The sequence below is a fragment of the Malaclemys terrapin genome, chromosome 8 (assembly GCF_027887155.1).
Source record: "Malaclemys terrapin pileata isolate rMalTer1 chromosome 8, rMalTer1.hap1, whole genome shotgun sequence".
Classification (NCBI taxonomy): Eukaryota; Metazoa; Chordata; order Testudines; family Emydidae; genus Malaclemys; species Malaclemys terrapin.
The window spans coordinates 51,119,478-51,407,835 of record NC_071512.1 but is presented as its reverse complement, the minus strand read 5'-3'; the positions used below and the strand labels follow the sequence as shown (position 1 = coordinate 51,407,835).

General features: G+C 43.8%; 2 protein-coding genes and 1 non-coding gene across 4 annotated transcripts; 2 read left to right on the top strand and 1 right to left on the bottom strand.

The window, feature by feature from the left end:
* Positions 1–45,141: 45,141 nt before the first annotated feature.
* LOC128842431 (uncharacterized) lies at positions 45,142–46,923 on the bottom strand. The gene is made up of 2 exons (XM_054038435.1): positions 46,688–46,923; positions 45,142–45,692 (listed from the first exon to the last, which is right to left on the bottom strand). The coding sequence occupies exons 1-2, from the start codon at positions 46,857–46,859 to the stop codon at positions 45,217–45,219; spliced, it is 648 nt and encodes a 215-aa protein (XP_053894410.1). The 5' UTR covers positions 46,860–46,923; the 3' UTR covers positions 45,142–45,216.
* A 19,170-nt stretch (positions 46,924–66,093) lies between these two features.
* Positions 66,094–276,757, top strand: COP1 (COP1 E3 ubiquitin ligase). 2 transcript variants are annotated; one of them, XM_054037628.1, is made up of 20 exons: positions 66,094–66,652; positions 77,882–77,941; positions 79,627–79,724; positions 81,874–81,950; positions 87,024–87,143; positions 89,346–89,414; positions 107,776–107,835; positions 109,259–109,335; positions 114,433–114,490; positions 122,241–122,355; positions 132,263–132,398; positions 162,860–163,003; positions 173,512–173,620; positions 175,532–175,613; positions 184,439–184,555; positions 204,688–204,805; positions 220,115–220,239; positions 221,363–221,523; positions 271,966–272,010; positions 275,596–276,757. In XM_054037628.1, the coding sequence occupies exons 1-20, from the start codon at positions 66,306–66,308 to the stop codon at positions 275,611–275,613; spliced, it is 2,136 nt and encodes a 711-aa protein (XP_053893603.1). In that variant the 5' UTR covers positions 66,094–66,305; the 3' UTR covers positions 275,614–276,757. The 2 variants fall into 2 exon arrangements, with proteins under 2 accessions (XP_053893603.1, XP_053893604.1); XM_054037629.1 differs by having other exon boundaries at positions 66,095–66,652; positions 81,874–81,938.
* Positions 243,817–243,953, top strand: LOC128842646 (small Cajal body-specific RNA 3). Its single transcript, XR_008446075.1, has one exon. It is a non-coding gene; the product is annotated as a small Cajal body-specific RNA 3 (non-coding RNA).
* Positions 276,758–288,358: the final 11,601 nt, after the last annotated feature.

Here is a 288,358-nt window from a genome sequence, read left to right as displayed (position 1 = left end):
GCCTAGAGGTAGCAGGATACATGTATCTTGAGACCATGATGCCTTTCTTTTTGTGTAATTTATCTTTACGTTTTTAAGAGCCCTGCTGATTTGCAGAGGCAGCAGCCATTTTGTCCTCAAAGTTACTGCAACCTGTTAGAGACAAGACACACGCACTGTGCTCTTTCATGGGGATCTTACATTTGTTCTTTCACTTAAAGTGAAATAGAGAGCAGCTCAGTCTATGTCTGGTTTGTGCTTTGTATAAGGGAGCATAACAGGGGCTGCTTATGTGAACATCCGAAAGACCCATTCAGCTCCTGATTGAAATCAAGGGATTAGATAAACACTCTCACTTTGCCCTCCTGGTCCTTCTCTGGTCCAGATTCAGCATTGTCCTATGGACCTTTGTGCCCGGCTGCTGCAAAGGGTCTATAAGCCCCACCAGGGAATATCTCTGGCACAGGGGGCTTCAATAGCAGCCACAGAGCCAGGGCTGCCTCCTCTACACCACTGCTTTAGAACACATCAGCATGGGAGGCGTTCTACAAGAGGATGAGTTGGAGAAGGGGCAGGCTGGAGGAGGTGCTGGATTGGAGGTCCCAGCCAAGGCATGGCCAAGACAGTCTCGGGGCCACAGCACTAGTCTCCGCCCTGAAAGCTGCTCTAGCTTGAATACAGGGTCCAAACTGGCTCTCTCAGCATCCCCGGGGAAGAGGATGAGGGAGAGAACAAACCATAAGTGACAGTGTTAGTCACATCACTTAATGGACAGCTGGAAGATGCTCAGATGCCATGATGAAGATGGGACAAGAACCTAGAGACTAGAAGAGCTGCCACTTCTCACTCCTTGCACTGCACTAAAGCTGGCGCAGAGTTGAATTTGCCCCAAGTCTTACTCTCTGCCCCTCTACTTTAGCACAGCAGGGAAAACTTCTCACCTGTCATGCCACAATTACTACTGTGCCATCCCCACATTGTCTTGGGGACTTTTCAGTGGGCCTGAAGGATGGTCCGCCTCAAAAATCAGGACTAGCCCCTGAATATACAAGGCCAGGGAAGCCATAAATACTAGAAAGGATCTCAAGAGGGCCTTTCACCTGCTGCTGGAGCATCGGGTGGTAAAGGGGTATATCCCACCCACTCAACATCCAGTGCCTGCCAGGAGGCATGGGCACACGAGATTCCCAGGCTCTGCTTTTCCTTATGAAATTCAGATCCAGCTCGCAATCATTGCTTTAAAAAAATAAATCTCCCTTTTGTGACCAGTGGCCCTGAGACCTGCGCAAGTCTGACCATCCTCCCCTTCCTCTCTCAGCCACCTCAAGCTGACAGAAGAAAAGGAACACAAGACAGGGTTGGAGCACAGAGGAGCCATTTCCCCAAGCTCAGACCCTTGCGTAGAAAGCAAGATGGCAGCCTGCTTGTCTGTTGTCCTGCCAGCTACCCCAGTACAGAACAGAGTGAATAACTCAGTTTTCAGTTCAGTAGCAATTTTGGGGGGGAAAGGAGTCAAACCAATTAAAAATTGAGAGAAAAAGGCAGTTATGTACCTATTCTAGAGCAGGGATTTGAACCTGGGTCTCCCACGTCCCAGTTGAGGGTCCTAAAGTAAACACCAAGTAAGAGGTTATGGGGGAAGCAGGGAGAAGGGCAGCAATAGCATCACCCCCACCTTCCACTTCTCTTCTGGGCTTTTTGTGAATGGCCAAAACAATCTGCATCAAATTTTCAAACTATTTTGAGTGAACTGAAGTCACATTTTTCAATCACATGAACTAGTGCGCTGAAAGTGTCCTCTGGCTCTGAGACAGAGGGGGTATACAACGGGGTCCTTCAAATTCAATGCTCATTTTGCGTTGGTGTCAGCATCCGCCCAAGGGACAGGGCAGCCGGAAATCAGTCCCATTGTCACAAAGAACACGATTGTTCTACACAGCCAGGTCAAGGGGGAGGAGCAAATTGAGCGTATGGGTGTACACTCCCATCTTGTCCATGGCTACTGAGAGTTCCTTATGCGAGGTACACAACCCTCAGCTTCACCAACGTCCTGTCCTGGCAGCTGCTGGGCACAGCACAAGCCACAGATTTAATGAGGGCCAGCTGTGTGTTGGCTTCTCCTAATGTAAAGCAGCGCACAAGCGACCAGGGAGCTTTGCGACCAGGGGCTGCTAACAGGGAGTTTCGCAAGGGAGTTCTCCAGGTGAAGGAGGAGCAATACAGCAACCTTTTGGGGTAAGTGACTGTCTGTAGTGTGTGTTTGTTTGTGTTTGAGGGTTACTTGCTGTGTGCTGAGCTTGTGTTTGTCAGTCTGTTTGTTTGTTTTGTTTGTTTGAAGGACCGTGTGCTGTGGCTGGCAGTTGGAAGCTGTGAGCTTCAAAGGAAGGTTTGAAAGCTAGAAGCCTCTGGTAAGTGGCTGAGCCTTAATCAGTGGGTGGGGCATTCATACAGGCCAGGGCTTTATAAAGCAGCGCACAAGCGACCAGGGAGCTTTGCGACCAGGGGCTGCTAACAGGGAGTTTCGCAAGGGAGTTCTCCAGGTGAAGGAGGAGCAATACAGCAACCTTTTGGGGTAAGTGACTGTCTGTAGTGTGTGTGTGTTTGTGTTTGAGGGTTACTTGCTGTGTGCTGAGCTTGTGTTTGTCAGTCTGTTTGTTTGTTTTGGTTGTTTGAAGGACTGTGTGCTGTGGCTGGCAGTTGGAAGCTGTGAGCTTCAAAGGAAGGTTTGAAAGCTAGAAGCCTCTGGTAAGTGGCTGAGCCTTAATCAGTGGGTGGGGCATTCATACAGGCCAGGGCTTTATAAAGCAGCGCACAAGCGACCAGGGAGCTTTGCGACCAGGGGCTGCTAACAGGGAGTTTCGCAAGGGAGTTTGGAAGGGAGCAGGAAGGGGGCGAGGGTCCCTTGCCGGTTCCATCTGTTTTCTCTTGATTCCCCTTAATACCTATAAAGCAACTACATTCTAACTGTTTGCTTAAACAACCCTTTCAGCTGACAGGGGGCTGCAGACGGGAGTTTGACAGAGGGAGGCTTACAATGGTTAGGAAGACCCGCAACACCTGTGCCAGCACTGCTACTGTCTCCTCCACCTGTGCCTGTAGCCAGACAGAGTGCCTAAGCATGGATGCCTCTACCCAGATCCTGGTGTGGTTTTGCAAAGACTGTAACTTGCAATTTCCACTTACTGATATCCAGGCTGGGGGGACCATCCAATGTGAAAGGTGCCTGCTGGTGGAATCTCTCAGGCAGCAGGTGGGAGAGCTACAGGAGGAGGTGGCTAGGTTGAGGAGCATCCGTATCCATGAGCAATTCCTCGACAGTGTCCATGTGGAGACAGCTGAGGTAGCTGTCCCAGTACACAGGACTGCTGATACACCACTGGTGGAGGAGGAGATGGCTCAGGGTGGACGCTGGCAGCTGGTTACTTCTGGCAGCAGGCAGTGCTCCACCCTTGCTCCGAACCCTCCTGCCGTGGTTATAGGTAACCGTTATGCTCTTCTTGATACAGGAAAGAAGGAATCACTCCCTACAGTAAAGGAGGAGAAGCCTCGTACCCCTAAGGCTGGAGAGTCTGCTGCCACCACTGCGAATAGGAAACGTAGGGTAGTGGTGGTCGGAGACTCTCTGCTGAGGGGGACGGAGGCGCCCATCTGTCGCCCTGACATTTCATCTCGGGAGGTATGCTGCCTGCCGGGGGCCCGTATCCGAGACGTTACGGAGGCATTGTCGAGGATTATCCGGCCCTCTGACTACTACCCCATGCTACTCATCCATGTGGGCACAAATGATACTGCGCGGTGTGACACTGAGCGGATCAAGAGTGACTACAGGGCTCTGGGAGCACGGGTGAAGGAGTTTGGAGCACAGGTGGTATTCTCTTCAATTCTTCCTGTTAAAGGTAGGGGCCCGGGCAGAGACAGATGCATCATGGAGGTGAATGCCTGGCTGCGAAGATGGTGTCGCCAGGAGGGCTTTGGCTTCCTAGACCACGGGATGCTATTCGAGGAAGGACTGCTAGGCAGAGATGGCGTTCACCTTTCGAGGAGAGGGAAGACCCTATTCGGACACAGACTGGCTAACCTAGTGAGGAGGGCTTTAAACTAGGTTCGACGGGGACAGGTGAGCAAAGCCCACAGGTAAGTGGGGAACATGGAGACCGGGGAAATGAGTCGGAAACAAGAGGGAGTGTGGGCTATATTGGCAGAGAGAAAGGAGAGTCAGGAAAAAACTGGGAGGAAAGATCAAACCAGTATCTTAGATGCCTATATACAAATGCGAGAAGTATGGGGAATAAGCAGGAAGAACTGGAAGTGCTAATAAATAAATACAACTATGACATTGTTGGCATCACTGAAACTTGGTGGGATAATACACATGATTGGAATGTTGGTGTGGATGGGTACAGCTTGCTCAGGAAGGATAGACAGGGGAAAAAGGGAGGAGGTGTTGCCTTATATATTAAAAATGTACACACTTGGACTGAGGTAGAGATGGACATAGGAGACGGAAGTGTTGAGAGTCTCTGGGTTAGGCTTAAAGGGGCAAAAAACAAGGGAGATGTCATGCTAGGCATCTACTACAGGCCACCTAACCAGGTGGAAGAGGTGGATGAGGCTTTTTTCAAGCAACTAACAAAATCATCCAAAGCCCAAGATTTGGTGGTGATGGGGGACTTCAACTATCCGGATATATGTTGGGAAAATAACACAGCGGGGAACAGACTATCCAACAAATTCTTGGACTGCATTGGAGACAACTTTTTATTTCAGAAGGTTGAAAAAGCTACTAGGGGGGAAGCTGTTCTAGACTTGATTTTAACAAATAGGGAGGAACTCGTTGAGAATGTGAAAGTAGAAGGCAGCCTGGGTGAAAGTGATCATGAAATCATAGACTTTGCAATTCTAAGGAAGGGTAGAAGGGAGAACAGCAAAATAGAGACAATGGATTTCAGGAAGGCAGATTTTGGGAAGCTCAGAGAGCTGATAGGTAAGGTCCCATGGGAATCAAGACTGAGGGGAAAAACAACTGAGGAGAGTTGGCAGTTTTTCAAAGGGACGCTATTAAGGGCCCAAAAGCAAGCTATTCCGCTGGTTAGGAAAGATAGAAAATGTGGCAAAAGACCACCTTGGCTTAACCACGAGATCTTGCACGATCTAAAAAAGAAAAAGGAGTCATATAAAAAATGGAAACTAGGACAGATTACAAAGGATGAATATAGGCAAACAACACAGGAATGCAGGGGCAAGATTAGAAAGGCAAAGGCACAAAATGAGCTCAAACTAGCTACGGGAATAAAAGGAAACAAGAAGAATTTTTATCAATACATTAGAAGCAAGAGGAAGACCAAAGACAGGGTAGGCCCACTGCTTAGTGAAGAGGGAGAAACAGTAACAGGAAACTTGGAAATGGCAGAGATGCTTAATGACTTCTTTGTTTCGGTCTTCACCGAGAAGTCTGAAGGAATGCCTAACATAGTGAATGCTAATGGGAAGGGGGTAGGTTTAGCGGATAAAATAAAAAAAGAACAAGTTAAACATCACTTAGAAAAGTTAGATGCCTGCAAGTCACCCGGGCCTGATGAAATGCATCCTAGAATACTCAAGGAGCTAATAGAGGAGGTATCTGAGCCTCTAGCTATTATCTTTGGAAAGTCATGGGAGACGGGAGAGATTCCAGAAGACTGGAAAAGGGCAAATATAGTGCCCATCTATAAAAAGGGAAATAAAAACAACCCAGGTAACTACAGACCAGTTAGTTTAACTTCTGTGCCAGGGAAGATAATGGAGCAAGTAATTAAGGAAATCGTCTGCCAACACTTGGAAGGTGGTAAGGTGATAGGGAATAGCCAGCATGGATTTGTGAAGAACAAATCATGTCAAACCAATCTGATAGCTTTCTTTGATAGGATAACGAGCCTTGTGGATAAGGGTGAAGCGGTGGATGTGGTATACCTAGACTTTAGTAAGGCATTTGATACGGTCTCGCATGATATTCTTATCGATAAACTAGGCAAATACAAATTAGATGGGGCTACTATAAGGTGGGTGCATAACTGGCTGGATAATCGTACTCAGAGAGTTGTTGTTAATGGTTCCCAATCCTGCTGGAAAGGCGTAACGAGTGGGGTACCGCAGGGGTCTGTTTTGGGACCGGCTCTGTTCAATATCTTCATCAACGACTTAGATATTGGCATAGAAAGTACGCTTATTAAGTTTGCGGATGATACCAAACTGGGAGGGATTGCAACTACTTTGGAGGACAGGGTCATAATTCAAAATGATCTGGACAAATTGGAGAAATGGTCTGAGGTAAACAGGATGAAGTTTAACAAAGACAAATGCAAAGTGCTCCACTTAGGAAGGAAAAATCAATTTCACACATACAGAATGGGAAAAGACTGTCTAGGAAGGAGTACGGCAGAAAGGGATCTAGGGGTTATAGTGGACCACAAGCTAAATATGAGTCAACAGTGTGATGCTGTTGCAAAAAAAGCAAACATGATTCTGGGATGCATTAACAGGTGTGTTGTGAGCAAGACACGAGAAGTCATTCTTCCGCTCTACTCTGCTCTGGTTAGGCCTCAGCTGGAGTATTGTGTCCAGTTCTGGGCGCCGCATTTTAAGAAAGATGTGGAGAAACTGGAAAGGGTCCAAAGAAGAGCAACAAGAATGATTAAAGGTCTTGAGAACATGACCTATGAAGGAAGGCTGAAAGAATTGGGTTTGTTTAGTTTGGAAAAGAGAAGACTGAGAGGGGACATGATAGCAGTTTTCAGGTATATAAAAGGGTGTCATAAGGAGGAGGGAGAGAACTTGTTCACCTTAGCCTCTAAGGATAGAACCAGAAACAATGGGTTTAAACTGCAGCAAGGGAGGTCTAGATTGGACATTAGGAAAAAGTTCCTAACTGTCAGGGTGGTTAAACACTGGAACAAATTGCCTAGGGAGGTTGTGGAATCTCCGTCTCTGGAGATATTTAAGAGTAGGTTAGATAAATGTCTATTAGGGATGGTCTAGGCAGTATTTGGTCCTGCCATGCGGGCAGGGGACTGGACTCGATGACCTCTCGAGGTCCCTTCCAGTCCTAGAATCTATGAAACGTCCTTGCTAGGACTAGCTGGGGAGAAGATCCCCAGGACCTTAAAGCACATTCCTCGGTTCTCACTGGGGGAAGAAAAGGGGCAGTCCTGGAGCTTGGCGAGAGGGAAGGTCTCAGCTTTCTACAATGTGAGGTTCAAATGCTATATGTCTTTAATAAGTGCAGAAATCACTTTCAACAGGATATTTCCTGGGGATGGATTAACCAAATGGGAAGGGCCCAGGAAATGCCTAGTGCCCAGATCAATGGTGTGATGGGTTTGGTCACAGAGACCTCCTTGGGACTGTCACCTGATGTGCTGAAACTACCTCTGAGCCCGTTTTCCCTGCCAGCTTGGGACTCCAGAACCCTGTCTTGTTAAGCCAGACACGCTAGCCTGCTGCAACACAGACCCAGGGTCTGAACCACACCCCCAAAGCTGCAGACTTTAAGGAAACCTGCTCAGCAAGTTTCCTTAATCTCCAGCACCCAGATCCCATTGGGATCCAAACCCCAAATAAATCTGTTTTACTCTGTGTGGTGGGGCGATTACCCCACACCTAGAGAGACTGGGCTGCGGCAGGCCTAGGCGCCTGCGTAGACGCGCGGCCAATCAGGGAAGGGCTTACAGAGGGCCAATCAGAAGGCAGATTGTAGCCAGCCAATCAGGGCCCGGCTTAGCCATATAAAAGTCTGCCCAGAGCAGGAGCAGTCAGTCTGTCCTAGGCCTTCAGAGGGGAAGGTCTGTCTCCAGAGCTGGGAGGCCAGCACCACGGACAGCGCAGTGCAGGTCAGCCTGGGAGAAGGCCCTACTCCATAGCCTGCTGGGCAGCAGGCCTGGGAGGAGGAGGCCTAGCGGAGTGAAGGGCTGCTGGGGGAAGTGGTCCAGAGGGATAGTCAGAGGAGGAAGGAGAAGGAAGACAGTGAGACTGTCACCCGAGGGCCTCTGGACCGGGACTCAGAGTAGTGGGCGGGCCTGAGTCCCCTCCCCCTTGTTTGCTGGGCTACCCCACGCACAGCCACGGGCCGCAGGGAGCGGCCGGTCAGAACCACACCAGATCCTAGACGGTGAGGATCAGACTCGGAGGTGTGGGGCTGTTGTTTACCCCCCCCCCCCCGGAAGGGGGTGTGATTGGATAAAGGGACACTGTCGGAGGGCAGTGCTCCGGAAGAAGACGCCGACGTCGGGAGCAACGCAAGTCCGTGCACCCCACAGAGGCGAGACGACAGGCGGAACGCCACCCATAGAGGGCGCTCTACTGGCGCAAAACTAATTCCCCGAAGCGGACAGGAGGAGGCGCCACAGCGGTGAGCTACCGACCCTGTCACACTCTGCATAAAGCTTATTCAGGATAAACTCCTAAATTGTCTGCCCTCTATAACACTGACAGAGAGATATGCACAGCGGTTTGCTCCCCCAGGTATTAATCACTTACTCTGGGTTAATTAATAAACAAAAGTGATTTTATTAAGTATAAAGAGTAGGAGTTAAGTGGTTTCAAGTAATAACAGACAGAACAAAGGAAGTTACCAAGCAAAATTAAACAAACATGCAAGTCTAAGTCTAATACATTAAGAAACTGATTACAGGTAAATCTCACCCCCAGAGATGTTCCAATAAGCTTCTTTCACAGACTAGACTCCTTCTTAGTCTGGGCCCAATCCTTTCCCCTGGTACAGTTCTTGTTCCAGTTCAGGTGGTAGTTAGGGGATTTCTCATGACTGGCAACACCTTTGTTTTGTTCCACCCCCTTTTATGGCTTTGGCACAAAGCGGGAATCTTTTGTCTCTCTGGGTCCCCACCCCTCCTTCTAAATGTAAAAGCCCTAGATTTAAGATGGATTCCAGGACCAGGAGACATGGTCAAATGTCCTGTGAGACCCCAAGCCTCCATTCTTTCCAGCCTGACTCTCACGAACACAGGAAGGCTTACAAGTAAACAGAGCCATTTACAATCAATTGTCCTGGTTAATGGGAGCCATCAAGATTCTAAACCACTATTGATGGCCCACACTTTGCATAATTTCAATAAGACCTCAGAGTTAGCTTCATAGTTCTAATTTTAGATACAAGAATGATACATACACACATACATACAAACAAATAGGAGGAACACACTCAGTAGATTAAGATTTGTAATGATACCTTACAAGAGACCTTTTTCATAAAGCATATTCCAGTTACATTGTATTTATACTCATACGCATATTTCCATAAACAAATGGAGTGCAAAGTCACAAATGGCATAAGGAATCTTTAGAAGAAGAGCTCAGTTTCACTTGTACAGGGCACATCTAAAATGCCAGAGGGGATGGCTAAAGTTCAGGTGTGAGTGAATTACCTACAGACCTGGGAACCACACACTACAGCAGTGGTTCTCAACCTATTTACCAGAACCTGAAGCTACTAAGGGCTAGTTTACACTTGCAATGCTAAAGTGCTGCCGTGGCAGCGCTTTAGTGTGGCTTGTGTGGTCGCGGCGTAGCGCTGGGAGAGAGCTCTCCCAGTGCTCTAAAAAACCACCTCCACGAGAGGTGTAGTTCCCAGCGCTGGGAGCGCGGCTCCCAGCCCTGGTGCACAGTCTACACTGGCGCTTTATAGCGCTGAAACTTGCTGTGCTCAGGAGGGTGTTTTTTCACATCCCTGAGTGAGAAAGTTGCAGCTCTGTAAATTGCCAGTGTAGACAAGCCTTATGTTACAATGGACCCGCACCAATACCCTCTCTTGCTCTGGTGCTAGACTCCTGATTTAAGATCAAGGCATTTGAGGTCTTGTGCACTGACTCCTCCTCTCTGGATAACATGCCAGACATTGTTCTGTCTGCCTTTGAACTGCAATGCTGAAACCAAAGCACTGTTGTGCCTCATCCCCTTACCAAAAACTCCTCCAACCTTCCTAGGGAGGCTGTGGAATCTCTGTCATTGGAGATTTTTAAGAACAGATTAGATGAACACCTGTCAGGGACGGTCTAGTTATTACGTAGCCCTGCCTGGAGTGCACGGGGTGGGCCTAGATGACCTCTCGAGGTCCCTTCCAGTCCTACACTTCCATGATTTCCAGCCCTTCTCTACCCACCTCAGAAATGGTCCTCAAGCAGGACAGAGTTCTCAGTCCATCCATTTATTGATTTCTGATGAACCACAGTTAGCTTTTAAAGCCAAATGCATATTTTCCCAAATAAATTATAAAGGAAAAAGTTAGTGTGGCCCAGCATTTGTGCATTTCTCAGCCAGCAGTCAGGCAGAGATGGTCCCGAGGCAGACTGGAGGAAGGGGTTTGGAAAGGGAACAGGACACAGATGCAGAAAACTTACAGTTGGTTGTCTAAGGAAAAGTTAGCAACAGCAGTCTGGTCTCCCTTAGAGGATTGCCAAGTCTTTCCAGGCTCTATCCCTGGTGTCTGCCCTGTCCCCACACAAAGTTATGCTGCACAAGTCGCAGAGAGCAGGGGTGGGAGAAGGATCTGGTCTGGTGGTCGGATAACGACAGTGCAGTGTCCTTTTCCAGTTGTTTGAGGCGGGGGGCTGTGATGCTGAGCTGACTCTTCAGGAAACTTACAAAAGTTGTGGTGTCTTTCTCTCCTGGCCCATTTCACCATTGTCAGGCAGGGACTGAGTTAGGTAGAGGAAGCAGTTCCGGTCTCCTTTTGCATGAAATCTCCCTAGACTAGCGGAGAATGTAGGTACGGTTTCAAATCAAATTGCCTCAATCCTATATGTCTATTTCAGCAAATTTCTGTTGCAGCAAAAACTCCAGCTGGTTTTTCAGGTTCACTGGCAGTGCACATCTGCTTGGTCTACCTTTGTAGCTGACTAAACCCCTCCATTCAGCAATATAGAGGGGTGACCATTAGCAGAAACATCTCTCTGACATAGCTCACCGGATCTCCTCCACAGGACCGAAAAGCCACTTCTCTTTTCCATTCTGGTACTTTGAAAACTGCTGTGTTCTCCAAGCATTAGCCAGCCCTCAGGGAAGAAATTGTAAATTGGTAATAAGGCCCCTGGAGGGAATTACTCTACTTCCTTCCGCTCCCGTTGAGACAGTATGAACATTTTACATTGCTAAAAAACACTAGTCTGGGGGGCGGAAGGGGGGGGTTGTTTTTGTTTTTTAAAACCATTATTAGCTTCTTCTCCTTCCTCATGGGCTGCAAAAGGAGTCTGAGAAGCAAGGCTAGTGATAGCTACATTCCTGCAGTGCTGAAAAGTATCAACATTTTGGCCTTTTATAGCGGACTTGTGCTATGGGGGTGGGGGAGATTTCTCTGCTTGTTCCAAAGGTCAAAAATATAATGCTCTCCTATTTGACTTGGTAGGGCCTTCAGCTCCTGACAGCTAAACTATGTCACCCAGCAAGTAAGAGCAGCACCCCAGAGGTAGATGGAGAAGGACCCTGGAGGAGCTGCTCAAAGGGATGGACAGGAGAAACCAGGAGCATTTTGAATTCTTCAGGGCATGAGGGGACTGGTCTCTTCAGTAGAACACACTTGTGGCCAGTTCCTGGACATGGAGACATGCCATAGGGAAGGGGAGCATACCCAAATGGAGAGGCTCACTGAACTGGTTTCTGCCTGCTCTTGAGGCCCCAGAGCCAACCCTTCACCACCACCTCCTCCTTCTCCAGTTGCTACCCAGCATCTGCTGAGCCAGAGGAGGCCTAGTGGTTGGAGCAAGAGTCATGACTCTGGTTCCAGGCTCAAGGGTCAGAGCCAGAGTCCGGGACAAGCAGAACAGGATCAAGGCTGGGAACAAAGCAAGCACGGAGTCAGCACAGCTGCTGGCGTAAGCATTGAGCAGCAAGTGACCTGATGCTGTGCTTAAAAGTAGTCCAGCTGACTCCCTTCAGACTAGCAGGTGGGTCCTACCACAGTCCAGCTGAGCTCATTAATCTGCCTGGAGGCGGGGCCGACTAGTCCTGAGGCTCAGTTGAAGGGAGTTCACTCCCCTGACACATTCCATTAAACCTTCTACCTCATACTTTTTAATAAATGTTCTGCTTTGACTGTGTGTTGGTCCTTCTCCCGAACGATGAGCCAAAGGTGTTTTTCATTCCTGAATGGGCCGCAAGCTTCCTACTTCACGAATGGAATGGTGTGAAAAAGCTGGTGGCATCTGAAGTGTAAATATTTGAGCCTCCCCCTGCAAAGTTCAGAAATATCTTAAGTCGGATGGACACAAGTGAGGGATGGGGAAAGGGCAGTACATGGCGCTATGTGCTTTAAAAGGCATTGCTATTTTTCTACACAGCACACAAAGAGGGGTTTATTACCCAGGTTGACAATCAAAACCCCAAGAACAAAGAACAAGGGAGCATACCGGCAATAACAGCATCTCCTGATACCCCAGCCCCTCCAACTTGTCGGGCTTTTGCCCACACTAGTGATTAGTGCTCTCGAAAGAGCTGTTTCTTAGAGCAGTGGTAAGTGCAATTAAAAGTAAAAAGAAACCAAACTCCACCACACACAATGGGTGCAGTGCTCCCCATCCACAGCAAACTGTTAGAAGCTCATTAAAACAGTTCCAGTGCTCCCAATAAGAGCTAATGAAGTGTGACTAGTGAAAACTTAAAAAAAAAAAAAAAAGAAATTGCAGAATGACTACATAACTCAGCCTGCCACCAAACCCAACCTCAAGGTGATAACCCAGTGGAGGTGCCCTGTTATAATTGTCTTTAGCATGTGCCAGGGCACACAAACCTTTTGCCTACAAGGGAGCAAAACCCTCACAAAGCTGTGTCGCCCCATAAATACGTACCAATGGGCCTTCATGTGCATTTCTAGCTGTTTTACAGGATGTCTGCCTGTGCCAAGGGACACCTTCACATCATCCTCTGCCTCCCTGCTGTATCAACACATGAGCACCTATGGCACCCTGGATTTCCCTTGCCTGCTGGGAACCAGGACTAGTGTACACATGGATGGGCTCCAGCTGCCTAGCCAGGATTCATAAACCAGACTTGTCCAGAGCCCACTGGGGATGGAAGCACACTCCCCTTTATCATCTAAAAGGTTATGAAGTGTGCAGCAGGCGAGAATTATATGAATGGCATTTGCCACATTGGCATCCAGTTGGGCACATAGGCAGTGCCAGCGAGCTTTCAGCCTAGCAAACATGTACTCCATGCCTGTGCTGCAGTTATTTAGCTTGTAATTTAAGTCTCTTTTTCCAGGGTCATTGTTGTCAGAGTACAATGCCATGAGCCAAGGCAGGAGTGGGTATGTGGGAACCACTCAAATAACAGTTGGTACAGACACGCCTTATGGAGCCATATCATTTCTGGGGAATAAACTCCCTTGTCTCCCCCTTCAAGTACAATCCTGATCTCCACAGCACCCTGGCACCAGGAACCTCTCCAGGGTTCCCCACATTGATATTCAGGAATCAGCCTTCGTTGTGCACTGAGCCTTGCAGAATGAGCCAATAGTAACCTTCTTGGGTCACCCACTCACTTGCCCCTTCTAGTGGGCAAAGCATTTGGATACAGATGCCATTGATGACCTCTGTACAGTTTGAAACCCCATCCTCTGCAATCCAGCTATTATTTTTGGAATTTTTCTTATGGCAGCCACCCATGGGTAAGCCAGAGTGTTAAACTGTCTCAGAAACCTGCACAGCCCCTGCCCTGACAGTGGACTTTTCAATCGCACAGTGGTTTGCAATGCACCTATAGCTGTCTGGGGTTGCCAGCTTCCACAGGGCAATAGCCATCTGCTTGGGAACCAATATAGCTTCTGCTACTCAAGTGTTCTGGTGCATGCTCCCAGGGCTGGCTCCAGCTTTTTTGCTGCCCCAAGTGGCAGGAAAAAAAAAGGGGGAAAAAAGAAAAACCCAATTGAGCTGCCGCCAAAGTTCTGCCGAAGAGGAGGAGAGAGAGAGTGAAGGACCTGCCGCCAAATTGCCACCGAAGACTGAAGTGGAGCGATTGAGCTGCCTCCGAAGTGCCACCGAAATGGAAGAGAGGGACTGAAGGACCCGCCGCTGAATTGCTGCCCCAATAACAGATGAAGTGCCCCTTTCTATTGGCCGCCCCAGGCACCTGCTTCCATCGCTGGTGCCTGGAGCCGACCCTGCACGCTCCTCAGACAGCTCCAGGAAGGTCTGTTTCCTCAAGTGGAAGTTCGAGGCCACTGCCAGTCATCCCAGGGTTCCAAAACTATATAACCCCTCCACCATGCTGTATTGGTTTCCCTGCACCAGAAGCAAGAGTCACTGAAAGGGCACACCGTGACAATACCAGCATTCACCATCTCTGTACACTGGGAGCTGAATGAATCATCACTGTCCCTCAAATTCAGCCATTTTCAATATGGCAGTAAATGCTGCCCAAATTCCATCCAGCATTCTGCTGAGTGCCCACTCTGCTATATAACCATTTGTACCGCTATAAGGAGGGGGAGCCAATCCAGCTCCGCCGCTGGTTGTTCCATGCAAAGTGCGGTGGAAGGCATGGAACAACAGTGAAATGTGATGTAGCAGCTCCCAGGGCCAATCAGAAGGGGGGGCCAGGAGGGCCATTTGGCCTGGGTCTCAAGCTCAAAGGGGGCCTCAAATTTAGACACTTGTTAAATTTTTTGGCATTTGGTAAGTTTTGCAACTTGTTTTTATGCGCGTCCCTATCGGACCAAAATGTAATACACACTCTCAACCTAGAGTGCAAATTTAAGCAAATAAGAGATGTGATTTGGTAAAAGAATTTTTTTGTTAATGGGTATTGTCATAACTATAAAGGGAAGGGTAACAGCTGTCCTGTGTACAGTATTATAAAATCCCTCCTAGCCAGAGACTCCAAAATCCTTTTCCCTGTAAAGGGTTAAGAAGCTCAGGTAACCTGGCTGGCATCTGACCCAAAGGACCAATAAGGGGACAAGATACTTTCAAATTTTGCGGCGGGGGGAAGGCTTTTGTTTGTGCTCTTTGTTTGGGAGTTGGTTCGCTCTTGGGACTGAGAGGGACCAGACATCAATCCAGGTTCTCCCCATCTTTCTAAACAAGTCTCTCCTATTTCAAACATGTAAGTAAATAGCCAGGCAAGGCGTCTTAGTTTCACTTTGTTTTCTCAACTTTTTTTGTACCCTAAAGTTCAAAGTGGGGATACAGCCTTGACATGGTGGCATAGCGGTGGGATTCATTTTAAACCCAAAAGCCAGTAAGATTTTTTTTTCCTTCTAGCTGCTTGGAAAGCAGAGCTGAAGGTAGATGCATATCTTATTTCTCCTTGCCTGAAGGCAGAGGTGTTAGTTTTTTTAACAAGGGCCTTTGTTAAGAGAAGGGTTCAATTAATGAGCAAACGACTGGTAAAAGGAATTTACAAGCTGAATTTTTTTTTTTTTTACATCCTCGGAAGCTAGTTAGAAAGTCTCTGTTAACTCAGCAGCAGCCAGAGCTGAGTGCATCCCAGTTTCAGTCAACTGCAGAGGGGTGTGGCCCAGCATAGGAAAGCAGGAAAATGACTACCAGTGAAACAGCTAACAAACTAGAACTGGCCAGACTAGAAGCAGAAGAAAATGAAAATAAAACATCAGAGACTGCTTCAATTAAAAAAAATTGAGGCGAAGGAGAGAGAAAAAGAAAGGAAGCATGCACTGGAATTAGCAAGGGCTAGGCCGGATACAACAGCCAGTCCTAACAACCCCTCTCCAGGTACCACTTCCCATCCCAGAAAAGGCAGGCGATGATACTGAGGCCTTCTTAGAAAATTTTGAAAGGGCCTGCCTTGGATACAGCATCGCTGCAGACCAGTACATGGTAGAGCTGAAGCCGCAGCTCAGTGGACCCTTAGCAGAGGTGGCGGCTGAAATGCCTAAGGAACACATGAACAGCTATGAACTTTTTAAAAACAAGGCCAGACTCAGAATGGGGCTAACACCCGAGCATGCCCGTCGGCGGTTCAGAGCCCTAAGGTGGAAAACAGATGTGTCATTTACCCGTCATGCCTATCACATTGACAAAAATTGTGATGCCTGGGTATCAGGAGCAAATGTTAAATCTCTGGAAGATCTGGTTTCCCTAATAAAAATGGAGCAGTTTTTAGAGGGTGTTCCTGAGGAAATAGAAAGGTACATCCTAGATAGGAAGCCCAAAACTGTAACCGAGGCGGGGGAGATTGGAGCCAAATGGGTGGAGGTGGCAGAAAAGAAAAAAACTAGTAGCAGTTGGAGCGAATATCAGAAGGGGCAACCCGAAACCAAACCTTACCACCGGGGACAACCCAAGGCCCCTCCCACATCCCAAAGGAAACCCCAGACGCCTTCTCACCCCACCACACCAGTCTCCACCAACCAACATCGCCCCGGTGATACCTTAGCAGGGCGATGTTTTAAATGTAATGAACTGGGACATATAAAGGCTCACTGCCCCAAGAACCCCAACCGATTACAGTTCATTACACCACAATCACACCAAAGATCCCCAGACCCAGATGCCTCTCTCATACCCTTGGAGCGAAGGGAAACCTTGAGAGTGGACGGAAAGAAGGTTATCGCTTGGAGGGACACTGGGGCACAAGTGTCAACTATCCACCAATCCCTAGTGGACCCCAAACTCATCAACCCGGAGGCTCCAGTGACAATTCAACCCTTTGTGTCACAGTCTGTAACCTTGCCTACAGCCAAGTTGTATGTCCAGTACAAAGGCTGGTCAGGAATGTGGACTTTTGCAGTCTATGACAATTATCCCATCCCCATGCTGCTGGGGGAAGACTTGGCCAACCATGTGAAGCTAACCAAGAGGGTGGGAATAGTCACCCGCAGCCAGGCTAAGCAAGCTTTCACTCCCATCCCTGTTCCTGAGCCGTCCATCAGGGCCCAGTCTGTGTTACCAGAGATCCAAACAAAGGTGGTGGAACTGGATCCCCTGCCAACGACTGCAACAGCCGTAGTGGATCCAATCCCAGAAACCCAGCCAAAGCCAGTCCCAGAACCGGAACTGGCAACGCAACCAGCACCAGAACCATTGCCAGCACTGAGTCCAGCACTTGCGAACCCGTCTACAACTTCAACGCCAGAGGGCACCAGCGAACCTGACCTGGCGGAAGCAGCAGATAACCCTACCCAAGAGGCTCAGCCAGAGCCTGAGATACCACATAGTGCACCAGCGGACAGTGATTCACAGTCAATGGAAACAGCCCCAGCACCTGCATCGCTTCCAGAGGGACCAAGCCCCAGTCCACAGTCCAAGGAGGAACTGATGTCTCCAGCATCAAGGGAACAGTTCCAGGCCGAGCAGGAAGCAGATGACAGCCTTCAGAAAGCTTGGGCGGCGGCGCGGAGCACCCCACCGCCTCTCAGCTCTTCGAACCGATCCCGGTTTGTTGTAGAACAAGGACTTTTATACAAGGAGACTCTTTCTGGTGGACACCAGGAAGACTGGCATCCTCAAAGACAGTTGGTAGTTCCCACTAAATATCGGGTAGAGCTCTTGAGCTTAGCCCATGATCATCCCAGTAGCCATTCTGGGGTGAACAGAACCAAAGACCGGTTGGGGAAGTCCTTCCATTGGGAGGGAATGGGCAAGGACGTTGCTAATTATGTCCGGTCTTGTGAGGTGTGCCAACGAGTGGGAAAGCCCCAAGACCAGGTTAAAGCCCCTCTCCAGCCACTACCCATAATTGAGGTCCCATTTCAGCGAGTAGCTGTGGATATTCTGGGTCCTTTCCCAAAGAAGACACCCAGAGGAAAGCAGTACGTACTGACTTTCATGGATTTTGCTACCCGATGGCCGGAAGCAGTACCCTTAAGCAACACCAGGGCTAAAAGTGTGTGCCAGGCATTAAAGACATTTTTGCCAGGGTAGGTTGGCCCTCCGACATCCTTACAGATTCGGGAACTAATTTCCTGGCAGGGACCATGAAAAACCTGTGGGAAGCTCATGGGATGAATCACTTGGTTGCCACCCCTTACCACCATGAAATCAATGGCCTGGTGGAGAGGTTTAATGGAACTTTGGGGGCCATGATACGTAAATTCGTAAATGAACACTCCAATGATTGGGATCTAGTGTTGCAGCAGTTGCTTTTTGCCTACCGGGCTGTACCACATCCCAGTTTAGGGTTTTCACCATTTGAACTTGTGTATGGCCACGAGGTTAAGAGGCCATTACAGTTGGTGAAGCAGCAATGGGAGGGGTTTACGCCTTCTCCAGGAACTAACATTCTAGACTTTGTAAGCAACCTACAAAGCACCCTCCGACACTCTTTAGCCCTTGCTAAAGAAAACCTAAAGAATGCTCAGGAAGAGCAAAAGGCCTGGTATGATAAACATTCCAAAGAACGGTCCTTCAAAGTAGGAGACCAAGTCATGGTCTTAAAGGCGCTCCAGGCCCATAAAATGGAAGCGTCGTGGGAAGGACCATTCACAGTCCAGGAGCGCCTAGGAGCTGTTAACTATCTCATAGCCTCCCCCACCTCCAACATAAAGCCTAAGGTATACCATGTTAATTCTCTTAAGCCCTTTTATTCCAGAGAATTAAACGTTTGCCAGTTTACAGCCCAGGAAACAGATGACGCGGAGTGGCCTGAAGGTGTCTACTACGAAGGAAAAAGGAATGGTGGCGTGGAAGAGGTGAACCTCTCCACGACCCTTGGACGTCTGCAGCGACAGCAGATCAAGGAGCTGTGCACAAGCTTTGCACCTGTAACACTTCTGCCCATCTAAGTTGGCAGCAACAAGGGCCGGGTTCTGTATCTAGGGGTTCCGCTTCAATAACGCAATGCAAAACCGGCTCGAGCCCCCACCCAGTGACCTGGGACAATTACATACCACCCCCTGGGTGCCTCTAAGAGGCAATACTTCCCCTCTTGCAAGCACGGAGTCTGAGTGTAACAAAAAAAATGTTTAATAACATGAGGTAAACAACATCAGCATTAAATTGGAAAAAACACCACAAACAGGATTCATAACACAAACCATGAGCAAAAAAAACCCACCCCAGCAAGTTGGGCTGTGTCCTTTCCCTTTGGGTCTTGAAACCAGCAACCCAAGGATCACCAAAGTCCCAAAAGTCCAACAACCCCCCAAAGTCTCTGTCCCTGGTCAGTGCAGCCCCAGAGTTCGGGGGGGGGGCACGCAGGGTGTTAAGGGGCACCTTACGTGATCCGAGGCCGACGGGGTTCCGCCGCAGCCTTCACCACAAGCCGCTCCACTCCACCAGCTGCCCCGTGAGCTGCTCCCGCCGTCCCACGAACTGCTCTGGCAGCTGCTCCACTCTGCTCACCGACCTGTGAGCCGCTCAGCTCTGCTCCACTTCAGCCGTCCCTTGGGCCACTCCCACAAGGCTCCGCTCCGCTCTGCTAGCTGCTCCTCCAGCCACTCCGCTCCGCTCCACTCACCGACCTGTGAGTCGCTCAGCTCCACTCCAACCGTCCCGCAAGGCTCCACTCTGCTAGCTGCTCCACCAGCCGCTTAGCATTATAGCTTCAGGCTCCCCCACTAGTTAACACAGCCTCAGTGATCTCAGCTCTTTTGTGATTTCAGCTCTTAGCAATTTCAGCTCATAGTAGGGGAGCCCCAGTGCTAGTGCACCATTGGCCCAAAGTGAATTCAGTTCAGCAGTCTGTAACTAGACTTCTAATGGAATCAAAGTTAGCTCTGATATTCAACAGTGGAGAGAGAAGGTAGTGCAATTGGTGTTTCAACCCCTCAGAGAGGGGCCCATACCATCAGGTACAAATACCTGTCCCCATCCTCTCTCTATTCACTGGGTTTTGTAACCCATGCCCCTTGTCAAGCAAGTGCTACTTAGGTAATGGTGAAGGACTCACTCAGTCCTTCTGTCATACAACAGGTTCACTGCCCTTGATTCACAGAATCAGGGTAACAAAACTTTATTCTTCCTGCCCCAATAACAAAGAAACTGGGGATCCCACACCAGCCAAAGTAACCACTTTGAGTTGCTGTTGTTTCATGCCAGGCGAGTGGGTGTGCCTATGCAAACAAGATCAGCCCCTGGAGTTCTTTTCCACACTCGCCATAATTCACCACCAGATGTCAGGGTAGAGCTCATCCTGACTCTGCTTACACACCAATTTTCTCAGCCACTCTAGGATGGACCAAACGGGCATACCACTCCATTAACACAGGTAATGCTCACCCAATTAGAACCCCACCCTACCGGGAGTCACCTCATGCCCAAACTGCTATACAAAGGGAGATCCAGGACATGCTACAGATGGGTATAATCCGCCCCTCTAATAGTGCATGGGCATCTCCAGTGGTTCTAGTTCCCAAACCAGATGGGGAAATACGCTTTTGCGTGGACTACCGTAAGCTAAATGCTGTAACTCGTCCTAACAACTGTCCAATGCCACGCACAGATGAGCTATTGGAGAAATTGGGACATGCCCAATTCATCTCTACTTTAGACTTAACCAAGGGGTACTGGCAAGTACCACTAGATGAACCCGCTAAGGAAAGGTCAGCCTTTGTCACCCAGGCAGGGGTGTATGAATTCAATGCACTCCCTTTCGGGTTGTGAAATGCACCCGCCACCTTCCAAAGACTTGTAGATGGTCTCCTAGCGGGATTGGGAGAATCTGCAGTTGCCTACCTCAATGATGTGGCCATTTTTTCTGATTCATGGGCAGAGCACCTGGAGCACCTGGAAAAGTCTTCAAGCGCATCCAGCAGGCAGGACTAACTGTTAAGGCTAAAAAGTGTCAAATAAGCCAAAACAGAGTGACATACCTGGGGCACCAGGTGGGTCGAGGAACTATAAATCCCCTACAGGCCAAAGTGGATGCTATCCAAAAGTGGCCGGTCCCAAAGTCTAAGAAAGAGGTCCAATCCTTCTTAGGCTTGGCCGGATATTATAGGCGATTTGTACCACACTACAGCCAAATCGCCCCACTGACAGACCTAACCAGAAAGAAACAGCCAAATGCAGTTCAGTGGACTAATGAGTGTCAAAAGGCCTTTAACCAGCTTAAGGCGACACTCATGTCTGACCCTGTGCTAAGGGCCCCAGAGTTTCACAAACCTAGTAACCACAGATGCGTCTGAGCGAGGCGTGGGAGCAGTTTTAATGCAGGAAGGACCGGATCAAGAATTCCATCCTGTCGTGTTTCTCAGCAAGAAACTGTCTGAGAGGGAAAGCCACTGGTCAATCAGCGAAAAGGAATGCTACGCCATTGTGTATGCGCTGGAAAAGCTACGCCCATATGTTTGGGGACGGTGTTTCCAACTACAAACAGACCATGCTGCGCTACAGTGGCTTCATACCGCCAAGGGGAATAACAAAAAAACTTCTTCGGTGGAGTTTCGCTCTCCAAGATTTTGATTTTGAAATACAACACATTTCGGGAGCTTCTAACAAAGTGGCTGATGCACTCTCCCCGGAAAGTTTCCCAGAGTTAACTGGTTAACAATTGTTCTTGGAATGAAACATATTGTAAGTTTTTATATAATCAGTAGTATGTCTAAAGGTACATATGTCTTATTAACTCTGTTTTCTCCTAGAACTCCAGGAAGAAATCACAGCTAGTGTGGAACCGAACGTCCAACACTATCTGTGATTTGGGGGGCGTGTCATAACTATAAAGGGAAGGGTAACAGCCCTCCCATGTACAGTACTATAAGATCCCTCCTGGCCAGAGACTCCAAAATCCTTTTCCCTGTAAAGGGTTAAGAAGCTCAGGTAACCTGGCTGGCATCTGACCCAAAGGACCAATAAGGGGACAAGATACTTTCAAATCTTGGGTTGGGGGGGAAGGCTGTTGTTTGTGCTCTTTGTTTGGGAGTTGGTTCGCTCTTGGGACTGAGAGGGACCAGACATCAATCCAGGTTCTCTCCATCTTTCTAAACAAGTCTCTCCTATTTCAAACTTGTAAGTAAATAGCCAGGCAAGGCATCTTAGTTTTACTTTGTTTTCTCAACTTGTAAATGTACCTTTTACTAAAGTGTTTATCTTTGTTTGCTGTACTTTGAACCTAAGACTAGAAGGGAGTACTCTGAGCTCTTTAAGTTTGATTACCCTGTAAAGTTATTTTCCATACTGATTTTACAGAGATGTCTTTTACCTTTTTCTTTAATTAAAAGCCTTCTTTTTAAGAACCTGATTGATTTTTCCTTGTTTTTAGATCCAAGGGGGTTGGATCTGTATTCACCAGGAGTTGGTGGGAGGAAGGAGGGGAATGGTTAATTTCTCCTTGTTTTAAGATCCAAGGGGTTTGGATCTGTATTCACCAGGGAATTGGTGAAAGGTTTCTCAAGGCTTCCCAGGGAAGGGAATTAGCTTGAGATGGTGGCAGCGGACCAGAGCTAAGCTGGTAGTTAAGCTTAGAAGTCTTCATGCAGGCCCCCACATTTTGTACCCTAAAGTTCAAAGTGGGGATACAGCCTTGTCAGGTATAGATTTTGTCATATTAAAGAGTTAAAAATGTTCATAAATATTAATAAAAATATCAATTCCAATGGCACAAGATTAGACCGTGATGAACATGTCCTCTCAGATCAGCTGATTATATAAACAAACCACTACTAGTGGCTGGTGCTGGATCAAGTGCGTGTTGAAAGGTAGAGAATTGTTACATTTTAGTGTCTTTGTAGTTTTACATCTAGTTGACCAAGGAATTTATGTGAGAGAATTCCTCATTATTATCTTCATATGGTAGCTAAAAGATGACTGGTTGGTTGGTTGAGCCCTAGCTTGGTAGCTTGGCCATCATCATAGGCTTTCATAGTCTATAGCCCAGATTCAAGATGAAAATTTGAGGACAATCTTGTAAAGTGAGTTTGACGAGGACACGTTTGAAATTTTTGGACATTATCCCTCTGTCTGTATTCGTGTCTGTGTTTTATATGTGTCATCCCTTTGTCTTCAGCTCAGCCTGTTATATTATACCTTGCGTGTTTGAGTTTTGATTCAGTGATAAGGATAATAACCTGACTGTTTCATTTTGTGTTCTTAGTTAGTATTCCTTTGTTTTAAGTCTTTTCAGCATTTGTGTACATGTTTATAATAGAAGATTTCAAGTATAGATAAGCTACTTATTTACAGCAGGATGATGATGATGATGATAGGGTGATCACTCATTACCGAGTATGATCATCTTCCATGGGAGTTATGGGTCCTCAGGTGACTAATAAGGCCAATCATTGAACCACAAGTTCTATTACAAGGAGGACAGATGTTTTCAGGCTTGGCAGGAGGCTGTTGACCATGACTGGAAGCCAGTCTCTCCTTCCTCCTGCGCCTCTTGTCCTCTTCAGCTTGTTGGCGAGCAAGTTCAAAATGCAGGGGACCATCATGTAGGACTTCACTCCATTTTAAGCGATCCTGGGCAAGTGTCTCCCAAGTCAATGTCAATATTACACTTTTTTAGGTTGTCCTTCAGCAGGTCCTTATAACGCTTCCATTGTCCACCTGCGTTACAGTGCCCTTCTTTCAGATGAGAAAACAGGCGATGGTCTGGCATCTGGACAAAGTGGCCAGTCGAGCAGAATTGTAGTGGTAGAGAGGCTTGCATGTCTCAATGACCCCGAGAGTGACGCTGCCTGGAGTCATGTACTCCCTTAGGGCTACCCATGGCAGAACGGTCAAGGGTGAGGTTCCAGACAAAGTGTGATCCAAGAAGTCCCTAACAGCAGAGCAGACGGAGGATAACTACACAACAGTTTCACCTCCATTGTGCAATGTTACAAAAGCTGTGAAGGTGGGTGAAGGTTGCAGCAGACAGAGGATTTCCAGTCGTCATGGTGTCCATGCCATTGGTTTCAAGTACTGTATCTGTCAAGGATAGTGTGGTGACAGTTGTGCACCAGTCTCCCCACTTTAAAAGAAGTTCCACACAGGCATCTTCCAGTTTTTTGGGAAAATAACATTTGCACAAGTCAAAAGTCCAGTGGCGAGCAGTGACGTGAACAGGCCAGTAAAATCTGGAAGTTCCTAGTTACAGACCAACACACAGGCAGTGGGTGTGCGATACAGTCATCTTGTTTGAGGATTGAGACGGGTCGAGCATCTCGGCAGCTGCACCCATGACTGAGCAGTCCGTTTTAGGATCCACTCTGCTCACCCCACATGGGGAGGGGGTTAGAAAAGATACCTCTAGTGAGGCGGAGTGGTCTCCCTTCTCTGGGGTGGGCGAGGGTCCACTACATTCCCCTTGGAAGGTGGAGCCTAGGTCACCCGCCTCCCTCGCCAGAAGTACAGGGGCATAGCTGGAACTATAAAAGGCCAGCCCTGCAGCCCAGTGGGGGCAGAACCTGCAGAGGAGAAGGACGCTCCACCTGTTCTGTAGTGGGCCGGAGGGGACCCTATGACTGGCTGTGCACAAGCCCCGGACGCTGACGAGGACTGGCCTGGAGTGCCCGCCAATGGGTACCCTGAGGAGCCAGACGAGTCCTGAAGGCCAGAGGTACCAACCCCTGGGGAGGCAGGAAGTAGCCCAGGGGCAGCCATCGTGCCACCGACTGCAAAGCCAGGTGCGGCTGAGTCGGCATGTTGCGGCTAGATCCCCGCCGATGCTGGGGCAGCCAACCCTGCCCCTGCTAGGGACCTGGGCTGGGATACAGTGGAGTAGGGTGGGCCTGCGTCCCCCTGCCCCCACTGTGGTGGAGGGGCCAACTCCTGCCTGGCACTCGGAAGCTCCTGCTGTGGAGAAGGCGCCTCCCATCTCACACACCCACCTAAGACTGTATTGTTTGCTGGCTGCCCGAGCCCCTTCAAGCCCAGGCCCCAACCCACTTGTAGCCTCGGTTTAAGTGACGACTTATTTAGTCGCCCTGACAGGGACTGTGTCGCCCCACCCCATTGGAGGCTCTACACTGTCCTGCGGACTGTGGTTCTGGCCAAACAGCACTGGACCGAGTGGCCTCCCTCCTCTGGGGTGAGTGAGGTCAACTACAATACCCTAAAAATAGTCTTGCCTCTGTTTTTCCTGGCTGGATAGACACATCCAGCAGGATCACCACCTCAGTGGTTGAAAATGAAAGAAACTTTTCAACTTTGGAACTTGGAATATATGTACCCTGATGGACAACTCAAACAGTGACTGACCAGAGCGACATACAGCAATTATTGCTTGTGAATGAAAAGCAGCAGAATATTTTAAGTGTGGATAGGCTACATATTGACCAGATAGATCACTCTGAAGAGGAGATTTGAAAGTGGTGCAAGCAAGAGACAGCTAAAACAACTGAGTGAAGCAGCAGCTAAGAGCTCAAAGCCGATAACTTAATTTCTCAAACCACTGGAAGACACGCCTTACCCAACAAACAATGCTACAGATCATGAAAACTCCACAACTGCAACAGGTGATATTTCAATGCCAATACCTGAACATGAGGACAGTAGGCAAGAAGGAGATGTGCCAACAGTAACAGATGCAGCAGAAGATCCTGTGTACGATCAAGAAACTCAACAGCAACAGGAAGATGTAGATCTTACGCAGCAAGAGCAATTCATGAGTACTACAGGTTTGACTGTGACTGACATTGGAATTATTGACAAGAGCAATGCTGCCCAAGTGCAATCTTTTCTTCAAATTAGTTGTTTTGAATTCCAAGTAACATTCCACGAGATGCTGATAATCATGCTTTCTCTACTCGTCTGCTGACAAAAACTCATCCAAATGGTGAGACCTGCACAAGAGACTGGCTATGCTGGAGTACGGAAAAACAATCTCTGTACTGTGCACCCTGCTTCATTTTGAACAAAAGTGCTGCAAATGCATCAGTTCTCTCTGATCAATCAGGATGGAGCATCAACAGAGGTTGGAGGAAGATGAAAGACCAAATACCATCATGTGAGAGTTTGTCACACAAAGAAAACTATGTTGCATGGAAATCAGCCAATAGGACAGCATCAGCTGAAAGTTCAGTTGAGAATTTACTCTTGACTGAACTCTCTACACAAACTGGAAAAAACTTCTTGAGCGCATCCTGCATGTCATCCTTTTTCTTTCTGAGCAGGGATTGGCTTTCTTTGGTTCCAGTCAACGTACTGGTGATCGTGCAAATGGAAACTTTCTAGGCATAGTTGAGCTCCTCAGAAAATATGACCCACTTTTATCAAAGCATGTTAAGCGTGTGAGAATCGCAAGAGAGTCAAAAGCGAATGCAAGTCAATTATCCCTCCACACGCATACAAATCGAGCTTATTGAGCTATGTGGGTCATTCATACAAACAACAATTCTTGATGAGATTTGAAATGCCAAGTATTTTTCAATCATTGTTGATGCCACTCCAGATTGTTCTCATAAGGAACAGACTACTATGGTAATTCGATATGTTAAAGATTGAAAATTTTGAGCTGTCTACAATTGAAGAAAGGTTTATTTTGTTTGATAATTTCATGAGAAAAACTGGAAAAGAAATTGCTGCTTGAGTACTAGCAATTCTAGAAGGTTTTAAGTTAGATTTTCAAGTCTGCATTGGTCAAGCCTATGACAATGGATCTAATGTGGCCGGGAAGTACAAAGGTGTACAAGCAGTTCTGCTTGAGCATAATTCAAACTGTATTTTCTCCAGCTGTGGAAACCACACACTAAACCTTGTAGGTATTGACTGTGCTGAATCATGCAAGGAGGCAATTACTTTGGAACTGTTCAGCAAATGTACAATCTGTTCAGTAGCAGTCCACAAAGGTGGGAAATTCTGAAGCAATATCTTCCTGTTTCACTACATGAGGTGTCCAAAACTAGACGGTCTGCACAGATTGATGGTGTTCAACCAGTTGTGCAGCATTTTAATTCAGTGAGAAAGGCTTTAAATGAGTTTGAATCGCTCAATCTCACTGCACAGGCTCGAACTGAACTTCAGTCTATTGAGAAGCACAGGTCCAAATTTGAATGCATTCTGATGTCATCTTTGTGGATGAAACTACTTACAATGATCCATCAAACTAATCTGGTAATTAAAGCACACAATGCTACACTTGATGTTGAGAGGGATAACACTGAAAGTCTTATCAATGACATTCAACAGATTCGTGAACAATGGGATGGGATCCTGACTGAATCCAAATTAGTAGCATAGAATATTGGCATTTCATCTGAGTTCTCCACCAATTGCAACTTACCTACTGAATCCAATGCCGAGCAGCATTATAGGGTCAATGTCTTCCTTGTCATCACTGACGCTATTCAATCAGGTCTTACACCTTAATTTGAGTCACTGCAACTAATTTGTACCCTTTTGGGGTTTCTTTGGCAGTTCAACAGACTGAGTAATGAAGATCTACTTTCTACAGCAGAACAATTTCAGCAACAGTACAACAAATAAATCTCAAAAGATCTCAGTGACGAGATCATCTTCCTCAAACATATATTCCACAAACTTTAAATTGGATTGCAAGCCAAAGGAATTGCTTAAAGAAAGACTCAAACTTGGACTCTCTAGGGTAGCCAGCTAGTCAGGCAGCGGCATAGACAGCTGCAGCAGCACAGGAGCCAGCAAACAGAGCTGTAAACAGGGGAGTTTCAGTGGGAGTTTGCAAAGGGAGTTTGCGGGGGAGATAAGAGAGGCAGGCAGAGGAATAGACAGGCTAGTGAAGGGAGGGGGTGGTGTTGTGCCAGTGTTTTGGTGCCTGTTGTGTGTTTTTTTGTTTGTTTTGTTTTGTTTTTCCTGTGGGTGGTGGTGGTTTGGTTTGTGTTTCCTGGACTAACAGGTTTTAGGTGGGAAGGCTATGACCGATACAGAGGCAGCAGTAGAAGACACAATGAGGATGACTGGATGTGGAAGCTGCGGCATGTACATGATCCTGGAGGGGGTACCTGAAAGGAGTTTCGTCTTCATGAAGTGCTGCCTGATAGAGCTGATAGAAAAAAGATCTGAGGATTGGACATGCATGTGGAAACTCTGATCAAGTTTAGAAGGGGGTTCGAGCAGATGATGGAGCAAAGACATGAGGAGGCTGAAGGAAAAAGCTCAGACTTGCAGATGGAAACAGGACCAAAGAATTCTGAGTGGAGACTGCTGGGTGAGGAAAGTGGACAGTGGAAGCATTTGACTAAGAGAACCAGGCAGAGGAAGAGACAGGCTAGTGAAAGAGAAATAGAGCTCAGGAACAGGTTTGCGGAGTTGGAAAATGAAGAAGGGGCACAGTAGATGGTCACTGAAGGTGAGAGGGCAAGGAAGAAGAGAAGAGAAGAGCAGCTAGTCCTATAGGAAGAGGGGAAGAGTCAATGGAGATAACACCACCAAATATGAGCCCCAGGAGGATACGGGATGGGTTGTGGAGGATTGCAAGGGACAATAGAAATCGAGAGGACTTGCAGCCAGAGGGAGCAGGGGATAGACTGGAGAATCGCACCGTTACCAGAAAAAGGCAGGTCTGTGTGATTGGGGACTCCTTATTGAGAAGAATAGACAGGCCTGTAACTAGAGCTGACCCGGAGAACTGAAGGGTGTGCTGTCTGCCGGGCGCTAAGATACGGGATGTGGACCTGAGGCTGAAAAGGATCCTAACAGAAGCGGGAAAGAATCCGCTGATTGCTCTTCATGTGGGAACAAATGATATGGCTAGATTCTCACTGGAACGTATCAAGGGAGACTATGCCAGGCTGGGGAAGATGCTCAAGGAAATTGAGGCTCAGGTGATCTTCAGTGGGATTCTGCCTGTTCCTAGAGAAGGGCAACAAAGGTGTGACAAGATTATGGCGATCAACAGATGGCTCAGGCAGTGGTGCTATGAGGAAGGCTTTGGGATGTATGGCCACTGGGAAGCATTCATGGACAGAGGACTGTTCTCTCGGGATAGACTTCACCTGAGTAAGGAGGGAAATAGACTTCTAGGATGGAGGCTGGCACAACTGATCAAGAGAGCTTTAAACTAGGAATTGGGGGGAGATGGTTGGGAGATGTCCAGGTAATCTCCACGCCGGAATTTAACATTGAGAAGGAAGAAAGCAAAGTAAGAAAGGATACAGCCGTGGGTATGAGAATGGACGTAAGGAGGAAGGATTGTGTAGATACCAGTCTAATAGGTGATATTGGGGGTAGAATGTCTTTGCCTAATCGGGTAAAGAATGTCAGTGAAGCCAAACGGCAAAAATTAAGATGTTTGTACCCTAATGCGAGGAGCCTAGGTAACAAAATGAAGGAACTAGAGCTACTGGTGCAGGAAGTGAAACTGGATATTATAGGGATAACAGAAATATGGTGGAATAGTAGTCATGACTGGAGTACAGGTATTGAAGGGTATGTGCTGTTTAGGAAAGACAGAAATAAAGGCAAAGGTGGTGGAGTAGCATTGTATATCAATGATGAGATAGACTGTAAAGAAATAAGAAGGGATGGAATGGATAAGACGGAGACTGTCTGGGCAAAAATCACATTGGGGAAGAAAGTTACTAGAGCCTCCCCTGAGATACTGCTTGGGGTGTGCTACAGACCGCCGGGATCTGATTTGGATATGGATGGAGACCTCTTTTAATCTTTTTAATGAAGTAAACACTAATGGGAATTGTGTGATCATGGGAGACTTTAACTTCCCAGATATAGACTGGAGGACAAGTGCTAGTAATAATAATAGGGCTCAGATTTTCCTAGATGAGATAGCTGATGGATTCCTTTATCAAGTAGTTGAAGAACCAACAAGAGGGGATGTCATTTTAGATTTGGTTTTAGTGAGTATGAGGACCTCATAGAAGAAATGGTTGTAGGGGACAACCTTTGGTTTGAGTGATCATGAGCTAATTCAGTTCAAACTAGATGGAAGGATAAACAAAAATAGATCTGGGACTAGGGTTTTTGATTTTAAAAGGGCTAACTTTAAAGAATTAAGGAAATTAGTTAGGGAAGTGGATTGGACTGAAGAACTTGTGGCTCTAAAGGCGGAGGAGGCCTGGAATTACTTCAAGTCAAAGTTGCAGAAACTATCAGAAGCCTGCATCCCAAGAACGGTGAAAAAGGGCAGGAGTTGTAGACCAAGCTGGATGAGCAAGCATCTCAGAGAGATGATTAAGAAAAAGCAGAAAGTCTACAAGGAGTGGAAGATGGGAGGGATTAGCAAGGAAAGTTACCTTATTGAAGTTAGAACATGTAGGGATAAAGTGAGAAAAGCCAAAAGCCATGTAGGGTTGAACCTTGCAAAGGGAATTAAAACCAATAGTAAAAGGTTCTATAGCCATGTAAATAAGAAGAAAACAAAGAAAGAGGAAGTGGGACCGGTAAACACTGAGGATGGAGTGGAGGTTAAGGATAATCTAGGCATGGCCCAATATCTAAACGAACACTTTGCCTCGGTCTTTAATGAGGCTAATGAGGATCTTAGGAATAATGGTAGGATGACAAATGAGGATATGGAGGTAGATATTACTGCATCCGAGATAGAAGCCAAACTCGAACAGCTTAATGGGACGAAATCAGGGTCGCTATCCCGCGGTGGCCCCGGAGTGGGGGCAGCAGGCCTGAGCCCCCCAGTCCCGCTCGGGTCCCGCAGGGGAACGAACGGGCCTGGGCTGCCAATGCCTCCGCCCCGGGGCCGCTGCGGTATAGCACCAGCTGGGCAGCAGCCCAGATGCGACTGGCCAGGGGCTGGGTGCAGCGTGCGCGCTGCTGGGTCCCCACAGCAGGCCCAGGCTCGGGGGGTTCGGGCCCGGGCGCCAGAGCCACAGCCGCCGAGCTTGGCCATCGGCCGCTTCCTCCCCCCGTGGCAGTGTGAGCTGCAGCAGCGGCTGCTCCCAAGTCCCGCTGCCCGGGGGGGGGAGAACAGCCGCTGCCTGGCCCCGCGGACCGCCCCCCTCCTCTCCCTACTGCCCGACTGAGTCCTGCCTGCACTGGGGCCAGGCCAGACTCTCACTCACCACGGCCCCGCACTCCCCCTGCGTCTCTGGGGCCTCCCTCCAGCGCTTGTGGAGGGAGGAGGAATGGTGAGCCTGGGGAAGAGGCGGAGATTCGGGGAGGGAGCCAATGGGGGGAGGAGGGGGCGGAGTTGGGGTGGGCACTTCCCCACCGAATTACTGCGCTGCAGACCCAGACGTGCCGCCCCGATAGCGGCTGAAGTGCCGCCCTTTGGTATTGGCAGCCTCAAGAACCTGCTTCTTTAGCTGGTGCCTGGAGCCGGCTCTGTTTCCCATTTATTCTGTAGCTACATCTGTCATGCTTCCCCACTCCTTCACAATTCTGCATTGCAATTTCCTTTGTTCCCCTTGCTTTTATCCATAATGGCTGTTCAGTAAAACCACTTTTCCTTGGCTGATGGAATTGATCTGCAAAGGGATTTATTAAATGCAGCATTTGTCAGAGCTGTTTTTTAAAAGATATTTAAACCTACTTGCTTTACTCAAAGGGAATATTTGTGCTTAGGCTTGTGCATCCAGTGTGCCTTCTTGGTGGCTTAGTGTAAGAGGTAATAAGATCACAATTATTCCTTTGAGGTCATGGATTAGTCCAGGAAAGGAGAGACGAATTAGGTGGCCCATGCTAGAAGATTCCCTATGCATCTACCAGAGGGGGGGGGAGAGAAGAGATGGAGGGCAGGGAATAAGTCAGTTCAGCCTGCTTATGGAGCTACAGCAATAACTGCAGTTGTGTATCCCCACTCTATCACTGAATTGTTTTCTTCCTAACCAGGAGTCAGATTCTATTCTATTCATGTTCTTAAAACAATGCCCATCCCATCCCTGACTTATGTGAGCCCTGGGGCCTTGACAATTTGTCCCTTATATGGACTAACCTCATTCCTTGGATTTAAAGCAAGTTATGTTAAATGATCACAATTTACATTTTGATAAAACAGCCAAAGTTTTATGGGTGGGGTAAAACATAGGAGTACTGTTAACTTTCTATAGCTTTATTTGGTTATGTTGACTGAACTGTAAAACCCAGCTCAGCCCTTTGGCCCCCACACCAGTCAGCTGACTCCTGGGACAAGGGACCAGGCTGGATCAGAGATGCTGGAACAATTTTTATAGTGGGGTGCTGAGAGTCAGTGAACCAATCTGTAAACATAGGATGGAAACCACTTCAAGCCAGGGGGTGCGCACTTCAGCACGATGGGCTGGAATGGTGGTGGTGGAGGGTCTGGCTGGAGTCAGGGGACCAAGAGACTTGGCTGAAGTGGCGCATGACTACCATGATAGGGCGAGGGGCTGAAGATCTTCACTGGAGTGAGAGAAGATAGGAGCCCAAATGATTGGACAACAGTATACGATTCACATAAAATAGAATAAAAAATAGAAAAAATAATACATTTATAAAAAGTGCAAAATAAATTTAAAATAGTAATAATGAATAAAATACAAAAATATTAACAGACTTAAAAAAAGTAAAATAATAAAAACTGAAAAATAAAAGAATTGTAAAATACATAAAAACCATAAAAGGGGAAATAAAATTAAAAGAAACTTTATATATATATATATATATATATATAAACAATAAAATAAAAAAGGAAATACAAGTAAAATATATTAAAAAAAGGTAAAAATATGACTATTAAGAAAAAACACACACACGGAAAGAAAGAAAAAAGAAGTACAATTGTAAAACCGAGGGCGAGAGTCCATGGGGTTTGTGCTCCTATATCATAGGTGAGGAGCTCTGATGTGTGCCCCTGTGTCCCCCTCTCTGTCCCCCGTGTGGACAGGGCTAGACAGCAGTCTCACTCTGGCCATGCGGCCACCCCAGCCTGGGAGTGAGGGGCGGTGCCCTCCCGGGCTTCCGGACCCACAGACAAAGCCCGGGGGGAACCACTCCCATTTATCCTTGCTGGACACAAGGCTCTTGCTCGTGTTGTACAGGAGGCTAAGCGATCCCCCTGTTATACACTGAGCAATGAGGGCTCCCTCTGTGTGGGGCAGAGGCGAGACCCTGTGCTCCAGGGACGAGGTAGCTGGTGGACAGACCCCGTCGGAGCGGGGAATGTCGGCAGGCGCTACTCTGCCTTGGACGGAGTCATCTCCACTTGAGCAAGCGAGACTCCCCGCAACCGCCAGGCACCTCTTCCGTCAGTGGACAGTGACCCTGACTCCGAGAGAGACCCCTGGGAGAGCGAGAGAGAGACGGGGTGTCCCTCGGCTGGGCCCCCTGGGGCGAGATTCAGCCCAGCCGCAGCAGGGTACACAAGGTACTAGGTGGAGAGGGGAAGGAGAGAGAGAGCCAGGCTGGAGGCCTCCGGGCTCTGCTCCCCTCTCTGCACCAGCCTGAGTCCCCCCACTCAGGGCTTTTCCCAGCATATACCCAGCTCACCCAACCTTGTGTCATGGGTCCGGGCCAAGCCTTCGGAATGAGGAGAGAGAAAAGGGCAACACTGCCTCTGCCCGGGCTGAGCAGGGAATCACCCCGCCCTTCTGGAACTACCTCTGGGGACCCAGCTGGGATTGTAGCTCATTGAGACTTCCAGAGCCTGGCCCCATTGCGGTCACTCCATGAGGTAGAACAGAAACACCTGCCTTTAAAATTCAACTGTATCTAGGGTGACCCCCCACCTGTATTTCAAGTTCCATAATAGAGGACACTGCTGCGGGGGGAGGGGGTGAGCTCGAGGGGGTATTTTGGGGTGCTGGAAGGGTGTGTGCTGGAATGGTATTTGGGAGGTGCTGGACAGAGTATTTGGGGTGTGTAAGAGCAGGGGTGCCTCTCGGGACTGGGGGACCTCCCGCAGGCATGCTGCCGAAGGGAGCCTGACTGCTGCCCTCAGGGCGACTGGCAGACAGCACCCCAGGCAGGCGCTTGCTGCGCTGGTGCCTGGAGCCACCCCTGGTTGTCCCCCATAACTTCCATTCTTCTCCCCCCCACACCCCACGGAGCACTCCCCTTTTCTCCCCCCCCCAAGGAGCACCCTTCTCTCTCTCTCTCCCCTCCCCTCCGGCAGGGCTGGGTTGGGTGAGGTGTTGGGGGGGGGGAGGGTGAGGCTAGCTGGCTGCCTGCTGAGGAATGAAAGTGAAAGTAACTCACTTCCTCGGCAGCCAGCGAGGATTGAAATGGTCACGCGTTGCTGGGCTGGGGATAGCCAGATAGCATGTGTGAAAAATCAGGATGGGGGGTTGGGATAGGGTGAGCAGATGTCCCACTTTTATAGGGACAGTCCCAATTTTTGGGTCTTTTTCCTATTACCCCCCCGACCCCCTGTCCTGATTTTTCACACTTGCTGTCTGGTCACCCTAGGTGTGGGTAATTGGTGCCTATATAAGACAAAGCCCCAAATATCGGGACTGGCCCTATAAAATCAGGATATCTGGATCTGGTCACCCTAGCTGGGGAGCGTGTCTCTCCCCTGGGCTGGCAGCAATCCATCTCATCCGGGGGGAGCTGCACAGGGCAGGATGAGCTGCTGTGGCTCCATGGGTGCCCCGTCCCTGAGATCAGATGCTGGGCTAACTTCACCATGGTCCGTGGGGCTGGCGATGGTGCCCATTGGCGTGTGATCGGACCTGAGGGTTTGCTGCTGCTGTTGCCACTCTGCACCCCAAGAAGTGGATTTTGAGGTCCTGCAGTTTTCCACCAATCTCCTCCTCTACTGCAGCTGTTGAACCAGCAGGCTGGGGGGTGAGCCAAGCATGAAAGCAGTACTGTGTTGCCATTTAGATTGTCATTTAACAACTTTGTTTGCCAAAAATGCGTGCAAACAATCCCTGAATTCAATTTCAATATATTTTTTTAAATCAATATCTTAGCCAAAAACAGAAAATTAAGTTGTTGACAATTATTTGTGACAGGTTTGGTTTGGGGCAGGGAGTGGGCCAGTTTTCATCAGAGAAACAAAAAATGTTGACTGACTTTCCTATAGCCCTGTTACTGCTAAATAGAGCCTCCGACAACTGTAATATCTCATCCCCTTACTAGTGTACAGAGCAGGGGTCGGCAACCTACGGCACACGTGCCAAAGGTGGCACACAAGCTGATTTTTGATGGCACGCCGCGGCGGGCTGAGCGGCTCAGCCCACCGCCGCTCTGGGGTTCTGGCTGCTGCCCTATTGCCAGCCGGGGTCCCAGCCGCCGGCCCCACTCAGCACCTGCTGCTGGCCTGGGGACCCCCAAGGAACCCCAGGCTGGCAACGGGCTGAGCAGGCCGGCGGCTGAGACCCCCTCTGAGCCACTCAACCTGCTGCCGGCCTGGGGTTCCATTCACTCAGCCGGCAGCGGACTGAGCGGGGCCGGTGGGGGGCTGAGTGGGGCCGGCGGCAGGCTGAGCGGGGCCGGCGGCAGGCTGAGCGGGGCCGGCGGCTGGGACCCCCTCTGAGCCACTCAACCTGCTGCCGGCCTGGGGTTCCATTCACTCAGCCAGCAGCGGACTGAGCGGGGCCGGTGGGGGGCTGAGTGGGGCCGGCGGCAGGCTGAGCGGGGCCGGCGGCAGGCTGAGCGGGGCCGGCGGCTGGGACCCCCTCTGAGCCACTCAACCTGCTGCCGGCCTGGGGTTCCATTCACTCAGCCGGCAGCGGACTGAGCGGGGCCGGTGGGGGGCTGAGTGGGGCTGGCGGCAGGCTGAGCGGGGCCGGCGGCTGGGACCCCGACTGGCAAGGGGCCAGCAGCCGGAACCCCAGAGCAGCAGCAGGCTGAGTGCTGCTGGCACCCCAGACTGGCAACGGACTGAGCCACTCAGCACCCCCGCCGGTCCCGCTCAGCCCGCCAGCGGCCCGCTCAGCCTGCTGCCGGCTGAATGAATGGAATCCCAGACCGGCAGCGGGTTGAGTAGGGCCAGTAGCTGGACCCCAGACTGGCAGTGGGCTGAGTGGGGCTGGTGGCTGGAACCCCAGACAAGGATCCCAGGCAAGGATCACACGAAATTGATAAGATCTGCATTTTAATTTGATTTTAAATGAAGCTTCTTAAATATTTTAAAAACCTTATTTACTTTAAATACAACAATAGTTTATTTATATAATATAGACATAGAGAGACACCTTCTACAAATGTTAAAATGTATTACTGGCATGGGAAACCTTAAATTACAGTGAACTTGGGACACCACTTCTGAAAGGTTGCCGACCCCTGGTATAGAGTGACCATATGTTGTACTAAGATTCTCTTGCTTTTTTTCCCCAGTGAGTCAGTATAGCTTTTGCCAGCCCAGAGGTTGGGCAGCCAATGTCTTACATTTTCACAATGTTTTGTCCAACTTTCATAAAGTAAATACATGGTTAATACGAGTTAAAAAGGCCAGGGACACTTCCTTGTGAAGAATCTGTGCAGCAGATCATGCTAGAGCTGTGAAAATGTCAGTTTTTGATGGAACTTTAGAGGCAGTGATTTATCATGTATTTCTGGCAGTGCCCAAAATGTGCTGCTATTGCTAATGTCTTTCCAAACAAAAATGAGGCACAATAGGACTTCGGTAACATTTCTGTGCTACCTTAATCTAGATGAGATGATTCTGTGCTGACTTCATTTTGGTCACTTTGTGCTTTATCTAGGAGTAAAACTAGGGTTATATTTTCCCACTGCTTGGAAACCCAGCTTATTAAACTGGATAATGCCATTGATCTATTTGCAGTAGAAGGTTGATATAGAGTTGTAACTAACATTAAGACTGATGCCCACTATACATTTAAAACTAAAAAGTGGCTTTGTAAAAATGACCTGGGTTTCCAACTCTATTGTGTCTCAGTCAGGGCGGAGCGCCTTGTGAGGTGTCTTCACACTAGCTCAAGGTCACAGCGCAAGAACCTAGAGAGCCTCCTGAAGCACGGTGATAGTTTTGATTTAAATGGACTTGAACTGTACGAAGAATTGAGGACACTGTCACCAATGTTACCACATGCAAAATCGGTGATGGACATTGTACAGTTTATTCATACCAGCAAACTTGTTGACATATATCCTAATGTGTACATTGCCACTCGTATTCTACCGACAATTCCTGTAACAGCAGCATCAGGAGAACGGAGTTTCTCAAAACTAAAGCTCATTAAAAACTATCTCCGCTCTACAATGAGTCAGGAATGCTTGACTGGTCTTGCTATTCCTGCAATCGAACAAGACATCACTTTGTCTTTGTCATACAATGATATTATTACTGCTTTTGCAGCCAAAAAAAGCCAGAAAGATCGCTTTTAATTAAAAACAAATCCTTGTTTCAATACCTCTTCATATAAATTTCCAATAAAATGTTGACAAATTAAAAAAATTATATTATTTGCATCATTCTGTCAAATCAGAATTTTTTCTACAGCGCTACTTCTTTAGTGCTAGTCCATCAGCATTACAGTGTGCTTAATTAAGTTAAACTGGGTTTAATAAGATGCATGTGGCAAGTTTTCCAATACTGTAAGCTTATGTTTGTGTTGTTAAGAGCAAGTCAGGCACAGGGGCACCAGTTTAATAATCCCGCCTAGGGCACCATAAATCCTAAGGACGGCCCTGCTTACCACTATTGTTGCATTGCACATGTGATGCTACAAACCTTGTTTTGTTTGGTTAAGAGAAGTTACCAGTAAAGTTAGCAATGACGGAAGGTAAGAAAGGGAAGGGGGAGGTAGCCCCGTGGGCAGGAAAGGAACAAGAAAATGAGAGGGGTGGGAAAAGAAAAGGTATGAAGTCCACAAAGTTAAAGAAATAGATACAGAAGAAAAAGCAAATGTACATTGTACATTTGCAAACCCGGAAAGAAACACTGAACAATGTTCGCTTGATACAAACATTACAGCATTACCCTATGTATATGTAACCCACACTCACTCAGTGTAGTGCTCTGTCCCCCTCTACTGGTGGCTGGGCCATGTATAGAGATTGATGAGGAGCCTGCAACAGTCTTGGCTAACAAAAGTGGGACTTTTAGATGCAGAGGTCCTCCTGGATTCAATCCCTCCTGCTGATGACCCACCCCAAAGTGTGGCATTACATCACATATACACTGCAAAGAAAGAGACTGACAGCCTAGAAAGCATGCCTTACTGCGATGGTACCTGGGGTTGGGTAGCACCTCACCACCACCTACCATTAGTGTGAAGCAGTTGTGTGGATCAGTTCCCTGAATCCACCAGCCCCGGCAACACAAGCACTACCTTACAGGCTTTGCTCTCTCTGTACAGGTAGCCACAAGCACGGAGTAATCCCTGAATCCTCGGAGCATTCTCTACAGCCACTTATCCACTAACACTTGCAGAATTACCAGGCCTGCTGTTCCAGAGGACCTGAATCTTACAAGCTGGTGCGTTCTGTTCAGGACCCCCATCTTGCTTAACATCACAGCATGTAGCTATAGGGATGGTGAGAACATGAATAAGTTCATCAAAGATTCAAGTCACAATGAGTAAGAATGCGGGAAACAAATGGTTACATATCAAACAAAATCATAACCCACTTTGTAAAGACCAAACTGAATTAATAGACCTTCTGTCTAAAGAAGTTCTCTCACCCCAAATTCTCTTCAGCATTTTCAACCAAGCCTGGCTGAGGCCCATTTTCCATGAAGGAAAACACCCCATCCTGTTATTTTCTCAGGGAAGGATGCCTTCTCCACCCCCCTAACACAGACAAGCAAGCCTCTGAAGTGCACCCACCAGATGGGGTTCCCTCTCCGCACCCCTGCTTTTCTCTTCCGGAGAGACTTTTTTCCTCTGAGGTCCTCATAATCCTTCATTTGCATTCAGTTCAGACTGCTGACCCACTGTAAACGAGACAATACTCAATATACATGGTAACAAAGATGAATAGACAGCGCCTGTCTGGCAGAAAACCTGTTTTTCACCCTTGCTCATGACTGATACTTTAATGCAGACTTTAAGACCATGTTTTCAGTATACCGACACGTAACTCCTTACATCACATCTGTACAAACATTTCACAGTGATATTAATAGCCAAGTGTGACTACAGCTTTAGTTTGAGACTTCACATGACATTCTTTGGTGAACCCAAATGCAAATACCAGAATCAGGAGTTTCCTGGAGCCCCTTTGCCAGTTGGCATTAAAGTGTTCTTGGATCACACAACAGACTCAAACTGAAGACAGCTAGGGTGGGATTTGCAGAAGTGCTCAGCCGAACTCTGCTCCCACTTAAGTCAGTGGGTGTTTTACCGAATTTCAGTGGAAGCAGGGTGAAGCCAACGTTTTGACTCCCTGCATCGAGATCTTCAATTCACTGACATCTGTTGGGTCTGTTACGAGCCTCGTTCTCCAGGCTGCCAGTTTGTTTAACTCATGATGCCAGTCTATCAGCTAAGGCAAAAGTTGGCACATCTGTTGCTGTGGTATCAGCTTTTTTGCTATTCGGTTTGGAGAAATACATTTGCACCACTGCACGGTTTCCTTTTGTTCTAGCCCAAGTTTGTTTACCTGCCGTGTCCGCAGGTTTGGCCGATCGCGGCTCCCAGTGGCTGTGGTTCACTGCTCCAGGCCAATGGGAGCTGCTGGAAGCAGCGTGGGCCGAGGGATGTACTGGTCGCTGCTTCCAGCAGCTCCCATTGGCCCGGAGCAGCGAACCACGGCCACTGGGAGCCGCAATTGGCCAAACCTGTGGACGCGGCAGGTAAACAAACTGGCCCGGTCCGCCAGGGGCTTTCCCTGCACAAGCGGCGGAACAAGTTTGGGAACCACTGGTATAAGCCTTCTGAAAGGAGCATTGGCACAAGAGTTTAAAGGCTCTTACCTCTGAGCCAAGATAAAAACTAGTCGTAAAAGTCCCAAAACAAAAGGATCTAGGTTCCAGCAGCAGCTACCTCTACTGTAAGGCCTCAGGTTTCTCCACTGCATCAAGAGCTCTGTAGTCTTCCCCATGCTTGGCTAGGGTCTCTCCCAGGTATCCCTGCTTAGAAAAAATTTGTCTAATGCAGGAACCTTCCTTTCTCCTCAGAAGCCTTTTTTTTTTTTTTTTTTTTTGAGGGAGCGCTCCTAAGCCTTATATTACACCCAGGTGCTTCTGGCTTAATTAACTGCCTTCCAGCTACTTAGGCAGTTAACTATCCCCAGGTGAACCTGGGTTGACTCATTTCTTTCAGTGGAGTCTGTCACAGGTTGACTAGGCATCTGACTCCCCAAAAGGGCCAATTCCGTGACAGGAAACCTGTGTCAGAGCCAAGAATTGAATCCACATTTTTGGAGTCCCAACCGCTTTCCTCATGGATATATCCAGGTATTTTATATATATATATGTGTGTGTGTGTGTGTGTGTGAGAGAGAGAGACTACAGGCATACAATGTTCAAAACCAGTAAAGATGTATTGACCAGTGGAATAATCTTCTCCCCAGGGAAGCTGTGGGAGCCCAATTGCTTCAGGGCAATTGAAGACTGGACTGCACAAACCATCAGTAAATATTGATGATTATTATTGATTTTATAGCTCCTAAAAGTGTGCTAGGTGCTTCACAGCATACACATAGACAATAGGGAAAGATCCCGCACAGAGAGCAACTGAGCCAGTCTTTTCCATCTCTATATTCCGTGAGTCTGAGATAAAGTTCTGAATTTAATTTTTTCTCATTTATTTTGAGGCATCAGATGTTATTGCCAATCTCTTTGTGCATCTTGAAATACAGATTTCTTCCAGGTCCATAACTCTGTGGCCAACATTTCAAATAGGAGAGCCTAAAACAGGCTCCAAAATCCATATTTAGGCATCCAGAAAGTCACAGCCTGCTTTTCAGAAGTGCTGAATGTCCACAGATCCCAGTGAATTCAATAAGAGCTGTGGGTTCTCAGCACCTATGAAAGTCAGATCACTTTGATTTAGGAGCCTGACCTTAGGAACCTACGCTTGAAAAGTTTGGCCTGTTGTGGGTGTTTGTGCATGTGTGTGAAATACCAGGTGTATGTAGAGGAGAACTGAGTAAATCATTTTTGCTGACCAGTTTATTTAGTTGCCTCTCTTTTTTTTTTCTTTTTTCTCTTTGTAAATTGTCTGTGACTGGTTTACAATTTTCTCCATTGAAGCCATTATTCTACATTATTCATTGAATCCTTTCTATTAATAGTTCTTGGTCTGTAGATTGAGTGTAAACAATTAGCTGCTATTTGAAATTCAAAACTTGATCTGTGTTAGTTAGTTCTGATTGGACAAAAACCAGGAAGTACAACTGTGAATGAAAAAGGAAATAGAAAAACATGTCAGTCTGAATTGAGTAATCTGGAGAGGAAGAGCGAGTCTAGGGGTATCCTTGTTGGAAAACCCTTGCCGTCTGCATTCCAAAGGCAAAATATTTGTTTGTCAGAAATATGGGGCTAAAAGTCATCCTTGGCGATGCTGGTTTTGCAGCATCCAGAGATGGGATGCTGCGCACCGCCAGAGAGAATCCCAATCCCATTTCTTTGCGAAGCTCTCTTGGGCTCTCTGTTTGAGATGGAGGTTGTGGGGCATTGCTCTCCATCGCCATTCTCAGAATGCATCCAAGCAGTCAAGATTCCAGCCTCTGACACAGGATCTGAGGTAGGGTTACCATACGTCCTCTTTTTCCCGGACATGTCCGGCTTTTCGGCAGTCAAACCCCCGTCCGGGGGGAATTGCCAAAAAGCGGAACATGTCCGGGAAAATGGCGGCTCTGTTTAAGAGCCCGGCTGCCTGAACGCTACCGGCTTCGGGCAGCCCCGTGCCTGGAGACCCTGCGCCGCTGGAGCCTGGGAGGGGAAGTGCCCAGCTGGGGGCGCAGGGTCTGGAGGCACGGGGCTGCCCGAAGCCGGTAGCGCTCGGGCAGCCCGGCTCTTAAATAGAGCCGCGGGGACTGGAGCCTCCAGCCGCCGGGGCTGTGTGTAACTGACCCAGTGTCAGTTACACAGAGCCCCAGCCGCTGGAGGCTCTGTTTAAGAGCCGGGCTGCCCGAGCGCTACCAGCTTCGGGCAGCCCCGTGCCTGGAGACCCTGCGCCCCCAGCCGGGCACTTCCCCTCCCGGGCTCCGGCGGCGCAGGGTCTCCAGGCACGGGGCTGCCCGAAGCCGGTAGCTCTCGGGCAGCCCGGCTCTGTGTAACTGACACTGTGTCAGTTACACACAGCCCGGGCGGCTGGAGGCTCCAGTCCCCGCGTCTCTATTTAAGAGCCGGGCTGCCGGAGCGCTACCGGCTTCGGGCAGCCCCATGCCTGGAGACCCTGCGCCGCCGGAGCCCGGGAGGGGAAGTGCCCGGCTGGGGGCGCAGGGTCTGGAGGCTCGGGGCTGCCCGAAGCCGGTAGCGCTTGGGCAGCCCAGCTCTTAAACAGAGCGGGGGCGGCTGGAGCCTCCAGCCCCCGGGGCTCTGTGTAACTGACACTGGGTCAGTTACACAGAGCCCCAGCCGCTGGAGGCTCTGTTTAAGAACCGGGCTGCCCGAGAGCTACCGGCTTCGGGCAGCCCCCTTGCCTCCGGACCCTGCGCCCCCAGCCGGGCACTTCCCCTCCCGGGCTCCGGCGGCGCAGGGTCCGGAGGCACGGGGGCTGCCCAAAGCCGGTAGCGCTGGGGCAGCCTGGCTCTTAAACAGAGCCTAAGAGGAGCAGAGCCTCCAGCTGCGGGGGCTCTGCTCCTCTTCGGCTCTGTGTAACTTATACAGTGTAAGTTACGCAGAGCCGCCGGAGCCCCGGAGGGGAAGTGCCCGGCTGGGGGCACAGGGTCCGGAGGCATGGGGGCTGCCCAAAGCCCGAGCGCTACCGGCTTCACGGTTTGCTGGGCAGCCTCCAGACCCTGCGCCCCCAGCTGGGCGCTTCCCCTCCCGGGCGCTTCCCCTCCCGGGCACCAGCTGCGCTGGGGAAGCGCCGGCTGGGGGCGCAGGGTCTGGGGGCTGCCCGGGAAACTGTGATGCTGGTAGCACTGGGGCAGCCCTTTCCCCCTGGCTGGGAGTGGGAGGGAGGAGGGGGCGGAGTTAGGGTGGGGAAGGGGCGGAGTTGGGGCGGGGCTAGGGGTGGGGAAATGGGCTGGGCCATGGCCCGTGGAGGGTCCTCTTTTTTTATTTATGAGATATGGTAACCCTAATCTGAGGCCTTGTCTACACTACGAGAGTAGTTCGAATTTACTTGCATCGAATTTTTGGAATCGATATTGCAAAGTCGAACGTGTGTGTCCACACTAAGGACAGTAATTCGACTTTGTGAGTCCACACTAACGGTGAAAGCGTCGACATTCGAAGCGGTGCACTGTGGTCAGCTATCCCACAGTTCCCGCAGTCCCCTCTGCCCATTGGAATTCTGGGTGTAGCCGGCAATGCCTTCTGGGTAACAAAATGTGTCGAGGGTGCTTTTGGGTAACTGTCGTCATCCGTCCATCACTCCCGCCCTCCCTCCCTGAAAGCGCCGGCGGGAAATCAGTTTGCGCACTTTTCCAGTCATTGACAGCGCGGACGCCACAGCACTGCGAGCATGGAGCACGCTGCGACCATCGCTGCAGTTGTGGCCGCTCTCAACGCCTCGCAGCTTATCATACAGGTTTCCCTGAGGCAGATGCAGAAAAGTCAGGCGAGGAGGCTACGGCACCGCGGTGATGTCCTGAAGTCTGAGAGTAGCACAGACCTCTCAGAAAGCAGGGGACCCAGCGCCGAGGACATCACGGTGCAATGGGTCATGTTGATGCCGTGGAATGTCGATTCTGGGCACGGGAAACAAGCACTGAGTGGTGGGACTGCATAGTGCTGCAGGTCTGGGATGAATCCCAGTGGCTGCGAAACTTTCGCATGCGGGAGGGAACTTTCCTGGAACTTTGTGAGTTGCTGTCCCCTGCCCTGAAGCGCAATGACACCCGGTTGCGAGCTGCACTGAGTGTACAGAAGCGAGTGGCCATAGCCCTGTGGAAGCTTGCAACGCCAGACAGCTACCGGTCAGTCGTGAACCAGTTTGGGGTGGGCAAATCTACCGTGGGGGTTGTTGTGATGCAAGTAGCGAAGGTAATCGTTGATGTACTGCTGCCAAAGGTAGTGACCCTGGGAAACGTGGAGGCGATCATAGATGGCTTCGCAGCGATGGGATTCCCAAACTGCGGTGGGGCCATAGATGGAACTCACATCCCTATCCTGGCACCGGACCACCAGGCTACCCAGTACATTAACCGAAAGGGCTACTTTTCCATGGTGCTGCAAGCACTGGTGGACCACAGGGGACGTTTTACCAACATCTACGTGGGATGGCCGGGCGAAGTTCATGACGCTCGTGTTTTCAGGAACTCTGGTCTGTTTAGACGGCTGCAACAAGGTATTTACTTCCCGGACCACAAAATAACTGTTGGGGATGTGGAGATGCCTATAGTGATCCTCGGGGACCAGCCTACCTGCTAATGCCCTGGCTCATGAAGCCCTATACAGGCGCCCTGGACACTGAAAAAGAACTGTTCAACTATCGACTGAGCAAGTGCAGAATGGTGGTGGAGTGTGCTTTTGGCCGTCTCAAGGGGAGATGGAGAAGCTTACTGACTCGCTCTGATCTCAGCGAAACCAATATCCCCGTTGTTATTGCAGCTTGCTGTGTGCTCCACAATCTCTGTGAGAGCAAAGGCGAGACCTTTATGGCGGGGTGGGAGGTTGAGGAAAATAGCCTGGCTGCTGATTACGCACAGCCAGACAGCCGGGCGATTAGAAGAGACCAGTGGGAAGCGCTGTGCATCCGGGAGGCTTTGAAAGCAAAGTTCCTGAGTGAGCAGGGTAACCTGTGACTTTAAAGTTTGTGTACAGAGAAGCTGAACCTGCCCCCGTTTCTTTACCCAGTTAATGTTGACTATCCTATCCAGTTACATACCCCCTTCCCCCCCCTTCCAACACACGTTTCGAAATAAAAATAGTTCTACTTTGTTAAAGCACACCGTTTTCTTTAATACTGTTTTCACGGGAATTTTTTAAAACTGGGACGCAGACTGTGGTGCGGAGCGGGTGTAGTGTAGTGACGCGAATGAAGCTTCTAAACTCAAGGATTGACAGGCTCCGCTGTGGTGGGATGGTTGTTTCAATGGAGCTTGTCACCCCTCCTGATCGGGACTGTGTGTATGGGGGGGCTATGTGACTTTGTGGCGGGGGAGGACGGTTACAGATCCCCTGCTGCGTGGCTCTGTGATCCTGCATAAGGACCGCCGCTTAAGATCTGTAACTGCCCTCCCCCGCCACAAAGTCACAGAGCAACCCACCCCCCACCACATAACATGAAAACAACCTCCCAGACTAACCAGGGTAACTAGTCACTGCATCACTGCACTGTGTATGTGCCCTGCTGCTGTGCCTGCCCCCACCTATGTACCCTGCCAAAGGTGACTGTCCTGTCCAATTACCAACCCCCTTTCCCCTCCTCCTCCAAAAGAACATGATTGAAACAGTAGTTAACAGAAACATATTTTTTATTATCAACTACACATGGAACTGGGAGGTGAAACTTGGACGGGGGCTTGTGTCAGGCGGGAAGGAAAGAACTTTTCAAATTTTGGGGAATGAGAGCCTTCTGCTACTAGAGCTCTCTGCAGGGGTGGAGTGAGAGTTAGCAGGGACTCTGCCGCCTCTCCTTCTTTGCACTTTGGGTGAGGTGGGTATGGGACTTGGTGGTGGGGGAGGGCGGTTAGAGATGGACTGCAGCGGGGCTCTGTCCTCCTGCCTCCATTCCTGTAGAACATCCACAAGGCGCCGGAGCGTGTCTGTTTGCTCCCTCAGTAGTCCAAGCAGCGTTTGAGTCGCCTGCTGGTCTTCCTGCCGCCACCTCTCCTCCCAATCCATGTTTGCTTGGTGCATTTGGGTCAATTTCTCCCGCCACTGGGTCTGCTGTGCTGCCTGGGCTTGGGAACAGGCCATAAGCTCAGAGAACATGTCCTCCCGTGTCCTCTTCTTCCTACGCCTAATCCGCGCTAGCCTCTGGGAGTGTGATGCCAGGCTAGGTTGTGAGACAGTCGCAGATGGGGCTGTGGAAATGGGAAAAAGGGAGTGAATTCCTCAGAAAGATAAATGTAGTTGTGAACAAAGAACATAGTCTTTCTCTGTGAACAAGACCATGCACAGCACCTATCACATGCGCACTCAGCACAAGGTCGAATTCTCGGCCTTCGCATTCAGTGCCTTGGGTCTTGCACAGCACATTTGAGAAGCGGGGCAGCACAACGGAATTTCTGTTGCAGGCAGACATGGTAAGCCGTAGACTTGTGGCAGTTTAAAACTTTTATATTACCACTGGCCTCATTTCACATTTAAAGCAATGTCAGTCCCTGCTGCCAGCAATCCGGCAAGCGGGAACTCTGCCCCTGTCCCACCCCCTCGCGGCTGTCCCCGGGAACGATCCCTTTCGGCTGCCCCTCTCCCGCCTCCACCGCGTGGCTGCAAACCAGCGGTTACAGTTCTGTAAAGGAACGAGCAAGCAGTCCCAACACTAACATTCCCCTACCTAATTCAAAGCAGGTCACCATGGGCGACATCACCCTGATGAGGATCTCTGAGAGCGAGAGAGAGAGAATGCTCCGGGAAAGCCTCCAAAGACCAGGGCCGTATGCTGCCCTGCTGTGCAGAGCAATGATTCCTGAGTACTTGATAGTCTCGTGGCGCGGCAACGTGTCGTACTTCGGAGGACCCAGTAAGGCCGCTCTCCCCAGGAACCTCATGCAACGGCTTTCCAATTACCTCCAGGAGAGCTTCATAGAGATGTCCCAGGAGGATTACTGCTCTATCCCCGGACATATAGACCGCATTTTACTGTAGCTGCAGTAGCAGGGAATAAACAGTAGAGCGGCTTGTGCAGGACAATCACGGAAAACCGGACATTGCTAGATTTTTTTTTCAAAACTTGCACTGCCCATGACTAAACCGTTAAGTGCCTAGGGCACAGTAATCATGAACAACCCATTCTTTTAATTGTTAATATTCCTGTTCTGTTAAAAATAAATGTTTAGATGTTTACAACACTTACTGGCTGATCCTTCCCCAGATTCTGTGTCCGGGGTAACGGCTGGGGACGCTTCGTAGGGGATCTCTGTAAGGGTGATGAAGAGATCCTGGCTGTCGGGGAAATCAGCGTTGTGAGCGCTGCCGACTGCCTCGCCCTCCTCATCTCCTTCCTCATCTTCCCCGTCCCCTAACATGTCCGAGGAACCGGCCGTGGAGACTATCCCATCCTCAGAGTCCACGGTCAGTGGTGGGGTAGTGGTGGCGGCCGCACCGAGGATGGAGTGCAGTGCCTCGTAGAAACGGGATGTCTGGGGATGGGATCCGGAGCGTCCGTTTGTCTCTTTGGTCTTCTGGTAGCCTTGTCTCAGCTCCTTGATTTTCACGCGGCACTGCGTTGCATCCCGGCTGTATCCTCTCTCTGACATGTCTTTAGAGATCTTCTCATAGATCTTTGCATTCCGTTTCTTGGAGCGCAGCTCAGAAAGCACAGCGATGAGATCCAAGACTTCCCGATCAGTCCATGCTGGGGCCCTCTTTCTATTCACAGACTGCATGGCCATCACTGCTGGAGAGCTCTGCATCGTTGCCAGTGCTGCTGTGATCGCCACGATGTCCAGACAGGAAATGAGATTCAAACTGGCCAGACAGGAAAAGGAATTCAAATTCAAATTTTCCCGGGGCTTTTCCTGTGTGGCTGGTCAGAGCATCCGAGCTCGTACTGCTGTCCAGAGCGTCAACAGAGTGGTGCACTGTGGGATAGCTCCCGGAGCTATTAGCGTCGATTTCCATCCACACCTAGCCTAATTCGACATGGCCATGTCGAATTTAGCGCTACTCCCCTCGTCGGGGAGGAGTACAGAAGTCGAATTAAAGAGACCTCTATGTCGAACTAAATAGCATCGCAGTGTGGACGGGTGCAGGGTTAATTCGATGTAACGGCGCTAACTTCGACATAAACACCTAGTGTAGACCAGGCCTGAGAAGCTGCAGGTTGGCAGAACTCCTGCACGGGTGTGTGTGGTATTGTCTTTTCTCTTGGGCTAAGTTTGCCCTCTGGTGGTTAAAGTTGGCACTAAGACTCAGTAGCCCTCTCCAAACCCAGTTCTCTTCATTGCTCTACTGTGGGGTTGCCCCAGTTTTTCCGTAGGAGGGCCCTGTTGCCAATATGACAGTTTCATAAGATTCCTGCAGATGCAATAAGAGCCTCCTCAGACTATCATATGAGATGTCACTCGGTGGTGGCGATTCTTTAGGACACCCCTTTGTATTGTGGAGATGGACATGAAGTAACGTACTGTGCTCCAGGAGGTGCTAGGCATGGCTCAGCCTTCCTAGCTGAGAAGGAGCTGCATGGGTGAGTTCCAGCAGAAGTCCAGTCCAGTGCAGAAGCTGCAATACAGAGATTTGTGGGATGAATGATGGGAACCAGTGGACTCAGGGAAGAATCCTTTAACTCTAACAGGGAAAATGAGGGGCATCCAATGGGGAAAACATTACTCAAAGCAAAAGCCTGTTTTGCCTGCAGTCTTACGTGATGCCCAGATCCCAGATGTACACAGAATACTTCCAGTAGCTGACCCTATTTGGTATGCTGAGAGGGATAGCATGTAGGACTGATTTACGTGGTGTGTATCCTTCCATTGTCACAGTGCAGCAAAAGAAAATATAATAACCCTTAATAACCGAAAGAAAGATGACATAATAGTAAGAATAACTTGTCGAAACATTCATGCTTGTGCAGTAGATTAAAGGCTTATGGCCTTCTGTAGGCTGCAACCACTAGAATGTGTTATGATCTCTGTCTCTGAGATACTTTAGAGATGTCAGATGGTATCTTATGCAGAAGGGTTGCGCCAGTGTACTTCAGCAAGGCTGACATTCCATCCAGTAGAGGGAGGTGGTGATAGGACACATTGTGGGAGAATAAACAGAAAGATGGGCAAACATGTAAAAAGTAAGCACACAACAACTGACATAGTAACACAGAGCACCTTTCATCTACAGATCCCAAAGAGCTCTGCAAACTTTACCAACTAGATAAACCACAGAGAAATAATTTCACCAATCACTTAATTGGAGACATCTCGGTTGTAGTATGCAGCATTGCCCCCAAACACAATGGAGTAGAGCTGGTTGGGAATATTTTGACTAAACATTTTTTGGGGTGTGTGTGTCAGCAAATGGCAATTCATAAAAACTAAAACTTTTTGCCAAAAAAGATCAGGGTGTTTTTTTTTTTTTTTTTTACTCAAGCATTTGTTTGAAAAATGTTTCAATATTGTTAAAATGTTGAGTTTTGACATTTTTTAAAAGAAAAAGTCCAGTTTTCTGGTTCAAAATGACTTTTTGTTTAAAAATTTAAGCTAATTTGTAAGCTAATTTGGTTAAAAAAAAAAAAGACAAACCTTAAAATGGTCAAAATAAAAATGAAATCTTTTTTGAAATTATCAAATAAAAATGTTTCAACTGACCTGAACTTGAAAATTTTGCAAACCAAAAATAAAGAGAAAATTTCAGATTTTGATTTTTCACCCCTAGTTGGGAGGAGAAATTTCTTTTTGAAATCTTGAAAATTTTAATCGGACAGAAAAAATTGTTTCCCCACCCAGCTCTACTTATTATGCAATTTAAGTCAGGAAGCGAAAAATACAGGAGCAGATTCTAGAACTATTTAACCTAGGGTATGTCTATTCTACGAGAGTAGTTCAATTTTACTTAAATCGAATTTGTGGAACCGATATTATAAAGTCGAACGTGTGTATCCACACTAAGGACAGTAATTAGACTTTGTGAGTCCACATTAACGGGGCAAGCGTCAACATTGGAAGCGGTGCACTGTGGGCAGCTATCCCACAGTTCCCGCAGTCCCCGCTGCCCATTGGAATTCTGGGTCAAGCCCCCAATGCCTGCTGGGGCAAAAAAGGTGTCGAGGGTGGTTTTGGATAACTGTCGTTATCCAATCGTCACTCCCACCCTCCCTCCCTGAAAGCGCCGGCGGGAAATCAGTTCGCGCACTTTTCTGGTGAGTGACAGCGTGGATGCCACAGCACCGCGAGCATGGAGCCTGCTGGGACCATCGCTGCAGTTATGGCCGTTGTCAACACCTCGCACCTTATCATCCACCTTTCCAGAGGCAGATGCTGAGAAATCGGGCGAGGAGGCTACGGCAGCACGGTGAGGACATTAAGTCTGAGAGGGGCATAAACCTCTCACAAAGCACGGGACCACGCGCCGTGAACATCATGGTGGCAATGGGTCATGTTGATGCTGTGGAACGGCGATTCTGGGCCCGGGAAACAAGCACGGACTGGTGGGACCGCATAGTGCTGCAGGTCTGGGATGAATCACAGTGGCTGCGAAACTTTCGGATGCGGAAGGGAACTTTTCTGGAACTTTGTGAGTTGCTGTCCCCTGCCCTGAAGCGCAAGGACACCCGGATGCGAGCAGCCCTGACTGTCCAGAAGCGAGTGGCCATAGCCCTGTGGAAGCTTGCAACGCCAGACAGCTACCGGTCAGTCGCGAACCACTTTGGCGTAGGCAAATCTACCGTGGGGGTTGCTGTGATGCAAGTAGCCAACGCAATCATTGAGCTACTGCTCTCAAAGGTAGTGACCCTTGGAAACGTGCAGGTCATCATAGATGGCTTCACCGCAATGGGATTCCCAAACTGCGGTGGGGCTATAGATGGAACTCACATCCCTATCCTGGGACCGGACCACCAGGCCAGCCAGTACATTAACCGAAAGGGCTACTTTTCAATGGTGCTGCAAGCACTGGTGGACCATGTTTTACAAACATCAACGTCGGATGGCCAGGCGAAGTTCATGACGCTCGTGTTTTCAGGAACTCTGGTCTGTTTAGACGGCTGCAGGAAGGTATTTACTTCCCGGACCACAAAATAACTGTTGGGGATGTGGAGATGCCTATAGTGATCCTCGGGGACCCAGCCTACCCGCTAATGCCCTGGCTCATGAAGCCCTATACAGGCGCCCTGGACACTGAAAAAGAACTGTTCAACTACCGGCTGAGCAAGTGCAGAATGGTGGTGGAGTGTGCTTTTGGCCGTCTCAAGGGGAGATGGAGAAGCTTACTGACTCGCTCTGATCTCAGCGAAACCAATATCCCCGTTGTTATTGCAGCTTGCTGTGTGCTCCGCAATCTCAGAGAGCAAGGGGGAGACGTTTATGGCAGGGTGGGAGGTTGAGGCAAATAGCCTGGCTGCTGATTACGCCCAGCCAGACAGCCGTACAATTAGAAGAGCACAGCGGTACGCGCTGTGCATCTGGGAGGCTTTGAAAGCTAGGTTCCTCAGTGAGCAGGGTAACCTCTGACTATTACATTTGTTTAAAGAGAAGCTGAACCTGCCCCCGTTCCTTTACCCAGTTAATGTTGACTATCCTCTCCAGTTAATACCCCGTTCACCCCCTTCCAACACACGTTTAAAAATAAAATAAATGGAACTTTGTTAATGAACACCGTTTTCTTTATTACTTTTCGGGACTCTGTGTGTGGGGGCTATGTGACTTTGTGGCGGGGGAGGATGGTTACAGATCCCCTGCTGCATGGTTCTGTGATCCAGGCTAAGGACCGCTGCATAAGATCTCTAACCGCCCTCCCCCGCCACAAAGTCACATAGCCCCCTCCTCCCCCCCCCCCACACACAGAACATGAAAACCACCTCCCAGACTGACCAGGGTGCCTAGTGACTGCAATGTGTGTGTGACCTTCTGCTGAACCTGCCCCTGTGTCTGTACCCTGGTAAAGGTGACTGTCCTCTCCAATTACCAACCCCCTCCCCCCCCCACTTCAAACACACTCTCCTCTAAAAGAACATGACCGAAACAGTAATTAACAGAAATGTATTTTTTATTAGCAACTACACAGTTAGGGGATGACATTGAGACGGGGGCTTGGGTGAGGTGCTTTTGGAGTGAAGGAAAGGACTTATCAAAACTTTGGGAATGAGAGCCGTCTGGTACTTGAGCAGTCTGCAGGGGTGGAGTGACAGTTTTCACGGCCCCTGCCGCCCCTCCTTCTTGGGACTTTGGGTGAGGGGGGTATGGGACTTTGTGGCGGGGAAGGGCGGTTAGAGAGAGACTGCAGCGGGACTCTGTCCTCCTGCCTCCGGTCCTGCAGAACATCCACAAGGCACCGGAGCATGTCCGTTTGCTCCCTCATTAGTCCAAGCAGCGTTAGAGTCGCCTGCTGGTCTTCCTGCCGCCACCTCTCCTCCCGTTTGCTGTGTGATCACTGGTATTGTGACAAGTTCTCCCTCCACTGGGTCTGCTGGGCCGCCTCAGCTCGGGAGCAGCCCATAAGTTCTGAGAACATATCATCCCGTGTCCTTTTCTTTCTCCACCTAATCTGCGCCAGCCTCTGGGAGGGGGATGCCGGGGTAGGTTGGGAGACAGTCACAGCTGTGGGATGGGAAAAAGGGAGTGAATTCCTCACACAGATACATTTTTGTGAACAATGAACATAGTCTTTCTCTGTGAACAAGACCATGCACAGTACCTATCACATATGCACTCAGGACAAGGTCGAACCTGCCCCCGTTTCTTTATCCACTTACTGTTGACTATCCTCTCCAGCTACATACCCCATTCACCCTGTCCCTCCCCTTCCAACACACATTTAAAAATAAAATAAATGGAACTTTGTTAATGAACACCGTTTTCTTTATTACGGATTTCGCGGTAAAGTGTTGAAACTGGGACGCAGACTGTGGTGGGGAGCGGGCGTAGTGATGGAAAGAACGCTTCTAAACTCGAGGAATGATAGGCTCCTGCTCCTAGAGCGGTCCACGGTGGCGGACTGGTTGTTTCAACGGAGCCTGCCACCCCTCCTTTTCGGGACTCTGTGTGTGGGGGCTATCTGACTTTGTGGCGGGGGAGGACGGTTACAGATCCCCTGCTGCGTGGCTCTGTGATTCAGGATAAGGACCGCTGCACCTCTATTTCCTCATTTCCTGAATAAGGGCTGTCTAAGGGCTCATAAGGGCTGAATTTCGCTGTCTAAGGGCTCATGCGATCAGGCCCTTAGACAGCGATTAGACAGTTTGTTTGTGTGTGTGAGGGGGGTCCTTATCCTTATGCAGCGGGCAACTGCACCTCTATTTCCTCTCCACAGTCCACCAACGGTGCCCATTCTAGGCTCCCAGCTCCTCAGATATCACTTCTCTTGGGCAGAGACATGCCCCCCTCCCTGTCCTGAGAGGGGTTTTTCCAGGCTGCCCAGTTACCTGCCTACACTGTGTTATTCCCAGACTGTCTAGGTAGGCCAACATCTGCGCTTTGCTTTCTCCTCAGAAGCCACAAACAGTGTCATTGCCCCCCGTTATAAGTTACCACACAGCTCTTTCTAAGCAAGCACAGCCATCCTTAAGGCAGAAGCATTACAGAGAAAACATATAAATAAAACTCAACAAGAGTTCCTAAGTCTCATGCTAAAAACTTATCGGAAATCACCCATCAGTCTTACGGGGCCTCAGGAGGCTGCTATCCTTCTAACCCTTTGGACAAAAGGTCCTGTCCATTTGCTGGATAAGAATGAAGGCCCTGAGTCAGTTTAAACTCAGGCGGTTTATCCAAACCTCCTTTCTTTGTTGGTCCCTGGAGAATCCAGTTTGAGCCAGTATATGTGAGTTCTCCAGGGGGTGGTACCTCTCTGGAGGTGTACAGCCTGAGTGAATTTGCTTAACCACCCCCTGTTTTTCTTAATTCCTGGAGGGCTCTGGTCACCTTCCCACAGGGAATTAAATACAATCCCTGGCCCACAAAAATACATAACTGTGGCATTTGGGGCATCTAATAAAATGTTCTTAAACAATAACCAATTATCAGTCACATTTTTCTGATTAAATTCTTCCTCTCAGCTGATTTGTGTCATGATTGTTTTCAGCTTTGTGAAACTGGTCCTTTGGAAGCACCAAGTTAATACATAATTGGTCTGGACTTTTATTCTAATTTCACATAATAAATATGATCAAGTCATGATCATTTGTACCTAAGCTATCATTAATTTTTAGTTCTGTGATCCATTCCTTTTTATCTGTCAAAGCACGGTCTAATATAGAATTCCCCTATGTTTGATGCAACACTGTTTTGAGTTAGGAACTGGTCACTTATAATATTTAGAAATTCCAAGGATGTATTAGTACTGGCAGTGTGAAATTTCCAGATTTGTCACTCAAACTGAAGTCCTCCATTTTTCCCATACACATTATAGGTCAGGAGCTGATCAGCCTGTTCCCTAGAGTGATTTGGTGGTCTGTAGTAGACATCAACTAATACTCCATCTTGTGTTCTATAGATTCATAGACTGTAAGATCAGAAGGGACATCATGATCATCTAGTCTGACCTCCTGCACATCACAGGCCTCAGAACTTCACCCACCAATTCCTGAAATAGACCCATAAACTTTGGCTGCGTTACTGAAGTCCTCAAATCACAATTTAAAGACTTCAACTTACAGATTTGAAAACTTGAAGTTTATCTGTTAAGACATTGAGCCATAGGCCTTGTCTATACTACGAAGTTTTGTTGACAAAAGTCAGGTTTCATCGACAAAACAGTGGAGGTGTACACACTACAAAGCTCCTCTCACTGGCAAAACTCTCCTGCTTTGCCAACAAAATAAAACCACCTCGACAAGAGGCATTGAGCTTTTTGTGGCAAAGTTAGATGGACAACATGTCGGTGTAGACACTGCGATAAGCATTCAAGATAATTTTCTTCTGAGCAGTCAGTGGCTCAGGAACTGATGTCATTTTTTACATAGACTGCCACCTGCCCTCCCTTTTTGCCCAATTAATCCTTCCTAAATAGGTTATTATAACCATTGATTTTTAACATTCCAGCCATGCAAATCATCTCACCAGGTTTCAGGAATACCAAACTGATCGAATATATGCTAATAAATGAGCAGTTTCTCTTGTTTGCTATCCAGGCTCCTAGCACTGATGAATGGGCAGTTAAAGAATTTTTTTCTCTTCAGATCCTTTGATTCTTTAATTTTGTTCTCAACATTTCAATTTTATGCTAAATAAATGCTCACGTAGTCTCTCTTTTTACCGTCCCCTTTTGTTATTAGTTTAATGACTTCCTGACTACTCTAGCCAGCCTGTCCCCAAGGAGATTGGTTCCCCATCTACTGAGGTGGAGGCACCCAAACTATATAGCCCCCTCTCCTCATAGAAGGTGGACCAATATTCCACAAACCCAAAACTTTCCACACTACATCACTTATTTAACCAATGGTTCACTTCCAGAATCTTCTGCTTTCTGTCTTTCTTCAGTTATGGGACAGAAAGGATTTTGGAGAAGATCACTTGGACATTCTACTTCTGCAGGACACTTCTGAGGTCCCTGAAGTCATCTGTTATCTGTGAGATAGCCCGTGACACAGTATCAATAGTGCCGAGATGAACCATTATCACTAGATCCGTGCCATCAGCTTCAGAATGCTATCCAATCTTTCAGAGACGTCTCATGTCTTGGCTTTGGCAAAACAGTACACTGTTCTGTTCTCTCCCTGTTTCTTGCAGAACTGAGTGGGGAGGAGCTAAAGTGGGGAGCAAACAAATCCATAAGTCACCCTGATATTCCTATTGGAAATTGTCGTCTGTGGAAGGTCAAAATTTTCAGGTCCCAGTGGCCTTAAGAGAAATGGGAGAGGAGTGTATTTACCTTCTGGTTTTTGAGGAGTTAGAAGTCACACTTTTAAGCTTTTCTCCACAATCGTAAAGGCTAGAAACGTACTAGTTTTAAAATCTGAAAGCTGAGTTTCTTGTGTAGTCACCTGACTCCAGCAGCTGGAACTTTAAGAAAAACACCAAATATTGCAGGACCCACAATAAAACCATGATAGTTGGCAACACTTAAAGTCATGTGATTTTTACCAATGTGTGACATAGAGAAGGGACTGAACTGATGGGGGCAGAATAGAGGGGTTTGGGTGGGGACAGAACTGATGTGGGGCTGGGGGACAGGATTAATTGCTGGGCAGGAGGCGGGAAGATGTGGGGGTGAGAGCTCTTGCAGAAGGGGCCAAAATCACCTTATCCAGTACATGTGGAAGAGGGGGCAACACTAATTGTCACATGCACACACCCTGGGGATGAGCAGGGGGAGTTCAAAAGTCAAGAGCCTGACAAAAAAAACCTCCCACAATACAATCTTTTCTTAAATTGTCATGATATTTTGGGCCGATCTAATGATTTTTGATCTCTTGAAGTTGGCAATACTGATAATACAGAAATTCATACCCAGCCCTGATTTGTCCACTACATACAGCTTCCTCAGTACCAGTCTGCTCTACTCAAAGCCACCAGTTGCACCTGTGGCCACAGCTTCCTTCTCCTGTCAGCCATACTCAGTAGCTTCCTCCTGCTCTTTATAAGGAAGCCCCTGATCCAACCTAGGTGTGCTTCTTTAGTAAGCGGGGTTGGCTAGACCCATCCGTCCGCCCCTTAAGGAGTGAATCACCCTATTACACTTCTGAAAGGACAGTAAGAGTGCAAAGCAAAGCACTCAAAAGGTTGCTCGTGCAAACTTAACTCTCTCCTCATGCATCATTATGATATAATTTTTAATTACACGATCATGTATATTTTCCCCTGTAAACAGGGCTCCAGAGTATTGGGCACCAATTCATTGGGTATTCATACATTAATAGATCATAAATGAGACAAGGCTCTTTTGTAGTTCTGCCTCAAGCCACACATACCCACACATTATAATTTAACCTCCACTCATCTTTCTTTCACACATATATGCACAGATCTCTTTCAGCGCTCTGATATAGGCACAGATCTGCAGTGCCAATGGAACATTGTGAGATAATTAGTAAAAACAAAGCCACCATTATCCCCATCAAAATCAGTGCATGTGCATAAAGTACTGTATTTAAAAATCTCATAACTCGGTCAAATCAAAACAAAATGTCACCGGATCACTGAAAGGCATATCTGTGATCAAGGGACCACATCTCTTCAACACCTCAACTTTCTACTACCTACCATTCAGGAACCAGAGCTATTAAAAAAAGATCACTACTATATATATATACATCTCTACCTCGATATAATGCTGTCCTCGGGAGCCAAAAAATCTTACTGCGTTATAGGTGAAACTGCATTATATTGAACTTGCTTTGATCCACCGGAGTGTGCAGCCCCTTCCCCCCCCCCCCCGGGACACTGCTTTACCGCGTTGTATCCGAATTCGTGCTATATCGGGTCGCGTTATATCGAGGTAGCAGTGTGTGTGTATATATATATATAGAGAGAGAGAAACTATTTTCCTCACTCTTGTCATTCTGAACCATTTTTGCTCAGACTTTCCAAAATTTCAGCCCAAAAGGTAGAAGTTGGACTTAGTTATAAAGAACTGGAAAAGACCCTTTAGATGGAAACTCTTGTACAATCTTCACTGTAATAGACATCACCATATACTCCACATTCTAAGCCTCACTTGCACCTAGACTAAAATCCAACAAACAAAGAATAACAAATAAAAGTTCCTAGAACTTCTGCTGTGTTTATCTTTCTCTTTCACTTCTGCTCTGACTCCTTTTCTTACATCCTGAGCAACCTATGTGTTAAATGGCTGGATAAAGTTCTTGGAAGTCTCAGAGTCTTTGATCTTTGAGTCTAATTTCTTGTAGAATGTAAAGCTCAGAAGGACTCAGTCAAGTTTCTCCCAATTCCCTTTTGTAAATTCAGGAAGGGGCATATTTAGTGGTTGAACATACACCCGAGAGCCAGAAGTCCTGGTTGGGCTCTGCCACTGACTTCCTTTGTGATTTGGGCCTTATTTTCCGAAGCATTGAGTACTCTGAGCACTCGCTGACTTTAAAATCAGGCTATTAATCTATCCATGCCTCAGTTTCCCAATCTGTAAAATATCATCTCTAATATCACCTGGATAATTATAAATAATACTTGATTAGGACTCTCAAAGTTCTCTTAGGTCCTCTGATGGAAGATGTTACATGTTTGTAATACAAATAAATAATAATAATGCTTTGCACTTCTATAACACTTTTCATAGAAAGATACGCAAGAGCTTTCCTAATGTTCATTCGTTAAGCCTGAGGTGTTATTATAGCCCTTACTAGGTACTATTATACCCACTGTTATGCAGTGCCTATTATTATTTTACAGGTAGGGAACTTGAGGAACTGTGAGGTTAAGTGCCTTGTTCAAGTTTACAGAGTGAGTCAGTGGCAGTCATGAACGGAGCCTAAGACACTTGACTGCCAGTCCTCAATCTCAAATAACTAGCTGACACATCCTTTTATTTAGAAAAAGTGCCAATCTCCCTTGTGGGGAAGGACTGATGAGATGCATGTTGTTCCCAGTTGCTTCATGGTTGGGCTAGGCGTGATCATTACAGCTCTGGTGGAAAACGGTGTAGGTAAATGGAGACAGTCATAAAAGTCACAAACACAATTTATAGTAAGGAGGATTGATGTGTGCAAAAGTGCAGAAACATATATTTCTATTAAGGTTCATTCAGCTGCAAATACACTCTCACTTCCTTCCTTCTAATATTGATGTCCAGTAATATTTGACTATGATGGAGAGTATCTCTTTTTGTTTTGGAATGTATTCTTAATACATCAGCTTCTGAACAGGACAATAACTACACAAGTAGTCCTGACACTATAATACTGTGGGGACTGGAATAAAGAATATTGTGAGTGTGGCAGACAGGAGACTCTAAAGGACAAATTTGCAAGAGGTAGAAATTCATGTGTGTGTTCCTGCAAAGGTGTACCCTCAACACATACAATGCAAATGATTACACATGCCAATGTGGAGCTTGGAGGGTAATTTGTCTGATTTGTGTATACAATTACCATAAATGCATGTGCAGTACGCTGGCCTAATGAGTTTGATCATAGCGCCCTCTGGAGGCTGGTCACAGTGACCGTACAATCCATTCCTATCTCCTGGGTAGAGAAGATTAGAGAGACAAGGTGGGTGAGGTAATGTCTTTTATTGGACCAACTTCTGTCGGTGATAGAGACAAGCTTTCAAGCTGCACAGAGCTCTTCTTCAGGTCTGGGCTTTTTGTGGCTTGAAAGTTTGTCTCTCTCACCAACAGAAGTTGGTCCAATAAAAGTTATTACCTCATCTATCTTGTCTCATATCCTGGGACAAACATGGCTAAAAGTACACTGTATAGATAGAGAAAATCCTAAACTCAAGTGGCAGAGACTTGTTTTTTTGATGTGACAGTGCTGGGTTCAATCCTTACAACCATGGTGTTTATATGCCTATGCTGCAAAGGCTAGTTATCATGTACAGTAATGGGTGGACTTCCACACATGCATTGGCTTTGATTGGTTTATTTCACTGTTTTTAATCTCTGCACTTTTTTGGGGATCAGCGCAAATATCTAAAAGTTATTCATAGGAACTTTGGGAGCAAGGTAGGTTATAGACATTCCATTAGTTGCTCTCAGCCTGTAAATTTTGGTTCTGCGTCTTGATCTTCAGTTTTGGAGGAGCAGAAGTAGATGTGAAAAGTAAATGGTACTGTTAGAGTATATCTTTCTTTTTATTTTCTCTTCCCCCTCCCCCCCCTTCACATAAAAACACCTTTTTACCATGGCTGTGTTGTCTTCTGAATTTCTTTCCTCATTTGCTCTTCTTTTGCTTTTATTTTGTGCTTTTCCTACTTTACTCTCATTTGGTGTCCCTCCTTCCCCCCGTTTTTGTTGGACTCTCAAAGTACAGTGCTTACAGAAGGAAAATGGTGTTTTTTCTTAGTATAAATTTATTTTCACATGAAGATGGCTGCAAAATAGAAACAAAGTGAAACAGACTAATTCTAGTCAGTTTCTCCTTGCAGCCAGCTCCATATGTAAAGCACTAGATGTACAGTGAAACTGAATAACCCTGGTCAGTTTCTCTTCACAAGCTAGAACTGCCTCCAGGTCACATTTTCACTAATTTGGTGTGCTTCAATTTTGGATGTCCAATCTGAGACACCCTGTGCTAGATTTCCACAGGTGTGTTGAGCTGAACAAGATCTGGGTGGTGGTAGTACTGGTGGGAGGGTAAACATGAGAATGTGGAAGTGGGGCAAGAGGAATACTGAGGGAAGATATCTGGGAATGTGGGTTGCAGGAAAGAAAACAATGGCGATTGATGGATTGTAGAATACAAGGAGACTAAAGAGGGCAAGGAATAAGGGGACAGAGATGGAGAAGTGGGGAAACATGTGGGGCAAAAACTATGGGAAAGCATGGAGGGAGAGAGACCCGGATGGACATAGCAGCAGAGGAGAGAGGGAAGAGGGGGAGGGAGGGAGGGAGGCAGGGCAGTGATAAGGGAGGAGGAACAGATTACAGAAACTGTTACCATTGCAGAGCTTTAAGGGTATGTCTACACTACGGGATTAATCCGAATTTAGATAATTCGGATTTGAGAAACAGGTTGTATAAAGTCGAAATGAGTGTGGCCACACTAGCACAGTAATTCGGTGGTGTGCGTCCAAGTACCGGGGCTAGCGTCGATTTCTGCACCGTTGCACTGTGGGTAGCAATTCCATAGCTATCCCATAGTTCCCGCAGTCTCCTGCGCCCATTGGGATTGTGGGTTAAGATCCCAGTGCCTGATGGGACAAAAAACATCGTCGCAGGTGGTTCTGGGTACAGCCTCACTTCCTCCCTCCCTCCCTCCCTGCATGAAAGCAACGGACGGCAGACAACCATTTTCGCGCCTTTTTTCCTGGGTGGGTGAACACTGCAGACTCCATACCACGGCAAGCATGGAGCCCGCTGAGGTCAAGACAGCACTCATGAATATTGCAAACACCTCGCGCGTTCTCGTGGAGTTTATGCTCAGCCAGGACCAGAAAAACGAGGCGAGGAGGCAGCGGCGGCGGCAGCGCAGCGACAAGCATGATGAGGACATGGACACGGACACGGACACAGAATTCAGTGAAACCACAGGCCCCGGTGCTTTGGAGATCATGTTGTTAATGGGGCAGATTCTATCCATGGAACGCCGATTCTGGGCAAGGGAAACAAGCACAGACTGGTGGGACCGCATAGTGTTGCAGGTCTGGGACGATTCCCAGTGGCTGCGGAACTTTCGCATGCGTAAGGGCACTTTCATGGAACTTTGTGACTTGCTGTCTCCTGCCCTGAAACGCCAGAATACCAAGATGAGAGCAGCCCTCACAGTTGAGAAGCGCGTGACGATAGCCCTGTGGAAGCTTGCAACGCCAGACAGCTACCGGTCAGTCGGGAATCAATTTGGAGTGGGCAAATCTACGGTGGGGGCTGCTGTGATGCAAGTAGCCAAAGCAATCACTCAGGTGCTGCTACGAAAGTTAGTGACTCTGGGAAATGTGCAGGCTATAGTGGATGGTTTTGCTGCAATGGGATTCCCTAACTGTGGTGGGGCAATAGACGGAACCCATATCCCTATCTTGGCACCGGAGCACCAAGCCACCGAGTACATAAACCGCAAGGGGTACTTTTCAATGGTGCTGCAAGCACTTGTGGATCACAAGGGACGTTTCACCAACATCAACGCGGGCTGGGCGGGAAGGGTTCATGACGCTCGCGTCTTCAGGAACACTACTCTGTTTAAAGGGCTGCAGCAAGGGACTTACTTTCCGGACCAGAAAATAACCGTTGGGGATGTTGAAATGCCCATAGTTATTCTTGGGGACCCAGCCTACCCCTTAATGCCATGGCTTATGAAGCCATACACAGGCAGCCTGGACAGGAGTCAGGAGCTGTTTAACTACAGGCTAAGCAAGTGCAGAATGGTGGTAGAATGTGCATTTGGCCGTTTAAAAGGTCGCTGGCGTTCATTATTGACTCGCTCTGACCTCAGCCAAAGAAATCTCCCCATTGTTATTTCTGCTTGCTGTGTGCTCCACAATCTCTGTGAAAGTAAGGGGGAGACCTTTATGGCGGGGTGGGAGGCTGAGGCAAATCGCCTGGCTGCTGATTACACGCAGCCAGACACCAGGGCGATTAGAAGATCACACCATGAAGCGCTGTGCATCAGAGAAGCTTTGAAAACCAGTTTCATGGCTGGCCAGGCTACCGTGTGAAATATCTGTTTGTTTCTCCTTCATGAAAACCCTCCCCCTTTACTGACTGATTTTCTGTAAGGAACCCACCCTGCCCCTTCCCCCAGCTTTCTTTCAAACCAAATAAAGTCACTATCATTTAAAAATCATTTATTCTTTATTAATAGATTAGAAAAAGAGGGAGGGAACCCGGGTGGTATTTGGGAGGAGGATTGCTGGGAAGGAAAAAGCCACAAAGAAAAGGTTAAAAAAATGACAGCCTTTTGCTTGGGCTGTCTACTGGGGTGGAATGGGAAGGTGTACGGAGCCTCCCCCCCCGCGTTCTTACACGTCTGGGTGAGGAGGATACGGAACATGGGGAGGGGGGAGGGTGGAACAGGGGCTGAAGCGGCAGTCTGTTTTCCAGCAGCCGTTCCTGAACCTCCACCAGACGCCGGAGCAGCCCCAGCGTTGCATCCTTCATCCTCTGGTCTTCCTGCCGCCATCTCTCATCTCGATCGTCTCTCCTCTCCTCACGTTGGTCCCTCCTCTCCTCACGTTGGTCCCTCCTCTCCTCACGTTCACTGACTTCTTTCCTATACTTTGAAACTGTTTCCTTCCACTCATTCAGATGAGCTCTGTCACTCCTGCTGGATTGCATAATTTCAGAAAACATGTCCTCCCGCGTCTTCTTCTTACGACGCCTTATCTGTGATAACCTTCGGGATGGAGGAGGGAGGCTTGAGGAATTTGCAGCTGCTGTAGGGAGGGGAAAAAAGAGAGAATTGTTTTAAAAGCTACATTTTGCAGAACAATGCTTATACTCTTTCACGGTGACCAACACTGTTCACATTACATAGCACATGTGATTTCTGTGCAAGGTCGCATTTTGCCTCTTAATGCTGAGTGCTTGTGGCTTTGCTGCTAGAGATCACAGGTCTGGGCAACAGAATTCGGCTTGCATGCGGCCATGGTAAGCCATTGTTTTACAGCTTCTGCACCCTCCTTTCCCACATACCAAGCATAGCCTGTAGAGTGCTGCAGAAGCCTGGCCAATCTCAGCCAGTTGGGGGGGGGGCAGTGTGGGGGGGCTTGTCTGGGCCCCTTCAGGCAAGTAGAGTGCTGCGGTTTTTCTGTTAACATTCAGCAGCACCAGAAAACAAACTAACCCCCACCCCGCCATGAATTCTCTGGGATGATCACGGTACCCCTCCCCCCACCGCATGGCTGGTATCAGGGAAGATCCCTGCAGGCACCAAACTACCCCCCCCCGCCGCCGACCCCCCCCCTCGCCATGAATTCTCTGGGATGATCACGGTACCCTCCCCCCACCGCGTGGCTGGTAACAGGGAAGATCCCTGCTAGCCAAACGCGGAAAACTTCAGGGCCAATTTCCCATCTGCGCTTGGCTAACTGCAGGGAAGGATTTATTTTCCGCCACAGGCAAACAGCCCAGTAGGAACGGCCACCTCTGTCCCCTTAATTAAGTTCCCGTATTTCAACCAGGTTACCAGGAGTGATATCACTCTCCTGAGGATTACACAACAAGATAAAGAACGGATGTTGCTTGAATGCCAGCAAACACCGGGACCATACGCTGCCAGGCTTTGTCAGGCAATGATACCAGATTACTTGCTGCAAGCATGGCGTGGTCAAGTGTCCTACCATGGAGGAGGGAATAAGGATGCACTGCCCAGAAACCTTCTGGCAAGGCTTTCGGAGTACCTCCAGGAGAGCTTCATGGAGATGTCCCTGGAGGATTTCCGCTCCATCCCCAGACACGTTAACAGACTTTTCCAGTAGCTACAGACTTTTCCAGTAGCTGAACTGACCGCGAATGCAAAGTCAGGCAAAGTAATCATTAAAAACCGTTTGCTTTTAAAACAAGTTTTATATTTTAAAAGGTAAACTCACCTGAGGTCCCTTCCATGGGGTCAGAGTCTTGGGTACTGGCTTGGGAGGCTTGGGAGGGTACTTCAGTCAGGGTGATAAAAAGATCCTGGCTGTTGGGGAGAATGGAGTGCTGTGTGCTCTCTGCAAGCTCATCCTCCTCCTCCTCCTCCTCTACCCCATCGGCAGAATCCTCAGGCGTCGAGACTATCCCCGACCCAGAATCCACGAACAAAGGTGGGGTAGTGGTGGCAGCCCCCCCTAGAATTGCATGCAGCTCGGCGTAGTAGCGGCATGTCCGCGGCTCTGACCCGGAGCGACCGTTTGCCTCCTTTGTTTTTTGATAGGCTTGTCTGAGCTCCTTGACCTTCACGCGGCACTGCTCAGAGTCCCTATTGTGGCCTCTCTCCATCATGCCCTTGGAAATTTTTTCAAAAGTTTTTGCATTTCGTCTTTTAGAACGAAGTTCTGCAAGCACTGAATCCTCTCCCCATACAGCGATCAGATCCAGTACCTCCCTCACGGTCCATGCTGGTGCTCTTTTTCGATTATCAGCCTGCATGGTTACCTGTGCTGATGAGGTATCTGTGATCACCTGTGCTCTCCACGCTGGGCAAACAGGAAATGAAGTTCAAATGTTCGCGGGGCTTTTCCTGTCTACCTGGCCAGTGCATCCGAGTTCGGATTGCTGTCCAGAGCGGTCACAATGATGCACTGTGGGATAGCTCCCGGAGGCCAATACCATCGAATTGCGGCCACACTAACCCTAATTCGAATTGCTAAAATCGATTTTGGCGCTACTCCGCTCGTTGGGGTGGAGTACAGAAATCGATTTAAAGGGCCCTTTACATCGAATTAAATGGCGTCGTTGTGTGGACGGTTACAGGGTTAATTCGAATTAAAGCTGATAAATCCGAATTAAAGTCGTAGTGTAGACCAGGCCTAAGAAAGGATGAGTGGAGTCCCCATTCAAACAGCCAGGATGGGAGGATCCCTTTTTTGTGTGCTTTTATCCTAATTAAAGTATATTGGACTAGGCAGAAATTTAATAGATTTCAGGGATGATTATAAAAACAGAAGCTGTTTCTTCTATAGTAAAAATAAGTAAATAACAGCGCTTTCTCTTTCCACAGCACTTTTCACTGATAAATTGCAAAGTGCTTTACAAATGTCAATTACTAAGTCCTCACAACCCCGAGAGGCAGTGAAGGGCATCACCCATTTTACTGATGGGGAAGCTGAGCATGGATTGGTTAATGACCTGATTTGAGCATCCATTACTCCAGCTGAAATCAATCAATGAGTGCTCAGCATCTCTGAAAATCAGGCTCTAAGTCATTTGCTCAACGTTGCACAGCAAGATGGGTACAGACTCCAGGTGTTGTAGGGTTGTCATTTGTCCCATCATCACGTGGATGAGGCTGTAAGAAAATAATGGGCTGTGACTGTTGAGGAAACTGTGTTAACATACACTATAATTTTCATAGTTGCCACAAATTTGAGTGGGGTTGTGATGCGTTGTGCCAGGTTACAATGTCCTCACTCAACTTTGACCCAGCTCCTCTCCATCAGCCTGGCCACCACTCCATCAGGATGGGTGGCTGGGCCAAATCTAAGGAAGTGGCATTGCAACCAGGTGCAGGGAGTCACATCTCCACTCCAATTTAGCCCTGCATCATGATCGTGTGAGGGAGATGGTGGACATGGATGATGGAGCTGGAGAGCCATGCTGGTTGGGGTCCCAGAGGACTCGCCCCACTCACTGCTGAGGTTGGTGAGGGCCCCACCACCTGGACTTGGCCTTGCCCTGTGGAAGTTCCTCCTTGGCTGGGTGGCATGGGCCTGCCAGCAGGACCGGCTCTAGGCACCAGCAACCCAAGCACGTGCTTGGGGCGGCACCATTCCAGGGGCGGCATTCCGGGAGGTTTTTTTTTTTTTTTTTGCTTCGGCAGTTGCGCTCTCTGAGGTTTGTTTTGGTTTTTTTGCTGGGGAGGGCGGGCAAAAACCTAGATCAAGTCCTGCCTGCCAGTACCTTCGCCTTCCCTAGCTGCTGCCCCAGCTCTAGGGTAAAGAGCCCCTCAGCCAACTCCAGCTACTACCCTGTTTCCCCGAAAATAAGACATCCTCCGAAAATAAGGCCTACTTACAGTTTTGCCTCTCATTGTAATATAAGGCATCCCCCCGATAATAAGACCTCCCCGATAATAAGGCATCCACCGATAATAAGGCATTTTTCATTTCTGAAAAATAAGACATCCCCTGAAAATAAGACCTAGCGCATCTTTGGGAGCAAAAATTAATATAAGACACTGTCTTATTTTCGGGGAAACAGGGTAGCAACTACCCCCTCGACTCCTCCTCCCTTCACCCTCCCTCGGCGAGATGCGCACGCGCCGCTCTTCTCCCCCACCCCCGCCGGCGGAACCCCATTCTCCACCGCAGACCGCGCGTGCGCGGTGGCCGCGGAGCGTCCCCTTCAGCCCCGCTCGGCCTGCTGTCTCCCGCAGTGGGCCTGTCAATAAAGATTGAACAAGGCCGGCTCCGCCGTAGGCCTGTGTTGACGCCGCTGGGGGGTGCCGATAAAGTTGCGCGCGCGGCCGCGGCTCCGGCGGGTGGGCGGTGCTTGCTTTGAACAAAACTTTATTGTTTCGTCGTGGTGGTGGCGGCTGCGCGCAGGATGCGCTAAGGCTTCCCCCGCCCGGCCTCGGCATGTCAGGCAGCCGGCAGCCGCCGCAGCAGCACCCCCCGGCCGGGCAGGGTGCCGCGGCCTCCGCCGTCACTTCGGCTTCATCGTCATCGGCACCGGGCTCCTGTTCCTCGTCCGCGGGCCTGGGGGGCCCCGCGCGGCCTGTGCTGGTGGCGGCCGCCGTCTCGGGCTCCGGGGCTGCGGCCTCTGGGCTTTCCCGGCTGGCGGGGGCGGCTAGGCCCGGCGGGAGCGGCGGCGGCGGCGGCTCCTCGTCTGGCGGCGGCGGCGGGAGCAGGAAGAGGCCGCTGCTGACCCCGCTCTGCAACGGGCTCCTCAACTCGTACGAGGACAAGAGCAACGACTTCGTGTGGTGAGTGCGGCCGGGCCGGGGGGCAGGAGCACGCACCTCCCCGCTGCTCCCTAGGCTGTCCTGGGGGGAGGGGCTGGTGATGGTGCGGGCGTTGGGGGAAGTTGAGGGGCGTTGATGGGTTTTCGGGGCAGCTGGGGTTTGGTTGGAGCGGGGGGCGGCGTTCTTGCCTCTTGCCCTTTGTATGCCTAACAAGACTCGGCAGGACTTTCCACCCACATCCACCTACAGAAGAAGATCTTTTCTCTTCTTCTCCGAGATGCCGCCTCTGCAGATCTCACTGACACCACAAATTAATGAATCCTGACCGAACAAATCATGGCGTTTTCACCTGATGCTCAGTACACTTGGGCCCTAGCAGGTGGTGGCCAGGAGCAGATTTCAGAGATACAAGTTTCCCTTTGGGAATATGCCTAACACTCAAAAATTCAGCCTTGGGCGGGTCACAGTAAGTGCCCAGCTGACCATATTTCAAGTTATAGGGAACTAGGGGAGAGACCTAGCCTACTATGGGAAAAAGTGTGTTAGTGTGTGCAGTATGTTTACACTGAATGCTTTATAAGAATAGTTGTGTTTTAAAATGGTTAGCTGGCTGTGTTTAACCATAACTTGACTTTAAACATGATTATCCTCTTCAGTGCTAGTGTTGTACATCGGGTGAGTTAATGTTTTCTAATACAATGTATTTTTGCTGTAGAGATAAGCCCTGAAAGAATGGGTCTTAGTGTGTTTGTAGATTACTTACAGGTGCAGTCCAGTCTTCTGGTTAACAAACTGGTAACCAGTATAGCGCACAAAGAACTGGTTGTATGTGGCAGTACTGTCTCACAGCACTTGAGACAAGCATTTTGCCTAGCTGAAGTTTCAAGGTGCTTAAGTACAGCATGTTGCAGTAGCGAACTGTTAAGTTACAATGGCAAAGATCACTGTGGTGCATCAGGAAAGAATGGTTTGCAACAAACTTTAGCTGGAAAAACTAAATGCCATGACTGCTACCTAAGCATCCAGAAAGAGTAATAGAGCCCTTTTCCCTACAAAATGTAAAACACATCGGCAAAGGTCAGTCATGTATCTCCAAGAGAGAGTGCGCTCACAGCTCTTGTACAGTGCCTAAATTCTTCCCCTTACATATTTGGCATTGCTTTCTTCTTACTTATGTTGAGCCATTTATAATTGCACATACGTGATGGATTTTAAGGAGAAAGAGTAATCACTGTGTCATCCTTTAGCAACTCTTGGTAGAGCCCTGTGCTGGTACAAAATTTGTATTCACGATCTGTAAAAATGGTCGGTGGATATTCACACCTGCAGGTATAAAACGGATTTGCATGGATTTGCAGGGCTCTATCTCTTGGACAGGAAAGAACCCACTGAAGAGTTCTCCTGTCCACTCCTATGAGATTCTGAAGAGGAGTCAACAATCTCTTGATCACTGGTATTGAAATATGCTGATAGAACTAACAAAATCAGCATGGACTTGTCTGTTTCTTGGAAGGTCAGTAACAATTGCACATGTATCAGACCAGTACCTAAAACCAGATCAGTAGGAAATGTGAACAGTGATGATAAAGGTGTACCTGCAGTTCTCCAAAAAAATTAGGTTAATTTGTAGTAGCAGGTTAAGCATTAACAATAAAATGGTTTCTTGAGGTAGTGCCTTGCTGTCACTGATGGCAATCTGCCTTTAAAAAAGAAAGCGTTAACAATTCCTATCATTAATAGGCCCCAAACTTTCCAGCTGGTCTCGATCAGCTACAAGAGGCAAAGTTTTAATTAACAGATGGATGAATGCAATGAAATATAACCAGACAATATGGGCGGGTGGTAATGCACCATTTTTAGAGTGGTAAATGTGATGGTGATGTATTGATGATGTATGTTGAAGGTTTAGGCTCTTCAGTGAAGTCAGGCTGGTGGACTGTTAATGATTTTTGTTGGGGGTGGCTGTTTACAAGACTGCTCTGTATAGCTGTTGGTATTTGGGTTTAAGATTTGGTGGAAGATATCTATTACTATGTGTGCTATAGTAGCGCACACAGGCTCCGATCAGGCTTAGGGGGCCCCATTGGGCTGGATGCTAGAGATACACATTGTAAGCTCCTCAGAGCGGCGATTGTCTTGCTAGCTAAATAGATAAGACAAGCAAAGGGTGGTACAAAGGAAGTATTATTGCTATTGTACAGATGGAGAACTGAAGCTATCGAGTGGGGTAATTATAATTTGAGAGAAGGGGCCACAGAGGTTGAGTGACTTGCTCAGTGAGTGTCAGTGTTAGTGGCAGAACTGGAGATGGAGTAGAATCCACATCTGTTAACTCCCACTCCCCTCCATACACTCAACAACATCAAGATTAAGGAGATGTGGTTGGATTGGGGCTTTGGATTGAGAAGGTTGGTGGGTGGGTTCAACTGGTGTGTTGACAACTTTTTGTGAGAAGTGGGATGGTTTGGTTGGAAGATAGCACTGTTGGGGTGGATGTTAGTGAGAGGAGATGGTTGGGAGATGACATTGTTGAGGAGTTGATGGCTGGGGGACATGATCCCCTACCTAGAGTACTTATGATCAGTTTAGGCACGGCACAGCACTAAATGTAGCAGGGAGAAAGAAGGTTAGAGGGAAGAGAGGTCAAAGGATACAACAATAAGGTGGCTTATTGGCTTGTTGAACTTGGCTTATTGTCATGGACTTCTGTGGGCAGTAGGTATTTCCCTAGCCTTTTTAACATTTATGAAATAATGTCATCCTCAAAACATAATTGCCCTGTCAATTAATTACAGTAACAACACTGAGATAATGCTATATCTGTGTGACACAGAGGTAAGAATCTAAACTGGATGACTCTCTTTGGAGTTGTGTATAATGTATGAAAACTCAAATGTGTGTGATTTCAGAGCCGTACATTTCAATTTAAATAAATCTTTGATTATGGCCAGCCTGAGAAGCAAAAATTTCCCATAAAGAAAAAACTCAAAAAAAAGAGACCCTTTCCAAAAGACAGTATGCTACAGGGAACAGTTGGCGATCCCTCTGCATGTGAACCATGAGTTGTAACAAAAGGTACACCTGCAAGATCTGTGGTAGCTTCTGTTGATACCAGGCTGAAGCTGAGAAATAGAGAAATGGGTTTGAGTGAATGGGATTTGCAAAGGTGCATGCAGAAATCATGCTTAATATTAGTGGTGTTTATGCCCATAACCTCTGTGCAGTACTTTAAAAATGCTTACTCAGCAGTGTGATTGCTAAGCTGCAATGCAAAGTTTGGCCTAGGTTGCTGGTTTGGATTGTGAAATATTTAGCAAACATTACATTGTTGGAGTATCTCTTGTGTACAAGTTGTAGTACATTTCAGCCAATATCTGGGGATACAAAGTGGAGAAAACTGTATACAGGATGAGCTTTTTGTGTTAGTGAATAGTATTCTCTAGTGCAGTACTATCAGGAGTTTACATCCCGTATTAACACAGAGAAGAAAGAGTGTTTAAATACAGGATAACAGTTCTATCAGGCTTTTTTCTCCTTGTCTATGGGGAAGTTGATGGGAAGAGGAAGTCTCTGATCATGGAGGATCTCCTCCCCTGACCTTGTGACACACTTTACTCTTTAGTACTCCTTTCTAGGCACCACATTAATTCTGAACAGGATGCTGGACAGAACTCTTTCCAGAATGGTGTCGTGTTGCTGCTGCTTTGGAGCAGAGCATGTTGCTTCTTCAGTGACTGTAATGTTTCATAGTAGTACTTGTTTCTGAGCTCTGAGAACAAACAGCAAGACTTGGGCATTGCTTATGCACTGAGTTTTGTTTGCAGACTTGAATTTTGGAAGCTCATTGCTTTGCTTATTGTCTTCCTTTCATTTGAAAAGTCAGGATTACAGGATGATAAACCTAATGATAAGAAAATATAAGCCGTTCACGAAGCTAATCCATTGTTACAGGCATACATGTATTAGTGGCCTAGTAGAATCTGCAGGATATTAGTACTGTGCTTTGTCAACAATAAACCTGACTGCGTACCTTCATCCCTTAACAGAGCTTGTGCTCATTGAGCTTAAGGTCTGCTGTGCCAGCTGTCTCTGCAGGGCTGGGGCAGCACACAGAGGGAACACACCCACACAGCCAAACATCTAACCACAGGAGTGTTCAGAAACCTGTTAATCCTAATGTCAGACATAGACCTGTCCATAGTAATTCAATTTGTAATGTGCTGTATTTGGGGAATGCATCCACAAACACTATACAGCTGGTGTAAAACTAAACAGCCCATTTGCTGACACAAAGATTGATAGAACTGCATCATCTATTACTGCACTGTCTGCCCATCAAAGACTGGATCAAGTTCTAAGGCCTGGTCTTGATCATTCCTGGTCCCAGCTTACTGAGAATCTTTATCTCATATACCACCTTCCCTTCTGAACTGATGACTTCATGAGTTGGCAATCCCCTTGGGCGACAAGAAACTCTCAACAGTTGGGGTAAGACTAGTATAAGTAGGAGACGATCCTGTTCAGAAGCCAGCACAATTCAGTCTGTGGAACTTCTTGCCAGAATCTCTGAGGATAAGAATATGACCATGTTTTGGACAAAATGCAAGACTCCTCTGTTTGACTTAGTTGCCTCATAGAGACAGTCGTTCATGTCTGTCTGTCTGTCTCTATTAAAAAAAAAAAAGTGTGTGTGTATAGTGTGACAAAGTTCCTCCTCTATCTTGGTGGGTCCTGCACTTATTGGTGGATTTTCTTGCCTCAGAGATTCACCATGTGGATTGGGGAACAGCCCAGAGACCTTCCCCTCTGGAAGAACCCACAGTCCAGGTCAGTTGGGAGGTTTGGGGGGAACCCGGGCTCGCCCTCTACTCCGGGTTCTAGCCCAGGGCTCTGTGGACTGCAGCTGTCTATAGGGCCTCCTGTAACAGCTGCATGACTGCTACAACTCCCTGGGCTACTTCCCCATGGCCTCCTCCAAACACCTTCCTTATTCTCACCACAGGACCTTCCTCCTGGTGTCTGATAAGGCTTGTGCTCCTCAGTCCTCCAGCAGCACACTCACACTCTCAGCTCCTTGCACCCAGCTCCTCACACTTGCACCTAGGGTTACCATATTTTAATTTTTAAAAAGGAGGACACACCATGGGGCCCTGGCCCCGCCACAACTCTGCCCCCTCCCCTGAACGCTCCGCCCCCTGCTCCTACCCCTCCCCTGCTTCCCGCGAATCAAATGTTCACGGGAAGCCTGAAACAGGGAGGCAGCAGGTGAGCTTGGGCGGGGGCGGGGTGCAGCGCGGCCCAGTCTGGCCGGTCCAGGCCAAGAGGCCCTGGCCCCGGCGTCGCCCGCCTGCCCGGCTCGGGGGCACTGGCCCCCGGCCCCGTGCCCGCACGCCCGGCCCCGTGCCCGCACGCCCGGCCCCGTGCCCGCACGCCCGGCCCCGTGCCCGCATTGCCGGCCCCAGCCCTGGCCGAGCACCGCCGGGCCCTCCCTCTCTATTTTCCCGGACATGTCCGGCTTTTTGGGCCTCAAATCCCTGTCCGGGGGGAAATCCCAAAAAGCCGGACAGGGATTTGAGGCCCAAAAAGCCGGACATGTCCGGGAAAATCCGGACGTATGGTAGCCCTACTCGCACCACAAACTGAAGTGAGCTCCTTTTAAAACCCAGGTGCACTGATTAGCCTGCCTTAATTGATTCTAGCAGCTTCTTAATTGGCTCCAGGTGTCCTAATTAGCCTGCCTGCCTTAACTGGTTCTAGCAGGTTCCTGATTACTCTAGTGCAGCCCCTGCTCTGGTCACTCAGAGAACAGAAAACTACTCATCCAGTGACCAGTATATTTGCCCTCTACCAGACTCCTGTACCCCACTGGTTTGGGTCTGTCACAATATATATAATAAAAATAAAAAGCTGTGCTCTGCTATTAAATGAAAGAAAAGAATAGAAGGACAAGTTAGAGAAACTGCAGTGGATTCTACCTGTTGCTATATAGGAAGAGACAGAAAAACTGTGTGTGTGTGTGTGTGTGTACACCACTTGCATAGAACACTTAAGATTTATAAAGGGTTGGATACCACGGTGATAGGTACAGTATAACAGTCTAGAAGAAGAAATTTTCAAAGCAGTATAAGGAATTTAGGGACATATCTTCCATCTGAGTTAGGTATTTAAAAGGTGTGTTTCTTAGAATACATTTGTAATGTTCTGTGCACTAGCTGAAAGACGATATATTTATTGTGATATGAACCTTCTACTGTTGAAGCACACGGGAAACCAGGTTTCAATAAGTACTGTACTATGACAAATGAAAACCTTCATTTGTCGTCCAGTTGAGATCTGCTCCCAACATTGAGTTGTCCAGAACTTCAAAGCAAGGCTTTGCATGATTCTGTATGGTCTTAGGCAGGGAATCATTTTATACTACATCCATGTGGTTTCCTGAGCCTTTTGGTTTCTTGCCTTTGTGATACTGGTGGTCCCATTGAAGTAATTGAATTAGGAAGTTTTAGCCTTTATTTGTAAGGTCAGCTAGGTAAACAAATACTATTTAGGACTTTGCTGTTCTATTTTTAAGCTTAGTTTAAGACATATTTTTGCATACCCACTTACATTTCAGGAAGCCAATGGTGACTGTGATAAGTATTAAAAGGTGCTAATCTAGTTTCTGCTTATAAAACAGTGAGCTCTGCTGGGGAGCAGTCTTTCAATAATGGAAATGTCAGCCTCCGTTAAGAATGATCTGTCACGTCATATGTGTGTTTTGCAGGATCTGACTGGTCTTTTCCTCAACTATTTTGGCTCTGCCATGTATCCAGTCAGACTGGTATGAAGAAGAATAATTTGGAGAACAGCACAATCTTGGATTGCTAGCATGTTAAGGGAAACTCTGAGTTAGCTCAACTCTGTATCATGTTACAGACCTTGGACACTGCACTTTCCAAACTCTGCACATTAGGGGCATACTGAAGGTGACTCTGTTCTCATGGTAGAAATGGTTTTATAAATGCATGTATTTAGAATCTCTTGTCTGGACATTACATTCCACGGACACTCTCTACTTTCATGCTAAGGAACATGGTATCAAGAAGAAAGTGAAGGTTTTTATTATTAATTATTTTATTTAAACAAACATGGGGAGCAACGAGTCTCGGAACCTCAAATAATTTCAAAACCTTGATTATTATTTTTAATTTTTAGTCTTTAATAATCTCTCCCTCTCTACTATTAATATATTCTTGTTGGCTAACTTTATTTTTATAATTCTTCTAAGATGAATAATGCCTTGACATTAAACGATTATTAGCTGCGAGACATTGGTTTCAACTCTGAAGTTGGATGCTAATCAAAATGAACAAAAACAATATGCAACCCAAAATGAACCTGCCACTTCATATTAAGGATACTCCATGCTACTTTCTCATTTCTTTTGTGGTTCTCATGCTAAGGAAGGGGCTAGATAGTCTGTAGTTTTGGTCCAAGCTGTTGGGGTTTTTTAAGTGTAGTGTTATGGCCCTCAAACTAAATTGTTCTGAATACATGATTCAGTTGCAGAATACTGAGAACCAGTGTAGTTTATATATTTAGATTCCATCTAGTTTTCAGGGCAATACTTGTCCAATCTGGGGAGGATAATTGACCCAGAGGAGTCTGTTACTTCCACTTCCATTTTCAGTGGGTTTAAGAAATTTGAGATGGACTGGGAGGCACTGTCCTCTTTCCTGCTTCAGGATGGATGAGATAAAACTGGGAGAAGATCCCACTACTCCTCTTGCATGGATGGTGGAAAGTGGGGATCAACGTGTGGGAAATTATTACCCATTTACACCATGCTGAATTGGAGAGAGTGGGGTGAAGAAAGAATCTGTTGTGTCAAACCCTACTTATTTCTGTCTGAGACTGGGTCCCCACCCCCCAAATACATTTTTCTGCAACAGGATAGGTATCTTTGACATGCAAAGATTTTGCTTTGTTGGCAAACCATGGGAGGATGCTTGTGAAGGGAGCACACCCTTGTTAGAGACTTACTGGCTGGAGACTAGCGTATTTTGCAGCCTCTCGAGTGATACTTATTTGTAAAGGTTCCTTAAAGTGTATTCATTTAACTGTTAACCTTGAAATTTGATATTAGTTGACACATGCATTAGATACAAAATTGTTGTAGACTTCCTATATGCTGCATCTTGCTAGACAACCATTCAGAATCTTAAAATTTGTGTATTCTATTGCTTGTCTTTTCTGTTGGGTGATAATCTGAGATGGGGATTACTTTCTTCTTAATTCCACTCTCATCTGGCCCCTTCAAACTGCTTTCAAACATACCACTGCCTCTCGTACTCGAGAAGCCCAAGACTTTCCTCACTTCCTTTTGTCTCCCCACTATTGCTCCATCTTCCTCCTTCTTTTCATGCTCATGGAGAGTGCCATTGATTCTCACAATCTTCACTTTCTCACCATCAACTTTTTGATGGTGATTTATAGATCCTCCCTTAGGGAATCTCCATTTATATATCCTCCCCTATGTCCTAATAAGGAAGAGAGGATGGAAGATAAAATACAGTCAAATGAAGAAAAGTCCCATTCAATTACATCATGTAATGGCAGGCAGCTAAAAAGTAACAAGGTTTTAAAATGCTTATTTACCAATGCTAGAAGTCTAAATAATAAGATGGGTGAACTAGAGTGCCTTGTATTAAATAAGGATATTGGTATAATAGGCTAGAATAGGAATGAGGTTAATTAATGGGACACAGTAATACCAGGGTACAAAATATATCGGAAGGACAGAACAGGTCGTGGTGGGGAGTGGCACTATATGTGGAAAAAGAGCATAAAAAGAAATGAAGTGAAAATCTTAATTGAAGCAAACTGTACCATAGAATCTCTACGGATAATAATTTCATGCTTTAATAAGAAGAATATAGCAGTAGGGATACATTACAGACCACCTGAACAGGATGGTGATAGTGACTATGAAATACTCAGGGAGATTAGAGAGGCTGCTAAAATAAAAAATTCAATAATAATGGGGGATTTCAGCTATCCCCATGTTGACCTGGTACATGTCACCTCAGAAAGGGATGCAGAGATAAAGTTTCTTGACACCCTAAATTACTGCTTCTTGGAGCAGCTAGTCCTGGTACCCATAAGGAGAGGCAATTCTTGATTCAATCCTAAGTGGAGCACAGGATCTGGTCCAAGAGATGAATATAACTGGACCGCTTGGTAATAGTGACCATAATATAATTAAATTTAACATCCCTGTGTCAGGGAAAACACCACAGCGGCCCAACACTGTAGCGTTTAATTCCAGAAAGGGGAACTACACAAAAATGAGGAGGTCACTTAAACAGAAATTAAAAGGTACAGTGTCAAAAGTGAAATCCTTGTAAGCTGCATGGAAACTTTTTAAAGACACCATAATAGAGGCTCAACTTAAATGTATTCCCCAAATTAAAAAAACATAATAAGAGACCCAAAAAAGAGCCACTGTGGCTAAGCAACAAAGTAAAAGAAGCAGTGAGGCAAAAAGATATCCTTTAAAAAGTGGAAGTTAAATTCTAGTGAAGAAAATAGAAAGGAGCATAAACTCTGGCAAATGAAGTGTAAAAATATAATTAGGAAGGCCAAAAAAGAATTTGAAGCTAGCCAAAGACTCAAAAAGTAATAGCCTCTATATAAATCCATGGTACACCCACATCTTGACTACTGCGTGCAGATGTGGTCGCCCCATCTCAAAAAAGATATATTGGACTTGGAAAAGTTTCAGAAAAAGGCAACAAAAATGATTAGGGGTCTGGAACGGCTGCTGTATGAGGAGAGATTAATAAGATTGGGACTTTTCAGACTGGAAAAGAAACGACTAAGGGGGATATGATAGCGGTCTATAAAATCATGACTGGTGTGGAGAAAGTAAATAAGGAAATGTTATTTACTCCTTTTCATAACACAAGAACTGGGGGTCACCAAATGAAATTAATAGGCAGCAGGTTTAAAACAAACAAAAGGAAGTATCTTTTTACACAACGCACAGTCAACCTGTGGAACTCCTTGCCAGAGGATGTTGTAAAGGCCAAGACTATAAGAGGGTTCAAAAAAGAACTAGATAAATTCATGGAGGATAGGTCCATGATTGGGTTATTAGCCAGAGTGGGCAGGGATGGTGTCCCTAGCCTCTGTTTGCCAGAAGCTGGGAATGGATGATGGGGGATGTAATCATCAAGTGATCCCTGTTCTGTTCATTCCTCCTGGGGCACATGGCATTGGCCACTGTCAGAAGATAGGATACTGGTCTGGATGGACCTTTGGTCTGACCCAGTATGGCAGTTCTTATGTTCTTAATCCTTTACAGTCTGTTTTAACCCTTTCTGCTCTGCTGAGACTACACTATCTAAAACACTAATGTCCTCTTTCTGCGTAAATCCAAAAGCCTTAATTCCATCCCCATCTCTTTGACCTGTCCAGTGCTTTTAACACCCTCAACTATTCCATTTTCCTTAATTTCTTTTTCCTTTGGGCTTTCACAATTCCATGGTTGACTGGTCTTCAGTGGTTATTTCACCTCTTCCTACTCTCTGCTAATGCCATGCAAGGTTCCATCAGCAGCTTCTTTCTGCTTTTATTCCTTTTTGTCCCTGTCTCATGCTTGCAGTCCCATCTCTGTGCTGATTATTCCAAAGTCTAATTCTTACCCCTCTGTTAATATCAAATTCTTTTTGACATGTCCTGCTGTCAGTTTAGAGTTTTAGCAAAACTAGAGCTTCCCTTCTTTTTTTTTGTTTTTTGTCATCCCTGTTCTCCTGTCCTACAATTTTGGACTCATCCTCATGACAGTCTTGTGCAGTAACTGAGCAGTGTAAAAAGAATCAGGTTTTTGACTTTGAAACTGTTTAAGACTTAGCATTGCTTGTCAGGAGGTTCTTTCTCTCTTTTTAAATGGCTTGTTATAAAGGTTCTGTAATTGTGTCTGAGGTTGTTTGTAACTGCTGAAAGCTCTGTGATCAGACATTGTCCTGGTTTCTAATTGTAGTAAATCGTAGATTTCACAACATCTTTCAGTGTTCACAGAATAACTGTTGAGTGTCCATTTGATCTTTAAATTGCCATGGTGCTGTTGCTGTCTTTTTTTTAATCCCTTTTACAAACACAAAATATTCCCTCTTAATGATTGGATGGCTGCATTGAACTTTTTAACTATTTTTTTTCTTGTTTGCTTTTCTTACACTTAAAAAGGCACCATTTTATTTTTACTTGTAGCCCCATCTGTTTTGATATGATTGAAGAAGCATACATGACGAAATGTGGACACAGTTTCTGGTAAGATATTATGTTAAGCAAAATGTCCGTTGATCATCCTGTAAATACTTTCATTATAGTGTGGTTAGAGATTGATTTGCACTGACACTTGGAACTTAATGTTGTTTCTTCATCATTTTGTTTTCCTGCTTAACCCATGTTGATTGACTGAATTAATGGGTAAAAACAGGATTTAAAATTGAAACCTACTAGTCAGAGGGCTAAGGCTAAGTGGCCAGAGTGAAAAATATTTGTGCTACCACATCACTTGTAACTTAAAGCACTTGTATATTGTTTATAGTATACTGTACTTATAGATAAAATATTGACTGTCAACTTTCTATTTAGTAAAGTTTTAAAAATTGTCAAGGATATGATTTTGTTAACGAACTCCTTTTTGAGGGGAGAATTTACTTGTCACTCTTGAAACCAGGGCACTCCCCCTTCCCTTGTCTTCAAATATCTGTTTTTTGAAAAGTTTTACTAGGAATTGCCATATTGGATCATACTCAACATCTGTCGACTGCAGTAACCTGTCTCCTGCAGTGGGTAGGGCTAGGTGCTTCAGAGGAGGGCGGAAGAATCCTGCAGAAGGCAGATGTGTTATAATTTGCCCACCGCATTAATCCTCCTTAATGATCTGATAGTTAGAGATCAGCTTGAAGCATAAAGCTTAATATCACATTTGCATTTTACATAAAGTTAGAATAGAAAACTCTTGTGAGTTTTATCATTCTTTTGGTACATCAACTGATCTTTTAGTAACACTTAACACTACACTCATCCTACAGATTAAGTTTTGTAGTGTGGAATATACTTCTCCCCTGCAGTATTATGCTTCCAGGAGAAGTAGCTGCTGACTTCTACAACTACGTGCCGTATGCAGCATGTTGTGCTTGTTGCAAGTCCTTTGAAGTGTCCATGATACAGCACCAATCCAATAATATCAGTCCATTGTTCCAGTCGCTGATCTGAGGAGTGAGATACTAAAATAGTAATGTTACAGAGATGGATGATTGTCCTTGACAGCAAGGTGCACTGTCTGATTAGTGTGTCCCTGGGTTTCCTAGCAGTGAAGCAGAAAGCCCCTTATGGCGTGACATTTATTAATCCACTCTGCTGGAAGGAAGTGGGAGAAACTGAGACCAAAGATGCTTTGTCTGTGTTTCATTTAAAGTTACTGTCGGTGCCAGACAATCCTTTAGTCCAGGGATAATGCCGTTTACTAAGTTTTTTTTACAATTCTGGCAAAGTTACTTTATACAGACTCCAGACACCGCTATCATGTACCAGGCTTACAAAAGTGGTAAAAGCTGCCAGAGCATTTATTGACTTCAGATGTAAGATATGGGTCTCCTGGTGGGCAAAGATACTTAGTGTATTACATACTGTCCTTCAACCTGATGTATATGCTGAGTGATGCTTCCTTAACCCAAGGCAGAAACATGATTGTGGCCTATCCAAGTTTTGGATATGAAGCTTTAAATTGCCCTTTTGCTTTAGGACATTACTAGTTAATATTGGAACATTCTGATATCACTCCCTTCTAGATATAGCTTTGTGCTCCATTTACAGTTGTTATCTAACAGGGCATATGGAGCACCTCATCAAGTGCTGATATTTCTGCTGTTATCTGTACTACACTTTCATTGTGCTTTTTTCCTCATGGCCTCTAACTTGTTTTCTTTCTTTCTTTCCTTGAATAGCTATAAATGTATTCATCAGAGTCTGGAAGATAACAACAGATGCCCCAAATGTAACTATGTGGTTGATAACATAGACCATCTTTACCCCAACTTTTTAGGTGAGTCTTAGGCTTAATTGTTTGAACTAGAAACACTGTCTCAGGATAAGAGTTTAGCAGTAAAGACAGCCTTGCAAAATTGTCCTGTAAACTTACAATTCTAGGTACAAAATCTACTCATCAGCCCTCATGCTTGTGACTATATCCGGTGGGGTGGGGCAGGTGGTGTAAATTCACATAGCACCCCTGATGTCAATGGAGCGATGCCAATTTACATTAGGGGAGGATCTGGCCCATTGTTATTGGTCTTCTATAAGAAGCAAAATGAAGACCATAGATTAAATCTTTATGAACTGATTTTACTCTACCTCTTACACCATATTTTAGACTATAAGATATTTACAAGGTGCAGTCATAAGATACTAGACTATGTGTGATACAATTTTACTTGGGGTTTAGACTTGGGTTTCATGTGCCATGAGGCGCCATATGGCATGTATATCTTAATTTTCCCATGTATTTCTATCCTAATGAATAAAAATTGAAAGATTGAGGCAAGGGAAGGAAGAAAGTTGGACTAGGAAATATTGAGAAATACATAAACTTTAGTAGTTTTGTGGGTTGAGCTGATATTTTAATCTTAAGTAAAATAACAAATGAAAGGTCACAGTGACATGAAAACTTTTCAAAAGCAATTATCTCTAATCCAAAATGTATTATTTTAAAAAATAAAGGACAATTCCTTCCCTTCCTCAGTAAGGGTTGGAACCTAGAATGATGGACTGAGAATTCTTAATCATGGAACTAGTCTGTGTCGGGAGTAAAGAAGGAAACTATAGTTACAAAACTTTACAAAAGAGAGGCAAATGCATTTGGATCTGAATGGAATACCCTATATAAGGGCTTGTTTACACAGGAAAAAAATCCTGCCGTGGCTAGCACATGCTAGTTACTCTGCACTATTTCCCTGTGCGGACACTCTTACCATGCACTGAGTGCCTTTGAGCACATTAGGTTAATGCACTTTGGAAGTGCATTAAGTTAAACTGGCTGAGGGCTATATTAGTGCACAGTAAATATGTCCACATGGTGAGTTAGTGCAGGGTAGCTAGTGCAATTTAAATTCACACCCAAACTTACTGCACACTAATTTCCTCATGTAGACAAGCTGTAAGGCCTTTGTTCTGCAGGTTATATTTAGAGGGTGAACCCCTATGACCCCCACGGAGCTCCACTGAATTCTTTCAGAAAAATACAACAATTGCAATTGGGTGTTTGAGATTATTTAAAATCTTCTGTTCTATTTTTTCATGCCTTGATGTTTCATTCAAACTTTATCTTCCTGATTCACATTGACTCTCCAATATTTATGCAGCTGTGCACCTATATAAATCGTATTTCTGAGATTCTCCCCCCTCTAAGAATGTGGAAAGAAACATTCCTATTTAGAAAGTGCTCCTGTGCATGCACAAACTTCCTTTGTTACAATTACAGACTGAAATGTGGAAATAGTTTTTTGGCCATTAAAGTGAGAGAGTGAACGACTCTGATATATAAACTTTTCTTTGATAAAGCTTTTTGAGGATTTTAAAGGAGCTTGAAAGAAACGGGCTTGTTGGGTGTATGGGGAACAGGGGTTGTTAGTCAAAGAGTGAGTAGGGGGAGATTATTTTTTGGTATAATTTTGTTTCACAAATTGATTTAAATATTTAAAGAATATGTTAGAAGCTAGTTGTTGTTTGGGGGCTTTTAACATTTTTTTGGCCTGTTTGATGCTATTTGCTAATCTGCAGTGAATCAGTTACCACTTCATCTCTTTCACTCTTTTCTGATTGTACTTTACCCAGAGCTGAAACAATTAGTCTAATTAAACGATCATAGTAATTTAGAAAGATGACCTAAAGAAGTTTTGGGAGCTACATCTGTCCCTTACTCCTGGTCCTGTTGTGTTTGTGTTTTTAAGGAAAAGTCTCTCCCATATTGCTATAGGAAAGACAAGAGAGAAAGTGAGTAGGTAGGGCGAATCAGTGAAACTGCTTGTAGATAACATTGTCAAATGTTCCCAGTGATCTGAAAAAATATTTTTCTCTAATCTTTCAATTAGGTTAATCTTGTTGTTACAATTAACACTTAGTGGGTAAAACAGTCTTCAAGCAGAGTTACCCACCCATCTCTTGCCTTAACATGGTGTTTTCTTTCTGATTGTTAGTGAATGAGCTCATCCTCAAACAGAAGCAAAGATTTGAGGAAAAGCGATTAAAACTGGACCATTCAGTGAGTAGCACCGTATGTTTCAACTCTTCTTACTTTGGTTTTATTAATGGTCTTGGATGGGAATTGCTGCATAGCCTAGGTTAATGCAGGACAAATCTCACTATTTATGTGAAGGGAAGAGTTTACTTTGAGGGGAATAAACCTATATCAGTAGCTTTGGATCACAGCAGCCATGTTAATTCTGGCTGTTCCTTCCTTCTCTGCCTTCCATCATGAATGTAGAAGCAAGCAGTTGTCCTACTTTAGATGTCATCAGACATACTTAATAGTAGGGCTGTTGATTAATCGCGGTTAACTCACACGATTTAACTAAAAAAAAATAATCCGTTTTAATCACACTGTTAAACAATAGAATACCAATTGAAATATATTAAATAGTTTGGATGCTTTTGTACATTTTCAAATATTTGATTTCCGTTTACAACACAGAATACAAAGTGTATGGTGCTCACTTTATATTTTTTATTATGAATATTTGCACTGTAAAAATGATAAAAGAAATAGTATTTTTCAGTTCACCTCATACAAGTACTGTAGTGCAATCTCTTTATCGTGAGAGTGCAACTTACAAATGCAGATTTTTTGTTTTGTTTTTGAGTGCAATTATATAACAATGTGAAACTTTAGAGCCTACATGTCCACTCAGTCCTTTCTTGTTCAGCTAATTGCTCAGGTGGGGAGCATGTTTTCAGAAGTCTTAAAAGAGCAACAGTCCGATGCGGAAACTACAGAACCCGAATCACCAAAAAAGAAAATCAACCTTTTGTGGGTCGCATCTTACTCGGACGATGAAAATGAACATGTGTCAGTCCGCACTGCTTTGGATTGTTATTGAGCAGAACCTGTCATCAGCATGGAAGCATGTCCTCTGGAATGGTGGTTGAAGCATGAAGGGACATCTGGCATGTAAATATCTTGTCATGCCAGCTACAACAGTGCCATGCAACGCCTGTTCTCATTTTCAGGTGATGTAAACAAGAAGCGGGAAGCATTATCTCCCATAAATGTAAACAAACTTGTTTGAGTGTTTGGCTGAACAAGAAGTGGGACTGAGTGGGCATGTAGGCTCTAAAGTTTTACATTGTTTTGTTTTTGAATGCAGTTTTTTTTTACATAATTCTACATTTGTAAGTTCAACTTTCAAGATAAAAAGGTCAGTATGCAACAGATTGGGTAACTCCAGTTAAAGTAACAAACAGTTCAATTTAAACACAATACTGGATTAATTTTAATTTGGGGGGAGGAAGTATTTAACTACGAAGAGATTAAGTGAGTACAAGTGTAAGGCATTAAAGTCAGAAATGGCTACAAGAGAAATAAAGATAATACTCTTTCTAGTAACTAAACTTAACAAACTAAACTTGATTCAAGGTAAAATCCTTACCACATGTTCCCAGTAACCTGCTGATCAAATTCTCAAGTCAGGATGTTCCTTTCCCCCTCCCCTCCCCAAATCAAAAGGCTGGTTCCTTTGTTGTATTAGGTGGGGGGGAAAAAAGGAGAGGGAGAGATGTGTTTTTGCCCCTCATTGCTGTAATCCAGTCACCCTTTGTAGTGGATTCTTCTGAGGATTACCCCCAAAGCAAAATTTATTTAAACCGTAAAGAATGTGATGTGGAGTCTGGGGGTGAAGGTGGCCCCATGCTTGCTCTTCTTCCCTGTGTATGCTGAAATGTAGATTTGCCTTGCCTCCTTCTTGCTGTTTTAGGGACCCTGTTTCCTAATCAGTGTTAATTGAGGTAAACACGTATTTCTTTGTTTAGGACAGACTTGTTTAATCACTCCTGCCTAGTCAGGGCTGTCTCAGTTGAACATGTGCTACCAACATCATGCAGGGGGAATTCTTAACTTTACATATAATGTTACTACATACATTTCACAATGATATTGGCCAATGAGTTATTTTTCAAATGACACCTCACAAAGCATATTTTGTACAAAGTTTATTACACTGTGTATGTTATGAATACAGGGGTGCATTTAGTCAGAATCTCTCTCCTCTTATTTTCCCTTAGGAATTTGTCCTGCTCCCTATTGATAGCACACTTATGAGAAACACACCACTAGGTTCTTCTATGATACAGATAACTATCATGGAAACTTACTGTCATGAGTGTATTCCAAAAATACTCATGTTTACATTTTGGCAGCAAATAAAAATACCTACTAGACACTTGTATACTAACAAACTTTATGTATGTTTGCTTTCTTTGTTCTAAATTTGCATTTTCAATGTTGAGAAGAAATTCAAGTTGCATTTAAAAAAAAATAAAAGTGAAACCTGCACTACAGAAACCTGTAGGGAGTTCTTGCTTAATTAAAAGACCATGTTGAAGTATCCCCAAGTCTTCCTGTCCAGTTGAATTGGACCTTCAGCTAAAAGCACCTGTACTAGCTAACCGATTTTGCCCAATTTTGCCCAGTCCCTTTAATAATTGTTTAAAGCAAGTATAATAATGTATACCATAAGCAAATCTGGCATCTTTATCCATGCTACATGTGAATCATGCACCTCAAGGAGCTGACTTATTTCTTTAAAAATGTGTATTCCTCATTTTATTGGAATGTTTTCCCTAAATTTGCTTATTCAGCCTGATGTATCCATTTAGCAATGTGGAGATTATTTTTGATTTCTGCAGAATTCTGTTTTCCTCTAAGCCTAGACCTTCTTATAATTACACCTCTACCCCTATATAACGCGACTCGCTATAACACTAATTCGGATATAACGCGGTAAAGCGGCGCTCCGGGGGGCGGGGCTGCACGCTCCGGCTGATCAAAGCAAGTTCAATATAACGCGGTTTCACCTATAACACGGTAAGATTTTTTTGGCTCCCAAGGACAGCGTTATATTGGGGTAGAGGTGTATACCCTTTTTTAAGGTCTCCTCAAATAAAAATTCTTGGATCTTCAAAGATATCACTAATTTTAAATTTACAAGTATTCTGAAATATTTTGTCCAAAATAAACTTTGCATAGGGCAATGTCAAATGAGAAAAAAATGTTTTCTGTAACTCCAACATTTATTCTGTTCTTCCTGTTTTTTTCCATTCTTACTGGAATCCAGCATGTGTTAGAAGATATTTCATGTTGTATTAGTTTGTTTCAAATCAAATGGACTTGTTTTAATATTATATAACTTTTTCCAGTAGCTTAGTGCCAGATTAAAATTGAGATCTTTTGTATTCATGATTTCCTTAAACTATCTACTAAGCATTTTATAAAAGGAAATACAGTTGTATGTGGATGACACAAATTTTTTTTCTTATGGCTAAAATTTTTGGGTTGAGCAGGTTATTTACAACACTTCTAATTTAAATGTAGTTTGTTTGACTTTCTGAGGTGTAAGTATTGTCAACTTATTTCTAAACCAACATTTTTGATTGTTGAAATACTTAAAAATTATTTCTCACGTCAGTTAAATGCACTCTAAGATTTTTTTTTTATTAATTTGAAAACTGGATTGTCCCATATAGAAATAGTTATATGTAGAAATGGATTAACCACAGTGTAAAGAATTGTTGCTGCTGTCCAAATTGCCCTAATTATTAAAATATGGCTGACTTAAAAGTGCTGAAATAGGATCTTGTTTATCTCACACACATACCCTCTCCTAACCCTACAAGCCACCTATTAGGAGTTATTTCAACTTTTTCTATTATATTAAAATCTAATGTGTTTCAGCATGAGAGACTTGTGAAGGAAAAATGGAATCTATCACTTCAGAAATGAACATCTTGAAATGAAAATGTGCTTTTCTTTACTTGATAAATGTAGTATATTCTTGTTACATTACTCATACTTGGTGCTGTAACGCACACATGCCATAGCAAAACAATAAACTTTTTGCTTATCCACAATATTGGGTTGTTTACCGCTTTTATCCCCAGTCCTGTGAACGCATATGCTTAACTGAAAATGCGTGAGTAGTCCATAAATGAAAATCGGAGAACTTTCACCAATCTCTTAGATCCTGCAGTGTAATAAAACATCTTGAATTATCGAGTCAGATAGTCCTATCTAGGTCAGTTTTTATCTGGTTTTGTTTCTTAGTGAGAGCTAAAGATATTTCTCTACTTGTTTTGCCAATTCCTGAAGTTAATAATAGCACCAGACTTGTGGTAAACACAGGTTGTTACCCAGGTTCTTTCAAGAAATAAATCAGGAGACATGGCCATCCGACCGATAGATGGCTGGCACAAACAGGACAACACGAGTGCTTTCACTTAAAGCTAAACTTTACTTAGACTCAAGCACTTACACACGCAACAAGATTAGTAAAACACCCCCAACCCTTGATAATTACCAAAGCTGAGTGTGGCTCTTGAGGTGCACAGGGGCAGCCCGTCTGCCGGTGGGGAACACAAGATGCATCCAGAGGGAGAGACCAGTCCTGAAGAGTCGCCACATGAGTCCCCCATCTCAAGCTTTTTCCCCTTATTTATACGTTAGTAATAGAATGACATGTCCCTTAAAGAAAACTTGTTAAGCAAGCAGTTCCAATGGGCAAGCAAGAGGTTCCTTCTGATTATTGATTAACCAGGTGTGGGTTTTTCTAGAGCTTGCAGCCTTGAGACCCCAATAGACATTCCTGGGGGTACATCCTGCTCTTTTAAAGTGCATGTATCAGCAACTTCAACACAATTCTTATCAGGAAGGATGCGGGGTCAAGCTGCCCTTTCTGAGGCACCCTAACCCCCCCCCCCTCCCCTCCTGCCTTGGTCAAGCTGCATGGCCACTTTACAGCCTGCTGACTAGGTTGCTTTTTAACAATAAGCCATAGTGGTTTTAGGCACTTTCCTGGTTTGTCAAAGTCTCCCCGTACAAGGTCTACCTTACAGCTCTACCCTAGCATAGGGTAGTTCATCAAACTGCTTCCCCTACAAGATAAGTTGTTGCTGGGGTATGATACATCACAGGATAAATAACTGTTTCCTATACCTTTTGGGGAATTCTTCTTTTTGAAAACTACTTTGTGTACTTTACAAAGGATGAAATACTGCAATACTGGTTTAAATATCTTATGTCAAATAACTCTGACTGGTATTTACCTTCTCTTCCTCTGCTCTCTTGTCCTTTTTTTAGAATGGACACAGATGGCAGATATTTCAAGACTTATTGGGAACTGATCAAGATAACCTTGACTTGGCCAATGTTAACTTGATGTTGGAGCTGCTTGTGCAAAAGAAGAAGCAGTTGGAGGCAGTAAGGAGCTTTTCTTGTCTTATTTCATTTACTAATAAATTGTGATTAATCACAGGCATCTTCCTTCCAAAAAGATTTCCTTGTTTCTGCAATGGAATCATAATGCAGAATTAATCTTAGGGTTTTCTATAGGATCCCATTGCTCTAGTATTGAGCGCTTCTCCATCTCACTGACTTTCATGACAGCAACCTATGTCCAGTATTGGAGTATGATGCAATAAACATTTATTTATGATCTCACTTGAGGCAGGATCATGCTGAAGGGAAAGCTGAGAGAAAATTTCAGTGGGAAAGGGAATACAGCAAGTGGCAGTTAGAGTACACTGTCTTTCTTTGATATAATTAGACATTTGCTAAGTGAACATTTCACTTGAAAGTATGTAAAATTTGAGGATCTAACTAAACAATCCCCCTATAAGGGGGAGTTCCATATGTTTACTAATTTATTTGCACTTGAAGGAGTTACTGTGAAACATGAGATTTTTAGCTCTTATAGCTCCCAATGTGAAGCCAAGAGAATTTGAGTGATCAGCATCTCTGAAAATCAGGACCTTTTTTTATGCTTAAAGGAAAACTGTAGTTGTCTTGTGTATCATAGCAGTATGAATGTTTATAAGATACAAAGCAGTCTGTCACTATGAATAAACTGAAGTCTTTGTTTTTGTATAATGTTATAATTGGTATTTGAGTATAATTCTGGAACTGGCTATCTTGCTGGAAAATGATCAGCTGAAACTAACAATGTGTTAGGAGACAGGCCTAATGCAACCCAGTCGATGAAGAAGTGTGTGTATAAGAGGGGAAGTGGTCTAATATTGGATGTGGAATTAGCTGGCAGTTGATACATGGATGGGCAGACTTTATGCTAGTGGTATGTACATTAGAACAATAATTTTTGATTAAGAACTCTTGGAGGCTTTCAGGATCAATTAAGTCATAATCTTTTTGCTCGGTTCCGGTGGGGAAACGAAATACACTAAAGTAAAATCCCTTTTACATTTCTGGTAACAAAATTGCTATATTAAATGTAAAAGAGGTCTTTTAATCAGATTGTGTGGGGATTTACACGTATACTTTCCTGTGTGTAGAGGACAGACCCCTTGGGGGTATTGTTTAAAGTTCTCCATTGGGCTGGGGTCAGACTTCATAGTAAATCTGTTTTCTTCTGGAAGTCTTGGAGTGAAACACATCAGGTTATCACCACAAATATGACTGAGCAGAGAGCTTTGAAATGGAGAGCTGATATCCTGTTCAGTTATAAGACTATCATCTTCAGAATAGAAGCATCATATAGGTGTTGGAATAGTAATGCTTCACTTACACTTTTGGAGGTACCCATTCCGATGTAAAAACTGAAAGTGTTCCTCTGTAAATTTTACCTACTTCCTTTTCTGGTTATTATGAAACCATCTTACAATAGCGAAAGAACCAGACCAGAAAAGTAGTTTATCCCATCCTTCTCAATTGTTTTTCCCCATAATGGATCCCTGATGCCCTTTCCCCTGGCCCACCTTTGAGCTACTGTAAATGAGTTTTTCTAAGATCTGTGCAAATGGCTCTTCCATATGGCAGTCCCGTATTAGTGCTGCACTGATGTTAGGAGTAGAGAGAGAGAATCTACGTTCCTGTTTCCTTCTTGCCGCCTCAAGGTTCTGGTCATTGCAAAGAAAAACGTAAAGAATTAATTTATTTGGGAAACGGAAACACCTCTTTCCCTTTCCCAAAATAGTTAATCTTCACTAGCAAATTTATTTTCTGTTACAGAAGCTCTTTTTGTGCTTTGTGAAATGTTCATTTGGGGAAAGGGTTGTCATTTTCTGAAACCAAATTATTCCACTTGAGCATGTTGATTGATTAGAGGTGAAAGCTCAAGATCTGCCAACAGTGGAAGATGAGCAACCTTTGTTCCAAAAGGGTCTGAAATCACTCCAAGTGGGATGAGAGTGAAAAATGTGTTTGCCTATTAACCACTTGTAATACACAAAAGGAGAATATTTGTGTAATCTAATGTAAAACTTTGCCATGTGCCAACCAGAACTTTGAAACCTAGAAGCAAAGCAAAACCACCTTACTTGTAATTGTGACTTAATGTGCTGCTCCTGTCCCCTACTTCTAAATGAAAGTGATTTGTTTCCATGCCTGCTGTGAATTATGCATTAAATTTATCTACCTTTTCTCTTTAAATTTAATTTTCTGTTACAGGAGTCCCATGCTGCCCAACTACAGATCCTTATGGAATTCCTCAAGGTTGCCAGGAGAAATAAAAGAGAGGTAGCAGATTTTGTTTGTTTTAGCTACTGGGTGAGGCTTTTTTTTTTAAAGAAGGAAAATAGGTCAGCCTGAAATGATCTCCTCACTGCGAAGAAAATTCTCAGCTGCCCAGGGATATTTGAAATACCTCTACCCTGATATAACACAACCCGATATAACACGAATTTGGATATAACGCGGTAAAGCAGTGCTCGGGGGGGGGGGCTGCGCACTCCAGTGGATCAAAGCAAGTTCGACATAATGTGGTTTCACCTATAACGCTGTAAGATTTTTTTTTTTTTTTTTTTTTTTGGCTCCAGAGGACAGCGTTATATCGGGGTAGAGGTGTACCTGGATTTCAAGGAGAATAGATCAGTTTAAATACAACAGCTTTGGTCTTTAACCTACATTGCCTTTTTGTTTCATATTGTGGTTTGCATACGTGTAGAGAGGGGAAATTGTAAACGAAAGAGTCCGTGCTGGCAACTTGTGGCAAATTCTTGAAACAAGATGCAAGTGTGAGGGGAAAATGGAAAGTGAGAGAGTGAAGGCTGGTAGGCACCTTTTTAAAATTGTTTTCAAAATGTATCAAAAATGTCAATGTTTTCAGGATCTGGAAGAACGTTAATTTCACTCAGTCACAGTACCAAATGGGGATAAGTTACAAAAATCAGTAAGAACAAAGAATTAATATAAAGGCACTCAGGATGGTGTTTTTTTTTTTTAAATGGGCAGAAAATAACAAAATGAGATTAAAATAGGAAAAATAAAAGGAAGGTAATACAGCACAGAAAAAATCCAAAACACGAATAATCAAAAGTGTGGGAAGAGGGACTTAGAAAGTAATAATACAAAAATGGAACAAGAGACATGGAGGTGCTGGTGGATAGAAAACTGGCTCTTCTACCAACATACAGCATTACAAACTCGTATTTCATGTGGATTCTCCCTCCCTTTTTGGGGGGGAGAGAGTTGATGTGTAGGTATCATGTCCAAAACCATGGAAGTGGTGGTTCCATTTGTAATGAAACTGCACCTGGAATATTATACAATGCTGCAAACCTTAGTATCAGAAATATACCAACCAATTGGAAAGAATTGCAATAAAAAGTCTCCAAAATGCCTGGGGATCTGGAGGGGCTGATTTTTTGATTAAAGATTTAATGTGAACATGTATAGCTTTGCTGTTTGACTAGTGAGGGGGGCAACAAGAGTGTAAGCCTAAAGTATTTGCAGGCTGTAAATACCAATGATAGTAGAGGAACTGTCCAGAGTGGCCAAGCAAGTTATAAAGCCTGATCCAAAGCCCATTGAAGTTGATGGCACTCTTCAGTAGATAAGGCCCCTGGGGAGGAGTAATGGGATGGAATGGAGACAGAGAAATTTAGGTTCAATATCAGGAATAATTTCTTAAATACAGGGTTTATTAGACTAGGAGTAACTTCCAATATGAAATGGTGAAAGCACTATGATTTACATAGTTTAAAACTAGATTCTAACAGACTGCCGTTCCGCATTGGCTGGGCATGGTCTTCGATAACCCTAATGGATCTCTTCCCTCTCTATTTTCTGTACTTTATAAAGCATGCACCTTCTCTTAACCCTGCTTCTCTTAAACGTTTTAATGCACAATTTAAAAGAAGGGTAAAAAACTTTGCTCAGAGAAGTATGTTCATTTTGGGTGGTAGTAGAACTTGGATTGGTTTGTTCATGTGTTTAGCACCTATCTTAGTATTCAGTTAGGGTGACCAGATGTCCCGATTTTATGGGGACAGTCCCCATATTTGGGGATTTTTCTTAAATAGGTACCAATTACCTCCCACCCCCATCCAGATTTTTTCACATTTGCTATCTGGTCCCCCTATCTTCAGTATCTCTGCTTTCATCTTAAATAAACAAAAACCTCTAGCTGTTATGGTTGTGAAGAAAACTTCAAAAATTTGAATCAAGATAGGTCTTCCATGCAAAGTTAACTTGGCTCTTACTCTGGCATTATCCCGCTCCCCTCCCATCCACACACATAATCCTTTCACCTGAGTTTGATGCTTTCAACTCAAGCTAGCTGGTTTGTCTGTGGCTGAAGGCTAAAACCTGAGTGAGGCTTCCATTTGTATGCCCAGAAGGACAAACAAGTTCTCCCAAAAGAATCAAAGCGGCTCATCTTGCTGCAGTACAAAGAATTCCTAGCAATGCACCCGGGTGAGTGCGGCACCAGTGAGGACACCGTAATTCTAGTATTGTTTTGCACTGTGGCTGCTCATTCCCAGCTGAGACTAACCTTGCGTGCTGGTCACCTGAGTTAACTTTGCAGTGGAGACATGCCTCTAGTGCAGGGGTGGGTAAACTACGGCCTGTAGGCTGCATCTGGCCCACCAGCCGTTTTAATCTGGCCCTCGAGCTCTCGCTGGGGAGCGGGTTCTGGGGCTTGCCCCGCTCTGTGCGGCTCCGGCCGGGGAGCAGGGTCGGGGCTGCTCCGCGCGGCTCCCAGAAGCAGCGGCCCCTATGCATAGCGGCAGCCAGGGGGCTCCACTCCACACGCTGCCCCTGCCCCAAGCGCCACGCTCGCAGCTCCCAATGGCTGGGAACTGTGGCCAGTGGGAGCTTCAGGGGATGTGGCGGCGTGCAGCAGAGTTGCCTGGCCGTGCCTCTGCATAGGAGCCGGACATGCTGCTGCTTCCAGAAGCTCCTTGAGGTAAGTGCTGCCTGGAGCCTGCATCCCTGAGCTACCCCTCCCTGTGCCCCTATCCCAGCCTTGAGCCCCTCGGTCCCAGCTCAAGCACCCTCCTGCACCCCAAAGCCCTAATCCCCAGCCCCACCCTAGAGCCTGCATCCCGAGCCAGAGCCATCACCCCATGAGAGATGAGGGTCCCAGAGCCTGGGCTCCAGCCTGAGATCAAACATTTACACTGCAGTTTTACAACCCCACAAGCCCAAGTTAGCTGACATAGGCCAGCTGCGGGTGTCTAATTGCAGCATAATGTACCCAAAGAGCAAGTTGGGTTAGAAAAGCTCTTTTTCTGTAGAGTAGCAAGTGTCTGTTTTGATTTTTTGGCATAATTTGATATTCCTTTAAGATATTATATTGTTTGGAAGCGACATTTCCTAACCTGCTGCAGTACATTATTATTACAGGATTTTCTAAACAGAGGTTGATTTTTTTTTCATAACACTTGTGTTGCAGTTCCTAAACAAGCTAGATAAATTCCTTGTCTGATACTGTACGCTTGATAAGGTCCCAGAGTGAATTTACCTGTGCCATTCTGGATACCAGCATATTCAAAGTACATAATAAACAGCTACAGCCCTAGTTGCAAGGAGATTGGAACAACTTATATGCCTATAAGGTGGTTGGAATAACATGTATTGTAAACCACCGAATAGGTTAGATACTATTACTTTTGAAGCTGTAAGTCCTAAGATTCTTACTGACTTTTTATTCTCTTACTTTGTAAAAGTAGCTTCTTGGAATTCTATATTCAGAGTCTCTTGATGGCTCCAGATCAGATTGGCTCATTTTGAGTTTATACATTTTTTTTTTTCCAACTCCTAAAACTGAAAACTCAGCCTGGATTCAGAACATGGAGCTCCATACTTTTGGGCTCTCACATCACCAACAATAAAAATTCTGCAATTAGAATTTGTGATAACTGTGTGTGAGCCAGCATAGAATCTATCTGTCTTAATTGTGTTGGGTCTGAAATAGAAATAAATAATAAAGCTTTTATTTTGGTCAGAAAAGTAACCAAATGCTCCTGGATGCTCTTAAGGAGAAGGTCTATAGTTATAAGAAGATGCTACACCTCTACCCCGATATAACGCGACCCGATATAACATGAATTCGGATATAACACGGTAAAGCAGTGCTCCGCGGGGCGCACTCCGGCGGATCAAAGCAAGTGCGATATAACGCAGTTTCACCTATAACGCGGTAAGATTTTTTGGCTCCAGAGGACAGCGTTAAATCGGGGTAGAGGTGTACTTTTATGTACTTCCGCTTTGGAGCAGAACATGACTCAGTTCTTAAGTTGAAAAAACATCTTTCAATTTCATGTTCATTGGCCCTCTAAAAGGGAAATATAAGTTGTAGCAATTGCAGAAGAATCTCCCATTATAGTTCCTTGTTTTCACATGCTCGTAACTTTCTAAAACACTGATCTTTTGGGGCTGAAGTTATCCATGCCTGGTTTCTTCACAAAGATTTTTTAAATTTGAGCAAAATCCTTTTGAGTTTGGAAACATGGTGCAAAAATAACTTTCCCCGTGTAATTAAAATATTCTAACCACCTTTCCTAGAAAAAAATCCTATGAACAAAAATGGCTTAAGTTTGAAACTCATGGATACCAATGGCTTTTAAACAAAGCAGAAGTACAACTTCTTTGAAAAGTATGTATTAATCATTCATAATAGAAAATCTATTTGTGTGCAGTGCAAATTTAACATGGACATGTGTTTTCCATGTGTGTGCATGGTTAATTAAGTGTACATTTCTTAGTTCCTTGATCCGACAATCTCTTCTGCTGAAAAAGGTGTAGAGCAAGGGGCTTGCTAAGGTCAAGCTAAACAGCTCTGGAATATTTTTTAGCTTTTCTTTAATAAAAAACAAAACAAAACAAATGCAAAACCCAGTTACAATTGCACAGTTAAAATAACAATGTTAAAAGTTAAGATTTCACAACAGCATTGTTAACTCAGCCACATTGCGCAAATGCAATTTTTTTTGGTCTGTTTAATTTAATTTTAAATTTATGTGTGTGTGTGTGTGTGTGTGTGTATATATATTTTAAAATCACACATTGTCTCATGGTGTATTTACATATATTTAATTTAAAAACACTTCTAAAATTAGTTGGCCAGTGTCATTTACAACAAAAGGGAAAAACATCTCTCAACTGTACTCTTAACTATAAAGAAAGAGCTTATCAGTTGCTCCTTAGACAGATTCCAGTGCTTTTCACTGTTATGAAGCCCACCAAACTTCGGAACGATTATGTCCCAAGTCTTGTCATCTGCAGAAAATGTTTTGACCCCATATATCCAAATGTAGGATCTATGGGTGTGAGCGCATTAGTTTATCTCAAGTGTCATATTTGTGCATAGGGAAAGAGGTCTATTGATACCCGTATCCTAGAACATAGCTTGTGGAGCTCTAACATAAATATGGTTTTTCATCTTTATTGGAATTTGTGAATTTTTTCTAATAGCATACTCTTAATGCTGCATTAAGTCTCTTGCATTTAATTAATGAGGCCCCATGTGTCACGTGATGAGTATTATTTTACAGCAGGTGAGTATCCCAGAGGAGCGGAGTAATCCTGAAGTGTTGCAGTTTTGCTCTGCTAAAATTGCCTGTTCAGTATTTCAGAATAGTTATCTTTCTGCCTCATCATTATGTCTCAAACTTTTTGTTCCTTCCCTATTATGAAGATGTGAAATTGTAGAAATAAGGATACTTAGTGTGGGATAATCGCAAGGAATTAGAAGCATGAATTCTCCAGGGTTGCGATTAGCTCTTGCTAATCACTTTACTTGTCAAACCTTATTGCTTAGTATCTACACACATGGACAGGATAATGAGTAGGTAAGGGGAGGTGACAAAGCTAGAAATCAATCATTCTTCCATTGTGTCACAAATTCTTGATTACATTCCAAGACTCCTGAGGTGGATTTATAGTTGTTGTAGGACTTTCCTAGCCCCTGTCTTTAAAAACCTCAGTTATTTAAGCTTCTTTACATATCAAGCTTTTTAATAAGGGATATTAGAGCTGAATTAGATGACAGTAAGCCTAGAAAATTGCTAGTATGTAGGGAACAAAATGAGACTTTAATCTATTATGTATTCATTGATACATGTGTCTGACTCACTTTGTTTTGATAAGTTTTTTTGCTCAATGAAAAAGTGATGCTGTCTCATACTAAAAGGAACCTTATTGGACTCACGTGTTCTTGATAGTGCTTGGAGTTCAATACCTATGTAATATAATTTTTATAATAGTACTCAGTTATGTTGTTAATATAACCAAAACTAAAGTCTCATATTAACTGTTTCTACTATGGTTTTCTCTGTGCTGCATTGACTTGGAGGCAGAGCCAGATTGGGATAGGATTGGCTCCACCCATTTCAGGATGCAGCCAGTTCTGTTCCCACAGACTTGCGGGCATCCCTGTGGTGTGTGTTTTTTTTTTTTTTTTTTGCAGAGCATAGGGATTTTCTCCTCCACAGCTAGCAGCAATTTTCCCTCTCAGGGAGACCACAAAATAGAATGGGGTGGGCAAACTTTTTGGCCCAAGGGCCATATCTGAGTATAGAAATTGTACGGTGGGTCATGAATGCTCACAAAATTGGGATTGGGGTGCAGGAGGGGTTGAGGGCTCTGGCTGGGGGTACAGGCTCTGGAGTGGGGCTGGGGATGGGGGGTTTGTGGTGTAGGAGGGTGCTCCAGGCTGAGACTGAGGGGTTTGGAAGGCGGGAGGGGGATCAGGGCTGGAGCAGGGGGTTGAGGTTTGTGGGGGAGTGTGGGCTCCGGCTGGTGGTGCAGGCTCTGGGTTGGGGCTGAGGAGTTTGTGGTGTAGGAGGGTGCTCCAGGCTGGGACCGAGGGGTTCGGAGGGGGATCAATGCTGGGGTAGGGGGTTGGGGCATGGGGGGGTGGGGCATTGGGGTGTGGTTCAGGGGTGCAAGCTCCAGGTAGCACTTACCTCAAGCAGCTCCCGGAAGCAGCGGCATGTCCCCCCTCTGTCTCCTACGCAGAGGCATGGCCAGGCAGCTCTGCTGCGCACTGCCCTGTCCGTGGGCGCTGGCCCTGCAGCTCCTATTGGCCACAGTTCCAGGCCAATGGGAGCTGTGGAGGTGGCGCTTGGGGCGGGGGCAGTGTGCGAGCGGAGCTCCCTGGCTGCCCCTATGCATAGAAGCTGGAGAGGGGACATGCCACTGCTTCTGGGAGCTGTGCGGAGCGGCCCAAGATCTCTCTCCCCAGCGGGAGCTTGAGGGCCAGATTAAAACAGTTGGTGGGCCGGATGCGGCCCACGGGCTGTAGTTTTCCCGCCCCTGAAATAGAGGATAAGACTGTGGCATTTCTTCTCCATCTTAATTTCATCAATCTGCTCAGTCCTTCATGGAGGAACAAACCTTTCTTGTCATATGGGAGAGTTTCCCTCTGTATGTTGTCCAGTTCCTCTTTATCTCTGGCGACTTCAGTTTCTACTGGTACAGTCACAGCACCACTTCTTACAAGGGTACTTTCTGGTATCTTTCCCAGAGCAGAGTAGGGGTTTCTTGCTCTCTGGGACAGCTGTACCTCTCTTATTCCCCTCCCCCTCCCCCTAGCCCTTGCCTCAGCTGCTGTTATTGCTAACCATCCAGCCTCATTCTGTGGTGACTAGCAACCTTCCTTCAGTGGTTGTTTTTTTTTTTTTTTGAGCAGTCTGTTGTGTTACTTTAATCTCCCTTCTCCCATTCTTTCTCTTTCTCTCTAAGCAAAGGCAATAGTGAATTTATTCACTGTAGGCGATCTCCCCCTGTCACTTTTCCTAGCTGAGCTTGAAGGAGCATTACTACTGCTTCTCCACCTAGCTCTGTCCCTTACCAGAGTTAGACAGGATTTTTTTTAAGAGAAACTTAACATTCTTAATGATTCACATGATGTCTTTCCTCCCTCGAGAGTTCTGCTTTCTGCTTAAAAGATCCTGAATTCAGGGCTTTGTTCCTGACACCACTCTACAAATCAATAAAGAGGGAAAGTTTCTCCTTCTTGGCGGAATTCAACTAGGGGGGCAGGGAGAAACCACTCCTCTGCAGAGAAAGGTGAATTATCCTGAGTGGGTGTCCCAGATTCATCAACTATCTGCGTATCTGCCTGGAACCTCCAGATTCCAAACTTCACAAGTAAGGATAAAACAACAGTAAGACCATTGGGATATATGCCTCTCTTCTTCCGAAAAGCTCTGCATTCCTTTTCACTTGTTGTTCAAAGGCTTCATAATGTGACATAAGAGGTTGTGATATCAAAAACATATGGGATTTCCCAGTAAATGTAGGAGACTCAAAAATTCTTTGCAAACTAAGCTCTTCCACAATGGATGTGGCAAAAGGTTCCACAGCAGGACATTCAAGACATCAACAGGCTGTCTGTCTTGCTCAGGTTCTTCTGACCAATGATCTCCAGAGACTTATCCCAAAGAGGAAAAGATCTGAAATTTGTGCTTTGCAAGTCGGCAGAGTGCGTCCACAGTACCGAGGCTAGCATAGACTTTCGGAGCGTTGCACTGTGGGTAGCTATCCCACAATTCCCACAGTTTCTGCCACCCATTGGAATTCTGGGTTGAGCTCCCATTGCCTGATGGGGCAAAAACATTGTTGCGGGTGGTATTGGGTACATGTTGTCAGTCGTCCCTCCCTCCGTGAGAGCAATGGCAGACAATCGTTTCGCGCCTTTTTTTCTGCACAGACGCTATACCACAGCAAGCTCAGCCGCTGCTGTTGTGTCCTGGGTGTTGCTGGCAGCAGATGGTACAATAGGGCTGCAAACCATTGTCATTGAACGACTGCTTCCGCTGCCACTCTGCTCTCCTGCTCTGGCAGCAGATGCTATACCACGGCAAGCATGGAGCCCACTCAGCTCAAGACAGCAGTCATGAACATTTTAAACACCTCGCGCATTATCGTGCAGTTTGTTGAACCAGAACCTGAAAAACGAGGCGAGGAGGAGGCTGCGACTGCAGCGCGGTGATGAGGACATGGACACAGAATTCTCTCAAACCGCAGGCCCAGTGCTTTGGAGATCATGCTGTTAATGGGACAGGTTATAGCTGTGGAACGCCGATTTTGAGCCCGGGAAACAAGCACAGAATGGTGGGACCGCATAGTGTTGCAGGTCTGGGATGATTCCCAGTGGCTGTTTTGCATGCGTAAGCGCACTTTCATGGAACTTTGACTTGCTTTCCCTTGCCCTGAAGTGCAAGAATACCAAGATGAGAGCAGCCCTCACAGTTGAGAAGCGAGTGGCGATAGCCCTGTGGAAGCTTGCAATGCCAGACAGCTACCGGTCAGTTGAGAATCAATTTGGAGTGGGATCACAGCAGCCCCCACAGTAATTTGCCAAGTAGCCAACGCAATCACTGAGCTGCTACTATCAAGGGTAGTGACTCTGGGAAATGTGCAGGTCCTAATGGATGGCTTTGCTGCAATGGGATTCCCTAACTGTGGGTGGGGCGATAGATGGAACGCATATCCCTATCTTGGAACCAGAGCACCAAGGCAGCCAGTACATAAACCAAAAGGGATATTTTTTCAATGGTGCTGCAAGCACTGGGGACGTTTCACCAACATCAACGTGGGATGGCCAGGAAAAGTACATGACGTTCGCATCTTCAGGAACTCTGGTCTGTCTGAACGGCTGCGGCAAGGGACTTACTTTCCAGACCAGAACATAACCGTTGGGGATGTTGAAATGCCTATAGTTATCCTTGGGGATCCAGCCTACCCCTTAATGCTATGGCTCATGAAGCCATACACAGGCACCCTGGACAGTAGTCAGGAGCTGTTCAACTCTAGGCTGAGCAAGTGCAGAATGGTGGTAGAATGTGCATTTGGATGTTTAAAAGCACGCTGGCGCAGTTTACTGACTCGGTTAGACCTCGGTGAAACCAATATTCCCATCATTATTACTGCTTGCTGTGTGCTCCACAATATCTGAGAGAGTAAGGGGGAGACACTTATGGCGGGATGGGAGGTTGAGGCAAAATTGCCTGGCCGCTGATTACACGCAGCCTGACACCAGGGCGGTTAGAGGAGCACAGCAGGGCACGCTGCACATCAGAGAAGCTTTGAAAGCTTTCCAGTTTCATGACTGGCCAGGCTATGGTGTGAAAGTTGTTTGTTTCTCCTTGATGAAAACCCGCCTCCTTGGTTCACTCTACTTTCCTGTAAGCCAACCGCCCTCCCCTTTTCAATCACCGCTTGCAGAAGCAGTAAAGTCATTGTTTCAAATTCATGCATTCTTTATTAATTAGTCACAGAAATAGGGGGATAACTGCCAGGGTAGCCTGGGAGGGGTGGAGGAGGAGGGAAGCACTGGGTGGGGTATTGAAGGAGGGAAGGACAATGCCACACTGCACTTCAAAACTTATTGAATGCCAGCTTTCTGTTGCTTGGGCAGTCCTCTGGGGTGGAATAGTTGGGTGCCCGGAGCCCCCCGCCCCACGTTCTTGTGCGTCTGGGTGAGGAAGCTGTGGAACTTGGGGAGGAGGGAAGTTGGTTACACAGGGGCTGCAGCGGCAGTCTGTGCTCCTGCTGCCTTTCCTGCACCTCAACCATATGCCGGAGCATATCAGTTTGATCCTCCAGTAGCCTCAGCATTGCATCCTGCCTCCTCTCATCACACTGTTGCCACCGCTCCTCTTGCTCCAGCCATCTATCCTCTTGCGCATCCCTCCTGTCCTTGCATTCATTTTGTGCTTTCCTGGACTCTGACATTGTCTGCCTCCACACATTCTGCTGGGCTCTTTCAGTGTGGGAGGGCTGCATGAGCTCAGAGAACATTTCATTGTGAGTGCGCTTTTTTTCGACGCCTTATCTGCACTAGCCTCTGGGATGGAGATGATAGGGGGAGCGTTGAAACATTTGCAGCTGCGGGAGGAAAAAAGGGAGAGTTGGGTTGACCATTTAAAATGGGTTGGCCATTTAAAAGGAGGGGCTGTGGTTTTCGGGTTAACATGCAGCACAAACCCAACTAACCCCCGCCCCCCCCCCCCACACCCAATTCTCTGGGATGATCGCTTCACTCCTCCCTCCCCCCACCACGTGGCTAACAGCGGTGATGATTTCTTTTCAGCCACAGGCACGCAGCCCAGCAGGAACAGCCACCTCTGAATGTCCCCTTAATAAAATTCTCCTATTTCAACCAGGTGACCATGAATGATATCACTCTCCTGAGGATAACACAGAGAGATAAAGAAGGGATGTTGCTTGACTGCATTCCAGTAGCTTTACTGGCAGTGAATGCATCCCAAGTCTTCAGGGCAAATTAATCATTAAACACGCTTGCTTTTAAACCATGTATTATATTTACAAAGGTACACTCACCAGAGGTGCCTTCCCCACCTTCAAGGTTCGGGAGCCCAGGTTGCGAGGGTAATGTCTCCAGGGTGCTAAACAGTTCCTGGCTGTCGGGGAGAATGGTTTCTCCGCTTGCCTGCTGTGCGCTATCTTCAACCACCTCCTCATCTTCCTCATCCACAAAATCCTCATCCCTGTTGCGTGAGACTCCCTTGCAGGAGTCCACGTACAGGGATGGGGTAGTTGTAGGGGCACTCCTTAGAACTGCATGCAGCTCATCATAGAAGTGGCATGTCTGGGGGTCTGACCTGGAGCGGCCATTTGCCTCTTTGGTTTTTTGGTAGGCTTGCTTCAGCTCCTTAAGTTTTACGCAGCACTGCGGCGGGTCCCTGTTATAGCCTCTGTCCTTCATGCCGTTGGAGATTTTTTCCAAATATTTTAGCATTTCGTCTTTTGGAACGGAGTTCTGATAGCACGGATTCGTCTCCCCATACAGCGATCAGATCCAATACCTCCCATTCGGTCCATGCTGGAGCTCTTTTGCGATTCTGGGATTCCATGGTCACCTCTGCAATGAGCTCTGCATGGTCACCTGTGCTGATCAGCTTGCCACGGTGGCCAAACAGGAAATAAAATTCAAAAGTTCGCGGGGCTTTTCCTGTCTACCTGGCCAGTGCATCTGAGTTGAGTGCTGTCCAGAGCGGTCACAATGGAGCACTTTGGGATAGCTCCCGGAGGCCAATACCGTCGAATTGCGTCCACATTACCTCCAAATTTGACTGTCGATTTCAGCACTAAACCCCTCGTCGGGGAGGAGTACAGAAATAGATTTTAAGACCCCTTTAAGTTGACAAAAATGGCTTCGTCATGTGGACGGGTGCAGGATTAAATCGATCTAATGCTACTAAATTCGACCTAAACTCTTAGTATAGACCAGGGCTAAGGACACAGTGCCTACACTGTGGGGATCCAAGAACAGTAGGGAGCATGAGGATGAACATACATCCCGTGATGGGCATTGGTCCTCTAAATCTAGTAGAGATTCAGTTAAAAATTGCTTCTAATTATATGCTAGAGTAGGTGGCTGCCTTGGATCCTGTGGGTTCAAGGTAATAGGTCCTCCTTTGAAGTATCCTAAGAATCTAAAGATAATGGGATCTCTTAGGATCCAGGGTACTCAGATCCTTTGTGTGGAAGGGGTTGTGGAACTGGCTTTCCCCAAATAAGCTATACAGAAAGCTGTCTTGAGGGCTCTTTGGAGTAGTCTGGACCTCCATCCACACTCGGGTCCAATGGCTCTTTGGGGGACCTGCTTTTCCTGCAGATGCCTTTGTTTCAGATCCACTCCTTTTCTCATATCCAACAAGAATTGGACATTCTCTGGATCCACAAAGGGAAGGGCCTGAATCCCAGCAGGCATCCTTCTGTGTCTCCTTTTCTGTTGTGACTACCCAACATGCAGTTCTACTCCTCTAGAATTATCTTCTCCTCTGGGATTTTGCTTTCCTTCAGTGTTTTGATCTTTCACTACCCAGTGTCTCTTCCCTGGAAGAACAAGAAAGTTGTCTCTTCTTACCACATATGATTTCACCTTTGTTCTTTAGTTATGTTGGCACCCTGTGAAAGGATCAATTTAGGAGGAAGGCCCATTATCCTGCTGCCTTTATTTGAGACTTTGACTGTTGGGAAAGCTCAAGAACTTGCAAGATATTTCTTGAGGGTCTCATATATCTGTGTGGCTATGTCAGTAGCTATGGCTGTCCTTGTCCTCAGGCACAGTTGGCCATGAAATTTTGCAGCCAGATTAACACTTAAATCACTGAGATAAATTTTTTTTTGTAATGAAGCAGCAGCCCTTGATTTGATATCAGAGAGACTTGCACTTCTATTCAAGGGATTTAATCCAGCACAGTTCTTGATTTTTGTCATTCTGGATTCGTTCTTTCCTAGAGGTTGCTAGAAATGTGGGATGCCTTAGGTCCAGCTTGTGACAGGTTGGGTCACAGAGATCCCCTTGGGACTGCCATCTGATGGGCTGAGATGACCTCGGAGTCTGTTTTCCATGGTAGCTTGGGACTTCAGCACCCTGTCTTGTTAAGCCAGACACGCTAGCCCGCTACAAACATAGATCTGGGTCTGAACCACGTCCCCCACAAGCTGCAGACTTAAATGAAAACAGCTTAAGAAGTGCTCCTGTCTCTAGCACCCAGACATCCAGTTCCCAATGGGGTCCAAACCCCAAATAAATCCTTTTTACTCTGTATAAAGCTTATATGGGGTAAACTCATAAATTGTTCACCCTCTATAACACTGATAGAGATGCACAGCTGTTTGCTCCCCCAGGTATTAATTACTTGTTCTGGGTTAATTAGCAAAAGGTGATTTTATTAAGTATAGAAAGTAGGATTTAAGTTAGTGTTACCAAACAGCAAATGTAAAAAATCGGGACGGGGGTGGGGGGTAATAGGAGCCTATATAAGAAAAAGACCCAAAAATCCCGACTGTCCCTGTAAAATCGGGACATCTGGTCATCCTAATTTAAGTGGTTTCAAGTAACAGACAGAACAAAGTAAATTACCAAGCAAAATAAAACCAAACCACTCAAATCTAATCCTAACACAGTAGGAAACTAAATGCAGGTAAATCTCGCCCTCAGAGATGTTCCAATAAGATTCTTTCACAGACTAGACTCATTCCTAGTCTGGGTCCAGCAATCACACCCCAGAAGTTACTGTCCTTTGTTCCAGTTTCTTTCAGGCATCTCTTTGGCCCGCTGAAGACAAAATGGAGGGGTTTCCAGGGCCTTTTATATTTTGTCTTGTGGGCGGAAATCCCTTTGTTCTCCTGTGCAAAATCACAAGATGGAGTCTGTAGCCACCTGGGCAAGTCACGTGTATGAATGATTCAGCTTTTTGCAGGCTGACGCCATTGTTTGCATGTTAGTTTGAACGTTCCCAGGGAAGCTCAGATGTAGATTGGTGTCTCCCAAAGTTCATTGCTAGTTAAGTACTCCCAATTACTTGAATAACCCCTTCACACTGTGTTGACCAAATCTGCTCTGTGCTTCCTACAGCAAACACTTTAAATACAAGCATAGAGCCAACGCTCATAACTTCAGATATAAAAATGATACATGCATACAAATAAGATGAATATATTCAGTAGATCATAACCTTTGCAAAGATACGGTACATGGCATTTCTAGCATAAAACATATTCCAGTTATGTTATTTACACTCATGAGCATATTTCTATAAAGCATTATGAGGTGCAACGTCAAACAGCTAAACTGAAAATTCAGTTTTGCCAGAGGCCCTAGAACCAATTCTAATTTCAGCTCTTGTCAGCAGATCATGACTTTTGTCAGAATGTTATGCAATTTAGCTCTGCTCCATGTCCTGAATCTTCCCCATGCCCTAGAACTAAATACATGGAATTTTCCTAGGTCTGAAAGTGAATATCCTGCACAAATATACACTTTTCAGTTTCTGCAAAAGGAAGACATGGACAAAAAAAGTGAATTAACCATCCACAGAGCAAGTGATTTATGAGGGTGGCATCCTTATTAATCCTCAATGAGTTTCAGTGGCCCCCTAAAAATTCAACTTTGGATGTTTATTATAAAGCTTCCATTTGAAGCACTTCACCCTGTTGCTATATTATTTCTCTTTATGGTGACTGAAGCTCTGTGGCATCTCATTAGTGCACATTTTACTCAAATTAGGGACTTGCTTTAAAGATAAAGTTGTCTTCCATTCTGTTATCCTTACCCTGTTCACTGAAAGGAAACATTACGGCACAGTGTGGAGAGGCAAAGAACTTAACTTCAAAAGGATTAAATGTTTTAGGAAATCACATGTCTTTCACCCTCTATTATTCTGTAATAGAAGGAAGCCAAGATATCAAAGTTCTCCATTGCTAGGTGAGTGAAATTCTGTATCAACGAAGCTTATAAAATCCACCTCCACATTCATCAGATGTTATAAATTGGATGTGGAGACTCCTTTAAGCTGGTGTGCACTACACAAAGTCCATACAATCTTTGTTTTCTGACTTGGGTATTTCACTGCTAATTAGTCCCAGACTAAGAATAATGGACCTGGTTGTAGGTACGGATGCTATACCTGACCATTATGCCAAAAACAAACACACACAAAAATAACTTTCTAGCTTATGGAATTTACGGAACATTTTCTGTAAATGCGGATTTGCATAAGTCGGGTTTGCGTAACCCGGGGAATGTCTGTAGTATGGTCTCTGTATAGCTAAGTTAGCTTTTTTAAAGGCCCACTGGATTGAAATTTTCCCCTCTAATTAGTCCTGATCACATTGGTCCTTTTTAGCTCTATAGAAGATGCTTTCAGTGGGGTATAGGATTATTAGGGTGTACACACATTGTAACAGAAATGTAGTATAGTACAGCTCTGAAACTATTTTTACTGGCTCTATTCCAAGATGGGTAGAGCCAATTACTGTCCCAGTGATTGACAAGTCTGACTTGCGTTAAGTCTGCACAAGAAAAGTGGGGGTGGGAGGAAATACTATGATTAGTGAGGCTATCTATCCAGAGAAAAGAAATGATCAGATAAGAACTACCTAGCCCTAAAACATCCTACAATGGATGAAAAGCATAATTAAATTATCCATTGAAGAGTGTAATCAAAATGAAAACAAACTGACTTAACGGTTTTTGTTAGACTAAAGCTAAACCATATAAAATATTCATGTTGAAAACAGTTCTTTAGACATGTCATGGCACAAGATGACATCTAAATTAATCTGTTTGAATGTTCAGCTACTTAGTTTAGTTGGCTGAATAAGCTTGCTGTAACTTGTTTTTTAAAATGTTTGTGCATAGACTTAGTACTCACAAAAGTGAGACTAATACTACTATCTGCCGCTTAAACATTATAGTAGCACCACCTGACTTTAGTACACCTCAGTCTTGACTCACCACACCCCTCTTCTTACAGTCTCTGGGCTCTTACAAAGCTCTCCCAATATGGCTGTCCTCACCTGAAATGCCTACTGCTATCCCAAAGACTGTCACTTGTGTTAAATAGTATGGTTTGTTTTTAGCACTGTGAACTCTCCAGGGAGTAGGATGAGACCAATCCTTACTTAGGGCATGTCTTCACTAGCAATGTTAAAGCGCTAAAAATACCACCTCCATGAGGCGCATAGCTCCCAGTGCTGGTGACCTGTCTACACTGGCCCTTTACAGCACTGAAACTGCAACGCTCAGGGGGGTGTTTTCACACCCCTGAACGAGAAAGTTGCAGCGCTGTAAAGTGCCTGTGCAGATAAGTCCTTAGTAGTTAATGTAAAAACAACTGTCTGATAAGCCTATGCTTTCTTTACAAGATTTGTCCTTCTACAGATAGATAGTAAAGGAAGTCCCAGAGCTCCCATTTCAAGGTTTATGTAACAGTTAATAGCAGTTGGAAACTAACAAGTCTCTGTTGTTAGGTACATATAATGGAGCCCACTTTTTTTTTTTCCAGATGACTGCAACACCTGCCACTTGTTTCTTTGCCATTTTCTAATCTCTGGCTGCAAGCCAATATGTTGTAGAGTAATAATAATTTTAGAGCAGATTTCCTGATATTTATGTCCATGCTACATTTTTGAAATGTTTTAATGTGATTTTTTTATGGAGTTTATGAAAGTGAGGGATTAATGACACTGACGGCTAGAGCTGAACATAACTAGGACACATGCTGTGTAAGCTTCCCCTACAGACAGCTTTGCTAATATTACCTCTAACCAGACCAACAGTGCCCATTAATATTCTAGTTATGGCTTTCTCAAGCTGATGCTGCCACTTATACAATGCTGCATGTGCTGGTTTTGTAAATCATCTGCAGTCTAGTTTTAAATCCCTGAACTAACTGCATTTGTGACCAAAATAAATGAGCCCAGAACTTTAGAGGTGTGAGATCAGTGCATTAACACACTGTCACCTAACTTCGGGGAAAGAGAAATCTAAAAATCAATACCTGTTTTTCTTTTCCCTTTCTAAAAAGACTTTTCAAAGACAATAAAATGTTAAATAGTTAATTCTTAATGTGATTGTGCTAGTGAGTTACTATAGCAGAGTCGACATAGTAGACTCTATGTTCAGTGGCAGATACTTTAGAGAAGCCTGTTCTCTGCAAAGTATTTTATTGCTTTAAGAACCAAACTCAAGTACTCAAGCTGTTGTTTCTGGGAGTAGTTTGCTGATCAGCATTGGAGTTTATGATGAACCTTACAGATGTCTTTGAGTTTGGATGACCTGAGAGGCTTCTACATATCTATGTTTAAAAAGATGCATTGTATTTCATTTCCAGAAATCTTGTCACTCTTTAGTGGAACTGCCCAGTTAGTAACAATTTTTAAAACACAGCCCCAGAGCTGGTCATCAGTGACATTTAACTTAGTGAATTAAACTGACACTGAAATAGTGCTGGCACTGCCAGGCTGCCTGCTGTAAAGTCCTCTGCTAGTCCTGTGTGTCTTGGGGAACCAGATCTACAGTGAAGCTTTTCTTTTGTCTGTTACCAATACATATAGTTAGAGTAGAGCCTATTAGCGAAGCCAGCTTCAAACTACCCAATTTTCAAACTACTTAGCTCCAATGCATCCTGTGATTTATGTGAAGTTGTTAGTGATTGAGTAGATGGTGGTGCTCTTTTCTCTGAATAGCTACTGAAGACCTGCACGGTTTTAGGGGGCGGTAGAGTATTAAGTCTCCATCTTTCAATGAGATGTACGTCCAAAGCCATGGAGTGTCATGGAGACTTAACATTGGTGCCCTGGGCAGATCCCTGCTCTGGCAATGTAATGGCAAACTTTTTGGATAGGCAGAATGTAATTTCAACTGTATATGGTTATCCTTGGCATGTTTTTATGAAAAGGAAGTACTAATTATTCTCTTGATAAAGGATTTTGAAGAGTTGCTTTTTCGTTAGAGGTCTGCATTTTATTTAAGGTCATGTGATCCCTGTGGCTCTCAGCAGGTTTCAAGCCACAATTATTTGTAAAGAACTGTTAGATCCTTGTAAGGAAGGTGTTTAGAGAAGTACATTTTAATAATCTGGAGCCTTTTGTGACTACTTTTGAAGAACATAATCTTGCTTGTACTGTTTTTATTTCACAACCATAAGTTTAATTTAATGTAGTCTGTTTGCTTGCTCATCTAGGTAATGTGTACACTTTTGTGCATAGTGTCTATCTGAAATGATGTTTGCTAATTTAGTTAAGGCATCATAAATTAAGTCCATTACTTGATGTCTATGGTGGTTCCAGTACAAATTGGTTTAGATTTCCTTTATTCTTTTATCTACAGCAACTGGAGCAGATCCAGAAAGAGATAAGCGTTCTGGAAGAGGATATTAAACGAGTGGAGGTGAGGAGCCTAGACTTCCTTTGCAACACTGGCTGTGTTTTATTTCCATCAAATTCAGATGAAGGGGAGAGCAATTCCAAAGTAGAGACACCCTCTTGGAGAACATCCTGCCACTTACTCCTCTCTGGGCTGGTCTACACTGGAGGGGGATTGATCTAAGATACATCCACTTCAGCTATGCTATTCACGTAGCTGAAGTTGTGTATCTTAGATCGATTTACCTTGGGTCCTCACGGCGCGGGATCGACGGCCGCGGCTCCCCCGTCAACTCCGCTACTGCCACTCATTCTGGTGGAGTTCCGGAGTCGACGGGGAGCGTGTTCGGGGATCGATATATCATGTCTTAACGAGACGTGATATATCGATCCCGATAAATCGGTCTCTACCCGCCAATACGGTGGGTAATCTGGAAGTACCCTCTGTTATGAGTGGGGCTTCCACTGATTGGCTATACAGCTGTGGCTGTATAACATCGGGAGAGATGGTCTTTCAGATAAAGGGATGTCAGGCCGTTTAGGGCTTTATACATCAAAACAAACACCTTACATTCTATCCAGTAAAGAAGTGGTCGCCTGTGTAGGTCCAAAAGCGCTGGTTCTGTGCGCTCTGATCATGTACCCTGTAACTAATGAGCTGCAGCATTCTGCACCAGCTTCACTTTCTAGACAGTTTTTAAGATGTAGCCCCATGTAGAGTATATTGCAATGATCTGATCTGAAGGTGACAATCATGCATGATAGTTGCAAGATCTGTCCACCTCTGAAAGAAACAGGTGCCACATCTTGGTTATATGTAGATTTTAAAAGGTGTGTTTGGGGGAGGTGACCAGGCCATAGCTTCTACCTGATCTTTCAATAGCAACTGGGAATCTAACCAGACTACTAGATTGTGCATCTACCCCATCAGTGGCAGGTGATGCTGCTGAAGCCTAGTGTGTAACTTAATCTTTTCTGGTTCAGTTCAGTTCCCCATGTATTCTTGCCTTGACCCAAATTCCACATTCCTTTCCATCTGCAAAGGCTGTTTTAGGAATACATTTGTATCTGTCTTAGTAGTGTGATTGCAGAACAAGTGAGCCGCCATGTAAGATGCATTTTTGGGAAATGGCCAGATTCCTGCTTCTGAGCTGGTGGCGGCAGGATATCTCTCAGATAGTACCATTGATCTCTAATATGTAAGAATCAAGTCGCCTTGAGCAAGATGCACTGGCCACAGGCCCTTACAAGACCAACTGGAATGGCAGCAGGAAATAGGAATCAGATATTGGGGAAAGAGGGAAGATTCCTTTGTATGAATTAAGCAAAATTAGATACCTATGGTTACGTACTTCAAAAAATTAAATTATATACCAAAACTGTGTATATGAAAGATGCCCATTGCATGCATGTCTTTCATTTTGTTGTAACTTGGCTCTCTGTTTCAGGAAATGAGTGGCTTGTATTCCCCAGTCAGTGAGGATAGTACGGTGCCTCAATTCGAAGCCCCCTCGCCTTCAAACAGGTACAAAGCTCGCAGCTGCTCAGAATTTGTGCTGCAGATCCCTCATATGGCTTTAGTCCTCTGCTATGCCATGCACACAAGTCCACTAGTTCTTGGATCATATAAAAATAACATTCACATGGCCCATCTGTTTTCTCAGTGGTATTTATTTTCATGCCAATAAATTAGTGAAGAGAATGCTGTGTTGTGAATTCACAGCTGGCTTAAAGATCTTCCTTTTCCAGAAGGCTTTGAAAAATGTTCAGCTTTTCAGTACTGTACAGGTAAGTCTGCAGACAATCTGAGTTGCTGGGTGTAAAACATTTAGTGTTAAACATGCACCTGTGTTTTTAAGGTCATGTATTTAATTTGTGGTGTTTGGCACATACAATGTCCAAAACAGTTTCACATTAAATAAATGAATGACCTTTGATTTCTTGTTCAATATGAAAGGTTAAATTTGCATGTTCCCATGGTCAGATTTTTAAATTTAACAGACTCATTGGTTCTACCCACCTGCCTGCACTCTGTGGAGTTAAATGTCATTTCCCTAGTGTATTGTTGATGGGAATTTTTCTGTCTGGGATATTATGTGCCCTGGATTGCAGATAAAATTGTGAATAACCTTTTGTGTGTCCAAGTTGCACATGTGAGCAATTCAGTTTAAAGTGAGTTTCACTCTGCATACATTCCTATATTCATTCAGCTGGAATAAGTTACGATGCCCTCAAACTCTCATCCGGCTTATAAACGAATGGGCTAATGAACGAGTATATACAGTAAGTTCTGCAGAAGTAGATGGTCTAGTTCTGTCGCATGAAGCAAGTTAACAAGTGAATTTTTTTCAAGCACTGCTTTATACCATTTGGGATCTGGAATAATAATTTTTCTAGCCCGAGAAGTTGTTTGAAAACAATTTTAAAAATCTGTCTGAAACCTGTGTAGGCTAGTCTAGCAAGGCTTTTCTGGCATTCTTTCAGGTCTGTAGAGTACATGTGCTTTGGCCACTATAGATCTTGGTCACAAAACTACTCAAATTATTCATAGCTATGTTGATAAAACTGCTTTGCTTTAGTCTTTGATATAGCAAAATATGTATCTTGTAAGCCCATTGGGCTTCTTGGTTTTAGAAATGTGACTGTTACACTGCTGTGACCCAGCATTCCTTTTGTAAGAAGATCCATTTACTGCTGCTCTTCACCAGGCCGTGTGACTTGAATGAAGCATTATTTAATCTGGCATTAACTGAACCTGGTAGAGACTAGTAGGGACTTATACAGAGTGCACGTGTGGTAGTCTCTCACCAAACTTTTGAGAGAGGTCCCTTCCTGTACTCCTCAGTGACTCTGCCAAAATCAGGGCTTGTTCTGTAGTTTCTCTGCTAAAATGAGAAGTGGCAAGTGAAGATTAAGAGGCTTTGCTTGCTGGATGACTTCTAGAGCCTGTATCTCTTGACGCATAGTGGTCCTGTGTCTGGTTTCATATGACCAAAGATTTGAATTCTTTGGGTTTATTTTCTAGAAACCTCCTACTCTCTGAAATTAATTTGGCTTTCAGCACTAAACATGTGTTGTGGTGAATAGTTCAAAAACTGCAACCTAGATCTTTCCTTGGAAAGAGTACTACAGAGTAATTGATGGGAGCTTTAAAATTTGCTGAGTCCTCCAGTTCTGTTAACTGAAATACTTCATCTTAAAAACATACTTTTTTAGAGACACAGTGAACCAGTAAGAATGAAATGTATTTATATTTTCATGTATTAGTTATAATATATAATTTTCCATGTTCAAATACTTTATTAAATTATATGGATATTTTCAACTTTTGCTGTTAATTAAAATGGTGTGTTTAAACCAGTACATATCTTGTCAGCATACTTTCTGTCATAACTTATCTGGTGAGCATTCATTACTAATGCATTTTATAAAATAGCATAAAGTTACCTTAAATATGTGTGATGGAAAACAGACTTTTCCTTTTGTCTGTCATACTGTTTAATTTATTTTGTTCTATTTTTCCTTCAGATTTACAGCATTCCCCCTTGAAATTTAGAGCCTTCAGTCTTGTGCCCCTGTCTGATTTATCCTTTAATCCACTTTTACTTCTGATTCAGTAGTCCACTCCAATACTCTGATTTTTCATTCTCTTCCCCCTCCCCCACCACCTCGAATGTCTCCAGACCCTGTTTAAAGACCAGTTCAACTTTTTTTCTCTATTTTCCACATTTGTCTCTTAGATAAGCAACTATCACTTTTTTGGCTATGTGCTTTCTATTTCCATCTCATTTATATCCACACTCTCAAACTTTAAATAATCCTATATTTTTTGTAGGCGAATACTACTGGAGGAAACCTCACTGTTGTAACTTTGCTGAATTTGTTTTCAGTATGTGTAACTAATGCTTCTTAAAAGAAATCAAAACTTTTTTTTGTGTGCTCTTCTGCAAGATGTGATGAAACATTGTGGGGTAATAGTACAGTACTTTTTTTACAGGATTAAGGTTTTCTAGTTTTGTGTATTAGGGAAATACAAACAATTAGGAGGAGGGTTAAAAACTAATACTTCTCAAAAAGTTTCTCTTCACCCTCCCCCAAATAAAATAAACAAACCCTAGTCAACCTAGTGTGTCTTTTGGTTGGTGAATGACCTCAGGGGAATACATCTCTAGTTTCTGAGGCAGTAATAGAAAATTTAACCATTCTGTCATGAGTTCCTGGGGAAGACCCAATAAAAATTAATTACATGGTTGCCAAAGGGTCACTTTGTTTAAGTAGTATTTTTTGTTCATTGACTCCAGTTCTTTGTCTCAAAATTTTCTCCTTCTTGCTCCAGTTGCCACCCACAGGTTGATGTTCGTCCCCTTTTTTGTTCCCAGATTTTATAATGCCTTTTATAATTTATTAATGAATGTAGCTGAATTTCTTAATCACAAAAATATTAAAAAGCCTTTGTTAACAGGACTTTACATTTAAGATTCTTGTAATCTTTCTTTTTTCAATTATTCAAGTACCTGCAAGTCAGCTTCCGCTAAGGGTATTAGACAAAACTGGCTTAGAATTTGTCTGTGGATAGCGGAATTATATCTATGCTTCTGGAACCAGATTATATTGCGTTACCAGCACATCTATAGCAAAAATAAGACTCAACACTTTAAGGCTGCTGTTAATTGCATTTGTACTTGCCTCTTGTAACAGCTTATTTTCCATTGTTTTCCAGCTGTGCATCTCTCTCCTGCTGTCACTGGCAGGAACTGGTGTATACATTTTGTTAGTTTGCCTGCTCCCTCATCCCCCCATGATTAAAGTTTATTGTCCCTGAGTATGCTTGAAGCATCATTATTACTTTTTTTCCTCCATAAAGCTCTAGTAGAAAATAATTCTTTTCCTAGAAGATGTTTTTGTTTTTTGCTTGTAGCTTTTCTATTTTGACTGTGCAAGTGTTAAGACATCAGCAGTTGGAGTTAACTTTTAAGTGAACTACAGATGTGTTTAAAAAAGTTTTAACATTCTCTTCAACTCAGATTTGCCTCCAGTAGATTTTTAAAGCTAATATTGGAGTAAAGTATTAAAGCCCAATTACAAGTATTTTGGCTTTCTAGATTTACGGCTTGTGGAAACGCGCTTAATGCTATGTTGGTAGTCCCATCATGCACTGGAATGTCAGTGTTGCTGATCAGCGCTGGCAACCATAACCTAAACATAAATCTGTGTAAAATCACTTTTTACAAAACCAAGACCAATAAAAATATTTCCAGTAACCTTATAAAAACTACCTGTTCCTCCAACCTCCCGCCCCGTCCTCCCCAAACATAATCTTCAGTGAGAGCAATACTTCTGTCTAACATACATTGTAGGTGAGGAAATGAAAGTGAAACTGAATAATCTGTTTCAAGCCACATGAAATAAAGTAAACAAGCCAAGAATAGTGGTGAAAGCAAGGCTTTCAAAATACATTTTTACAGTAGATATTTGTAACACAGATAGTTTGTTGACTAAATAATTTTAACATGATAGTGTTCTTGTGTGGTAATCTAAAAATACTTGGAGGCAAATAAAAGGCTGATTATTAAGGGGTAGTGGGGAAAGGATTTGTCTATCATATAGAAATAAAATGTTACGGGCAAGATTTTCAAGCACTGGTGCCTAAAGTTAGGGTTCTAAATGCTTTAGTTGGCTAAATAATGGGCCTGATTTACAAAAGTGCTGAGCAGTCTGTAGCGCCTACTGAAGTCAGTGGGAGCGGGTGCTCAGGCCGTGTGACTGTAGCTCACAAACACCTAGTTCGGTGCCTCGCTTTAGGCAAGCTGTTTTTCAAATCTTGGCTTCAGTCAATGCATGAGGGTGGTCAGCATGATAGGAGCTAACTATAAATAACTATTCTTATAGAGAAGTGGTTTGTTCATTTCCTAGCCTCTGGAAAAAAAAATCCAGAAGAGGCGAACTCTGCATCTTATCTCAAAATTAAAAGTATGCAAAACTGGAAAATAGCTTGCCATAGGGATGTTTCTGAGCTGTAATTCTGGATCTGAACATCAAATCAGAGAGCTGTCCTTCACAACTCAAGTACCAGGGTTTTTTTTGGGGGGTGGGGAAGGGGGAGAGAGGCAGGTATGACACTTCCAGAGATCATCTCTATAATATTAAGGTGGCTGGGCCAGTAATACTTTTCCAAACACGCTTTTCGACTGTTCCCTTCACATTACTATCTTGGACCCCATGAAATACTAATAACACCCTTTAGGAAGGAAGGGGTATCTACACAATAATTTTGTAATAGCAGTGTGTAGAAGGTGTGCTTTACACTGCATGCTTTAAATACACGACATGTCTGTCCTGAAATTTTGTTTAACACTATCACACTTGACTGTACTTGAATAGAAGTGTGTTTAACAGTAATTTAGAATTTCTTGTAGACATAAAACATATCCACGTTCTTCTCTAAGCCAATCTCTCATTCTGTATATTTAAAAAGGCTTATGTTTCGTGCCTACAAAATGAATTTCAAACACAATCTTGCTGCTAGATGTAATAGGAAAAGTAAGTAGGTTGAAAATGATAAAGGAGGAGTGCATAGTGATTGATTTTTTTTAAGCAGGCTCTGTTTCTTTTGGTTTTACAGTAATATTATCGATTCCACGGAGTACAGCCAGCCTCCAGGATTCAGTGGCAGTTCTCAGGTAAGATAATGCATATGTCTGGAGGGAGGGACAAAGGCCACAGATTGTTTGCAATCTCCAGGACATTGGCCAAACTGGCTCTTATAAATCTGAATCCTTAAATAGTCACCTAGTTATCTGTGGCAGACACTAAACTTTAGGAATAATTGCATATGCTCATGAATCAGGTCATATTCAGGTACATACTCTCTGCAGAGAGAAACGGTACCATAAATTTTAGGTACCTGACTTCATTTCCAAAGTTGATTTTTCTTGTGACTATATTAGATAGGGGCATCAGTTTGAAGCCTCATTCCTCCTTGCTGGAAACTGTACAGTATGTTAGAGTTCTCTGTGTAACTTTTAGTGCACAGTAGCAGGGTTCACATGGCGATGGAATGTACAGGTAAAATGCTTTTGAAACTTAAGTTTTAGAGCTAGCTATGGATACAAAACTTAGAGTAAATACATTGTAATAAGAATCCTGAGACTGCGTTTCTGTAGCATATTTCGTGGTAAAATCAGTTGGCAGTTAGTAAATGGATAGAGGAGGTTCTCTTTTTCTGAGACATTTTATGGCTGTGTTATTGGTATCTAGACACCAAGGTGATTGGCTCTGTATAAATACCTTTTATCTATCTGGTTTTAAAGGAAGTATAAATTACGGATGGAGAGTTTATGTTCCAAACTCTAATCTGACATGTTCTTTATTTGTTGCTGTCCATGGACGCTACTTGTTTTAATACTTTAATTTCTTCTTTGAAATAGAAAGGAAGAGCATAATTCTACCACCCCCTCCTTCTACCCCCAACCCAAGCTAGGTTTTCCTGTCACTCTGGATAACAGCCTATTAGCATGAAAATCATATATATTGAAGTCTGCTGTCCCTAGGGCAGATTGTTAATTAAATTTTAATATATTTTTGGATTGGGAATCTAGAAATAATTAATGTTAAGAAACATTTAGTTTAATTTTCATTTGCACAAGAAATCTCCAGTGAAAATAGTCCACATGAATATAAACTGAGTTGCATTTTTTATTAATGATCAGTCATGGTAAAATCAGATATTAGCTAATACTGGAAGCAAGACACTGGGTCAGAATGAACCATCCAGCTCTTTTCACACCTTAATTAGCATTGCACTGCTGACCAATGTTCTTCTAGGGTAACTAGTTTATTATTTCCAGCCTAGATTGGATATTCCAGAAGCTGGATTACAAGAAAAAGGCATTTGGGACCTTTGGAGAGTTGCCTACCATATGATCTGAGGGTTTGGATAAACTATCGTAGCCTCTAATAATTTTCATTTTCTACATAGAAATGAGCTTGTGTGTTGGTCTTTTGGCTGAGGTTTATCCCCAGGTTAATGTTTTAAGGTTTGACTTCCCCCCCAACTTCTTATAGTTATCTCAGTAATGAGAGGTTAAAATATTTATTAGATACAGTAGGCTTCATATGAAAACTCATTTCAACACTTCAGGTATTTTGAAATAATTACGGTGCTTTTCTGTATATCCTGTGGATAGGAGATACCATGGGACTGCAGTCACTAGATTGATAGTTTGTTTCTAATGGTACTTACTTTGGGATGACCTGTGGAAGGCCAGGTGCTGACAGTTTTTGCTAGTGTGGTGCTCCAACTACTATCCCCATCTAGAGGATCCTAAATGGTTCCTTAGTTTTCATAACTTAGTGAGCAGCCAAATAAAATGCAAAACACCTGCATGAGCTTTATTATAGAGGGAAAAAGTCTTCCTGTAAGGCTGTGGTTCTCAACCTTTCCAAACTCCTGTATCCCTTTCAGGAGTCTGATTTGTCCTGGGTACCCCAAGTTTCACCTCACTTAAAAACTACTTGCTTACAAAATCAGACATAAGTATCATGGACACTATTACTGAAAAATTGCTTAGTTTCTCATTTTTACCATATTATAAAATAAATCAATTAGAATAGAAATATTGTACTTACATTTCAGTGTATAGTATACTGAGCAGTATAAACACGTCATTGTTTGCAAACTAAAAATTCATACACTGTCTTTGCTAGTGCCTTTTATGTAACCTGTTATAAAACTAGACAAATATCTAGATGAGTTTATGTACTCCATGGAAGACCTCTGTGTGCTCCCAGCGGTACACGTACCTCTGGTTGAGAATCACTGCTCTACAGCTCCCACTAACCCTAGCAGGGCTTTAGCCAGTCCAACCTCAAGCTATGTATAGCCGTGACACTCTTCAATCAGATCCCAAAGTAAAGAGAAAAATACAGGTTCTAAGTCAGTGGCTCTCAAACTTTTTTTTTACTAGTGACCCCTTTCACATAGCAAGCCTCTGAGTGTGACCCCCCTCCCATAAATGAAAAACACTTTTTAATGTATTTAACACCATTATAAATCATTATAAATGCTGAAGGCAAAGCGGGGTTTGGGATGGAGGTTGACAGCTCACGACCCCCCCATGTAATAACCTTGTGACCCCCAGTTTGAGAACCCCTGCAGCATTAAGTGTTGAGTTCAAAATCTCGTCATTGTGTTTGGACCTTTGGTCTCAGAGCATTACTCCTAAACCTTTTCTTCCTTGGTAGGAAGAAGCAAGATTTTGCTTTTTTCCTTCTTGGGCCAGCTGCTTGCTTGTCTCTCCCTCTCTTACTCCCTCCCCCCCTTTCCAGTGTTGCTTAGAAACTGATTGAGTAGTCAAGGAGCTGACTTCCTTGTCTAGAAGTTTGATAGTACTTCATTAGAGTAGGCACAGTTGAGCATTTAGCTGATCAAGACAGGTTAATGCAGACTGATTCCCAGCATAACTCAGTTTGCCAAGTCTGAGACCTGTTGGAGTGGAATTTGGCTCTTAAAATCTAGTAATAGCTGTGCTAATCATATTAACTACTTAGCATGTGATTGATTTAATCTCAGTACAGACTGGAACCACCTAGAAGGTCTAGGTTTAGGTTATATTCAGGGCCGGTGCAAGGAAGTTTCGCGCCCTAGGCGAAACTTCCACCTTGCATGCCCCCCTCCCCCCCCAGCCCTGCGGCAGTTCCCCGCCCCCCCCCGTCCTGAGGCGCCCCCCCAGTAGCTCCCCCCCCCGCAGCTCACCTCTGCTCCGCCTCCTTCCTGAGCACGCCGCCCCCGCTCTAATTCTCGTCCCTTCCCAGGCTTGAGGTGCCAAACAGCTGATTGGCACTGCAAGCCTGGGAGGTGGGAGAAGTGGAGTGGCACCGCTTTTTGGTGCCCCCAAAGCTTGGCGCCATAGGCAACTACCTAGTTTGCCTAAATGGTAGCACTGGCCCTGGTTATATTGCTCATCCTATTCCAGGCAGTTGTCAAGTTGAAATTGAAGTGATTGCTCATTGCTGTTTGCAGTCATCTTCATCTAGGATAGGCACAATTTGCTGAGGCTAAAGCAGTTGCAGCCTGGTTCATGTAATTAACATAAAGATGGTATTAACATGTCCCGTTCAATATTTGTAAAGTTGTCGTGTAGTTCATTGTCAAAACTACAGTGAAGTAGAGATGCTTAATGTCAGGTGCATTTGGCATAAAGCTGAATTGCTGTCAGTATAAAATGAGTACCTACGAGATATGTGCAATCAGCATGAAATGGAAGTTGTGAACTTATGGTTCATCCAGTCAATATACAGTCAGGGATCTTACATGATGGGTAGTTCTTGACGTTTTCAATGCTTTATTTTGTTCCAGGTTACTTGTTCGTACAGTGTACTCTTCATAAAGTGTATTCCTTTAATTTCAACTTAAGTACATCCTTGTTGGCTTCATACTGGTTGTAATGTGAGAGTTACTTGTTGTTGTTTTCTGAACTGAGAGTAAATTGCTAATTATGCAAGCAAGGAGCATGTTGGATGTGTTAAATTCTTAGGCTGAAATCCTGGCACCTTTGAAGTGAGTGGCAGTGCTCTCATAGAGATCAGTGGAGCCAGGATTTCACACTTTGGGTATGTCTACACTATGGGATTACTCAGAATTTACAGAATTTGATTTTGGGCAACCGACTGTATAAAGTCGAGTGCATGCGGTCACACTAAGCACATTAATTCGGCAGTGTGCATCCACGTACCGAGGCTAGCGTCGACTTCCGGAGCGTTGCCCTATGGGTAGCTATCCCATAGTTCCCACAGTTTCCCCCACCCATTGGAATTCTGGGTTGAGATCCCAATGCCTGATGGGGCAAAAAACATTGTCGCTGGTGGTTCTGGGTACAGACTCACCCCTCCCTCGGTGAAAGCAACGGCAGACAACCGTTTTGTGCCTTTTTTCCTGGGTGAACTGTGCAGACACCATACCATGGCAAGCATGGAGCCCGCTCAGCTCAAGACAGCAATCATGAACATTGTAAACACCTTGTGCATTATCGTGCAGTTTATGCTGAACCAGAACCTGAAAAACCAGGCAAGGAGGAGGCTGCGACTGCAACGCGGCGACGAGAGTGATGAGGACATGGACACAGAATTCTCTCAAACCGCGGGCCCCAGCGCTTTGGAGATTATGCTGTTAATGGGACAGGTTATAGCCGTGGAACACCAATTTTTGTGCCCGGGAAACAAGCACAGAGTGGTGGGACCGCATAGTGTTGCAGGTCTGGGACGATTCCCAGTGGCTGCGAAACTTTCGCATGCGTAAGGGCACTTTCATGGAACTTCGTGACTTGCTTTCCCCTGCCCTGAAGCGCCAGAATACCAAGATGAGAGCAGCCCTCACAGTTGAGAAGTGAGTGGCGATAGCCCTGTGGAAGCTTGTAATGCCAGACAGCTACTGGTCAGTCGGGAATCAATTTGGAGTGGGCAAATCTACTTTGGGGGCTGCTGTGATGCATGTAGCCAAAGCAATCACTGAGCTGCTGCTACCAAAGGTAGTGACTCTGGGAAATGTGCAGGTCATAGTGGATGGCTTTGCTGCAATGGGATCACATTACATAGCACATGTGATTTCGGTACAAGGTCGCATTTTGCATCTTAATATTGTATGCCTGAGGCTTTGGTGTTAGAGATCACAGGCGCAGGTCCAGGCAACAGAATTCGGCTTGCATGCAGCCAGGTAAGCCATTGTCTTTCGGCTTCTGCAACCTTCCTAAAAGCAGTGCCCTCCTTTCCCACATACTAAGCAAAGCCCGTTAAGTGCTGCGGTTTTCCTGTTAACGTGCAGCAGCAGAAACCAAACTATCTCCCCTCTTCCCCCCCCCCCCCCCCAGTTCTCTGGGATGATCACTTTATTCCTGCCCCCACCGCGTGGCTGGTATCAGGGAAGATCCCTGCAGAAACCAAATGCGATAAGCTCAGCGCCAATGCCCCTCTTCCCCCCCCCCCCCCCCCCGCCGCTTGGCTAACTGCAGGGAAGGATTTCTTTTCAGCCACAGGCAAGCAGCCCAGTAGGAACGGCCACCAAATTAAATTCCCGTATTTCAACCAGGTTACCATGAACGATATCACTCTCCTGAGGATAACACAGCGAGATAAAGAACAGATGTTGCTTGAATGCCAGCAAACACTGAGACCATACGCTGCCAGGCTTTGTCATGCAATCATACCAGATTACTTGCTACTAGCATGGCATGGTCAAGTGTCCTACCATGGAGGATGGAATAAGGCTGCCCTGCCCAGAAACCTTCTGCAAAGGCTTTTGGAGTACCTCCAGGAGAGCTTCATGGAGATGTCCCTGGAGGATTTCCACTCCATCCCCAGACACGTTAACAGACTTTTCCAGTAGCTGTACTGGCTGAGAATGCATCCCAAGTCCTCGGCAAATTAATCATTAAAAACCGCTTGCTTTTAAACCATGTTTTATATTTACAAAGGTACACTCACCAGAGGTCCCTTCCATGACTTCAAGGTCTGGTATAACGCCTTGGGAGGGTACTTCAGTCAGGCTGAGAAAAAGACCCTGGCTTTTGGCGAGAACAGAGTGCTGTGTGCTCTCCGCAAGGTCGTCGTCCTCCTCCTCCTTCTCATCTTCCCCGTCTGCAGAATCCTCAGGCATGGCCAAGATTACCCCCTCCTCGGAATCCACGGTCAGAGGCGGTGCAGTGGTGGCGCCGCCTCCCTCTTCCCCCCCCCCCTCCCCCCCAAGAATTGCATGCAGCTCAGCGTAGAAGCGGCATGTCTGCGGCCCTGCCCCGGACCTTCCGTTTGCTTCTTTGGTTTTCTGGTAGGCTTGTCTGAGCTCCTTAACTTTCATGCGGCATTAATACGAGTCCCTATTGTGGCCTCTCTCCATCATGCCCTTGGAGATTTTTTCAAATGTTTTGGCATTTCATCTTTTGGAACGTAGTTCTACTAGCATGGAATCCTCTCCCCATATAGCGATCAGATCCAGTACCTCCCATACGGTCCATGCTGGTGCTCTTTTTCGATTCTTGGACTGCATGGTCACCTGTGCTCTCCATGCTGGGCAAACTTGAAATGAAATTCAAAAGTTCGCGGGGCTTTTCCTGTCTACCTGGCCAGTGAATCAGAGTTCAGATTGCTGTCCAGAGCGGTCACAATGGTGCACTGTGGGATAGCTCCCGGAGGCCAATACCGTTGAATTGCGGCCACACTAACCCTAATTCGAACCAGCAATGTCGATTTTGGCGCTACTCCCCTCGTCGGGGAGGAGTACAGAAAGTCGATTTGAAGAGCCCTTTATATCGACAAAAATGGCTTTGTGTGGATGGGTGCAGGGTTAATTTGGTTTAATGCTGCTAAATTTGACCTAAACTCGTAGTGTAGACCAGGCCTTGGCTTGTGTATTATCATGTGATAAACCTTCTTGTGCACCACCAGTGCCACTGCTAATGACTCAGTAGGGATTGTTGTAGAGCCTAGGAGCCACAGTCATGGACCAGGACCTCGTGGTGCTAGTCCCTGTACAAACACAGAACAAGACTGCTCCTGCCCATGTATGTTTGAGTTTTTATATCGGATCTTTTTTTGTGTGTCCGGATATAATGGGGTGAAGTTTTTAGATGTAAGCTTATCTTTTATAAGATCAAGTAAAGAGAATGTAACTTGTATAGCAGAGAAATTTCCTGGTTTGTGTGTGTGTGTGGTGTGTGGTTTTTTTTTTTTTAAGCAATAATACAAATATATGAGGGGAGCAAGAGATTCTTTTTCTCCTACTCCTTCAGTGGTGGGGGTAGTTAATAATAAAAAAAAGTGTATAAAGTTTCAGACCTCCCCCTCTCCCCTCAGGTTTTTTTAATTGGTGGGGTATGGGAGGTACCTTTATGAAGTTTTCCAGACTTCATATGCAATGAACTTGATTGTTCTGTAGTAGACCAACTTCCACACTATCTACTTGTCATTTAAGATAAAATAGAATTACTTACTAGATAATTCTTGTTCTTCTAAGATAGTTTTAAAAAAAACCTCTTGCCCAGCCATCTCTTCTGGTCATCTGAGTGTTGATTCTTGCACATTTTCTCTTGTTTGAAAAGAAGCTGGTAGTTGGGAGAAGTTGATGCTGTGTCCTCTAGATCCATTAGTGACATGATCTGTGACCCTTCCTCTCCCCCCCCCCCCCCCCCGCAAGGATTTTGTTGTTTTTTGTTTGCTTGTTGGCTTCTGAATCTCATGCCTGAAGCTGAAGCCCATGAGTTATTCAATTATAATTACTACCTTCAGAAAACAAGAATTACAGATGTGACTTTCTTGGTCAGTAAAATAACCAGATGTGACGAGAGATTCATAAGAGGCAGATACATGTAGAAACGAGGCCAAAATCGGTAAAGCCAGGCCCGGGCCTCTTTTCTGAATAAGTATTTCTTGTTCTCCACTCAGACTAAAAAACAGCCATGGTATAACAGCACGTTGGCATCAAGGCGGAAGAGGCTTACAGCTCATTTTGAGGACTTGGAGCAGTGCTATTTTTCCACCAGGATGACTCGTGTATCAGGTATGTTTCTTTTGCATTAATGAATTTGGAGTTGAATTTCTGAGGTACTTCCAGTTGCCTGTCTTAAGTACTTGGATCACAGAAATTGACTTGCTTTTGAGAGAGCACATGTTACTTCTCCCCTCCAAGTTCTGTATGCACATACACCTGAGCTGACTGGCAGAACCTCATCTCTTGTCCAGTCTTGGTTTGGCTTTTTAAATCAAAGAAATATGTTCTTTGCATTTTGGAAGTGGCACTAAGGGGTATATTTACAAAGGCAGTGCATGAAAGACACACACAACAATCCTCCTAAAGAACAATAGGACTTTTCTCTGTACCTAGTACATCCTTTTAAAAATGTACTGAGGCATAAAAAGGGTTTGAGATACCATTGTGAGGAGCCTTTTCACTCAAATGGGCATGTGTTGATTACAACTCAAAGGCTATTGAAGGAGGTAGGAAGATAACTTGGTATGTTCTCCTGTACTTAAAACACAAATGGTACTAGATATGAGCTTTGAAGAATGTTTCAACGCCATGTTTCTTGAGTATATTCTCTAGATTTAACAACACTCTTTGAATGGAAAGAAGCCTTGGATTTTACTCTCTGTAAAAAGTCTGTTTGTTTTATTACATAGGATACCTTATGGGCAGCCCAGATCATGGGGCAAAATGCCGTAAAGTGTTGATGTTCAAATTATTTGCAGAGGCGGTGTGTGCGCGTGTGCACATGTGTTGAGGGTCTCAAACTTGTTCATAGTGCGGACAACTTTTTAAATACAAATTGTCCTGTGGCAACGGAAACCCTTTTATTCACATTTGCTTGGGAAACATCTCCTGTCATTCACAACTGCATAATATCTTTTTGGTAAGAGGAACAGTTGCTTCCATAGAAAAGTAATTATTACCTAAGTCTCTAGTGCATTGAAATTAAAATTTAGCAGCTGGAAAAAGAGGAGGCACTTGTAGCTTGTGAGCAGCCAGCATTCCACAGACCTTCAGCAAGTGTTCTGCAGGCTGTAGTAATCCACACAAATTGTAAGAAACTCTGGTATATAGATTACTCTTGGGAGAATTTTGCGCAATGCAGAATTAGCACAGAATTAGCACGGCAGAGCTGCTGGCTGCCAGTAGGGGCCACTGAACCCCGGCAGAGCCCAGTTCCCCAGCTCGTAAATAGAAGATACTGCCAGGGGGAGGAGGAGATAGAGGGTTCCTGGCAGCTGCAGTTCCTGTCATGCCCTGAAAGAAGGAGGCGGCATGCAGGAAACACCATACAATCTTGGACCCAGCATCAGGCTGTTTCTCTCTGGATCCCTGGACTCTAGAGGGGTAGGGAGTGTGTGTGTCTGGTGGTGGGGGCAGGGGGATAATTGCCCAGTGGCTAGACTCTGGGGGGGCAGGGGGGGGAGTGAGGGAGGGTATGGGAGCAAGTGTCTGGGCCAGAGTGGGGAGTGGCTGGCTTCTGCGGGGTGGTCAGAAAAACAGGAACTTTGTTGTCATAGAGGTTTCTTTAATTCTCCGGGGGGGAATATTTTTTTTGTCATTTGTGTTACAGATATAGTTGCTGACAGGTATTTTGAAATAAATTACCAAAATAATTGAAACTGGCGTGATTATATAGTGTTGTTTTGACACTATGCAGAATTTTGGACAATATATAGAATTTTGCAGAATTTATTTTTGGTGCAGAATTCTCCCAGGAGTAATAGACACCTCCCGGATACAATGTATAAGTGTATGATAAATTACAATATTTCTTCACCTGTTGTGCAATGAAAATAGTACCATCAGTTCTTACATGAGAAATAGTCTCTTCAGAAATTGAAACTGCAAATGTTTTATCTGATTAACAAAACATCTACAAGTGTTCTAAAATATAACATTAGCCACACTTTTTGTGTGGAGGATTACAAGATAAAAGGGGCACAGTTCCCCCCAATCAGGGAAAAATCTGTGGCATTTGTTTAGCCTTTTCCACTCTTTTAGATTTCACTCATGCACTTCAGTGCATTCCAAGTACAAGATCTGTGTGTGTCACTATTTGTTTGATTTTGTTTTTGAAAGTTGGCTCTTTGAATATATGGAATTTTAGATGTATTTGGGATAAGACATATCCCTATATCTTTCATAGCAGGAGATCACAAATAAGCTTGCTTTATACATTAATTTGGAGTATGTTTAAATTGTTTTCTGCTTCAGTAGAAGATACATTATGCTAGCTTCAGGGTGGGTTTGATTTAAATCAAATTAGTGATTTAAATCATGATTTAAATCACTAGTCAGGAAGATTCAATTTAATCCTGGATTTCTACATAAAAGTGCATTTTGTTGGTTGTTATAACCTTAATACATATTCTCTACAACTCAGAGAGATGTAGGTTTCATTTTTAGAAGGTACACACTATACATTTTAAAAGTGATTTATTTTGAAAACTTTTCAGATAAGCTGTAGAACTAATCAGAAAATGAATGATTGTTTGGTTATTTCATTTACCAAAGGTAATTGAAGCAGGTATCCAGTTCAACAGGTTAATCATTAATATTTGGAGGATTTTCTTGCCATACTGTATTAGGAGGAGAACATCACCAGACAGACATTTAAATTGTTTTATTTAACTGAAACAACAACATTATGTATTCTGGATTTTTTTCTTCAACAGCAAACATATATTTTAACAAAACAAGCGCATGAATTTTTGAATTTACACATTCAAGTTTTTTAAAATCAGGGTTTTTTATTAAAAATTGTTTAACTAAAATAGTTACATGAAATATATGCATTTCTTTAAAAGCAAAAATTTAATCAACTATGTCAGCCAGGTCAACATGAGAAACTTAAAATATTGGCTTCTTCAGCTAATGCAGTTGTCTTCACCTTCATTTTCCTGTTTGTTCATAATCTGGAAAAGAAAAACAAACTTTCCTGCTTTCTTAGGTCCCAAATGATTTCTCAATTTGGAATGAATTAGTCCAAAGGAAGAAAATATTCTTTCTACACAAGCAGAAACTACTGCTGTTAAGTGAGATTATCACTTCAACAGTCTCTGAATCCAAGTGCTTAAGTGACTTCCACCAGTTCACTGGTGTGACTTTCTTTAAAACATCATCAGCAAACGTATATTTCTTGAATGGTTCATCCTTAGCTCTGAAGTTTTATAATTTGCATTATGGAGGGAGGATTGCTGGATGTCCATGTCATAGCCAACTCCTCTTCTTCAGCAGTTAAGGTTTGACCTTGGTACTGAGTATTGAGAATATTTGCAAGAAAATGAGCTGGGGAGAGTGCTTGTCCCATTCGTTTTTATAAAGCTTGTAATTTAGCTGTGTCATTGCATATTTCTCTTTTTTAAGACCTCACTCAGTTCCTTCCAAATTTCAACAGTGTCAGCAATAAAATAGCTATTTCCTTGCATTTTGTTCAAGGCTACAGAAATAGGCTTAAGGGTACTCCGCATGTGTTCATCATTTCTCTTAAGCCCAATGTTGAGAACTTTGGCTATGACGGAGCCATCTATTTTTTCATGATTTTGTTCTCAAACGGTCATCAGATTAGGCCAGTTCTTGATATAGTGCTCAAAACAGTCCACTACTGAGTTCCATTGCACATCTTGTGGGAGAGTTAGCTTGGTTCCTCCCACTTTTTTCAGAGCAGCTGCTGCAAAGTGGTTGTTACGGAAGTATTTTGCAATTTCAACATTAGCCTTTATTTCTGGAACACTGAAGTCTTTGGTTAGGAGTACTGCAACCATATGTTATTAGTTTGCGACTCTCTTCACTCTCTCCTAAATAATTTCTTCTCATCTTGGATATGTTTGCAGCATTGTCTGTGACCAGGCTGCGTACTAGACATTTGAATTTTTTTTCAGAGTTTGTTGTAGCTTTTACTGCTACTTCTTGTAAGTATTCTGCTGTGTGTGCATTTCCTGATGTATCAATTGTTTCTGTAAGGAAGACATTCCCTTCTTCTTTTGTCACACAAGCACATACAACAGGATCATTGTGGACATTGTTCCACCCATCACGACTCAGGTTAACAATTTTACCCTCTAAACCTTTTGCACACTGCTCAATTTCTCTGTCATACACTTTATCCAGCAATTTGCCTGTGACATCTGCTCTGTTGGGTGGACTGTATCCTGGTCTTAATGACTGAACTAGGGGTTACCATATTTTGTGTCCAAAAAGAGGACACTCCACGGGGCTGGGGCCCCGCCCATGCCCCCACCCCAACTCCGCCCCCTCCCCTGCTTCCCACGAACATTTGATTCGCGGGAAGCCTGAAGCAGGCAGCAGGTAAGCTAGAGGGGTGGGGGGAGGATGCGCGGCCCAGTCTGGCCCCCCCAACCGAGCGGCTCCCTCCGGCGGCTGGCCCCGGCCCCAGCGTCTCCAGCCTGGCTCGGCTTCTGGGGTGCCAGCCCCGGGCCAGCCCCCGGCCGAGCACCCCCGGCCCAACCTCGGCCCCCGGCCCAGCACCGCCAGCCCCAGGCCCAGCACCCGCGGTGCCGGCCCCTCCCTATTTTCCCGGACATGTTCGGCTTTTTGGGATTTCCCCCCGGACGGGGATTTGAGGCTCAAAAATCCGGACATGTCTGGGAAAATCCGGACGTATGGTAACCCTAACTGAACCATGTTAGTGAAGTGTGGGTTTTCAATCATACGGAAAGAGTTTGTTGCATAAACAAACCAGGCAATTTTTTCATCAATTACCTTGTTTTGTAATCTGCTAGTTCTTATCACAAACTTATCTATGGCTGTTACTGGATGATGGAGATTTTTTTCTTTTCTTTTTGCTACAGGTGATATACTGTGGCTATGTGACATACATGATGTGACTGAAACACTATCATTGGCAGATAACTCTGAAACCATAGAAAATGATGGTGATCTTGAAGGTAGATAGTCTTCAGAATCCTGTATGTTGAGGATGGATTCTCCTAAACAAAATAATAGAATCATAGAATATTAGGGTTGGAAGGGACTCAGGAGGTCATCTATTCCAACCCCCTGCTCAAAGCAGGACCAATCCCCAGACAGATTTCCCCCCCCCAGATCCCTAAATGCTCAAACCACTGAGCTATCGCTCCCCCCCTAAAATAAGTCAGTGCAGTTACTTTATTATTATTACCATACTGCTCATTTAGTATTACTCATTGCATTCACTGATACTCAGTACACCTCTACCCCGATATAACATGAATTTGGATATAATGCAGTAAAGCAACACTCGGAGGGGGAGGGGGAGAGGAGGCGGGGCTGCGCGCTCCGGCGGATCAAAGCAAGTTTGATACAATGCGGTTTCACCTATAACGCAGTAAGATTATTTTTTTTTGGTTCCCGAGGACAGTGTTATATTGGGGTAGAGGTGTACCACTTTAAAGGTGAAATTGTACAAGGAAGATATGCCTGTTTCAGCTATTTATTTTTTATCACAACTGCATCTAAAATGATAGTACCATAGAGTAACAATTATATTTTTTGCTCAAACATGAGAATTCAAGAATAGTTCAGAAGGAAGACAGGCAGTCTTTAAGAAAGAAGTATGAAATAAAAAAGTTCAGACTTGAAGATCTTGCATGTTCAGACATGTTCCTTTCACCATCTTCAACGCAGCTTCCTCCTGAGAAGGAACACGTCTCATGATGTTGTTTCATTCGGGCAACTAGGCCTTGCATTTCTTTGTTGCACTGTTTGCATTTTGCACGCATGCCTGTCTTACCCACAGGTAGAGGAATTTCATTAAATTATTCCCAAACTGTCTCTTTTATGGCCTGCTGCCATTATAGGTTTTCCCTTCTAGTAAGAGAATGGTATGGTAGATCTCAAATCAATGAAGGCTACACTCAGAAAGACCTCAAAACTTCTGGGATATGCTGCTCAAACAGTTTCGCTTTTGTTTCTACTGCCTGTCCCTACCTTCTCACACTTATCTCCAGACTTCTCCTTGTCCAGATCTATTCCGCCCCCAACAATCTTGTATTCGATGAACTTTTTGAAACTTTGCACTTTTAGAAAGAGGTAAGGGATTGACTGTGTACACAAATTTGCAGAGGGACAGTAGGGTTGAGGTCTGCTATTTCTCACCTCTATATATGAATTTATTTATTTAAAAACATTTTTGGTGTTAACAAATGTTATCCCTGGAGACACAAATCCACAGTTTGAGAACTGCAAAACTAAGCATCTCTAATGGTATCTTCTAGACTGAACACTGAGTCCCATTGGGTAGATAGAAAGATTAACCTAAGTAATCTATACAGAAGCCTGTGGAACCCTATAAAATTGGGTCCATAATCCATAAACTATTGGAACTCATTTACAAAACTTTTCTTAAACATTACATGACTATATTGCCTCATACTATAGAATTAGAATTTATAATCCCTATTCCATGATAAGATACATTATAGCTCAAAGATATCTCAATTAAAACCATCTTTAGATAGGTTTTTTCCTCAAAAAGCATTTTATTAAAAAAATCCGATTGAAATAAAAACTTTTTTAAAAAAAATAATTGATTTTTATCCACCCTGGCTAGCTTCTGTTGCTGCTCCAGTTTAAGAAAAAACAGAACTAGTGCCCTGCAGGAGTCTGCCTGGGAATTTCAGCTGTCTGATAAGTCTGATGTGAATTTTGGTTGGTGACAAAGGGATGTGTGAGGTGCATGACTCCCTATGGAAATTAAAATAGTTAGCGACATGGAGTGCTTGGGTCAGAGCCATGACTGGTATCTGAGCCAGCTGTAGAACTGGCATGAGGTGATAATGTTCTTTATGGGGAGACCTGGGATAGTAGAAGTGTCTATGTGGCAGTGCTTTTTCCCATATGTCAAGAAACAGCAGAGTAAAATAACTTGCTGGTTCTCTGATCCCAGGGGTTCCCTTTTTTTTTTTTTAATATATAGTTTAAATTCTGTTGCTGATTATTTAAACATCTTTAGTATAAAGAGGTGGTGTAAGAACTGTCATTTAAAATGAATAGAGAAGCTTTGTGCAAGAGCTTTGACTGTCCTGTAGTCAGAGGTGCGGGGCTGAGGAAATAGCTTTAATTATGATGTGCCTTTCACATTGACGGGGAAACATCTTGAAAAGTAGCATCCCAATTTGCAGGTCTGGGTATAAAATACATTAGAGAAGAAAGAGGTACATGATCTCTAGATTTGAGGGAAATGGAAGAATAGTTCCTTCTTTGCCTCAACCATTGACTGACACATCAAAACATCTTTTTGAAGACACCCACTGGTGTTCACCTGCTTTCTCCTTCCCAAACCTCCTCTCCCTCCAGTAGAATCCCCCACAAAAAAAGTCTGGTGCAGGTCCTTGTTTTATTTAAAGTGGGACTGAATCAGAATGAAAAGAGCAACTGTGAAGGACACTAGAGACACATAGCCAATACCTTCAAACATCTGACTATTAGAGCCTTGCAAATCTGTGGATATCCACAGACCGTTTTTGCAGATCACGGATCGGATGCGGATGTGAATTTTGTATCTAGAGCCCTGCAGATATCCGCTTTATATGTCAGCGGACCATTTTACCGATCAGATGCAGATACAAATTTTGTATCCACGCAGGGCTCTACTGATGCTGTTGCCTTCTCCGCTTTTTAATATAGACATTAAAATGTCACTCTTATTTACTGACTATATTTTAAAATGCAGCTGGGATGTAGATCTAATTGAAATGGTCTCTCTTGATATTTGAGGGACAGGAATTTGGGAGAATGCAGAAAGTTTTTTTTCCTTCCAGTACTTTTCCTTGGGGAGTCAGTATTATGCTGTTCTTACTCTCTTCATTCCCACAAAACATTCAGAAAGTTCTGCTAAGGTAAGCTACCCTTTCCCTTTACATCACTGAGCTGTAACTTTTTAATGGTTCATGACATTTTTATTCTCAACTCTAAGGCTAGGTCTACACTACCCGCCTGAATCAGCGGGTAGAAATCGACCTCGCGGGGATCGATTTATCGTGTCCCATCGGGACGCGACAATTGATCCCCGAATCGGCGCTCTTACTCCACCAGCGGAGGTGGGAGTAAGCGCCGTCGACAGAAAGCCGCAGAAGTCGATTTTGCCGCCGTCCTCACAGCGGGGTAAGTCGGCTGTGATACATCGAATTCAGCTACGCTATTCACGTAGCTGAATTTGCGTATCTTAAATCGACTCCCCCCTGTAGTGTAGATGTACCCTAAGTATGGTGTTGGTATGTACTACTAATAGCTGCTGCACTTCACCCCTAAAGTTACTATATTTGAGTGGTGGGTGAAGTGTATGGTATGTACCAGCATACTGGATTGTTTGTGAATGGCTTTGGGCTGACCCACTTTATAGGCATAAGGGTGGTGATGGTTGTTAGACTCAGTAGTTGAAATTGTTGGTACATCGCTTCGATGCACAATGCAAAAGTGAGCTTCCTCCTCTTGGGCCTGTTTGAGAAGGCAAAGTATAATTCTTACCAATTCTGGTGGGTATTACAAACCTGAAGGCTATAATCTCAGCCTGTTGGTTTCTGGTACTTGATCATTTTATGAAGGCTAGCTCATCTGTGTGGCACCACAATAAAAGTGTTTCCTTCTATGGGAAATCTTAACAAAATGATTAAACTCCTCTATTCATAGTGATTAAAGTTATGACTCAGGAGGAATTTGGATTTTTGTCTTTTTTATTGCTTACTGTATTTTATTAACTTCTATAGTTGCCACGTTCAATTTTCGACCAAATATTTCTCATGTCGTATTTCAAGTTGATTTAATTTTCCTTGACTACAGAAGGACATCATTTTGCATTGAGTTTGTAAGGCAGGCATCTCGATTTTGTGGGTTTTTCCCCACTCTATTAGCTCTGTTGCTTTTGGAGTGAGAGGGAAAATTTTCTATAATCATTTCTTTGGTGTAATAGACTATCTCTTTAGAGCATATTGCATTGGGAGATGGAGGAAGATAAATGTGTTTACGCTATAGCGTATTGTAACTGTATATATTCTTGATGGTACATAGGTTTGCTTACACTTGGATCAATTTTTGTTTTAAATAATGGTAATCCTCATCGCCCAGGACCTCTGCCTTTATGTAAAATTGGTGGACTTTTACACAAGGGAAGGCATGTTCATGGTTCTTGATAGAAGTAGCATAATACAGTAAAAATGGTGTTATCAGGCCCTGTACCAACTGGAAAGCTCTATAAGTCAGCATTTCTAATCTTCGTAGAAAGTCCGGTTTATAATCCGATCGGTGTGGGGCTGGCAGGCTCCCTATCTGGCTCCATGTGGCTGCCCGGAAGTGGCAACATGTCCCTGCTGCTCCTAGGTGGAGGAACAGCCATGAGGAGTTTGGCGTGCAGGAGGGAGTGCGGGGTGCAGGCTCTGGGAGGAAGTTCGGGTGTGGGAGGGAGCTTGGGGCAGGGCGCAGAAGGGGTTTCGGCGTACCGGATATGGGTGGCGCTCACCTCCGCCCCACTCCAAGTGCCGCTCTGTGGCTCCCATTGGGAGCTGCGAGGATGGCGCCTGCAGGAGGAAGCAACATGTAGAGCTGCCTGAGGTGAGTGGATCTGGCACCCCAAAACCTGTCTGCACCGCAATCCCCTGCCCCAGGCCCCCTCCCGCATCCAAACTCTCTCTTTCTTAGTTAACTGGAATTTTTCACTTACTGGCACCTCCCATTTCCCCAGTGTGCCAGATAACAAAGCTTTTACTGTAGTCTCTTCTAACATGGTATTACTTATTTTCCACTAAAGTGAACTAGTATTCAGAGGTGTGTGCTGAAGTGAAAAGTCAGTTAATGTTTGACAAGTGTTCATCCCCAGATGCCTTGCCTAGGAAATGTCATGTGACTACTTAAGCCTTAGGATTTTTTGTTTACTGTTAAACTTTATTTACCTCCCTCTCATTCTTTCTTTTCCATCATCAACAATTCTGCTACCTTTGTCTAGATGACAGCAGAACCACAAGCCAGCTGGATGAATTTCAGGAGTGCCTATCCAAGTTCACTCGCTACAATTCTGTCCGACCGTTGGCAACACTGTCTTATGCTAGCGATCTCTATAATGGCTCCAGCATTGTATCCAGGTAAGAAATGTGGCGCAAGTAAAATACGCGATGCAATGAGGAGATTGCCAAATAAGACTGAGAGCACTGAGCTCTTTCCAGTTGCAATGCCATAATCTTGTACTTGTGTATGACTGTTGTCTTCCCCCCGCCCCCCCAAATGTTTGGTAAACTCATTGGTTGTCATTGACCTATAAACACTGGACTGCTGCCTTTTTGTAAATTTTACTCTAAGTAGCATGTGTCAAGACACTGGATTTAAAACCCTTGTGGGACCAGTGGAAATCTTAAATTCCTATGTTGAAAACGAAAGAAGCAGAGGGCTGTAGGAGGGTGCCTGTTTAACCTTTTTGCATTAATGCATTCTGGTAAAACTTTAAAAAGCTGTTTCTAAAGGGACTGCTAATGTCTTTTGTATATTAAAGCCACTATCTAGTCATTGTCAGCAATTTTGCTAAAGAATCTGAGTGTTGCTGTTGTGTTAACAGTCACTGGTGGGTGTAGCAATAATAGTCACTGTAAAGAGTTAATGGTGCATTGCAGCTTCACTAAGCCTAAACTTTGCCTAGCATGGGGGAGGTTCTGGTTTAAAATCAAAATTCAAAATACCATACATTGAAAGAGTAATTATGGGACTGTGAGCAGAAAACTTTTCAACAGTTGATGAAATATCTAGCTAACTGGGAAATCTGTCTATCCTCATACTTATATGGATTCCATTGCCATAGAGTCTTGGTGTCTCGCAATCTTTAATGTATTTACAGTAGAACCTCAGAGTTATGAACACCTTGGGAATGTAGGTTGTTCGTAATTCTGAAAAGTTTGTAGCTCTTAACAAAATGTTATGTTCTTTCAAAAGTTAACAACTGAACATTGACTTAATATAGTTTGAAACTTTATTATGCAGAAAAAAAACGCTGCTTTTTAACCATCTTAATTTAAATGAAACAAGCACAGAAACAGTTTCCTTACCTTGGCAAATCTTTTTTTACAACTTTCCCGTTATTTTTTAGTAGTTTAACATAACACTGTACTATAAGGTATTTGCTTTTTTTGGTCTCTCCTGCCTGATTGTGTACTTCCGGTTCCAAATGTGGTGTGTGGTTGACCGATCAGTTCGTAACTCTGGTATTCGTAATTCTGAGGCTCTACTGTATACTTATAGCACCCTTGTGAGACAGGGAAGTGCTAATTTACAGATGGAGAACTGAGTAACAGATTTAGTCGGCTTACCTGACATCACCCAGGAAGTCTATAGTGATACTGTGGAATAGATCTCCTGAGTCCCAGGCTAGTGCCCTAACCACTGGACTGCAAAGATAATCATGGAAATGTAGGGCTGGAACGGACTTGGAGAGGTCACTTAGTTCAGCTCCCTGCACTGGGGCAACAGCAAATATATTTAGACTATCCCTGACCAACAGTATGTGTCTAACCTTTTCTTAAAAACCTCCAATGGCAGGGGTTCTGCAGCTTACCTTGGTAACCTGTTTCAGTAGTTAGCTATCCTTTGGTTTTTTTTTCCCCTAGGGCTGTCAAGAGATTAAAAAAAATGAATCATGATTAATTGCACGATTAACCACACTGTTGTTAATAGAATACCATTTATTTAAATATTTTTGGGTGTTTTCTACATTTTCAAATATATTGATTTCAATTACAACACAGAATACAAAGTATACAGTACTCACTTTATATTTATTTTTGATTATAAATATTTACACTGTAAAAAACAAAAGAAATAGTAGATACCCTTAAATTATATACCCTTTCCCATTTTTTAATATATATATATATATATATATAATATTAATAAATGGGAAAGCTCCTGGCAAGGATAATTTGAATGCAGAATTGTTCAAGATAAATCCTAAATTACCGGCATCTATCCTGGCCCCTCTATTTATATCCGTCTGGGAAAGGGAAAAAGTGCCAAATGAGTGGACCAATGGGGTTATAGTGAAGATACCAAAGAAAAGAACTCTGATTGTAATAACTGGTGTGGTGTATCACTTTTATCTGTGCCAAGCAAAGTATTGTGTAAGATCATAGTCCACTGTATATCAGAGGCAGTTGATAGTGTTCTTAGAAAAGAGCAAGTTGGTTTTTGGAAAGGGCGAAGATGCACAGACCAGATCTTCACTCTATGAAACATTATAGAACAGTTATTAGAATGGCAATGGCAACTCTACATAAATTTCATAGACTTTGAGTAGGCTTTTGTTAGCATTCACAGAACCAGCCTATGGCCCTTTTGCGGGCATATGGAATTCCTTTCTGTATAATCAACGTCATCAAAAGCTTCTATTTCAACTTTACATGCAGTGTTGATCACAGTGAGCTCAGTTTTGAAGTCAAAACAGGAATATGTCAGGGGTGTGTCACATCTGCAATCCTCTTCAACATTGCCATCGACTGGGTAATGTGGCGTACAACAGAAGACATGCCAAGAGGCATTAAATGGACACTCTTCTCATCCCTTGAAGACTTGGACTTTGCAGATGTCGCTCCCTTATCACATACCCGACACCATATACAAGAAAAAACAACTCAACTCAATGCATTTAGCCAGCAAATTAGACTGAAAATCAACCGCACTAAGACAGATATCATGACCTTTAATATTTCCTCACCATCACCAGTATGGATAGAGGATTATGTTCTCACCAATGTAGAAATATTCACATACTTGGGCAGTACCATCAGTCGGAACAAAATCAATAAAGCCAGGAACACCTTCAGGAGCTTAAATACAGTCTGGAAAGCATCAAAATACAACACCAAAACCAAACTCAAGATTTCAGAGCTGTGTACTTTCAACACTACTTTATAGTGCAGAATGCTGGGGAATGAGAAAGTATGACATGTCTAAACTGTCTTCATTCCATACAACCTGCCTCAGAAAAATCCTCTATCTTTTGGCTCAGAACAATCTCAAACCAAGATCCATTGACACAGTGCAGCCAAGAGGATCAGAGCACCATCATTGCCAGGAGGTGTTGGAGATGGATTGCTCATGTGCTTTGGATGGAAACTGATTCCATCACCAGAGTAGCAATAAGATGGATACCTGAAGGCAAGCGAAAATGAGGCTGCCTGAAAACATGGCGAAGAGCTGTGGAAGCTGAGTTGAAAAACCTGCGGCACAGCTGGGGAACCATTGAAAGACTTGCCAGAAACAGACAGGAGTGGAGGAACTTTGTTTCTACCCTAAACACCAGAGGCGTAATAGGAACATGATGATGAATACAAGTACTGTAGTGCAATCTCTTTATCATGAAAGTTGAACTTACAAATGTAGAATTTTATGTACAAAAAAAAACTGTTTTGTTTTTGAATGCAATGTAAAACTTTAGAGCTTACAAGTCCACTTGTTTGTCTGAGCAATTGGCTGAAGTAGGACCAAGTTTGGTTAGATTTGCAGGAGATAATGCTGCCCGCCTCTTGTTTACGACATCACCTGAAAGTGAGAACAGGTGTTTGCATGGCACTGTTGTAACCGGTGTTGCAAGATATTTATGTGCCAGATGCGCTAAAGATTCATATGTCCCTTCATGCTTCAATTAAAAAATACTATTTCTTGTATCATTTTTACAGTGCAAATATTTGTAATAAAACCTAATATAAAGTGGATACTGTACACTTTGTATTCTGTGTTGTAATAGAAATGAATATATTTGAAAATGTAGAAGAACATCCAAAAATATTTAATAAATTTCAATTGGTATTCTGTTTAACAGTGCGATTAATTTTTTGCGTTAATCACGTGAGTTAACAGCGATTAATTGACAGCCCTATTTTTTTCCATATCCACCGTAAATCTCCCTTGCTGCAATTAAGCCAATTACTACTTGTCCTACCTTCAGTGGACATGGAGAACAATTGATCAAAATCTTCTTCATAACAGCTTTGAACGTATTTGAAGACTTATCAGGTCCCCCTTCAGTCTTTTCTCAAGGCTAAACATGCCCAGTTTTTTAACCTTTCCTCATAGGTTTTCTAAACCTTTTATCATTTTTTGTTGCTCCCCTCTGGACTCTCTCCAGTTTGTCCTCCTCTTAAAGTGCAGTGCCCCAAACTGGACATAATACTGCAGCTATGAGGGCCTCATCAGTGCTAAGTAGAACAGTACGGTTAGCTCCCATGTTTTACATATGGCACTTCTACCCCAGAATATTTGCCTTTTTTGGAGCTGCATCACATTGTTGCTCTTGTTCAATTTGCAATCCTCTATAACCCCCAGATCCTTTTCAGCGATACTACCACCTAGTCAGTTATTCCTCATTTTGTTTCTGCATTTGATTTTTTCCTTCCTAAATGTACTTTGCATTTGTCTTTATTGAATTTCATCTTGTTCACTTTAGACAAATTTTCCCAATTTATCAAGACATTTAGAATTCGCATCTTGTCCTCCTCCAAAGTTCTTGCAGCCCCTTCCACCTTGATATCATTTGATAAGCACACTCTTCACTCCTTTATTCAAGTAACGAATGAAAATACTGAATTAGTACTGAACCAAGGACGGACCCCTGCGAGATCCCACTAGGTATGTCCCGTAGTTTGATAGTGGACAATTGAAAAATACACTGCAAACCTCTGATAAGTACTTTACATCAATCTGAATATTTGTTGAAGGCCCCAAGAAACTTTAGATTTTGTGCAAACAAATCGTGGTGCATTTTTACTATTTTACTATGCATTATATAACTAGAATGTATAATGGCTAAATTAGCCATGGAGGTCAAAATACAGTTATCATCTGTGTGATATACGTTTAACCTGTACTGAGTTAAGTTCATGGTGGCTGCAGTGAGATGCAGATGGAAATCATCCTGTGGCATAGACAAGCTTCTTTAGCCACTGAATTCATATTGGATTGGATCTTGCTCTTGTGCCATTCCTGGGCATTTTGCAAGAACTGTAATTGGTTAGAAAATACTGAAATGGCAATAAAATCTCACTATTTTCTTTGAAGGAATTTGATTCCTGGTACAATGACAGTGATGCTTTTAACAGTGTTAAAGCAAAGGTTTTTTAGGTCCCCTTTCTACCTATTTCAGACTAGTGTTTAGCTGTTGCTGTTAGATATTGCTGATTCTAGCCAAGAAAATAATTTGATCTTACAATTTCATATTTTTCTGCTAGTAGCTCTGATTTAGCAAAGCATGTCAACATGTGTTTAATTTTAAGTATGTGAGTAGTGTCTTCAAAGCTGAGTTGGGCTGTCAAAGTGCCTAGCTTTTAGCATGTATTTCAATGATTTACTGACATGGATCCTATATTTGAGTAAATATGACAACACTGAGAAAGTATGTTGCCCCCTGGAAGCCCTGTTGGCTTTCAAGTACCCAAGCTGTTCCTTTTTAAAGTTGAAGCTGCAACCAAGAACAGTATACAGTTCTTTAAAAGCTCTCATCAGTCACCCCTACTTTCTGCCTTTTACCATCCATTTCTTGGTTTCCAACTGATAGAATCTGCAACTTTGGAAAAAGCCCATCTGAAGTGGTAATGGGACTCATGTTCTGGAGAGATGGCAACTCAAGGTGGTAGAAAGGGACAGTTCAGCAGTGGCTGAATGGGTGGGTGAAAATAACTGATTGTCAGGGGGCTTTTTTCTTAAATGTCAGTGATAAAAGGTCATGTGCGAGGGGTTGGGGAGAAATGTGTAGTTGAATTGGTCCAATAAGTAGATCCTAAGCTTGCTGTCAATACATGCTACAGAAAAGCAAATCTTGTCCATTTTTTGCAAATACTTACTATCAAGATACTTGCATTAAGACTTGTATTCTTAAAATAAGCAAGAATCAAGTAATTTTAATATTAAAAAGGAAAAATTTATTTTCACTCTGGTAAATAAGAAATTGATATAAAATAAGCTGTCACAAGTTGGAGAGTGTGTGTGTGTGTGCGCGCGCAGTGCCCTTAAAATTTTCTTTGGAGTATGCCCATTGGACTTAAATAACTGCCCTCTGTGGAACTTCCTGTTTATTTAAAAAGAAAATTCTTCAAGAGCTATTCATTTTTCAGTTTCCAAAGAAGAGGACTGCCAAATAGTGTTTCTAGTACTTTCAAAAATGGAAATACATTTACAAGTACATAAAATTGCATTTTGTGGCAGGACAGGAAGGGGTGGTAGTTAAGGAACTGTCAGTAAAGGAAATAAAAGAGTATGGAGAGCACATAGCTGAAGAAATGAAGTAGATAATGAACCTAGGGCAATAGAACCTTCTCATTCAGAACAAAATATCAAAATAAATTACTAACAAAATACAAGAAACAATGATCAGTACTCCATTTAATGTTTTTTAATGAAGAGTGGTAGATTGTAAGTACCATATATACTTGTTCATAAGCCGAAAAAAAAGGGAAGCACCAGAGACGGGGGTCAGCTTATGAACCGGTATAGAGAGGGAGAGGTGGGACACAGCCCCTCCCACCAACAGAGGGAGGAAGGAGAGGCAGCACAGCCAGCAGAGACAGAAGGGAAGAGGTGGGGCCAGAGTCTCTCTCCTCTTCTGGCCATGCTGCTCTCCCCTCAGCCTCCGAAGCAGCTGCAGCTCCGGGGCTGGCAGGCTGCAGTCATGCCACTCGGTCCCATCCCCCAGAGCAGGCTGTGGCCGCGCTGCCCGGGCGCAGGAGCATGCTGCGGCCGTGATGCCCAGCCTGCCGGAGCAGCTCCAGCCAGGTCAGACACATCCTCCCCAGCCCTCCCTAGATAAGGTGGGAAGGGATGGGATGGGGAGAGTGTGGGGTCATGTGGGGGTGGTCACGGGGGTTACTCCCCTGACGCCCAGCTTTTCTCCCCTCCAAAAAAAATTTTCCCACCAGTTGCTGTCCCGGCCCGTCAGGGTAAGCAGCGGCCGTGCCGGGACACTTTGTTTACTTAAGTTTACCTCCGTGCCTGCGGATGCTCGAGGTAAACAAACCATCTCAGACCATCAGCGGCTTATCCTGATGGCCCGGGAGCCAAAGTTTCCTGACCCCTGAATTATAGGGTCAGCTATAAAAATTTTCCATTTTTACTTATCCATCTTGGGCGGCGGCGGGCGGGGGGTCAGCTTATAAACGAACCGACTTATGATCGAGTATGTACGGTATATAGTTAACACAACAGAAGTTGTAGTATAATTATTCGAGTAATGTAAAAAAGTTTAAAATGATTATTTTCTATCAAAATAAATCCATGGTCTTCAACCTGCCTGCAGACCCCTGGTGGTCTGCAGACTGTCTAAGATTTCCAAAGGGGTCCACATCTCTATTTGAAATTTTGTAGGGGTCCGCAAATGAAAAAAGGGTTGAAAACCACTGAAATAAATCCATAAGTTGAGTCTTGGATGTATGATTGCTGGTTTTGTAATGAGAGGAATGTGGTTTGAACCCAAAAGGCAAATTTCTTAAACAGGTACCCCTTTTTTGTACTCCCTTTCCCACTCCATCCCAATATTCTGTGTTGAGGTTTTACCCCTCTGCATTGTGGTGTTCTCATTTAGCCAGTTCTGTAGTCCTCAAGCCACAAGGTGGCAGCCTTTATTTACTTTGCAAGCAGTGCTGCGCCAGCGTTAATGACTTGCACAAGCCTATATCCTACATTCCTTGATGGAAATTTTTCTGACTGCCATGTGGTCTTTGTTAAATAAGATCACTAGTAGGATGAGAGAGAATTGGGTTACTTCTCTTTGAAGCAGTGAGTCCCTCACAAGTGAGAATTGTAGTCTTCCTTTATTGTTTCAAAAAAATAGAGAAATGTAGTTAGAGAAGAGTGTACAATAGAAACGTGTTCAGGGCTTTACAGTGGCTGGTCATCCAATGTTGATTTTGAAAGATTTTCAACATGAGTGTACGTGTGTGCATACTGTTATATTTATTAGTCTTTATGGGTGTGTGTGTGTGTGTGTAGCTGTGATCAGCGAGCCCTTTAGTACTCAGGCATCTGTAGTCTTCCCAAATAAAATATAATGTTTTTTTTTTAAGATTTGTCTGAGGAATTAAATTTGTAATGTATTATGGCACCCATCTATGGCAGGTCAACTCATTGGGGCTTAACTTTTCTCTTCACCTACTGTGGAAGTAAACAGTAGAAAGCATTCTTTTGAAGGAGAGAATATAAACTGCTGTGTTAGCATTACTCTGATATATAAAATTGCTTTAGCACTGTCAAACAGAGCCCTTGAAAGAATAATATGGCAGAGTCTTTCATAATGTAAAGAGATTGTGCACAGAAAAATCCAAGAAGCAGACTACAGTCCAGACCTCAGTTACCTGAAGGCTGGCTAGCCAAAAGCTGAGCATGATCCTCATGATTGACTAGCACTTGTCCTGCAGAGCCGCAACCCTTTGGGGAATGTGTCAGGAGTTCTGTAATCTGCACAGACTTCAGTCTGCTGGGTTGGGTCCCCAGGTTGGAGGGAGGTTACCAGTGGAGTTCCTCAGGGTTCGGTTTTGGGACCCATTTTATTTAATCTATTTATAACTGACCTCGGAACCGATTGCAGGAGTGGACTGATAAAGTTTGCGGATGATACGAAGGTGGGAGGCGTTGCCAATTCGGAGGAGGATAGGGATATTCTGCAGGGAGACTTGAATGAGCTTGTGAATTGGAGTAAGGTGATGCATTTAGGGATGACTAACAACAATTTTAGTTACAAGCTGGGGACGCATTGGTTAGAAGTAACGGAAGAGGAGAAGGACCTAGGGGTTCTTGTAGACCGGAGGATGACTATGAGTCGACAATGTGACGTGGCGGTGAAAAAAGCCAATGTGGTCTTGGGATGCATTAGGCGAGGTATATCTAGTAGGGATAAGGAGGTGCTGCTTCCATTGTATAAGGCGCTGGTGAGACCTCATTTGGAGTACTGTGTGCAGTTCTGGTCTCCCATGTTTAAAAAAGATTAACTCAAATTGGAACGGGTGCAGAGAAGGGCCACTAGGATGATCAGAGGAATGGAAAACCTGTCGTATGAAAGGAGACTGGAGGAGCTCGGGTTGTTTAGTCTGACAAAACGAAGGCTGAGGGGGGATATGATTGCTCTCTTTAAATATATCAGAGGGATAAATACAAGGGAGGGAGAGGAATTATTCTAGCTTAGTACTAATGTGGACACGAGAACGAATGGATATAGACTGGCCGTGGGGAAGTTTAGGCTTGAAATTAGACGAAGGTTTCTGACCATCAGAGGGGTGAAATATTGGAACGGGCTTCCGAGGGAAACGGTGGGGGCGAGGGACCTGTCTGGTTTTAAGATTGTTAGATAAGTTTATGGAGGGAATGGTTTAATGGTAAAACATATTAGCTGAGGAATACCGAGCAATGGTAGGTAAATAGTATAATGGCTAACAAGGGTCAGGCTGGAGACTCTTGCCTACATGCTCGGGGTCTTAGTGATCGCCATATTTGGGGTCGGGAAGGAATTTTCCTCCAGGGCAGATTGGCTGAGGCCCTGGAGGTTTTTCGCCTTCCTCCACAGCATGGGGCAGGGATCGCTAGCAGGAGGGTTCTCTGCCAATTGAAGTCACTAAAACACAGGATTTGGGGACTTCATCAGCAGAGTCAAGGGAAGGGTAGGGACGGTTTTGTGGCCTGCAGCATGCAGGGAGTCAGACCAGATGATCATAATGGTCCCTTCTGAACTTAAAGTCTATGAGTCTGATTGTTTGAAAAGTTTTGGGTAGCCTTTTGAGACCATTGGGTAATCAAGGTTATAATTCCCAATGTCAATGATTGGCTAATAAAACTAAAAGATTCCTAATTAGTTGTGCCTGATTCCTGAAACCTAATTTGTCTGGTCCAATAAGTCTAGAGACAGCTTTTTAAAAGCCTTTTGGATCTCGCTTTTTGCCACAATAACAGCAGTGTTGAAGTTAGCTCTGATTTTATTTTTTTATGGTCATGTCAAAGTAATGGAGGGGTTTGAGAAATATTAGCATTAAAATAAGTTATTCTGCTATTTCATGATCATGTTTCTGGCCTTGTAAAATCTGACCCAGTTTTGACCTCTTGAGTATAATGTATTGAAACCCTCTTAAAGAGGACTAAAAGAATAAATCTATTAAGAGTAATGTTTCCATCTATTCATTGAATCATTTCCATTCCTCATCTCTTATCATGGGCTAAAATTGCCTTTCCATGAAAATTCTGGGTACCTTAGTGAGGCACTCTGCAGGACTGTCCTGCATCACTGTAGCCTTTATTTAGCACACTGGGATGGTTGGTCTGTGCTGAGCTGATACACCAAAGGTTTGTTTGACCTAGTCAGTAGCGTAGCTTGGCGAGGGCGGGGGGAGAGAGCAGGGGAAGCCGCTGCTCCCACTGAGCACATTTCTCAAAAGTGGTCACCTAGTAACACTTCTGCCTTTGGGGTAGTAAAAATAAGGGAAAGAAACATATGAATGAGTTTGCCCTTCATGGGATTGGTGTGTCTGGGTGCAGTGGATGACTGTTCCCTGGAAGATGAGAAATGAGGGGTGCAGCCTTTTCTTTTTTTTTTTTTTTTTTGTATGGTAAAGCAATTACTCTACAATTCATTTTTATTAAAGTAGCAATTGTACAGCTTAGATCAGTTTCTCCTGTTTTTGTGTGGGTCATTCACACAGCAAGTGGAAAAGAAAAGCACTTAAAATTGGTGAAGGTGACTAAAACTGCAAAAATGGTAACTGAGATTTGGCAACGAGTATAGTACCTGAACTTATGTTTACAGTGTTCTTTTTACATTACTCTACCTTATTTCCCATAGGCTAATTTGCTGATGCCTATATACCCAATTGGTTATCTAAGATAAAAGTGGGTTTAGGTTTAATCAAAACTAACTATATTTACTGAGCTTTTCTGTTTCTTGTATTCCCTCTTGAGGGCAGAGTTGATAAGTCTCCTAAAATATCATTTTGGACTAGATCCTATGGGCAGAGGCTAAGGATGATTTGTACCCAGGAAAGGACAGTACGTTTGTCATTCCAGAACTCTGAATTTAGGGCAGTCTTGACTCCCATAGTTTATACATTAAAGTACTGGGATTAGTTCTGGAGCACCAACAAACAACGATTATGAGACCTGCAAAGAACATTTTGGCTGGTATCTCAAATCTTGATTGGGAAAAAAAACTGAATCTTATAATTTTTGTTGACACTCCATATAGTGTCCCATGATGGGTCAGAAAATTGTCCTTGTATCTACACCTGAGAGCACTTTAATTATTAGGGACAAAATTTGCATAATATGAAATTCAGACGTTAGTTAACGAAAGCTACAGAGCCACAGGCGGGACCTTATTTTTTCCTAGTAATTCTAGAATATCTGATAATTCTGGGATCCATTTCCTATTAAGCTCTTAATACTTCAAAGCTGTCTCCATTTGCAGATAATTAGACGAGTTTTCTAATTTGTAGAGTTAAATCAGGATATTAAGGAAGTGGGGTGGCTTTCTACATTAGCAAAAAGAATGAGGAATGCTTGTGGCACCTTAGAGACGAACAAATTTATTTGAGCATAAGCTTTCGTGAGCTAAAACCCACTTCATCGGATTCATTCAGTGGAAAATACAGTAGAAAGATATATAGATATATCTATATAGATATATACACACACACACACACACACACACACACACACACACACACACACACACACACACACAACATAAAAATGGATGTTGCCATATTAACTAGAACGAGAGTAATCAGTTAAGGTGGGCTATTATCAGCAGGAGAAAAAAAACTTTTGTAGTGATAATCAGGATGGCCCATTTCCAACAGTTGACAAGAAGGTGTGAGTAACAGTAGGGGGAAAAAATTAGCATGGGGAAATAGGTTTTACTTTGTGTAATGACCCATTCACTCAGTCTTTATTCAAGCCTAATTTAATGGTGTCCAGTTTGTAAATTAATTCCAATTCTGCGGTTTCTCGTTGGAGCCTGTTTTTGAAGTTTTTTTTATTTGGAGTATTGCAACTTTGAGGTCTGTAATTGAGTGACCAGGGAGGTTGAAGTGTTCTCAGACTAGTTTTTGAATGTTATAATTCTTGATGTCTGATTTGTGTCCATTTATTATTTTGCGTAGAGGTTTCATGGTGTGTATAGGGCATTTTCTCCTAAGTTCTGAGGGAGGAACCCTAGGAGAAGGTTTGAGCTGATCATTGTTTTATTTGTTTTCTTTATTAATAAAGCCAAACTCCAGGATGGGTCCAGTTTGGAATTTGTGTAGAGCAAGTTGGGGAAAGTTAAATGTTCACACTCCCTAACCCAGGGAGAATCAGTTAAAAGTTCATTCAAGAAATGGCAGAGTTGGGTCAAATATTTGACCCATCTGTTTAAGGGGAAAAAATTCATAGGCAGGAGTTGTAGACCAAGCTGGATGAGCAAGCATCTCAAAGAGGTGATTAAGAAAAAGCAGAAAGCCTACAAGGAATGGAAGATGGGAATGATCAGCAAGGAAGGCTGCCTTATAGAGGTCAGAACATGTAGGGATAAAGTGAGATAGGCCAAAAGTCATGTAGAGTTGGACCTTGCAAAGGGAATTAAAACCAGTAGTAAAAGGTGCTATAGCCATATAAATAAGAAAACAAAGAAAGAAGTGGGACTGCTAAACACTGAGGGTGGAGTGGAGGTTAAGGATAATCTAGGCATGGCCCAATATCTAAACAAATACTTTGCCTCAGTCTTTAATGAGGCTAATGAGGAGCTTAGGGATAATGGTAGGATGACAAATGGGAATGAGGATATGGAGGTAGATATTACCACATCCGAGGTAGAAGCCAAACTCGAACAGCTTAATGGGACTAAATCGGGGGGCCCAGATAATCTTCATCCAAGAATATTAAAGGAACTGGCACATGAAATTGCAAGCCCATTAGCAAGCATTTTTAATGAATCTGTAAACTCAGGGGTTGTACCATATGACTGGAGAATTGCTAACATAGTTCCTATCTTTAAGAAAGGGAAAAAAGATGATCCGGGCAACTACAGGCCTGTTAGTTTGACATCTATAGTATGCAAGGTCTTGGAAAATATTTTGAAGGAGAAAGTAGTTAAGGACATTGAGGTCAACGGTAATTGGGACAAATTACAACATAGTTTTACAAAAGGTAGATCGTGCCAAACCAACCTGATCTCCTTCTTTGAGAAGGTAACAGATTTTGTAGAGAAAGGAAACTCAGTGGATCTAATTTACCTCGATTTCAGTAAGGCATTCGATACGGTTCCACATGGGGATTATTAGCTAAATTGGAAAAGATGGGAATCAATATGAAAATTGAAAGGTGGATAAGGAACTGGTTAAAGGGGAGACTACAACGAGTCATACTGAAAGGTGAACTGTCAGGCTGGAGGAAGGTTACAAGTGGAGTTCCTCGGGGATCGGTTTTGGGACCAATCTTATTTAATCTTTTTATTACTGACCTTGGCACAAAAAGTGGGAATGTGCTGAGAACGTTTGCGGATGACACAAAGCTGGGAGGTATTGCCAATAAAGAGAAGGACTGGGATATCATACAGGACGATCTGGATGATCTAATTGGGGACGCATCAGCTGGAAGTAACCGAGGAGAAGGACCTCGGAGAATTGGTTGATCACAGGATGACTGAGCCGCCAATGTGATATGGCTGTGAAAAAAGTGAATGCGGTCTTGGGATGCATCAGGTGAGGTATTTCCAGTAGAGATAAGGAGGTGTTAGTACCGTTATACAAGGCACTGGTGAGACCTCATCTGGAATACTGTGTGCAGTTCTGGTCTCCCATGTTTAATAAGGATGAATTCAAACTGGAACAGGTACAGAGAAGGGCTACTAGGCTGATGCAAGGAATGGAAAACCTGTCTTATGAAAGGAGATTCAAAGAGCTTGGCTTGTTTAGCCTAACCAAAAGAAAGCTGAGGGGAGATATGATTGCTCTCTACAAATATATCAGAGGAATAAATACCAGGGAGAGAGAGGAATTATTTAAGCTCAGTACCAGTGTGGACACAAGAACAAATGGATATAAACTGTCCATCAGGAAGTTTAGACTTGAAATTAGATGAAGGTTTCTAACTATCAGAGGAGTGAAGTTCTGGAACCGCCTTCCAAGGGGAGTAGTGGGGGCAAAAGACATATCTGGCTTCAAGACTAAGCTTGATAAGCTTATGGAGGGGATGGTATAATGAGATTGGTCTTTGACTATTAGCGGTAAATATGTCCAATGGCTTGTGATGGGATGTTAGATGGGGTGGGATCTGAGTTACTACAGAGAAATCTTTCCTGGGTGTCTGGCTGGTGAGTCTTGCCCATGTGCTCAGGGTTTAGCTGATCACCGTATTTGGGGTCGGGAAGGAATTTTCCTCCAGAGCAGATTGGCAGAGGCCTTGGTTTTTTTGCCTTTCTCTGCAGCATGGGGCACGGGTCACTTGCTGGAAGATTCTCTGCACCTTGAAGTCTTTAAACCATAATTTGAGCACTTCAGTGGCTCAGACACAGGGTTGATACCGGAGTGGGTGGGTGAGATTCTGTAGCCTGCGTTGTGCAGGAGGTCAGACTAGGTGATCATAATGGTCCCTTCTGACCTTAAAGTCTATGATTCTATGTGAAATTGATGGATGAAGCAAAGGGTATCTTTGAATGGCTTCATCATTTTTCTAAAACAGCTTGTGGTGTGTGTAGCATGTAAAATGCGGTGTCAAAAAACATTCAAAATAAATGCTGTCAAAATAGATATCTAAGATGGCAGTCAGACTGAAGTGCTTCAAATGGCATTTTAACATCATTCAATCAGTGCTAACTAGCAGGACCAGAAGCAGCAACTATTTCCAGTTAAATCCCCTGGCCTTTCTAGACTGCACAACTATAGAGTGTATGCTTCTCTGAATTTTGGTACTTATGAAAGTTAGATTGATAGTACTAGTTACAACTCTGGCATTGTACAGGCTTCCCACACAGAGCTCGTTTAATGTACCTCAGTCTTTGGCTCCCTCTGTTATTCCAGTCCTAGGTTTCTTCTGAGCAGAGCCTGCCAGCTGTGATGAAAACCATGTTGGCACAACAAAAAATGTGGTAGTTTAACATGCTTGGTATGAAACTTTTTTCAAATGCTGGATTAAAAATTATAAATTTAAATAATCTATTACCACAGTAGTTTTCTGATTCTGTCTCTGCTGTGCTTCTGGAACCACTCTTTTTCTTTGGGGGAGCACTCTGTCCCCTCAAACTGTCTCCCCAGAACCTGTTCACTCTGAGTTGTGGGGGATGGGGCTGTGGGACTTCCACTCCAGTACATGTTTCCCAAACTTGATTCATAAGAGAAAATTAATCACTGTTGGAGATTGAATTGCCACCTGCATACAGTGTACTTTCAGGCCAAACCTGTAGTGCCTCCATAGCTGTTGGTAACCCTGTGTCTACTGCAGAGCTGTTATTGAGAGAGATGAAAGGGACATTTTAAAAAAATGATGGTAGGGTATCCAAAAATATTACAGCAGACCAGATAATTATTTGGCATTAACTTCAAAACTTTTTCTAAAAAATTTTCTATGTTTAACTCTTTACTTTATTTAAAATTTCTCAACTTATTTAAGGGAGACATGGGGGGGGGGAGTAAACCCTGTAGGAAAACCTCATTAACTTTGGATCAGTGTACTTTTGTATATTTGGTATACAAACCTGGGTCTGTCATCATCTGATCTTCAACATGCAAAATAGTATCTTCTAGCAGAAAACTGGCTTTTTAGCAATACATTTTGTGTTCAGTTGCTTGCAGAATTTAGTAGTTCCCCTAAGGTTTTCTCATCATTAGTACTAATTAAGCAAGGTTCTACAGAATGCATATATAAGTAAAGCTTATGTAGTAGACTAGAGGTTCTCAAACCATAGTCTAGAGATCCCAAAAATCCATTATGACTTTCTGCAATGTCTGGATTTTTCTCGAGTGGGTTGTCCATGTTTTAGAAGTTGGGTCCAGTTTTTTCCTCTCAAACTAGAAAAATGTTCCTGCTTCAGAAAACTTAGCTGCTGCAGCCGTCATAGCTAGTTAAGAAATGAGTCGTGCTGTACTAAATTACAAAGGAATAATTTCCCTTTATTTGGATGATGATATAAACAACAAAAGTATAATTATTGGATTTGATCTCCAGAACCCATGAAATCAACTAAATTCCATTTGATATTTTTTTTAAATGTACGTTATGGATTGGAAGCATTGCTAGAGCAACCTTTAGTAGAAATGATGGTACTGCATTGTGCATCAAAATAAAAAGGATTTTCTTTTATGCAAGTAGGACTAGAATTAGGCCAGATCACACTGGGTTGACAACCTGGTACTTTTTTAAAGTTGTCATCTTCCTCTCCTAAACTGGAGAAACATAGGTCTCTTGCTATTCTGGTTGTGCAGATAATCTTGAAAATGTCATCAGAGTGTACCAGTGCAGTGATGTCTACCTGAGTCTGCAGATAGCCTGAAACAATAGCTTTGAGTTATGAATTGCCTTTTATCTCTATGGAGTGTTATCTTAAATGACTATTGGTGATAATTTTCATGTCTGTGTTGACTATTTCATAGCCTGTAAGGAAGGAGAGGCGTAATCGTAATATGAAGATCTGAACTGGCTACAGAATAGTGCCTTATTTTGGTGCCCCATGTGGGGGTTATTTGGGGGAGTTTTTCCCCTCCAATCTGATTGTGGAGCCAAAAAGTCAGATAAAGAGTGAAATTGGGAGCATGAGGATGGTGGCATCAGAACCTCACTGAAACAGGAACCAATCCTGTGGAGCTCAGTGGGGCATCCAAACCCAAGTAACTTAGCAGAGCCCAGGGCCAGTTTAAGGGGAACCTTCACATGAAGATATCCCATGGCCACAACCCCAGCAGAGGCTGTACTGTTGGTGGTATCCTGCTCATTACCAGTTTGGTGGAAGAAGTGGCAGGTTGGCACTTCCCTCCCAACCCCTCCGCAGAGTACTGCTTTAGTCTAGTAGTGAGTGTGGGGCCAGGTGTCTTGCTGTTTGGCTCTAATGGCTGCTGCTTCTTCTCCCTCTGCTGGAGACTGCCTCTGATAACATCATTTTCCAGTCTCAAAGCTGTCCACAAGTCCAGCCATGGTAAACCAAAGGCTAACAAACTAGTGAAGAGAAGCCTACTGAAAGATTTTTGCTTTATCTCTTGTCTTCTGACAGAATCAGTTTACCTTATGCCCTCTGAGTAGAGCTTACTGTTGCCTACGCAAGATATATCCACCTCAACAGGGTCCTCTCTTAGGACTAGGTAGTCAGGATCCAGGTACCAGATCCAAGAATCCTGCTACATCAACCTGGGAGGTTCTGCAGCTCGTACAGTTGATCTCTTGCACAGACACAGTGCAGTGGGTCTTCATTGCATGAGACTTCTCTAGGTATTGCTCCTATCTACTTGGGATCGCCAGGAAAAGCGAATTATTCCCTCCTCCCTTGAAATCTTCAAAATGGTGTTTTAACAGCAAAGATCCTGGCCCTTGCCACAGAGAAACCGCTAACAGATCTTTCTCCATTGAGGGTGACTACATATACTTTGTTTTGCATAGGAGCCTTTTGTGAGAGCACTTACTTCACAGGCCAGTCTTCATCAGAGAAGGAAGTTGGTTATACTTCAGCTGCATGAACAGTATAATATGAAGTCTTGTCGCTCACCTGACATTCAGATCTACTTTTCTGCAGGGTAACAATCATGTATTTTTAAAGCATACACATCAGGAGTGTCTTTGGAGTCCCATACTCAATATGGAATCCCTTAGAATCCTCCCATGGGCAGAACAGAAGAAACTGAGTGATTGATTGAATTACATCTAGGACAAAATCACTGAGTTGACTGGCTGATCTGCCAAACCTTCTGTAGGGGAGTGGAAACTAAATCAGAGAACTGCAGACCTGATATTCAGGGAACGGGGACTCCACAGGTTGATTTTGCTTCAAGCATCAGGAAACTAAATTGTTTTCCATCAAGCTCTTAGGACAAGATGGCGTTGAGGACAGAAGCACTCATTCATGTGGTCCAGCTGCTTGATAGATATCTTCCCACCTTTCTCTCTGCTGGCTTAAGTGGCTGGGTACATATGGGGAGACAATGCTAATATCCTCAGAGCTTCCTACTAGTTGCCTATTGCCACCTTGAAATGTCAACTACATGGATGGTGCCAGAATCCAAAGACATTCAAGCTAGCGGCCTGGAACTTTGAAAGCTAAACCTGTTAAACTTTGGGTAGTCTTACCAGCTAGCAGTCTACTTAAGTACAGGAAGAAACTTACTTCTAAGGATTACTACACGATATGGGATGTCTTTGTATGGTCCTTCTCATGGAAGCAATGGCAATTTTCTACTGGAGGTCTATTAAATTGACCCAAGCATCTATTCTCTTCATGTACAGGGGTGTCCATGAGACTACAATTTGGAGGTAGAGATTACTAGGAATTGGCAAATGAGAAGGGGAGGAAGGTATAGGAAAGAAGTTAGAGTATTTCACAGAATCCAGTGACCAAAGGTGGCATCAGTGGAGGAAGACACATCTGTTTTCTGGTGACAGTGGGTGAGTATACAGACAACAGGGTTGTGGCTTTAAAGATTGAGAGGATAGATAGGAGCTAATCCCACATGACAAAAGGAGGTTGTTGTTGATCTTGTGGAATATGCCCTGTTTCATGAAGGAAATTTTTGTTAGTCATTCTATAGATTTCCATAATGGTGGTTTTGTTCTATCTAGAGAGTGTCATTTTAGAGCAGTGGTGTACAACCTGCAGCCCGCGGGCTGCATGCAACCTATCAAGGTAAGCTGATTGCGGGCCGCCAGACATTTTGCAGACGTTGAATGTCCACAGGCACCGCCCCCTGCAGCTCCCAGTGGCCGTGGTTCATTGTTCCTGGCCAATGGGAGCTACAGGAAGCTGCAGGTTGCCTATCACTGTTTTAGAGGCTCTGTGACTCCTATGACCTGAACAGAGGGCAAATTGGGCAGTTTATACTAATTCCTAGTAAAACCTATCTCCAAATTAATGGATTCTTAGAGACGAATGCATGACAATCTATTAAGTGAAGATCCCCTCCCTCTTTTGTATGTTGTTTGTTTGCCTGTTAGAGTTTAGAAGACTAGAAATTTTGTTTGTCTGATTAGTACTCTTCTTGGTGTGGAATCTTTGAAAGCTTCTCCTGGAATTGTGGTGGAATTTCCCCCCAATTATACATGGGTGGTGGGGGTGGGAAATGTGTCCAAATTTTTCCAGCACAACTCTATCCAAGACCATTGTATGTATCTAATCAGTATTAATCTCCACTTTGGAGGGCAATGGCTTTAATCATTGAGAAGATACATTTATAGGCAAGAAAAAAACCTGTCTTGTTTACTTAGTCTTGAATGATTCTTTTTAATGGGTCATTTGAACCACGATTCCCAGAATGCTTGTGAAACTGACATTTTGGAATAAAGGAATGTATTACAGCCATCTCTTGCCAAATTTGGGGCTTGTGGTGAGCTGCTTATAGAGGGATGGTTATAGCCTATTTATTAAAGTACAGTTTACTATACGATTGACAGATTCATACATTATAGTTCCTTAACTTTTAGCTAAGTGGTTACTTACACCAGCGCTACAGGTGAGCAGCCTATACAAATGGATGGTTTAGATATATCTAGTAGCAAACTCTGAATTATAGTCTAAATTGTCTGACTAGCACTTCTTCGGTTTGAGCTAAAGTTTAATTTTGCATGGATTATGGGTATCATACTAGCAATTAAGTTTGAGAAGTGGTTTCTATAAAAAAGAAAAATACCTTGGTTTCTGCTTGTCATAATTTTAGCAAAAACAATCCTTTTAGAGTGAAATTTTATATGCTTTGTCCCAGTAACTTTTATTTTTTGTATGACAAATGTAGATAGACTTTGGAATGCAAAAATTGATCCTTTTAATTGTGGCTTTGCATGCATGAATATGGCTTTGTTTTAAAACTTGCAACTCTGTATGTCAGTATACACTTTAAGTCATAATAGGGTCCCTTCCAGTTCTATGATTCAACTTGCAGATGGGGCCATATGGCAGAATTGTGGGGAGGATCTTCTAGTCTGTCATATATAGTGAGTGGAAGATTTTGTGGTTGTTGGGGACGCTACTCATTCGGGATCCAAATCTGCATTTCTTGGACCCTTGAACATTTCACTGAGTTCAGAGGGAACATTGGGAGAGCAGAATTGGACTGTTGGTTATGATTCCAAATTGTTATTGGCATCATATCTATCTTCTACTCACCTGATTTGTTTTGTAATCCTGTACTACACTATGCAAATAAGTGTAGATAAGAAAAAAATTAGCTAGAATTTCTTAACAATAGAGTGATGACCTAGTACTACTTACTGTAGGTCCATTCACCATAATTTTTTCTCCATGGTTGTCTGAAACGTGTGGCTCTGAAGGCATACAAGGACTTACCACAAAGAAATACTAGTTAGCCCACTATATAGCTATTACAGAGTAAATCATCCTCTGTTCATGTTGGTGGTTGCTCTGTAATTTTAAATTTAAAAGTGGAATAAATGAAGGAAAACACAAAATGGACACTATTTTATTGAAATTACTGAAAGGCAAGCTGTATTAAAAATAAGAGAATTCCCTCATTTTCCTTCTCTCATTCTCTCCCTATAGTTCAGCAAGGCTTTTTCTTGAGAATAAGTGCAATAAATTTTTTGCATTGTATTAAAAACTAAATTGGGAGTGAATTCTAGATTCCCTCAAGGCATACATAAATGGCATTTACTCTGCATGTAAGGCTAACAGTGCTCTTGGCCAGAAAAGAAGGAAAGTGGTTGGAAGGAGGAGGAATGAAAGGAAGAAGGGAAATGAGTCAAAGGTATTTTTTCAACTTTAAAAGTGCCTTAGGTGGGCAGGATAGGGGAAAGACTGGACTTGTGCTGCTTTTGAATGCATTGCTTTTGCATGTTGAAAGCTTTTAAACATTTTCTTAAAAAAAGGAAAACAGTTTTTTTTTGTAACCTTTCGAAGTTCAGGTGTTTTGTGTGTTTTTTTTTTTTTTCTCCCCAGAAGTAAACAGCTGTAGAATGTCATATTTGTGCAGAACCTAGCATAAGTGGGGGCATGACTTGGTTGGCCTCTAGGCACTACAAATGTTATGTAACAATATAACAGAGTAGAGATTTGCCTATTTATACTGAGTGAATTTGTGCTGTGGTGCAGAGAGCCTCTATAAGACACTCTACACTACTCAGTCTCCGCATATGGGTTGCCAAAGGGTGAAGTGGGCAGAACAGCAGTATATCTTACATGCACTGCACAAGAGGCACCTTTTCCCTGCAATATTGTGGGCTCTTACTTGTCATGGGGATGCGGGGGGGCTGTCTTATGTGGGATTTGATTTGATTTTTCTGCCTTTGGAACCATTTGGCTTTTATGTTCCTGGGGGGTTCTGAGCATTCCATCTTTGGGATGACTTCTGTTTGTAATTCACGAGCCAGCTTTCCTTGGTTTATGGAATCACAAGTCTCCATCTGATATTCTTATATTGATTTTGATTGATGTAGTCATAATGCCAACAAAGCACAGACACAAAATAACAATGGTGCTTCCTTTAGAAGAACATGACAATACTTGTATGGTACCACAAGGGCCTAGCTGAAGGAGATGCTCCCTTGCACTTCATTCTCCACCATGTTTTCCCTTATCAATTGCAGAGCTAGAAGCTGTCAGCTTGGGGGTCTTAGGAAGCAGTTAATGCATCTGCAGCTCTTCAGTCACTTCTCACCGTTACCATTATTTTTGAAGGCTCATTTGATTCTTTTGATGTTAAATCTGACTTTTAACCAATAGTCTCCCAGATTGAAATTTAGCTGGAAACAATAAAGAAACTTCCACGTTAGGAGAACATATTGATTTAGGAATGGAAGAATAGTGGTAGGTTGCTAACCAATGTCTTAATTAGCGATAATCCCTTGGAAAATAAGGAATTTAGAAACCTTCAGAAAGCATCTAATATTCACATATTGAGTCTGCCATTGGCATGTAGGAGGAGAGGCAACTAACTTTTTTATTGCTGTCATTAAATTCTTTGCTAGACTTTGATCTTTTCTTTCAAACATCAAAAAAACCCCAGATACCCAAAAGAGGTTCTGTATCTAAATCTTCAGCAAAATCTTTTGTTGGCCAAGTTTTGTTTTGTGTGGGGTTTTTAAGAGGTTTTAAAGTTAGGCTCCTTACTCCCTAATTAGCCTTAGGAACTAATTTTTGACAATCTTGGCTGTAGTGTTTATATCCTTCTATGACGGAGAGCAAGAGTGGCAGTTAGTCTGAAAAACTAATGAAGGGGTGGGAAGGGGAGAAGGAAGATTTCCAGGCATATCTAAAGCTACCCATACTACTACTGCATTTGATTCCTCTGCTCCTGTTCTCTTCCCTGCCAAGCTTAGATTGAGTCATTTAAAAGCATTGTGTGTGGGTTTGTTTGTTTGTTTTTTTACATGTGGGTGATTTGGGGCTGGGAGGGATCTATTTGGCTTCCCACTGCAACAGATTCGTCTCTTCTACCCTCTCTCATGCCACCTATGCATTGGGCTTTACTGGTGCTTTTTGTGGCTATAGTTGCTCATAAATGAGATTTATTTCCTTTTCTGCATTTCAGCTAGCAACTATGCATCGGTTTCATCCTGAACATGTCCATTCAATGTGGAAATTAGCTATCTTGTCTGTTCAGTGGCCTGTGAGAAATGAGTTTGATCTGTCCAATTCTCAATGAACAGATGTTCCAAGTGACAGCACCTCCACAATTTGCGCTAATTGGCAGTTTCAGTAGAGAGGCCAGTGAATGAATGGGTATGAAGCCCAGACTACCTGCTCATCTCTAGAGGTGGTCCTTTCAGGCTACGGTTGAAGTGTATTAGTGGGGTGTGTGGAACAAGATTGCGGTCTCCCTCCCCTTTCTGTATCTGGTCTGCTGATATATAGAGGATTTCAGTCTCCAGGGCTGTCAGTCCAGCTCCTTGCACCAGCATTAAAGTCACTTAAAATAGACATTTACCAAAGCCAAATTTCTGTCGTTCTAATAAGACCCAACAGGCTGTAGGGCAATGTTGATTGATGGACTTGTGGCTCTCAGAGCACCTGAGGTAAGCATTAATCAGCTGTATCACATGGTCTGTGTTGTCTTACTGCTTAATCACTTGCCTGATGTCCTTTTTGACACAATACAGTTTGTTACTGCTTGATTACAACTTTCCATTGTTCAAACAGATTTATTTCAACTGTAGAAATATATTTTATATGTGCAACCAAAACATGACCCCCTCAAAGGTTAATCCTATGGTGGCTTAAAAACGGTATGTAAGAACTGTTATAGCTCCTGTGATTTTTTTTTTCCTATAGATAAACTGTGAGTGAGAGTTTATATTAAAACAAAACATACTTCAAATACTTGTAGAAAGGTAGACTGTCAAGCTAGTTAGACACAAATTACTTTGTATTATATCACACAGCCCAAGCAAACTTTTTTTTTCAAACCACAAATTAAACATACTTAGATGTATACTGGCGTTTATGCTATCGACTGTTCTGAGCAAAAAGCATTGAAATAATTGTCACTGCCAGTGTGCTGTCTGTCATAGTCAGGACTGGTGGGGGAAGTGGAGCTTTGCAAATGCTCTCGGAGGTTATTTTGCTTGATGATAAATAATCAATTTGATTAGAATGCTGAGCTTGTACTTCATTTTATTTTTCATTGTGCTATCAAACTCAGTTTTTCACAGTACGACTGTAAATTGATACTGTTGTGTATATACTATGGACGGAGAATTCAAGCCAAGATGCAGCTATATGCTTTAATAAAGGGGGAGAGGTGTAAATTTTCCCCCTCCCTCCCAACAGATGAACATCTGTATGGATGGTAGTTTGCTTCTGCATTGGTTTTCTCCCTGCAATGTCTTTGAAGGTCAGATCTGAAAATCAGTTTCACTGGTTTGTGCTCATGCTCTTTATTTTAAAAAAGGTTTTTAATGGTACATTAATTTTTAAACCTTGAACTATTGATTTTATTGGCCAAGGTATGCCTTTAAGAAGGAAAAAATGTATAGCATGGGAGTAATGCTAGTCAAAGTTTGTATAGCTAACAGTAACAAAATCTCCTCAGGTAAGACAGGATTTTCAGTTTTAATAACCTGGCCCTTCACCAGACGTAATATTTCTCCTTCAGCAGCAGAAGGCTGAGGGTATAAATTGAATCCAAGTAGATGAATAGCTGCCATCAGTTTAGTTATGCTGTACTAGAATCCACAGGGCAGCAAACAGTAGCTGAGACAGCAGTTCAATTAAGATTGTGGTACAAATAAATCCATTGCTATGTTATATAGGTTTCTGGTTGTAAACCTCTTTCTTGGGGCAGAGAGAGTTGGCGTGTCAGTGCGATGCTGAACTGCTTTGACATAGTGTTCTGCAAAAAGCAGCTTGTCTAGGATACTTCTACAAAAACAACCAGTCCTGAGAAATCATCTTGCCCTGTCCCGTTTTCACCTAAAACAATGCCAGACCATATTCACTAACCTTGCTTATCGACCATTAACCTGCCTCTGGAAGTGCTGTCATGCTTTCCCAGCCCACATAGCTGGAGAAGGAGGGTTCCTCTGGGGTCAGGTGCCCCCAAGGAGGTCCACCCCCTGGTGGAATGCCTGTATTGGCCCCACCCCTCCTTTCTGCTGCTGCTTCCAGCTGTGGCCAAGCAGCCTGTGCTGCCCCTATGAGCAGACTGTTCTGTAGGAGTGGGGTTTTTGTGTGTGTGTGTGTGGGGGGGGGGGTGTTTTTTCCCCTGCCCATCCTCCCAGCTCATGTGCCTCCGGGAGGGTGTTCTCTTGGGGTCTGGGACACCCAAGGCTGAAGGTTCCCTCTGAAGTCTGGGAAAATCCTATGGGAGGGGCCCTGGCTGGGTCTTGCCACCCTGTCCTGATACCTCTGGCTGGTCATTCTCCATTTTTCATAGAACTGTTTGTTGTGGGGGTCTTTCAATAGCAATGGGGAAGAAAAATACTTTAGAAAGTAGGAAACTAATGTAAATCCACACAAATTGGTAGAGTCGGAAGCAAGTGTAAACTACAACTGACTAGATGTAAAGTTTGATAGTGTGTTCCCTTAAGTTTATGGCTCTACAATTTCAAAGATTGAGTGTAAACTGGTACTCTGATGTTATCCTGAATCTGCATGCAAAGTGCCAAGGGCCTCTGCTGCTGCTTAGTGTTCCACCAAGTAGCAGTAGTTTTTAAAACAAGACTAGTCAGATTCCCCTGTGGGGAGCAAGAAACTATAAAGGATTGGGTCTATTCCTTGACACTGCTTGGGAGATCTAGGTGCCTGATTTTAGACATCCAAGTTTTAAAATGTTCCATGGTTTGTACAGTCAAATCACACATCAGTGGGTAATTGTTTTTTAAAAAAAAACAAAAAAAAAAAAACACAACCCACAACTTGGGCAGAATCTTAATTATAGGGATTTACATATCTCTCGCTATTGGCACAAAGGAAATTTTCCTTGCTGAATGGGTGCAATTCCATCAACGTCTGCTGTATGTAAGCTTTCATTGGTGGGGAGGGAGGGAATCCAGTCATAGATTCATAGATTATAGGACAGGAAGGGACCTCGAGAGGTCATCGAGTCCAGTCCCCTGCCCGCATGGCAGGACCAAATACTGCCTAGACCATCCCTAATAGACATTTATCTAACCTACTCTTAAATATCTCCAGAGACGGAGATTCCACAACCTCCCTAGGCAATTTGTTCCAGTGTTTAACCACCCTGACAGTTAGGAACTTTTTCCTAATGTCCAATCTAGACCTCCCTTGCTGCAGTTTAAACCCGTTGTTTCTGGTTCTATCCTTAGAGGCTAAGGTGAACAAGTTCTCTCCCTCCTCCTTATGACACCCTTTTATATACCTGAAAACTGCTATCATGTCCCCTCTCAGTCTTCTCTTTTCCAAACTAAACAAACCCAATTCTTTCAGCCTTCCTTCATAGGTCATGTTCTCAAGACCTTTAATCATTCTTGTTGCTCTTCTTTGGACCCTTTCCAGTTTCTCCACATTTTTTTTAAAATGCGGCGCCCAGAACTGGACACAATACTCCAGCTGAGGCCTAACCAGAGCAGAGTAGAGCGGAAGAATGACTTCTCGTGTCTTGCTCACAACACACCTGTTAATGCATCCCAGAATCATGTTTGCTTTTTTTGCAACAGCATCACACTGTTGACTCATATTTAGCTTGTGGTCCACTATAACCCCTAGATCCCTTTCTGCCGTACTCCTTCCTAGACAGTCTTTTCCCATTCTGTATGTGTGAAATTGATTTTTCCTTCCTAAGTGGAGCACTTTGCATTTGTCTTTGTTAAACTTCATCCTGTTTAACTCAGACCATTTCTCCAATTTGTCCAGATCATTTTGAATTATGACCCTGTCCTCCAAAGTAGTTGCAATCCCTCCCAGTTTGGTATCATCCGCAAACTTAATAAGCGTACTTTCTATGCCAATATCTAAGTCGTTGATGAAGATATTGAACAGAGCTGGTCCCAAAACAGACCCCTGCGGTACCCCACTCGTTACGCCTTTCCAGCAGGATTGGGAACCATTAATAACAACTCTCTGAGTACGATTATCCAGCCAGTTATGCACCCACCTTATAGTAGCCCCATCTAATTTGTATTTGCCTAGTTTATCGATAAGAATATCATGCGAGACCGTATCAAATGCCTTACTAAAGTCTAGGTATACCACATCCACCGCTTCACCCTTATCCACAAGGCTCGTTATCCTATCAAAGAAAGCTATCAGATTGGTTTGACGTGATTTGTTCTTCACAAATCCATGCTGGCTATTCCCTATCACCTTACCACCTTCCAAGTGTTGGCAGATGATTTCCTTAATTACTTGCTCCATTATCTTCCCTGGCACAGAAGTTAAACTAACTGGTCTGTAGTTACCTGGGTTGTTTTTATTTCCCTTTTTATAGATGGGCACTATATTTGCCCTTTTCCAGTCTTCTGGAATCTCTCCCGTCTCCCATGACTTTCCAAAGATAATAGCTAGAGGCTCAGATACCTCCTCTATTAGCTCCTTGAGTATTCTAGGATGCATTTCATCAGGCCCGGGTGACTTGCAGGCATCTAACTTTTCTAAGTGATGTTTAACTTGTTCTTTTTTTATTTTATCCGCTAAACCTACCCCCTTCCCATTAGCATTCACTATGTTAGGCATTCCTTCAGACTTCTCGGTGAAGACCGAAACAAAGTCATTAAGCATCTCTGCCATTTCCAAGTTTCCTGTTACTGTTTCTCCCTCTTCACTAAGCAGTGGGCCTACCCTGTCTTTGGTCTTCCTCTTGCTTCTAATGTATTGATAAAAAGTCTTCTTGTTTCCTTTTATTCCCGTAGCTAGTTTGAGCTCATTTTGTGCCTTTGCCTTTCTAATCTTGCCCCTGCATTCCTGTGTTGTTTGCCTATATTCATCCTTTGTAATCTGTCCTAGTTTCCATTTTTTATACGACTCCTTTTTATTTTTTAGATTGTGCAAGATCTCGTGGTTAAGCCAAGGTGGTCTTTTGCCACATTTTCTATCTTTCCTAACCAGCGGAATAGCTTGCTTTTGGGCCCTTAATAGTGTCCCTTTGAAAAACTGCCAACTCTCCTCAGTTGTTTTTCCCCTCAGTCTTGATTCCCATGGGACCTTACCTATCAGCTCTCTGAGCTTCCCAAAATCTGCCTTCCTGAAATCCATTGTCTCTATTTTGCTGTTCTCCCTTCTACCCTTCCTTGGAATTGCAAAGTCTATGATTTCATGATCACTTTCACCCAGGCTGCCTTCTACTTTCACATTCTCAACGAGTTCCTCCCTATTCGTTAAAATCAAGTCTAGAACAGCTTCCCCCCTAGTAGCTTTTTCAACCTTCTGAAATAAAAAGTTGTCTCCAATGCAGTCCAAGAATTTGTTGGATAGTCTGTTCCCCGCTGTGTTATTTTCCCAACATATATCCGGATAGTTGAAGTCCCCCATCACCACCAAATCTTGGGCTTTGGATGATTTTGTTAGTTGCTTGAAAAAAGCCTCATCCACCTCTTCCACCTGGTTAGGTGGCCTGTAGTAGACGCCTAGCATGACATCTCCCTTGTTTTTTGCCCCTTTAAGCCTAACCCAGAGACTCTCAACACTTCCGTCTCCTATGTCCATCTCTACCTCAGTCCAAGTGTGTACATTTTTAATATATAAGGCAACACCTCCTCCCTTTTTCCCCTGTCTATCCTTCCTGAGCAAGCTGTACCCATCCACACCAACATTCCAATCATGTGTATTATCCCACCAAGTTTCAGTGATGCCAACAATGTCATAGTTGTATTTATTTATTAGCACTTCCAGTTCTTCCTGTTTATTCCCCATACTTCTCGCATTTGTATATAGGCATCTAAGATACTGGTTTGATCTTTCCTCCCAGTTTTTTCCTGACTCTCCTTTCTCTCTGCCAATATAGCCCACACTCCCTCTTGTTTCCGACTCATTTCCCCGGTCTCCATGTTCCCCACTTACCTGTGGGCTTTGCTCACCTGTCCCCGTCGAACCTAGTTTAAAGCCCTCCTCACTAGGTTAGCCAGTCTGTGTCCGAATAGGGTCTTCCCTCTCCTCGAAAGGTGAACGCCATCTCTGCCTAGCAGTCCTTCCTCGAATAGCATCCCGTGGTCTAGGAAGCCAAAGCCCTCCTGGCGACACCATCTTCGCAGCCAGGCATTCACCTCCATGATGCATCTGTCATTAGTCACTAAAGCCTTGGCTACACTGGCGCTGTACAGCGCTGCAACTTGCTGCGCTCAGGGGTGTGAAAACGCCCCCCCTGAGCACAGCGAGTACAGCGCTGTAAAGCGTCAGTGTAATCAGAGCCTGCAGCGCTGCACGCTCGCTCGCAGCGCTGCAAGCTACTCCCTTCGGAGAGGTGGAGTACACACAGCGCTGGGAGAGCTCTCTCGCAGCGCTGGCGGTGCGACTACACTCGCGCTTGCTGTGAATCCCCAAGTGTAGCCAAGGCCTAAGATAATCTTCTGAACATGAAAAGAATGTAAAAGGATGCAGTGCTGTTTAAGTACGTGAAAAGATGGCTTCAGTGCCTCTGGTTGCTCAGAGCTTTTCCCAATTGTATTAAAGTGAAAACTGACCAATATGTTGTCATTTTATTTTGCTATCATTCAGAAAGTGGAGCATAGTATTAAATTGACCGTTACAATAGCATCACTTACTGTTTCTTGGGAAGCTTCCGAGCAACTGCATAATCGTGCACTGAATTTTGTTCACTGGGGAAGAGAGCCCAAAATGAGGCAGCTGGGGTAGTAGTGGAAAAATACTATGACATCAGCCGAGAGCCTGTGGGGAGTGATACCACTGTCAATCATAGCAGCAGGGAGACTCTAGGTCTGCAGGGGGAGTTTTCCTTCTTTCAGATAAGGGTAAGAAGCTCCACATTTCCATCCTACTAGTCTGTAAGAGACAGAAACCCAGAAGGAATCCCTGCATCTTCCCCTTCTCTCCCTCCCAGTAGTTTAGAAAGGGTGGTGCTCAGCTTTTCACGAGGGAGTTGCCTCTGGATAGTAGTTGTAGTTTCTCTGATTGCTAAGTGTCTGGTACACTTTTCAAGGCCTTTCAATATATTAACTTGATAATGATGCTCACTGTTCCTAACCTGCTCTCCCTTTCTTCCCTTCAGATGTCTTTTATGTTTGATCAGAGGGCTTTCTGGTTTAAGGGTTAACCTCATTATAAAGTGACTGCTTTTTCTTCCATCTCCACTCACATCTGTTACAAACATGCCTAGCATTTCAAGACAGAAAATGCCTTGGTTCACGAGAACAGCCCTAGATAGAAAGCATGTTGTGTATTTGGCTTTTGTAGTTTTGATAATATATTTTTAATTTTCCTGTTGCTCAGGGAGTTTGGAGGTCTTTACCATGAGTACTAATTTGCTTTGAATTAACCCTGGGAAATCCAAACTACCATACTAAAGGGGACAATGGGTGGAACAGAATCAAACTGTAAAAGAAATCAATCAGCAATATCCTGTGGCATATTATTCATACACCATGTGGTCAATTTTTTCTTACTACTTTCCCAGTTTGAACTCTCTGCTTTGACATTTGGGTGCATTGTAATGTAGAAGGTAGAGTTGCACCAAATGTCTGAACAAAGGTACCGTCCGCAGGAGGAATATTGTGCAGCCCCAAAAGTCCATTTTCAGTAAATCGATTGGGTGCGGGGCTTGCATATCATGATCTCTTGATGCAACTCTGCCTAGGAATAGGAACTCATGCTGTTTTAGTCCATTTGAAGCAACTGACTTATCCTGGCATAGGTAGAATGTTAAATACTTATCTAACTGCACTCTTTAGGAGAATTGTAATAGCCAAGTACCAAACCCTGATTATCATTCAGGCAGTAAAATGTCCTGTTCATAAGTGAACGTGTTTTATGTAGTCCTTGATTTCTGCTTTTGCTCCTCAGTATCGAATTCGACCGGGACTGTGACTATTTTGCTATTGCCGGGGTGACAAAGAAGATTAAAGTCTACGAGTACGGCACTGTCATTCAGGACGCAGTGGACATTCATTACCCCGAGAATGAAATGACCTGTAATTCCAAAATCAGGTATGCACTGCCTTTGTCTTGAGTCCCAGCATGCTATGTTTTAATTAGTGTCCCTTACACACAATAAAAAGAACATCGCTTTCTTTATCCTTTGCACTGTGCTGGTGAAGGGGAGATGGAAAAGTTATATTAGAGCTTTATTTGTATACAAAGTTGTGGTGGGCAGTTCAGGCACTGTCTCAGTTCACATAAAATTACACCGACTAATGTCAGATCCTCACACGCAGACATTGTATTAAAAAATATCCAAAGATTTATTGCCATAGCTAGTGGAGACGGGCATGTGGTGCAAGTGAATGATTAGCTCTTTCTTGAGAGAGCTGTATTCAGCAAAAAAACTACTCTGTAAAAAGAGTTTATAAACAGCATGGTCAAAATTCCAGATGAAGGAATTGATCCGGGCTGAGGAGGATATATGTAACTGGAAAGGAGAGGAAAGACAGTATGGTTTAGGAAGGAGACTTCAGAATAAAGATATTGCACAGTGCGCATCACTGTGGTTCAGGGGTTGGGAAGGATGGGAGTATAATTTAATTTGCACCATATTTGAACAAACCATTGTTTGTTCGGATGCCATTTCATTTGAAGAAGTGGGTTGTCAGAGGCTGTTTGGTTCTTCAGATTCTCTATGAAAAGAGGCTTAGTGAAGGAAATATTAATGGCAATATCTCTTCATAATGGCAGAAATACTATGTGGATTACTCAGTGCTCTGACCCACTGCTTCTACAGGTGCTGAAACCATTGATACTGCAGAGGCTCATTATGGTTGGTGTGAATGATGATCTCTCACCAGCCACCCATTGAAAGATTCCCTCTCAACATGGGAAAAAAAAGACCTCCCCCTCCATTGGTATGGAGCGGCAGTAGCCATTCTAGGGAATGAATGCTAGTGGAAGAATTACACTGATATATAATGACAAGTTTCAGAGTAACAGCCGTGTTAGTCTGTATCCGCAAAAAGAAGAACAGGAGTACTTGTGGCACCTTAGAGACTAACAAATTTATTAGAGCATAAGCTTTCGTGGACTACAGCCCACTTCTTCGGATGCATATATATGCATCCGAAGAAGTGGGCTGTAGTCCACGAAAGCTTATGCTCTAATAAATTTGTTAGTCTCTAAGGTGCCACAAGTACTCCTGTTCTTCTTTTTACTGATATATAATGAATTTGTCATAGAGGGTGGTTATCCCCTGCTATGATTTTTCAAGGAAGGGACTAACAAAGATTTCATTAGAGAAAGGCAGAAACAGTAGAGGAGTGAGGAGTGTCTCTGAGATGAAGAGGAAGCTTGTGTTATCTCTCTTCCAAACTTAACCTGCTCTAGAGGGGAAGTGCCCGGAGCTTAGACCAGAAAGAAAAGAGGAACTGGGAAATTGTCCTGCTTATACAGAAGGACTTACCTTCTTACAGGAGACCTATTTAACTAGGTACAGTTCCTTTTTTGTCTCGACTTAAGCAGCACGTGCTTTATTGTTCTGCTTTTTCTTTTTCAGCAGATTGAGGAAAACACTCAATTATTCTTTTTTACCATTTGCAGTGTAATCGTATTATTTCCAAACATTAATTTTTTTTAAATATGACCTGCTGAGCCACAGGTGAGGAGTAGTAGTTGTGGATAACAATACACTGGAAGTGACATAAATTTAAAGTGCTTAAAGTCTGCCTTGTACCCCCATGGCTAGGAGACTTGCCTACTCAGTTCCCCTCTATTGTTTCTTATGCCCCCATCCCACTGAGATATCCCTAGTTCTCGGTGTGATTTCCCCCTCCCCCCGCCCATGCGTTTCCTATGGGCTTGTTAGCATCTACATGAGGGAGGTCCTATTTTGGACTCCTGATGCCTCAACTCAATTTAATCGTTTGTGCTTGCTTACTAACATGCACAAAAAAGCCCAGAGAAATTCCCAAACAAACTGTTGGAATTTTGGTTGAAAATATTTTCATAGAATCCAGTTAACACCTTAATTATATTTTGATACAAAAATTCTAACCCTTTCAAAAACATACATTAAAGTCCGGGGGGGGAAAATTGGAAGGATCAAACCAATTCATCACAATAGTATAAATCTTCATCTATCGGTCATCTTACTGAACTTATTCTGACTGCCCAGCCTATATTTTTACCTTCCAAAATTAACAAAAACACATGCAAAACTAAAAATATCAAATGTAATTATAAAATCCCATTGTCTATCCATGGGAACAGTTTCCAATAGAACACTAACACATACTACAATGTTACAACAGGAAGCTATGGATGTTACACAATACAAATTTTCGCCTACAACTTCACACTACATAATCAGTACACTTCATAACAGTAAACAGTCAATCCAATTCTATTCAGACAAATATTCTTCTATTGCAACATATTCTATTACTACGAGAAAACATACAGAATTCTGACCGAATGGGACTATATTCCTTTCAAAACCCAGTGTTTGCTAGGCATTGTACAAATGTACAAGAAGGCATTCTCTGATCCAAAGACTAACGGTATTAAAAAACACAGGTTACGACCAAGGGGAGCAACATGCTGGTGAAGTGTTCAAGAGGAGGTGCTTGGGCCTATCATGGTTATACTATGTCTTTTCTATCTTTAACTACTGTGATGTTCTTTACAGAGATCAATAAAACCAGTCTTTTGAGAGAAATCAGCATTGATTGGTCTAGAACCTCTAGCATTAAGGTTTATTTTTTAAACCCAACTGTTTTAAATGTTCATTGGTTTGCCATTTTCTCCCCCTAAGAAAATCAATTGTTTCCACCTTCCTGGGTGGGCTGTATAAATTGGTAGATGATTGAAGGATTATAGAACTATGGGGAACTGGTTGGTTCCATAAACTGTTTCTTACCAGGCTTTAAAACATTATGATTTTCTAAAGGTATGGAATTTTCATAAGGACAATAACTTTTTTTGGTGGAAATGTTAGCATAATGTCACTGAAACTCAGTTTCAACAGGTTTGTTTGGGAATCTAACAGTGGATTAGGTGTTCTTATTGCACTTCAAGCAGAAAGAGAGCTTTAAAGTGCATTTGATGTTTTTCTGTTCCTCTGAGACTACTTGCAAACTGAACTCGCTACTTCTAAATTTGATAATCTAACCCCGACAATCTTCTCAGTAGAAGGTAATTGTTTGCTCTGGCTTCTCTGCCAGCCTTCGGTGAGGAGAGAGCCACATTAACACATTTAGGGATGTCTACCATGTCAACTTTGTGTATGAGATGAGATGCTTTTCACAGCTTCAAGATTTTTCCTTTTCCCTCATATGCTATATTTATATATGTGCGTGTACACCCAGAGCTGTGACCAAATTAAAATTTAAAGTAAAGTTCCCTGGCACTCTGTAAGCGTGGGTGGGAGGAGAAGGTCCCTTTATTTCATTTCCTTGCTCTGTTTCCCCCCTTCCTCCTAAACAAATGCATTTGTCAATTGGCAGCTTCTTAACCCATCAACTCCCTCCAGCATAGGGGTGCTATTAGTTCTGATAAATGTTTGGTGATCATTGACCAAATGCACTCTTGGTGTGCCCATTAACTATGCCATCACTCACTCTTACACTGTGGCACAGATAATAAATTGCTATTCTAAATTGCTTGGCTTGAAGGAACATTGGTGTAGTGAAGACCACACTTGTATTGTTTGGTAAGGTATTATCCAAAAACATCCATATTTAATAAAAAACTAAAAAAGTGGAACCTGCTTTACAATAAGCTCTGATTTAATGCATCTTCATAGTTTAAGTAGAGAGAATGATTGTCCAAACCCAGGTTCTGATTTGCCAGTTGGGTCTTTTTTAGATGTCACAACCATACACCAACTGTAATGCTGTGTGGTTGGGACCTCACCAAAAACAGCTGGAAATTTGTCTGTTCTGTTAAAAGTGATATTAACAAACATACAAATATCACTTTTTCACAGCAAGCTGTGGGACAAATTAAGCCCTGGATGGGGAGGTGGGTAGGGAGGCAGCAGAGGCCAGGGGCAATGAATGGGGGGCTGGAGGAGCCAGTGGGAGTCAGGGGCAATGCGGGGGGGGGATTGGCAGTGTGGCCAGCGCCTTGGGTCCTGGTGGGGGCCTGCCATCATGCGGCAAGTTCATATAATTTAAAAAAAACAACTCACCATTCACGATCATTGTCGTGCCACTTACATTCTGAAATCCACCTTCCTGGTTCCTTGCAGCAAACTCACTTCCCAGGTGCATATGGTCTTGCTACCCTCAGTGGATTTTTTTTTAAATTGTAATTACACAGTCGCAACACTGAGAGCCTGTGTTTTGGGAACTGGGTGGCTATTGGAGGGCCTATATATGCCATGGTGCTGGGGGACCCCAGGACCCTCCAGCGTGGAGGATGGGCTCTAAGATCTGTTTTTTTTCTGGGGCCTGGGAGGGGAGGCAGAAAACCAGATGGATGGAGGGCCACAATCCTGGGGGGAGGTGGAGAGTGCAGAGTTGTGGGACCCTGGTATTGTGCAAAGGGGGACCCCAAGGTTGGAGAGCCAAAAGGTAAGGAGGACCCTGAGGTAGGGGGGTGATAAGGGCTGGCCCTGTCCTGGAGGTGGCATTGGAGGACCCCACCCAGTGCTGGGAGAGGGGAGGTGTGGGGCACTGAGGGGACACCAGGGCTGGGCGACAGGCAAAGGATGATGGAGACTACTGGCTGGCACTCAGCTGTGCTAGGGACAAGAGGGTCCCCTGTGCTAGTGGAGGGTCCCACTGGAAAAGGGAAGGGTCTGTCTGAGGCGGAAGGGTAGGGTCAGGGTCAGCCTGCCCTGGCACTAGTGGTTGGGGGGGGGTGCTAGGACCTTGCGGCAGCAGGCAACACTGGGAGCCAGTGGAGTGGGCTGGGACTGGGTCGCTCGCTGCTGCAGAGCCTGAGCCCAGGGGGCTGCGGGCAAGAAAAAGAAATAAACACCCGGGCCTGTGAGTGTGAGGCACAGGCCCAACTCCTGCTGCTGGCTCCAGGCCCCCCTGCTAGACCCCCAGGCTGCCCTGCCACACCCCCCACCCTCCCGCCGCATCCCCTGAAGCGCAGGGCCTGGGGCAGTTTTCCCAGCCCATCCTATGGATGAGACAGCTCTGACAACAGGCAGGAGGTAGTGAGGCTAGGGTCAGAGCCCACAGGCCCGCGGATGGAGCCCGTGACCAGAGGAGGCAGCGTGGGCCAAAGGTGATTAGGGGAGTGGTGATCCTGACGCTGCGTGACCAGAGCCTGCCATCCACCACACAAGGGCTGAAGCCGCCCCCTGAAAGGTCGGTAACTCACACTGGTTGCCTACTCCTGTGGTGTTTCTGGCTGGGGGGGCAAGGCCCAACCCCTGCCTGCAGACCCAGGGGAGGGGCTGCTGCTTCCCCCCCCAGTCACTGCCTAGGAGGTGGTGGCTGCAAGAAAAGCCCCTGGTGGCAGCATTTATGAAATGGTGCTCTAATATCACCAAGTGGAACATAGTGGTGACTTCGCAGGTAGTTGAAGACAATTGACAGTTAACCTCATGTTTCACAAAGTTTTCCAGTTATATGTGAACAACCTACTAATACACATGCTAGGGAGGCGTATTGGTGTGGCAGAATGAAGTTACAAAATGGTCAGTGAGATGCAATTTGCAGTTCCAGTGAAAATTCTTATAGTGAAATTAATCTATGAAGATGAGTTTATTAAAGTTTCCCTGTACATTCCATTCCTTTTCTTCACATAACACCAAACTGCACTTCTGCAGGGTTTCTTTTCTTTTCTTTCTGAATTTAACATTATAGGAAACTTATCCTAAATTGACCTATTAACTTTGTCCAAAGCATTGATGACCCTCCCTTCTCTTCCCCCCCCCCCCCAAAAAAAAAAAAAAAAAAAAAGGCTGTTACTGTTGTGACTGCTTTCTGAACAGTGGCTGTGACAGGCATTTATGGACGCAGGCATGTGACTGTATTTGTGAGGACTTATGTCTGGCCAAGAGCAAGTCTGGTGTCCTAGAGCAGCTTTGAAAAGGGAAGCCCTTGCCCAATGTTGGGCTGGCACCATCCCAGCCCTGCTCTGCTGAGTGCCAGCTGGGTACTTGTTGAAAGATTCTGCTTCACTCGGGGTAATTCATTGTAAACCTTTTTGGAGCGGGGCCCTTAAACCAGCTGTATCTGCCTCTCTCTCACCCCTTTCTCCCACCTGCTTCCTAAATGTGTTCTTGCCTATATGGGCTTTTTGATCTCTTTGTTAAGAATAGGGAGGAAATAAGCATTTGCATTTTTTTGTTAAATTTGCACGCTTCCTAAATGCTTCCAGGAAAAACAGATGACATAAATCCTATTTACAGATTCATAGCCTCAGTACAAGGAACAAATCCTGGCATTGTGTAGTAACTATAAACAGCATCCTATGATCTAATTATGATTTGCAATGTCCCTATCTATGACAGGTGATGATCTCTCTCTCTCTCTCTCTCTCTCTCTCTCTCTCCTTGGTGCAGAGGGAGGAGGGAGAGAAAGGGATGAACAGGTAGCAGCTAATGCTAGCGCTGCTTTTGTGATTTATTCAGGAGGCAGAATTGTTGCTTTGCCATAGGTTGAGAGAGATGTGAAGATCTAGTGTTCAACAAAAAGAGAAATTAGTCTCATGGCTGTCTGATCTACAGTAGGCAGAATACCAAATGTGGGTAGGAAAACACTTATGAAATACATCTTTAATATTCTGCATGTTCACCGCAGTATGTTTGCAGCAGCAGCACTCTGTGATAAATGGTACCACAACTCCAAAATCAGCTGCATCTCTTTAGTCAACTGCAGTAAAAGCAAAACCCACAAGAATAGGTTACCTTTTGTTTTTAAAATTATTCCTAGGATATGTTTTTTTATTTTTCAATGTCCATAAATCACATGTATGGCTGTTCCATCCTAATCACAGTTGATCTGTTCATTACTGTCAGGTTTTTAAAGGGCAATAGACTCACTATTTCTAAGCACCAAAATAAAGTTAAGCTAAAATTCTCAACCTAGATTCCCTGGGTCCACATTGCTTTTGGAGCCCTTTAGAAAATAATCACCTTGGAACCTCTCGCACTCCCATGAGACACAAAATGTTTGGACCAAATGTGATGTGAGGATTTGTAGCATTGAATTCCCCTCGCTTTCACTTATTGAAGTAATTATCTCAGAGTAATCTCCCCTTCTGTCTTGTCATACTGTTTGCTGAGTTTTTCTCCAAAACCATTTGTCTGCTATCTTAGCTAGGGTTTGGGTAAAGAGCTAAAATGTATTTTAAAAAAATATTTTAATAGTAATTTAGTTCTGTGCCACTGCAGTGTTTGGTCATGCTGTCATTTGCATTATCTTTCAGAAGCCAATTGTACAGCTGAAATGTTTGAGCATGTAAAGCTTCTGCCTGGAACTCAGTTCATGTACTTACCACACAGAACTACTCTCTCTCTTTCACTTTGCACATAGTGTGAATAGTCCCCATTCAGGTGTGTAAAGTGAAGCCAGTGCACAAGTCTTTCAAAGATCAGAATCGCAGGCTATATCTACATGGCCCGCAGTTTGGACTATGGGGGTGTGAATTACAGTGTGAGCTAGTGTGCTGAGCTGTAAATCTCCCATGTGGATGCTGTGGTATATAGTTTGAATTAAAGTAATCCTGTTTAAAGAAGACTAAACTGCCGGCCATGTAGACAAGCCCCACAGTGCAGATCTGATGCCCAATTCATGAGAGCAAGCTAGCAGTTGACAACTAATTCTCCTCAGATGCACCTCGTGTGAGGTTGTTTCAGCTAGTTAATCTCCCAAGAATGGAGCTCTATGCTCATAATATTCACAGGAAAAAAGGCTATCATTAAATAGAGTAGCACAAATAGTAAGGGCATATGAACATGATAATGTGACTATTTCTAGATTAAAAGAAGCTTTATGAATGAAGAAAGCTCTCAACACACTTGGAGGAAGAGCTGTTCTATTAGTCTGATATACCCGTGAGTATGCTGTTTCATAAAACATAAAAGCTATACAAAACCTCATGCATTATACTGTTTAATAGAACATTCCAGGGTGTTTAAGATCTAAAGGAAGCTTGATGATGGTGAGGGGAGAATCAAGTCAGGAAGATGAAGATTTGTTTTTAATCTAATTATGACCCTTTAATTTTTTTAAGGATTGTGTCTAAACATTTATGACGTGAGACTAAAAACAATGTTGTGAGCTGGAGTGAAATTGACAAGAACCACATCAGTCTTGCTCTGCAACTAGGAGGGAGGAAAGCAGATTTTTATTCACCTACTAGCTGAAGGCGGCAAAAGGTAGAGCCCTTGAGCAGGGTCCTAGGATGGCATCCTAGAGGAAGCCCAACACTTTTGTCTTTCTCCAGGACTTAGATTGGAAGAAAAGAATTACTGATGGTACTTGCCCAAGTTCCACCCACTTGTTATATAGATATAATGTGCTGCTCACAATAGATCATGCAGAGCTTTCATAATGTGGTTGTCCTTCTCCTTTCTTGCGTGATTTGATTAGCAGTGAAATAATTAATGTTGACATTTTAAATGGTTGTGCTTCAGGGCACAAGTCACTCTCATCTGTTGGAGGTTTGGAAGGAATTTTCCCTGTGGGTAAATTATTCTATAAATTCCTACTATAAGGTTTCTTGAATGTTTTTCTGAAGCAGTTGGTACTTACCACTATTAGAAACAGGATATTGGACTAGATAGTTTTAATTTGCTCTAGTATTGCAATTTCTTTGTTTATATGGTTGTCCTTAGGCTTCAGAGTTAAGTTTTTTTTTTTTTTTTTTTTTTTTAATGAACTAGGACAGTTCTCTTCACTATTGTTTGACTGTTTGCTGATTCAGGCAGATGTCACTGCATCATTCACATTTTGAAGGTCCTTTGCAACTATAAGGACCAGAAGCATACATGTTTTCTAATTAAAAGTTTACTACTGTTCTGAAGATAGTTTAGCTTCATTCTTTCTTAGCAGCTAGTGTTGAAGAGTGGCTTGAATTCTTGCCTGGGCATTGCCTCTAACAGTAGTACTCTACACCTTAGTTCAGTTTTCTGGCTGCTAAGGCTTGAAAAATCTATATATGAAGGGGGTGGGTCAGATGAATGAAGAGGGGGAGGTGAGGGTGTGAACGGGGATGCAGAGGTGGGTGGAAGGAGTGAGATTGATGGGATAGATTAGAAATAAGGTTCTGCATGGGGGAGGGAAAGAAGTGGAAGAGATAATACAAAGGTTGAGGTATGATGAGAGCGAAAAAAAATTAACACTGAGAACAATGCAGAAAATTGCAGGTTCGCAAACACATTTTTAAAGGTGTTAAACCCTGTGTGTATATAAGGCTATAAGTAGCATTTTAAAAAACCACGTTAATTAAAACATGCTAGCTAACACTCTCTTCAAAACATCACCTGTTTTCCTAAGGTAGACATTCCCTAACTGGGTTATGGTGACTCAGCCTCTAAGACCCTATTTGAGCTGCCAGTTTTAAAGAAATTTCCCTGTGTTACATTCACACCATTCCAGTGACAATGGGAATGCTAGCATAGAGTGACTGATTTATCAAGGCTGTAATAATCTAAGCTAGTTACTCTCTCATAGCTATTTGGTGACCTACGTGAAATGGATCAGTGTCAGTTCAGTTCCTGCTACATGCATCACAGTTGGCAGCTGGCACTTTTTCACACCAGATGGGCCAAAAATTGTGTGAATGCGTGTTCTAAATTCTCTTACCCTTATTGAAATATTTTTGGGCACCAGGCTTGAAGCATATTGCCAGACCAGTGAGAAGAAGCTGGCACTATTATTGTCCATGTTGTACCTGTTAAAGGGTTTCACTCTTCAGTATTAATCAGATGCTATATCCTTCAGGACTGCTCAATTCAATATAAAATACAAACACAACCTATATATTTTCTCTGATCCCTGTTTAGAGATCTCCCTCAAACCTTCCTTTCTCAAGTGTCAGAGGAGGGCACTCTTTAAACTAAGAATGCAATGAATAGTCTATTTCGTCTGTGTCAAAGAGGTCATAGTCTCCTTGCTTTTTTTATCCTTTGGTACCAATCTAGTTCTATATTTTACAGCTGTAGTTTGCATTAGTAGACTTCTGCTTTTGGCATCATGGTTAAAATTGTGGCTTTTAAGGAGCTAAAAGGTTAAAATGTTTTTCCTTTTTTAAAATTCTGGGTCTCTGTGTGAGTACAAACACACATCGTAGAAACAGAGCTGTGGACAGCATAAAACCATTATATAAGTTGCAAATAATATCCTGAGATGGTAAACTGCATAACAAAGACATTAAAAACACTTCTGTAGTTTGTATGCTGAAAAGTTTTTTCCAAGTTTCTGATGCTTTTTGTTTTTTCCTTATCTGATTATTTTAATAAAAGGCAACTGATCCAAGCTTGTGTACTTTGGGACAGCCCAAAGCAAAGATCCTAATTGCCTTGAGCTATTGCAGAAATTATTTTTAAGGTGTATATAATATAGTTTTAAAGTAAGATTGTTTGGGATTTTCTCTTTTTAAAGCTGTATCAGCTGGAGTAGCTACCACAAGAACCTGTTAGCCAGCAGTGACTATGAAGGCACCGTCATCCTGTGGGATGGGTTCACAGGACAGAGGTCAAAGGTCTACCAGGTAAAGTGCAGTCACCAAGCAGTACCATTTTCTTCTTCGCAAGGGCCATGGCTTCAAGTTTGTGTGCATATTAATGTTCTAATTAAGGTGTTTCTAGTAGTGCATTGATGGCTGTTGGCTTGTTGGCTGCATGAGGCGAAATGGCTGTATCTACAGTAGGTGAATTGAATTTTTGCAGTAGGTGAATTCCCTTGGCTAGGAGGGAGTTACCATGTTTTTGACTTTTCTATAACTCCATTGAGCAGTGATTCTCCAGCAGTGACCAAAGTAGCTTCTTGTCACAATAGTGGTGAGGCACATGGCAGCCTTTAAACCCTGCTGTTGGGGCACAGATCTAAGAAGAGGAGAGTTACTGGAGACTTTTCAATGTGAATTTAAAAACAACAACAACAAAAACTCCTGCATGGCTGCTTCATTTCCGTCTTAGACGTTTTGTTGCTGTATATTCAACCATGATCGTATTTGCAGAAGGCCTAAGAAATAGGAGACTAGCGCACACACTGCAGAGAGAGAAAAGCAAAATGCCAAGTCACTTGAAAAGATTGAGGTAGTGGAGCTGCAGGCAGCCAGGGCAGATTTGATGCTAGTACATATAAAGCCCTGCACATGGGACAGTAAACTAGCAGCACAAACACAGAATAGGTAAATATAATCAAGCACCTATACATTAGAATTTATTTTCATCTTGTCTCCTTAATCCTGTCCTAACATTTCTTTTCCATTTAGTCAGTTGTAATGAGGGCCACTAGGAAGGTGTGTGATCGGAACTGAGAAGTTGGGAGAGGAGGTGGTGGACCACTTCTTAAGAATATATGCGAACTGCTGCTGTAGAGCATGTATCTCCCTTTGACAGTTAAATAGGAATGTAAGATTCTTCCTTAAGTTAAACAGCAGCTCTCTTATTATTGTATATTAATATGTATCATAAGATTGTGTTGACATCCTTTTATCATGTGTATGCCAACTAGAAAAAGGTCTCACTGAACACAATGAATCTTAATATAATGAATTTGAGGACAATTTATTTATATAGTATACATTTTCATTATGAATGCGAAATGGTGAAACTGGAGTTATATTCCAACTTTTACTTGTACTAAAAGAAACTCCACTTCATTATTTAAACTCCCTACGAGTCTTTTGTCCCTTCTTCCAGCTTTTCATAAGTTGAGGTATGTGCACAGACACATACTGTATACATATTTGAAATGCTTGGAACATTGTGCTGGATGTTTTTTCATGCCCTCTTCACTTCACTTCTCTTCTCAAGCTTTGTGAAAGTTTGAAATACTTTGACTAACCTTCAAGTTTCATTTAACAGAATGTTGTGGTGCTAGTCTATTAAACCTTCCTCATCACTTATAAGGAAAAAGCGCTCAGACTTGAAATTACATGTATATGCGTAATAAACTACAGTTCCTGTGACCACTTAAACTTTTAAATCTGAGTGAATGATACTCCCCTTTTTGGACTTTGTAAACAAATTCAATAATCTCCTTGTTGAAAAATGCATTTTAATGGTATTTAGACAATTCATGCATGTTTTGGTCAAAGAGAATGAAGGGCCACAATGGAGTAGTAACAAACCAAAATACACTGTCATGGGAAGTGTCCTCTGAGATGAGCAAATAAGCAGTACTTTAATAATTAACCAAAAAAAAAAAAAAAAAACCCATCCTGGATGTAGCTTGTTAGTGTTGCCATTTTTTGGGGCTTCTCTTAAACCACACAAGCATTAGTTTGTGTGAGAGAAAAATGTATTTAAGATCAATGCTATACATAGTGAATGTCCATATCCAGAAATTCCATCTTAATTCATCCCAAACTGCATATGTTTTGGTTTACGGCGTATTTTAGCGCTGGGAATGATAATGTACTACATTCCAAATATTTTCCTCTTTCTCAAAACAGGAGCATGAGAAAAGATGCTGGAGTGTTGATTTTAACTTGATGGACCCTAAACTACTGGCTTCAGGCTCTGATGATGCAAAAGGTATTTTACTTTTTAATTCTAGTGCCAAAGGCTGAACTCGTGTATTCCCTATGGTTGTCAATATAGGATGTGTCAAGTAACTGATTCCTTGGCTTACTTAGTGTAACTGACTTCCCCAGGATATTATAGAACCATTTAGGATCAGATGAAAAGAGGGTGAGAGCTTTGTCTAGAGCTGGCTGAAAAAAAAGGAATCCCTTTCTTTGAAAAATTTCATGTTTTTTTTTTTTTTTTTAAACATTTTGTTTCAGGGGAACTGAAATGGAATTTTGTAGCTTTCTCGCTGCCCGCACTTATCAATTGCTGAATTGCCATAGAGGTAGAGAGCCTGGACTCTCAGCCTGCACCAGCAGCTCCTGGAACTGGAGAGGCAGAGCGCCGTGGCTCTGACTGTCGCCTGGAGCTGGTGTGGGAAGCAGCCCTCTGAAAACTTTTGTCAATTTCACTTGCTTAAAGTGAAAATAACAAGAGCCTTCCAAGTGGACAGCCAAGCAGCTTTTTTTTTTTTTTTTAAACCAATAGAAAATCAAAATCTTTCAGAAAAATTGAAATATTCTCTTGGGAAATCTTGATTTTTTTTTTTAATTATTTTTTATTTGTGTGTGTGAGAGAGAAGTGGCCATGTTCCATTGGAAAAATCATTCAGATGAAAATTATGGATCAGCTTTAGTCTAGTCTAGGATTTATGGGGAAGGTTGTATATCATGCTAGTTAGTACGATCCAACTAACAACATCTTAAACTCTAGTGTAGACATAGCAAGTTTTACTTCAGCGTGTGCCAGACTGATAGTTGAAGATTTGGGGAACTTTGGTTTATTTAAAAAAAAAAAAAAAGTGTCTGCACAAGAAAGGGAGTGGCTACAGATAAATGGGTGGAGACTGAGAATGTCCTCTCTTGCTTTTATGGAAGGCTTTCTAGTAAATGATAAAGCATTAAGGATCATGCACAGTGAGAAACACCTTGTCCTATCGGATGTGTGACATGTTTTTTGTGAAATTTAGCAGCAGTGTGAACAAAATTGGGTGGTGGTCAGGAAGGCATGGGAACTGCAGGAGTAAATATTGGGAATGAGCTCCTTGCCTTCCCTCTGCCCAAGACTCCTTCTGGGCCCTAAAGACCCAGGATTTTGGAGCGCTCACCAGGCACACCATTGTGTCCCACTGGTTGAGCACTGCACATTGGAAGCAATACAATTTCAATAAAGGGGGAATGGATAGAACTGAAATACATAATCTTTCTCCTTCCCTAAAGAACAGGACTTTATCTGCAGTCAGTCTACAATATCACATTAGTTATTAGGCAATCATTGCTTTTGACTTCCTTCTGCAGCCACTGGGGATCAACTCTCCCAAATGGGTGCAAACAGCTTTGGACAGAGCTGTTCATGATTTACTTTGAATGACAAATTAATTTTTCATAAAACATTAAACCTTGCAAGCCTCTGCCCCTAAATTGCTTTTAAATTCTATTTCAAAAGGAAGTCATATTAGCGTTTCTTAAATGTGTTTGACGTTCTCAAGGTAATTGGTAATTTCACTTACAAAATGCAGCCTTTATGTTAATTTTATATTATGGAGATTTTTTTAAATGGCTTTTAATAGATTTTTTTTTTCTTCTTCTTTATGGTGGAAGTCAAGACTGTTTCCTTTACAATTAAAAGTAATAAGGAAAAAGTCCCTCTGTATAAATGATTAAACTTTTCATCATTTTGCTCCTCATTCATGCTGTGCATTTTAAAAAGAGCTTATCTTCCAAATAGACATGCATTTATTAGCATGGTAAAGAGCTGTCCGCCTGAGCTGACTTTATAAAACAGGGCCGCACATCACAGCTTAACAATTTTTTTCTGCAGAAACTGTTTTAAAAAGTGCAGTGTTTACACACATAAATTATGTATTAATAAAGATCTGCATTTTCTATACACATCCTGCATTTCTATTCAAATAGTAGTTCTTTCTTTAAAGGTACATAGGTTTTTTTTTCTGATCAGGCCTCGGCTAGAGTGTTTCATTCCCCTCCTCATGCAGTCTTTTCACTATTTATATATATAACAAGGACCTCAGAGGTGAATGCCAGAATTGGAGACCTATTTAAAATAAGTATCACTCTTTTAAATGCTATAGTGGAGAACTCAGTTTGCCAGACATCTGTTAGCCAAATGTCAAAACTTGCTACCCAAAGCTCATAGAGATGATCTGGTCAGGGTTAACACCTGGTGGGAAGCCCAGCACTACCATTCTGTTCTTCCTTGCAACTACCCCCAATACTTGGATGTGCGGGCACTGAGCTGTCTATCTGTAGTTATTGGCCTTGTCTGGAATGATGGGAACTGTAATGCATTTTCCTTTTCCTGGCGTGGTGGGAGAGATTGGGGGGTGAGATCTTTTCCTCCCCCAGCTTCTTTTCTGATTGCTGAGTGTGGAAGCTTTACTAAACCTCCCTCCCTCATCCCTGCTGCAGGATGTTCCCGTCTGTGTCTCTCCCCCCCTTCCCCTTTCAAAGTGGTGACAAGGTGTTAGATGCCTGGGTACTTGGTGCATTGCAATGCCCTTTGCCAGACACATACACATTGAGGAGAGTAATCCTGTGATCATTCATCTGCACCCTTCTCTGTCAAAGATCAGACACAGCAAAGGGAGCACTGAGCAACAGAACCCCACTAAAACAAAGATTGAGTCTGATAGAATTACAGACAGCATGCCAGGGCTCTGCACACCATTCCATCCTCTTTATTAATCAAAGAATTTGTTTGGGGGAATTCTCTGTACGTTGTCTTCCATAGGAGAGAATTGGAGCATAGAAGCACTTTGACTCCAATTGTTCATTGTATTTAAAAAAGCAAATTATATGTTTAGTTATGAGTATTTGTAGAGCTGTCTGCTGCTACAGAGGTAGCTGGGCTTTACACACCCAAAGAGATATGGTGACTGTTAGAATGTTGGCCCATGTTACCAGAGCCCTGAGAAGCTGCATAGCCTTCTGTTTTCTTGGGGTAATTCTATAAAATAGAAGACTATAATTCTAATTTAACCAGAAAAAACATGACTTTAATTAACTCCGGGTCTGGACTGTCGTAGGCAGTTGACCTTGAAACTATAAATGAAAATATGTAAAAATACCTACTTTACCTTTCTGAAATTTTTAGAAGGGGACTTGGTGTAGGTGTCATTAGTACTATCTACATATTGAGACCCTCTGAACTGCAGTAAGCAGGGAGTTGGAGATCTCCTGAGGCTTGAAAGGACATCTTGTAAGGCAGCCGTGACCTCGTCTGCTAGAAACTCTTCAGAGGGGGATCTCTTGACCAGTCCATGGTGGAGACCACCAGATATTCTCCCCTAGTAGCCAAATTTTATAGTTGATCTGTCTCTGAGAAGAGAACCACATATGGACCATCATGTTGTCTTTGTTTTTCCGTCAGCTCTGTACCCTGCCTACTTTTGGGGCTTTCCTGGGCATGTGCAAACACCTATTGCCAAACTTCATTACATAAGCATTATTTTAAACATTGATGGTACAAATAAGTGGCCAATTTATGAAAGGAAACAGAAGTTTGGGCAAAAAAGTGTCCCGTGGTGACTGGTATGACCTTAAATTCTTACTATTGTAAATACACTTTTATTGTCCCATCTCAAACAGTTGATGGGAATTTAAACCTGGTTTGTCAGAGCAGTTTTCTTCCTCAAATTGAAAAATAATTTTCAGACATAAGTCACATTCCCTTCTCTATATTTTTGACTCTTCCTACCAGTAATATAACTTTCAGAGATTGGAATAATCATTGATTGAAACTACCTGTGACTGACTGCTAAACGTGCGTTCAATAAAAATCCTCCTTAAGCAAGTTTGGTAACCTCATCATAGCCACAGAAATAGATTGTAGGGACCTGCAAGAAGCTATTATACTCTTTCAGTACACAGCCTTTGAAAATATACAAAAAATAGCAAAAATATTTTGATATAAATAAACTATATAATAGGCAGCATCTATACCTCTCAACCTTCAAACCTTCCAACTTGTGATGGGCAAGCGAAATGTGGCAAATGACCAAACTCATGTGCTATTTTAAAGGGACTCCTCATGGGTTATTTGCAGAGACTGAATCCTGGACCTTCAGATCCCCCAGTCAGACCTCTATCCCTTGAGCTCAAAGGATAATTAGTGGACTACCTACTAGAGGAGTTTTTTAGACCCACTTTGCCAGTGGGTTCTGTTCTAGGAGAGAATTAAGTCTAGTGGTTAGAACATGTTTACTAATCAGATAGCCAAGTCTACGTATTGGGCCATTTTTCTGAGAGGCAGTGTGGCTGGCCTGAATACGTTAAGACGTGGATCCGCCATCTTAGAGGCCTGGGTTCTATTCCCAGCTCTGCCTGAAATGGTCTTGTGCAACTTCTCAGTTAACTTGCTTGTAAAATAGAATACTTGAGTGCTGTCTGGGTTAGGGCGTGAGGCTTGGTGAGGTGCACAGAAATTAGGGCTTGTCTATTCAAACAATTTCTACGGGGCAAGCTGGGGTGTGAGTATACTCTGCGCTAGCTTGCTGTGGTTTAACTTCTCATGTGCATCCTGCTGATATGTATTAACAGTTTGTTAGAGTGCTTTGAAGTCAGTGCTCTAATAAACTTAACATGTGCCAGCAGGGTACATGTGGACACCTACACTGTGGCAGGCTAGTGTGGAGTAGATTCACAACTCAGCTTGCTGTTGTCTAATTGTTCACATAGACGAGCCCATAAACGGCATTCACAGCTAAGAAGATCAGAACTTGTCTCTAGCTGTTTGTTCTTTCACCCTAAACTACAGGTTATTTGGCTGGGCAGAGTGCCTGTGTGTGGAATATTTCTAGGCTTGGCAATCAGATGCCCCGATCAAACTGAAATACTGATTGTCCCACAAAATTCCAATACACTTGAGAGCTCGGTGGGAGGTTGCTTTTCATTTTCATTGTCTCATGAGTTTGGAGAAGAATTTAAGGCATCTAAGTGAACTGGTTTCTCATAATGTGAATTAGTGAAGGTAAAATATTCTCTCCTTCATCTAGATCTAGAAATAATGAATAGGCGGCAGTTCTGCACATACTTAAACATGTTGATTAGTTGTAGTGAACTGAGCGAGTTAGTTCAGGTTTGCAGAATTGGGTCCATGGAAAGGAACGGTGGCTTGGTAGTTAGGGTGTTGTCTTGGGAAACAAAAGATCAATGTTCTGTTTCCAGCTCTATCAAGGACATTGTATTTAACCTTGAACAAGTCACTTGGGGCTTTAGTGGGAGCTCCATTTTTGAAAATAATTTTAATTGGAATTTTAGGTGCACATTGCTTCTGAAAATCAGGTTAATCTTTCATGCCTTAGTTTCCCAGTTTATAAAAGGAGGATAATTTCCTACTTCACAGGGGTTTTATGGCTATATTCATTGTTTGTGGGGTGCTCAGATACTACCAAGAATGCTATGGAAAAGTAAATAAATGTTGTAATAGTTTATAGAGAGAGTGACTATGTGAGATGAGAGAACTGTTCTCATCTCATAACTTAATACATTGACCTAAAGCAATGTCTACATATGGGATGATGAGGGAAGCATGATCCTGTAGTGTATGCTGAGAGTAGAAATTGATAAACAAATGGACTAATTTTAGAGAATGGGCTTGGTGATACTGTGTCTTATAGCAAAATCATATTACCCGGTGTATTTTATATATAAATAAAATGACTGTTCGATATTATGAATGTTTTGTGAAGAATATTCGCTAATGTTCATAATGTAGATGACTGTTCCTTTCAACTACTGCAGTGAATAGTTTCCTCTTACGGAGTGTTTGTCCAAAACTCTGACCCATAGTAGGTTAATTTATAAACTAGTGAGCATTTGAACCAAAGCACCAATCAATTGAACAGAAACTTGATAAAATTAAATCAATTTAAACCAAGAACTGCTTCCCAGACATCTTGTCTGTTTTATGAGGTGTGGATGCTTGGCCACATGGAGAGATGCAGCACTCGGCAGCAACAAAATTAGGCAAAGCATGTTTTAAGAACAGTTGATCTTGTAGGGTAGTTTTGCCTCATCAGCACAGTTCTAAGTGTTATCAGGGCATCTGTGTGTTTAATAATTACTACCTCAGTCTCAACAAAACTGCTAAAATTCACAGTAAGTGAAGCAAAATTCATACAACCAGCGTTTATGAACCTGCTGTATACACATTTATTTTCCAGCTAAAACGTGACTTGTCATGTGGTTTTATGTTTTTTAAAGTTAGGGGGCAGGAGTTGGTAGGGGGGAGGAAATCACCAAAAAGCTGATAGCACAGCTCTAATCAGAGCCCTGTATGTTCCACAGCTATGTGGTCAAGGAAGTTGCTGTGGAATCTAACCCCGGCCTACCAATTGTAACAACTTTCATGTTTTTATGAGCACCCGTATTGATTAAACAGCAGATGAGCTCACAAAGATCATTCTGCTCTTTGTGATCTGAAGATGATCTGAATAAAATTGTGCAAAAGCGAAAGGCTAGTGTGCTGAAAACTGAGCCCCTGATTTGTTCGTTACAAAATGAAGATCAAGTATCTGCTCATTATATTGATGTGGTGCCAAAAAGAATTACCCATATTCTAACTTGTAGAACTTAGTTGGAAGGCTGCCTAATGAGTTTCAAAACAAGTGGCTGTATGGGACATACATTTGCAAGGGGCACTACTATGAGCTGTGTGTTTGACTCCCACAAATACCCATAGACCCTATAGCTTTCAATCTAAGGAGCATTATCTGCTGGCATTACGTTTTGTTTTTTTTTTTTTTTTTAAACCACAGAAATCAGAATTACTTGCTTCCTATGCCATCAGATCAATAATGCTAATGTCCTCTGCTGTCACTGCGACATACACTGAGCTTCTGTTGGCATCTCTTCTTTAAAGCGAGAAGCTAAAGCTTTTATTTGCTTGAAAAATTCTCTCCTACCCCCTGACTCCAGATGAGGCACTAGGTCATTTAATATCACTTGGAGCAAGAGAAGGTCCAGGCCATCCTTGCAAAGCTGTTAATTATGTTTAATGTAGCTGGTTATTTATAATGTATACTAGATATTTGGTAAATAAGAGAATGGATTATTACTGTCTGGAAACTGATAGCTGCATGTAATTTAGCTCTTTTCATAATTCTTGTATGCAGATGTGGTATGTATCAACGTCTGTGTTTGGGTATATGTGATACTTTGTAATGGCTTCAGACATCTGTCAGATATTCTCACCGTGCTGTTTTTAAAGGGTGCATCAATATGCTCCAAGCATTGCTGTTTCTCTCACATCTTTGAAACTGTCCTCCAAAGATGGCCAGAATTAGGGCAGGCAAGGAGCAGCACTCCCTCCCCTTCCTTCGTGTGAACTATTAAAATAAATAAAGGGGGGAGGGGAAGAGTCCACTATCCTTCCTGTGGATAAGCTGTCCCCAAGCTTAGTGGTTCTATAGGCATCTGTCCAGAGGCTATGTCTCTTCTCCTCTCCTGAAACTCCTGGGGAGTGGGGTAATATGGGGAATAGCTAATAGACTGGGGCTATAGCAATATATTTGTGTGTCTTTCTTGGAGCCAAAGCAGAGTGGTGTTTTTTCCCCACCTTCCTCCTGGCCAGCCCTCTCCCCTTCCCCTCCACAGAGGCACCAGAGTACCCCTTCCATACAGAGGAGGGATATCTGTCTATAGAGGACCTGTCACATGCAAATCTATTCAAACTCTGTCTGTTTGGGGAGAACAGCCTCTCTGCATAGCTACTATCCAATACGTAGTTGCCTTATCCCCCACTAGAACAAAAGGGGGAAATCAGGAGGTATAGTCTGCTTCCTGGGCTGCTCCTGGGAGAGCGCAACAACACAACACCCCTTCCTCTGCGCTCCTGGCAAAGCTGTGAGTTAGCCCACAATTTGCAGTGTATAACCTTCCTTAAAGTTCACGGTTGACTGGGTGGATAGTGCTTAATATGCCTTATCTTTGTAGGTTTAAATATGTACCTTAAATATGTACATGAAGCTATTAAGGGGAAAAACTGATGGGCCTCAAAGACTTTCCATCGCTTCGTATTTGTGAAAGAGGCCTGTCTAAGCAGGCATAAAATACAATCATATGTACATGGGTGTTTGCGTATACCATTTCCCCTTCTAGAGTAGTCCAGTACAGATTAATCTTTATTTATATTTACCTCTACACAATAGTCATTCACGTGGATTGAATTGAAATGTGACAATAAAAAGTAGTGACAGGTTATACCCCGGTGCAGCTTTTTTTCCTCCTAGTACCAATCTTTGAAGAATGGAAAACAAATTGTTCTTACTAGTTGTGCTTACAGGTACATTTAAATGAAATCTATGCAGAGTGCTTACAACTGAGCAGGGGTTCTTCAGAGCACAGCTGGGTGACAGAGTAGGTAGAATATCAGCCTCATTGCTCTTGGTTGTACAAGTCTGCTGTCCGGTAGCCTTAGGCATACTGTGATTACAGTATGCAGCTAGACACCTGCATGAAGTTCCAAACTCCACAGGAATGCAGGCTTGAATCCTGTGATGTTGTTTATATCGAGTGTGTAGAAGTGGTAAACTACTGTTGTGCTTGTGAATGTGCTGAAAATTGATCCATCAACCAAAAGCTGCCTTTTAGTACCCACTAATTTTGTTCACCCTCTCAAAAATATTAATATTCATGAAAATCCCTACAACCAAGTGTGTGATGAGTTTCTGTGGGAACCTATTTGAGTACTGACCATGTTTTTAAATCTTTCAAAAAGCATTTTCAGCCTCACTTACTCATTTCTGCCTCTCTTGTTTTGTTTCTCCTCAGTGAAGCTGTGGTCTACCAACCTGGATAATTCAGTTGCAAGTATTGAGGCCAAGGCTAATGTGTGTTGTGTCAAATTCAGCCCCTCTTCTAGATACCATCTGGCTTTTGGCTGTGCAGGTAGGTAACCAGTGTGTTTTATAGAGGAACAGAAGGGGTAGGGAAAGAGCAGAATTCCTCAAGTTTCTGACTATTCCTATTTGCAACCAAACAAGATACCCCTCTGAGGCCAGATTCTTCAAAAGACTCCTGGGCCAGATTTTCAATTGCTCAGATCTCACAACTGGGGTTGGAGTTCTACAAGTGTTTTGTGCCCAGCAGGCTGCCATTTTGACACTGAAGTGACAAGCTTTTTGAAAATCTGCTCAATAATTTTGATACTTAAATGGAAGCGGAGATCTCTTGGAAAGTCTGACCTATGAAGAACTAAGGCCTTCTGTACAGGGCCAATTAGACCATGGCACGCTGGGCAGTGAATCTGCCTTGCAGTAGCCAGCTACCACCTAATTATCTATGTGCACCTGCGGATGTGTTAACAGCTTGTTAATGTGCTTTGAGTTAGTCCCATCTAAGGGTACATCTACACTACAGCGGGGAGTCTATTTAAGATACGCAAATTCAGCTACGTGAATAGCGTAGCTGAATTCGACGTATTGCAGCCGACTTACCCCGTTGTGAGGACGGCGGCAAAATCGACTTCTGCCGCTTTTTGTCGGCGGCGCTTACTCCCACCTCCGCTGGTGGAGTTAGAGCGCCGATTCGGGGATCGATTGTCGCGTCCCGACGGGACGCGATAAATCGATCCCCGATGGGTCGATTTCTACCCGCCGATTCAGGCGGGTAGTATAGACCAGACCTAAGAGGACTAGATCATAGTGCTCCAACAAACTCTTAGCATGCATCAGCAGGCAGCACATGGACAGTTAGGTGGCGGCAGGCTAATGTGAGGTAGATTCCTACCTCAGCTTGCTGTTATGTAATGGCTAGTCTACACAAACACTAAGCCACTATGAGAAACTAATATCCCCCAGTCTTAAGAGAGAGTTTATTACACTTAATTATTTTGTATTTCTTGCCTGATAAATAGTTGCAGATATGTATCACTGTATGTGAGGCTCTGTAAATAATACAGAACTAGGGGTGCAGTTGTGGTTGCACCTCAGATGCCCTGTGAGGCATAGGTTTAATGTAAGCATCCAACACCTGGAGTTTTACTCTCTTCCAACCACTACCATTCTCCTGTTTCTGGTCCTCTGGGCCAAAAGGGGGATCTTGGCTAACTGAGACTTTATAGTGGCAACACTGTGGGCAGGAAATGACATTGATTTAAAATAGTTTAAGTTGATGACCTTACTAGAACTTCAAAACAGATGTAGTTTTGAGGAGTGTGTAAACCTAATTAATTATTGTACCTGGAAACGGCTGAAAACAACATGCAGTGCCCCCAACTGTTTCATTGGCATAAAAATAACTCTACATTTCCTTCCTTGTGGTTTTAATGCACTTGTAACAAGAATTTCCGATGTTTTGTACACTCTGAACTTTTGGAGATATTTAAATACCAGGTTTTTATCAACAGTTTGCCATCTCATTAAAAATTCACAATTCCAGGCAGGCTTTGCTTAGATTGTGACTCTTAAGAAGGAAAAAAAAAAATTGAATTTTTGATGCGCTGCAAAAATGGATTGAAGTTGGAGTGTGTAAATTATTGATTTGTTTGATAAAGGTAATCTCGCAGGTTTAGTAAACTACATGCAAAAATAGAATTGAATTACAATATTAATCAGCAATATTAGAATGTAAAGGATTCTTTATGAAAGAGATTAGGGAAATGAGTGCAAGAATTACCACTGACAAATGGAACAGCTGCGAATAAAATATAGGTGTAAAAGACATCAAGCACCAGCATTTTTTCCTGTTAAATCAGATAACCATGATTGCCATTTATCTAAAATGCACTGGGGCCTAAACTTACAAAGCACAGATGAAAACTAGATCAAAATCTAGGAAAAATGTTAATACTGCAAGATGTGGCATTAAAGTAGTTTAAGCTGTTCCATAAGCCATACTGGACTTTCATCCTACGAGCAAGATTGGCTTAAGAGGCAGTAATGTGTTGGAATTATTTGGAGATTTTTAAATAACTCTGCATTTTGAGAGTAGCAGAAAGGTTTGACTAAAATGCTGTGGAGCAAAATGGCATTAATAATGGGGAAAAGTAGCTGAGGGTGGGGAAGGTATAAGTTGAGATCGATGTGTCAAATTCTGCTTGGTACTTGGGGGAGTTGTCTATTAATCCAAGTTAAAATGGATATCTGGCCACTTAATGATTTGCTATAAGAATCTTGTGGAGGCACTGAAATGATGGGAATGACTTGCCCATAAAAGCACGTCTGATGGATCTTTCAGTCATCAACTTGTATGAAAATAATTGATGGAATAGATGACAGAATAGAATAATTTAATAAGTTAAGGAACCCATTTTTAAACTTTATAGTGAAACAACGTTAAGTGCAGAAATGGGGTGTGCATACAGTTCATTGTATTGGGTAGGCAAAGGGATAGTTATTTTTTTTTCATATTTCCCTTGCATATACCAATTTCAAATAATTTTATAATTCTTACAAATTTTATTTATTTTAGAAGGAAGGAAATGTAGGTTATAAATGTAACAGTTTTAGAGCTGCTTTTAGGCTGTAAAACTAATAAGGGAATAATTAAAAAGGCCTTCAAGAGAGCAGTATTGGAGATGAAACCCCCTTTGAAAGAAATGGCAGATCAAAAACATACAATCCCATTTTGCCATCACTCTCCGCACCCTGTGGGAACCTAAGACTGTCTGTAAAATACACTCATTGACTGAGAGCTAAAGTAATGGGCTACCATTATGTAAAATACAGCATCTCTCTCCTCAACCCCATGTACATTCATGGCAGGTTTTTTTTCCTGTTAGGTAAATTGATGTTTGTTACCTTTCAATGGTATAATTAATTAATTTGTAACAAAATAGTCAATACTTTATGGTATTACACATGCAGTAGAATTTTGTACAGTATTCTTTTAAAATTATATGAGCAGAAATCCTACTCCAGGACTCACATTCCATTACTTTTCCTCTGATACTTTTTTGTTTGCAATGCCTCACACAGGGAGGGGGGGAAATTAGGCATCTTACAGGACTGAGAGCTCATGTAACAGCCAATTATGCATCTGTTAAACATGAAACATAGTGTGCCTCTATATACCAACTTCATGAACTCAGATCATGAAATTAGAGCAGCAGTTCTCAGGCTTCAAGAGTCCGCATCCCATATCTAAAACTCCAGAGTACTTTGCAATAGCACCTTTATGATTTTAATCAGTGTAGATCCTTCTACTAGTGATATACTAGTGGGGTTTTCTAACCCACCTGTTACCAGCGATATGCATACCACAGTTTGAGAACAACTGAATTAGAACGTTTTCAGGAGAAGAGCAAAGGTTTGTGTGGTGACAGAGCTTCATGCTTGATACTGGAGACATAAATGGTTGAAGCAAATTATAAGACCAATGTGGTGTGGAGCACGTTTTCAATTCTCTTCATGTATGCTGAGTAGATTATAGGCTGACGACTCTATGGGGGGGAACGTTAAGGTAGTTTAGATCCCTTGTTTGCAAAGTACAATCTTCACTATATTTCTTGGAATTTGTGTTTAGCATCAACTTTTGTGAAAGCTACCTAGTCCTTGCTTGAGGTGCATATTACTTGCAATCCAATGTATTCTTAATAAAGTCTGGTGTGGGGGCATACAGAAAGGAAACTTGCACTCATGTGCTTTGTGTATATGCTATCTGTATCGATCACCAAATAAAAGGAATGTACTGAAGTACTGAGGTGATTTGATTCTGGTCAGAGGCCAGACAGCAAACTTTTTGGCACAGTCACTGTGAATTAGGGCTCTCTGCTCTAATAGCTTTGGCTACTGTTTACTTACTGATAAAACTCTGCTGACTCTGCTAGTCTGCCCATTGTAGTTCATATCATACAATTCCTTTTGATGCAGAACAATCCTTTGTATTGAGCTCTTGTCCTGGCTCTCTCCCTTAATTGGTGACAAGAGAAGAAAATAGAAGCAGATGACTTAATGGTCATTTCTAAAAGGACGACATGTGGTCTGGTAGGCAGAACTATGCACTGAGAGTCAGAACAGAGTGTGGCTCTGTCACTTGTGCACTAGACTCTGATGCCCCCTGTGCCTCATTTTATCTAGTGGGAATAATAGCTACAGGAAAGGGGTGTTGTGGGACCCAGCAGGCTGTACCGATTTTGAGATATCTTTGATGAAAGGTGTTATATAATTATATTCCATAAATATAGAATATTTACTTACAAGCACTTCTGCTTCCATATCAAGTATTGAACTACGTTCACATTAGGTGCCCTGGAGAAGTACATGTGGCTCACAACTGGCTAATGCTGATGTGATTTGTTGTTGTTGTTGTGTTCGTTGGTTTGTTGATTCTCTGAAAGCATCATCTAAAGCTCATTTTGACAAGATAAACTAGAACAAACTCTAACAGAGAGAGGGAATCTGCTTGATATAGGACTTGGGTTTCAGATTTATGAAATGTATCTCTTAAAAGCACAGCCTCACCATGGTGGAGGGAGGAGGTAAGAAACTGTTTAACTGCAACCTGACAGGATCTGCCATAGGGGAAAGGGCATTTAAAGAGGGAAAGATCCAAGCTCTCTGATTTTAATAAAATATTCTATTTGCATGCTTACTGAGTTGAAACATTCTGCAGTATAAACTGTAACCACTGCCAAATACAAAATACAGGTAATTTTGTCATCTCTTCCTCTTTTTAAAAAAAAAAAATACTATTTTTTTATCCTGAAATTAGTGATTTAAATCATGACCAAAGTTGTTGTTCTGCCCCAGCAGTAGCACACTGATGCCTTCTGCCCATATATTTTCCAGAAGCACATCTTAGAAAAACAAGTTAACTGAAACTGTATGCAATTTGCAACTAGATTATTGTTCAGCTTGTCCAGTTCCAGTGCGGCTAGGCTGTCTGTTAACTTCAGCGAGCTAAATATAGCTGATAGCATGGTGAGAATAAAATAGTGCTGTAATGCTGTTAACAGCTACCATTGACCCTTTATTTCCCATATATAGTATAGAGATCAAGCCATCAAAATTCCCTGATTCCTAGCTCTTGACACTAGAATGGTCTCCTGTTGACATTATTATGTATTTGTATTACCCTTGGCCTAAGAGTCTTAACCATGAGCCACAATCCCATTGTGCTGGGTGCTTTACAAATACAGAACAAAGACAGCTCCTTGGAGGAATAGGTTTACAATCGAAGATTAGGTAACACGTGGACACAGGTGAATGAGATTACAAGGAAACAATCAGACAGTTCTTGGTCAGCATGATCGGTAGTGGTCTCAGCCCACCAACAGCCTAGCAGTAAGACTCACAGATTGTAGCCATCAGCAGGTCTCTCACCGTTTTGTCCTATCCATTTGTAGTTTCTTGTCCTTTTCCTCCATTCCTCTCACCTCACAATGATACTGGACTTGAACACTTCCCAGGAAGAACCTTTCCCTTAAAGTCCCCTCTACCCTATACCAACAGATAGGATTTTACACAACATGTAGAAAATAGGTTTCTTAGCAGTGCAATCCAATGAGGACTCCCTTTCCTACAAAAATCGATAAACCATCCTGCATTTTCTCAGCCCCTTTCTCTGCACCCCCTCTCCCTTCTCACTTATACTGAATACACAGCATGGCCTTTTTAAAAAACAAACAACAACAAAAACACTACAATTCTTGCATCTTAAACTGCTGTGTTCTGCTCCTTCTCTCATTCAATTATATGGTGAAATGGCACAGGGGAAGGAATGTTTGTATTTAACTCTTTTTAGTGCCTCTAGTCAAAAATTTCCAAAGCAACGTTTTCACGGCATTTTTGTTCCTATTACCAGGCATGAAGAATTGGTTTATGCAATAGTTGTCCAAATGGGATGATATTAAAAGTGAATTTTGTTATCCTGCGTGTTTATCAAATGCATGTTTTTTTCCCCCCGCTGCATCATGTGCAAGATTGCTTTCCGAGGAAATTGAGTCTAAATCCATAGTAGAGCTATTTAAATCCAGGATGTTCTTAATGCAAAATGCACAACTATAACTCTTCAGAGTCCATATGAAAGAGCTGGTAGCATACCAGCGCCTGCACGTTCATAGGGTTATACGTGAGCTTAAACTAAGAACCCCTTTTTTGCTTATGCAAAGGTACTCCCCTCCCTTTCTATCTTTTCTGGGGGAAGAGGGCTGTCTGTTTATTGTCCATTCTCTACATATCTACTCTATGGTCACCATAGTATCTGAGCAACTCAGAACATTGAGTTCATACTTGCAGCATCCCTGTGAGGTAGGAAAGTATTATCCCATTTTAGAGATGGGAAACTGAGGCACAAAAAGATGAAGTGACTTTCCCTAGGTTGTAGCAGAGCTAAGATTTGAACCCAGATCTCCCACTTTGCATTAACCACAAGATCATTATCTCCTTCTTTAGGTTTTTAAGGGGTGTCAGGTAGCCAGTCCTCTCTTTTAGGGTCTTTAGAGGGCCCCATAATCCAGAGACCAGTTTCCTAGGGAGCTGAAAAGTAGGAGGAAACTAATCACTGGGATTCTCTAGTAACTGCATATTAGGGATTGTGGCATCTGCCTCATGCCTAGAGAGAGCCACTTTTAAAATTGAGCTTTCCCAAATGTAGTAAAATTGTTGTAAGCTGTGTAGTACTCTGAAAACGTACATGCTTGAAATGCCTTCAGAACACCTTGATTTTTCTAAACTCGAGCAACTTCACCTTATTAGGTTTTTATTTGCTTGTTCATGTTTGTCAGGTTGCTGTTGTGCTGAACAGAATAGATGAGCTAGGACTAGAAGAGTACTTTAGTGACTAACGTTCAGGATAGGAGGGCCTGTCACAGTATGGAAGGCCTCTGCAGGGAACGGAAAGCAGTCAACAGTCGTCAGTATCACACAAATTCAGGATACTTGCAAACTTTGAATAATATAGCCTTAAATTCTTAAATTTATAAATCAAATGAACACTTATCCAGTGGTGGTGATGTATAACTGAAGATGCAGGATGCCAGGCCAGTGATAATGGCTCATGTTAGAATATGCAAGACACACGTTGCTATGCCAGTAGTTTTGTTTTCATTTACAAGTTTTCTCCTATCTCTTCCTGAAGACCTCTATCCTATAAACAAAAAGCCCTGATGCACTTCTAGTTCAGGACCACATCTGGCTGCTTCAGCAGCCTTGAATGAAGCTGATAATGCACTGTATGTCCAGGACAGACCACTTCTTGGACCATCCATATCCAGTGGAATATTGATTACCACAATAAGTGGAGCACTGACTTTCTCCAATGTCATGTTGTAAAACCAGTCTTTCAGGCTGCTTTAGATTTGTGTGCTTCGACTGCTTTGTGTCACTTCCAGCTATTAATGGAGGAGCAATGTGATATTAATGACCCAGAAGATAGATTGGGATTTTTCTAAGAGACTGTGAAGGCTTTTCAGTTAAAGAAAGTTCTTACCTTAATAGGCTCTCACTGGTAAGTACTTAGCTATATTGAAAACCTAAATTGATTCCCAAAGCATCTATTGTGAGCAGACGTATATGGTATGTTTGGGGTGGGAGTAGGTTGATAGATTGGAGTTGAGGTGCAAGTCACCTTTTTCTGTGAATTTATGGAGAGATTTCTCAAAGGCACAAAGGACCGTAAAGCACTGAGCTCACTTGGAAAGTCCCAAACTGGTGACATTGTAGACTGAACTCTTCATCTGCAGAATAGATATGGATGGGGATGTACAGAGTTTTCCCATCACTGTACATCAGCCTTGTCCTGTAGGGGTTGTTCTTTTGGGGTGTTCAGTTTCTGCACCGAGTCTTTAGTCTCTGAAACCACCAACAAGCATACCAGTTTTGGTGGTGGGTTAGGTAAGTGGACTCTTGTCCTCTTGGAAACCGAAACTAACTCATTCCACTGAGGTGATCAAACAGCCAACAGATGAAACCCTAGTACCACATTTGTTCTTATTTTCGTTGAAGGAATCCTCATTGTTTCTTCACCCTTTCCTTGAAGGATACAGAGAGTCCAGATTCTGTTGGTTTGAGGGAAATCTGTGTTTTTTCTGAAAGTGTGTGGTTTCACCTAAATCTGCCTTGAATATTTTAACATATTGCTTACTCTTAAAAGTAAACTGGGTCCATTTTTCTTAGCACAGTGTTCTGAAAGTTTCAATATTTAGTAGTCTTCCCCTCATATAAATTGTAGAATGTACTTTATTATTACGTTTCTACTTACTTTCAACTGCCATTTTACACCTACTGCTGCCTTGACACGCACTTGCTGAAAATCTTTTTATGGCACCAATAGTGTCACAATCCATGGTGCTAAATTATAAACCATGAGTTGCAGCCAAACTGGACTATCTTGTACTTATAGCAAAACTGGTTCATTTGTAGCCAGCACTTCAAATGAAGACCACCAAGGAGAAGCCCAAATGGTGTAGGAAATAGCATTGATGATGCGGACGATGAATCTTACCATGGTCAGTACCAAATCAGTTTCCCACATTGTTGAAGGTAGTGACCTCTTGTGATCATTAGATCCTTAAGAACTCTTCAGAAGAGTAGAGTAGTTAAAAGTTTGTGTAATTATGTTCCTCCTAGTTTAAACAAAAAACACCCCCTTCCCCCCACACACACACTAATTTCAGCTGGATAAAGTGTTTATTTCTCATACCTGTTGTGTTTACAGTGTTATATCTGTGTTGTTCCCAGGATATAAGACAAGGTAGGTGAGGTAATACCTTTTATTGGACCAATTTCTGTTGGTGGAAGGGACAAGCTTTTGAGCTTCACAGAGTTCGTAATCAGGTTTGGAGAAGGTAATTAGACTATCCAAACTGAAATGCACAATGAGACAGATCCTGAAGCATAAAGGGTTCACACACAACTATTGTATAACCGTTTGGAGAAATGTTAAACAGTTGCTAGATTTCATCCCAGAAGTGGCCGCTCTTCAGTAGCGGGTGAAATGATCAAATTAAACTTTTCAAACTGATTTTATTATCCAGAGAAAAGGATAATTCTGTCATTAGCAGAAATTGATGTGTTAATTGTTTTGCTCTTTTCCTGAACATTTTTTTACGACTTAGTTGAAGTCATTTAGTCATTGTCACAAAATTATTCAAATTAAAATTGAAATGAACCTTGTAATTCAAGAATAGAAAAGTCAAGTTCAGATTAATCTTTTCCAAATTGCTGTCACAACCAGCTATTGCTGTATCCCTTAGAGAGAAGAATGCTTTTCTACTTTAGGAGTTCCCAAGGCAGCAGTTTCGTTTGGGAGTCTTCCAGCAATTTACTCAAAGGAATTGCTTGATGGAATGGCACCTTCTGTAATGCTTCAACACATCATATATTTAGTATCATAATACTATGCTGTATAGCCTGCTGCTTATACCCAAATTTACTCCTCCAGTTCCTTATTCAGGTGCAGTACCCATTTAGGCGTTTTTAATGTGTACCATTTGCTGCATTTCACTGAAGCTTAGCGCAGAGCTAGTAAAGCCTGTGGCCCCTGAGTGTGCAATATGCTGATGCTAGAGTTGGTTTACTACAGATTATATCTATATTTTATAGAGATTTTTATCATTATCTGAGCACTTAAGCATAGTAAGAATTCTAAGGGAAGATGATTCTACTAGAATTCCACACTAAAAGCTGCATTGAGAACATTTCCTGAAAGTTACATGGTTAGGCAGCCAGATATCAGGAAATGTCAAAACTAAGGTTACATGTGCAACTGTAAATCTGCCCCCTCGTATATGCTTTGATAGAATCTAATTACTGTACATTGCAGACTGTCTTCAATTGTTTTACCTTACATAAATGTGTACTATCTTGGTAACATTTTTTTTCTTGTACCTGAGCTTGTACGTTGGGGCCATGCCTGCACAGTGGATGCCCTTGTGCCTCCCTCTCCAAGGACATAAAAGGTAGAGCGGGCAAAACCATTACTCGGTTTCTTCTTACCTTCCATGACTGAGAAATGGAGCCCCTGCAGTTTCCTCTTTGTACACTGTGCGGTTTTGATACCATTGTGTGTAGGTAGTAAAGCAATCGTCGTTTCTCCCTCATTTTTTCCACTCCAGTTGGCTAGATATTAAAAAACCTCTTATTTGTTAGTGACTTCCCTGGTACTGGGATTTACTGCTACCCCAAAACAAGTCCCTGGGATTCAAAAGTTGGCCCTTCTATTATGCAGCTGTTCCACTTAATGACGGTGCCTCTTTTGCCTTTGAGAGAGGCATATCTCTGTTAGATACTCAATCTGTTGCTGCATCTTCAAGAGGATACAGGTAGAGCGAGGTTTGTCTTAAACTCTTTCTCCTGGAGAGCTCAATGAGAGCTTCCCTGTTATTTGTGGAACAAGCTCCCTTCCCCTCCCTTCTTCAGGGACCCCTCTCGTGAGTTATTAATATGTAGCAGCTCGTATAAGATGACAAGGGATCCAAGAATCGATCTGTGATGACTGACACATCTTGAAAAAGATCAATGCTGCAAGTGAACAATTCCATTCTCGTATCAGAGGGGTAGCCGTGTTAGTCTGAATCTGTAAAAAGCAACAGAGGGTCCTGTGGCACCTTTAAGACTAACAGAAGTATTGGGAGCATAAGCTCCCAACGATGATGCAAGTCATCTGAAGAAGTGAGGTTCTTACCCACGAAAGCTTATGCTCCCAATACTTCTGTTAGTCTTAAAGGTGCCACAGGACCCTCAATTCCATTCACCTAATCCTATGTCTCTTCACCATGCTAAGTCTCAGGATCAACAAAGAAAACTCATCAGTTTATCCAGACCAGAGAATGGAGTTCATGGGGGGCTGTATAGATTCCACATCAGCCAGAGTTTATCTACCTCAGGAGATATTCAAGACTATGGTAGACCTAATCAACCAACTACAGGCTCAACCACCCTGTCAAGAAAAATTATCATTATGCTGCTTAGAATTCAGAGAGGACAATATATCTAAGCATAAGCAAGGGATCCCAAAGCTGCTGAGTTTTGGTTAGCCCTAAAGAACATACAAAGTGTGCATATGCAGCAGCTACTTCTTTTGGAACCTAAATCAGTAACATTAGTGTGCGTATATTTATCTGCTTTAACCTTGTAAATAACTCCTTTCTTTTTTGTAGTTAATCTTTAGTTAGTTTATTACAGAAGATATCTAACCTACAATTAACCTGGGGCAAGTGATTGGTCCTTTTGGGACTGGTAGTAATCTGAATATTGTGATTTTTTTGGTATAAGGGACCATCTGTCACAAAGGCAGGCTTGCATGGGTGGCAAGATAGACCGGAGTGTCTAAAGGGGACTGTCTAAGACTCCACGTTACAGTTCTTGAAGAGTTCACACTTGATACTTGGTTGATGAAATCTAATTATAGAACATGAAACCATTTTGGGGTTTGTGCCTTAGTTTGTAACAATCTGCCCTTCGGTTTGCACCCACGTTTGTGAGCCACTCCAGACAGCCTGACTGTCTATCTGACAAGAAACCAATCTTTGAATTACCTTTTTACATGAGAATCCGCTGCAGATCCAGCTCTTTAGAGTTACAAAGGTCAAAAATTCACAAGAATTCCACAAAAAAACCCTACATTTCTTTCCCCTCCCCATCTGAGCCTTTGCCCCACCAGATTAAGATCTCTAATACAGTATGTCTGCCTTCCCTCTTAATATGAGAAGTTATTTAGTGGAGATTTTATGGGCTGCTGTGTCAAAAGCTTTAGACAAAGTCAATAAAAAATGTCCCCAGTGGGCAAAGACCATTATCCATAGCCTGATGAATGTCATTTGTAACCTCTAGCCATAGGGAGCCTATCGAATGTGAAGGTTAAAAACCAGTCTGGCAGTTCCCATCAAGGCTGTTGTTCCCTTTATCTACTCAGCAAAGGGAGATACAGCTATCTAATGAAATGCTAATGTTAAGGCACACTTTAAAAAATGCAGTGAATTTGGTGCTAGTGAAAGAAACGAAAACCACTGAATGAAGCAAGGCATGTGGTGCAGGCAAGTGCTGTGCAGTTATCCCCACAGAGTTCTGTCAAAGAACAAAACTGCTAGGCTGTAACACCCTGCTGTCCTGGTCATGAGCTTCTCGGGAGCAGTGTGCCAGTTGTTAGCTCTGATGGCGCTGCCAAGGATTCAGTGGCCAGACTTATTTAATGTAACTCAATCATATTGAAAACTCTGGCAATTCTATGGTTTCCTCAGTTGTTACATTTCCAGACCTAGGCAACAGGGAAAATAAATCCAAAGAAACCTTGAGTTACGCAGCTCTTATATGGACTTTGGGCTGTCAGTTACCAGCACAGCACCTGGGAGAGTCAGCCTGCAGGGAAAACTTGCATTGGTTGTGTTATCTCACTTTAATGCCCCTTATTGGGTAACCATTGTTAAGCAGGTGGGGCAACCGCTCCGAAACAATACTTAAGAGCTCATTGGACTATGGGTTTGATGTTTGTGAAACTGGTCAATATATAGACAAGGGACATAAGAAATGCACAGTGAGCCCAATATACCAAGTCATTTCAGGCGCACTCGTGAAATAAAGAACAAGAACGTTGTTCCAGTTCACTGCTGTATCACTAGGGTTTTACTTCAAGAAAAGATTGCTAGGAGTCCCATAAGGTGAAAGAAAATGATTATTCACAGGGACACTGTTTTCTTAATACAAAGTGAGGAAACTCAGTGTAAAAATAAAAGTAAAATACAGCAGATAAATACGTTTCCTGTTTTTAGTTGCAGAAAATAAGTTCTTGTATTTCTGACAGTTTCTGCTAGTACAGGAGAAGGCAGCTTGGACATTAATGTGCTTTCATAAACATTAAGTGATGCATGTAATGAAGATGGCTATGCTAGAGTAAAATTTCTTGTACTGTTGTCCTAAGGAGAAGGCAGAGCTTGGAGAAATGAAAGGTACATATCTGAGCTCTCCCAGTGCCATTGGTAGCTCCTAGTAATTATATCTGTACAGGCAGACATTGGTGTAATGTAGTTTTCTCTCTGTTCTCTCTTGTCATGTTGCAAGGGGAAAATAGCATGGTGTGTTTGTTTAAAAAGTTTAATCTGTTCCTCCTCCTCCTCAGTATAAGTGTTCTGTTTAATACTATCCCTGTTAAAAAGCCCTTTGCTTCCCAACGACATTGAACTCAGCTTTAATTACCTTTGCCACAACGCTCGAAACTCCTGGCTATCAAGGAACGTGTTGATATTGGTGATGGTAAATTGGCTTAACTATGTCATCTTTCTCATCGGATTCTCACATTACTTTTCTTTGCAGTTCTTCAGTCTCCTGAATAGCAACCTCATACCAATTCAGATCATCTCCTTTAAAATTGAAGGTATTAAGTATGTACCAATGTTGTAGGTACCTGGAGTGCGCCAGCAGGGTTCACCAGGGGCAGTTAGAGCGCAACAGGAAGCTTGTGGTTTGAGCAATGAATCCAATGTCCCAACCCACTGACAGTCACTGAGACTTGCCTCCTATTAGACAGACCCTCGCTGTGCAGTCTGCTGGCAAGAAGAAGCCAAAGGGGCAGGAGGAGGTAGCAGCAGGGGAGAGAGGGAACGCGACAAAGGAGAAGGATCATCCCAGTAAGAAGGGTCAGGTCCTAGGACTCACCAAGTTAATTAAGGGTCCTAGGTGACCTAAGAAGGCATCTTTTCTAGGACCAGGCCTCCCCTTCTCTCTGAATGGGCATCGGAGGTCAGGGTCCTGGTTTCTACCGGGGAAAGAAGAGGTCCAAGCAGCTTCCCTAATTGCTCCCTAATTTTTTTCATAAATATCCCTACAAGTCTCAGAGTAGTATTGGTATCTCTATAAAATAATAATAAATAATTAATGGAGATATCCCATCTCCTAGAACTGGAAGGGACCTTGAAAGGTCATCGAGTCCAGCCCCCTGCCTTCGCTAACAGGACCAAGTACTGATTTTGCCCCAGATCCCCAAGTGGCCCCCTCAAGGATTGAACTCACAACCCTGGGTTTAGCAGGCCAATGCTCAAACCACTGAGTTATCTCTCCCCCCCGCTCTTCTTTTAAGGTTCTGTTTTTAGTAGCAACTGCCTTTGCTTGTCAGGTTTCTGAGATAGCAGCCCTTGCTTACATGTCCCCTATTTAGGTTTCCATCAAGACAAAGGTGTCTTGCATACTATGTCATCTTCAATGTATTATTGATTTTTTTTATCAGAATCAGGAGATGGCTCTACTTCTCTTATTCCTTTTTCTTGTCAGTAACATTAGGGAGGAAGCTTCAAAAAAGCTGTCAGAGAGCCATGAAATTATATGTCCCCTCATTTTTGTTGCTATTTTTATTCCAGCCAGGGATGTTACCTCTAAGCATTTAAGTTTCCCTTTTTTATCAAGCAATATGGCGTCCATGCTAGGCCTGCTTGCTAACGTGAGTCTTTGGCCAACTTGTGTTGATGTTCAAATTCTGCTAGTCCATCATTTTGTGCCTGTTCAGCAAAAATCCGTTAAATTTGACCAAGCTTTCCCATGGGGGGATTACAACCATTTTCTGTCTAGAAGCATCTGCGGTGCGGTGTTTAGTCAGAACCTCAGCTTTCTCAACTCTTCAGATTTGACAGTGGCATGACTGCGTACCCACTGGTTTTATCACCAAGTAAAATTTGTTCAGACATGCTCTGTATCACTTCAAGTTTCTGCTTCTCAGTTGTGTGTGTGCTGGGCAGTCATGTCCGGATTTATTCTGGGGCAGCAAAAAGGTAGCATTAATTACATAAGCGTCTGCAGATAAATGTCTAAATATACTTGATTGGATTTCAACACATACAGCCTCTCTGGAACAATGAGCACTTCTCTTGGTACCTCTGAAATCAATACCTCTTAAAAGAACAGAGTGAAAATGCAAGAAATGTTAACTCCCCTATCCTGCCTTCTACACATCTGACATCTGACTTTATTGTTGCTCTCTCCCATGATAATATGACCTGGGGGGAGCAGAGCTGACTTACTTAGACTAGGTCTCCCTTGCCTCTGATTTGAAATAATTTAAAACAGCTGACCCAACAATAGACAAAAAAGGTCAGGCTTCCCCAAATATCTCTAGTGGTTGCTGCTTTCATATTATCTCTCAATGGAATGAAACCAGACAACCAGTGTCCAAACTTGAAATTCAGTGGAGGAGACTTATACAAATAGACAGATTTAAAGAGACAATAATCAGACTGCCCTGCCTGGGTACCAAATAAAGCTGAGTTTTAGTACCATAGAATACTCCTAGATTAATGTTTTCCAGACACTCCATATTACCTCCACCTCTTATGAAAAGAATTCCGGTGCAGTGACCACTTTTTTTTTTTTTCCTGCACACCAGTTACCGTAAACAAAATGCAGCCTACCACCTCCAGTCACCTCTGAAGGGACTCTGAGCTGATGGATTGCCATATATGCGTTTTGGGCACTTTCCTCCAATCCACATATTCTAATTACCTGTACACAACAGACTGGGAAGGTGGGGTGGGGTGTGGGAGCATATGGTATAATAAAAGCCCCATTTACTTATAATCAGAAAAGCAGAGGTTCAAAATATTAATATCTGCTAGGAAAGGCATTGTGATGCTATACTGTGGGTTGCAAATGAAACTTATACCAGAGGGGTCAACCAGCCCATGGGCTGGTTCTTCCCCACTTGGGGTAATTATCAAGGCCCCGACCTAATTATGACCTTAATCTTAAAGGGTGCTAGTCCTCAATTCCAAATAATGAGTGTCAGATTTAAATCTATCTTTAGGTGCCCAATTGCTATTGTGTGTAAATTGAATAATGTGCAAGTGAGCAAATAAAGAGCAGATAGGTAGTACTCCACTGATTGAAGCAGAATGCAGCAATACTTTCTCTAACTAAAAGTTACCACATAAGAGCTATATTCTGTCTCTGACCAAACTTCAGTTGTTTCAGTGCTGTGAATCCAGAGCCATGTATGGCCCTACCTTTGTAGATCCAGACCATAGTTAAAAATGTAATGTGGTTCTTGCATAGAATGAAATTGGCAACCAGATGCAAGAGTGGAGCAAATCACAGTCCAAAGAGTGCTTTGAGAACAGAGAGATGCTAACAGACCAGTTACTTCATACTTCAAGCACATTAAGGCAGTTGCCTAGAGCATGAACTAAAACACTATACTGTTGACCCACCATACATGAAAATTTCAGCTAACTTTGCTCCGCTCCAAACTTCTGCTACTTGCATACTACCTCATATCCTATCCTACGTCTCTCTCCACAAACCTATTTTCTTGAATTTGACAATTCACCTGTCCGACTTCACGTACGCCAAGCAGCGCACAACCTATATTTCTAACTGCCGACTTAATATATACTTAACTGTAAAGAATTCAAGAAGCAATAAGCAATTGTTTATTTAAAGTGGATTTATAATGTGCATAAAAATTTGAAAAGAATGTAATTTGAATTCTTCCTATGTTTCCAGAAATGGCAGACTGAGAGGAAAGGCTTGCAATTGTCCAATGTTTAGTTAATGCTGTATTAGAAGTGCTAATGGTGGAAGTGATAAAGTAGTTGATGTGGAAAGTGAGCATTACCTAGAGTTTCTGGATGGCTGGATAGATCAATTGTTCTAGCCTTCCTTTCATGTGTATCACTACTCTAGATGTTCCAGAATCCAGGGAAATGTACAAAACTGCTCATACATTACCCATTCTTCTCTAACCCATATTACGAAAGAAACTGCTTCTAAGGTCACCACTGATTGATAAATATCATGCACTTTGTGGTGAGAAGTTTTGTGGTGGAGAGACACACTTCTTGTCAGGTGTCGCTTATACCTCAAAGCCCAAAACATAGTCTAACTCAAAAGAGAGTAGACTATCTTTGAGCACTTTGAAGAAACATTATTTAATACAACGATCTGGAGTCTGGGACTTTTCCAATAACCATAGTTGATCTTGGCTGCTCTTTTTGCCTTCTGAGGCAATTAAAGGAAAACTGTTGTGTGTAGTGTGACCTGGCTCAAAAAACCTGAAGCATTTTTAGAAATGAACAGCATGGAAGCTGCTTCCAGTAACTTTCAAGTCAACAGGAATTTAGTGTCTTAAAATTATATGGTTGATATAGAAACCCAGAATAGGATAAAGCATTTGTATATATCAGGCAAATCAAACTGCGTAAGAAATAAGCAAGATGATAAGGAGGTTGGCATTTGAGTGGCATTCAGCATAATGCTTCTGACTGTAGAAAAGTAGATTCAAAGTTGAAACTGATGTAAGTAAGTAAATCAGTCTGCTGGTCTGGGGCACAACCTTTGTGTTTATGCACATTGCAGTATTGTGGCAAAATTCCACAGAATCTGTGTAATTCTAATGTTTGTTGCTAAGGAAAAAACTAAAGGCAAATAGCAGCTGGTACTGCAGGTCAGAATTGAAGTGTGTTTTATAGAGCTGTATGGAAAGCTGAGGTATTATAGGTAGGGTATTAAGGGACACAGGCAGAGTTTTGGAAGGGATGTGTGCATGGAGAAGGAACATTAAGTGTTTTTTGGCGCTGTACTTGTCTCTCATGATTAGAAGTGTTCTAGAAAATTCAGTAATGTCTAACCCAAGATAGAGGGGAATGCCAGAAATTTTGCCAGTTGTGGACAATCTCAGAATAGGGCAAGGGAGAGGCTTCTGCTGGGATATCTGAAATTTTTATTTTTCTCATTTCGCTTGGTTTTAAAGATCTCTGCTTTCTTAGCAGATGGTATTTTTTCTTGTTTTGTGAAGGTCCATATGGCCTAAAAGAGAGTCTCTCTTTAATTGTAAAATGTGACCACCTGTTCTGATTTTAATGAATGCAATGAGCTTTAGTCTTTATATATCTACTTAAAAATAGCTACTTCAGCTTCACACACAAAAAAACCCAACAACCTTGGTTGGGCACAAATACTTTTGCTGCCGAAATAAGCAATTAATAATTAAGTGGCTAATTTTAGAAACCCTGTGGCCTTCCTGTTCCCTTGGTCTTTCACTGATCCGAGCAGACAGTGATTGATTGTCCTGCCAGCATAGATAGGCGCATTGTGCTGGGGCCAGATGCCAGCACGCTTGGGGTTGTTTATTGCTGTGTTAAGATGAGAAGTTGCACTTATCTTCTAATCTGTGAAAATGGACACAACCTCCCATCTACATTAATCCAGCTGCTTATTCCATTTCCCTCGCCACCCACACCTCTCCCTATCACCACCTGAAGTATGAAATCTGGAGCACTCAGAAGGTATCTTCTGTTTAGATAATGACTGTCCAGCTGGAGAGGAGGTTGATTCCAAATAAAAATAGCTTTTAAATGGCTTATACAGTAACAAGTTCTAATGAGACTTGTTGGAACCATCCAGCTTGTTAAAATAACTGCAGCCAATTCAGTGTTTCAGGGTTGCCAAATCATGCATGTTTGCCAGAACGCTTACCATATTTAGGCTGGGATTTTCAAAGGAGCCAAAGGGGGTTAGGCCCCAAATCCCATTAATGGGACTTGAGCACTTAATTCTCCTAGGCACCTTTGCAAGTCTCTCCATTACTGTGGGAGCTTGGTGCATCATTTCATTTTGAAGCCGATTACAGTATTAAAACTAAAGAAATTACCTGGGGTTTTGATGGATAATGGGCTAATATTTGGTTGTAGTAGAAACAATAGCTCTTGAGAGAGAACTGCCAAAAGCCGAAGGCGGTCTTTCAAATGGTTTTGAGTGCCAGTGGTGGGGGTGCAACAATTGAATTTCAGTACAGCAGAAATTACTCTGGAATCTTGTCAAGCAGCTATTTGTTGGAAATAACACGAAGTGACTGCTTTTGAGCATTTGCGATATACGTGGATGAGAGGACATGATTTGAAAAAGAGAGAGGGAAACCTCTCTTTTTACCAAAATACTCTTTCCATGTTGATATACAAAGAGAAAACGAATCATAAAGGATGTTGGGTATAAAATGACGCGTTTCTCATTTTACTGAAACTATGCTTGGCAGAACCACCTCTCTAGCCCCAGACAAATGATTTAGGTGCTTAGCCAGGTAAAAAGCTGCCTTTGCTTGTTCAGTGGCAGTTTTTGTAATTGTAACCAAATAGGTTTAAATCCAGTTCTCTCTCTAACCACTTGGATTTCCAGACAAACTGGGTATCATTTTTTTAAGATTCTGAATATTGCCTTGAAATTCCAAGTGAACACACAACTTACTGAATGTCTGTAGCTATTGGCATTAAAACCCATTTAAATTTACTCTTTGTAATAAACCCCAGTTTGGAGGTGGGTTTTTTTTTGGGGGGGGGGGGCAGCGCGTGGTTTGTTAGGAGGATAATGAGGAGGATCAACCTTAGTTTTCAGTTGAGCTCTAGATCTATCACATATCTATGTGGGAATGGGATTTTTGATTCAGTTTCAACCTACATATAACCCCCCCCTTTATTCCCTCCGTTTTTAATACCAGTCGTTGGTTAAATAAAGATCAGCATAAATAATTGAAAAGTGGGGAAGGAAGGAGTTGATTGATCTTGATGGACTGAAGAGAATGTTTGGTGTGTTCTTGGGTTTGAGTCAGTTGGGTTTTTCCCTACTCTTTTCTGGGAATTGAGATTTAGCTGCACAGACATTTAAAATGCAGTGTTACTTGTGTAGTGATTCCTTTTATGTGGTTATGGCCATGCAATACATCTGAAATAGTTCTTAAAGGAAGCTCAAATGTAGTCTGCTTTCCCTCATTAGCCAAAATGCCAGTTCTCTCTTGATTTGAAATGAAGTTGGAGGGAAGATGGGAAAGAAAGGAAGCAAAAGTGTAATATGCTAGAGTCCATTTTGGATAAACATGAAAAATCTAGCCCATATTTTCCACCTTCCAAGTTCAGCAGCAGACTGAGTCTTCAGCCTATCTAAATCCAGTGCAGACTGTTCACAACAAGCTTCACCTAGGTCAGAGTCAGGAAAACCTTAGAGTGGATTTCTCTGGTTTTTCCTCTACTTTAGTACCTTGTGGCATTGTCTCATGTCGGGGTTTTTTTGGTTTGTTTTTTGAACTGATTGATTAGACATAAGAGATCGATATCACAAATATTACCTCCTAACAAGTTTTGCCTCTGTACTCTCTTCCCTGCTTGTCTCTAGATCACTGTGTTCACTACTATGATCTTCGCAACACTAAGCAGCCAATCATGGTGTTCAAAGGGCATCGCAAGGCAGTCTCCTATGCAAAGTTTGTGAGTGGAGAAGAAATTGTCTCTGCGTAAGTATTTCCTTTCATGTGGGCTAAATGCATTACAGTCATAGGCTCAGAAAGCTGCTAAGAATCATTCTTGACTGTTGTACATACAAGCCTGCGTGGGTGGGTGTATACCACATACTTGCAAATTGTCATTCTGTTAAATAGCAGATTGCTGTGCTTTGTAGAACAAAAATAGAAAACAATTTCCGGTCTTAAGCTCTGGTGTCTCATATAGCAAGGAATTTAAGAAAAATACTAATACAGCTAGATTATGGCTTATGATCATGATCCCCCCCACCTACCTCCCCCCCCCCCCCCCCCCCATTCTATAAAACAGCTGTTCTGGAAGGAGTAGCTGGGTGCCACAGAGCAGTGATGTACTAGTCTCCTCCAAAGCCCTGAGTGCAAATTTAACTTGGGTCAGAAATAAAGAAGAGGGGCTAAGTTTAGTGGTCTAATGAACAATTATCCGTATTGTTCCATAATTATCCGAAACCATACCACAGTTTCACACATCTTGATTAAACCAGCATTTTCTGCTCTAGAGGCCTAGGCTCAGAACAGAATGGGATCTTTTAAGTCAGTACTGAGGTATATGAATACTGGTTCAGTACTACAACATGGAGGAATACTGCAGGTCAAAGTAGCTTATAGGCAGAGCTGTGTGATGGAAACTTCCACAGTGCTTTCCAGTGATGTCTGATTTTAATCAGTTCCATTTTCATCTCATTTTCATTAGCATTACTACTCTCTAAAAGGTGCTCATTTGTTTTTAGAATTTAAAGCAAATTAATCCCATGCTTTTGTTGAACTGAATGCTGTGTAGAAATGAAGTATTTTGGAAAAGTGTAAGGCAGGAAATGTTGTAGATGCATGATGAGATGGCACATCACACATGGGACATATAAGGACGAAATGGCACTGTCTTGCTTGAGAGCTGGCCATCTAAGAATGCTTATTCCACAACCCCGGGAGGGATATTGATAGAGCTGTCAGCCTCTGATAAGGCAACAGCAGGGTTGCGGGGATTGTGCGTGCAGAGCTGGGACTTCTTTTTTCACTGCATGCTGAAATTAATTTATAAAAAGTAGATTGCTTTCATTTTTAGCTTCTCAAAATTTGGGAGACAAGATGGTAGTAAGGTTTCTGAGTACCAAAGATTAACCGCTTTAATCAAAATATACATACAATTAAAATTCTCTTTATTTCCAACTAAAGTCATTTCATAGTGTATTGATTTGTTCAGCCTTGTTAAGTTAGGTTTTGACCTCCGGCAGTGTTCAGAACTGCCCAATGTGTAGCAGGGTCCATTGATCATGGTGCTGCTTTACAGAGAGTCTGATTTTGACAGAGCAGTGTATTCAAGATAATTTCTTGGAGAGGATGTGAAGTGGAGAAGTGTAACGTAACAGAGAGAGAGGATCAGTGTTTTCTTCCTCTCCCTGCTGTATAGTGGTAGGTAGATTGTTCTTGCATTATGGTGCTCATATCTCGAGCAATGAAAACATAATTAGAGGTTAAGATGAATTTGTTAGTATTAAATGCATTCCATCAACAATAGATTTTAAGTATTTTTATTTTAATGACCAAAGATTTAGACTGTATGACACTAAAACACAGAGGTTAAGTACCTATATATTAGGATCTTCCTGATGAGTTGACTGATAGCACAAGCAAGCAGAAGCAGTTATAGAATTGTGGAAGCTTAGGAGCTGGGGAACAATTGTGTTGGTGACTCATAGATGTGGGGTTAGCTACTCTGACTGGTAGCAACCCATAGAAAGTACTTGTGTTTAAAATCAGCAGTAGTAGCTGCCCTAATAGTACAAGGAGCCCCTATATCTCTGGGAGGGCAGGCAATATAAAATTGTAACCCCTCTCCATTTCTAGAAACTACTGCAGCACGGTACAAATGTGAAAGCACAGCAAAGGGAAAGGGAAATGTCTGACAAACTCTCTTGGCTAAGGCTTATAAGATCAAAGGAGAGCATACCACCTTCTTTGAGTGATGGTCCTGATGTGTATTCCACTGTGAGGAATCGGTGAATTCTTGAAAACAGCGTCCGTTCTGCTCATGCACCCACACTCTCCTCATACCTCCAATCGAGGAGATAGAGGGCAGAGTGGACTGACCTCCTCTCCAGTTCTGTCTTAACTCCACGTGGCCTGGATTGGATCCTCCAGTGTGTCAAGAGCTTTGTCTTCCTTCATTCTTCAGTCTGTAAATAGTTTAGATGTTTACTCTATCATTTTAGTTAAGTTTTATAATTAGATAGAACCACTGTCCTGGGGAACTCTCCACTCTGCTTCCCCATATTCTGTTGAGCTTCCAGGCTTCAAAATACCTCCCTCTTCTTCCCCCATATATCTGCCTAACTCAGCAAGGAGTGTACCTCCTGCCACGAGGTTGACTTGGAAGCGAGGGAATCTACTCCAACAGATCCTCTGAGGGATTTATCAAGAAGGTAAGGAGCAGTCTCATAACCATGAAAGCAAATCCTCCAGGTCTACTCCAAAGAAATCAGATACAACCCTGCCTAAGTTGAGCAAGGCTTTCTGCTCAGCCCATGAGGGGACTTAGCATGACTGAAGTCTTGGGGTCATGACAAGAAAACCCACAAATCCAGGGCTCTGGTACCAGACCGCGTGCTGGGAGCAATGGTGCTTCTTGTACCAATTAAACCTAAACACTGGGAACTGACCGCACAGACAAAAAGGCACCATCAGGCGCCTCAGCCACTGACGGTAATAGCTCTGCCTTGCCTGACTGGAGCAAACTGTAACTGCTCCGGCTCAGTTGGTTCAGGCAGGCAAGACCCCTCACGCTCCAGAGAGAGCAAAGGATTACGCTCCACTTGATGACATCTTTGCTCTCCTGGATCCCCAGTCTCCCATTGTCAACAGGTCCTTCCCTCACGTGGGAGGACCAGACTCCTCTGGCAGATGCATCTTGTGGGAGGAGTCGGTCTCCCATTCCATCATCCAGTCATGGTTTCCCTCCAGCAGAACTGTCTGTACCGCTGATAGATCCAGAATCTGCCGTTTCTTGGGAGACTCTGAACTGCCCGATGAACAGTCTCCTCCTCTAAGGCATGCCTTCCCAGAAAAGGGACCCTGTAATGGGGTCCACTCACTGAGCACAGCACCCCCTGCTGGCTGTCCTGGCGATTAGCTCTGCCTACTTCACTCTCCTTGTGGTGTTCTCTTCTCCCAACTTGTCTTGCTCTGCTGCCCCGCTCACTCCCGTGTCTGCAGCTTCCTCTCTGGCTTGGCCCTCTGGCCAGGTCAGTAAAGTCCTCCCCTTCCGGGGAATTCAGTTTTTCCAGACCTACTGTCTGATTGGTGCCTCCAATGCCCTTACTACTCCACAGTGGCTGATAAGGGAACCCAGGCCCACCCTCTACACTGGGTTCCAGCCCAGGGACCTAAACAAGCAGCCACAATTTGTACAGTTCCACATCTTGCTGCTGTTTCCCTGGGCTTCTTCCTTCTCTGGGTGTGACACCCTCCAACTCGCTCCACTCAAGGAGTGACTACAGCTTTTCCCAGCAGCCCGCTGTCTGCAGACAGCTACCTGGCTTTATACAGGCCCCGCCTCTTCCTGCACAGGTGAGCTTGTTCCCAATCAGTGGCGTCCTTATAGCCTAAGGCTCCCCTGCTTGAGGCCTAATTAGCAGGTGTCAAGGCTGCTTCCCCACTTTGAACTTTAGGGTACAAATGTGGGGGCCTGCATGAAGACTTCTAAGCTTAACTACTAGCTTAGATCTGGTCCACTGCCACCATTCCCAAAGCTAATTCCCTTCCCTGGGTAGCCTTGAGAAACCTTTCACCAATTCCCTGGTGAATACAGATCCAAACCTCTTGGATCTAAAAACAAGGAAAAATCAATCAGGTTCTTAAAAAGAAGGCTTTTAATTAAAGAAAAAGGTAAAAATCATCTCTGTAAAATCAGTATGGAAAATTGATTTACGGGGTAATCAAACTTAAAGAGCTCAGAGGACTCCCCTCTAGCCTCAGGTTCAAAGTACAGCAAACAAAGATAAACACTCTAGTAAAAGGTACATTTACAAGTTGAGAAAACAAAGGAAAACTAACACGCCTTGCCTGGATATTTACTTACAAGTTTGAAATAGGACTTGTTTAGAAAGATGGGGAGAACCTGGATTGATGTCTGGTCCCTCTCAGTCCCAAGAGCGAAGGACAACCAAAACAAAGAGCACAAACAAAAGCCTTCCCCCCCGCACCCAAGATTTGAAAGTATCTTGTCCCCTTATTGGTCCTTTGGGTCAGGTGTCAGCCAGGCTACCCGAGCTTCTTAACCCTTTACAGGGAAAAGGATTTTGGAGTCTCTGGCCAGGAGGGATCTTATAGTACTGTACATGGGAGGGCTGTTACCCTTCCCTTTATAGTTATGACACGCCCCCCAAATCACAAATAGTGTTAGACGTCCGGTTCCACACTGGCTGTGATTTCTTCCTGGAGCTCTAGGAGAAAACAGAGTTAATAAGACACATGTACCTTTAGACATACTACTGATTATATAAAAACTAACAATATGTTCCATTCCAAGAACAATTTTTAACCAGTTGACTCTGGGAAACTTTCCCGGGAGAGTGCATCAGCCACTTTGTTAGAAGCTCCTGAAATGTGTTGTATTTCAAAATCAAAATCTTGGAGAGCTAAACTCCACCAAAGAAGTTTTTTGTTATTCCCCTTGGCGGTATGAAGCCACTGTAGCGCAGCATGGTCTGTTTGTAGTTGGAAACGCCGTCCCCAAACATATGGGCATAGCTTTTCCAGCGCGTACACAATGGCATAGCATTCCTTTTCGCTGATTGACCAGTGGCTTTCCCTCTCAGACAGTTTCTTGCTGAGAAACACGACAGGATGGAATTCTTGATCCGGTCCTTCCTGCATTAAAACTGCTCCCACGCCTCGCTTGGACGCATCTGTGGTTATTAGGAATGGTTTGCCCACTCTCAAGGTTTTCCTTCGCTCCCAGGGTATATGAGAGGCATCTGGGTCTGGGGATGTTTGGTGTGATTGTGGTGTAATGAACTGTAATCGGTTGGGGTTTTTGGGGCAGTGAGCCTTTATGTGTCCCAGTTCATTACATTTTAAAACATCACCCTGCTAAGGTATCACCAGGGCAATGTTGGTTGGTGGAGACTGGTGTGGTGGGGTGGGAAGGTGTCTGGGGTTTCCCTTGGGATGTAGGTGGGGCCTTGGGTTGTCCCTGGTGGTAAGGTTTGGTTTCGGGTTGCCCCTTCTGATATTCGCTCCAACTGCTACTAGTTTTTTTTCTTTTCTGCCACCTCCACCCATTTGGCTCCAATCTCCCCCACCTCGGTTACAGTTTTGGGCTTCCCATCTAGGATGTACCTTTCTATTTCCTCAGGAACACCCTCTAAAAACTGCTCCATTTGCATTAGGAAGGGCAACTCTTCCGTAGATTTAACATTTTGCTCCTGATATCCAGGCATCCCAGTTTTTCCCAATGTGGTAGGCATGTCGGGTAAATGACGCATCGGGTTTCCACCTTAGGGCTCTGAACCGCCGACGGGCATGCTCAGGTGTTAGCCCCATTCTGATTCTGGCCTTGTTTTTAAAAAGTTCATAACTGTTCATGTGTTCCTTAGGCATTTCAGCCGCCACCTCTGCTAAGGGTCCACGGAGCTGCGGCCTCAGCTCTACCATGTACTGGTCTGCAGTGAGGCCGTATCCAAGGCAGGCCCTTTCAAAATTTTCTAAGAAGGCCTCAGTATCATCGCCTGCCTTCTAGGTGGGGAATTTTCTGGGATGGGAAGTGATACCTGGAGAGGGGTTGTTAGGATTGGCTGTTGTATCCGGCCTAGCCCTTGCTAATTCCAGTGCATGCTTCCTTTCTTTTTCTCTCTCCTCCATCTCTTTTTCTTTCAGAAAAAGCCTTTTCTCCTCCCCCCTCCTCCCCCCCCCCAATTTGAAAGTATCTTGTCCCCTTATTGGTCCTTTGGGTCAGGTGTCAGCCAGGTTACCCGAGCTTCTTAACCCTTTACAGGTAAAAGGATTTTGGAGTCTCTGGCCAGGAGGGATTTTATGGCACTGTACACACGAGAGCTGTTACCCTTCCCTTTATAGTTATGACAGCAGGTTTGGTCCACCTGGCCTAATTCAGCTCTTTCAGGGCTAGTGTGGGGAGTCCACCCCATCAGAGATCTGGAGCACTCTGGAACCAACAAAAAGAAGAACAGGAGTACTTGTGGCACCTTAGAGACTAACAAATTTATTAGAGCATAAGCTTTCGTGGACTACAGCCCACTTCTTCGGATGCATAAGTGGGCTGTAGTCCACGAAAGCTTATGCTCTAATAAATTTGTTAGTCTCTAAGGTGCCACAAGTACTCCTGTTCTTCTTTTTGTGGATACAGACTAACACGGCTGTTACTCTGAATCTGGAACCAACCTCCACCTCAACAACTGCCTCAGAATGCCATGAGGACCTCTACAACCACCCTTTTACCTGACTTAACTGGCCATACTGGGGACCAGGGTACCTGTACTATCCCGCAGAGTCGACATAGTGCTCTGGAGTTTGTTGACACCTCCCCTCGGAAAGGACAATCAGAGCTTCCTCCTGACCCTGTAACAGCTGCATGACAGCTACAACTCCCTGGGCTACTTCCCCATGGCCTCCTCCAAACACCTTCCTTATTCTCACCACAAGTCCTTCCTCCTGGTGTCTAATAACGCTTGTGTTCCTCAGTCCTCCAGCAGCGCACCCTCTCACTCTCAGCTCCTTGCGCCTCTTGCTCCCAGCTCCTCACACTCACACCACAAACTGAAGTGAGCTCCTTTTAAAACCCAGGTGCCCTGATTAGCCTGCCTTAATTGATTCTAGCAGCTTCTTAATTGGCTCCAGGTGTCCTAATTAGCCTGCCTTAACTGGTTCTAGCAAGTTCCTGATTACTCTAGTGCAGCCCCTGCTCTGATCACTCAGGGAACAGAAAACTACTCATCCAGTGACCAGTATATTTGCCCTCTACCAGACTCCTGTACCCCACTGGTCTGGGTCTGTCACACAAGATATTTTGGAACCAGATAGAACAATCTGGCATTCCCCAGCCACTTGTGCTTTTACCCCTAAAGGGCAGCAAAATGTTAATTTGTCCTAGCCAGAGGGGTGGAATTTTCTTTCTAATCTTATTCCTAACTCTTCTGTTGTCAAGGCTGCCATGGACAGGATCACCATAAATCTACTTCATTTGAGAGAGATGGTAAATGATTGATTTATTGGGAAGGAAAGTCTTCACTTCTACTAGCCTTCAATTCAGAATACCCCCTCACCAAGCATTGATGGCCAGTTATGATCACCTGAACTATTCCTAATTCATGGCACTCATTGTCTAACTTCTGCAACAGTTTAGAGCTCAATTCCAGGCTCTCATTGAGGAACGCAAGTTGGTTGTCTTCAATCAGCAGTAGATGCAGCAGATACAACTTCAAGAGCAATGGCTACTGCCATTGTGATGTGACATGAATTGTGGTTTCATGCTTCAAAATAGCCCAGAAGTCCAGAACACCAAGGAGGGACCTGCTCTTTGATGAAACTCATCTTTTAGACAGATGAGTCCTTGCACATTACAAAGGACTACAAGGCTGCCTTCTGCTCTCTGGGAATATATAAACCTGCCCCCAAAAGAAAATTCCACAGGCAGTCATACAAGCCTAGACTGATGGATCAATAATTTTACCTCCAGTGGCCTTATGAGCCACCCCATAAGAAGTAAAAGGGTTCAGAAGTCCCATGTTCCCACACTTTCTGTGGCAATATCACTAACCCAGCCCCCATCTAAGTAATATTTTTGATGAGAGTTGGAGTGCTGCAAACCAGTGATGCCACCACCTGCTGATTCCCGCACACCCTTTGGAGCTTATCAAGCACTTTTCCCACAACTGGAGTGCAGTAATAGTGGGCATGTACAGGAACTAATCTGGCATCCATTCTGGCTATGCAATCAAATTTGCATTCCTGGCCCCTCCAAAGTCCCTATCCTCACACCTTTTCAGGGACTGATCTCGCGAGAAGATTCACAAACAAGAGGCAGAAGCTCTCTTACTGTGACGAGCAATAAAGTGGGTACTTCGTACCAAGGAAAGGGTTTTTACTCAACATACTTCCTAGTACCCAAAAAGAAGGGCAGCTGGAGACCCATCCTCAATCTCTGTGTTCTTAACGTCTTTATTTGCAAACTGAAATTTTACATAGTCACACTGGCATTTATAATCCCATCCCTGGAAAAAGATATGTTATTTACAGCTCTCGATATGAAGGACTGATACTTTCACATGGACATTGACCCCACACTCCGATGTTTTCTCAGATTCATGGTGGGCCCCAACCATTTTCGATAGAGTGCGCCTCTTTGGCCTCACAACCATCAGGGTCTTTACCAAGGTTCTTAGTAGTAGCAGCAGCCGCCCATATCAGGCATTGTGGCTTCCCCTACCTTGATGACTAGCTTCTCATTCCCAAGGTGCCTATGAGTTGACTTAGCCAATACTTCAATTCTTGTCTCCCCTAGGGGTCATTGTAAATTCAGAAAAGTCTGTCCTCACTCCAACAGACTTCCGAATTAGTCAGAGGGTTCCTCAATTTAGTCAGGGCAAAGGCTTATGTGCCAATGGATTTGTTCCAAGTGATGAATGACTTCATAGATGAGATCATGAGCAACTCTTGAACACCAGTCAGAATTTCTCTACTGGGCTGTATGGCTTCATGTACTTATGCTATGCCATTCGCCAGATTCTATCTTCATTGCCTGCAAGCGTAGCTTCAAACCATGTACCCACCAAACAGTCCATGAGCAGCATAGTAACTTGTTTCCACCAAAATAAAATCATCTCTATTGTGGTGGAAGAATCCCCAGCAGGTATGCATGGGCATTCCCTTCCTTTCCTCCTCACCAGATAGGATGATCATTAAATGCGTCCCTTTTAGACTGGGGAGCTCACATGGACAGCTGCATGTTGTAGGGTGCTTGGACAGCCCGAGAAGCCAGAATGCACATCAACGTTTTGGAATTATGGGCTGTCCAAGAGGCTTGCAAAGCCTTTCTACTATTCATTCAAGGTCCCCATAGCCTCATAATGTCAGACAGTATGACGACTGTCTTTTACATCCAAAAGCACAGAGTGAGATCCATTCCCCTGTGTGTGGAAGTGGTCACTCTATGCAACTGGTGCATCAGTAATCAAATCACCCTGTCGGCAGCTTACGTTCCTGGGAATCAAATTGTGGTGGCTGATTCCCTCAGCAGACACTTTGCTATCAACCATGAGTGGGAGTTACATGACTCATTAGTGAACAGTGATTTTGCTCTATGGGAACATGTCCACCTCTCAGTGAAGAGAAAGTGCAACATATATTTTTCCAGAGGAGCCCTAGCACATCATTCTCAGCGATGCTCTCCTTCTGTGGTCAGACAGACCATCTGAATTTTGCATTCCCTACCTTGCATTCCTTGTCTTAAAGAAAATTAGTCAGTACAAGATACGAATCATCCTTATTGTCCCCAACTGAGCCCACAGTTTTGGTCCCTGAGTATCCTGTGAATGTTGTCTTGGTTGCCGATCAAAGTTCAGTCTTTTCCAGTCTGCTGACCCAGGTGAAAGATGGAATCAAGCATCCCAGTCCCCCCAGCACTCTGTCTCAAGGGCTGGATTTTGAATGGGCATCAACTCTATGTTCATGCTCTCTAGCAGTGCAAAGCATCCTTGCTAATAGAAGAAGATTCCACTAGAAAATGCTACTTAGCCAAACAGAAGCATTTCTCTTTGTGGGCACGAAAAAAAGTATCCCCAAAAGCTGCGAGTATCCCCCCCTTATTCTGGACTGTCGTCTTTCCCTCAAAACAGCTAGTCTTTCTATTAACTCTTTATCATAGAATCATAGGACTGGAAGGGACATCAAGAGGTCATCTAGTCCAGTCCCCTGCACTCAAGGCAGGACTAAGTATTATCTAGACCGTTCCTGACAGGTGTTTGTCTAACCTGTTCTTAAAAATCTCCAGTGATGGAGATTCCACAACCTCCCTAGGCAATTTATTCCAGTGCTTAACTACCCTGACAGTTAGGAAGTTTTTCTTAATGTCCAACCAAAACCTCCCTTGCTGCAATTTAAGTTCATTGCTTCTTGTCCTATCCTCCAGAGGTTAAGAAGAACAATTCTTCTCCCTCCTCCTTGTAACAACCTTTTATGTATTTGAAAACTGTTATCATGTCCCCTGTCTCTTTTTCCAGACTAAACAAACCCAATTTTTTTCAATCTTCCCTTATGGGTCATGTTTTCTAGACCTTTAATCATTTTTGTTGCTCTTCTCTGGACTCTCTCCAGTTTGTCCACATCTTTCCTGAAATGTGGCTTCCAGAACTGGACACAATACTCCAGTTGAGGCCTAATCCGCGCAGAGTAGAGCGGAAGAATTACTTCTCGTGTCTTGCTTACAACACTCCTGCTAATATATCCCAGAAGGATGTTCTCTTTTTTGCAACAGTAGAACACTGACTCATATTTAGCTTTTGGTCCACTATGACCAGCCCTCCCCCCCCCCCCCCCATCTCTTTCCACAATACTCCTTCCTAGGCAGTCCTTTCCCATTTTGTATGTGTGCAACTGATTGTTCCTTCCTAAATGGAGTACTTTGCATTTGTTCTTTTTGAATGTAATCCTATTTACTTCAGACCATTTTTCCAGTTTGTCCAGATCATTTTGAGTTATAATCCTGTCCTCCAAAGCACTTGCAACTCCTCCCAGCTTGGTATCGTCCATGAACTTTATAAGTGTACTCTCTATACCATTATCTAAATCACTGATGAAGATATTGAACAGAACTGGACCGAGAACTAATCCCTGTGGGACCCCACTCATTATACCCTTCCAGCATGACTGTGAACCACTGATAACTATTCTCTCGGAACAGTTTTCCAACCAGTTTTGCACTCACCTTATAGTAGCTCCATCTAGGCTGCATTTCCATAGTTTGTTTATGAGAAGGTCATGCGAGACCGTATCAAAAGCTTTACTAAAGTCAAGATTTATGGTCCACCGGGTAGCAGTCAGTGCATACCACCCACCTTCACATGGTTGCTCATTTTTTGCTCACCCACTGACCCCATTGGGAGCATAAGATTCTGGAAGGGTCTAATCAGAACCTTTCCACCAGTAAGGAAATCTTCTCAGTGGGACTTAACCCTTGTTCTTTTGGTGCTCACTATGCCTCCCTTGAAACCACTAGCTGCATGTTCCATATCTCTATCGATGAATGTTGTATTCCTGGTAGCCATCACCTCAGCCAGGAAGGGGTGTGTGCTCAGAGCACTGTTGGCAGATCCACCTTACGCTATATTCCCTAGAGACACAATTTCATTGTGTTTACATCCTAAGTTCACCCCCAAAGTAGTTTGAGTTTCGACTAATCCAGTCAGTTCACTTTCCTGTTTTTTCCTGAACCAGAAGCATATGACGAAGAGTAGACTTCATTCCCTTGAAATGCGACAATCCTTAACCTTTTACCTGCAAAGGATATAGCCAATCAGAAAATCACTGAGACTTCTTATCGCCTTAGCTGAAAGAGTCTGAGGTCAAACTATATCATCTCAGAGGATCTCTAAATGGATATCAGGCTGTATCATACTCTATCAGCTGTCACATCTTCCTCCCCCTCAGGGGGGTGAGGGCTTCTTGTACAGGAGCACAAGTGACCTCAATGGCATCGCTTCAGGAAGTACCTTTACTTTACATTTGCAAAGCAACTTTGTAGAGTTCCATCTGCACACTTGTGAGACAATTTTCTCCTCCACTGATGTGCTTTTTGGGACAGTGGTCTTTCAGTCGGCTCTGCCACCTGCATCCTCCTACAGTAACTCCTCACTTAAAGTCGTCCTGCTTAACATTGTTTCGTTACGTTACTGATCAATTAGGGAACATACTCATTTAAAGTTGTGCAATGCTCCACTCTTACATTGTTTGGCTGCCTGCTTTCTCCACAACTGGCAGCCTCCCTATCCACCCCCCACCAGGGCCTCCCGCCCACTGGCAGACCCTGCGGATCGGCGCCTTCCCCCTCCTCCCCCCGCCTCCTGCCCACGGCAATCAGGTGTCTTGCGGCGTTTTGGAGGCAGGGGGGAGGACTCGGCATGCAGGCTCCCCTGCCTCCCAAACGCCTCAAGCCAGCTGATTGCCTCAGGCAGGAGGGAGGGGGGAGGAGCGAGGACTCAACACGCTTCCCCCCCTCCCTCTCCTGCCGGTGGCAGTCAGCTGGCTTGCGGTGTTTTGGAGGCAGGATGGGGAGGAGGAGCGAGGACTCAGCATGCAGGCTCCCCCTCCGTCCCCTGCCTCCCGAACACCGCAAGCCAGCTGATTGCCCCGGGCAGAAGAGGGGGAGGAATGAGGACTCGGTGCACAGGCTCCCCCTTCCTCTCCTGCCTCCCGAACCCGGCAATTAGCTGGCTTGCTGCGTTTAGAAGGGAGGGGAGGAGCCAGGATGCAGCATGCGAAGTAAAGGGGGAGGAGGTGGGGGGAGAAGAGGTGAGTCAAGGGTGGGGGCTTGGAGGAAGGGGTGGAGTGGGCGGGCTGAGAGTTAAGTCCCCCGCTGCTGGTGCTTGTAGAGTAGGGGAAGCTGCCCTGGAACCCCCCCCATTTACATTAATTCTTATGGGGAAATTGGATTCGCTTAACATCATTTCACTTAGTCGCATTTTTCAGGAACATAATGACAACGTTAAGTGAGGAGTTACTGTACTTAAGTAGTGCTGTCAGTCACTCACAGTGGAATACACAAAGGGGCCAGTACTTGAAGGAGAAGAGAAAGTTAACTTACTGTAACTGTATCAGAGGGGTAGCTGTGTTAGTCTGAATCTGTAAAAAGCAACAGAGGGTCCTGTGGCACCTTTAAGACTAACAGAAGTATTGGGAGCATAAGCTTTCGTGGCATCTGAAGAAGTGAGGTTCTTACCCACGAAAGCTTATACTCCCAATACTTCTGTTAATCTTAAAGGTGCCACAGGACCCTCTGTTGCTTTTTACTGTAACTGAAGATTCTTCTAGATGTGTGGTCCGTATTCCACTACCTGCTCTCTTCCCCTCTGCTTTGGCTCATTCTTGGATTCACCGTACAGAAGAAACTGGAGAGGCACTTTGTCTGCTCCGTTCTTTATCACCTGGGTTGGAGGCATGAGAGGAGAGTGAGGGTGCATGCACAGACCAATGGACAATGCTTTCAAAAATTCTTCAACTCTGGGCCCATGGAGCACATGCATACGCTGAGTGGAATACAGATAAGGGCCACACGCACCTTGAAGAACTTCTAGTTAGTATAAAGTAAGTAATTTTCTCTCTTCCTGAGTCCCAGTAACAAAAGATATAAATCAGAATGTTCACTCTGATTTCATGCTATTGTTACAAATGTCTAACAAATCAAACTACACCTCTCTCCTCATCTGTTATAATTGTAACGGTTTGTTTGAGGTCTGAGATAAGGTTTGCATGAGTTACAGCCATGTTGCAGTATGTAGGGGTTTGGGGTATATTTTGGAGATAAAAATGATTGTTCCTGTGGGGGCAGTAATTGTGCCATTGGCGATATTCTATGGGTGTCGCAGAATATGGGAGATTTTCCCCTTACTTGTTGCTTCCTGAATTATAAGGGTTTGAGTGACTTGGGATGTGCCCTGAAGCAATATTAGCTCCTTTTAACCAGTTTTTGTCTATGGGAATATATTGATTAGCATATGCATACTAGATTGGCATGTTACTCACTTGTGAGTAAGCTATGAGAGGTTAGTACTAATAAAACCTCTATACTACACCATCATGGAGTCTTCATATACCACTTACTGCAATAAAAAATCTGAGTTAAGTTTTTTTTTTTGTTATCCTGCTGCTTGGCATTATTACCCCAAGTTCCAATATTTGAGGACTCTGATGGAGAGAGGAATTATGATACATTTTAGAAACTACCCAGATATTTTATTCACAATGGAACAAATGTAATGTCTTAGGACCTACTGGGTCGAGAAGGGCTGTGGTCTTGTGCAGCACTTGGAAATTTCCCTTTTCTATAGGTATAAACCTTCCATTTCTAGTTCTGATGGGTTGTGAGATGCTGAAGGCTTGCATTGTTAAAAGTAGTCACAGTGGTGATAACTTAATGGTCTATGTGCAATTGAATCCGTCAAAGATATGTAGTAAATGAAACTATCACTGCCAATTTGTAGGCATGGGGGTGGGTGGAAAATATATTTGAGTTGTACAAGAAACTTTGGGGCAGGAACTGCACTTATACCTAGAACAGTGGGGCCTGATCCTAGTCATGGGTTCTGGATGCAACCATACTATAAATATTTAATATTACTATAAAACCCTGAGGCATAATGAAGACAGGACAATACTGGGAGATCCAAAAAACTGAGTTAACTTGTTTTTCCCACTTCCTTGGACAGTGATGGGATAGAGGAGCTTGATGTGGGGTAGTGTTTGTGGAGGACATAAGTGAGTCAGTAAGAAGAATTTGAATGAGGAGAGGCATGGAAGCCTTTTGCAGTGGGATTGGAAGGTCATTTTGTGCATTGAGGGCAAAGAGAAAGAAGACATGAAGGCTGGAGTCAGTGGAAAAAGGGCTGTTGAGGCTGGTTTTGTTTGTGGGTTAAAGGGAACACGATAAATGAGATCAGAGATGTTAACCCTGCCCAGAACCTGTGCAGGGGCTTGAAGGCAGACTGAGAAATAGGGGATGCAGTGGAGGGATTTAAAAATAAGTGACATCTCATAAACAAGAGGTTAATTTTAGCTGCTGAGGTTTAGATGGACTAGAGGTGAGTGCCATACTCTTAGGGAACCTAGAGGAGGAGGTCACAATATTCAACGCAGGAGGTAAGCACATGGACAAGTATTTTCACTAGCAGGGCCGAAAGGGAGGAACAGATTGTGGCTATATTGTAGAGGAAGAAACATCTGATAATGTCCTGGATGTGTGGGGATAAGGAATCAAAGATGGCCCAGGGTTATGAGAATGAGTGAAGTGGAGGAAAGTGATATTGACAGCAGCATTGGAGAAAGGAATAACCTTGTTGGGATAGTTTTTTGTGCAGCCTAGTCACCCATTTGACAGGCTTTAATCTAATGTGATACTTTCACTAATTCACTTTGAGCAAGACATGAAATCAGGTAAAACCTCCTTGACTTGATCAAGTATGTTATAGGAGAGTTGTAAGTATCACACTAAGAAATCACAATTCAAATTGGAGTCCCCTGTCTTATGGTAACATTCTGACTTTTCTGTACTGATGATTGCAGGTCAACAGACAGTCAGCTGAAGCTGTGGAATGTAGGGAAACCACACTGCCTGCGCTCTTTCAAGGGTCACATCAATGAGAAGAATTTTGTAGGTCTGGCGTCCAACGGAGACTACATCGCCTGTGGTGAGTAGAGCATCCACCCAAAAATGTTTGCATGGCTCCTCAGGGCTTGCACTACTTCTAATGAAAAGTATGCATAAAAATGAACTCTGTACTTGAGACATCTTAAAAAATACAGGATTATTCTTAGCCTCTCCCCTCAGCCTTTGCCCTAGAGAATAGTATAAAAAGTAGTGGCCATACAGTAGTGTGCACTTACTCCAGTTCTGGCCTAACTTACATGATTTGCTTTAACCACCAGACTTTCACTGAAAAGTCCACAGGTAAGTTCACAGTCTCTACATAGCTGGCATGAATAATAATTTATTCAAAATAATATTTTTAATAATAATTTTAAATCATAATTAAACTAATTTTAAAATTAGTCTTTTTGTTTTTTAAAAATAATTAAACTAAAAAATCCCTCCAAGTCCTTTTAGGGAAGGTCAGGATTCTATACCAGTTGGATGATCCTGGGGGTGGACAGTCTTGTGTGTCATTTAGCATAGCACTCTGCATAGACAAACCAGTTCAGTTCCCTTTATTCAGACTGCTTTCTAGAAGACCAAATAAATCCTTTTAAAACCACAACTAGCTTCCACAGAGGAGATTTCTCTCTTCCTACTGTTAAAACTGACAGTCAGACCTACGTAAGTCTGCATCTCCTGCTGCAGTGCACAATGGTGGACTTGCCTCTCTGGGATAGTTAAACCAATTATTGCTGGATTAGGAGTTGAAACAATTCCACCACTGGTGAAAAGATCCCCCTAAATGTTGCTGCTGTGCTGCCATCTCCCATCTGAGTTCCACTGACATCTGTGCAATTTGCACATGGGGTCTTTAATTATGCTCCCTGCCTTTTCAAGTCTGCCAAAGTTATGGAACAAGGTTAAAGTCTTACCAAAACAGTGTTGTAATTGTGTATTGATTCCCTTGTAATTATAACATAGTAACCTGGACATCCACCCTGTAGTGATCCTGTACTCTAGTTGCAGCAGCTATCAGTGATCGGAGGTAGAGGTGGCAATTAAACTCGCAGGAACTAGGCTGAAATAATTCTCTACATTCTCACTAAAAGATCTAAAAAGACTTGCTTATCAGGGGTCCATTTCTAGAACTTATTTTATTGATTTGCTTGTATTTATAGGAAGCGAAAATAACTCCCTCTACCTGTACTACAAGGGCCTCTCAAAGACACTTCTGACTTTTAAATTTGACACAGTCAAAAGCGTCCTGGACAAGGACCGGAAAGAGGATGATACAAATGAGTTTGTCAGTGCTGTGTGCTGGAGGGCACTGCCAGATGGGGTAAGTTTTCTGCTTATTTTTACCAAGATTGCTTCTGGGTGAATATTTTATGTTCATTTAAGATGGTGTTATTGAAGGTTGGCTCTATTTTTGTTTTTTCCCAGTTATATTCCAAGGTGTGTGTGTATATCTATATCTATATATTTAAAAAATATATATATATGGAACTGCAGTGTAATAGTTGTTAAAATTGGGAAATTCAAAAGGTTGTGGTACTCAGAGTTTGTGCATTTAAAATCTCAACCATAGTGATGCATTAATGCAGTTTTTTGGCATTTAATTTCCTTGTTTCATTTTTATATGAATTTTGTATATGATCACATTCAAGTCAATTCACCATGCATGTTTAAATGTTATCTCATCTATGTGGGATTTCACACCCTAATAATGTCTGAGATAAGCACCAGCTACATTATCTCAGTTACTATTTCAATTAACTTTGTTCCAAATATACAGAGTGCATGCTTCTCTTGTAGTGTACCACTGCACTTTCAGTGTGTTTCTCACTCTAAAGCTTATGACTATTGAAAAATACGCTGATTTTGAGCTGGAGTGTTTAAAAAGAGCTTTCTAAAGTTGCATGTAAAAAACACCTCTGTAAACTTACTCATGTGCATAAGTGTTTTCAGATGAGCTCCTTAATTGGGGGTGGGGGATTCATTCTTGGGTATTTCAAATAGCTAAATGGAATTTGTATAAACTTGTGAAGAGAGCATTTGGACTGAGAACAAACCAGAGAAATTGCAGCCAGAAAGGTAATATTTTTAGCAAGTTAACAACTGCTTATCTGTGTTTACGGTATACTGGAAGTGCCCTCACAATCATAAATAGCATGAGACTATTTCAAATAAATGGTCCTGAACCAAGCTCCCCAAACTAAAACTTTCTAGTGCTGAGAGAATTTGGATCTGGATCTGAACTTTGTATCTCTAACTTTAAAGTCAGAGGAAAAAATAGGCTGCTTTAATTGTAAGGGTACCAATAGGGCTAATAATCTTTTGGATCATAAGCAAGGTTTTGAGGTGACTTTCTTATGTAGATAAATGGATGCGAAGTCTCAAGTGGACAATAGAAACTACGTGACTTTCAACCCAGATCTCCACTAGTGAAAGCCTTGAAGTAACCCACTGCATCTATAAGCTTCCCTTTCACCTTTCTTTTCTTTGCTGCAATATTTCCAGCCAGCCTGTCCTCTGACTACAATGTACACCTTTGCTCCAGACAATAGGGATCAATTGTGCCCTTTTGATTACTTCTCCTTACCTTTTCCTCTGATTCTCATTGCTCTCGATCTCTCCCACTTCTATCGTGCTTTTAGTCTGAGTGGCACTCTAACGTAAGCAGCTGAAAAACTGTTGAACAGAGTTGTAGAGCGCTACTAGAGTATTCAACACAACTCAAATGCAAAATTTTATGTAACAAATGTATCATAAAGTAACAATAAAATCAGCTCAATAAAGGGTGCGCTCAGCAATTATTACAATAGTTAGAGCTCACTGAGCTCTCTGGCATTCAGTCTGTCACCATTCTTGAGAAGCCTAATTTTGTCTGTCATTAGTTCCCACGTTTCCCCGTAGGTTTTGTTTTAAATTACCATATTTTTCTCCTGTGGCAACCAGAGCATCACCTTCTGGTTTGGAAAGAGAGCTATGAAAAGCTGCATGTGGCTAGAGAGCCACATGCTGAGTTTTTCTGCTTCAGCATTATACCTCTGAATGTAGTACCTCCCATGCTTCTCTACATACTGCACTTGCACTGTTTCGTGAGTCAGCCAGCAATGTGATTTGCTTTTTACCAGGAGGCTCTCGTGTATCTTTTTTTATAGTACATCCAGCTATCACTGAGCTAAGTGCTATTCCTTCTGAATGTACCCACACATGCTTATTTTCAAACACAAGTCACTTGCCATGGTGCAGTGGATCTTGCTCAAACCTCACTAGTGCACTTGGTGTGTTGCTTTATTGTGCTGCAGAGAGGGAGATTCAGAAAGCTGGTCTACATTCACAATACCCCTTTCAAGGAGAATGTTTCCTTATTCTTCACTCCCTTACATTTTTCTTGTGATGTCATGCTCTTTTCTAAGGAGACTTCAGACCTATGTGAGCGCCCCTGGAAGGTGGCATGTGTTTTAATGAATCATGGAATATGCTTGGAAGAGGTGATGGTATTGTAGCAGTCTCCCCAGTATGGGAGTCGAGAAGTTCTATTCCTGGCTTTGCCACAGACTTTCTGTGACCTTGAGGAAGTCTCTTACTCTCTGCTTCCATATCCCTATCTATAAAACTTACTCTACCTACCTCACATGAGTGTTCAGACTTAGCTTGCTTATATTTGTAAATTGCTTCTTCAGATGAAGGGCAGCATAGAAATACAGTGTATTAGCTTTGCCTCAGGATTCCCCAACGTTGCCCAGAGTTGATTGTTTCCCTGTAATGTTGCTGTGGACCGTTCTCTAACTCAGTAGCCTTACCAACTGAGAAGGGAGGAACAAGTTTTAAGTTCTGATGCTTTCCTCAAAGTATAAGTATCTGTATCCACTTAAAGTGCAAAATCTGAGATCCAAGAAAAATAAAAACCCTTCAGATAGTTAAAACGCCCACAGAAGTTGCTGCTTCTTTGCCTTGTCCTTTTTGTCTGGGTTGGCAGCTCTTGTTCTATGGCTCCAGGCATTCCTGTCAAGTGCATCTTCCAACGTGACACTGACCTTCTTCATGTCCTCCTTCAGTATTTCAAACCACCTTTTTCTGGGTCTTCCTTATGGTATTTGTCCTGTAACTACTAGTTCTTGTACCCTCTTGCCAACATATCTCGCACCTCACTGTCTCAGCTGGCCTAGCCATCTCAATTGATACTACCTCAGCTTTTCTATGATGGGGGCTACCTGCATCGTGACTCGTACCATTTCATGTTGTACTTCTCAGCCCTTGTCTTACCCAGCATCCACCTGAGCAATCTCATTTCCGCAGTGTGAAGTTGTTCTCTCTTCCTCATTGGGTTAGAATGCCAGCCATACATCACGTCTGGCCTAATTTGCTTGGCACATTTTTGTGTCAGAGAATTCCCATCAACTCCCTCCATTTGAACCAAGTGCTTTTCATGTGATTCCTAACATCTGCATCCGCTTTCCCATCAAATGCCCACTGAAACTAACAGAAATAAATTAATTTACACTTCCTTCTGATGTAAGGGATTCGAGAGAAGGTGGCTGTGTGTGTGTGTGTGTGTGTGTGTGTAAGGAATCCTTTGAATCATCATTGGAGCCCTGAGTTTCTTTCTCTTCCCTCTTTCCATCCTCTTGAGATCCTCTGTCACAGCTGTCATCTTTCCATCTGTAGAGGGCTGGACATGGTGTTTCTTCTGCATCTGTCAATACCAATCCATAATTGGCCAGATTGATCAAGACCATTCCTCTCCCAAAAAGCTGAGCGCAGTGCTCCCTGCCAGAGCACTGCCTCTGAGACACTAGAGTGGCCAGAAAATTGTACATTTTGGTAATAGTTTGTATTAAACATACAGTAGTTAGTATACTACTACTTTGGTCTTGTACCATGCCTTTTGGAGATCTTAAACACTTTAGATAAATCAGTGAACTAATTCTCTGAGCACTTGTTTTGGTAAGTATACTCACCCTTTATAGATGGGTAAATTGAGTCATAGAGAGTCTAATATGCACATTTTCTAAAGTGGCTTACAGTTGAAGTTGGTGGGAGCCGCTGATACTCAGCAACTCTGAAAATTGGTAGGCCACCTAAAATTAGAAGCCAGTCTAGAAAATTTTTACCCCCAAAGAGTTGCAGAATAAGTTAATGGCAGAGTCAGGGATATGCTCCAGAACTTCTGACCCTGTCATCTGCCCTAAACGCATACCTTTAACTTCTAAGCTGAGAGGTTTATAATGTACATGCCTGGCTCTAAGAAGTCTCTGCTTAACAGAAGAAAAAAATGCTCCCTAAAACACTGGTAAGACAGCCAGCTTGATGTAAAACTTCAATTCTAGTATTGGAGTTGTTAATAAATTCTGCTGTTCTATTAGAGTGTAAACACAGTAAGAAAATAGTGGAAACACACATGGCTTTCTTACCGAGGGAAAGGAAATGAAGCATTACTTCTAGAACAATGCTAGGCAAGCAGAAATGTGTCTTCTTAAAATGCATGTATGTGGGGGAGGGTCCATTTAAGGTGTTTGTCTGCGATAGACAATTGGAATATAGGTAGTTCCCTGAGGAGAACCTCTTGTACTTGGTTTCTACTTATTCTCCTGCATGATATTTCCATGCCTCCTGAGAGGTAGACACCCTTCACTCTGACCTGGCTTGTTACGTTCAGAGTTAAAGGTGCACTGCGTACATCTGCTGCTCCATTACCTCTTAAATAACCCTCCTCCTTTCCACTGCAGTTGGCGTTTCTCAGAAGGGAGCTTTTGGGAGAGCATTGGCTGCTCCCTGGGCAGCAGAAAAGGTATTATTGCTGAACACAGAAGCAATTTGATTATGTAGATTAAGCAGGGCTCAATCTATCATAATCGCTGTAAAGAAGCCATTTAATTTTGTGCCTGTTTGCATGAGTGTTCATTACCACAGATAAGCAGGTTAGCTTGGGAAAGACTTTCCAAGCAGAAATATCAGGACTTTGATAAGCAGCAAGGAGATGCAGATAAGCGAAGAATATGCTAAGTAAATTAGCCTAAGCAAAGGTTTGTATCTTTTTAAAGACAAAAAAGAAAATATATTGACAATAGCATTGTGCATTTTTGTTTTAAATTAGGTCTTCCAGTTTTCTTAACTGGAGAAGCACTAGGACTATATACTGTACTTTGTTTAAAGGTCATCTGACATTTGGGTGGAATGCTTTTAATTGTGTATTCACTAGATGATAGAGAAGTCGTTTTGCAGCTTTGTAAAAACATCTTGAAGAGCTGAGATGCAGACTGGGCGAATAGAAAACTGGTCTGTGTTCCTGTCTAAGGGTTCTTCAAATCAGTGGTAGTTTAGCAGTCTGGGAAGCTAACATCTAACTACCAATGAGCGGCACAGGAATTGACTTTTTAGGAGGTCTCAAGGCTCATTTAGATGCTGTTATATGACACAAGTGTCTCCATATCCATCTCCCTCCCTGCACCACTGCTGTATTACGTCTGGGGGGCTTCTGGTAAGATTGTAGTTGTCCCCTACAGAAGGTAAAACAGGTCACAAGTTTGTGTGGCAGGTCCCTTTACCCAAGTTGTTCCATGAAATATTAGAGAAATGATTTCCCACCAGCCACTCTGACTAAGATAGCAAACACCCATGGACTCCTTACTCTGAATTTCAGGTTACCCTGTTCTAGGTTTTATAAACAACTCTTCAGAAAGGGTCGTGTTACACACCTCTTTGGATTGCTACTTCAGGAAACCAGCTTTCCTTTCTTTAGCCAAAATTACAACAGTTGACAATCCTATTACCATTAACAGTCATCTTATTTCTAGGTAGCATCTCAGATTTCAGTTCTCTAAATGTCATTAAAAATTAATAAAATTAATTACATGTTCTTTAAAAACATGTAATTATTCTACAGTAAACCTTCATTTACAAGTACCCTTATTCTCTATTAACTACTTTCCATGGGTTATCCATTTTGTTTCCCACAGAATGAATAAATATGGTACACATGAGCTGGCTAGTAAACATGGGACTTCGATAATTTACAATCGGCAAATTGACTCCCTTTTGCTGGATTCATTGCAGTTCTTAGCTATTAATTAATTTGGAAGAGTTATTAATATTAACGTAAAACTTCCCTTACTATTCCCAAATAACCAAACCCTTACTCTAATCTAAAACAACCTGCCCTGATTTTAATTGTAGTTCTGTTAATCTGAAATCTTAGTTTCAGTTAAGATTTCCAAAAATTCAAAGGATTTTCTTTTTCACTCCACTTAGCTGTGGTCTGTTGCAAAAGCTGGGGTTTAAAATAATCTCAAGACAGCTAGCAGTTTTGATTTACAAATTAAACCAGTATTTTTCATGCAGAATTCTCAAATGGAGTTGTTTAGATGGTAATTAAAGCTTATCTAGAAAGTAATCTGAGATTTGTGTGAGAGAGGTACTCACAATACAATACCAGAACTGTACTGTCCTTTGATTCCTCTGGCCTCTCAATCAGATCCTGTCTCCGGGTGATCACTGGCAGCTGTAGTACTTGCTGTCCCATTCCAAGCATCTCTGTGAGGGCCTCTGCCATTCCCTGCTTTATCCAAGTTTCTCCTCTCCTACTCACAACTGTTGAGTCATTATCATAGGTTACACTTCTCACAAGTCTGCCTTCACTTTATCCTGACATTGCTGGTCAAACCTAATCATGCACTCTGATCTTTTGCTGCACTGAATTCTAGATCTTCACTCCCAGGCTGCCTTGCATCTCCTTCATACAGCCACAAGGGGGCTGGTGTTTGGCTCCCTCTTCACTCTTCTGGTTGAAATACATAATTAACAGTTTATCAAGGTTGTGGCAATCTGAGAATCCTTTCCCAGAAAAATGAGATATGCTTAAATGTGCTCAGAGTTCCTCTGCCTTTGCCTAGAATTTCTTCAAATGCTTCTCTCCTCCTTGTGGAGTTTGCCTGCTTTGGAGTTTAGACCTGCTGAGAAGCTGACTTGTCAACATGATGGCTCCCAGCTCTTCTCTGCTGCACTCTTTTTTTTTTCTCTCTGGCCACATCAAGTTCTTTCTAGTTATGTTTAAAAGCCCAACAACTTTTCATCCTTTCACTCAAGCAGATTCCTCTACTTTTTGCTTAGCACCTTGCAGTAAGATCTTGTTACTGCATTTTATTTCATTCCATTCTGTTTTCCTCAAGCCTCTTAAAGGAGCTATGCAAGTCTTGTCAATCTCATTTTCTTAAACAGAGAATGTTAAATCTTTATTTTTTAAATCTAACCCAGAGCATCATAAAATACATTTGAGACTTACTTGGTTTGTAAAGTTCCTAGATTGGAAATGTAATAGTATGTGTAACATCTCTGTTGCTGAAAGGGTGTAATTTTGTGCATAAAGTAATTCCATGAGACATGTTCTTGTCTTCAAGGAAACTGAGTGAGGTGTGTGTATTTGTATATAATGCATGTTAAATTTGTACAATGCAAATATACTTTTAGAGATATTCGTTCTTGGATTCCGCTTTTTACATGAAAAGAGAGAATTAAGCAAAGAAAATACCCAGCTGAATGTAGCAACTCTTTACTCATCATTACCGCCCTAGGAGTCCAACTATTGAGAGCTACGTGAGAAAATTATGCTCTATTATTAGTGGCTCACTTGCTATCTTAAAATTTCAGTGTTTTGACACCTTAGTCCTTATGCAAGACCCTCTAGATAATGTGATTATGCAAATTACAGGATTTAGAAGGATTTTATTTTTTATCCCTTTTTTATGAAAAAAAAATCTCCAGTATTTTTTCATTTATTCTCTCCCCGGGCCCAGTAACCTTTTGAGGTTTCTCCTGTAAAGGTGATACTTGCTGACATGAATGGGTCTCAGAACTGCCACAAATTCCCCGTCCACTGCTATTCGGTGTATGCAGGGATAAATCATGTGTCAGGAGACCATCCATTTCTATCTTTCCTCTTCCTCTGTGGCTAACCATTTTACTACTAAAATTGACATCTCTTCCCCATCTGCAGTGCAATTGGAGAAACTGTATCGCAGCATTTTTGTTGTTCCAGATTTCCGGCTGGTTTGAGGACCGCTAGTTGATGCAATAATGCATCATTTTTAATCCTTCCTTTCCTAGATTCAGATTAAATGTTTTTATACTGCTATGTCAATTGTTTGACCACACTGATGCTATTGTTCGGCACTAAAAGACCTATTCTTCCCCACTGCCTCCGCTGCAGTGCTCTGAAATCACTCTAGCTTGGATTTGAGAATAGTCTTATCAAAGGAATGGGTCCTATTTTTTCCTCTTGGGTTCCAAGTCTATTTTCACAAACTTAATCTAAAGTCTTTTTTCCCTTCGTAAAAAAAGAAGGGGACTGGACATTTTTAAGCTTGACCTTTATAAATTGCCTAGGGGTCTTTTGTGAGTTGAAAAGAGATATCAAAGTTGAAGGGTTTTTTTGAACTGAGGCAACATTTACACCAGCAAACTTCTTAACTGTCATTCATCACCAGTGCATGACCAGCAATGCTAATCATTAGATAGACCAGAAGCATTTTTATCAGTCATCTGTTTTTCAGTCATTAATGACTGGCATAGTGGTAGAAATCTGAGAACTGTCAACATTACTTTTCAGCCATTGAGCCCACTGGTAGAGTTGCAGTGAGTGTACATTATAGTTCACTGCTAACATAACCAAGGTCTTACTGTTCCTGTTATTTCCTGAACTTGAGACATGCGAACTTGCACAGCAAGAATCATATTGTTACAGTATTCATTGTGAATGGGGACACAAAGAAATACCTTTGCACAGTTCTTGTTAAATTTGTGAGTAGAAGTTTCTCTTCTTCTGGATCTCTGGTATTTTAATAAGAAGCAATTAATTATTAAATAGAATGTGGTTAAAGCACGGTCTCTTTTGTGCTTTAACTATTATAAAATAAAGGTTAGAATTAAACCACAAAAGCCAGGAAATTCAGTGATGAGACCAACTCTGTCCTTAATTCCCCATTGTACCATTGTATTACAAGATATAATATACCACTTTAGTTTGTGTAGTCTTTCACATAAAATGTGTTTCATACTATTTTTATTAATATCAGATACTTATTTTACAGTAGCATCCAGGGCCAGAGTCAAGTTTAGAGCCCCCTTGTGTTAGGCACTGTATACATAGAATCATAGAATATCAGGGTTGCAGGGGACCTCAGGAGGTCATCTAGTCCAACCCCCTGCTCAAAGTAGGACCAATTCCCAACTAAATCATCCCAGCCAGGGCTTTGTCAAGCCTGATCTTAAAAACCTCTAAGGAAGGAGATTCCACCACATTCCCTAGGTAACCCATTCCAGTGCTTCACCACCCTCCCAGTGAAAAAGTTTTTCCTAATATCCAACCTAAACCTCCACAACTGCAACTTGAGACCATTATTCCTTGTTCTGTCATCAGGTAATCAGGTACCACTGAGAACAGTCTAGATCCATCCTCTTTGGAACCCGCTTCAGGTAGTTGAAAGCAGCTATCAAATCCCCCCCCACCCCTCCCCATTCTTCTCTTCTGCAGACTAAACAATCCCAGTTCCCTCAGCCTCTCCTCATAAGTCATGTGCTCCAGCCCCCTAATCATTTTTGTTGACTCTTTCCAATTTTTCCACATCCTCCTTGTAGTGTGGGGCCCAAAACTGGACACAGTACTCCAGATGAGGCCTCACCAATGTCGAATAGAGGGGAATGATCATGTCCCTTGATCTGCTGGCAATGCCCCTACTTATACAAACCAAAATGCCGTTGGCCTTCTTGGCAACAAGGGCACACTGTTGACACATATGCAGCTTCTCGTCCACTGTAACCCCTAGGTCCTTTTCTGCAGAACTGCTTCCTAGCCATTCGGTCCCTAGTCTGTAACAGTGCATGGGATTCTTCCGTCCTAAGTGCATGACTCTGCACTCGTCCTTGTTGAACCTCATCAGGTTTCTTTTGGCCCAATCCTCTAATTTGTCTAGGTCCCTCTGTAGCCTATCCCTACCCTCCAGCGTATCTACCACTCCTCCCAGTTTAGTGTCATCTGCAAACTTGCTGTGAGTGCAGTCCACGCCATCCTCCAGATCATTAATGAAGATATTGAACAAAACGGGCCCCAGGACCGACCCCTTGGGCACTTCACTTGAAACCGGCTGCCAACTAGACATGGAACCGTTGATCGCTACCCGTTGAGCCCGACAATCTAGCCAGCTTTCTGTCCACCTTATAGTCCATTCATCCAACCCATACTTCTTTAACTTGGTGGCAAGAATACTGTGGGAGACCATATCAAAAGCTTTGCTAAAGTCAAGGAATAACACATCCACGGCTTTCCCCTCATCCACGGAGTCAGTTATCTCCTCATAGAAGGCAATTAGGTTAGTGAGGCATGACTTGTCCTTGGTGAATCCATGCTGAGTGTTCCTGATAACTTTCCTCTCCTCTAAGTGCTTCAGAATTGATTCCTTGATTCCATCTGGAAGTATGCAGAGTCTCAACCCCAAAGAGTTTACAAATCTTAGTTTTAAAGACAACTGTCAATTCCACCGCCTTCCCAGGAGAATTTCCACAAGGCTCCCTGCTCCCAGAGCGTTGGTATACACCCTGATAGGTTTTAATTATTTAATTAATACCTTAATTATAAAGGCATCATGAAGTTTGGATTTCAGGTAAACATCCAGAAGTTCCAATACTTGTCAGAAGCTTTGGAGGCTCTCTCCCCCATGCCCCAGATTTCCCCCAACCATTTGCCTTTATATGGATGGAGAGATTTGTTACTCTCTCCCCCAGCAACCTTCAGGCAGCATCCTCCCATAATCTGTATGAAAGGAGCCCACAGGTTTCCCTCGGGAAATGGAGTATGTTTGATGTCTTCCCCATTCCTTAAGTCACCTCTACCTGTGATGTGGTCCCCCTTTCTGCATCACCATCTCTGTTCCTCTCAGCCCTGATATGGAGATTCTAGGGTGGAATGGAGAACTGCCCCCTCCAAAACAATGCATCTCTGCCGGTGCCAGCCAGGTTGTGTGGTCACTCTGCCTACTCTCCTTGCATCTACTCCCTGGGTCGCATGCTCCAGCAAAGGGCAAACTTGGGGTCGAGTCAAAGTAAAGGCTAGGTGGGCAGCCTCTAGCCTTCTGCCTTCTTCTTGTATCACTCACATTTTTATTTTTAAGTAACTGAGCACATGGCTCTGGTTGGGACTGAGTGCCGGTTGGCTAATGCGTAAAACTTCTGGGCAGTCCTGGCCAACCTCTGGACATTTGGAAAATATAGTTATGCCATGTTTTAATAAAGGCAGACAAAGAAATTGGCATATACCAGGGCGAAAATGTCCTCTCCCTAAGATTTGCAAAAAGATGGAAAGTAAAGTGAAGCAGATAAAAGGGTGTGGTTCAAGAAGAATAGGAGCTACAGAGGACAAGACTGTTGTTTCCACACAAGCTTTCAGGGTTGGTACAGGAGACTGCCGGTGGATGAGCAAGAGTGGGATGAAATGACAAAGTCCCTGGGTTTAAAAAATGAGGTCAGTTTTGAACTGTGCTCTGAACTGACTGGGGAATGAATGCCCTGGAAGTGTAATGGCCCTGAAACCTATTGATTGATTGATAGCAAGAATTTGAATTAACCGGTAAATGTATATTTTCCCTTCAGGTACCAGGCAAAAATTTTGGTTCCTAATGAAATTTCTGTCATTAGCCATTAGCAGGAAGTGAACTTTGAACTTACCTGGGGCAGGCCTTTTTAATTTTGAGCTACAGTTTTGATACCAATTAACACAGACTACTGGAACACCAGTTTCTTGCAATCACAGCTTAGACTCCATAAATCAACACCACTTAACAATTAAATTCTTATTTAAAATAAAATCTTTTGAATGAATTAGTTAATGTGTACCCAATATACCCTGTTTCCCCGAAAATAAGACATCCTCCGAAAATAAGGCCTACTTACAGTTTGCCTCTCGTTGTAATATAAGGCATCCCCCCGATAATAAGACCTCCCCGATAATAAGGCATCCACCGATAATAAGGCATTTTTCATTTCTGAAAAATAAGACATCCCCTGAAAATAAGACCTAGCGCATCTTTGGGAGCAAAAATTAATATAAGACACTGTCTTATTTTCGGGGAAACAGGGTATCTGTAATTCTTTACCTTGAAGTTTTGTAAAGTTGGGAGTGTATTTTTTTTTCTCCAAAAGCAATTGGTATTGGTTTAATGCCAATGCTGAGAGTTTCTTAAAAGCTCATCCTTGAGGAATAACAATGCATACCATGCTTTAGCCTGGTTCTTCTTCTGTCAGTACAAGACAGCTACTATTGTAAGCTTTAAAACAAAAATATCTTAGAACAATTTACACCTAACTCTTGGAAATCAGCTGGAGAATTTTTCATGACAACATTTCAGAATCAATGGAAATAGAGGAATATCCTTTGCAGAGGAATTGCTAGTAGTTTAACTAGTGACTCTTTGAATCTGATGAGGGGTTTCAATACTGGAAGTAGTCCTGGCAGAGACGCGTTAGTGGGCACAGTCCACTAACGCATCTCTGCCAGGACTAAGATGCAGATTGAGGCCCATAAGATATATTTCATGTGGTTCTACAGTTTTATTGCATGGATTTGCCCATATATGCACAGGTATGTGTGAAATCCATATGTATAAACAGGAGGTGTTATAGGCTCTTCTAAAGTGTGTGGTTTGAGTGGGATTTTTCAAAAGCACTCATTGTTGAAATAACTCTGTTCCTATTGAAGTCAATAATAAAGTTCCCTTTGATTTCACTGGGAGCAGAATTAGGCCCACACTGAAGATTTTTGAAAACCCCACTCTGAGTATACTATAGCCTCTTGTTTGAACGTTATTTTATAGACCTATTCCTTTCCTTCCTTTTAACAGGTAACATTGCCAATGCTACAGCAACTTCTGCAGTTTTATAAAGCTGGTGCTTGTTCAGATTGTATATATTTGCCTGTCGCAAGTGACACAAGACCACAGATGTTTAACATTCTATAGTGTTGAAATGAGGTGGAAAAATAAAACTAATTTTTTTCCTTCCAGCGTTCAATTTTAAGATTTTGATCAAACAGTTTCACCTTTGAGTGAAATGGAAGCACTGATGCAGAACTAGTCACGCTCCTAGCTTTATAACAACAAAAGCTTTTGTTTATGTATGCTTCTATACTGTATCCATCACTTTAGTATCAGCACCCTGTACTATAGGTTTCACACCCTCTCTCCTACCATGGTCTGGGTCAAAAAGGATTAGAATCCAATAGCTTCAGGTCAGTCTAATATCAATCAAGCTGCCCAGCCATAAGCAATAATAAAACCTTGATGCTAAGCTGCATATTAAACAGTGCACTCAGGCAGATCTGACGAACAGTTCATTTTTCTTAGTCTTGTGTCCTTTATTTTACATCTTTGAAGAAGAGTTGCTCATTCTTCGTTGGGGTTTACTTTGACCTGCTGCTGATTATTATTGTTCCTACTGCCTTGCGTGTGCTAGGTGCTGTACCAACAGAGTAAAAGATGGATCTTGCTTTGGAGGACACAGTAGGACTTAATTGAAAGTACCTGTAAAGAACAAGCCATTTAGCCAAACAAAATAAATCTGGAAATAGAATTACATTAATAGCTGCTTTGAGGAATGAATTACAAACAAATACCCAGCACAGCAGGGAGTCATTTAAAAATAAATCTGAACCAAACCAAATTATATTTCATAAAACAATGGATCCCTGTTAAACACAGCTAAATGTTACCCATAACATCGGGGTTGTTGCAGCTAAACAGGATTGTGCCGCACTCTTTCAAGGTGTTTTGATTATTCAATTTGAAAGAGGATTTTTTATAAAGCAAATAATGCTCAAGTTACTTTAGTCTTTTGTATTTTATTGCATACCATAATCACTTTATCCCAAACTCTTGTTCTGGATTGCCGAACCTGGAATGAAACAAACGATTTACTGCATTGCCAGGGGTTCAGTGTGCTAAGGTTTTTTAAATTCACTTCAGTGTGTCTGAAGTGAATATTAAGTTAAAGGGACAAGTATAGTCGACACAGTCTGGGGAGCTGGCGGAGAAGACAATGGCATTGTTTCCCACTTACTCATAATAATGAGATATACTGGAAGGAAGATAAGAGAGAGAGCTATTGGGAGGAAGGATTGGTTCAGATCCATAAAAATTCCTTTGGCCTGCCATCTGCGGAAAGCATGTAAATGCAATTCAGAAGAAGGAAGTGATTGCATCCCTCCTGAATGTCACCATAGACAGAAGCTTAGCATTGTTCTCCAAACTGCTAAATGTGAGTCTGGCATAGATTTTCCACAGCTCCTGGGTTGGGAAGCTTGATTGTCTGCGGCCAGGCTGCCCGATGCTGCTGAAAGAGACATGCTGTGCAGCAGCCTGCTCTGACTGAATTAGAGATCTCCTCGTGTCCACGGAACAGTGGAAACCGATACTGTTTATGAAGAGTGTACTTGTGGAAAGTGTTACATCTCTTCTGAATAAAAAAATCTTTCATTTAGAATTGAAAGAGAGCGGTGCTGCCATTTCCATACAGTGTTTCAGAACTTGCATGTTGATTTGAACATACCAAGAGACAGGTCAATTTGCACAAGCCGTGGTAAAAACAGGAAAGAGATGATCTGAAAGTAAAAGCAGCATATTTGTATTAAAAGAAGGGGCTTGGGTTCATTTGTAGTGTACTTGTTTTCACTAGTGCAAAATTGGTTACTGTTCAGGAAATTCTTGCCTCACATCTGAGTTTACAATTACAAAACAAGTACTCTGAATTCTGTTGGAAGACCTGTGAAAATCTGAGGTAGCACACAGGTCAGCACTTGCTAGCAACCTGTTACCAAACTAACAAATGTTTTACAAGCAACTATGCACAGATGAAGTGGATACTTTGTCTCTTAGGCCTTGTCTACACTACTGGGATAAGTCAACCTAAATTATGCAACTCCAGCTACATGAATAATGTAGCTGGAATCAGTTTAGCTTAGGTCGACTTACTGCAGGGTCTACACTGCACTGGGTCTACGGGAGATGCTCTCCTGTCGACTTACCTTACGCTTCTTGTTCCGGTGGAGTACAGGAGTCGACGGGAGAGCGATCTACGGTCGATTTAGCATAAATCGACCCCCGGTGCATCGATCGCCGCAGCGTCAATCACTGGTAAGTGTAGACGTGCCCTTAGACTTTTCCCTTATGCCTGTCAATTAATCCATAGCATGCAGTTAACCAATGTACAGCTGTCCATTTTATGTTGGCTTTGCTGATGCTTGCTTATTTTTAAGTGCTTGTAAAACTAAAATATGTAATTTTTTTGTCATGCTTTTACCTTTTAGGGTGAATGCACGATTGTGGTTAGAGATGCATAGTTCATTGGCAAGCTGTAAAACCCTTCTCTCAGATATTGTTCCAGCCATAGACTTCAGTACTAACCTACATCACTTTTGCCATTCTGATCCTGAGCCCAAAGCAACTCAGTCTGACTGACGGAAGGCTTTACTATTCCAGTAGCTGGCCTCTCCCAAGAGACAGTGGCCATGTCTCAACTACAAACTTAAGTTGACATCCAGCTGCCACAGTAAGTCGGTTGTGTATGTCCACACCACACTCCTTGTGTCTGTGGAGTGTGTCCTTACTAGCAGCGCTTGCATCGATGCAGAGAGCAGTGAGGTTTTGGGAAGGGCTTGAAGTGCTTCATGGGACCAAAACATTCTCGCAGGGGTGGCTGGGAATGTGGCTTCAACATCCCATGATTTCATCTGCAATCCATATTTCATGCCTTTTTTTCAAAAAGTGGGCATAGCTGTGCATACGGCATCTGCAGGGACGCATATACCCTGCTCAGCTGTGTACTATTGTGGCAAGTGTCGCAAACACTACACCCCTTATCCTGCAGTATTTCCAGAGCTGCGAGAGGAACCGCTGCATCCTTCAAGTAGCCCTGCTGAAATGAAACAATTCCCAGTTGCTGTTCGCACTTGTGCAGCAGCTTAACACAATGGAGCACTGGTTCTGGTCCTGAGAAGCAAGCACTGGCTAGTGGAATCACGTCATTATGCAGTTATGGGATGATGATCCGTGATTGCAGAATTTTCAGGAACTGTGTGTAGAGCTCTTCCCAGCCCTGCTGCTCAGCAACACTAAAATGAGACCTGTTTTGACAGTGGAGAAACGAGTGGCAAATTCTGTGTGGAAGCTTGCAATGCCAGACTGCTACTAGTCAGTGAGGAATCAATTTGGAATTGGTAAATCTACTGTGGGGGTTGCTGTGATCCAGGTATGCAGGGCCATTAATCTTTAGTCTTCTGCTAAGAAGGATAGTGACAATGTGCAGGACATAGTGGATGGTTTTGCCACAATGGGGTTCCCTAATTGTGGTGGATCAATAGATGGCATATTTGTATTAAAAGAAGGCATGCATTTCCCTATCTTGGCACCAGACCACCTTGTCAAAAAGTACCTAAACAGAAAGGGATACTTTCCTATTGTGTTGCAAGAACTGGTGGAATATTGGAGGTTTTTTACCAACATCTTCATGGGATGGTCTGGGAAGGTGCATGATGCATGCATCTTTAAGACATAGGTCTGTTCAGAAAGCTGCAAGCAGGGACTTCCTTTCCGGACCGCAAAATTACTATTGGTGACATTGAAATGCCAATAGTTATCCTGGGAGACCCAGCCTACCTCTTACACTCATGGCCCATGAAGCTGTACACCTGGATACCAGCAAGGAGCAGTTTAACAATAGGTTCAGCAAGTGCAGAATGGTGGTTGAAGGTGCCTTTGGCCATTTTAAGAGTCGCTGGCACAGTTTGCTCACTAGGTTAGACCTCAGTGGAAAAAAATATCCCTATGGTTATAGCTGCCTGCTGTGTGCCTCGTAATATCTGTGAAGCAAAGGGAGAGAGTGGAATGTAGAGGTGGATAGGCTGTCTGCTAATTTTGAGCAGCCAGATACCAGGGCTATAAGAAGAGCTCAGCATGGAGCAGTGTGACTCAGGGAGGCTTTGAAAACCAGTTTTAGTAATGATCCACCGTAATGTCCACTCCTTTTCTGTATTGGGCCTACCATAATTTGAACCTTGATGTGACTGCTACGTTTCTTTTCCGTGCACATCACCCCCGGTGTCTCAGATTCCCTGTCCCTCTCTTCCCCTTCTACTTTGAATTAATAAAGATTTCATTTTCAAGATCTGGACTTCCTTGCACGCAGATATAGACACCAAAAGATCTGTCACAAGAATTAAATCTTGGGAAGACGGTGGAATAAAATTGGGAGGGGAAAACTCATTCATCTTATCTTTAAAAGAACAGCGGCCTTGCCTGTCATACCTCAGCATATGTGCAGCTGTTATTCTTGGCACTCTCCCCCAGGATTGAGAGGAAGGGATATTGCATTGGCCCCCCTCACCTACTGGAACATGTGTGAGGGCAAGAGGAGGAATGTACTGATGTTGGAATGCCGTTCTGCAGAGGGAGTTGAGCCTTAAGATGCTTCTCCTGAAGGTCACCCAGACATCTCAACATCTCCTACTGTGTGCCATGCTCATTCTCTGGGGCTCCTGTCATGCTCATAATGTCCAAGTCCAGTTTTTCAGAGAGCTGTCCTGGAGGCATTTATTATCTCATTAAACATGTCATCATGCATTCTTTTGCCTTCATCTTATCTGGGAGAATTTCTCTTCCAGTGTGGAAGAAGAACAGAAGGCCACGCTTTCAGCTGTAAACCATGCAAAGCAGAAAGGAACCATGGTTAGTTCAGACCCAGGGTCTAGTGCACAGTTGCTATACAAAAATCGCTCCCCTGAATCCACGCAAGTGTAAAGCAGAACATTTTCATTTCTACAATTGAATCAGTTTGCTGTCCCAGCTATGATGGGTATGGTCTGGGGGCAGGGGCACCAGACCGTCTGCAGCATTGGATGGACAACCCGCAGTGGAACCATAGGTGGCCAGGGTGGCCATGCCACCTTCCCTTTGTAACATGGACGTTGTCTGGAGGTCCGGGACCAGTGTTCCATCTCCTAAACTGCAAGCCTTGGCAGAGGCGGCATTGGGGGGGTGGGGGAGGGGGAGTGCTTGCCGTGGCATGTGGTCACCACAACATTTTCCTTATTTTCCCCATTGCTGCTGCTCTCTAGTGCCCAAGACTTGAGGTTTCTGAGGTCAGCTCTGACCTTGCCACCCAAACTATGGCCATGTTTTGTAAAGCTTGGGTGAATGGCAGAAAATGACAGGAGGTCGGGGGAGCGGCAGGCACAGGCAGTACTGTTTGCATTTCGAGCAATTTAAATGAAAACTGCCACAGTCTCCCATAGGTAACCCTAGCTGATATCATGCTCCTGAGGGTAACAGAGGTGGCAAGGGAACAGCTGCTGCAAGCATCCAGGTACAGATCAGGACTTCATGTTGCCATGTTGTTTACTGCGATGATGCCAGGCGAATTAATACTGGAGTGGGGTGGGAAGAAATAAGGCAGTCCTTCCCAGAAACCTTCTGTGACGGATTGCAGAGTACTTCCATGAAAGTTTCCTGGAGATCTCTAGGAAGGAATCCCAGGACATCCCTATGTACATAAACAATCTTTTTCGTAGGGCACCCTCTGCCTGTCTGGTGCAGCCACAAGGAAGCAAATAGCCACTCTATCTCAATTTGGTTTTTTAAAATAAAAAGTAGAATATAAGAACGTGACCCAAAAATATTAATTGGAATTGCATACTCAGCAGAGGTTCCTTCCCTGGCATCACTCTGACATGCTGCTCTGCTGCAACTGGCTGGACTATTCTGGGGTTATAAACAGCTCCTGGCTCTCTGGGACAATGGATCCAGCACTCACCTGTTTCCCATTCTCCTCCGACTCCTCAGAGGTACTACACTGCTCTTGGGGGTCGTGATGGGGTCGCAGCTGAGAATAACATGCAGCTCTTTGTAAAAATGGCAGGTCTGTGGTACTGAACCAGAGTAACTGTTCACATCCCTTGCCTTCTGCTATGCCTGCCGCAGTTCCTTGATTTTCACATGGCACCGCTGTGTGTCCGTGGTGTAGCCTTTCTCCCCCATGACGCGAGTGATCTGCTTGTATATGTCTGTTTCTATGGCTGGATCAGAGCTGTGCCTGCACAGCCTCTTCTCACAGACCCAGAAGATCCACTGCCTCCTATGTACTCCAGGCAGGAGCATGTTTGGAGTGTAGAGCTGGCATGATCAGCTGGGCAGGTGAGCTTTCCATGCCAAACAAACAGGAAATTTAAAATTCAAAAGTTCCTGGTTCTTTAACAGGGGAGGGGCTGTTTCCTATGTACCTGGCTACTGGGCAGTGGCATTGAGAACAGTGACCAGAGTGGTCACAGCAGAGCATTGTGTGACATCTTCTGGAGGCCAGATAAGTTGACATAAGCAACACAGCATGTACGTTGCCACTATGTTGACCTAACTACGTCGAATTAAGCACTATGCCTCTCACAGATATGGAGTAATTAAGTCGTTGTAGCATGTGAGTTACGTCGGTGGAAGGATCCTGGTAGCATAAACACAGTCGACATTAGGTTGACATAAGCTGCCTTACGTCGACCTACCTATGTAGTGTAGACCAGGCCACTGTAGTTCAATATACTGAACATGGGCCTGAGCTCCAGGAACTTCTGGTTTCTAATCCCACTTGTGCCACTGACTCCCTGGGTGACATTTGACAACTCACTTACCTTCTTTGTGCTTCAATTGCTTCATCTGTAAACTGAGAATTATATTTACCTTCCTCAGATGGGTGCTGTGAGGACTAATTTTTATACAGAGCTTTGAAACTATAAAGCGCCATAAGTGATGACCGTCTGCTCAGAAACACGTAATGTTGCATGGTGGTTTTGTGATATGGACAAGTGTACACTGAGAGAGGCTGAGATTGTTACATGAATTTGATGCAGTGAATTGAAATTTGAACCCAGTTTTCCTGAGACACAAGTTAGTGAAGTCTGACACACATTGTGCCATGTTTTCTCTCCCTTTGCCCCTCTGCATTCAGAAAAACCACATACTATGTGCATATTTTCTTAAATGCCACTACTTACAGCAACAGTACATTTGAAGTCATGATCTACAATTGTAGATGACCGTATCTTGATATTACCATTAATTATCTTTTCTATTACTGATAAAAACATACACCAGTTCACTGTAAATTAAAATCCGTAGTATTCAGTCCTGGTAAAACAAATAGTTCCTTTCCTCAGAAGTCCATTGTGTTCTGTCCAGTCCTTTCTTACTGTCTGTGTTAATCTGTTTTGAAGAATCAGCAGGCCAATAAAATGGCAATGTATAATTGCCATTCGCTCTGGGTTCAGTCACCATGACTTCTATTGAGGAGTAAATCAACAGCTGTGCAGGAGGAATATTTAAAGGGCACTAGTCCAGAGAGGATGATATAGATTAGACAAGTAATCAAATGTAGGATAAATACTTCTTCTTTCACCCCTTCTATCTTCTTCAGGTTGGCTTTTCTAATATTTATGCAGCTGAAGGATATCCAGGCAGATACCATGTCTCTCAACAGAGTTTTGTTCGCTTGTATCATTGAAGCACAAATACTAGATTATTTTAATCCTTATTTGCTTGAATCCTTTTAAACTTGTCTTTTGCTATTAGAATCTTTGGTATCTTAATGCATTTCTGTTATTGCTGGAATTTTCTTTCCTTTTTGATCATATATTATTGGTAATCTCCACATGCACTCAAAATGACATTGAGTGTTAAAAAAAACCCACTGTCACTTCAATTTCAGTTATCTGAAGATTTTTTACAGCCATTGTGCAAAACTGACTCCAACTGTATCAAAATTATTCATTATAAAGGAGAGGTGATTTCACTTGTCCTATGAATTGGGCTTAAAGATAAAATCCCTTCCAGCTGTTGAGAACCTGATTTCCTATTCATTGTTCTGAATAGAGCGTAATCTGTGGCGAGACTTAATGCTCAACAAAAATGATTGAGTTGTCTTCAAATATGATAAACTTTACCCAACAGCATCTCACCTTAGTGAAATGTTTATGGTCCTACAATGTGAAGAAATTATCAGTCTATACAGATTCCATGCACTCGTTTCTCTGATATGCACACTGCTAAGTAGCACCATGAGTAGACAGAGGGTTTTTTTCTTTTTTTTTCTTCTTTGCTGTCTGTTAAAAATGAGCATGCTTCTGTTTGACAGACAAAAGTTACCATTGTAAGCTATGGAATAGAATAGGTTAAGTCAGTGCAGTATGTTACTAGGGAGACAGAAATTATTTTGGCATCCAATAAAATGAATCATGTTTATCTATGAATTACCCGGACATCATAAAAGTCTATTGTTACCAGGTCATTATTTGAGGTTTGCTGGAATTGATTTAATGCATTTGATGTTCAGTTTTTGGGATCTGGATTCTAATCCTGACTAAAAGATTTACAAATGAGAATGAATGTAGTCTCCAGATTATCCCCAAACCATTAGGCAATTATGTGTAATGGACACTCTCGGCTCAGGAGAGCTCCAGGACTATTATAGCAGCATGTGCTGCAGGACAGAACTGAAGATCAGACTTTGATACTTATACGTTGTTTCCTTTCGCTATACCTGGTCTTAGCTAGCATGATTTTTCCTTCAACTTCAAGTGAAGTGAAATTCACTTACAAAAAATATTTTTTTAAAAACACAATCCATTTATTTAACCCCTTGTTCCCAAGTGAGGTTACTGGAAATCCTGGCATAAAAGATATGTCAGCACTACAATAAAACACCCATGGCTGACCTGTGTCAGCTGATTCTGGCTTGGGGGTGGGGCTATAAAACTGCAGTGCAGATATTTGGGCTTGGTCTGGATCATGGGCTCTGGCACCCTCTCGCAGGTCCCTGAGTCCAGGCTCCAGCCCAAGCCCAAACATTTGCATTGCAGTTTTATAGCCCCATATACCGAGCTTGAGTCAGCTGACGCAGGCCAACCATGGGTCTTGTATTGCAGTGTAGACATACCCAGAGAGTCTGGGTAGCTCTGACTCACCAGTCAATGCCATGGGGAATCCAAACCTTTGTCCCCCTTTCTACCATCCAGTGACAGATCATATATTCTAAATCATTTATTATGCATATCCTTGTTCAAAAGCAGTTTGATGTTCAATGGCATTACTGTAAGGACATTAGCTTGTCAGTGCACCAATAGCTTGCTGTTCTGCATGGTTTAGAGCACAGTCAAGGCCAGGAGATCTTTGGGCCTGATAAAATCAGAGCTGTTTCTGACCTGATGTCAGGCTAGCAGAAGTAAACTTCTTAAAATTTCCAATGAGCTGTTCCCCCAAGTTAATTGCAAAGGAGACTTGAGTGACTCGTTTAATGTCATTATGTATGTGTGTGGTGTGCACATCTTTCCCTTTATGTGTTCTTTGCAACCTTTCACACACTGGCTAATAATGGTTTTGACCTTCTGGGTTAAATTTGCCTACTTAATTATATTTTTCTATAATCTGAATCCTTTTTTCTTTAGCTTATTTGCATGCATTAAAGTGTGTTTAATTTAGGATTTGATGCAGTCGGGGCCTGGGATAAAAAAGATTATGTAACAAAAGGCCTTTTAATAATGAAACGCACTAGAACTGGAAGCTGCAGGGTCTGACCATGTGGACAAATGAAATGTCTTTTGTCTGCATTTGCAGTCTTCCTAGAATAAAGTGGAGGTCTCTGTCTGGTTTAGGACAGCTAGCTAAACCTGATCGTTCCCCTCCATACACTGTTTCACCCTCATCCAGACCTGTTCCCCACTCCTGTAGCTGTCTCCACAGGGCTTGTCTATACTTAGCGGGGGATCGATGCATTGGCGGTCCATTTAGCAGATCTAGTGAAGACCTGCTAAATCGACCACAGATCACTCTCCTGTCGATTCCTGTACTCCACCGGATCGAGAAGAGTAAGGGGAGTCGATGGGAGAGTGTCTCCCGTCGACATCACGTAGTGTGGACCTCGCGGTAAGTAGATCCGAGCTATGTCGACTTGAGTTACACTATTCACGTAACTCAAATTGCATAGGTTAGATGAACTTTTTCCTGTAGGGTAGACAAGGCCATAGGCAGTGGCACAACGCAGCTGTAATGGATTGGGGGTGAGGGAGTGCCACTGGGCCAGGTTCCCTCTGTAATTTTCAGAGCTGAGTATAATTGCCGGTAGTTACCCAGATCCTTATTTTTTAACTAAGTTACAATCATAGCTGTCAGGCTTTGTGTGATTTTTTTTTTTTTTTTTTTTAAGGCACTCATTAGGCTAAGCAAGCTGGCTGTAGCAGTCAGTAAATTTCTCTTAGGGAAGGGACCTTCTCTAGCCCTGATATCCAGATATTCCTGCTCTTAATACTTTTGAAATATTGTTGTAGCACCGCTAGGCCTCAGTCAGTATTGGGACCCCTGGGTGCTAAGTGCAATGAAACTGCTACTGAAACACAAAGAGCATGCAATTTTAAAAGAAAATTGACATAAAAAAGTGACTGTGAGAAGAGCGACAATAAAATATACAATTGTTACATAAATTTTCCTTTTTTTAAATGGTTACAAGTTCCAACTAGCCACATCTGCCCTTTTGAGTCATTATGAATTGGCTGATTTCTAATAGACATAGTGACATAAGTGGGACTTGATAGATTTGGAAGAGAAGGTAATGACCTAATGGATGAGTTCAGGAAGGGTGTATGATTAATAATTCCAAGTGAATAATTTGCTATTTTTTAAAAAGGAAATATATGGGCAACGACCTACATGCTGCCTTTGCCTTTGCTATGCCAATGCAGCTGTATTTGGAATTCTCTCTGACCTCTGGAAAGGTTTAGGTTCAGTGGACTAGGCTTTACCAAAGCACCTGACTCCTGACACCCTTACTGTTCTAGTCCTGATTCTCTTATGCAGACAAGTGATCCTGTTTTATCACCTTGTTTGGTTTATTTTTAAATGAACAGTCAATACCCAATACCATAAGTATGAACTCCAGGGAGCTTTGGGGCTTGGGCTTCACTGCCCTTTATGTATTTAATGGACATTATACAAATGCTCATGTTGGTCATGCTGGCATTTTCACGCAGTATTACATTGATTAGGTTGCACTGAAATTTTTGCTTAAAACAGGACTCAAAACCCTTTGTGTAATGCTTTTGCATTTAATTACTCTTCAGAGAAAAGTTGAATTTTCTGTGAAATTATTTTAGTGAAAAAATTACTAACTTTTACAAAGAAAAGATTTTAAAATGCTCCTATTTTCCTCACTTTCTTTTGCGTTCACTGTTATACAACCATACTTCCCACAAGCTCCAAAATTCTTTCATAATCTGATCTCATCTTGGTCATAAGCCTGGAATTTTAAAATGTAAAGATAATTTTTTCCTTTTTTGGGATAATCAGACTCCTCACTGATGGAACTGTTTAGATCCATCAGCTATTTCAGTATTCCAGTGCTGCCAGACTGTCTGCCTGAATCTTGGTGTGAAATCGACACACAAAAGTATGTGATTTGCTGTGCTCTACATGTACTTCTGTTGAGCAAGGTTGCTGGATACGTAGGCAGAAGCATGTGGTTAGGCTCGGGAGAGGTGAGGCTTTGGGGGGACATGGGGGCAAGTAGGGGTATAAGTAGTGTGGTGACTAGAGATGTGGGGGGTAAATAGGAGTTGAGCAGAACTTTGAGGAGTTAGGCGAGTTTGAGCAAGGATGTGGGAGGGGCTCTGTCCATAAGCATGCAGGGAACTAAGGTTGTGAGGATAGCCCAGGGTGCCTGTGCCACAACATTGCTGCTTGAAGGGCTCCCTCAGCACTGCTGCCCCAACACACTGAGGCTGTAGTGCCACTCAAGAAAAAAACGAACCACGCATTACAGCTAGTTGTTATGGTACTTAATGAATGACTGGAAGGCACTCATGCTGCGCTCATTTGGCAAGTATAAGAACTTGTGTAGGATAGAAACATGGAGCCCTTGATGTACCAGTGCTTTGGCACAGAGATTCTGCCTGGCATGTGAGGGAACTGAGGCAAAGCTACATACCTTGTAATGTAGGAAAGCCCCACTAACTCTGCTAGTCATCAGATCACATGGCCAGCGTTCGTGGAGATACATGTGGACTGTGAGTTGTAGAAAAGTAGTAATTAGGGTTAAGAAGGGAGCATAGATGGTGTATTGAATGACTTAAGTTTTTAGTTCCTTCCTTTTTATGCAGTCTAGCAACCATAACTGAATCTAACACATTTTTAGGTGGGAATTTTTATATATGTTGGCACTGTTACTTGGTAGGATATATGGTCCTGTCATCTTTTTGCAACTAACTTACAATTATTCAATAACAAAATTGCAGACTGACTAGTATATTCAAAGTATTAGTTTGAGTTAGAAATGAGGGGTGAATGAAAGGAAATGATTTTTCAGTATGACAGGAATAGGGGATTCCCCTGTGGTGTTGGGACTCATGCATCTTTGTCTCATCTTTTGCTATCACAATCAGTAAATCTGTCAAAATAAAATGAGGCAGAATATAAACTACTTGTCTTTAAACTCAGTCCATGCTGAAATTTTTTTAAGTTCTCATTTTTGTATTGGTAAAACATTGCAGAAGAATGAGACTGGAAGTGACTTCTGACTGTTGAGCTGTGTATCTAGTGTATGTTACTAACTTGAGTTGCCCCTCTGCGTGCAAGAAAGGTTTAGAGTCATTGGACCAGTCTAATAGATAAAGTTATATAAGGCACGGACTCTGTCCCCTTCGGCATTAATTCAGATTTAAATGCGGCCTACAGCCTGCATCTTTCAGATCATGCAAAGGTAGGATTACCATCTTTAATAGTTTATTCTGCAAGACAAACTGAAGATGTCGTGCATGGCATGTGTATTGCACTGTCTGTTTCAGATACTTTAATGTGCTATAAGGCAAGTTCGTGAGATGATACTGTCAAACATGGGATATCTTCTGAAAAACGGGAAAGATGGCAACTTTTAACAGCTTGTCTGACTTCTAATGTGACTAATGAGCAATTGTTTTTGTTTGTACTTGTGCAAAGGTATGTGAAGTTGAACTCCTGCTTGTAGCTCTTAACACCCTAAGGGTATGTCTACACTATGAGAGTAGTTTGACTTTACCTAAAGCGAATTTGTGGAACCGATTTTATAAAGTCGAACGTGTGTATCCACACTAAGGACAGTAATTCGACTTTGTGAGTCCACACTAACGGGGCAAGCGTCGGCATTGGAAGCGGTGCACTGTGGGTAGCTATCCCACAGTTCCCGCAGTCCCCGCTGCCCATTGGAATTCTGGGTCGAGCCCCCAATGCCTGCTGGGGAAAAAAAATGTGTTGAAGGTGGTTTTAGGTAACTATCGTCATTCAACCCTCACTCCCGCCCTCCCTCCGTGAAAGCGCCGGCGGGCAATCAGTTTGCGCACTTTTCTGGTGATTGACAGCGTGGACGCCACAGCACCGCAAGCATGGAGCCCGCTGCGATCATCGCTGCAGTTATGGCCGTTGTCAACACCTCGCGCCTTATCATGCACCTTTTTCAGAGGCAGATGCTGAGAAATTGGGCGAGGAGGCTATGGCAGCGCAGTGAGGACATTAAGTCTGAGAGGGGCACAGACCTCTCACAAAGCACGGGACCCCGCGCCGTGGACACCATGGTGACAATGGGTCATGTTGATGCTGTGGAACGGCGATTCTGGGCCCGGGAAACAAGCACGGACTGGTGGGACCGCATAGTGCTGCAGGTCTGGGATGAATCACAGTGGCTGCGAAACTTTCGGATGTGGAAGGGAACTTTCCTGGAACTTTGTGAGTTGCTGTCCCCTGCCCTGAAGCGCAAGGACACCCGGATGCGAGCAGCCCTGACTGTCCAGAAGCGAGTGGCCATAGCCCTCTGGAAGCTTGCAACGCCAGACAGCTACCGATCAGTCACCAATCAATTTGGCGTGGGCAAATCTACCATGGGGGTTGCTGTGATGCAAGTAGCCAACGCAATCGTCGAGCTACTGCTGTCAAAGGTAGTGGCCTTTGGAAACGTGCAGGTGATCATAGATGGCTTCGCTACGATGAGATTCCCAAACTGCGGTGGGGCTATAGATGGAACTCTCATCCCTATCCTGGAACCGGACCACCAGGCCAGCCAGTACATTAACCGAAAGAGCTACTTTTCAATGGTGCTGCAAGCACTGGTAGACCATAGGGGACGTTTTACCAACATCAACGTCGGATGGCCGGGCAAGGTTCATGACGCTTGCGTTTTCAGGAACGCTGGTCTGTTTAGACGGCTGCAGGAAGGTATTTACTTCCCGGACCACAAAATAACTGTTGGGGATGTGGAGGTGCCTATAGTCATCCTCGGGGACACAGCCTACCCTCTAATGCCCTGGTTCATGAAGCCCATACAGGCGCCCTGGACAGTGAAAAGGAACTCTTCAACTACCGGCTGAGCAAGTGCAGAATGGTGGTGGAGTGTGCTTTTGGACGTCTCAAGGGGAGATGGAGAAGCTTACTGACTCACTCTGATCTCAGCGAAACCAATATCCCCATTGTTATTGCAGCTTGCTGTGTGCTCCACAATCTCTGAGAGAGCAAGGGGGAGACGTTTATGGCAGGGTGGGAGGTTGAGGCAAATCGCCTGGCTGCTGATTACGCCCAGCCAGACACCCGGGCGATTAGAAGAGCCCAGAGGGACGCACTGTGCATCCGGGAAGCTTTGAAAGCTAGGTTCCAGAGTGAGCAGGGTAACCTGTGACTATTACATTTGTTTAAAGAGAAGCTGAACCTGCCCCCGTTTCTTTACCCAGTTAATGTTGAAAATCCTCTCCAGTTACCAACCACCTTCCCCCCCCCCCCCCCCCCAACACACCTTTAAAAATAAAATAAATGAAACTTTGTTCATTAACACCGTTTTCTTTAGTAAGGATTTCGCGGTAAAGGGTTGAAACTGGGACGCAGCCTGTGGTGGGGAGCGGGTGTAGTGATGGAAAGGACACCTCTAAACTAGAGGAATGACAGGCTCCTGCTTCTAGAGCAGTCTGCAGTGGTGGACTGGTTGTTTCAACGGAGCCTGCCACCCCTCCTTTTCGGGACTCTGTGTGTGGGGGCTATGTGACTTTGTGGCGGGGGAGGGCGGTTACAGGTCCCCTGCTGCGTGGCTCTGTCATCCAGCCTTAGGACCGCTGCATAAGATCTGTAACCGCCCTCCCCGCCACAAACTCACTTAGCCCCCCCCACACAGAACATGGAAACCACCTCCCAGACTGACCAGTGTGCCTAGTGACTGCATTGTGTGTATGACCTTCTGCTGAATCTGCTCCCGTGTCTGTACCCTGGTAAAGGTGACTGTGCTCTCCAATTACCAATCCCCTCCCCCCCTTCAAACACACTGTCCTCTAAAAGAACATAAGGGAAACAGTAATTAACAGAAACGTATTTTTTATTAAGAACTACACAGTTAGGGGATGAAACTGGGATGGGGGCTTGGGTGAGGTGCATTTGGAGGGAAGGAAAGGATGGATCAAATCTTTGGGAATGAGAGCCGTCTGGTACTTGAGCAGTCTGCAGGGGTGGAGTGACTGTTTTCACGGCCCCTGGCACCCCTCCTTCTTGGGACTTTGGGTGAGGGGGGGATGGGACTTTGTGGCGGGGGAGGGCGGTTAGAGAATGCAGGGGGGCTCTGTCCTCCTGCCTCTGGTCCTGCAGAACATCTACAAGGCGCCGGAGCGTGTCCGTTTGCTCCCTCATTAGTCCTAGCAGCGTTTGAGTTGCCTGCTGGTCTTCCTGCCACCACCTGACCTCTCTTTCACTGTGTGATCGCTGGTATTGCGACATGTTCTCCCTCCACTGGGTCTGCTGCGCCGTCTCGGCTCTGGGACAGACCATAAGTTCTGAGAACATGTCGTCCCGTGTCCTCTTCTTTTACCGCCTGATCTGCGCCAGCCTCTTGGAGGGGGATGCCGGGGTAGCTTGGGAGATGCTCGCAGCTGTGGGATGGGAAAAAGGGAGTGAATTCCTCAAAAAGATACATTTTTGCAAACAATGAATATAGTCTTTCTCTGTGAACAAGACCATGCACAGTACCTATCACATGTGCACTCAGTACAAGGTTGACTTTTCTGTCTTCACCTTGAGTGCCTGGGGTCTTGCTGTACAGATCACACAAGCGGGGCCGGACACCGGAATTCTGCTAGCAGGCGGCCATGGTAAGCCGTAGACTTTTGGCTGATTAAAGCTTAATTTACAGCAGTGCCCTCCTTTCACGTTCCAAGCAGTGCTCCTAGCGTTGGCCAGTTCCTGCTGCCGGCGATCCGGCCGGCATGAGCTCTGCCTCTGTCCCACCCCCGTCGCGGCTGTCCCCGGGAAAGATCCCTGCACGCTGCTGGCGAACCGCTCAGCAGGAACGGTTTGCCTCCCCGCCCCCACCACGTGGCTGGGCTCGGGAAAGATCCCTGCACGCTGCTGGTGAACCGCTCGGCATGAACCGTTCGCCTCCCCGCCCCCACCACATGGCTGTAAACCGCCGGTTACAGTTATTTAAAGGAACAGGCAATCAGTCCCCATACTAAAATTCCCCTAATTCAAAGCAGGTCACCATGAGTGATATCACTCTGATGAGGATTACGGAGGCAGAGAAAGACCGCATGCTGCGTGAATGCCAGCAAACACCATGCCTGTATACCGCCATGCTTTGCCAGGCAATGATCCCGGAGTACCTGCTGCTAGCCTGGCACGGAAAAGTTTCCTACCATGGAGGAGGCAATAAGGCTGCTCTCCCCAGGAACCTGATGCAAAGGCTTTCACATTACCTCCAGGAGAGCTTCGTGGAGATGTCCCTGGAGGATTTCTACTCTATCCCCAGACATGTTAACAGACTTTTCCAGTAGCTGCACTGGCAAGGACTAAAAAGTTAAGCGCCTAGGGCAAACTAATCCTTAAAAACCCATTGCTAACATACCATGCCTATTCTATTCAAAATAAATGGTTAAAACACTTACCTACTGATGTTTCCCCTGATTCACGGTCCGGGTTACCGCCTTGGGAGGGTTGGTAGGGGATCTCCGTGAGGGTGATGAAGAGATCCTGGCTGTCGGGGAAATCAGCATTGAAAGCGCTGTTGACTGCCTCGGCCTCCTGAGCTCCTTCCTCATCTTCCCCGTCCGCGAACAGCTCCGAGGAAGTGGCCGTCGACAATACCCCATCGTCAGAGTCCACAGACAGTGGTGGGGTAGTGGTGGTGGCTGTACCTAGAATGGAATGCAGTGCCTCATAGAAACGGCATGTCTGGGGCTGGGATCCAGAGCTTCCGTTTGACTCTTTGGTCTTCTGCTACGCTTGTCTCAGCTCCTTGATTTTCACACGGCACTGGGTTGCATCCCGGCTGTATCCTCTCTCCGTCATGGCTTTTGAGATCTTCTCGTAGATCTTCGCATTCCGTCTTTTCGATCGCAGCTCCGAAAGCACGAACTCATCGCCCCACACAGCGATAAGATCCAAGACTTCCCGATCAGTCCATGCTGGGGCCCTCTTTCTATTCAGCGATTGCATGATCACCTCTGCTGGAGAGCTCTGCATCGTTGCCAGTGCTGCTGAGCTCGCCACGATGTCCAAACAGGAAATGAGATTCAAACTGGCCAGACAGGAAAAGGAATTCAAATTTTCCCGGGGCTTTTCCTGTGTGGCTTGTCAGAGCATCCGAGCTCTGACTGCTGTCCAGAGCGTCAGAGTGGTGCACTGTGGGATAGCTCCCGGAGCTATTAGCATCGAATTCCATCCACACTAACCCTAATTCGACATGGCCAGGTCGAATTTAGCGCTACTCCACTCGTCGGGGAGGAGTACAGAAATCTATTTAAAGAGACCTCTATGTCGAAATAAATAGCTTTGTTGTGTGAACGAGTGCAGGGTTAATTTGAATTAACGCTGCTAAATTCAACATAACCTCCTAGTGTAGACTAGGCCTAAGAGTAGTTGTGCTCCATTTCTTCCCCCCTCCCAAAAAAAATCAATAGTGAGATGTGAAGGAGAAATTTGAAATATTTGTCATCTATACGGTACACAGCTGTTTGGATTAATACAATGCTTTACATTTTGTGGACAGACACTCCTTTATCCCTATAACAGATCAGCTCTAACTAAACTTCAGTTCATCACAATTTCTCTCAATACCCAAGATTTTTTTTTTTTTTAAATTGGACCAGTTTGTACTGGTGAAAGAGATGAGCTTTTGAGCTACACAGAGCTAGTCTTCAAACCTGAAGAGCTCTGCGTAACTCAAAACCTTGTGTCTCTAATATCCTGGGGCCAACAGGACTACAACAACACTGCAAACGTTTGTTTTCATGATTTGTAGCAATATTGAACAATGTGACTTTACTCTGAAGACTAACTCTCTTTTAAAGTGGCATCTCGGGGTTCCATGTTTATCCTCTATTGATGATTCCCAGAGCAAACATCTTTGGTTTACACGTGAAGATACTTTCTTCTAATTGTCAGCTCTGCAAACTCAGAGTTTTGAGAGTCAAGCAGGGTGTGTTTCCTTGTTACATCTCTGCACCCCATTCTCTTCTGTGGGTTTTCTCTGGTGTAACAGGGAATTTGGAAACAATTCTGTTGATATATAGGAGAACCTCGCTCACTCTTTAGCTGGGTTGTTTCTGCAGTACAAACAGGACTAGAAAGGGAATAAGTAAACCTCATGACTCTAAATGTATGACTCTCAAATATGCACAGGGAACCAATGGACCTGTTAAAAATGTGACTATTTTTAAACTTTTCAGATTAAAACTATACTTTAAGGCTAAGACATTTAAAAGCATAGTAGAAGATAACATCAAAACTACTCTCTATGTATATGGGTTCTAACCATTTTCCAGTCAGTCTCAAATCTGTCGGCACATTCCCTCCTGCATAACTTACCTTCACACTAGAAAAAACACTCTGGTTGGTCAAAATCTATAACTTCACACTACCCCCAAGGCACTTCAGCCTTCTGCACCAGTATTTTCAGAAAAGAGCTTTCTATCTCTGGAGACTAGTGGAGGCACTATAGTGCTGTAAAGGTTGCATTGCCTTGTCCTTATTGCAATAGCGAGATTTTCAGTCCTGTAGCATCGTGCTTGGTCCTTTTTGGTAGAAATTTGCAGAACTGAATTTTGAAGGATGTCATAATTCTGGTAGTGAATTTTTTTCAGAGTTAACACAAATTTTCAGCTTTAGTGTAAATAAAATCAATATTTAAAACTCAGAAAGAGGCATTTGTGGTGAACTGGTGTATGGCGTAGCACTACTGGGTGTGTGTGTGTGGTTCAGTCAAACCAGTGTATTCACCAGTGTGCAGACAAACTTGGGGGCTTCAGGTACATGACAGTGCTGCCTGCGTCCCATCCTAGCTGCAGGTACCATGTTTGGCTTTGCCCATTCCTTCCCTTTACCCATATAGATTCCATCACTGAGTCTTGCTGGTCTAATTTCTTCATCACCGAAAAGTCCTTCCTCACTTCTTAGAACATTGTCCAGATCTTGATCATCCTGTGCCTGGACTGTTGAAGTCTCCTCCTCTGGCTTTCCTGACACTTGCCTCATCTCTCTCTCATCTACCCCCAAACTCTGTTATGAAAACATCTTAGGGCCGCATTCAGCCCCATGCTGTAATTACAGCTTCTCTCCCCTTGTAGAAACTGCACTATTTCCTGAGTACCTCTCTTACGCTCCCCCCCACCCCACACACACACACACACACTAGTGCCACTCGCTGGTGCACAGTGCCATGAGATGATGGTATCTTCCATGCCCACATTTAGAGCTATGAGCATTATGCTCCTGTTGTCATTAACAATATCGTTGCTTGCTAAGAGAGAAATGGAGGCTTTGACTTTTCATTGCTGCCAGGCATCTAGCGCTTCCAGAAGGATAATTAGAATGCTTGCAGATGCAATGAACCCTCACATTTTTTAGTGTGTTCCTCATATACCTGAGCCCTGTGTAATCCCCTTGGTACGTTGATGCTGAAGCACAAAATGAAATTGTATAGGTCTGTTTATAACAAACGTGTCCAAAATTTTCAAAGCTGGGAGGTAGTGATGAGTATCCGGGGATCCTAGTTGCTACCCTAATGCAATCAGCAATAGGATCCCATTGTGCTGGGGGATCTTACAAACATCTACATACAGCCCCGGCCCCAAATGGCTGACAGCCTAACCAGATAAGATGAACAGTAACAAAGTCTGACTTAGTTACATCTTCTTTAAAACAATTGAGAGGTGGGCTGAAAAAATTCCATGTCTCTCTGCCAAAGTACTCCCCGAGTGTTGACCCTATTTCTGTCTTGCCTACCTTCATAGGCAATATTTATTTCCTTGTTAACCCATGCTAATATAGCTGACTCCCTCCATTTGGGCATTAAAATACACATGCTTCAACGTTTTCTTATTCTGAGGGTGGTTTTTTAATTCCCATTTAGTGGCCATGCCCTTCCATTCCCCCTCATTTATGCTTTCACTGACCAAATGAGTTTGGTATGTTTTTCTGGTTCTGATGATTTCACAGGGTTCTAAATGATCTCAAGTCTCTAATGGTATACTTGTGCTACAGCTCTGGCAGTTGTGCCTGCCCTCTAATGACCCTCAAGGAAGCCAGGACCTTGTGAACCATCCCCAAGAGGAGGAAGGTGCTGCACCCTGCCCATGTGAGTTTAGACTCCTAAATCCATACTTAGGAACTTAATAATAAGGGCCTGATTATCAAAGATGCTGAGCTCATTAACTCCCATTGACTTCAGTGGGATTTGTCAATGCTCAACACTGCTTAAAATCAGGCCAGTCTTATTTAGCTGCCTATATATGGATTTTAGAACCTCAGGCACTTAGGTTTAAAAATTTTGGCCACACAATTTTATACATGTAATAACCGGGAAAAGTATCTCAATGAGTATGCAACGAGTTTCCCCAGAAGAAAGCTTTGTAACAGAGTGGGCTATTTCTGAATCAGATTGTTTTGTCTCATCAGTTGAGCCCGAGTTTGGATTTGCCCGAGGGCAGATTATTGTACTGCACTATAGACCACTGCCCTGCCCAGGAAATCTCATTGAAGGACCATCACAGAGAGCATTCCATCAACTTGAATGACTCCACTACTAGGCCGTTCCCATGGAACAATAGCCTTTCTACACAGGCACCTACATAGTGAGTAGGATGGAGTCGGGGGGAAGGGCGGGGGGGCAACATGACTGATGGATCTGAAGCACATAGCAGAGCTGTGGGGGCCCTGCAGTAGGGATATATTACTGACCACCTGACCAGGATGGTGATAGTGACTGTGAAATGCTCAGGGAGATTAAGCTATTAAAATAAAAAACTCAATAATAATGGGGGATTTCAACTATCCCCATATTGACTGGGTACATGTCACCTCAGTACAGGATGCGGAGATAGTTTCTTGACACCTTAAATGACTGCTTCTTGGAGTAGCTAGTCCTGGAACCCACAAGAGGAGAGGCAATTCTTGATTTAATCATAAGTGGAGTACAGGATCTGGTCCAAGAAGTGAATATAGCTGGACCACTTTGTAATAGTGACCATAATATAATATAATATAATTTTAACATCCCTGTGGCAGGGGGAAAAAAACACAGCAGCCCAACACTATAGCATTTAATTTCAGAAAGGGGAACTACACAAAAATGAAGAAGTTAGTGAAACAGAAATTAAAAGGTACAGCACCAAAAGTAAAATCCCTGCAAGCTGCTTTTTAAACTTTTTAAAGACACCATAATAGAGGCTCAACTTAAATGTATTCCCCAAATTAAAAAACATAGAAAACCAAAAAAGTGCCACAGTGGCTAAACAGCACAGTAAAAGAAGCAGAGAGAGGCAAAAAGGCATCCTTTAAAAAGTGGAAGTTAAATCCTAATGAGGAAAATAGAGAGGAGCATAAACACTGGCAAGTGAAATGTAAAAATATAATTAGGAAGGCCAAAAAAGAATTTGAAGAACAGCTAGCCAAAGACTCAAAGTAATAGCAAAAAAATGTAAGTACATCAGAAGCAGGAAGCTTGCTAAATAACCAGTGGGGCCACTGGATTGTTGAGATGCTACAGGAGCACTCAAGGACAATAAGGACACAGCTGCGAAACTAAATGAATTCTTTGCATGGGTCTTCTTGTGTGAGGATGAGGGAGATTCCCAAACCTGAGCCATTCTTTTTAGGTGACAAATCTGAGGAACTGTCCCAGATTGAGGTGTCATTAGAAGAGGTTTTGGAACAAATTGATAAACTAAACAGTAGTAAGTCACCAGGACCAGAGGTGTTCACCCAAGAGTTCTGAAGGAATTCAAATGTGAAATTGAAGAACTACTAACGGTCGTCTGTAACTATCATTTAAATCCGCTTCTGTACCGGATGGCTGGAGGATAGCTAATGTGATGCCAGTTTTTAAAAAGGGCTCCAGATCTCAGCAACTACATGCTGGTAAGCCTGACTTCAGTACCAGGCAAACTAGTTGAAACTATAGGAAAGAACAAAATTGTCAGACACCTAGATTAACATAATTTGTTGGGGAAGAGTCAACATGGTTTTTGCAAAGGGATTGTGCCTCACCAATCTACTAGAATTCTTTGAGGGGGTCAACAAGTATGTGGACCAAGGGGATCCAGTGGATATAGTGTACTTAGATTTTTCAGAAAGCCTTTGACAAGGTCCCTCACCAAAGGCTCTTAGCCAGTAACACTTACTTTGCTTAAGAGGGAAGGTCCTCTCATGGACTGGTAACTGGTTAAAAGATAGGAAACAAAGAGTAGGAATAAATGGTCAGTTTTCACAATGGAGAGAGGTAAATAATAGTGTCCCCCAAGGGTCTGTACTGGGACCAGTCCTATTCAATATATTCATAAATGATCTAGAAAAAGGGGTAAACAGTGAGGTGGCAAAATTTGCGGGTGGTGCAAAACTACTCAAGATAGTTAAGTCCCAGTCAGACTGCGAAGAGTTACAAAAGTATCTCTCAAAGCTAGGTGACTGGGCAACAAAATGGCAGATGAAATTCAGTGTTGATAAATGCAAAATAATGCGTGTTGGAGAACATAATCCCAACTAGACATATAAAATGATGGGGTCTAAATTAGCTGTTACCACTCAAGAAAGAGATCCTGGAGTCCTTGTGGATAATTCTCTGAAAACATCCACTCAATGTGCAGCAGCAGTCAAAAAAGCGAACAGAATTTTGGGCATCATTAAGAAAGAGAGAGATCATAAGACCGAAAATATCATATTGCCTCAATATAAATCCCTGGTACGCCCAAATCTTGAATACTGCATGCAGGTGTGGTCGCCCCATCTCAAAAAAGATGTATTGAAATTGGAAAAGGTTCAGAAAAGGGCAACAAAAATGATTAGGGGTCTGGAATGTCTTCCGTATGAAGAGAGATTAATAAGACTGGGACTTTTCAGTTTGGAAAAGCCTAAGGGGGGATATGATAGAGGTCTATAAAATCATGACTGGTATGGAGAAAGTGAAAAAGGAAGTCTTATTTACGCCTTCTCATAACATAAGAACTAGGAGTCACCAAATGAAATTAATAGGCAGCAGGCTTAAAACAAACAAAAGGAAGTATTTCTTCACACAATGCATACTCAACCTGTGGAACTGTTTGCCAGAGGATTGTGAAAGCCAAGACTATAACAGGGTTCAAAAAAGAACTAGATAAATTCATGGAGGATAGGTCCATCGATGGCTAATAATCATGATGGGCAGGGCTGGTGTCCCTAGCCTCTCTTTACCAGAAGCTGGGAATGAGCGATAGGCAATGGATCACTTGATGATTACCTGTTCTATTCATTCCTTCTGAGGCACCTGACATTGGCCACTGTCGGAAGACAGGATACTGGGCTAGATGGACCTTTGTTCTGACCCAGCATGGCCAGTCTTATGCACAAGAGTGGGGTTCTGCTCTGTGCAAAGGGCCGGTCATCACCACATGTAAGGAGGCCTTGCAGAAGATAGCAAGCAGTATGGACTCTGCCCAGCCTGAAATGCTGACAAATCGTAGAAGGGTTGAGATCAGACGTCATGGGGAGGATGTGTTTGAGCGCTCCAGTGCTTTATAAGAGTAAAGTGGTTAAGATGTTCCTTTCCTAAGACTGCATTCCTTGTTTTCCTGCTATGTTGTCTCTGAAGGATCTAGACTAAAAGCCCAGAATGCCCACAGTCTGGATGGAACTCTGAGGGCATGTGTGTAAGTGACAGAGGCTCAGGAAATCGAAGACACGGATTTCAGGATTTAGGGTGGTTGGATAGTGTGGTATCCTACATCCCAAGGAAGGGCATTGGATAAGTGGTCTGGGCCTGGGTGTGTGTCCTTGAGTCCAGAGCTAGAAACAGTGACTAGACTAGACTAGTAGTAATTTGGGCTCTTAATCTGCTTGGCGAAGAGTAAACTTCAAAATGGGTTTTCCTTCAGTTTGTAAGTCAATATTGTACTCCAGAAGCAGAATTTATATAAGGGAAACTAACCCTTTATATTCATCCCTGCATATTTATTCCATCTGCTCAGCAAAAACTTCCTGGGTTCTACTGATGTCTTCGTCACCAATTTACTCTGCAGCTTAGGCCATGTCAGCTGAATGCACTGCCTCAGTTTCCCCAGTTGTAAAATCAGGTTAGTACTTAGTTACCTAACGGGGACTTCTTGAGAGACTTAATTAGTATTTGTACCATGTCTTTGGATCCTCTGGTGAAATGTGCAATATAAATTCAAAATATTATTTTTTACTGATTGCATTGTTAATTAAATCCACACATATAAGTGATTTATGGGCATTATAGAATTGAGAATTAATGATTTAAAATATTAATGTCAGGGTTGTTAGGTCAGTTTTTAAATCTGTATCATTCACCTAATTAGAGGATGAAACTCAGCACTGGCAGAGTAGGAGAAGTGGGCGATTAAGAAGCAAGCCTTTAGCTGGTCAGTGTCTGTGTGCAGGAGACTCTGCTTTAATATTTGGACCAACCTTTTGTGCCTGGTCCAAGGGAGCCTCAAGCAGCGTCAAGACAGTGAATTGGGCTCCATAAAGCAAGTGGGAAAGAGTTTTGTGTAATTCAAGAACGAACCCTACTAGACCCACTTAAAAACGATTTATCACTCTTCAGTGGGAGCATGCTCCGGTTGTCTTCAGGCAGAGTTTTGTAGGTGATACACAAGATCCATTTTTGTGTGGTCAAGAGAGAACAGGGAAGAGAAGGAAAATATATGGGAGCATACACAGGTATCTGGGCCCATGTACACTATCCAAGGTTAGCATGGTTCAGGGGCATGATTTGGTCCCCTCTGATGCAAGACCAGGACCATGTTTTAACCAGCTTGGGCTGCAACTGTGTTGTTAGCAGCTCTGCTGTAATAGCTTTGATTGTAGTCCACGCTGACCCTTCAATTTCAGATTTTGTTTGGTTCACTGTGGGCCTTTAGTCTCCTGCTTTCTCTTTCCGGTTTGTGATGAGTGATTGCCTGTCATAGAGCTTGCAGGGCAATTTCTGCACAAAAATCGGAAGCTCCCTACCTTGTTGGGTTTCGTTTCTTCTCCTACCCAAATGCTAGGAGGCTGGGGTGCTTTTAGGATTACGTCTCATGGGCCTGGTCTACACTAGAAAATCAGGTCAGTTTAACTAAGTCAGTCAGGGTGTGAAAAGTCCATAATTCTGAGCGGCATAGTTAAGCCGATCTAAATCCCCATGTAGATAGAACTAGGGTGACAGAAGAATTCTTCATCGACCTAGCTACTGCCTCTCGGGGAGGTGGATTGCCTACGCAGACAGGAGAATCCCGCCTGTCGCCATAGCACAGCTGTGCCACTCTAGCATTTTAAATGTAGATAAGCCCTTAGGCTATGTCTGCCATTGGAGCTGGGACTGTGATTCCCAGCTCTCTCAGACATAGTCATGCTAGTTCTCTTCAAGCTGGTGTGCTTAAAAACAGTATTGGAGCCTCAGTATGCGGGAAGCAGCAGTGGATTAACTGTACCAAGTACTTACCCACAGGGTGCAGGGAGGTTTGTACTTGGCCTGGCTATCCCTTGCCAATGCTCACCGCTGTCCATGCTACCATGGCTACACTACTGTCTTTAGCGAGCTAGCACGAGTATGTCTCTGCAAGCTGGGAATCACAGCCCTAGCTCTGAGTGTAGACGTACCCTCAGTCTATTGTGCACTGTTGTTTTTTAACAGAATTATTGCCATTATGGTTCTAAATGTTAGTTTTTTCAGGACCTGGGAGCATCTTGTAGAGCGGTGCAATGTGTGTATTTGATCTTTTAGTTCCTTCTTGTGGAGTGAGCATTTGGGGGAGGAGCCCGGGGGAATAAAAACAAGAATAGCAGTGGTAATGAACAGTGCCTGGGGCCCCATTCTGCTGGGCCCTCCACAAACGTACACGACAGCCTGGCCTGTGTCCTGAAGAACTGACTCTGGTTTAAGACAAGATGTGAGAAGAGAAAGTAACAAACAGTAGGAGGGGAGGAAGGGGGGAGAGAACAAATACAACAGTGATAATGGCTGGTTCCTCCTGGGCCTCTGCAGTCCTCAGACTAGCTGGTGCGTAACTTGGTTTAGGATCACCAAATAGGTGTTTGGGGCTTTCAAATATAAATAGATGGGCAAAGGCAATCCACACTAGGCCTTTACCTAGCCATTTCTTGTGGTATTGCAATAGTGATGCTAACTTGTTGCATGTTTGTACGTAGCATTGCGGGCTTATTACCTGCTGTATTTGTATAAAGCTGAGATTTCATTAAGGGCCTCAAACTTACTCCTTATGGAGAGTGTCTGAAGTGTAAGTCTGTCCCAGGAGAAATGGCTGTGTGGGGACAGTGGGGCTTTGGAGACCTTGTTGTGGATAGGAGATGGGCAGTGAAGCTCAGCATTCCCTCGTATGGGGAGGGGGAATTTTCATAATGCTGATACAGACATACAGTGGTTTTAATGTCTGTCTCTGCCTGCCTGTTGGGAACAGTGCACCAGCCATTGGGCCTCTGTAGTTTGTGGTGTTTGTAGCATAATTTGTCACTGACAAATTATTCCAGACTGAATTCCAAGTAAATTCCAGGTAGGTGCTTATTTGTATACATTTTTATGTCAGAAGGACTGAAATACAGAGAGAATTGCACCTGCTGCATAAAAGTTTCAGAGAAAATCCCCAAATCCCACCCCCATTTTTTACAGCCCCCTCCCCCTCTTATTTATGGGCCTTAATTTTTTCTGTCTAGGGTTCACAGGACCTCGCAAAATGGGATAAATCAATAGCAACCTGTGGGCAGCTCCCTACACACATGCAGTTAGACACGCTTTTTTGTTCCAGCCAGATCCTGAATTGCCCTCTTGGTCTTGCTTTTCTGAAAAGCACATGCTGAAAGGAAAGGTCATGCTAAGAAAAAATGATTTCACACTTGGCTGGCAAATGGCTTTCTTCTTATGCGAGTGTCTCTCATTGGAGTGAGTGTTTGACTACTTTCCGCTGTGCTCCCATATGCTGTGAGTGAAGGCATAAATTTGTGTATGTATGATAGTAAATGAGCTTCCAGTTATACGGTAGGATATTGTGCTGACTTCAGCCTAAATAAAAGCAGAAAAAAATGCATTAACTGTGAAATCCAAAAAAGAGAGGCACTAATAAAGGGTGCCTTCAGTATAGAGGCTTTAATAAAATGGGGATAGATGTTCCTTATGTCAAGGGATCCACATGTGGCTCAGATGGAAAATGCAGGGCAAAAAATGCCAGAAAACATTTTTGGTTTTGAGGGATTTATTTTATCTAAAGGAAAGTCTGAATAAGAGAGAGAGGTTAAAGGCGTTGGTCTGCATTAAAATGATGTGGAGGGATTTAACAGGCTGGGAAGTGAATTTCTGCTTAGTCCACATCTTGTCTTCTATAGAAGCTGCAGGTTGTGCCTGTGTTAAGATGATGAAAGCACTAATTTGAAAGCTTGCTCTTGATGTAGGATCCTGTAGAGAGTCTGTGAACTCCTGTGTGACAAGAAAACACACATACATATTTGTACCAGACATGACAAAAATTGGACAACTGTCTCTCTATTTTTATGCACGCGCGCACACACAGAAAAATTGTCTCTCGTGGTGTGAATAATTTCATTGTTACAAAATACAGTTATCAGGTAGCGAGAAGAAACTTGGAATTTTTTTTTAAACAGCTGAAGCTGGAAAGAGACACCTGGCTGCATTCTTGCCTTTGCTGGGCTGCTGCACATTTCTTTCCAAATATTCCTAATTTGATCTTTTTTTTTGTGTTGAAGAGACTTGATCTTCACATGTGAAAAGGAAAATAATTGTCAGAATGATGTATAGAATTCATGTTAGCAGTGTTGGTCCCAGGAATTTCAAGAGACAGTATGGGTGAGGTAATATCTTTTCTTCAAATGTTTGCACATGTCCATTCCACTGTGGGTATGTGTGCACTCCATGCACAGTTGTCAGGGAACTTTTTTTTCTCAACCGTACTTTTTGGGCTGGCCTGTGTGCCCTCTGCCATTACATGAGGCGTTGTGTAGGTATTTAAGCGTGGTGCTGCCCCCGATGTCCCTCAGTTCCTTCTTACCACCGGTGACTTTTGTTGGAGCAATTTCAGACTTCTTGTGCCTAGTTCTTCCCTCGCTCCTTTATATATATTCCCTGTTTATTATTGGAAATGAATTAGCTAGTTAACATTAGTTAAGTTAGATTTTAGTGCTGGGTTTCAGTTTTTAGGTCTTTTTGATTAAAATTAATATTTTGGTATCAGAACAATGCCTCATTCTCTGGGGTTTAATTCCTGCCGGTCTTGCAACAAGCCTGTGCTGGTCAATGACCCGCATCCATCTTGCCTGAAATGTTTGGGAGAATCCCATAGCAGTGACAAATGTCACATTTGTAAAGGTTTTAAGCCCCACTCAAAGATAGAGCGGCCAGGCTCAAGTGTCTGCTTATGGGGATAACACTTTGCCCTGTATCGGAGCTGGTGCATGTGGAGAGTGCCACAGATACCTTGCCCTCAATACAGAGCGTTGCGCCTGAGATATGTGAGGCTCCTTGATCCCTTTCGCCGGCACTGAAGAAAAGGCACAGGCCCTCCTCAGTTCTTTGGTACCAAAACCTGCTAGAAGATGTTCGGGGAAGAAGCTCCCCCTAGAGCACTCGGTAGCTAAGAAAAAGGGATCACTGCCTCCAGAACCTGTGTCAGGTCTGTCAGAGCCATCCCCTGAAAGATCCTTGTGTCCTGTTTGTCAGACACCTTTTAACTGTTCCCTAAAACGCCACACAGCATGTTTCCGCTGACAGCTACAGACTCTGCATCATCACAAAGAAATTCTGCCTCTAAAAGATAAATAAAAGTGCTACACACAAGACATTAGTCCTTCCCATAGCCAATAAGTTATTTCAGTAGCTCACATGGTAGCAGTCTGGGTAGGGATCTGATTTGCAGGTCTAGGGTTCAAACCTGCTGATGACCCATATTAGAGCCTCATATTGTTTCATGTGACAGAAATCCTCTTTTCCAGATTGCTTTTTTAAAAACTGATTTATTCATACAATGAGAAAATATTCTTTTAAATCAGGTTTTATACTGAGAAACCATCATGACATGGTGTGCAGCAAAGATGTTCCATCATTTGACCATTTTTTCACACATTTCGGTGGCTTGACTCTCACATTGGAAGATTGAAGGTTGAGAGATATGACAGGTGATAGCAAAGGCTTTAGTGAAATGGGGGCAATCTTTCCTGAAAACCACCTGTGGCTTCAATCTCATGGGGGGAGAGAATGGCAAATGGCAGCCATCTTTACTAGGAACATGAATATATGTTCCAAATTAGCTGGCAATGAGTGTTAACTATTTGGAAAGTGTGATGATAAACTATCCCTTTCTTAGTAAAATAGGCCTGGGAGGGGAAAAAGGGTCAGGCTCCAGAGAATATTTTCATGATGGTCCCATTTGAAATTAATCTAAATAAGTTTACTTGAAAATTCCCAAAATATTCAGACATTACCCTCAGAGTGTACGGTAAATTTGGGGGAAATATGTTATCCTAAAAAAGAGGGTGAATCCTTTTAAGTGTGAAAAGTAACTGGAGCTAACATTAGCGAGCACACCAAATGAAAAGGTGATCCCTGCTCCAAGTGGCTACAATCGAATTAATCTTTTCAGTAAACTGTAGCTTCAGTACATCAAACTATTACTGCAGTTCATTGCAGTGTGTAGCAACATCACAATTGGTAGCATTAAGGGCATGACCAAAATGAAAATCAAATATCTTGATATTTCCTTTGCCAAACTTTGCTTCCTGTTTCTGCAATCAGGGCCATGTGTTGTAACATAATGTAGCAATTTTACCTTCAGTGGAAAATGTAGCTAGATCAGCTTCCAGTCTGTTAGTCTGACACAACCAAACTTTAAAAGGTTAACTGCCCTTATGAAATGCCCTTGCATTATTTATGCATTTTCTCTTGACTTGCTAGTTTACATGGCTGGAGAGCTTTGTTTGTTCAGACACTCAGTACAATTCTTTCAGTTCAAGTACTTTTTTTGTTCTCAATAAGACTACATTTCATGTGGTGTTTTTTGGGTTTTTTTAGCTATCACATTCAGAGATAATCTGTGTAATTGGTACATAAAAAATATCCTAATTTAGTATCTCATTTCAAACAGAGTAATTGAGAATGTGCTTAGAAATCAGCATCCTGGCTTTCCTATTCCTCAGACAACTTGCAACTATTTCTTCAGGCATATTTGCACCAGGCTGTGATATTTTGCATTTGAGTTTTGTAGACAAGGAAGAGGTGTCCTCACAGACAGGGTTATATTAAGAAAAAGAAATGATCTGCATGGTGTATGTGTTAATCCTTTTTATTTTGAGCTCTTCAGGATAGGATCACGTTTTTATATCGGGGAAAACATGTAAAGCACACGTTCCATCTCAGGAGAGCACCTTTGGCAGGGTGAATACTAATGTTCTGGGGCATTTAAGATAGCTACAGCTTGAATTTTTTATTGATCTCTAACGGGGGGGGGAGAGGAGGGAGGAGTTAAATTGCAGAGATTTCCACTTCCAAGCCTGGCATTTTACAGGGTGTTGTATCCCCAACTCCTACTAGGAAGAATACATGTTTCTCAGAAAGAACTATGGCAGGAAGATGCTTTGGTGCATTGGCTTAGGTTTTAATCTATGGCCTCTGAAATTTTGCTTTGGGGGACAAAGGAAATGGAAAAACAGGAAAGGGGCAGTCTTTCCTCTTCCTTTTTGCTTTCTTCCAGCCCCCAAAAAATAATGGGTGTTTTATGCCTGTGGATCCAGCCTGAAGGGTTGAGATCCCTGTCCCGGCAGCTCCAATACTAGGGACCAGCATGTGGCAGAGCTGTACTAGGGAAGCTTAGACAGCCATTGCCTGTGCCATGCTTGATTCTCATCAGTGCCCATCTAGTCTTCATTTTTAGAAATGCTACAACTCACCCAAAGAGCCTGAGGTGGTGGGGACGGAAGGGGGAGAGAAACTCAGTACTCGATGATTATATAGTTGGGTATGAGTGGTTGAGTGGAACTTTTAGTTGCTGTCTGAAACAGTGTTTGTCTTTGAGTACTTGTCAATGTGGATCCCACTGTAGATATGCAGGCCCCTAAGATCAGCCTTTTGAATAGCAGCATCTGTTAGGGCTGCACATACACCCTTGTGCTGCCTCATATTCTCATAAGAATACATAACGGACAGGACAGTTGTGACTCTCCCTCAGTTCCCCTTTACCACCTTCGGCAATGAGACAGAAGCTGGTGTGTGTTTGACCTTCTAGTTATTAGCTTTGACTAAATTTCTTCAAACTGCTCAAAACTTGCAGCACACTTCTAATTATCTGAGCGATGACACCTGTGAATGCTATAATCCCATATAAACTGAACATTTATGGTCAGACTCCCCTGAAAGCTTCAATACAGATCCCCCTACCCCCCATACAGGGCTTCTCGACATGGCAGATCCAAAATCAGCAATCTTCAAGCCCTGACCGTCCTGCAATGGACTTCCATTGACAGGTGGACACAGCAATTGCCTCTGCAGTTTGAGAGTCCCATCATCCTTTCATTCTCCGCAAGAATGTATAAGTCACAAGACATGTGGTTGCTCCCAGAGATGAAACTACAACCTATGAAAGTCTCTTCAGGTCCTGAGGAGATGAACTCCAGAGTCCTGGTAGCAGACAAGCTAGCTTCCTCTAGCACCATGTCTAGCAGGCAAGTGATATCAAAGACCAATGCAGAGAAGATGGTGCTAAGTAAAGACACCTGAGGATTTAGGTGATCTGTCTTTGTGAGAAGACATGGAGCTCCGCCTGGAGTCTTTCTGTTTGGAGCAGCCCCTCTGAGTGCCAGACCTCAGTACCATAGGTCAGTGGTTCTCAACTGGGGGTCCACAGTGCCCTGGGGGGGGCCACAAGCCCTTTCAGGAGGACCCATAGGGGCCCATAGCTGCAGCCCCAGCACCCCCTGCGGGGCTAAAGCTGGGAGCTGCAGGGCCGGAGCCCTGGTGCTCCCGATGGGGCAGAAGCCCTGAGCCCATGGACAGACATGGGGGGCATTGCTCCACCAAACTGCAGTGCCTTACCCAGAGCAGGGCAGTCCTGGGGGCAGCTCCACACACACCCCACCTCCTTCTCCTTCTCCTTCTCCTCCTCCTCCTCCCTGAGGCCCTACCCCCTGGCCAGGTTGGAGACGGGAAGCTGGAGCTGGGCATTGCAGAGAGCTACTGCTCTGGTTGGTGCCATGCAGGGGGCAGGCACAGCATTCCCCTGTCATCTGCCGGTGCCCCGGGTTGTGGCTGCTTCTCAGCTCCCAGTCCCCTTTGGCTGCTCACACATCCAGTAAGGGGTGCCTGGGCGGGGGGACCTGGTTCTGGGATGGCAGAGCCCTCGGGGAGAAGCAATTGTATGGGGACCCAGCACACAGCCCCTAGCTTACCCCTTCCCTGCACCCTGAGTTACCCCTGTGCCTGCACACAACCCCTAGCTAACCCCCTCCCTGCACCCTGAGCTTCCCCCTGTCCGCACACAGTCACAGCCCGCCCCCCCGCCCGCTCTTTCATATAATTTTTGGTTGCAACCCCCCCCCTCCAGACACCTCCCCAGACAGGCTGGGTGGCCTGCTGTGGTGAATAGGGGTGGAGTGGTCGCTCCCTCTGCAGTCCCCACTGTGCAGAACTGACCTGAGCCCCACCAGGCCCTGCCCAGCCCCCGCCCCCGAAAATAGAAGTCAAATTACACCTATGCCCCAGGGCCCTTCCCCCCCCCCCCCCCAAGGCCCTGCAGTCTTTATAGCATGTTGGGGTGGGGGCTCAGAAATGCAAAGGTTTACAATCCCTACTGTAGGTGTCAGTGTAGTGTTCAGTGCCAAGCTGTCTGTGGCACCAGTGGGTTGGCTTCAGTGAGTTGGACCGTACATTGTTCTCCTGAAACTTACTGAGCTTCTCCAGTCAGTGCAGCAGGGGTGGGCAAACTATGGGCCAGGGGCTGCATCCGGCCCTCCAGACATTTTAATCCGGTCCTCGAGCTCCTGCTGGGGAGTGAGGTCGGGGGCTTGCCCCACTCCATGCAACTCCTGGAAGCAGAGGCATGTCCCCCCTCCATTTCCTATGCATGGGGCAGCCAGGGGGCTCCACACACTGCCCCCACCCCAAGTGATGGCAGCGCTCACTGCCTGGCCGCGCCTCCACGTAGGAGCCGGAGGGGGAACATGCTGCTGGTTCTGCAAGCTGCTTTAAGATAAGCACCTCCCGGAGCCTGTACCCCTGCCCCCCTCTGGCGCCCCAACCCCCTGCCCCAGCCTCCCGAACCCTTCTGCACCCCCAACCCCCTCCCACACCCCAACCCCCAATTTTTTGAGCATTCATGACCCACCATACAATTTCCATACCCAGATATGGTCCTTGGGACAAAAAGTTTGCCCACCCCTGCAGTACAGTATTAGATCATTCATTTTGCTACCTTTCCCTTAAATCCATCTTTCTGGCTGCAGTAACCTCTGCATCGAAGGTCAGAGAGTTCCTGGTCCTTATGACCAGACCTCCTTATGCATCTTTTCAGCGACAAGGTGTTTGAGATCACACCCTAGCTTTATCTCTAAGGTGATCTTGGAGTTTCATCTAAATCGGTCAGTTACCCTATCCGTCTTCCTCCTGAAGCAACACTTAACTCCAGGAAAGAAGAGGGTACATACCTAGGACATTTCCAGAGCCTTTCTCTGTTACCTTGACAGAACCAAACCGTTCAGACTGTCTCCTCCTCTTTTTGTGGCTATTTGAGGCTCATCAAAAGGCCAGGCCATCTCATCACAGGGAATCTCTAAGTGGATCATGCAGGGCCTTTTCCCTCCAAATGCCAAGACACACTTCACTAGGGCACATGCAGTTTCTTTGGCCTACTTCAGAGACACAGCAGTAGGAAGCAACCCACTGACTTTTGTCAAACATTATGCCTTTGCATGGTAGCCAGTCTGATGCCAAGTTCAGAAGAGCTGGTACTTCAATTTTTGACTACTGCTGCTGACATTCCTCATTCCTGCCATCCAAAGAGGATACCGCTTGCCAGCCACCTAGACTGGAAGAAAGATTCCTTATCCTACAGTAACTGGTTCTCTGAGGTGTTGTAGTCATTGTGGATCCCATGACCTGCATTCCATCCTTGATGTTCAGAGTCCACAGTAAATGCCTTTGATTTGGGAGGGAACTTAGGGGTGGGGTGGGGGTCACTGCCTCCCTGGCCTTTTATGTCCTTGTGCAGGAGCTTGTGGTGGCACTGGGTGCGTGTGAGGCCTCAATGGACTGCTATTCTGTTGCGTGTGTGAAGTGCATGCACCTCTAAAGTGGGATCCAACACCTCAAAGAATTACAGTTACTGTAGGGAAAGCAACAGTTCTTTATACAATTGTCTGGCAGAGTGGAGGTTCCTGCCCTCATAGTAAGTTGTTGTGCTGCCTTTTGATGGCATCCAAGATATGCTGATAAAGGCCACGGTATGTTCTGGGCATAAATCAAAGAACCTTAAAATCGAGTTTATAGCTCCTGTTAAACAGTAAAATCAACCCTAGAGATGGCGCAAACTGGGCAACTTTTTATGTATACACAGGCAAAAAGATTGATTAAACACATGTGCATCTGTCACCAGCTGTAAATCTACAGATCACATGCTGTTTGAATAATTTTTATTTCACAGCCTGCTTAGGTTTTTAATGCATTGAGCATAATGGCTGTTTTATAGGCAATACAAAGGGGAAGAGAATTGCTCCTCCAGGGGATAAAAAAGTTACTTAGATTGTGCCCCCGTAGAAGCAACCACAGTGCTAGAGTGCTTTGACAAGCAAGTGGCCATTTGTTCAGTGACAGACTTGGTGCTAATTTCCCCTGTGTCTGCTCCTGTTTGTCTGTGTGTGCTGGGGATGAAAGCAGCAGAGCAGCGATTATCTCAGACCCAGAGAGAGGTTCTGCAGGAAAAACGGCAGGTTCCCAGGAAAGAGTGAATTACCCTCTGGCATTTTGTTTTATTTAGCTGGTAAAGCAACCCATTGAGCCAGAGCTCATTTGCAGTGGTGCCCTGACAGACTGCAGCAGTGATGCTGAATTACCAGTCATTCACAATGCAAACAAGAATCGTTCACAACCAACAATCTTGCACTTATCAGCTCCAGCCCTTTGTACTAGACATTTGATATCTGTTTATGCTCCTCTCTTGTCTCAAAAATTAGTCAGGTATCTCAAAGTAATCTAGTTGTCGGGCATTTGAGTCCCAACGTTGTTTGTTTCTGTACATGTTTATCAAAGATTTTCCTTAATGACGCAAGTGTTCTTGTGATTTGGCATAATATTCTGATGCTTTACATTGAGAAGTTGTGGCATTCTCGGACAGTGCCAATATCAAGACCATCCTCTTATCCAGTGTAAGAATTGAAATGGGGACTTTATGGTTCCTTTTTAGGGCATGTTTTCTATACAAATGCTTTGGCTTAGAGGGTCACATGTGAGATGCTATCAAAGTTCTTGCTACTCCTGTAATAGACACTATCCAGGGATGATCAAATCCATTTGTAATGCAGTAGTCCAGTGGTTTACCAAAAGGCAACTATTGTTAGGTAACTAGCTTTTTATGTTGAATAATATACCAGTTTTCTCTCCCTTTGTTTCAAAGCTAGTGGTCCTGCAGACTTCAGAACCTCACAACGAGGCAGTTTGTAGCCTAATCTTGCTATGTGCTGAGCTAACAATGTGTTCACCTCTGATGCTACAAAGTGCCAGCATCTACCAATTTTTACACACAGCTGGTTTAGGCTAGCTGTTTTCCTCGAACTCTCACACAGAATGCAAGTGTGTAATGCGCCTTTGAAGTGGGGATATTCTGTTCACTGAGATTATTAAAAATGTATGCGTGAAGTGATGGGATAATTAAGCTAAATTCATCTGAGGGTGGATAGCTTTTCTGAGACAGATCTTTCCATTTATCTTGCTGCTTCTAATATCAGCTGCTTTTAGACCAAGCAGTTTGGCAGTAAACACTACAATTGCTGGTATTGCATGGCTGGAAAAGAAGGGTTGTGGGAAACCATTCTGAGAAGTTTCAGAGTAGCAGCTGTGTTAGTCTGTATCCGCAAAAAGAACAGGAGTACTTGTGGCACCTTAGAGACTAACAAATTTATTAGAGCATAAGCTTTCGTGGGCTACAGCCCACTACTTCGGATGCAAGTGTTCTTCGGATTCTGAGAAGTGTGATTCTGTCTCTTTGATTTCTTTTTCAGGGTTCTTCCTCCCTCTAGTAGTTATTTCTTTTAACTTATTGATAATCTCTCTCCCTTTTTTTTTCTTTCTTTTTGGATCTTTCCCCCTACCTTGTCTCCCACCAAAGCATCTGAAGTGGGTGGACTTGACTCTGTAGGAGACGGCAGGCCCACTCCCATCCAGAGCCTGCAATTTGGGAACTTTATTTTCCTGGGGATCTACCAGGCTGGTGAAGCAGGCCATATAAATAGACAACACAAGGTGTGCTTAGTTTGACTCTCTATATCCGTGGTTCTCAGCCTGTGGATCACTTACGGCCCAGTCAGCACACAGCTGCAATATTGTGTGGATGCGGTTCACGGAACACATAGTGAGCTGCATATGCGGCCCACAGTGGTAAATAAGTTGAGAACCACTGCTCTATACATACCTAAGAGAAGTACCTACATCGCATCTTTCTAGCATCCCTCATGCCAAAGCCAAAGTCCTCTTCCTTTTGAACTGTTGGATTTTCTGACCCTTCCGATTTGTGTGAGAAGCTGTTGTATTCCTCTTATTTTATTTTCTATTTCAGATTTCTTGGCTGTTTAATTGAGTATGTTGCCTTAGTTGGAGGGTTTGGGGGTCATGTTAATTATTCAGTTCAGTTCGATTTAGTTTAGGCACCAGAGACCTTTATATTCATACTGCCAAGAGATGAGTGATGATTATACTACTTGTCGTCTTCAGAGGCGTATTGTGACGATTAATTTGTATTTGTAATTTACTTTCAAGATTTAAATGTCTGTGCAAGCACTAAGGATTGTTGCTTCCTAATTCTTCAAGCTGATGTAATCTTTCAAAATAAGATTTCTGGCCACAAAAGCCCAACAGAAATGGCAAGAGTTCAATTCCTTTGAAATCAGACAAGTGTTTCAGTCTCCTACTCTATGCCCCTTCCAAATCTGCATTGCAAACTCTGATAACTCCTCTTCTTTTTCAGGAATCCAATGTGCTCATCGCTGCTAACAGTCAGGGTACAATTAAGGTAAGTGATTTCCTGCATCTACATTTTTAAACACTTGAATCCATTCTTAGGGAGCAAGGTCATAACAACTCTACCAGAAGAAGCAGTTAGAAGAGGTCATCCCAACTGTGGGTGTTTGTAGCTTAAGCGATGCATTTGCCTTTGGCACAGGCTGGAGAGGAGAATAAAACGAACTGAAGGCAGAGAAGCCAAGTTAGGAGGCAGGTGTGGAAAACATGATGGCAACTGTCCAGCAGCCACTGTGCTGTTGCCAGTGCTCAGGGCTCTCTGCAGCATGAGAAAGAAACCGACATGGAGCGGGAAAGCTTGAAACATTTTGCAGTATGTTACCCTTGAGATTAGCCATGTAATGCTGTTCTGTTTTCACATATGGTGTGTGTTCCTGTACTAACAAATAGGCTCCATGTTTCATTTGCCACAAAAGCCATTAGAGTTTTGTCATCAATCCAAAAGTGACTGTGGCTTTACTTTTGAAGTGCAAGACTTTAATTTAATGCTGTGCTGCTCACACACACGCACCTGCATATGCATTCATGTTTGCATGCTAATCTCTGTGGCTATGAGCCACAAATTGAGAAGGCTTTATCTTAACTCCTTGGTGTTAGCCCAGTGGTTTTCAAGCTGTGGGTTGCAATGCCATTTTAATAGGGTTGCCAGGGCCAGCATTAGACTTGCTGGGACCGAGAGCTGAAGCCCAAGCTCCACCACCACGCAGGGCTCAGGCTGCAGTCCCCTCATCCCCCACCGAGGCGGCGGACTCAGGCTCCACCCCACTCCCAGGGTCATGTGGTAACTTTGTTGTCAGAAGAGGGTCGTGGTGCAATGAAACCCCTGCAGTCCTCTGGTTACTACCGCTGAGTTAGGGTGCCGTAATGAAGCATGCTGAAATCCAAACTCTCAGCAATAAGAATTGATGTTCCAAACGAGCACATGCTCCACTCACCTTTTTTTTCATTCCTAGTGCAGGAATCTGTGCCTACAGATAACAGCTTGTAAAACTTGACTAGCTGCCTCTTGCATGAAGAGGCTAGTGTTCAACAATCCTTGAGCTCACTCAGAGATCTCCTTCCCTTTCCCACAGGGACTGTGTGTGGCGTGACTGTTAATTAGAACTGCAAACTTACCTTTTCAACTTGAATTCAAAGTCAGATTTCTTAATGTCAAAATTTGAGCTCAGTCTCCAGCAAGATAGTAAACAGGACACTAGGTTGATAGCTGAGATTTGGTCTCCTGTCTTCAGGACCTCTCTTCACAAGCACTCTGTAAATGAATCTGTCCCTGGAACTTTATCACCAAATCGTGATGCTGACGCTCTTTGCTTGTCTACCTTTTTGTTCCATGAACCTCAGAACTTGCACACTTTTAGGGTTACCATATCTAACAAATAAAAAAAGAGGACCCTCCACGGGCCCTGGCCCCGCCCATTTCCCCACCCCCAGCCCGCCCCAACTCCGCTCCTTCCCCACCCTAACTCCCCCCCCCTCCTCCCTCCCACTCCCAGCCACACGGAAAGGGCTGCCCGAGCGCTACCGGCTTCATGGTTTGCTGGGCAGCCCCCAGACCCTGCGCCCCTGGCCGGCGCTTCCCCAACGCAGCTGGAGCCCGGGAGGGGAAGCGCCCAGCTGGGGGCGCAGGATCTGGAGGCTGCCCGGCAAACCGTGAAGCCGGTAGCGCTTGGGCTTCGGACAGCCCCCTTGCCTCCGGACCCTGCGCCCCCAGCCGGGCACTTCCCCTCCCGGGCTCCGGCGGCGCAGGGTCTGGAGGCACGGGGGCTGCCCGAACCTGGTAGCGCTTGGGCAGCCCGGCTCTTAAACAGAGCCGAAGAGTCAGGGGAGGAGCAGAGCCGCCGCGGCCGGAGGGTCTGCTCCTCCCCTGACTCTTCGGCTCTGTTTGAGCCGAGCTGCCCAAGTGCTACTGGCTTCGGGCAGCCCCCATGCCTCCGGACCCTGCGCCCCCGGCCTGGCACTTCCTCTCATGGGCTCCGGAGGTATGGGGGCTGCCCAAAGCCCGTAGCGCTCGGCTCTGAAGAGTCGGGGAGGAGCAGAGCCGCCGCGGCTGGAGGCTCTGCTCCTCCCCTGACTCTTCGGCTCTGTTTAAGAGCCGAGCTGCCCGAGCGCTATGGGCTTCAGGCAGCCCCCAAGCCTCCGGACCCTGCGCCACCGGAGCCCGGGAGGGGAAGTGCCCGGCCAGTGGCTGGGGTCCAGAGGCATGGGGGCTGCCTGAAGCCCATAGTGCTCGGGCAGCTCGGCTCTTAAACAGAGCCGAAGAGTCAGGGGAGGAGCAGAGCCACCATTTTCCCACACATGTTCGTCTTTTTGGCAATTCCCCCCAGACAGGGGTTTGAGTGCCGAAAAGCCAGACATGTCCGGGAAAGAGGACGTATGGTAACCCTACACACTTTCCACTTTCTGATTGTCAGAACTACACATCATAGGGCATGCCACACAGACTGGACCCAGAGCGTGATCGGCAACATTGGCCTCCATTGTGACGTAAATCCCCTTAGCCCTAGAGGCTTGGTGCCTAAATGGCTTTGTAGTCCAGCTCTAGCCTTTTTCTTGTAATTGTTGATTAGTGTTTCACAATCCATTTTCAAACTTACCCAGAGATTTCCACCCCTCGAGAGACCTGGGTTCTTTTCCCTTCTGTGCAACCAAGTCACTGTGACTTCAGTGACCACTCTAGTTCTCTGGCAAAACCTGACTGGACTTAATAGTCCTGATATTTTTATGTTAAAAACAAAAAATGGGGGAACAGGATAGGAAAAATTTCACCTCTCAGCTCATTCTTATTAATCAGAAAGAAGCCCCCACCCCAAAAGGCCCCAGTGATGTGTGTGGTTGTGTGTTTTTTTTTTTTTTTTTTGTTTTTTTTGTTTTTGTTTTTTTTCCTTTGCAGGGCATTTTTAACTGTTAGAGTATTCTTCATTAGCTTCCTGGTAACCCCTGTTGCACCTGCTGCCTTTTGCTCCTCAGGGAAAAATTGGTTGTAAAGAGGAGATTTTGCACATACACTTAGCTTGTTAATTAATGAAGATGTGAAGAGAAATGTGTAAACAGTGACAGATATTAGAATTCTGGTGTTGCCTTTTTTAAGTGGTGGTCAGTGGGATGGGACCAGGTTTAGGAAGAATTAATAGGAACTCCATTGGTTGCTCAGCAGATGAGTACCCAAGCAGCTCTGAAGAGTGTGCAAATTGTATCCTGCTGGGGGAAGTCCTGCCTTCCAGGGCCCCAGATCATAGTGCTGTCAGAGCTTGGAAGAGTTAGTTCATGCACGTCTGAACAGAAGGGTCTGCTGTCTTCATCAGTGCACCAGGAAGACGCCAGATTGAAAGTGCTCATTAGGAGCAAAGAAGATAAGGTGATTAGACAGTCTTGCATCATATTGTGATATATCAAAGCATAATGCATGCCTTTCGTTTTTTAAAATGGTTTACAAGGCCATGCAAGACACTACTGTATGCTGGTGAACAGAGAGTAAGGAAGGCAGAGAAAGGGTCAGCTCACCTCCTAGTGATGTAGGAGATAATGAACACAGTAAATCCCTGTTCTAATCGCTCGTTTGCTCCCATTTTTTAACCAGGTACTGGAGCTGGTATGAAGTGTTTTCTCTCAAGGCGTGAGGTACTTGGTCCTGCTGACATGCTACAGCTTTCATTTGGGATCCTCAGTGGGGCAAGAAACCGAAACCACCTTGATATTCCTCTCCACAGCCATCATGTTTGGGGTTTTTTTTCCATTTACGGACTCTATAGGACCTTTTGAAACACAGGGAACACCAGTGAACTGTCTGCCATCAAGGTTAACTCCACGGACTTTGCTGCTGCTTGTATGGTTGTCTAATTTTTATGATAGGGAAACAAATTCTTTTAAATAAAAACAAATAACAAAAAGGAATAATAAAGATGATTGAGCCACAAGGTGAAGCTGGAAGATTCTCTCTTGTTGCATATGGGAACAGATTTACTTGGGAAGGGAGCTAACAGGACCACAGAAGGGCTGTACTATGGAATCTCACACTTCTGGGTTACCTTACCTGGGCTTTTCCTCCATCCCCACAAGGGGGGAAAAAAAAATCTCTGAGCCTTACCTGGACATCGAAGCAGTTTGCTTTGAGAACATAAGATGTATGTGGTTTAGTTGTGTTTTGGTTTTTTAGATGCATTCAGTGTTCATGAAAATTGCTGGGTTGACAGTTCTGGAGACTGAAGTCCTCCAGATACAACAGGAAAGTGGCAGCTTCCCCCTCCCCCTGCCAGTATGCCTCAACCCTGACCTGGAGGGACTGCTTGTAAGGATGGGGTCATTCTGTCTCCGTGCCCACAAAATCCTTGGCGCCTCTGCAGCTTGCCAACAAAACAAGGGTACCAACTGTGACTTGGACATCTGTTGACTGCGAACTGGACTGACTCCACTAAACTATTTCTCATAGGGCACCAAACTGCTGTTAGCTAATGACTTCCTGCACTGCTGAATAGGGCTGGATTTGAATCATTCAGCTAGAGGTGAAAGGCTCCAGATCCTGTTACCAGTGCCCTGCTGTCTCATCCACTCTGCCACATGGCCTGTTGTTTGTCCCCAGTTCATATCGTGGGGAAGCCAAGCATTTTGAATGTTGTAATAAGGAAGGAATTTAATTGATTGTAATGTGTTTCAAAGCCGTGATACAGGAGCTTTATTTTTAATAACCAGGCATACACTTAATTGTACATATGGAGGGGCGGAATAAACCATGATGCTGAGTGTTAAGTTGTTACTTTGTGAGGGTTCAAGAAGATAGATCACATTATCCTGCACGACAATAATACAGAGCTGCCAGTACCACTACCCCAGTGTAAGTTTAAAGTTGAATTAGAAGGTATAACGTTTTATCTGTTTCCACTCTCATCTGCCTGAAGAATTGTTGTGTGCGTAGTGACAACAGATGGAAATGTTTTATTTACAAACATCTCACTTGAATTCACTTTGGTCCCACATTCAACTTCTCCCTTTCAGTCTGGGAGTACCACATGGGTGCTGGGCTTCACTTGGTAGAAGGGAGAGTCTTGCATTCCCTCACATCCCATTGGGAACTAGAGTTGCCTGGCTGTGAAAGGCATCCTAGCTCATCCAAAGATTAATGGCTTAGTTGGAGCTTCCTGGAAGGATGAGATGTGAGATCCTTGTGACCACTGTTCTAGGGACAGAGGAGAGAGAGAGAGAGAGAGAGAGAGAGTAAAAGTGGGCTTGAGGTTAAAGCAAAGGACTGGGAGTCGAGCATTGTGAAGTCTAATGCTGATTGCCATAGGTGTCCCGAGTGACATTTGGTGAGTCACTTAACTTCTCCGCATGCCGATATTATCCATGAGGGTGAGACGTGCTAGCCGTAACTGACAGGAATCGTGAGGTGTACTAGTGCTAATTTGCTTATAAAGTGTGTTGAGAATCCCAACTGGGAAGATGCTGTAGATGAACAAAATTACTATAGTCATCCTTAGGATTGCATCTGGCAGGGAGGAGGAGATGAGGGTCCTCGACTCCAAATGCAATTTGGATGTGGTTTCTCAAGTGCTTTGTTTTCTTCCCTGGCTTCAGGGGTGGGTGAGCAGGGAGGGATGGGGAATGTTCAGCCGGGGAAGGACCAATCAGAAGTAAGAGGGAGCATGACAGCAACTGCCCCACTCTAAGGTGCCATCTTCAGGTCTCAGCCATATAAGCCATGGGAATCAGCATGGCAGAAGAAAGTTCAAATGGCACCCCTGGCTGTGGGCATTTCTTCTGTCACAGGGTTGGTATGTGTGAAATGCCCAGGAAAGCAGCAACTCTTGATTTTCATTTTGCTGCTTTTTTAAAAAAAGCTTTGCATAATTGTCAACTGTAATGCCTTATATTTAGCAAAAGGATTTCCTTGATGTCTGATTTGGTGGTTGGTGTGGCGGCCTTTGCTCTTAGGTTCAAAAACTAGGAAACCTCTATCATTTTGCAAGTGGATTTTCCCCAAGGTCCGTTTTGATGGGGGTGTTTTCACAAAATAGCTTTTTGGCACCTGCCGATTTTGTTTAAAGAGGTTGTCATCAGCAGTGCGTAACAATCTGTTATTTTGAAGAAGTAAAACCCCTTCCCTGCGTTTGGACAGCACGGGACATAGGATCAGCATAGACCAAAGTACTTGGTTGTACTTCACCCAGCTCTGTGCCCAAGCAGCCATTCTCAATAGGTGACATTACACTTCCCTTTCCCCTCCCACACATTGAAAATCTGTTGCTGGGTTTTTTAATTGAAAATTGGTCTGGCGAGGCTGAGATCTTAAAATGAGAAGCAAAATACATACCATATATGCTCCAAGGCTACTTTGCAAATTAAATGGAAAACAGTTTAACTTTAAGTTCCTTGTTTTTTAAGTTTTCATTCTATTTAAATCAAGATAAATGCAAATTCAGTGTCTGGCTCTAATTAGAAGCACAGCAACTCATGAATGGAGTGATGCTGTTGCTTTTAGAAGATGTTCTCTGCTTTAATACCTTTAATTTTCTTTCCTCCAGATAACCCTTCTGTGGATATGTCATATAATTATTTACTATAAGCTTTGTTAGCAGCATTTGGCTAAAGTTCTTTTGTATCTGTGGTATTGCAATCTGTTTCTAAAGCCCCTTCCTTCTCTGAGTTCTGTAGCCTTGCTTGGTGTTATGAGGCCTACCCTGTTTCCCCGAAAATAAGACAGTGTCTTATATTAATTTTTGCTCCCAAAGATGCGCTAGGTCTTATTTTCAGGGGATGTCTTATTTTTCAGAAATGAAAAATGCCTTATTATCGGTGGATGCCTTATTATCGGGGAGGTCTTATTATCGGGGGGATGCCTTATATTACAACGAGAGGCAAAACTGTAAGTAGGCCTTATTTTCGGAGGATGTCTTATTTTCGGGGAAACAGGGTAGTAGTAGATGTAAATGTTTATATTATGGTAGCACCCAAGTGTCCCAGTTGGGACCCTTGTGCATGGTGCTATACAGAAAAGAGATTATCCTTGTCAGGATTGAATCTGTAAATGTATAGGCACACCTGAGATGCTGGGACAGCCGCCACACAACACGCCTTTTAGCCACAGTGTGCGTATTGTCTAGTGCAGGCACACTGATAACTTTGTCTAGCAGTGTGCAACAGCTAGTATAGACAGGGCTCAGGCATATAACCAGTGTGTCATGAAATCCTGTTGGGAAGTTATGGCTTGGAGACAGAAATGCCTGAAGGCTGTCTGTTCTAGCAAACAGGTACGCTACGTATACATGTGTCACTAGTGCATACAAAGGATGTACTCTGTATGTGTGTATATCTTCACACATCTTCCAGCATATTGACAACAGTGGTGTATATGTTTACCCACAGACATTCCAAACTAGGCTGTGGACTACCCAATCATAAAGTGTTGAAAAGTTCAAATGCAAAAGGCTACCAAACTCCAATGAAATGCTGTGAATGCAATCTAGCGATTTATTGTTACACCTGGAAATCTGTGTGCTTTGTAGTCCCCTTTTTTGAAAAAGCAATAGTTTTGGGCAGCCCAGTGAATTACTTCAACTATAAACTAATGTGCATTCCCATAGATGGTGTGTTAGTATATTCTCTCTCATAACAAGCAAAAACTTCCAAACCCTGTGCAGCGAGCCAGCCTCCTTTATGGAATATGGGAACATTCGTTTACTAGTCAGAAGAAGGATGCTTCTGAGCTGAAAGAAGTTCATTGCTAGACAGAATGTGAAGTGATGGTCAAGGGGAAATGTCAATTGGTGACGATATGTCAAGGCTCTTAGACCATGAGCGTGGACCAGATGTTAATGCTGGTGTTTTGCCACAACGTGCAAGGTCCATGTTTGTTTAGAGTAATTTTATTGAACTATGGAAGATCCATAAAGACTGCAGCCATTATCAGAAAGGAAATACTCTTACTCTTCCATCACATTTCTGTGCATACAAGCGCTCTTCTCTTCCTCCTCCTCCCCTGCAGCCTCATCTCCTTTCACAGCACTAACAAATGCCCACCAGGATCTCCAATGGCCAGAGGGCAATGTATTTAATGTACTCTGTGTGGCTTGAGAAATCATTTTGTTGTTTTGAATGCTTCTATTGAGCACTGTATCTACACATGCACATAGTGGTATTAATGCTGATGTCCTGGCTGATTGCCAACTTGGGTAATTACATTCTGCCTACCTTAATTCCCCCTGCAGTTTCAAGTGAAGAATTTTTTGCTTAAAGGCTTATTTGGTGTTGCTGAAACGGAATGACAGGTGTGTTCCACTCCGACACTGACTGGGTTTCAGTGGGGGTAAATGATTCCTATAATAGTCTAGAAAGTGCTTTTGTTGTCCTTCAGGATGGAACATTATTACAGAAATGTGAGGGATGACTGTTTGGGTCTCTGCGTGTTTTGTACAGTACATTGAATCCTTTATTTCCTTTATATTTTACATTTTTATTTTCCAGTTTGGTTTTACCTTAGACATATCAGGAATATGGTCTTCTCTTCCTTGGCTTTGCTGAAGACCTGCTCAGAGTATAAGGGCACTTATGATGAGTCCTTAACACCTTAATTGAAGGGGTGAAGGTGTTGAATCTACAACAAAAGCTTTGTTCAAAACGTTAATTAAGCATTGGAGTGAAATAGGTTAGGCCAGAACCAAGAGTTTTAAACAGACTAAACATCCCTTTCCTGCTTTATTGCTCAGCTTTCACTTGTTTAGCCCTTGTGATGTTGCTGTATCTCTAGTTCATCACAATCATTCTCCCAGCCTCCCCAGGACCTGAATTTCCAACGTAAGTCGTTCAGGGGAAAAACTTGGGAGTCGGGGGGACCTTGAGGCCTTTCCTTACGCATCATAAAAAAAAAAAAAAAAAGTCGCAAGCCCAAAGACTTATCCCTTGCTGGTCACCTTTAAAAGGTGTTGAGGGAAGGGGTATAGGCTGAAGACCAGTTACATTCAAGCTTTTCCAAAATCCTCCTCAGACCATGGAGTATTTTATTTCATGAATTCCACTCATCAGACCATTGCCACCCATGTGGCATCTGGTGTCCATGTGCACACTCAGCATAGTGACCGATCTGCCAGCAGCCCTTCCTCCCGCTTATAGTTTGTTTTAACACCCTCTATTGGCAAGAACTACTTTAGTAGCTAATTGTTTAAAAACTCAGCCAGGCCAGGGGCATGCACCAGCTCATCTCCTCCCATAGTCTGATCAGTGGCGGTATGGGGGGAAATAGTTTATCAAAATCACAGACAAACAATTTCCTCCCTGGACCACAAGATGTTTTGTGACTGTGTTAGTCCCCAAGGTTGTGCTTCTCTTCTGGTAGCCATAAGCCCAGAGTCTTCTAATGACTGTTATGACAATTTTTGGTGACAAGTAGAACGTCTCGGTTTATATTTTTTTTTTCTTCCCAGGTTTGTGAGGATGGAGTATTTAGAATCTCAGATTCAAACCATAGTTTCAGCTGAGCATGTTTTTTAAATCCCCCTTTTAAAAGGCTCACAACTGTTCCTGCCCTGCAGTCTTTCAGGGAGGTGATTAACCATTTATGGTGCTCCACTAGTTTGATTTCTCAAAGTCGGGCTTGAATTTGATTCCAGCACTTAAAACCTGGGTAACTTCAGTGGAATATGGGACATGCTGTGAGCATCTCTAACCCACTCCTCTTTCTTGGATCCTCTTGGGATCCTTTGGGTTCTTCTGCACCCTCCAACCTCACATTTCAACTTTTAAAGGGAGACTGAATTAATCCACTAGTACATGATGGCAGGAAAAGGGCTGGGGAGCCAGCAGTCATGTCAGTCCTCAAAAGGAAAATAATGTAGAGATTTTATAAAAATAGAAAGGCCATCCTTAGAATGCAGGAATAATGGCATGTGACTGCTAATATTAACCCAACAGTGTGAGCTAGCAAGTGCCTGCTTGCTTGTACAAACCTCCGCTGCATTACATCTCCACACCCTGCTTGTCTTCTCCACTGCTCTCCGTCCTAGCCCAGGAGAAGGCCAGACTACTTGGGCATTGGAAGGAAAGCAATCCAGGTGTTGATGGAGACAGAATGAAGGTAGTTTTGTGCAAGTGTTAAGGGTCCCCATTTTGCTTTTGGGACTCTTCCCTATAAACCCAACAGATATTTTCCTGACTGAGTGATCTAATGGTCCATGTTCCTTCTGAGGGATGCTTTAAAATAATCAGTCTGTTCCATGGGTCTTGTGAATAACCTTCTGCCCTGCAGGGGTTAATAAGTGCTACCCACTCTGGGAAGATGCTTGCTCTTTACAGCTGTGCCTCCTTTACAGGGCTGTGGGCGAGAGCCTGGCTGGTTAACTGCTCCTGGCAATCTGCCACTGCAAAAGTAGCAGCCCTATCCCCATTCTGGGAAGCCTGAGATTCCTGTTCTCTCAGCAGAGCTGTGCTCCCAGGGCTTCCCATTAGCCCAGAGCAACAGCCCCCCAGTACCAGGGTCAGCGCATGTCTGCTGAGTCTGACTGAAACCTGCTTTCTCAGGTTCGGCTAATTCCTCCGGATCTTAAACCGGCTTAGTGTGGCTGAGGAGGGTCCTAGTTGCCCAGCAGCGTTGGCCTAGCCCTGTTTTAACCCATCAGCCTGGGACGCTGGGATTTCCACCACCACTGAATGTGCTGCAGCCAAATCTGTTAACAGAGCCGCGCGCTGCTCCTGCTTTCTCCACCTCCCCAGAGGAGCTATTTTCCCTGCCCCTTTCCTAATCTTACCCTCTAATCTACCTCTCAGCCCATGGAACCATGTTCCAGCGTGACCTGGGCTACGTCTTACTTGGCGTGTCCTAGCTGGTGCTTGAGCATCTGTGCTGAGTTATAAACCTGGGCTTACAATCGCTGCACCCGGGTCACTCAGCCATGCGAATGCGTCAGTACCGCTCTACGCAGACCTGATGCGAGTCTGCAGCTCGCGCTTCATCCACGCTGCAAAATGACCAGGCTTGGACCCCCCAGCCCTCTCCCCGGTCGAGGTCCTGAGTCCTTGCTAACCTGAGTCTGACTGATTCATGTGTGGGCAGAAGGGGGCCTGCCTTGGAGCCTGGGCGAATCATGCCGTGTAGATGTACCCCCGGTGTCTCACCCTGCGCTGGTGCCCATATTGCAGGCTGTTCTCAGTGTATGTATTAAAGCAAGTAGCACATCCCTGAGGGTCTTTCACCTGCTGCCCTTTCCCTGTTCTCTCACAGGCAGATACATTCACCCACAAATAACTGGACTAACTAATTCTGGTGATCTAACAAGTCTGAGCCCTGCTGTGACCAGAGTGAGGCACAGACGAGAAGGCCCCTGTGCGAGCTGCCTCCAGACAGTGCTGACACTGGATCTTATTCATGCCCTGCCATATCCCCTCCAGTTCCAGTCATTGGGCCCTTGCCACGCACCTCCCCCATCTTCTGAGGCACCTCACGCAGGGCCTGTTGCACTCTGCACGTCTAGCATGGGCCTGGCCCCAGTGGTTCAAACTCTTCCCGTCTGGTTTGCACTCCCTGCTGCTGTTTGCCACTGCACTTGTGGGTCAATACGCAGCTCAGCATTGAACTACAGCCCTGGCTGCTGAACCAGACTGAGGCCTAGGGTGACCAGATGTCCCTATTTTATAGGGACAGTCCTGATTTTTGGGTCTTTTTCTTATATAGGCTCCTATTACCCCCACCCCCATCCTGATTTTTCACACTTGCTGTCTGGTCACCCTACTCAGACCTGTTGCTTCAACTGCCCCTCAGTACGAACCCACAGTCCCCAGCCTGTTCCTGTCCTGGGCGTCTAATGCGCTGCCCATGCCCCTCATGCCTGCCCTGCTATCCCCGTGTGGACTTCTCCTGAACCATGTGTGCCGTGATCCAACCATCGAGGTCAGGTGCAGCCTGCTAAACTCGCCCCATTTGTGACCTTTGACGTGATTCTGGGATGCATGGCTACTGGGTTAGGCTACTGAGCCATGGCTTCTGATTTTAATCTCTTAACCCCGTGGCTTGCCACTCCCTTAGTGCCCTTTATCACACATCTCAGGAGTGCCCTGGAAAGCCACCAAAGAGGAGAGGCTCCTGGAGAGGGGAATAAGTGCGGTGTGTACAGAGGGGCCCCTGGAGACTGCAGCACAGGAAAATAATGTATTAAAAATGGATGAGCCAGGCGGGTGCGGCTGACAAGCTGAAACGAAGGTGTGTATTTTAAAAAAAGGAAAATGACAGCTTCCAGGAACTCCCAGCTACAGAGAGAGACTGCCAGCGAGCGCAGGTGTGGGAGCCTGCATTTGTCCACAGGGGCCTTCTTTAAATAACTGCTTTATCTTGATTACAGCATCTAATTCGATGTGTCAAAATCCCCAACAAACAATGTGAGTCTTTAAGGAGGAAGAAAATAACCTTGCGGCAGGTGGCTGTGGGCGCGCTCGCGAGGAAGCTGTAGTTGATTGGGCTCTCGCACTCTGGCTGTTAGCACGGCAGACACTGCACAAGAGCAGCGTAGAGAATGCAACTCTGGCCCACCGAAGCGGGGAAGCTGCCGATGGCAACTCCTGTGCTCCATCCTCAACTCGCTCGCCTGTGAAAAGCCTCAGTGCTCTAAAGGAAGGGAGGAGAGGGCTCGCTGCAGTTCACAGAACAGTAGATGCCACTGGCCTGCTGGGTGACCTTTGGACAAGTCGCTGCCCCTCCCTGTGCCTCAGTTTCCCCACCTGTAAAATGGGGATAAAGATACTGACTTTTGTAAAACACTTTGAGATCTACTGAGGAAAAGTACCATGTAAGAGTTGGTTATTTTTATGATTATTGTTCTTATGGGAACAAGCCCAGAAATCAGGGAACAAAGGGTAACAGCCTCCCTTCCCCCGCCACACCTGGTTCCAACCTCCCAACCCGTTGGTCATGTTATTTTTGGGATGGCTGCAAGGCCGGGCACAGGCAAGAGAGTGATGAGGTAGCACGGTTGTTTTATTTCTATTCCAGTAGAGCCTAGAGCACTGAGATTTGGGCCACATTGTGCTGGGAGATGCACATGGAGTGAGAGCTGGTCCCTGCCCCAAAGAGCATACGCTATGAACGGCTAGGCAGAAAGCTAGTAGGGAAAGGAAGTATGCCATCCTCATTCTACAGGTGGGAAACCGAGACCCTGAGGGACAAAGGGACTTGCCTATGGGAATCGAACCCTGCCCTGTGAAGGCCTAGCTCAGTATTTTCATCTGAAGGGACATTGTTTCTTCCTAGAGCGAAGCTGGAGCTGGGCCAAAATAAAAACATCACATCTGAACCATGACAGATTCACAGACTGGGGAGGAGCGGGGTTGGTGCTGCTCAGCTTTGAATTCCTAGGTCTGAGCGGGGTTGGTGCTGCTCAGCTTTGAATTCCTAGGTCTGGTTCCAGGTCAGATCCCAACCAGAAGGCGCCTGTTTCCCTGGTTTGGATAGAATTGGTATCTGTCTCTTCATGGGATTCTTACCATATTTTAGCCCGAGACAAAAATTCCTCAAGAACAGCTGTTTTCATGAGATTAAGAAAATAAAAACGGCCATACTGGGTCAGACCAATGGTCCATCTAGCCCAGTATCTTGTCTTCTCACAGTGGCCAATGCCAGATGCTTCAGAGAGAATGAACAGAACAGAGCATTTATTGAGTGATCCATCCCGTTATAGGTTTAGGGACACCCAGAGCATGGGGTTGCATCCCTGACCATGTTGGCTAATAGCTACTGATGGACCTATCTTCCAGGAACTTCTCTAATTCTTTTTTGAACCCTGTTATATCTTTGGCTTTCACAACATCCTCTGGCAATGAGTTCCTCGGGTTAATTGGGCATTGTGTGGAAAAAATACTTCCTTTTGTTTGTTTAAAATCTGTTGCCTTTTCATTTCATTGAGTGATCCCTGGTTCTTGTGTTATGTGAAGGGATAAATAACACTTTTTCTCCACACCATTCATGATTTTATAGACCTCTATCATATCCCCCTTAGTTGTCTTTTCAAAGCAGAACAGTCCCAGTCTTTTTAATCTCTCCTCATATGGAAGCTGTTCCAAACCCCTAATAATTTTTGTTGTCCTTCTCTGTGCCTTTTCCGGTTCTAATACATTTTTTTTTTCAGATGGGGCAACCAGATCTGCATGCAGTATTCAAGGTGTGGGCATGCCAAGAACTTATGTACAGGCATTCTGATATTTTCTATCTTCTTATCTATCCCTTTCCTAATGGCTCCTAACACTCTGTTCGCTTTCTTTTTGACTGCAGCTGCACATTGAGCTGATGTTTTCAGGGAACAATCCAGATGATTTCATTATATTTCTTGAGAGGTAACAGCTGATTTAGACCCCATCATTGGGGATGTATTGTTGTGATTGTTTTCCAATGTGCATTGCTTTGCATTTATAGACATTGCATTTCATCTGCCATTTTGTTGCCCTATCACCCAGTTTTGTGAGATCCCTTTGTAACTCTTCAAAGTCACCTTTGGACTTAACTATGCTGAGTAATTTAGTATCATTTGCAAACCTTGCCACCTCACTGTTTTTACCCCCTTTTCTAGATCTATGACTATGTTGAACAGTACTCGTCCCAGTACTGATCCTTGAGAGATCCCACTACTTACCTCTTTTTCCATTGTGAAAACTGACCATTTATTCCTACCCTTTGTTTTCTGTCTTTTAACCAGTTACTGATCCATGAGTAGATCTTCCCTCTTATCCCAGACAGCTTACTTTGCTTAAGAGCCTTTGGTATAGGACCTTGTCAAAGGCTTTCTGAAAGTCCAAGTTCACTATATCCACTGGATCACCCTTGTCCACATGCTTGTTGATCCCGTGAAAGAATTCTAATAGAGTGGTGAGGCATGATTTCCCTTTACAAAAGATATGTTGACTCTTCCCCAGCGTATTGTGTTGATCTGTGTCTGTGGGTTCTGTTCTTTACTATGTTTTCAACCAATTTGCTTGGTACTTGAAGTTAGGTTTACTGGCCTGTAATTGACAGGTTTGCCTCTGGAGCCTTTTATAAAAATCGGTGTTACAATAACTACCCTCCAGTCATCTGGTACAGAGGCTGATTTAAATGATAGGTTACATACCACAGTCAGTAGTTCTGCAATTTCATATTTGAGCTTCAGCACTCTTGGGTGAATACCATCAGGCCCTGGTGACTTATTACTGTTTAATTTATCAATTTGTTCCAAAACTGTCTCTACTGACACCTCAATCTGGGGCAGTTCCTCAGATTTGTCATCTAAAAAGAATGTCTCAGGAGTGGGAATCTCCCTAACATCCTCTGCCATGAAGATTGATGCAAAACTTTAATTTAACTTCTCTGTTGCAGCCTCGTCTTCCTTGAGTGCTCCTTTAACACCACTCTTGTCCACAGCTGCCTCACACAGGATTTATCCAAAGCTGGAATTTTTAGTGTCCTAGCACAAAAGTGTCCCAATCTTTTTGCTTGGCTTCAGTATCCTGACCTCCTCACTTTTCATTGAGTTGTGAGACTGGGGAGAGCTTAGGGGTGGGGTTGGTAGGTAAAGGAGACCAATAGGGGCATAAGGTTTGATGGGATACAGCTGTGGAAGGCAGTGGGCATGTCCTAGGGTAACACCACTCCAGGCTGAACCAAAAACCTCAGGCTCTAAGGCCAGGAGCTGCTGTGGCTTAGTTGGAGGGCCTGGTGTGTCAGACTGAAGGCAGAAGTGGAATGAGAAACCTTGTTATGTGCTCCTGCTGCTAGAGGGGGACAAAGACACTTGGCCAATGTGTAGTGCTCATTTTTCTAGTGCTCCTAGGATACAACCTCTGCTCTTACAAGCATAGGCCTTTACCAGTGCCCTATCAGCAGGCCCTGTGCTACCATTAAGGCTTTCTCTAGACCACCCCCTGGCTCAGGGCTTTTGCCAGTGCATCTCAGTCCCTCTGTAGCCCCCCGGCTCCATCAGCCCATCTCCCTATTCCAAGCTCTTTCGCTGTACATCCATCTTTTCTCTGGAATGCCCTGCCCTTCCTCTCCTGGCCTACTCCAAACACCGAGACTGCCGAATTATGTTGCGTAGTGGTTATTGGCTTGGCTGCACGGTGTGATACCCCTGCACTGGGCAACACAGCACTAATGAGCTATTGGAGGCTCAGCGGGCCCCACCTGTGAGATGTCAGACCTGGATGGGGGTTGGAGCTTAGCAAGGGAAAACCTAGTTCTGTTGGAACTTGGCGGCAGACCTCCCGTCCTTGGCTCCTGGCGAGAGGGTAGGATCAAGGCAGGAGCTCCTCTAACAACTGCTGCCTGACAGCCTCTCCCTCTAGGCCGGTAGGACTGCATAGTGACTAGGGTTACCATTCGTCCGGATTTACCCGGACATGTC

What these genes read in the sequence shown, in the direction of transcription:
- COP1 (XM_054037628.1), top strand. Translation starts at nt 66,306, where the DNA reads ATGTCAGGCAGCCGGCAGCCGCCGCAGCAGCACCCCCCGGCCGGGCAG. An exon ending in AGAAGAAGCAGTTGGAGGCA is followed by an intron (nt 87,144 to 89,345) that starts GTAAGGAGCTTT and finishes TTTCTGTTACAG; the next exon opens with GAGTCCCATGCTGCCCAACT. An exon ending in AGGATATTAAACGAGTGGAG is followed by an intron (nt 107,836 to 109,258) that starts GTGAGGAGCCTA and finishes TCTCTGTTTCAG; the next exon opens with GAAATGAGTGGCTTGTATTC.
- LOC128842431 (XM_054038435.1), bottom strand. Translation starts at nt 46,859, where the DNA reads ATGTTAGGGGACGGGGAAGATGAGGAAGGAGATGAGGAGGGCGAGGCA. An exon ending in ATCTGGGGAAGGATCAGCCA is followed by an intron (nt 45,693 to 46,687) that starts GTAAGTGTTGTA and finishes CCATTTCCACAG; the next exon opens with CCCCATCTGCGACTGTCTCA.